At 45.3% G+C, this 243,793-nt stretch overlaps 2 protein-coding genes across 2 annotated transcripts; one reads left to right on the forward strand and one right to left on the reverse strand.

Moving 5' to 3' along the window:
* Window positions 1–7,556: 7,556 nt before the first annotated feature.
* On the reverse strand, window positions 7,557–17,824 carry LOC138637944 (110 kDa antigen-like). Its single transcript, XM_069726864.1, has 2 exons — window positions 17,752–17,824; window positions 7,557–8,695 (listed from the first exon to the last, which is right to left on the reverse strand). The coding sequence occupies exons 1-2, from the start codon at window positions 17,822–17,824 to the stop codon at window positions 7,557–7,559; spliced, it is 1,212 nt and encodes a 403-aa protein (XP_069582965.1).
* Window positions 17,825–64,607: 46,783 nt separating this feature from the next.
* On the forward strand, window positions 64,608–241,936 carry LOC138680985 (L-gulonolactone oxidase-like). Its single transcript, XM_069768171.1, has 12 exons — window positions 64,608–64,689; window positions 73,021–73,122; window positions 73,427–73,552; window positions 117,866–117,960; window positions 157,761–157,851; window positions 158,401–158,586; window positions 188,821–188,928; window positions 189,351–189,427; window positions 238,719–238,868; window positions 240,451–240,615; window positions 241,130–241,220; window positions 241,404–241,936. The coding sequence occupies exons 1-12, from the start codon at window positions 64,687–64,689 to the stop codon at window positions 241,530–241,532; spliced, it is 1,323 nt and encodes a 440-aa protein (XP_069624272.1). The 5' UTR covers window positions 64,608–64,686; the 3' UTR covers window positions 241,533–241,936.
* The last annotated feature ends 1,857 nt before the right edge of the window (window positions 241,937–243,793 follow it).

The raw sequence follows: 243,793 nt of genomic DNA on the forward strand, positions 1-243,793 counted from the left end.
CCAGACGCCCCTTCACAGCCCAAGAGCTAACCAGCCCTAAAGATAGAAAATAAAGCCCACCTTGCCTCAGAGAAATTCCCCAAAGGAAAAGGCAGCCCCCCACATATATTGACCGTGAGTTAAGATGAAAGTCACAAACACAGAGATGAAACAGGTTTCAGCAAAGGGAGGCCAGACTTACTAAACAGACTGAGGATAGGAAAGGTATCTTTGCGGTCAGCACAAAAAACTACAAAAGACCACGCAGAGTGTGCAAAAAGACCTCCGCACCGACTCACGGTACGGAGGTGCCACTCTGCATCCCAGAGCTTCCAGCTAGCAAGACAAAATCATGATAGCCAACTGGACAAGGAAACAATAAACAAATAATTTAGCTAGCAGGGACTTAGCTTCTGCTGGAGTAGACAGGTCACCAGAAAGATCCAAGAGTGAACTGAACCAGTACAAGAACATTGACAGCTGGCATGGAGTAACGATCTGAGTGGAGTTAAATAGAACAGCCAGCCAAAGAATAAACTACGTCACCTGTGGAAGGAACCTCAGAAGCAGCAGCTCCACTCACAGCCACCAGAGGGAGTCCATGGACAGAACTCGCCGAAGTACCATTCATGACCACAGGAGGGAGTTCGAAAAAAGAATTCACAACAGTGGTGTTACGTTTGGAGGCAAAGAAGGACAACTGCATCCAGGTATCACAAACATGCAACACATTTCACACTCCAGGCCACCAGGTGGAGCTCTTGCTCCTATTTATTAGGTCACTCCCCACATTGGTAAAATTGGTTGCCTGTACGGAAAGTTAGTCAATTGCTGGCTGAGCTCCGCTCAGTTAGTTGGTCCCTGGCAGGGCTGGGATCATGTCAGAGAGCAAAGGAGAAGGACACAAAGCTGTGCATGCCCTCAGAGCTGCAGCTCCTAGAAAGAGACATCGAAGGCAGAATTGTATTGCAGTGAGTGTGCAAAAGAAGTCGGAGTAAAGGAGTGGATATCAGAAGGGGACCAGCACTACACAGGCTGCCTCCTTCTGATGTGCAGAAGCCCGGTAGCCGGAACACCGAGGGAGTAATGATTTTTATGCCTTGCTCCAGAGACCGGCAGGACAGCTAATTTCAAGTTACCTGTCCGCCCTACACCCAGGAGGCACAGTGGCACCCCTTAGAGGCTGGGGCATGATAGAGTCCCTATAAACCGCCTCAAGCCACCAGTCATACGGGTTTGTCATATCCTATCCGGGGGACAGAGAGAGAGACATAACATCTACAACAGTTGTGAGGACCTTATGAGAAGCTTAGCAGTAAGGGACTACAACACCACGGCGCTAGAGGAAGGCTACTGATTTCCACCTGGACAAGGGGACTCTGAACTTGCCTCCAAACCGGCCGGACTCTGCCTGCCCTGTGGTCTGGTGCCCTGGACTGTCATAGTTACATAGTTACATAGTTATTAAGGTTGAAGGAAGACTATAAGTCCTGGTGGAGCAGGGGCCCCAGGCAGATGCTGACTAGTCTGCCAGCCCTGCATCTTATTCCCGTTCCCCTGCTCTCTCCAATGCACTGACTCTCAACAGTGCACAGCTGATCGGTGGAAGATAAAGCAGATGGCGCCGGCCTCTACCAATGCATTTACCGCTGTCTGCATCCCAAGTATGCGGATAGTGGTAACAGTGGGCGGCGGATGACAGGAGGTGGGTGGTGGCACAGCGCAGCCTGTGGGCCACTGGTTTAGCCCCTCGGCTGTCTCAGACTGCAGGTCGGACTGGAATAACCAGAGGGATGGATGTGGCCCGTGGGTCACAGTTCGCCCGGGTCTGGTCTAGCTGGAATACAGAGGAGTAGCACAGACAGGGTTGCCAACTTAACTTTTTATTTTTTTCTGTATAACTTATCGAAAAGTCCTGGAAAGACCATATTTATTACAGACACATTGGAAAACCATAATAAATCCTTATGATTCTAAGTGATCTGTGTCTACAGTCCACAATTCTGATGGGAGACATCAGTAAACTGTAAAATGATGATAATTAGACTCCTTAAATTATTGCCCCATTTTTACAAACTGTCCGGGAGTTTCTGGACGTTGGAAATCCTCCGTACAAGTATCGATTATTATTTCACATTTTGTACAAACCTTCTTAAAAAGAGCTGTCCATAGAGCTGACGGGTTGTTGGTAAATGGGTTACACATTAAACTCCCGGCCACAATGTAAAATCCTCAATGAACCTTCATCAAAGAGGAGCGCGGAGATGATTCCCCCCCGAGAAGCGCTGGTATTGATCCAATTAGCCGCATTCTTTGTTCTCATTTCTTTCCAAGGATTAACACAAAAATAAATTTCAATTATCAAAGAAGAAGAAAGTCAGAGAAGTGGAGCGATCGCTGGGAACATCAGTGCTCCACGGAGGGAAGGCGAAGCCGTGTAATCAGTGGAACCCCAATTACAAAGTGCCCATGAGGATCGCATGTTGCGGACCCCATATGTCCCAAATCGGAGGGTGAGGAATGGAGGTGAGCATATTCTCATACACACATATTTAGAGCCAATTGTAGGATCCAGTATCGCGCAGACACTATCTTGATAGGACATAAGATGCGCTCATACTACAAAACGGAGCCATAATAGGACTTCCATATTGTTTCTGTGACACCCCACACAGTGGCATTACTTTTCTCACGGGGAGAGTGATGTCACGCTTGGAAGCGATGAAGGAGTCTTCTTATCAGGTAATCACAAGCATGCAACATGTTCACACTCCAGGCCAGAAGTCGGAGCCATGACCCTGTTTGTGGGTGGCTTCCCCAGATATATATTCTGGCTTGGAGGGAAAGCAGTCAGTCTGAGGGAGGAGTGAGAGAGTGAGAGGAAGCCATAGAGGAGCTTGTCAAGGAGCTTCAGCTAGGTGGAGCTGGTACATTATGAGAATAGCTGAGCAGACGTGGGGGTGTGCAGCTCCTGGCAGAAAGACGAAAAAAGGCCAGAGAGGAACGAGTCACAGAACTTCAGCTGAGGCGGAGTTGGTACACAAGGAGTAGAGCTGAGCAGACGTGGGGGTCTGCAGCTCCTGGCAGTAGAGGAAGGAAAGAAGAGAGCAGTCTGAAGGACTGGTGGGGCCGTGCAGCCAAGAGGGTGCTGCAGCTCCTGGACACAGACACAAAAGGAAGAACAGCCTGTTGTGAGCGTGCAGGAGAGATAAGCACAGGCGAGTAACAACAGGGGAGGACAGCTGCAATTGGGTTATCTCCCTGCGAAGCGCAGACACTGGTAGCCGAAAGACTGAGGTTGTGAGGGGACTCCAAGACTTACAGCAGAAACCGGCAGGACAGCTGAACTACACGTAACCTGTCCACCCTAATACCCAGGAGGCACAGTGGCACATAGAGCACGGGTCGTGATATAGACCCTGTAAAAAGGCTCGAGTCGCCTGTCATACAGGTTTGCGTCCCACCTTTATGGAGGACAGAGAGAACTATGAGGACCTTGCCAGAAGCCATAGGCAGTAATGGATTACAACAAAGCGCTGGTAGGAAGGCTTCCATCTCCACCTGGTAAAGGGGACTCTGAACTTGCTTACAAGCCGGCCAGACCCTGCCTGTACCTGTGATCTGGTGCCCTGGACTATGGATACCTGAAGAATTCAGTAAACCAAGTAAAGACTGCAAATCTGTGTCCTCGTTCTTTACTGCACCACTCACCATCTTCCATCTACACACCTGGAGCTCTGGGGACATACTTCACCTGTGCAAAGTTATACCATCTAGCTGCCATAACATCACCCCAGAGGACCCCTTTAACACTAGGAGTACTGGACTCGTGAACCCTGACTAGAACTACTGCAAGTAAGTAGTCAAAATGACTATACCAGTAGTCCTAGTGTTAAGCAGCGTCGGTCCCCGCTGACCGAATACCACAGGTGGCATCACGAACAAACTTTATTCAAAACCCCTTTTAGGACATTCCCTTTAACATGGGCACCCAGGGCCATGGACTGGGTTGCCGCCGCCATGACATTCTCCTGTGAGTACCGGACCCGGTACCGAGTACCCCACGGCCCTGGTGGGCGTCCCAGTTCATGGTGCCTTTACTCTAGTTCTTTGATACAGAGGCAAATCCAGCCTACAGACAGTAGATAAATGGTGGCATGCTCCATTAGACCCCTAAAGATGAAAGAAGAATTGCTCAATACATATGGTGCCCCACAATGGCTGTATGTAGAATGGTGCATCGGGGACTTCAGCTACAGGTTTCCATGTAGGGCCGTACAGTCTCCGTGCACATGGCACAGCACTTTGTGTTCTGTAACCTTTCTTGGATCCAGCGCTGGCTGCTAAATCCTTCATCTGCTGATGAGCTATAAGGCAGCATGGTGGCTCAGTGGTTAGCACTGTTGTTTTGCAGCTCTGGGGTCCTGGGTTAAAATCCCACCAAGGACAACATCTGCAAAGAGTTTGTATGTTCTCCCCGTGTTTGCGGGGGTTTCCTCCGGGTTCTCCGGTTTCCTCCCCCATTCCAAAGACATACTGATAGGGAATTTAGATTGTGAGCCCCATTGGGGACAGTGACGATGATGTCTGTAAAGCGCTGAGGAATTAATATCGCTATATTAGCATAGTACAATAAAATAACTCAGCTGTTTTATATCTCTGGCACCACAGCATTACCATCTCATCTGTCCTGCCACACCAGTGCCCCCAGTCTGCATTTTACGACCTGCTCATCCAGACAAGTGGCTTTGTGAACCCCCCTTCTTCATAATAAATTAATTTTAACAATCAATTGATTTGACATGTTAGCTTATTAGACAACCATTAGTTGATCATCTAACGAGAATGGCGGGCTCCAAATTCTACCCCAACAGTGTCAAGCGAGAGAAGGATCCGGGGCATTGAATCACAATGTCCAATACTATTCTTTCCCGACCTAGTGCCAAAGGTGTCTGGGGTGACCATACTGTCCTCTCCCCATTGAAAACACTTGCAATCATGTGTATGGGTGACAGCTATCCAATGTATATAAGTAACTGTAATCTGTGACCATCCTACTCTTCCCGTCAGTAGACAAGTCACTGTCCGCTCACAAGAACAACGCACTCCTGTCCTGCTGCTGTCATTGTAACGGGGTCTACTGTGCTGTAGTACCTCTTTCAGCACCCCCCGTGTTTCAGGAGGTCCACTCTGCTTTTGCTAGATTCTGAATGAATGACGCTGGCAGGAATTTCTTGACTACATGAGAGCATATAAAAGCTGACTGCTTCTCCACGTATTTCCAATCTAAAGAACACCCTTTATTCACAGCACACAGAATATATAACACAGATACACAGGGCAGGCCAATAGGAAAACAGCAGGCCAGACATACATTACAATAGCCGCAGGGTGCCGGAGCCTGCCAATATTTACTGTGGGAATTACAAAGGTGGGGGAGGTCAGAAAGAGAATATCTTGTCCAGGGGCGCAGCCTGTGGACTGATGCATTTCACATGGAAACTATTATACATACATATACTGCATAACATATTCTTGGTGCTGGGGGGTTCTGTAACAGTCATCATTCCCAATATCTGATTGGTTGTAGCATTTATTATCCCCGTCCACTTCAAAGCAGCAGAAATGGAGACGATCAAAGAATCTCAGGACCAATTGTCCTTACGATGGATCATTATACTGCGGGCTGCAGTAGTTGCGGTATAAAATTCGCTCCTCCGCAGACTCTCAATTAAATTACCTCCTAATATTCCTTGGATTTGATTCATGCTTTATATTAGAGGATCTCATGTTTGCGCTGAGAGACGTCTCATGCTTTTACATCACGGTAAAGCGGTTTTGCGTGAGAGCCAAGTTCATTTTCCCTAGAGAGATCCATTATTTTTATTGGTGCGCACGATCGGCGGCGGTGTAATGCATCCGCAGGATTCTGTTTACAAGCAATCAGAAAGCTTTTACTGACATCCCGGAACGAGAGCCGCGTTCACAGAGAGACGCAGATTCTGCTGAAATCGGTCATCTGGGATATTTAGGCTCCGAGCTTTGCTGATTTCCGGAAATTAAACACAAGCGATATTTGATTAGCGCAAATTACAGAGAAGGAACCAATAATTACAGCTGATAAAATATCTATTATTTCATACATTATGGGACATATGCGGAGAACAAAAGGCGCATGAGAGACCCCCGAGGATATCACATCGCACGAGAATGAGTGATATATGATAATGTATTAGTTCTATATCCGCCATGACGTTTGATTGATTTCAAAGGTCTTGTTCACACAACATTTTTTTCAGGTAGGACTTGAACGCTCCGAAAACCATCAGAAAAAGCTTTTGTTCATTTGTCCACAAGCATGTAATCTGCATACGTCCTGCCACAGTCCAACTAGACTTGGCTAACTTTTTTCTATTCACTTATATTGAGCAAGGTCATGCACGTCTGGTTGGCATGTGACCACATGTATGCAAATCGCAGCGACTGACTGCAGACTTCGATACCAGGCCAAGACAACCCCTTTGAGGCTCAACTAGGGAGGTGGGTTCTAAAAGCCGTAGATCAGGGTGAGCACCAAGGACCAGAAGCATTCCTGCAATGCAGAAGACCTGAGCTGGAAATGCTCGATGGCATCTTGAGCCGCGTTACATAGGGAAGTGGGATAGGCAAGAAACAGCAGAGATGAGTGCATGGATAACATGGAACAGTAGAGATCCATAGATGGGACGGCTCCCGATGTGTGGAATGGCACAACTGAGTGAAAATGCAGAAATGCACCTTGGAACAGCGGTACAAGTTTGTAGACAGGCACTTTAGAACAGTAGAGTTATGAATGTTGACAGGCTTAGCTGAGTGGTGTAGCAGATCTGGGTGAGTCAGAAGGCACCCTGATGATGAAGAAGCAAAGTTCTGAAATGAGGTAGTGCTGAAGATGTCAAACTAGCTTATTGCAGAGCCTTTTATTGGAGTCAGGACAGATAGGCAGACTTACAGAACAGATAAAAGGTTATGGTGAGTAGTTGTAGTAAAGATAGCTTTCTACCTCCATATGTTCCCGGTGCTGAATTTTTAAGTCAATGTCTAAACCTTTAGCAAGGATGTCTTATAACATGATTAAATAATTAAGTTAAAGAATATTTTTATTTTACTAAATCTGTGTATAGGTGTATGTAATGTAATGTGAGTGCTGTAATATACTCACCTACCGCCGCCTCCTCCGGGGACCAGCATCGTTCTACTCCACTTCTCAGTGATGTCACCACTATACAAATTATCCACCTCACTCTATGCTCTATGTGTGAGCCAGAAGTCTCTTTTATGGAATCCATATACTGAAATAATACATGATTGCAATATAATAAAACATCTGTAAAAGTACCTACACCCTCTCAAAGAGACGCAGACACTGACAAACACGAGCAGCTCTCCCCTCCACCTTCCAATACTACCTGTCCCTGCTACTAAGGGAAATCAGAGAAATAACACAAGCAGGTTTAGAGAAGAAAGAGAAGATATAAGCTGAAGATATTTGGTCTGTTTGTGGTCCAGAAAGTGGTTCTGATGGATTCTCTGCTTTTTCAGTGTGCCTGTTCCTGAGCTCCTGCGATATCCTGAGCTTCCTCGGTGTCCAGAGCTCGTGAAATATCCTGAGCTTCTTCGGTATCCTGAGATCCTGCGATATCCTGAGCTTCTTTGGGGTCCTGAGTTCCTACGATATCCTGAGCTTCTTTGGTGTCCTCAGCTCCTGCAATATCTTGAGCTTCTTCAGTGTCCTGAGCTCCTGCGATATCCTGAGCTTCTTTGGTGTCCTGAGCTTCGGCGATATCCTGAGCTTCTTTGGTGTTCTCAGCTCCTGCGATATCTTGAGCTTCTCTGGTGTCCTCAGCTCCTGCGATATCTTGAGCTTCTCTGGTGTCCTGAGCTCTGGCGATATCCTGAGCTTCTTTGGTGTCCTCAGCTTCTGCGATATCCTGAGTTTCTTCGGTGTCCTGAGCTCCTGCGATATCCTGAGCTTCTTCTGTGTCCTGAGCTCCTGCAATATCCTGAGTTTCTTTGGTGTTCTGAGCTCCTACGATATCCTGAGCTTCTTTTGTGTCCTCAGCTCCTGCAATATCTTGAGCCTTTTCGGTGTCTTGAGCTCCTGCGATATCCTGAGCTTCTTTGGTGCCCTGAGCTTCGGCGATATCCTGAGCTTCTTTGGTGCTCTCAGCTCCTGCGATATCTTGAGCTTCTCTGGTGTCCTCAGCTCCTGCGATATCTTGAGCTTCTCTGGTGTCCTGAGTTCCGGCGATATCCTGAGCTTCGTTGATGTCCTCAGCTTCTGCGATATCCTGAGCTTCTTCGGTGTCCTCAGCTCCTGACATATCCTGAGCTTCTTCGATGTCCTGAGCTCCTGCGATATCCTGAGCTTCTTCGGTGTCCTGAGCTCCTGTGATATCCTGAGCTTCTTTGGTGTCCTCAGCTTCTGTATTATCCTGAGCTTCTTCGGTGTCCTGAGCTCCTCCGATATCCTGAGCTTCTTTGGTGTCTTGAGCTCCTGCGATATCCTGAGCTTCTTCGGTGTCCTGAGCTCCTGTGATATCCTGAGCTTCTTTGGTGTCCTGAGCTTCTGTATTATCCTGAGCTTCTTCGGTGTCCTGAGCTCCTCCGATATCCTGAGCTTCTTTGGTGTCCTGAGCTCTTGAGATATCTTGAGCTTCTTTGGTGTCCTGAGCTCCTGCGATATCCTGAGCTTCTTCGGTGTCCTAACTCCTGAGTTCCTGTCTGTTCCTAAGTTTTTACCAGACAAAGATGCAAATATATATATTTATAGGCACAAATATAAATATATAGAAATAAAAACTCCTCAACAGTGAAATTGCAACACAAAGAAGGAAAAGTTGTGGAGTTCTGGAAATCACAGGACAGAGACATCACATTACTGATCTGCAAATGATGAAAAACTGAAAACCAAATGTTCGAAATTTCTGGATTTCTTCAGTCTAGTATCATGTGGTTTTACATGTAATAATGATGTGTGTCTTAGGCTTCTTTCACACTTGCGTCGGTACGGGTCCGACGCTCGTTGTGAAAAGCTGGCACAACGTGTGCAGCGGATGCAGTTTTTCAAAGCATCCGCTGCCCATTGTAAAGTTCCGGGGAGGAGGGGGCGGAGTTCCTGCCGCGCATGCGCGGTAGGAAATGGCAGACCCGATGTACGAAAAAACGTTCCCTTGAATGTTTTTTCGTGTCGACTGTCCGCCAAGACACGACGCATCCAGTGCACGACGGACGCGACGTATGGCTGCTAGGGCAGCATGGGACAGTAGGAGGCCATACTGAGATTCACGATGGACCTTCTTGTAACGTCTGAAGTGTAGGTCTTGGGCTAGGTGACATGGAGTGGGCCTGGTCTTCTGACATCTCAAGGGCGGTGGACACAGAATTATGTGGGGGGCAGGTGGCTGGTCCCAGGTGCACTGTTGAAGTGGAAGGAGAATCACTGAGACTGATGGAGGCAACGGGCTTGGGGCTAGTTCATGACGAACAGGTGAAAGGGCTGAAGAAGGACTGTACCAAGGAAAGAAGAAACAGGAAATGCTGTGCCCTATCCGACTTGTCACCACCTGATGAACTTGAACTGACTAGTAAAGGTTTGCCTGTTGTAAAGAACTAGGTGTCCTCTGAATTGTGTGTGGTGGCTCCTGAGAACAGAGGCTTGGAGCCAGCGGAGGCCTTTGGCTTAAAAGTGACTGATCACCTCACACCTACAGCACACTGGGACTCGGACAGCATTTGTCTGTTAAGTGCCAGAGCATAACTAGACAGCAGCTCGGTCATGACTACTGCTCTGCAGCACTTTACATTCGGGTAGAAATCCCGGCACCTCCAGCCACGGCTGCTGTGACTGAGGTTATTAATGGTCGTCCGAGAAAGGTTCTGCAGCTGAGTGCACTTGGGCAATACATTAAGATTCTCTGCTGGCAGCTCTTGTGTAATCACCAACCAATGATGCCCCAGATTTGCTCGATGGAGACAAGTCTGGAGACGCTGCAGCCATTGGAGCACATTTAGGCCATGCGGGCGGCGTACAGAAGCACCAGTAACATGTGGCCTGGAGTTGTCATTGGGGCACTTTGGAGAGATGGCCTTACCTTTGGTTCCACGACCAGTCAATGTAATGCTGAAGCTGTTAGTGCACCTGGGATGAAGACTATGAGGGTCCAGCTAATGTACATTATACCCTCTCCACCCCATAATTATAGGAGTAGAACTGGGGTGAAGTTCCCTCATGAAGGCCTCATCATAGCATTGCCCACACGGCCTCGTCAGATTAGAAGAATGGTGGGTAGTGATCCCTTTTGTACTGCAAGTGAAATAAATGTTATATACCAAACCTACCGTAAGTAATCACACAGCTTCTACATCAAAAGATGACTGCAAAAAAAAGGTTACAAGCTGGACATCTGGCTACAGGTGTCCACTGACCTCACGCCACCGCTCTCAAAGGTTGTCATGGATCAAAGAACGACGGCAATGGAGACAGCAATGGAGCAATAGAGACTGGTCTGGAGGTCTATCCTCTTCAGCAATGAGTCTTGGATGCAATGATAGCTGAAGATTTGACTTGAGACAACACCATGAGGAGGCCTTCAAAATGGACCATAAAAGTGTTCCAGAAGCTGTTTTTTGACACAACATCTCCATGCTGCATGTTCCTCGTGATACTGTTAGCAGCCTTCCTGGCCTGAATGTGCAACTGAGGCTGCAGCATCTCCGGACTTGTCTCCCATCGATCATATCTTGGATGTCATTGGTTGGTGATGACACAGGAGCTGCCAACAGAGGAGCTTGATGATTTGCATTCAGCGACAGAACCTTCCTCAGACGACCATTAATATCCTCAGTGATGGCAGCCAAGGCTGGAAGTGCTGGGATTTCGGCACAAGCTCAGACTCCATACTGATGAAATCCAGATGTTTAGAACGTTTTATTTCCACCACTGTATACATATATACTGTACGTAGGTATAAATAAAGGGCAGATTGCTTCCATATCTTACACTCACCTAACCTGCAGATACTATCCCAGCACCTTATAATGGCGACATGCATGGTCAGCAGATTAGTAAGATACCACCCATCGTATGGAGATGACATCATTTATTATTTCGGTAAAAAGCCTTTAAATTATTCAAATATAATGTTTCCAAAAGCGCAGCGCAGAATTCAGTATTGTAGACATCGGAATTTGGAGGAACGCGGACTAGTATAAAACCGACCTCATCAATTACCTGCCATCTGAAGAGCCCATCGTTCAGCCACTGATGATAGCGGTAACTGCCGAGACCGTGAGCTGCAAATGCTGCAACTCCATATTTATGATGTCTCCCAGATAATAAAATGAGCAAGCGTAGTGTTTGCTCCAACTAAAAGCCGTGCTGTAAATATGCTCCATCCTGGCAGCTCGCAGATGGGACATGGCTGAGCGGAGCAGTAAAGAAGAAATGTCAGCAAAGCACGAGGCAAAGGCGGAAAGAGGATGAAATAATGTCCAACATCTCAGTCCAACATAACTGTACAGGACAGATCGCAGCACCCAGTATATAACACAAAACCAAGGCATGAAAATATTACACCTCCATAGGGGCAGTATTGTAGTAGTTATATTCTTGTACATAGGGGCAGTATTATAGTAGTTATATTCTTGTACATAGGGGCAGTATTATAGTAGTTATATTCTTGTACATAGGGGCAGTATTATAGTAGTTATATTCTTGTACATAGGGGCAGTATTATAGTAGTTATATTCTTGTACATAGGGGCAGTATTATAGTAGTTATATTCTTGTACATAGGGGCAGTATTATAGTAGTTATATTCTTGTACATAGGAGCAGTATTATAGTAGTTATATTCTTGTACATAGGGGCAGTATTATAGTAGTTATATTCTTGTACATAGGGGCAGTATTATAGTAGTTATATTCTTGTACATAGGAGCAGTATTATATTAGTTATATTCTTGTACATAGGGGCAGTATTATAGTAGTTATATTCTTGTACATAGGGGCAGTATTATAGTAGTTATATTCTTGTACATAGGGGCAGTATTATAGTAGTTATATTCTTGTACATAGGGGCAGTATTATAGTAGTTATATTCTTGTACATAGGGGCAGTATTATAGTAGTTATATTCTTGTACATAGGAGCAGTGTTATAGTAGTTATATTTTTATACATAGGGAGCAGTATTATAGTAGTTATATTCTTATACATAGGGAGCAGTATTATAGTAGTTATATTCTTGTACATAGGAGCAGTATTATAGTAGTTATATTCTTGTACATAGGAGCAGTATTATAGTAGTTATATTCTTGTATATAGGGGCAGAATTATAGTAGTTATATTTTTGTATATAGAGGCAGAATTATAGTAGTTATATTCTTGTACATAGGGGCAGTATTATAGTAGTTATATTCTTGTATATAGGAGCAGTATTATAGTAGTTATATTCTTGTACATAGGGGCAGTATTATAGTAGTTATATTCTTGTACATAGAGGCAGTATTATAGTAGTTATATTATTGTACATAGGAGCAGTATTATAGTAGTTATATTCTTGTACATAGGGAGCAGTATTATAGTAGTTATATTCTTGTACATAGGAGCAGTATTATAGTAGTTATATTCTTGTACATAGAGGCAGTATTATAGTAGTTATATTCTTGTATATAGAGGCAGTATTATAGTAGTTATGTTCTTGTACATAGGGGCAGTATTATAGTAGTTATATTCTTGTACATAGGGGGCAGTATTATAGTAGTTATATTATTGTACATAGGAGCAGTATTATAGTAGTTATATTCTTGTACATAGGAGCAGTATTATAGTAGTTATATTCTTGTACATAGAGGCAGTATTATAGTAGTTATATTCTTGTACATAGGGGGCAGTATTATAGTAGTTATATTATTGTACATAGCAGTAGTATTATAGTAGTTATATCTTTGTACATAGGGGCAGTATTATAGTAGTTATATTCTTGTACATAGGGGCAGTATTATAGTAGTTATATTCTTGTACATAGGGGCAGTATTATAGTAGTTATATTCTTGTACATATGGGCAGTATTATAGTAGTTATATTCTTGTACATAGGGGCAGTATTATAGTAGTTATATTCTTGTACATAGGGGCAGTATTATAGTAGTTATATTCTTGTACATAGGGGCAGTATTATAGTAGTTATATTCTTGTACATAGGAGCAGTGTTATAGTAGTTATATTTTTATACATAGGGAGCAGTATTATAGTAGTTATATTCTTATACATAGGGAGCAGTATTATAGTAGTTATATTCTTGTACATAGGAGCAGTATTATAGTAGTTATATTCTTGTACATAGGAGCAGTATTATAGTAGTTATATTCTTGTATATAGGGGCAGAATTATAGTAGTTATATTTTTGTATATAGAAGCAGAATTATAGTAGTTATATTCTTGTACATAGGGGCAGTATTATAGTAGTTATATTCTTGTATATAGGAGCAGTATTATAGTAGTTATATTCTTGTACATAGGGGCAGTATTATAGTAGTTATATTCTTGTACATAGAGGCAGTATTATAGTAGTTATATTATTGTACATAGGAGCAGTATTATAGTAGTTATATTTTTATACATAGGGAGCAGTATTATAGTAGTTATATTCTTATACATAGGGAGCAGTATTATAGTAGTTATATTCTTATACATAGGGAGCAGTATTATAGTAGTTATATTCTTGTACATAGGAGCAGTATTATAGTAGTTATATTCTTGTACATAGGAGCAGTATTATAGTAGTTATATTCTTGTATATAGGGGCAGAATTATAGTAGTTATATTTTTGTATATAGAAGCAGAATTATAGTAGTTATATTCTTGTACATAGGGGCAGTATTATAGTAGTTATATTCTTGTATATAGGAGCAGTATTATAGTAGTTATATTCTTGTACATAGGGGCAGTATTATAGTAGTTATATTCTTGTACATAGAGGCAGTATTATAGTAGTTATATTATTGTACATAGGAGCAGTATTATAGTAGTTATATTATTGTACATAGGAGCAGTATTATAGTAGTTATATTCTTGTATATAGGAGCAGTATTATAGTAGTTATATTCTTGTACATAGGGGCAGTATTATAGTAGTTATATTCTTGTACATAGAGGCAGTATTATAGTAGTTATATTATTGTACATAGGAGCAGTATTATAGCAGTTATATTCTTGTACGTAGGAGCAGTATTATAGTAGTTATATTCTTGTACATAGAGGCAGTATTATAGTAGTTATATTCTTGTATATAGAGGCAGTATTATAGTAGTTATGTTCTTGTACATAGGGGCAGTATTATAGTAGTTATATTCTTGTACATAGGAGCAGTATTATAGTAGTTATAATCTTGTACATAGGGACAGTATTATAGTAGTTCTATTCTTGTACATAGGAGCAGTATTATAGTAGTAATATTCTTGTACATAGGGACAGTATTATAGTAGTTATATTCTAGTGCATAGGGGCAATATTATAGTATTTATATTCTTGTACATAGGAGCAGTATTATAGTAGTTATATTATTGTACATAGGAGTAGTATTATAGTAGTTATATCTTTGTACATAGGGGCAGTATTATAGTAGTTATATTATTGTACATAGGAGTAGTATTATAGTAGTTATATCTTTGTACATAGGAGCAGTATTATAGTAGTTATATTCTTGTACATAGGAGCAGTATTATAGTAGTTATATTCTTGTACATAGGGGCAGTATTATAGTGGTTATATTCTTGTACATAGGAGCAGTATTATAGTAGTTATAATCTTGTACATAGGGACAGTATTATAGTAGTTATATTCTTGTACATAGGGGCAGTATTATAGTAGTTATATTCTTGTACATAGGAGCAGTATTATAGTAGTTATATTCTTGTACATAGGAGCAGTATTATAGTAGTTATATTCTTGTACATAGGGGGCAGTATTATAGTAGTTATATACAGGGTGGTCCAAAAGTAGGTAGACAGTATATGTAATAGGGTTATGAAGGGGTATTTCAAGTTTTGGTGTTTTTGGACCTTTTTTTATGGAACATTCACAGGAGATAAGTATCTCGAAATTCTAATGAATCTAGTTGTCCCCAGTTACAGCAACAGCCTAATTCAAATGACCTTTATTTCCAACAAGATGGGACCCCTCCACATTATTCAAGAGTAGTCCGCGAGGATCTTGATGAAACATTTCCTAATAAATGGATTGGCCGAAGAGGCCCACTTGATTGGCCGGCACGTTCACCAGACTTGACCCCAATGGATTTTTTTTCTTTTGGGGAGTGCTCAAGGACAAAGTTTATAGTCGAAAACCAAAAGGTGTCAGTGATTTGTAAAAATGACATAAGAGATGCATTTCTAGAAATTAATACCCAAAGAGACTTATGCAAAAATGTTTGTCGAAGTGTAAGAGGCAGCCTTCAAAGCTGCGCAAATTGTGATGGAAAACAGTTTGAGCCCCTGCGTTGATAAAATTTAAAGGCTTTTGTATTATTGTTCAGAATAAAATGTAATTGTCAATGTTATGATTGTGTTGGTAAATATAATTTTATATATAAATCAAAATAAATGTTATTATTTTCTGTCCAGCTACTTTTGGATCACCCTGTATATATTAGCTGTAGTAATACTTCGCTCCTGGCAGCTCCATAACAAACCGCTGAGATTTCCATTATTGGACTTTTTGTTATTATGATTGATTGTCCTCTCTACTGAGTTTTATACAATTAAATGTTTTTCTATAGAAGCTGAGTTTTGTCCCGGAGGAAACAATGGCCAGAGACGGACATCAGGGAAGGTTTTGGAGACTTGCCTGAAATGTTTTGTCACTTTATGGAGGCTGGCAGCCATGTTTTGTCTGCAGATATTGCTTATTCCAAGGAAGCCAGCAGTGGGATAGGCGGCCATGCAAAATGCAAAACCAGTGGGCAGAACGGGGCCCTAAACACACAACGCTATGGCTCTTTCCTCATGTGCAGGCATTGCAGGACCTCGGGTATCCATGGTTACGATCACTGATATAGTGAGTTAGATTGTTTGATAGTGGTCGTAACTGTGGATACCTGAGGTCCTGCAATGCCCTGCATGTGAGGAGAGAACAAAAGCCAATCAGAAAAACTATACCACATTTCTAATTGGAGGAATATTATTATTACTAGATGGTGGCCCGATTCTAACGCATCGGGTATTCTAGAATATGAATGTAGTTTATTTATGAAGTTTTCAGAATAATGCAATTTATACTCAGGATTCGGCTGGCCAGGCGCAACCAATTAGCAAAGCGTGGTTCAAATTCTGCACCAATTCGCGGCCGGACTGCGCCTGCCACTGATTGGTCATGCCTGGCTGCGAACAATCAGTGAAGCCAGGGCCTGCTTCAGGTTTTTGAGGGCCCCGGGTAAAAGAGTCTCAGTGGGCCCCACCTCTTTAACACATACCACGATTCATGATGCACATATACAGCAGAGAAATATAGCACAGCCAAGTAGCGTATAACACAGCCCACGTAGTATATAACACAGCCCACATAGTATATAACACAGCCCACTTAGTATATAACACAGCCCACTTAGTATATAACACAGCCCACTTAGTATATAGCACAGCCCACGTAGTATATAACACAGCCCACAAAGTATATAACACAGCCCACGTAGTATATAGCACAGCCCACGTAGTATATTGCCCAGCCACGTAGTATATAGCACAGCCCCCTGTAGTATATAGCACAGACACGTAGCATATTGCCCAGCCACGTAATATATTGCACAGCCACGTAATATATTGCACAGCCATGTAGTATATAGCACAGAGACATAGTATATAGATAAGAAGAACCCGGCACTCAACTTTGAATCAAACTTGTGATATTTATTTTGTAGTACGTAAAACGTTTCGGCCTGATCTGGCCTTCGTCAGTTACGTACTGAGAGGTGTCTGGATAAATGGAGTGCTTCAGAGAGCCAAATAAGCTCCAGGGAGAACCCTTGAACAGTGTGAATCCCTGGGCAGAGCCGCGACTGCAGACTGCTGCAGGCTGAATATGAGACGGGTCAGGACGCGGAGTCCACCGCTGTCGGAAGAGCATGCCCGAGTGTAGTATATAACACAGCCCATGCAGTATATAACACAGGCCATGTAATATAGAGCACAGCGATGTAGTATATTGCCCAGCCACGTAATATATACCACAGCCACGTAGTATATAGCACAGAGACATAGTGTATAACACAGCTCATGCAGTATATTACACAGCCCATGCAGTATAAAACACAGCCCACGTAGTATATTGCCCAGCCGCGTAATATATTGCACAGCCACATAATATATTGCACAGCCACGTAATATATTGCACAGCCACGTAATATATTGCACAGCCACGTAATATATTGCACAGCCACATAGTATATAGCACAGCCATGTAGTATATAACACATTCCATGCAGTATATAACACAGGCCACGTAGTATAGAGCACAGCGATGTAGTATTTTGCCCAGCCACGTAATATATACCACAGCCACGTAGTATATACTGTAGCTCAGATACATAGTATATAACACAGCCACGTAGTATATAGCACAGAGACGTAGTATATAACCAAGCCCATGCAGTATCTAACACAGCCCATGTAGTATAGAGCAATGTGGGCACCATATCCCTGTTAAAAAAAGAATTAAAATAAAAAATAGTTATATACTCACCTTCCATCGACCCCCGGATCCAGCCCAGGTGTTTACCAATGCTACTCGCGACGCTCCAGTCCCAAGAACGCATTGCGGTCTCGCGAAATGATGACGTAGCGGTGTTGCGAGACTGCTACGTCATCATCTCGCGAAACCGCAATGCATGGACCAGAGCGTTGCGAGGAGCAGCGGGAAAGGCGACGGAAGGTGAGTATATAATGATTTTGTATTTTGTTTATTATTTTTAACATTAGATCTTTTTACTATTGATGCTGCATAGGCAGCATCAATAGTAAAAAGTTGGTCACACAGGATTAATAGCAGCGTTAACGGAGTGCGTTACACCGCGGCATAACGCGGTGTAACGCAGCCATTACCCCTGTGTGAGCGCTGACTTGAGGGGGCACTGACGGAGAGTAGGAAGGGGCGAATTCATGGCCGGACTGTGCCCGTCACTGATTGACAGACAGACAGACGGAAATACCCCTTAGACGATTATATATATAGATTACTGCACCTACTACATAATGGGGTAGGATCTTGGAGATGGGAATACTCCTTTTAAGCTCCAAAGGTGCAACTCTTGGTGCACAGACTCAAGTAATGGAGCAGAGCTGGTGAGCATTGAGGATCGATCCGGTGGGATGAAGGTAAAAAATGATAATTTGTCCCAGTCACCGCTGCAACAGAGTCCATGGTTGGGCTGATGGAGAAGATGGACAACGTCTCCACGTTGCATTTGGTCATTCACTTTGGCCATTGAAGAAGTACGATTGTCTTTTCTCTCAGATCTCTGATTGACTCTGCTCATGTCTGTATCAATTACCACCAAATTAATGTAACCCCGAGCTGTTAGTGTACCCAGCTTAAAGACTAGAGGGGTCACTACATGTTAGGTGCCATGAAAACAAATGTAGGCCCATAGCTGCTGTAAGGGACGACACAGGCTAGCACTGGGATATGTGTCCACTTCAAAGATTTTCTATTGGGTTCAGGTCTGTAGACTGACTAGGCCACTGCAGGACCTTGAAATGCTTCTTAGAGAGCCACTCGTGAGTTGCCCTGGCTGTGAGTTTCAAGTCATTGTCATGCTGGAAGACCCAGCCATGACCCACCATCAATGCTCTTACTGAGGTAAGGAGGTTGTTGGTCACAATCTCACAAAACATGACCCCATCTATCCTCCCTTTATTACGGTGCAGTCGTCCTGTCCCCTTTGCAGAAAAGCACCCCCCCAAAGTATGATATTTCCCCCAACATGCTTCATGGTTGGGACGGTGTCCTTGGGGTTGTACTCATCCTTCTTCCTAGAAAAAAACAGTGAGTGCAGTTTATACCAAAAAGTTCTATTTTGGTCTCATCTGACCACATGACCTTCTCCCATGCAGTGGCGTAGGAAGGGGGGTGCGGGGGGGGCGGTCCGCCCCGGGCGGCACAATGCTGGGGGCGGCCGGCGCTGCAGGAGAAGAAGATAAAAAAAAAAAAGACGCCCCTTTAAATCTTCGGGCGGCGCCGTCCGCCGCCACGACCAGGGCCAGCTCCCCCCACCCCCGGGTCCCGCCCCCGCCCCCGCCCCCCGCTCTAATACTCACCTCTCCTGGTTCCTGCGGCTTCAGCGTCCTCTGACTCTGCGACGTCTCAGAGCAGAGGGCGCGATGACGTCACTACTGTGCGCGCCGCTCTGCCTCTCTGTCCTGAGCGTCGCAGAGCCGGAGAGACGCTGACTGCACCGGACCTGCGCTGGGAACGGGAGAGGTGAGGATTTTACTTTTTTTTTTTTTTTCTTTATGTCTGACTGTCTGGGGCTGGGGCAATACTGGAGACTATGGGGCAGATTGCTGGACACAGTGGGGCAGTACTGGAGACCATGGGACAGAATGCTGGACACACTGGGGCAATACAGGAGACCATGGGGCAGATTGCTGGACACACTGGGGCAATACAGGAGACTATGGGGCAGATTGCTGGACACACTGGGGCAATACAGGAGACCATGGGGCAGATTGCTGGACACACTGGGGCAATACAGGAGACCATGGGGCAGATTGCTGGACACACTGGGGCAATACAGGAGACTATGGGGCAGATTGCTGGACACACTGGGGCAATACTGGAGACCATGGGGCAGAATGCTGGACACACTGGGGCAATACTGGAGACCATGGGGCAGAATGCTGGACACACTGGGGCAATACTGGAGACCATGGGGCAGAATGCTGGACACACTGGGGCAGTACAGGAGACTATGGGGCAGAATGCTGGACACACTGAATACTGGAGACCATGGGGCAGATCTCAGGACACATTGAGGCAATGCTGGAGACCCTGGGGCAGACTTCTGGACATACTGGGGCAATACTGGAGACCATGGGGCAGATTGCTGGACACACCGGGGCAATACTGGAGACCATGGGGCAGAATGCTGGACACACTGGGGCAATACAGGAGACCATGGGGCAGATTGCTGGACACACTGGGGCAATACTGGAGACCCTGGGGCAGATTGCTGGACACACTGGGGCAATACTGGAGACCCTGGGGCAGATTTCTGGACACATTGTGGCAATGCTGGAGACCCTGGGGCAGACTTCTGGACACACTGGGGCAATGCTGGACACTGGGGCAGATTGCTGGACACACTGAGGGCAGATTGCTGGACACACTGGGGGTAATATGCTGGACATACTGGGGCAGATTGCTGGACACACTGGGGGTAATATGCTGGACACACTGGGGCAGATTGCTGGACAACATGGGGGTAATATGCTGGACACACTGGGGCAGATTGCTGGACAACATGGGGGTAATATGCTGGACACACTGGGGGCAGGACTTGAGGCATGGGCAGAATGTATATACGGGGCATGATTGGAGACACGGGGCAGGATTGGATCATGGGGTAGGACGGATACGATGGAGGCTGGTGGGGCAGGATGGGGAGATCATATGGGGTAGAATGGATACTCATGAGGGCAGGATGCGAGAACATATGGCTGGAGCCAGGAATGAGATAAACGGGGCCAGGGTGGGGAATATTATTACCATAGGGGATAATTAAGGGATATTGTTACTGCAGTGATGTATTTATTTTATTTTTTGAGTATACTGTTTTAAATGGGGGGGCGGTCCTGTTACTGTGCAGAGTGACACTATATCACCTTTTTTTCTTCATGTGGTGTAATGTAGAAGTTGTGAAAAATTAAGTAATGTGTTCTGCAAGCGGAGCTCAAGATAACTGTGTTATTTCCTGCAGAAACGAGTCCTGGCTGGAAGGAATGATGGCGGTCTGTGCTGGATAAAAGATGAAGGACTTCACCTAGAGACGTCACTGGTGAGTCAGTGTTACCTATACACTGACACTATACACTGTATACTATATAGAGGTCCTGTGTATAATGTCACCAGTGATCTCTGTATTACCTCTACACAGACACTGCATACTAAGTACAGATCTCCTGTGAATACTGGCACTTATGGTGATAGTATTGTGGTTTTTTTTTTTATTACTGATCAGTATTGTAGTATTCAGTCACTATGTGGTGGTAATATGTGGTCTGGAAATGGTGCGGTGGTATTTGTCCCTTGTATGTAGTATTATTCGGTCACTATGTGGCCTGGTCATGGTGTGGTGGTATTAAGTCACAGGTGTGGCATGTGGGGGTGACACCATTAGGCCCAGTTTAAGTTCTACAAAACAGGAAAACCATTTTTGGTAACCTTTGTGTATATTGAGCTGGGGGGGGGGGAGATGGGGGGGGGGGGGGGCGCCAAACTCGGGAACAGCCCCGGGCGGCAAAAGCTCTAGCTACGCCTCTGCTCCCATGCCTCCTCTGGATCATCCAGATGGCCATTGGTGAACTTTACATGGGCCTGGACATGTGCTGGTGTGAGCAGGGGAACCTTGCGTGCCCTGCAGGATTTTAGTCCATGATGGTGTAGTGTTAATAATGGTAATGTTTGAGACAGTGGTCCCAGCTCTCTTCAGGTCATTGATCAGGTCCTCCTGTGTAGTTCTGGGCTGATTCCTGACCTTTCTCAGAATCATCCTTACCCCACAAGATAAGATCTTGCATGGAGCCCCAGACCGAGGAAGATTTAGGGTATGTGCACACGTTGCGGATTTTGCTGCGGATTTTTCCGCAGCGGATTTGGAAAATCCGCAGTGCAAAACCACTGCGGTTTTCACTGCGGATTTTCACGCGGTTTCTTCTGCGGATTCCTCTGCGGGTTTTCAACTGCACTTTCCTATTGGTGCAGGTTGAAAACCGCTGCGGAATCCGCAGAAAGAAGTGACATGCTACTTCTTTTTTTCCGCAGCGTTTCCACGCGGAATTTTCCGCAGCATGTGCACTGCGGTTTTTGTTTTCCATAGGTTAACATTGTACTGTACACCGCATGGAAAACTGCTGCGGATCCGCAGCGTCAAATCCGCTGCGGATCCGCAGCAAAAACCGCATCGTGTGCACAAAGCCTGACAGTCATCTTATGTTTCTTCCATTTTCTAACAATTGTGCCAGTGTGGCGCCCCAGGGTCCTGGTCGTCACAGTGGCATTGCTTTCCTCTCGGGGAGAGTGATGCTACGTTTGGAGGCAAGGAAGGATAACTGCATCCAGGTACCACAAGCATGCAACATATTTACACTCCAGGCCACCAGGGGGAGCTTTTGATCCTATTTACTAGGTGACTCTCCATATATATATAACTGGTAGTCAGTAGGGAAAGTTAGTTAGTTCCAGACATCTGTCTGAGGAGGACAGAGGGTCCACGGAGTTGTGCATGCACTAAGAGCTGCAGCTCCCAGAAGGAGACATTTCAGAAAGCAGAATACATTGCAGTGAGCATGCAGGAAAGCAAAGTACAGGAGAGGATACGAGATGGGGACCAGCCCCGAGCAGGCTGCCTCCTTCTGAGGCGTAGATAACCGGTAGCCGGAACACCGAGGTAGTAAGGACCTCTACGCCTTACTTCAGAGACCGGCAGGACAGCTAATTGCACATTACTTGTCCGCACCTACACCCAAGAGGCACGGTGGCACCCCTCAGAGGCCGGGGCATGCTAGAGTCCCTATAAACAGCCTCAAGTCACCAGTCATACGGGTTTTGTCCTATCTGACTACGGGGGACAGAGAGAGAGAGATAGAACATCTGTGAGGACCTTATTTGAAGCTTATACAGTAAGGGACTACACCACAACAGCACAAGGGAAGGCTATTGATTTCCACCTGGACAAGGGGACTCTGGATTTGCCTCCAAACCGGCCGGACTCTACCTGCCCTGTGATCTGGTGCCCGGGACTGTGGCTGCTGAAACCAACAGTAAACAAGGTAAAGAGACTGCAATCCTGTGTCCTCGTTCTTCACTGCACCTCTCACCATTCTACCATCTACATACTGGGAAGCCCTGGAGATATACTTCACCTGTGGGAAGGTATACCATCTAGCTGCCATAACATCACCACAGCAGACCCCTTAAAGCAGCGTCGGTCACCCTGACCGAATACCACAGGTGGCGTCACAAACATAAACCTTATCCCTTTAACCCCTTCCCGACCTTTGACGCATACGCTGCGTCATGAAAGTCGGTGCCATTCCGACCCATGACGCAGCATATGCGTCATGGAAAGATCGCGTCCCTGCAGATCCGGTGAAAGGGTTAACTCCCATTTCACCCGGCCTGCAGGGACAGGGGGAGTGGTAGTTTAGCCCAGGGGGGGTGGCTTCACCCCCCCCCCCCCCGTGGCTACGATCGCTCTGATTGGCTGTTGAAAGTGAAACTGCCAATCAGAGCGATTTGTAATATTTCACCTAAAAAACTGGTGAAATATTACAATCCAGCCATGGCCGATGCTGCAATATCATCGGCCATGGCTGGAAACACTTATGTGCACCCACCCCACCCCACCAATCGCCCTCCCAGCCCCCCGATCTGTGGTCCGCTCCCCTCCGTCCTGTGCTCCGCTCCCCCATCCTCCTGTCCGCTCCCCCCGTGCTCCAATCCCACCCCCCGTGCTCCAATCCAACCCCCCCGCACAGCGATCCCCCCGTGCTCCGATCCCCCCCCCCCGCACAGCGATCCCCCACCCCGTGCTCCAATCCACCTCCCCGTGTTCCGATCCACTCCCCCATGCTCCTATCCACCCCCCCGTGCTCCGACGCCCCCCCCCCCCCGTGCCCTGATCTCCCCCCCCTTATACTTACCTAGCCTCCCGGGGTCCGTCCGTCTTCTTTCTTGGGCGCCGCCATCTTCCAAAATGGCGGGCGCATGTGTAGTGCGCCCGCTGAATCTGCCGGCTGGCAGATTCATTCCAGAGTGAGTTTTGATCACTGAGATATAACCTATCTCAGTGATCAAAATAAAAAAATAGTAAATGACCCCCCCCCTTTGTCACCCCCATAGGTAGGGACAATAAAAAAAAATAAAGATTTTTTTTTTCCACTAATGTTGGGGTAAGGACTAGGGTTAGGGGTAGGGTTAGGGTTAGGGGTAGGGTTAGGGGTAGGATTAGGGTTAGGGGTAGGGTTAGGGGTAGGGTTAGGGGTAGGGGTAGGGTTAGGTGTAGGGTTAGGGTTAGGGGTAGGGTTAGGGGTAGGGTTCGGGATGTGCACACGTATTCTGGTCCTCTGCGGATTTTTCCGCAGAGGATTTGATAAATCCGCAGTGCTAAACCGCTGTGGATTTACCGCAGTTTTTCTGCGCATTTCACTGCGATTTTACAACTGCGATTTTCTATTGGAGCAGTTGTAAAACCGCTGCGGAATCCGCAGAAAGAAGTGACATGCTGCGTAATGTAAACCGCTGCGTTTCCATGCAGTTTTTCTGCAGCATGTGTACAGCGATTTTTGTTTCCCATAGGTTTACATTGAACTGTAAACTCATGGGAAACTGCTGCGGATCCGCAGCGTTTTCCGCAGCGTGTGCACATACCTTTGGAATTAGGCTATGTGCACACGGTGCGGATTTGGCTGCGGATTCGCAGCAGTGTTCCATCAGGTTTACAGTACCATGTAAACATATGGAAAACCAAATCCGCTGTGCCCATGGTGCAGAAAATACCACGCGGAAACGCTGCGTTGTATTTTCCACAGCATGTCAATTCTTTGTGCGGATTCCGCAGCGTTTTACACCTGTTCCTCAATAGGAATCCGCAGGTGAAATCCGCACAAAAAACACTGGCAATCCGCGGTAAAACGCAGTGCCTTTTACCCGCGGATTTTTCAAAAATGATGCTGAAAAATCTCATACGAATCCGCAACGTTGGCACATAGCCTTAGGGTTAGGGTTGGGTTGGAATTAGGGTTGTGGTTAGGGGTGTGTTGGGGTTAGGGTTGTGATTAGGGTTACGGCTACAGTTGGGATAAGGGTTAGGGGTGTGTTGGAGTTAGAATTGAGGGGTTTCCACTGTTTAGGCACATCAGGGGGTCTCCAAACGCAACATGGCGCCACCATTGATTCCAGCCAATCTTGCATTCAAAAAGTCAAATGGTGCTCCCTCACTTCCGAGCCCTGACGTGTGCCCAAACAGTGGTTTACCCCCACATATGGGGTACCAGCGTACTCAGGACAAACTGCGCAACAATTAGTGGGGTCCAATTTCTCCTGTTACCCTTGAGAAAATAAAAAATTGCTTGCTAAAACATCATTTTTGAGGAAAGAAAAATGATTTTTTATTTTCACGGCTCTGCGTTGTAAACGTCTGTGAAGCACTTGGGGGTTCAAAGTGCTCACCACATATCTAGATAAGTTTCTTGGGGGGTCTAGTTTCCAAAATGGGGTCACTTGTGGGGGGTTTCTACTGTTTAAGCACACCAGGGGCTCTGCAAACGCAACGTGACGTCCGCAGACCAATCCATCAAAGTCTGCATTTCAAAAGTCACTACTTCCCTTCTGAGCCCTGACGTGTGCGCAAACAGTAGTTTACCCCCACACATGGGGTATCAGCGTACTCAGGAGAAACTGGACAACAACTTTTGGGGTCCAATTTCTCCTGTAACCTTTGGGAAAATAAAAAATTCTGGGCTAAAAAATTATTTTTGAGGAAAGAAAACGTATTTATTATTTTCACGGCTCTGCGTTATAAACTTCTGTAAAGCACTTGGGGGTTGAAAGTGCTCACCACATATCTAGATAAGTTCCTTTAGGGGTCTAGTTTCCAAAATGGGGTCACTTGTGGGGGGTTTCTACTGTTTAGGGACACCAGGGGCTCTGCAAACGCAACGTGACGCCCGCAGACCATTCCATCAAAGTCTGCATTTCAAAAGTCACTACTTCCCTTCTGAGCCCCGACATGTGCCCAAACAGTGGTTTACCCCCACACATGGGGTATCAGCGTACTCAGGAGAAACTGGACAACAACTTTTGGGGTCCAATATCTCCTGTAACCCTTGGGAAAATAAAAAATTCTGGGCTAAAAAATTATTTTTGAGGAAAGAAAACGTATTTATTATTTTCACGGCTCTGCGTTATAAACTTCTGTGAAGCACTTGGGGGTTCAAAGTGCTCACCTCACATCTAGATAAGTTCCTTTCGGGGTCTAGTTTCCAAAATGGGGTCACTTGTGGGGGTTTTCTACTGTTTAGCCACATCAGGGGCTCTGCAAACGCAACGTGACGCCCGCAGAGCATTCCATCAAAGTCTGCATTTCAAAACGACACTACTTCACTTCCGAGCCCCAGCATGTGCCTAAACAGTGGTTTACCCCCACATATGGGGTATCAGCGTACTCAGGAGAAACTGGCAACAACTTTTGGGGTCAAATTTCTCCTGTTACCCTTGGGAAAATAAAAAATATCATTTTTGAGAAAATAATTTTTTTTTTTTATTTTCATGGCTCTGCGTTATAAACTTCTGTGAAGCACTTGAGGGTTCAAAGTGCTCACCACACATCTAGATTAGTTCCTTTGGGGGTCTAGTTTCCAAAATGGGGTCATTTGTGGGGGATCTCCAATGTTTAGGCACACAGGGGCTCTCCAAACGCGACATGGTGTCCGCTAATGATTGGAGCTAATTTTCCATTTAAAAAGCCAAATGGCGTGCCTTCCCTTCTGAGCCCTGCCGTTCGCCCAAACAGTGGTTTACCCCCACATATGGGGTATCTGCGTACTCAGGACAAACTGGACAACAACATTTGTGGTCCAATTTCTCCTATTACCGTTGGCAAAATAGGAAATTCCAGGCTAAAAAATCATTTTTGAGAAAAGAAAAATTATTTTTTATTTTCATGGCTCTGCATTATAACTTCTGTGAAGCACCTGGGGGTTTAAAGTGCTCAGTATGCATCTAGATAAGTTCCTTGGGGGGTCTAGTTTCCAAAATGGGGTCACTTATGGGGGAGCTCCAATGCATAGGCACACAGGGGCTCTCCAAACGCGACATAGTGTCCGCTAACAATTGGAGCTAATTTTCCATTCAAAAAGTCAAAAGGCGCGCCTTCCCTTCCGAGCCCTGCCGTGTGCCCAAACAGTGGTTTACCCCCACATATGAGGTATCGGCGTACTCGAGAGAAATTGCTCAACAAATTTTAGGATCCATTTTATCCTATTGCCCATGTGAAAATGAAAAAATTGAGGCGAAAAGAAATTTTTTGTGAAAAAAAAGTACTTTTTCATTTTTACGGATCAATTTGTGAAGCACCTGAGGGTTTAAAGTGCTCACTAGGCATCTAGACAAGTTCCTTGGGGGGTCCAGTTTCCAAAATGGGGTCACTTGTGGGGGAGCTCCAATGTTTAGGCACACAGGTTCTCTCCAAACGCGACATGGTGTCCGCTAACGATGGAGATAATTTTCCATTCAAAAAGTCAAAAGGCGCGCCTTCCCTTCCGAGCCCTGCTGTGTGCCCAAACAGTGGTTTACCCCCACATGTGAGGTATTGGTGTACTCGGGAGAAATTGCCCAACAAATTTTAGGATCCATTTTATCCTATTGCCCATGTGAAAATGAAAAAATTGAGGCTAAAAGAATTTTTTTGTGAAAAAAAGTACTTTTTCCTTTTTTCGGATCAATTTGTGAAGCACCTGGGGGTTTAAAGGGCTCACTATGCATCTAGATAAGTTTCTTGGGGCGTCTAGTTTCCAAAATGGGGTCACTTGTGGGGGAGCTCCAATTTTTAGGCACACGGGGGTTCTCCAAACGTGACATGGTGTCCGCTAAAGAGTGCAGCCAATTTTTCATTCAAAAAGTCAAATGGCGCTCCTTCCATTCCAAGCCCTGCCATGCGCCCAAACAGTGGTTTACCCCCACATATGAGGTATCAGCGTACTCAGGACAAATTGGACAACAACTTTCGTTGTTCAGTTTCTCCTTTCACCATTGGGAAAATAAAAAAATTGTTGCTGAAAAATCATTTTTGTGACTAAAAAGTTAAATGTTCATTTTTTCCTTCCATGTTGCTTCTGCTGCTGTGAAGCACCTGAAGGGTTAATAAACTTCTTGAGTGTGGTTTTGTGCACCTTGAGGGGTGCAGTTTTTAGAATGGTGTCACTTTTGGGTATTTTCAGCCATATAGACCCCTCAAACTGACTTCAAATGTGAGGTGGTCCCTAAAAAAAATGGTTTTGTAAATTTCGTTGTAAAAATGAGAAATCGCTGGTCAAATTTTAACCCTTATAACTTCCTAGCAAAAAAAAATTTTGTTTTCTTAAATTGTGCTGATGTAAAGTAGACGTGTGGGAAATGTTATTTATTAACTATTTTGTGTCACATAACTCTCTGGTTTAACAGAATAAAAATTCAAAATGTGAAAATTGCGAAATTTTCAAAATTTTCGCCAAATTTCCGTTTTTATCAGAAATAAACACAGAATTTATTGACCTAAATTTACCACTAACATGAATCCCAATATGTCACGAAAAAACAATCTCAGAACCGCTAGGATCCATTGAAGCGTTCCTGAGTTATTACCTCATAAAGGGACACTGGTCAGAATTGCAAAAAACGGCAAGGTCTTTAAGGTCAAAATAGGCTGGGTCATGAAGGGGTTAAAGACCTTTCCCTTTTACACCGACGTCCCAGGACCACGGACCGGGTCATCCACTGTGACATCCCCCTGTGAACCGCAGGACCCGGTACCGAGTAACCCCTTTGCCCTGACGGGGCACTCCATCAACACTTGTTGCCTTCTCACCAAGCTGTTTACCTATTGTCCTGTAGCCCATCCCAGCCTTGTGCAGGTCTACAATTTTGTCCCTGTGTCCTTAGACAGCTCTCTGGTCTTGGCCATGGTGGAGAGGTTGGAGTGTGATTGAGTGTGTGGACAGGTGTCTTTTACAAACAGGTGCAATTAATACAGGTAATGAGTGTGGAGTAGGAGGCTTCTTACAGAAAAACTAACAGGTTTGTGAGAGCCGGAATTCTTGCTGGTTGGTTTGTGATCAAATACTTATTTCATACAATAAAATGCAAATTAATTATGTAAAAATAATACAATGAGATATTCTGGATTTTATTTTTAGATTCTGTCTCTCACAGGTGAAGTGTACCTACAATAAAAATTACAGACCTCTCCATTCTTTGTAGGTGGAAAAACTTGCAAAATCGGCAGAGTATCAAATATTAATTCTCCTCACTTCTCTGGGAGAAGAAAAGCAGTTGAGTCACTTGATCCAAAATACGTTCTCATCCCAGCGTCAATGAACGTGTGTAGTCAGGAGCAGTTGCCTGGAGGCTTAGTCTACAGAAACTGCCGAGACTGTGTTTAGTCCATCAGAGGAGACCAGGGAGTTTGTAACATGTACGCCCCTAGGTTCAGATAGGGGCGAAACAGGTCTCATGAATTCTTTGGAACTCTGGGGGAACCGTGACTCAGGGCGACCAGGTACTGCAGCTTCCTCAAGCACAAGACGGTTCTACTTGCTCAGACAGATACAATTAATTGAGTCCTCATGAACAGATGAACAGTGTAGTTTAACGTCACAGTACATTCAGTACAATTCAAGTCTCTTAACCCCTTTACCCCCAAGGGTGGTTTGCACGTTAATGACCGGGACAATTTTTACAATTCTGACCACTGTCCCTTTATGAGGTTATAACTCTGGAACGCTTCAACGGATCCCAGTGATTCTGACATTGTTTTCTCACGACACATTGTACTTCATGATAGTGGTAAAATTTCTTTGATATTACCTGCGTTTATTTGTGAAAAAAACGGAAATTTGGGGAAAATTTTGAAAATTTTGCAATTTTCCAACTTTGAATTTTTATGCAATTAAATCACAGAGATATGTCACACAAAATACTTAATAAGTAACATTTCCTACATGTCTACTTTACATCAGCACAATTTTGGAACCAACATTTTATTTTGTTAGGAAATTATAAGGGTTAAAAGTTGACCAGCAATTTCTCATTTTTACTACACCATTTGTTTTTTAATGACCACATCTCATTTGAAGTCATTTTGAGGGGTCTATATGATAGAAAATACCCAAGTGTGACACCATTCTAAAAACTGCACCCCTCAAGGTGCTCAAAACCACATTCAAGAAGTTTATTAACCCTTCTGGTGCTTCACAGGAATTTTTGGAATGTTTAAATAAAAATGAACATTTAACTTTTTTTCACAAAAATTTACTTCAGCTCCAATTTGTTTTATTTTACCAAGGGTAACAGGAGAAATTGGACCCAAAAAGTTGTTGTACAATTTGTTCTGAGTACACCGATACCCCATATGTGGGGGTAAACCACTGTTTGGGCGCATGACAGAGCTCGGAAGCGAAGGAGCGCCATTTGACTTTTCAATGCAAAATTGACTGGAATTGAGATGGGACACCATGTTGCATTTGGAGAACCCCTGATGTGCCTAAACATTGAAACCCCCCACAAGTGACACCATTTTGGAAAGTAGACCCCCTAAGGAACTTATCTAGAGGTGTGGTGAGCACTTTCATCCACCAAGTGCTTCACAGAAGTTTATAATGCAGAACCGTAAAAATAAAAAATCATATTTTTTCACAAAAATTATCTTTTCGCCCCCAATTTTTTAAATTTTCCAAGAGTAAGAGAAGAAATTGGACCCCAAAAGTTGTTGTACAATTTGTCCTGAGTACGCTGATACCCCATATGTGGGGGTAAACCACTGTTTGGGCGCATGGAAGAGCCCGGAAGGGAAGGAGCGCCGTTTGACTTTTCAATGCAAAATTGACAGTAATTGAGATGGGACGCCATGTTGCGTTTGGAGAGCCACTGATGTGCCTAAACATTGAAACCTCCCGCAAGTGACACCATTTTGGAAAGTAGAACCCCTAAGGAACTTATCTAGAGGTGTGGTGAGCGCTTTGATCCACCAAGTGCTTCACAGAAGTTTATAATGCAGAACCGTAAAAATAAAAAATCATATTTTTTCACAAAAATTATCTTTTCGCCCCCAATTTTTTATTTTCCCAAGAGTAAGAGAAGAAATTGGACCCCAAAAGTTGTTGTGCAATTTGTTCTGAGTACGCTGATACCCCATATGTGGGGGTAAACCACTGTTTGGGCGCAAGGGAGAGCTCGGAAGGGAAGGAGCGTCGTTTGACTTTTCAATGGAAAATTGACAGGAATTGAGATGGGACGCCATGTTGCGTTTGGAGAGCCACTGATGTGCCTAAACAGTAGAAACCCCCCACAAGTGACACAATTTTGGAAAGTAGACCCCCTAAGGAACTTATTTAGATGTGTGGTGAGCGCTTTGACCCACCAAGGGCTTCACAGAAGGTTATAATGCAGAGCCGTAAAAATAAAACAAAAATTTTTTCCCACAAAATATATTTTTTAGCCCCCAGTTTTGTATTTTCCCGAGGGTAACAGGAGAAATTGGACCTCAAAATTTGTTGTTCAATTTGTCCTGAGTGCGCTGATACCCCATATGTGGGGGGGAACCACTGTTTGGGCGCATGGAAGGGCTCGGAAGGGAAGGAGCGCCATTTGGAATGCAGACTTAGATGGATTGGTCTGCAGGCATCACATTACGTTTGCAGAGCCCCTAATGTACCTAAACAGTAGAAACCCCCCACAAGTGACCCCATATTTGAAACTAGACCCCCCAAGGAACTTATCTAGATGTGTTGTGAGAACTTTGAGCCCCCAAGTGTTTCACTACAGTTTATAACGCAGAGCCATGAAAATAAAAAATCCTTTCTTTTTCCCACAAAAATTATTTTTTAGCCCCCAGTTTTGTATTTTCCCAAGGGTAACAGGAGAAATTGGACCCCAAAAGTTGTTGTCCAATTTGTCCTGAGTACGCTGAAACCCCATATGTTGGGTGAAACCCCTGTTTGGGCACACGGGAGAGCTCGGAAGGGAAGGAGCACTGTTTTACTTTTTCAACGCAGAATTGGCTGGAATTGAGATCGGACGCCATGTCGCGTTTGGAGAACCCCAGATGTGCCTAAACAGTGGAAACCCCCCAATTATAACTGAAACCCTAATCCAAACACACCCCTAACCCTAATCCCAACAGTAACCCTAACCACACCTCTAACCCTGACACACCCCTAACCCTAATCCCAACCCTAATCCCAACCCTATTCCCAACCGTAAATGTAATCTAAACCCTAACCGTAACTTTAGCCCCAACCTTAATTGTAGCCTTAACCCTAGCCCCAACCCTAGTCCTAACCCTAGCCCTAACCCTAGCCCTAACTCTAGCCCTAACCCTAGCCCTAGCCCTAACCTTAGCCCTAGCCCTAACCCTAGCCCTAACCCTAGCCCTAGCCCTAACCCTAACCCTAGCCCTAACCCTAGCCCTAACCCTAGCCCTAGCCCTAACCCTAGCCCTAACCCTAACCCTAGCCCTAACCCTAACCCTAGCCCTAACCCTAGCCCTAACCCTAACCCTAATGGGAAAATGGAAATAAATACATTTTTAAACTAAGGGGGTGATGAAGGGGGGTTTGATTTACTTTTATAGTGGGTTTTTTAGCGGATTTTTATGATTGGCAGCCGTCACACACTGAAAGATGCTTTTTATTGCAAAAAATATTTTTTGCGTTACCATATTTTGAGAGCTATAATTTTTCCATATTTTGGTCCACAGAGTCATGTGAGGTCTTGTTTTTTGCGGGACGAGTTGACGTTTTTATTGGTAACATTTTTGGGCACGTGACATTTTTTGATCGCTTTTTATTCCGATTTTTGTGAGGCAGAATGACCAAAAACCAGCTATTCATGAATTTCTTTTGGGGGAGGCGTTTATACCGTTCCGCGTTTGGTAAAATTGATGAAACAGTTTTATTCTTCAGGTCAGTACGATTACAGCGATACCTCATTTATATTTTTTTTATGTTTTGGCGCTTTTATACGATAAAAACTATTTTATAGAAAAAATATTTTTTGCAACGCTTTATTCTCAGGACTATAACTTTTTTATTTTTTTGCTGATGATGCTTTATGGCGGCTCGTTTTTTGCGGGACAAGATGGCGCTTTCAGCGGTACCATAGTTATTTATATCCGTCTTTTTGATCGCGTGTTATTCCACTTTTTGTTCGGCGGTATGATAATAAAGCGTTGTTTTTTGCCTCGTCATTTTTTTTTTCTTACGTTGTTTACTGAAGGGGTTAACTAGTGGGACAGTTTTATAGGTCGGGCCGTTACGGACGCGGCGATACTAAATATGTGTACTTTTATTTTTTTTTTAATTTAGATAAAGAAATGAATTTATTTGAATAATTTTTTTTTTTTTTCATTATTTGGGAATATTTTTTTTTTATTTTTTTTTACACATGTGGAAATTTTTTTTTTAACTTTTTTACTTTGTCCCAGGGGGGGACATCACAGATCGATGATCTGACAGTTTGCACAGCACTCTGTCAGATCACCGATCTGAGAGCAGTGCAGGCTTCACAGTGTCGGCTCTGAGCAGGCTCTGTGAAGCCACCTCCCTCCCTGCAGGACCCGGATGCCGCGGCCATCTTGGATCCGGGCCTGCAGCAAAGAAGGAGAGGTATGGCTACGTTCACATTCACAACGCAAATAAAAACGCACCAAAACGCACGCAAAAACTCTGCGTTTTGCGACGCATGCGTCCTTTTTTGCCGAAATTTGGACACAAAAAAAATGCAACTTGTTGCGTTTTCTGCACCCAACGCTTGCGGCAAAAAAAACGCATGCGTCGCACAACGCAGCACAACGCATGTCCATGCGCCCCCCATGTTAAATATAGGGGTGCATGACGCATGTGAACGTAGCCTAAGAGACCCTCGCAGCAACGCGATCACATCGCGTTGCTGCGGGGGGCTCAGGGAAGCCCGCAGGGAGCCCCCTCCCTGCGGGAAGCTTCCCTATATCGCCGGCACATCGCGATCATGTTTGATCGCGGTGTGCCGGGGGTCAATGTGCCGGGAGCGGTCCGTGACCGCTCCTGGCACATAGTGCCGGATGTCAGCTGCGATAGGCAGCTGACACCCGGCCGCGATCAGCCGCGCTCCCCCCGTGAGCGTGGCCGATCGCGCTGGACGTACTATCCTGTCGGTGGTCATAGGGGCCCACCCCACCTCGACGGGATAGTACGTCCAATGTCAGAAAGGGGTTAAGCACAGGCTTCATATACAGGACAGCTGCTTCTTAGAGGCACATTGAATGTGCACAGCATTCCTTCTAGCACAGTGTAATGGAGGAGGGAGGTGGGTTTGCTGAGGGAGATGATCTCCATGACACAATTTCTTCCAATAACTATTTTCCTGCTCCTGATAGACTTTCCCCGTTAGCAGTGCAGGCGTTAGCCCAACTCCACTCTCTAATCCTGTACTATACTCCAGAGCTGCACTCACTATTCTGCTGGTGCAGTCACTGTGTACATACATTACATTACTGATCCTGAGTTACATCCTGTATTATACTCCAGAGCTGCACTCACTATTCTGCTGGTGCAGTCACTGTGTACATACATTACATTACTGATCCTGAGTTACCTCCTGTATTATACTCCAGAGCTGCACTCACTATTCTGCTGGTGCAGTCACTGTGTACATACATTACATTACTGATCCTGAGTTACATCCTGTATTATACTCCAGAGCTGCAATCACTATTCTGCTGGTGCAGTTGCTGTGTACATACACATGGTAATTTCCGGATTTTAATGAATGCATGATTCACTCCCCAGATTTGCTGTGCGGTGATGTGATCTATGGCCGGCAGTGTGACTGTTGGGTTCTGTATGAGGGCCTGGCTGGTCACTCTTTATCCGCTGTCAGTGATACGTCCGTTCTCTTGCCCCGGTTGTACCTGGGTCCCAGTGAATGCAGATACATGACACTTGCTGTTATAACATATTATTATTATTATATATTATTATAGCGCCATTTATTCCATGGCGCTTTACATGTGAGGAGGGGTATACATAATAAAAACAAGTAAAATAATCTTGAACAATACAAGTCTCAACTGGTATAGGAGGAATGAGGACCCTGCCCACGAGGGCTCACAATCTACAAGGGATGGGTGAGAATACAGTAGGTGAGGGTAGAGCTGGTCATGCAGCGGTTTGGTGGATCGGTGGTTACTGCAGGTTGTAGGCTTGTCGCAAGAGGTAGGTCTTCAGGTTCTTTTTGAAGGTTTCGATGGTAGACGAGAGTCTGATATGTTGTGGTAGAGAGTCCCAGAGTAGGGGTGATACGCGAGAGAAATCTTGTATGCGATTGTGGGAAGAGGAGATAAGAGGGGAGTAGAGTAGGAGATCTTGTGAGGATCGGAGGTTGCGTGCAGGAAAGTATCGGGAGACGAGGTCACAGATGTATGGAGGAGACAGGTTGTGGATGGCTTTGTATGTCATGGTTAGGGTTTTGAACTGGAGACTTTGTGTAATGGGGAGCCAGTGAAGAGATTGACAGAGGGGAGAGGCCGGGGAATAGCGGGTGGACAGGTGGATTAGTCGGGCAGTTGAGTTTAGAATAGATTGGAGGGGTGCGAGAGTGTTAGAGGGAAGGCCACAGAGAAGGAGGTTACAGTAGTCGAGGCGGGAGATGATGAGGGCATGGACTAGGGGTTTTGCAGATTCTTGGTTTAGGAATGTACAGATCCATGAAATATGTTTGAGTTGAAGGCGGCAGGAAGTGGAAAAGGCTTGGATATGCGGTTTGAAGGAGAGATCAGTGTCAAGGATTACCCCGAGGCAGTGAGCTTGTGGGACTGGGGAAAGTGGGCAGCCGTTTACTCTAATGGATAGGTTCGTTGCGGGGGTCGCATGAGATAGGGGAAAGATGATGAATTCTGTTTTGTCCATGGTAAGTTTCAGAAATCTAGTGGAGAAGAAGGATGAAATAGTGGACAGACATTGAGGGATTCTGGTTAGTAGGGTGGTGATATCTGGTCCAGAGATGTAGATCTGTGTGTCGTCAGCATAGAGATAATACTAAAAAACCGTGAGGTTCTATGAGCTGTCCCAGGCCAAAAGTGTAAATGGAGAAGAGCAGGGGCCCTAGGACAGAACCTTGCGGGACTCCGACAGATAGGGGGCGAGGTGAGGAGGTGGTGTGTGAGTGGGAGACGCTGAATGTTCGGTCAGTTAGGTATGATGAGATCCAGGATAGGGCCAAGTCTGTGATGTCAAGGGATGAGAGGGTTCGCAGCAACATGGAATGGTCCACTGTGTCAAAGGCAGAGGACAGGTCCAGGAGGAGGAGAATAGTGTCGCTTGCTCTTGGCGGTTAATAGGTCATTGGTGACCTTAGTTAGGGCAGTTTCAGTGGAGTGGTGTGACCGGAAGCCAGATTGTAAGCAGTCGAAGAGGGAGCAGGAAGATAGATGGGAGGACAGTTCAAGATGGATGTGTTGTTCCAGCAGTTTTGAGGCATGGGGAGAAGTGATATAGGGTGATAGCTAGATACAGAGGATGTGTCAAGAGAGGGCTTTTTGAGGATAGGTGTGATTAAGGCATATTTAAAGCTTGAGGGGAAAACACCAGTTGTTAGTGATAGGTTGAAGAGATGGGTTAGGGTTGGGATGAAGACTGTGGCGAGGTTTGGGATGAAGTGGGAAGGGATCGGGTCAACTGCACAGGTGATGAGATGCAATCTTGAGAGTAGAGTGGAGAGTCGATCTTCTGTAATGGTGGAGAAGTTGGTTTTGGAGGTGGAGGGCTGGGTAGTTGGGAGGAAGGGCTCTGGGGGTTGTCGACTAAAACTGTCTCTGATGTTCTCAATTTTCTGCTTGAAAAATGAGGCAAAGTCTTCAGCTGCGATGAGTGGGGAGGGAGGAGGTGCTGGGGGACGGAGGAGAGAATTGAAGGTGTTGAATAACTGTTTAGGGTTGTGAGACAGGGAGGATATGAGAGATGAGAAGTAGGTTTGTTTTGCTGTTGCGAGTGTGGTCTTGAAAGTAGTGAGGGACTGTTGAATGTGATGAAGTGCTCGTTGGAGTGGGATCTTTTCCATCTCCGCTCAGCAGCCCTGGAAGCTCGCCTCAGTTCTTTGGTCAGGCTGGTGTGCCAGGGCTGTCTGTTGATTTTGTGAGCATTGATATGTGTGAGAGGGGCAAGAGATTCCAAAGCTACAGCTATTGTGGTGTTATACAGAGTGGCAGTGTCATCCGCATTGTGTAGGGAACTTATGTCTATGAGAGGGAGGAGGGATTCAGAGAGTGAGTGTAGATCAAGGTGTTTAAGATTTCTGCGAGGGTGTGCAAGTTTATGGGGTGGGGATTGTAGACAAGGAGTGGAGAGGGAAGAGAATGTGAGTAGATTGTGGTCAGAAAGAGGAAGAGGTGAGTTAGAGAGGTTAGATAGGGATCAGAGGTGGGTGAAGATGAGGTCCAGTGTGTGACCATCTTTGTGGGTGGCTGCAGAAGACTATTGAGTGAGGCCAAAGGAGGAAGTGAGAGATAGAAGTTTAGTGGCAGCTGAGAGGGAAGTGTCAGTGGGGATGTTGAAGTCACCCATGATGATAGTGGGGATCTCCGCGGAAAGGAAATTAAGTAGCCACGTGGTGAAGTGGTCAAAGAAGGTGGTGGCTGGCCCTGGGGGGCGGTAAATGACAGCCAGTTGGAGGTTGGAGGGGGAGTAGATGCACACAGAGTGTACCTCAAAGGAAGGGAGGGTAACTGAAGGAGGCAGTGGGATTGGGGTGAAGGAGCAGTAAACTGACAGGAGAAAACCAACTCCTCCGCCATGCTTGCTGCTTGGGCAGGGTGTGTGAGAAAGGTGGAAGCCACCATACGAAAGTGCAGCAGGAGAGGCTGTGTCAGAAAGGGTGAGCCAGGTTTCGGTGATGGCGAGGAAGGAAAGTTTGTTAGTAATAAAAAGATCATAGATGTAGGAAAGCTTGTTGCAGACAGAGCAAGCGTTCCACAGAGCTCTTGTTAGTGGGACTGGGGAAGTGGGGGCTGGGCAAATGGGTATAAGGTTAGAGAGGTTACGGAAATTTGTGATGGAGCGTGGATGGGAGGTAGAACTGACTGTTGGGATGTGGTGAGGAGGACCAGGATTTGGAGAGATATCACCAGCAGTGAGAAGGAGCAGAGAAAGTGTTAGCAGGTGGGAGCAGGAGAGGGCATGAGGGGGCTGTCTGTGTTTGCAGACAGAGGATTGTATGTTGAGCAAAAGTTCTGAGGAGGAGGTGAGAAGGATGGGGGATTGATTGGGGGAGTTAGCAGAAAGTGAAGGATTATAGGGGTGAGAGTGAAAACAAATAGAAATATTGTTTACAGTTACTGTTTCCAGTTCCCTTCAGTTCCCTTCTGGTTTTAATTCTACAGTAATCTTCACACTTCTAGGACACACTTATAGGAATCACACTGCAGACTAAAGTCACTGCAGACTTGTGCTATGCAATATACGTACAACTAATTACATTCACATCTTGGTCAGAGAATTAAGAGTGGACCAGATGCATATAATCAAGCCTGAGTAAACAAGGTCAAAAATAACACGGGTGGGGAGTGGAAGCTAGGAGCAGAGGTAAGGCTATGTGCACATGTTGCAGATTTGCCTGCAGATTTTTCTGCACTAAATCCGCAGCTCTTGGCAGAAAATGCAGATGCGCTTTTGATGCATTTTTTGCGCAGTTTTGATGCATTTTTGCGTTTTTTTTATGCTTTTTATGCGTTTTTGTATGCGTTTTGAAAGCTAAATAAAGATGTATTATTGAACAAAAAAAAATTGGTGATGTCATGTCTTGTCCAACCTCCTCTTTTACATTTGTCCAACCCACACTCCATTACACACATAGACAGACAGATAGATAGACAGACAGATAGATAGACAGATAGATGGAATGAGATAGATAGATAGATAGATAGATAGATAGATAGATAGATAGATAGATAGATAGATAGATATATGTAGGTAGATATATGGATAGTTAGGCTACTTTCACACATCAGGTTTTTGCCGTCAGGCATAATCTGGCGAGTTTTGAAAAAAAAACGGATCCGTTTTTTTTTCGCCGGATCTGTTTTTTCTCTCATAGAGTTGTATTAGCGCCGGATTGCACCTGATGGCCACACATTTCATCCGTTTTTTGCCGGATCCGTCAAAAGAAACTGTTTCCAGTGGACAGAGAAAACGTACAGTGGAAAGTTTTTTCTGTCCGACAAAAAAAGTGCAGCGACGGATCTGGCGAAAAACATATGAAACTGAGATGTAAAATGATGAATCCGGCCTCCGAATCAGGTTTCTCATGCATTTTTTCCATTTAAATCATGCACATTTTCCATTCTCTCTCTCTAAAAAAACAAACAGATCAGTTGCATCAGTTTTTCATTATTTGCAATGGATCCGTTTTTTCAAAGAGTCACCCGATCCTGCCTGACAGAAGCAAACTGATGTGTGAAAGTAGCCTAACTATCCATATATCTAGCTACATCTATCCATCAGGCAGCATCCAGTGAATTTTTGAAAAACCGGATCCATTGCAAATATTGAAAAACTGATGCAACTGATCATTTTTTCAGAGAGAGAGAATGGGAAATATGCATAATTTCAATAGAAAAATGCATGAAAAATTGGATTCGGAGGCAGGATTCATCATTTCACATCTCAGTTTTTATACATTTTTCACCGGTTACGGCGATGGGCGTTTTTTCGCCAGACAGAAAAAAAATGTTTTTCTGTACGTTTTCTCTGTCCGCTGGAAACAGCTGTTCTGATGGATCTAGCAAAAAACGGATGAAACGTGTGGCCATCAGACGCAATCTGGTGCTAATACAACTCTATGAGAAAAAACGGATCCGGCAGAAAAAAAACCACGGATCCGTTTTTTCAAAACTCGCCGGATTGTGCCTGACGGCAAAAACCTGATGTGTGAAAGTAGCCAGATAGATATATCTACTGTATGAATAGATGTAAATAGATATATGGATAGATATATCTATGTATCTACAGATATATCTATCTATCTATAAATATATCTATAGATCGATATAGCCATAGTTATATCTATACATATATCCATAGTTATCCATGTATAGATATATAGATTTATCTATGGATATATCTATAGATATATCCATAGATATATAATAGCAATATAATAGCAAGACCTATGTTTCTTACTGAACGTTTAATTAAAAAAAAAATGATGTGGGCTCCCACGCAATTTTCTGCACCAGAGGGGGAAAGCCGACAGCCGGGGGCCAATATTTGTAGCCTGGGAAGGGGGTAATACCCATGGCCCCCTCCCAGGCTATGAATATCTGGCTATTAAAATAGGGGGACCCCCAAAAAAAATGACGTGGGGTCCCCCTATATTTTAGAGCCAGAAAGGCTACGCAGACAGCTGCGGGCTGATATTCATAGCCTAGAGAGGGGCCCCCCGGCTACAAATACCAGCCCCCAGCTGCCCCTGAAATGGCGCATCTGTAAGATGAGCCAATTCTGGCACTTAGCCCCTCTCTTCCCACTCCCGTGTAGCGGTGGGATATGGGGTAATAAGGGGTTAATGTCACCTTGCTATTGTAAGGTGACATTAAGCCGGGTTAATAATGGAGAGGCATCAATAAGACACCTATCCATTATTAATCCTAGAGCAGTGAAAGAGTTAAAAAAAATAAAGACACAGCCAGAAAAAAGTATTTTATTATTCTTAACTTAACCATACTTACCATACTCGATTGCCTGTAAAAAATTAAAAATAATAAACCGTATACTACCTGTCCACTGTAGTCCAATTAATAACGAGTGTCCCACGACGATCTCCCGTATAGAACAATGACCTTGGGTGATATCACCGCTCTATAGGACCTTCAGTGACATACTGACAGAAGACAATGGCTCCTGCAGTCTATCACTGAGGTTACCTGAGTTCAGGGTCTCACTTTATGGCATTGCTGTGTGGGAACTTTCTCACACAGCAGTGCCATAAGTGAGACTAGGGACTATTTCTCACAGGGGAGGAGGAATACAGTGCGGAAGGATACCTTCCATCATTGTATTCCTGGAGCCCCTGGAGAGCGGTCACATCAGCTGGTGTGACATCTCTCCACGGGAGATCGTCGTGGGACACTCATTTTAATTGGGTTCCTTGTGGATCAGGGAGTATAGTGTTTGTTTATTACTTTAATATTTCTTACAGGTGACACTGGCCTCAGGGATCAAAATGACAAGTGATGGTGAGTTTGTATTCTATGTTGTATGTACTGTATGTCTGTATGTTGTATGTAATATGTTGTATGTATGCAGTGTGTTGTATGTTTGTAGTATGTTGTATGTATGTAGTATGTTGTATGTAGTATGTTGTATGTAGTATGTTGTATGTAGTATGTTGCATGTAGTATGTTGCATGTATGTAGTATGTAGCATGTTGTATGTATGTAGTATGTTGCATGTATGTAGTGTGTTACATGTTGTATGTATGTTTCATGCATGTAGTATGTATGTTGCATGTATGTAGTATGTAGCATGTTGTATGTATGTAGTATGTTGTATGTATGTAGTATGTATGTTGTATGTATGTATGTTGTATGTAGCATGTTGTATGTATGTAGTATGTTGTATGTATGTAGTATGCATGTTGTATGTATGTATGTATGTTGTATGTAATATGTTGTATGTATGTCTAACCAGAAAAAATGGAGTTCACATCCAAAATGGTGAAAAAAGATAAATTTCAATTTATTACAAAAATGAATCAAACAATTAAATTACATAAATAGTACATCAAGGACACATATCATGCTCAGCGAGGAAAAGGACAAGGGAACACCATGAGGCATCTTAATTTGTGTACCATACATAAAAATCCATGAAACCGATCCCCTACATAAGTATTCCATCAATCAAAGTATAAGCTCAATCATAGATGTCCCTTACCCATATTGCAGTGACAGGAGAACCACGCGGTGCAGCCCCAACGCGCATTTCGCGTTTTCACCATTTTGGATGTGTACTCCATTTTTTCTGGTTAGACGTATTAATATGTGGAGTGTCCTATTTTAGTGATGTGGTCTCTCTATCTTGGGCTCTGACACGCCAGTTTGAGCATGATTAAGAGGGTTAATGTGTCCACAGTGGGATGTATTTATTATGTTGTATGTATGTTGTATGTTTGTGGGGGTTTTTTATACATTCAACACATTAGCCGGATGATGGGTCTACTACTGTCCCATCATTGGCTAATGTGTCAATCACTGTCACTGTAGCAGGCATAACCTGATGGGACTTGTAGTCCCATTGGACAATGCCTGCACACACACATGCTGCACAGTTTTGCTTGAGACCCAGCACAGGAAGCATTGGAAGATGATAGTTAGATCAAGGGGAAGGTACCAGCAATAATAATACCACTGAATATGAAAACTCTATATCTACAATATGTCCTTTCGCAGAGACAGACACTGGACAGACAGGCCCGGATGTACCTGTTGTCTCTGACAATAGGGCAAAGGAGGGGGATATGTAAGTAGGTTGCATCCTGCGGAAGTCAATGTCAGGCAGCTGCTGCCAAGGCAAATAAGATCAGAAGATGCTGTTAAAGAATATCTATACAAATCAATATTCAGACTGTAGTATGCTTATCAGCATTAGCACTGACATACGGCACAGTGGCAACGTCCGCTATGGAAAAAATGCATAATGGGCGGTATCCGTTTTTAGGCTTTTTTTTTCTTGCAAAGTCCCACTTCATAGTCAATGTTGTTTTTCTAGGCTATTAAAAAATGGAATTCTTGATTGCCATCCCAGGTTAATAGCTGCGGCCGGGCAGTAACAGCGCTGATCCGGAGTTTATATATCGTAAATGTACAATGTGGCGACGCGCTGTATCCTGCACGGAGCGTTAGATCATTCCCATCATATCTTCTCTGACTCATTACATCCCATTAAGGAATTATTTTATGTTTGCACACGACGATTGTGCGGCTCCATGAATATCAAGTCTGTAACTAAAAAACCCTTCTCCAAGCAGATCCCCGACGTCTCCGGAATATGCACGCGAATAATGAGTCCTGGACGCAGCTCGGAAAGAAGAATACGGCATTAGTGTAATAATGAATAGATGAGAGCGTAATAAAAGGTCAGACAGATTTAAAGGGGATCGTAATGTTACACTGATGACCCGGGCCGGCGCGGAAAGACTGGAAGACATGTCCAACTATAATGTAGTATTTTCAGTTTTCACTTTTTCATCATAGGGACGGTAGGAAGTTACTGTGCTGCAATAGTGAACACCAGGAGCACAGAGCTTCCGACCCAGGGAGGACACGACATAATAGGGAACTCCCTAAATAACTGCGTGAATGTTGCCTCAAAGAAGCCTTATTTGTGTGCGCTGACCTCATTCATGTTTGATAGATGTGATAGAATTGGATCCTCACCAGTATTCTGAACGGGTGCTACCTCTCTCTGTGTCCTACCGCTATATGATGCTAAACTAATACCAATAATGCTGGAATAATGGTACCATATAATGCACATATGATAGCATATAGTGCCCAAATAATATCACTAAGTAATGCATAAATAATACCACCATATAGTGCTCAAACACCACCACAATATAGTGTTCAAATAATACCACCATATAGTGCTCAAATAACACCACAATATAGTGTTCAAATAATACCACCATATAGTGCTCAAATAACACCACAATATAGTGTTCAAATAATACCACCATATAGTGCTCAAATAACACCACAATATAGTGTTCAAATAATACCACCATATAGTGCTCAAATAACACCACAATATAGTGTTCAAATAATACCACCATATAGTGCTCAAATAATACCATTATATAGTGCTTAAATAATACCACCATATAGTGCTCAAATACCACCACCATATAGTGTTCAAATAATACCACTATATAGTGCTCAAATTATACCACCACCATATAGTGTTCAAATAATACCACCATATAGTGCTCAAATTATACCACCACCATATAGTGTTCAAATAATATCACTAAGTAATGCATAAATAATACCACCTACAGATTTCATATAATAATATCACTAGTGCTGCCACAGAATGCACAAAGTACACAAATAATACCATCATGTAGGGTGTTGTGAATTCTGTTGTCAAGCTCCCTCCTGTGGTCATGAATGGTACTTCGGCTGGTTCTGTCCATGGGCTTCCTCTGGTGGTTGTGAGTGGAGCTGCGGCTTCTGAGTTTCCTTCCACAGGTGACGAGGTTAATTCGTTAGCTGGCTGCTCTATTTAACTCCACTTAGATCTTTGCTCCATGCCACCTGTCAATGTTCCAGTATTGGTCTAGTTCTCTCCTGGATCGTTCTTGTGACCTGTCTTCCCAGCAGAAGCTAAGTTCCTGCTTGTTTTTCTCTGGTTTGCTATTTTTCTGTCCAGCTTGCTATTTTGATTTTTGTCTTGCTTGCTGGAAGCTCTGGGACGCAGAGGGAGCGCCTCTGCACCGTGAGTCGGTGCGGAGGGTCTTTTTGCGCCCTCTGCGTGGTCTTTTTGTAGTTTTTTGTGCTGACCGCAAAGTTACCTTTCCTATCCTCTGTCTGTTCAGTAAGTCGGGCCTCACTTTGCTAAATCTATTTCATCTCTGTGTTTGTAATTTTCATCTTTACTCACAGTCATTATATGTGGGGGGCTGCCTTTTCCTTTGGGGAATTTCTCTGAGGCAAGGTAGGCTTTATTTTTCTATCTCTAGGGCTAGCTAGTTTCTTAGGCTGTGTCGAGTTGCATAGGGAGCGTTAGGAGCAATCCACGGCTATTTCTAGTGTGTGTGATAGGATTAGGGATTGCGGTCAGCAGAGTTCCCACGTCTCAGAGCTTGTCCTATATTATTAGTAACTATCAGGTCATTCCGTGTGCTCTTAACCACCAGGTCCATTATTGTCCTTACCACCAGGTCATAACAGTAGGGTTCATATGATACCACCATGCAGTGCTTGTATAATACCATCAGAGAGTTCTCAAAAATACCACCCTAAAATGTTCATGTAATATCCCCATGCTGGGTATACATGATACCTTCATCTAGTGCTCAAAAAATACCACAGCAATATTTTAATTATGTAATACCACCAAAGAGTTCTCAAATAATACCATGATATAGTGTTCAGACAATAAAACCATACTGTGCTCAAATAACACCACCATAAAGTGCTCAAATAATACCACTATATAGTGCTCAAATAATACCATTATACAGTGCTTAAATAATACCACTATATAGTGCTCAAATAACACCACTATATAGTGCTCAAATTACACCACTATATAGTGCTCAAATAACACCACTATATAGTGCTGAAATAATACCACTATATAGTGCTCAAATAACACCACTATATAGTGCTTAAATAATACCACCATATATTGCTCAGATACCACCATATAGTGCTCAAATACTACTATTATATAGTGCTCAAATAATACTATATAGTGCTCAAATAATACCACCATATAGTGCTCAAATAATACCACCATATAGTGCTCAAATAATACTACCATATAGTGCTGAAATAATACCACCATATAGTGCTCAAATAATATTACTATATAGTGCTTAAATAATACTATATAGTGCTCAGATACCACCATGTAATTCTCAAATAACACAACTATATAGTGCTCAAATAATACCACTATATAGTGCTCAAATAATACCACTATATAGTGCTCAAATACCACCATGTAGTGCTCAAATAATACCACTATATAGTGCTCAGATACAACAATGTAGTGCTCAGATATCACCATGTAGTGCTCAAATAATACCACTATATAGTGCTCAGATACCACCATGTAGTGCTGAAATAATACCACCATATAGTGCTCAAATAATACTATATAGTGCTCAGATACCACCATGTAATGCTCAAATAACACCACTATATAGTGCTCAGATACCACCATGTAGTGCTCAGATACCACCATGTAGTGCTCAGATACCACCATGTAGTGCTCAAATAATACCACCATAACGTGCTGAAATAATACCACCACACCTTGTTATTTTATAAGTCTGCCATACAATTATGAGGATGTTGTGGGTCCCCAGCCCCTGGTACCCGGCTGTCTGAGTCGCCACCTTTAGCTGATACTGCATTATATGGCCACACGCGCTGCTCGCTCCATGGCACATAAGCAATAACAAGGGTTAAACCTAAATAATTGATTAATATTCTTGACCCAGATAATCGGAGATGATATGCAGTCAGCACTGACGGCTCATCGATGCTGCAGAGGTCGCGCCATTGTTTCTGGGTGAGAACACTGTTATTTTATGTATCATTATAATAAAACAGATGAATAGGAATAATTAATCACCGGGACAAAAATAAAACCGCAGCCGGAGACCTTTCTCCGCTCATCATTCCTTCTGCTTCCCAGTGAATGTAGCGGAGTTCATAATGCAAGAAGGAATCTAATGAACCCTCCGCTAATTATGTGCACTCAGCGATGGGAGAATGTCCATGGCCGGATTCATCTAGAAGAAGAGACAATGGCCGGCTGTGCGGAATCTTACCGCACGTGATCCGTCCTCTCACTGTGACATGTAGTATTGTTATGGCCTATTTATACCATTCTGGGGCAAAATTAGGACCTTATGTCCCCGTCTCAGCCCAGATCTAACAGCAAGAAGAAACAAACTGGAACATCCACTTTTGGACAAAGCTTACTCGCCCCGACTCCATTTTACGGGATTGTTTTTGATAAATCAGAGCAGTCTCAGCAAATTAGGGACTGTTATCAATCATGCTAATTTGTGTGTATAGTGCCACCGTGCAGCCTTATTCCTGCCTCCAATCAGTAACTAAACTATCCTGAGATGACTCTGCTCATCTTGCCCCAGTCTAAATATTAAAGCTGACAAGTCAGCAGCAGAAAGCAGGAAGTGCCAACCTATTGTGCCCACTTTTGGGGCCAATGTGATACCTGCAATATTCATGATGTATCCTCTTTAAAGAGTACCTGTCATTTCTGGTGTCTTCAGAATAATTTGTCCTGTGTGTATGTGAGGAATAACACTACTTCTGGGCAATAAATTACTTTTTCACCAGCTTTACCCTCTGCATACTCTATGTCTGCTTTGCTGTGATCTCTGAGCTGGTTGTCATGAGGGTGTGACGTCCCCCTGGAAGATCTGGAGTTAGACTTTCACATCGGGTAATTAATCTTTAGAGATGGTGGGATTTGTGCCCCAAATTAAATGGATTTAGTGTCTTCTGGTGCTGAAGAGGTTAACAACCCATTGTATGCTGGTCAGGAACATGCAGCTCCATTTCAGCTGCTTCTGATCTGGTCATTTCCTCTTCCTATATTGACTGGTTAGACCTTCTTGTTCCTGCCTGTGAAAGATTTGTCTTCCTGTGCTGTGTGCTAAAGCTAAGTGGCTGGAGTAGAGTTGTTGTAGTAGTGATCTGGGATTTGCTGTAGTATGTGTGTGTTTATCTCCTGGACCCTGCTCCCATTTAGTTTATTCCTCCCTGTCCCTATCCTCCTCCCTATTGTTAGTTAGTGCTTTTGTATGATAGAGGTTTTCTGTTATCCTTGTTTTGTCTTTGTGTCTTGTTTACCTTACATTTCTGTCTCATGCTCACTGAGTGGGAAGGTGACAGATCAGGGTTTAACAAGAGCATAGTAAGATTGGAGACTCTGGCCTCTCTACCTTCAAGAGTACCCCCGGGACAGGGATAGTTAGGGTCCCAGTTCCAGGGACAGTTTGAGGCCCCCCTTCCTTACCGAAGATCGTCACAGCATGACACTAGTGGGTTGAGATTAGATTTTATGATGTCTACCGGAAAGATTTCAGCTCTTCTGTCTCTATGTAGCACATGTTCAGAAGAAGCAGTAACATTGCAGAGATTATATAGTAATGAGCAGTATAGCAGTGAATCAATATCTGGGGCTCAAATGAAACACTTGCTGGAAAGCAGTAGGGTGGATCGATGACATTATTTATTAGTACTAAGCAGTGTAGCTGTAAAATTAGATCTAGGATTATATAAACCACTAATTCAAAAGCAACATCAAGAACGATAATATTCACCATAACTCGGTGTTGCAACAATCATCTCTGAAATGATAATCACTTTGCTAGAAAGTAGCAACATGCAGAACATTACACAGTAATACTGAGCAGTGTAGCTGTGAATCTAGATCGGTAATTCGGTGAAACAGAAGAAAGCAGCAGCATGTAGGAAATTATTGAGCAGTATTGAGCAGTGTAAATGTGAATTCACCTGTGGGGTGATATAAACACTTGGTAAAAAAAAGCATTAGCATTTACATAGCATTACTAAGCAGTGTAGTTGTGAATCCAACTGAGAGATAAGAAAAACAAATGCTTGAAAGATGCAGCCTTGGCCTGTGATTCTCTCTGTCTCATTCTCAGGCAGTTGCAATCTGATCCCTTAGTAAACTATGTATCCATCCTGATCATATTTCTCCGAGCTTCGTGAGAGGCAGGGATAGAGGAGAAGTGTCTCAGAAGTGGAGAAACAAGTGTATTCCCTTAGCAAGATATATTATATAGCATTCATTTGTACTATTGCATTAGGCAGGTTTTGTTGACAGAGCAGTAAACGTTTGCTAAACTTCTGTAGTTACTGTTTGGTAATAAGGTCGTGAGGTTCTGGTTTGTGTCTTGAAGTTCCTTATTTAGTGGCCACATTACATGGGCTCAGGGTGGAACGATCCCTCAGGTCACTTGTAATTGCAGGGATAGGGTTAATAAAATACCAGAACATCCTTCTACGTTGACTAATAATTTGCAAAGCTAAATGCTCTTTGGAACCATCTTGTATCTCCAGATTCCCCAGGACTCAGCAAGCACAAAATTTCAGATCCGGTTATCTAATGTACAGAAGCAGATTTCTGAGAAGCATGGTCTTTACACAAAGACTAAATGTCCTCCGTATATGATCAGACTGTAAGTCTACAAACTATCACCAATAAAAACAGAATTGTCAATCTTCCTCGGTCTGGGGCTCCATGCAGGATCTCGCCTCATGGGGTAAGGATGATTCTGAGAACGGTCAGGAATCAGCCCAGAACTACACGGGAGGACCTGGTCAATGACCTGAAGAGAGCTGGGACCACAGTCTCAAACATTACCGTTAGTAACACACTACGCCATCATGGATTAAAGTCCTGCAGGACACGCAAGGTCCCCTGCTCACACCAGCACATGTCCAGGCCCCATTTGAAGTTCACCAATGACCATCTGGATGATCCAGAGGAGGCATGGGAGAAGGTCATGTGGTCAGATGAGACTAAAATAGAACTGTTTGGTATCAACTTCACTAGACATGTTTGGAGGAAGAAGAAGGATGAGTACAACCCCAAGAACACCATCACAACTGTTAAGCGTGATGGGGGAAACATCATACTTTGGGGGTGCTTTTCTATAAAGGGGGCAGGCCCATTGCACCGTATTAAAGGAGGGTGGATGGGGTCATGTACTGCGAGATTTTGGCCAACAACCTCCTTACCTCAGTAAGAGTATTGAAGATGAGTCGAAACACACAACCAGGGCAACAAAGGAGTGGCTCCACAAAAAGCATCTCAAGGTCCACTCCTGGAGTAGCCTAGCCAGTTTCCAGACCTGAACCCAATAGGAAATCTTTGGATGGCGCTAAAACTCAATGTTGCCCAGCAACAGCCCTGAAACCTGAACGATCTGTAGAAGATCTGTATGGAGGAGGGGGCCAAAATCTACTGGAGTGTGTGCAAACTTGGTCAAGAACTACGAGAAACGTCTGACCTCTGTAATACAAAGAAAGGTTTCTGTACCAAATATTAACTTATTTTTCTATTGTATCAGTTTTTTCATGCAATAAAATGCAAATTAATTATGTAAAAATCTTACAATGTGATGTTCTGGATATTATTTTTAGATTCTGTCTCTCACTAGTGAAGTGTTCCTCCGATAAAAATTACAGATCTCTCCATTCTTTGTATGTGGTAAAACTTGCAAAACCCGGCAGTGTATAAAATACTTGTTTTCCCTTCTGTATATAGTTGTACATGTCATGCTTCTGGATTCGAACCTTTGATTCTGTGGTCGGCGTCTCTTTCCGCTGAGCCACAGCTGATACACCTTTTATTTGGGTGTTTGGATTCTGTTATGCTTGTTTCTGTTGGTTTTGGGTGACAGGAGTTTTTCATGTACTCTGTCTGTCCTATCACCTTTCGAGTGCAGCTTCATCTTCTGGTGTTTCCTGCTGGTGATAGACTTTGTCAGATTCATTCACTGTGGTGTAGCTTGTGTTGGTTGCAGTTGTCTTGTGTATAATTCATTTTCTCCTTAGGGAACTGCTACTCTAGCAATCCTAGGAGTTGCTAAGGATGTGTTAGGTAAGCCCCTGTCGAAAGGGGGCACCATTGCGTTACCTTAGGTTCCAACCTTCGCAGTCAGGAAGGGACAGACAACCTGTCAGGTTCAGGTATTTGTCTTCGTGGCTTGTACAGTGCCCAGTGTGAATGTGCTTTGGCAGTCATAGCATAATCACTAGCCTACTCCTTTTGTTGTGTGCCAAGAAGTCATCATGGAAGCCCTGACCGCACAATTGCAGACTGTGTCTTTGGAAGTGGCAAACATCAAGCAGCAACAACAACGGCATTTTCCACCACTCGACTGGTTCTACTCCACTATAATCAGACATGTGAGCATCGGATAAAATTACCAAAGTAATGGAGATGGGCACCAAAGTAAGTTTTCCATCTTTTTTTACTTCAGGTAAATTGAATTTTCGTCTCTGTCCTACCTCATCCGGGGGAAGAGAGTCAATGCGTTGGGATTGTTTTGATGTTGCTTCATGGAGACCTTCAGGCTTGGGCATTTTCTCTGCCAGAGGATTGTCCAGTGTTTTCCTCTGATGGTTTGTTTCTCTGCTCTGGGGCAAATTTATGACAACACAGATAAAAAATTTTGTGACTTTTTTGCTCTTGTTAATGAAGTGCATGGCTCAGTGTTTGCTGGATATCTCAGTCTCTCTGCTATCTGGAGACATGTTTTCAGGTCCTTTCGGTGGCAGAGTGCTCAAAAAGATGTGGATGAATTAGTCCATAAGTGGGGGATTTGCGCTAGGTCTAAAGCCTCTCACCAGGTCCTGGAAGGGTTTATTTTGCCTAAGGTTGTCTCAACCTTGCACCCACTGTCTATGGATTTTATCACTAATTTGCCTAATCCTGTTTGTAATACTGTGGTGTGGGTGGTGGTTGACCGTTTTAGCAAGATGGTTCACTTTTAGTTCCTCTACCAAAATTGCCTACAGCTAAACGTTTAACTACTTTGTTTATCTCCCACGTCATTAAACTCTATGTTGTTACTAACAACATTATTTCTGATAGAGGGGTTCAGTGTGTACCAAACTTTCGGAATAGCTCTTACTCTAGATTGGGAATTAGGCCACCATTCTCCTCAGGTTATCATTCTGAAACTAATGTTTAGACCGAAAGAATGAACCAGGAATTGAAACAATATTTAAGACGTGTTGTCTTGTCTCATCTAATCAAGAGGATTTGGTGAATTTTCTTTCCCCGGCTTAGTTCGCGCTCAATAACCACACCTCTATTGCTACCGATACCTTCATTTTTGGTGTTGTTGTTGGAGTTTCCATCCGGTGTTCGGACATTTTTCTGGTTTGCAATCTGTGGTTCCTGAGGAAGAAAGTTATTCCTCTCATTTGGTTATGGTTTGGAAAGAGGGTAAAAGATGTCTTTTGAAAATTTGGAACAAGAGAACTGCTAACCGCAGATGTAGGAGGGATCCTGTCTTCAAGATGAGAGATTTTGTTTGGTTATCCTCTAAAAATCTCCATCTTAAAGTTCCATTCAGAAAATTTGCTAATAAATTTGTTGGACTTTATGAGATAATCAAGATCATCAACCCGGTGAGGTTAAGCTTAAACTTGCATGGAGGATTAATAATTCTTTCCATGTTTCATTTCTTAAAAAGTTTGATGGGACGCCGGTTCCTCAGAACAGTATTGAGGTAGACTTTGAAGAGGACAAGGATTATGAGGTGGCATGTGTCTTGAATTTTCGAAGTGTAAGATGGAGATTTCAGTTTCTTGATAAGTGGGTTTTGGTCCGGAGGAAAACTCCTGGGTTGATGCTAAAGACATACATGGCGATCGTCTAGTGAGCGAGTTCTATCTGCAGCTTCAGAAGTTGGGAATCTCAGTAGGTCCAGTGGTCCCTCCATGAAGCGAGGTTCTGTCATGCTTTTGGATTTGAACACTTGATTCTGTGTTTTCTATTTCTGGGAGCCACAACTGATGCACCTTTTCTCTGGTTATTTTAGCTCAGTTATCTTTGTTTCTGTCGGTTTTGGGTAACAGGTGTTTTTCATTTACTGTCTTTGTCTGTCCTATCAACTTTCGGGTGCTGCTTTAAATATTTTCTCCTGCTGGAGTTTCGTGCTGGTGATAAATGTTGTTGGATTCATTCACTGTGCTGTAGTTTCTGTTGATTGTAGTTATTTAGTGAGTGATTCCTTTTCTCCCTAAGGAACTGCTACTTTAGTTATCCTAGGAGCTGCTGGACACTCAGGGTGAGCAACCGTCAAGTGGGGGGTGCCATTGCATTACCTTAGGGTGCAAATTTCCACTGTCAGGCAGAGATAGACCATGGCCAGAGAATGGCTTTTCCTAATCTGGGATCTGTCAAGTTCAGGTTTGTTCATTACTAGTGTGAATGTGCTATGGCAGTCATAACTGTACATATGGGCAGTATTATAGTAGTTATATTCTTTTACATAGGAGCAGTATTATAGTAGTTATATTCTTGTACATAGGAGCAGTATTATAGTAGTTACATTCTTGTACATAGGGGCAGTATTATAGTAGTTATATTCTTGTACATAGGAGCAGTATTATAGTAGTTACATTCTTGCACATAGGAGCAGTATTATAGTAGTTATATTCTTGTACATAGGGGCAGTATTATAGTAGTTATATTCTTGTACATAGGGGCAGTATTATAGTAGTTATATTCTTGTACATAGGGGCAGTATTATAGTAGTTATATTCTTGTACATAGGGGCAGTATTATAGTAGTTATATTCTTGTACATAGGAGCAGTATTATAGTAGTTATATTCTTGCACATAGGAGCAGTATTATAGTAGTTATATTCTTTTACAAGGGGCAGTATTATAGTAGTTATATTCTTGTACATAGGGGCAGTATTATAGTAGTTATATTCTTGTACATAGGGGTAGTATTATAGTAGTTATATTCTTGTACTTAGGAGCACTATTATAGTAGTTATATTCTTGTACATAGGGGCAGTATTATAGTAGTTATATTCTTGTACATAGGAGCAGTATTATAATATTTATATTCTTGTACATACAGGCAGTATTATAGTACTTATATTCTTGTACATAGGGGCAGTATTATAGTAGATATATTCTTGTACATAGGGGCAGTATTATAGTAGTTATATTCTTGTACATAGGAGCAGTATTATAGTAGTTATATTCTTGTACATATGGGGCAGTATTATAGTAGTTATAGTCTTGTACATAGGGGGCAGTATTATAGTAGTTATATTCTTGTACATAGGGGCAGTATTATAGTAGTTATAATCTTGTACATAGGAGCAGTATTATAATAGTTATATTCTTGTACATAGAGGCAGTATTATAGTAGTTATATTCTTGTACATAGGAGCAGTATTATAGTAGTTATATTCTTGTACATAGGAGCAGTATTATAGTAGTTATATACATGTACATAGGGAGCACTATTATAGTAGTTATATTCTTGTTCATAGGAGCAGTATTATAGTAGTTATATTCTTGTACATAGGGGCAGTATTATAGTAGTTATATTCTTGTACATACGAGCAGTATTATAGTAGTTATATTCTTGTACATCGGAGCAGTATTATAGTAGTTATATTCTTGTACATACGAGCAGTATTATAGTAGTTATATTCTTGTACATCGGAGCAGTATTATAGTAGTTATATTCTTGTATATAGGGGCAGTATTATAGTAGTTATATTCTTGTACATAGGAGCAGTGTTATAGTAGTTATATTCTTGTACATACGAGCAGTATTATAGTAGTTATATTCTTGTACATCGGAGCAGTATTATAGTAGTTATATTCTTGTACATAGGGACAGTATTATCGTAGTTATATTCTTGTACATCGGAGCAGTATTATAGTAGTTATATTCTTGTACATAGGGACAGTATTATCGTAGTTATATACTTGTACATAGAGGCAATGTTATAGTAAGTATATACTTGTACTTAATTCAGCTGTATAGATTTTTTTCTGGTATGTGGATCGATCTATTGGTAAACAGATTTATTACATTTTTGCTCTTTTCATAAGGAAATAATATTTGAACGATTTTCTCTGCTATTTACATATGAACAATTTCTGCACCCTATCTATTATCATCTATTTATATATCTGTCACGACTCTGTTGTCGGGTCTCTTTGGTCCAGGGGCTCCTTCCCTGTCCCTAATGCTGGGGGCGCCCTAGCTCACCCTGTTCCCCGGATTACTTCTGATTGTGAAGATGCCGGGGCCACGTATCGTGCCTTAGCTCCTGAATCCGCCTTCAGTCTATATCCTTCCCCCAGAAGACGGGAGTAGTAGTGTACCGTAATACACCAACCAGACTAACAGGGTAATACTAACTGGGCTAATGAAAAATATCAAACATACAAATATATTCACATATAGGAATGCATCAGGAAGTGGAGGATGGGGGTTAACCCAAAATAGTAGAAGAAAGCGATTTATTACACACTCAAACCCTAGCAATAGTCACAAATAAATCCACCAAATGCATTCTCCAATAATAACCACCAACAACCTCCAGCCATGCAGCTAACTCTGACAATGAGTGCTAGCCAGGGCCCAGATTATATAGATGGGAGTGGCTAACAGTGAACGGCTGAGAGTCTTAATGCAGGAAAGCTTCCAGGAACTCTCAACTAAGCAGATTAACCCCTGCATTGACAAAATAATTTTACAGCTGTAGTGCAGCGGGGTTGGTGCAGTGCGACAGATAGGCAGGGGCCACAGGGAAGTTCAAAGCAAAGTGTCTTTAATGCCCAACGTAACTCACAAATGAAAAACAAATTATATCCTCCGGATCGCAGCCAGGCGTTTAGACAGTCCATATCCGAGACCGATTGCCATGGGCGACTGCACCACCGTGTCACACTGAGAGGTGCCAGGCATTTTGGCTTTGCTTGGCTCCATGTTACTTCACACAAGCTGGATGTTGCAGAGCCACCTGCTCTGAAATTTGCAAACCAAGACTGACACCCAAACCCTTGCTGCAGGGTTTTTAAATGGAATCTGTGTCCATGGGCATCTTGTAAGACCTGGCTGGAGAGAGCGAACCGCCCCACTACCATCCTGTAGTTTGCTCCAAAAATAAAAGCTCTTAACGGGTTTTCATGAATATTGTCCTGGCTAAATAACTTGACTAGGTCCACACTTACTTTTATTCTTCCTTGTGACTCACAGGCGTCCTGCTGTGGACACAAGGCACTCCACCGGGTTTAATAGGACTCCATCCGCATCCTGGGGGACACATAGCGACTAGTGATGAGCGAATATACTCGTTACTCGAGATTTCTCGAGCATGCTCAGGGGTCCTCTGAGTATTTCTTAGTGCTCAGAGATTTAGTGTTTATTGCCGCAACTGAATGATTTACATCTGTTAGCCAGCATAAGTACATGTGGGGGTTCCCTAGCAACCAGGCAACCCCCACATGTACTTATGCTGGCTAACAGATGTAAATCATTCAGCTACGGCAATAAACACTAAATCTCCGAGCACTAAAAAATACTCGGAGGACCCCCGAGCATGCTCGAGAAATCTCGAGTAACGAGTATATTCGCTCATCACTAATGGCGACCCTCGCATACGATCCCCTCACTGCCTCACACATCGTTTAATATGAAGGTGAAGTGAAGAGCTTCTAATCATTACGTAGGAGAAATCAGACGCTGCGTTCTTCTGGCTCCTATGTGTCGTGGTAAACTAGTGGCACTATCTATCTATTATCTATTTATTATTCATATTGTCATCTACCTATTATTTATCTATTGATTATCTATTATCTATCTATATTTTATCTATCTATAATCTATTATCTATGTATTATATCTATACAGTATATTATCTACCTATAATCTATTATCTATCTACTGTATCTATCATCTATCTATTATCTATCTATTATATATCTATTATATATACAGTACAGACCAAAAGTTTGGACACACCTCATTTAAAGATTTTTCTGCATTTTCATGACTATGAAAATTGTACATTCACACTGAAGGCATCAAAACTATGAATTAACACATGTGGAATTATATACTTAACAAAAAAGTGTGAAACACCTGAAAATATGTCTTATATTCTAGGTTCTTCAAAGTAGCCACCTTTTGCTTTGATGACTGCTTTGCACACTCTTGGCATTCTCTTGATGAGCTTCAAGAGGTAGTCACCGGGAATGGTCTTCCAACAATCTTGAAGGAGTTCCCAGAGATGCTTAGCACTTGTTGGCCCTTTTGCCTTCACTCTGCGGTCCAGCTCACCCCAAACCATCTCGATTGGGTTCAGGTCTGGTGACTGTGGAGGTCAGGTCATCTGGCGCAGCCCCCCATCACTCTCCTTCTTGGTCAAATAGCCCTTACACAGCCTGGAGGTGTGTTTGGGGTCATTGTCCTGTTGAAAAATAGATGATGGTCCAACTAAACGCAAACCGGATGGAATAGCATGCCGCTGCAAGATGCTGTGGTAGCCATGCTGGTTCAGTATGTCTTCAATATTGAATAAATCCCCAACAGTGTACCAGCAAAGCCCCCCCACACCATCACACCTCCTCCTCCATGCTTCACGGTGGGAACCAGGCATGTAGAGTCCATCCATTCACCTTTTCTGCGTCGCACAAAGACACGGTGGTTGGAACCAAAGATCTCAAATTTGGACTCATCAGACCAAAGCACAGATTTCCACTGGTGTAATGTCCATTCCTTGTGTTCTTTAGCCCAAACAAGTCTCTTCTGCTTGTTGCCTGTTCTTAGCAGTGGTTTCCTAGCAGCTGTTTTACCATGAAGGCCTGCTGCACAAAGTCTCCTCTTAACAGTTGTTGTAGAGATGTGTCTGCTGCTAGAACTCTGTGTGGCATTGACCTGGTCTCTAATCTGAGCTGCTGTTAACCTGCGATTTGTTTCTTTGTAGCGCTTGATGGTTTTTGCAACTGCACTTGGGGACACTTTCAAAGTTTTCCCAATTTTTCAAACTGACTGACCTTCATTTCTTAAAGTAATGATGGCCACTCGTTTTTCTTTACTTAGCTGCTTTTTTTCTTGCCATAATACAAATTCTAACAGTCTATTCAGTAGGACTATCAGCTGTGTATCCACCAGACTTCTGCACAACACAACTGATGGTCCCAACCCCATTTATAAGGCAAGAAATCCCACTTATTAAACCTGACAGGGTACACCTGTGAAGTGAAAACCATTCCCGGTGACTACCTCTTGAAGCTCATCAAGAGAATGCCAAGAGTGTGCAAAGCAGTCATCAAAGCAAAAGGTGGCTACTTTGAAGAACCTAGAATATAAGACATAATTTCAGTTGTTTCACACTTTTTTGTTAAGTATATAATTCCACATGTGTTAATTCATAGTTTTGATGCCTTCAGTGTGAATTTACAATTTTCATAGTCATCTTTAAATGAGGTGTCCAAACTTTTGGTCTGTACTGTATATATATATATATTTATTATCTATCTATGTATTATCTATCTATTATCTATCTATCTATCTATCTATCTATTTTCTATCTATGATCCATCTATTATCTATTATTTATTTATCTGTTGTCTATCTTTTATAGTGGTGTATGTTCTGCTGGATATGTGTGCAGTATTAGTTATGTCACATTGTGACTTTTCTGTTGCTTTTCTCCATTTTCTGCTCCCGTTTCTGGGTCTCTGTGATTCTCATTGTGTCGTACAATTCAATATAAGGGTCTTACGGGGGGGCTTTATGTTTCATGTGTGTAGATTGATTTTATATCATCCGTCTTGCTTTGCTCGGCTGCACAGTTCCAAGTAATTGATGTCACTAAGTTTGCAGGATTTCTAGATACCAATATAGAAGATGCTGAGTACGGAAAATCTTGGGCAGAAGTAATATCACCCGGAGAAAACATGGAGCTCGGCTTTATATTTTCAGAAATTGTCGTGTCCCTTCTTTCTCCAGTAAAGATCACTTTTGCCCGACCGAATCTGATGGCCGGAAGCCTCACTCTGTGGTCCGGGGCTGAATTGTGCCCGGCTCCTTCCACCACACGCAAAGGTCGTCTACATGACTGAGCATCGCTGCGAAACCTCTGTACCAGTGATGGCGGCACAATACACAGGTGGGAATGTGGGGCTTTGGCGCGTTCACGCCATCGGGCGTTGAGGGCTGGACCCTACAGTGCCACAAAACCAACATCCATGATGCCCTTTGATATTTTTGGAGAAAACGGATGGAGTAAAAGCGAGATGCCAAATAATCTCATTATCACATTATTATTTTTTATTTATTGATGTACCATCGGGAAATTCAGAAAGGGATCGTCGATAGTTCTTTCCATTTTCCAATTCATTTCATGGTGTCATTAAAAACTACAACTTGTCCCGTTAAAAATTGAGCCCCCCGCATACAGCTACGGGGGGCTAAAAAATGAAGTTATGGGCTCATAGGAACAAAGGGATAAAAAAAAAAAAGAAAAGCGAAAAAAATTCAAATTGGCCTTGGCGAGAAGAGGTTAAATCTCCACAGGTCATTTTGGTGTATTTCCAACTCCTTTGTTTTAGGGTATGTGCACACGTTCAGGTTTGTTTGCGTTTTTTTTTCGCGATAAAATCGTGATAAAAACGCATTACAAACTGCAGACATATGCATCCTATCATTTAGAATGCATTCTGCAATTTTTGTGCACATGATGCGGTTTTTTTTTCCGCGAAAAAAATGCATCGCGGTAAGGGTATGTGCACACGTTAAGGAATTTTTGCATTTTTTTGTGCGTTTTTTTTCGTGATAAATACGCTAAAAAAACCCACTTAAAAAACGCCCACATATGCATCCTATCATTTAGAATGCTTTCCGCATTCTTCGTGCACGTGATGCGTTTTTTTACCGCAAAAAAAAAAAACGCATTGCGGGAAAATAAGCATCATGTTCATTATTTTTGCGGATTTTATGCGGATTTTCCATTATATTATGGCATTTGGAGTGTCTGGGGAAAAAACGCAAAAAAAAAAACCACATAAAATCCACAAAAAAAAAAAACACGCAAAACCTCAGGTTTATCTCAGAAAAATTCTGCATGCATTCAGGACGTGTGCACATACCCCCCCAAAAAAAGCAGCACGTTCATTAATTTTGCGGATTTTTTGCATTTTTCCTGCTATTCTATGCATTGGGAAAAAATGCAAAAAAAGCATAAAAAACGCATTAAAAAACGCAATAAACGCATGCAGATTTCTGGCAGAAATGTCCGTTTTTTGTCAGGAAATTTCTGCAAGAAATCCTGACGTGTGCACATACCCTAAAAGCGTTTTCCTTCCCTTCACGGTCTACAGAACCGGATAACCTCTAAATGCCTGAGGGGGGATGCTAATAATTGGGAGCGAGGGACCTCCATGACCGATGTACGGCCTGTGGTCACATCCAGAGACCGAATGGAGAGGTGCGAACTACAGAAATGGCCAAACTGGGATCCCATCGACATGGCGTAAATGTCTAAGGGCGGAGATCTTTTATAACTTGGCTTTCTTGTTCTTCTTTTTGCTCCATTCTCCGTCATTACCTACATTCATCCTTCTGCTTCTTTCCTGTTAGCTCTCAGGATTTCGCTCCTCTCATCTCCGCATTGTAAGAGCCCAGGCGCACAGTCATAAAGGCCGACGGGCCGAGACCTTCACCTCCGGGTGGTGCTTGGCTTCCTGAGCACGGCCTGCCGTCTTCATTTATTTAGCAAATCTTTACAATTCTAAATTGAAAAGCTGATTGAAAAGACGCCGCCATCCCGTCCGCCGGCAGCTCCGGCTATTTTTCAATTTACAAATGGTATTATATCGGCTAATCCAGACGTAAGCTCCGAGCCTGTGTTCTCTTCCGTTGATTGTCGATCTGGAGATGATCGCGGTTTAGCTGTGTACGGAGACTTGTCAGGAATGATTCAGATTGGGGAGATTGCAGCAATGAAGTAAAGCATTCTGCTATGGACGGCTGTCAGGATTCTCGGCTACATGGTTTTTCTTTGTGGCACAAAAGTTACCATCTTTTATTAAATTAACCATTACGCGATCCTGTAGCATTGGTCAGTCTCACAGTATCACTGCCCTTACAGTAAAGAACCCTTCTCAAAGGTCTGAGCTCTTCCTTGAGCACTGCACCTGTCCCTCTTGACCCAACTCATAATCTTTGGCTTTCCAGCAGCTGCCTGGCACTGGCTCTACAGTTGAGTTTAGTTTGCTGCCCACTGATATCCTTGAGTTGTCTTCCACTTCCATTCTCTCCCTGTGATTTTCGATCTTATATGTAGCACTCCCGGTGTAACTAGACTGTTATGGTCGTCTCAGAGAAAACTTTGGTCCTATCTCGTGCTCGGATGGAAAGCCGCTAGGTAGTATATGCAATTTGGACAGTTTAGGACACTGGTTTACCAGAAAATGAGTACTGGGTAGTGACCCCATTATATCCACAGCTACAAATATCCTTGTGTCAGTGCTCTGTAAGAGTTGCAGCCACATTTGCACCCCCATTATAACCGCAGATGCCCCCACACTAGCCATTTACCATCCTATGAAGCACCAACTCCATGCCAACCACAACACTTCCCATGGATGCAATCCCAAGGCCACTCCCTGATCCTGGTTCTAGTACCGAGTGTTTTGTCCTCCTCCTTCTGCCACTCTGCCCATCTGATCCTCTGTGCCGTCACTCTCCGGGGCAATATAATCTGGCTCATGTGCTGGAACACCACCTGAGTATTCAGGTAGTTGTCATCCTTGTCGCTTCTGAGAACTTCTTCACAGCACTGTTCTGCACCTCTGCACTGGGTTAACTCTGCTGTATTGCTTCGCCAGTTCTGCCATTGAATTCTTCTTAAAATTCTGGTCTATTACTGACCCAGCGCTGACATTGAACTCAGTTGTCACTCAGTTCTGCTTCAACTTCGAGGTCACTGCTCCTTTTGCTGGGCCGCTGCTGCCTTGGATCTTGCTATGCAATTCAGCTCTGCTGCTCCTATTCCTCTTTGCTGAGCTATGGTAATTCTTGTCAGGAGGAATTCGGCTCTTTAAGCTCCTGTGCTGCTGCAGTTGCTCACTCCGCTTCTTTAAGTATTACAACTCTGCTACCATTGTTTCAACTGTTTCATTGTCTCCCATGGTTCTATTTCTGCTACTCTGGTTGCCGTCCTCTCTTATCAGCCTCCGTTAATCCAACTAGATCACCCTGCTGCATAAGGACTGATCATCCAGACCAGGTGCTTCCAAGATCCACCTCTCCAGGTGAGACATAATGGTCACGAATAGAGTTGAGCGAATATACTCGTTGCTCGGGTTTTCCCGAGCACTCTCGGCTGGTCTCGGAGATTTAGTTTTCCTTGCCCCAGCTGGATGATTTACAGCTACTAGCCAGCCTGAGTACATGTGGGGGTTGCATGGTTGCTAGGGAATCCCCACATGTAATAAAGCTGTCTAGTAGCCGCAAATAATCCAGCTGTGGCCATAAAAACTAAATCTCCGAGCAGAGACCACCCGAGCATGCTCTGGAAAACCCGAGCAGCGAGTATATTCGCTCATCACTAGTCACAAATTTTTTCATGAGGAAGCTGAAAGAGATTGTCCCTGTAGACTTCCCTTTTTACAATTCTATCAGGTACCAGGGATGTTGGCAGTGCTGACTATGTGGCACCCCAGGGTCCTGGTCGTCACAGTGGCATTGCTTTCCTCACGGGGAGAGTGATGTTACGTTTGGAAGCGATGAAGGATATCTTTTATCAGGTAATCACTAGTGATGAGCGAATATTCTCGTTACTCGAGATTTCCCGAGCACGCTCGGCGGTCCTCCGAGTATTTTTTTAGTGCTCGGAGATTTCATTTTTCTTGCCGCAGCTGAATGATTTACATCTGTTAGCCAGCATAAGTACGTGTGTTGCTTGTTTGCTAGGGAATATCCACATGTTCTTATGCTGGCTAACAGATGTAAATCATTCAGCTGTGGCAAAAAAACCTAAATCTCCGAGCACTAAAAAATACTCGGAGGACACCCGAGCATGCTCGAGAACTCTCGAGTAATGAGTATATTCGCGCATCACTAGTAATCACCATACACACAACATGTTCACACTCCAGGCCACAAGGGGGAGCTTTTGATCCTATTCCTAGGTGACTCCCCTATATATATTGTGGTTTGGAGGGAAAGTTAGTTTCAGTTTCAGTCATATAGTGCCAGGAAGCAGTCTGAGGCAGGAAGAATGTATGAGGAGCCGTGCAGCCACGAGAAAGTGCTGCAGCTACTGGATAGTGATACAGAAGGAAAGGACATCGTTCAGTGAGAGTGAAGGAGAGTGAAGCACAGGAGAGTGATATCAGGGGAGACCAGCTGCAAATGAACTATCTCCGTCTGAAGCGCAGATCACTGGTAGCCGGAACACCGAGGTTGTAAGGGACTCTAAGACTTACAGCAGAGACTGGCAAGACAGCTGAACTGCAAGTTACCTGTCCGCCACACACACCTGAAGACACAGTAACAAATAGAGCACGGGGCATGATAGAATCCCTGTAAAAAAAAGCTCGAGTTACCTGTCATACAGGTATTGTTCTATCCTATATGGGGGACAGAGAGAAGAACTGTGAGGACCTTATCTGAAGCCATAGGCAGTGAGAGTCAACAACACCACCGCGTTAGAGGAAGGCTTTTAACTCCACCTGGTCTGCTGAACTCTCTTATGTTCCTCATCAAGCGTTGCAAATCCTATGTGATCATCTGCCTGGGTATATAGAAGGCCTACCAAGATACACACCTATGTCTTGGCATCATGACTTACTAGTTGCTGTGAAGTTCTGTATGCTACCTGTTCTCAGTCTTCCACGACCTCTGCTACCTGTTCCCAGTCTTCCAGGACCTCTGCTACCTGTCTGCAGTCTCCAAGACCTCTGCTACCTGTTAATGCTCTTCCAGGACCTCTGCTATATGTCTTCCTGCAGCTTCCAGGATGCTGCCTGTTTGCCTGCGACTTCTAGGACCTTTACTACCTGTTTCGAGTCTTTCAGGACCTCTGCTACCTGTTTCCAGTCTTCCAGGACCTCTGCTTCCTGTCTGTGGTGTCCCAGGACCTCTGCTACCTGTCTGCAGTCTCTAGAACCTCTGCCACGTGAGTGCATTCTCCAGAACCTCTGCTACCTATTCCCAGTCTTCCAAGACCTCTGCTGCTTGTCTGCAGTTTCCAGGACCTCTGCTACTAGTTCCTGGTCTTCCAGGACCACTACCACCTGTCTGCAGTCTTCAGGACCTCTACTACCCGCTTCCGGTCTTCCAGGGCCTCTGCTACCTGTTCCCAGACTTCCAGGACCTCTACTACCTGTTCTCGGTCTTCCAGAACCTTTGCTGTACATTCGCCTGCGGTTTTAAGGACGTCTCCTGTTTTCATGTGGCTTCTAGGACCTCTGCTACCTGTTCCCAGTCTTCCAGGACCTCTGCTGCCTGTCTGCAGTCTCCCAAGACCTCTGCTACCTGTCTGTGGTCTCCCAGGATCTCTGCTACCTGTCTGCAGTCTCTCAGGATCTCTGCTACCTGTTCCCAGTCTTCCAGGACATCTGCTACCTGTACCCAGTCTTCCAGGACATCCGCTACCTGTTCCCAGTCTTCCAGAACCTCTGCTACCTGTCTGCAGCCTCCACGTCCTCTTCTACCTGTCTGAGGTCTCCACGACCTCTGCTATCTGTCTGTTTCCCTTGTGCCTCAACTGCCTGCTGTGTGAACGCCCATGGCATGTGCCCCCACCCGGACCTTGGACTTTGAGGATCCACCTCATCTAGTTAGCCTAACAGTGTGGATCCATAATTTGCCTTTCCTCTGACCAAACCTCCGACTTCTCTAAATCCCTCTATAGTGATGACTGTCAACGATACAATAAAACAAACATTATCTGCTGTACGGAACCAATATATACATCAGGAGGAATGGTCTTACTTTACATTTAATAAGGCAGAGCCCTGACATTACACAATATTTTACCCTCTCGAATCGAGAGTGAGGATATTTATCTTAGAAGCCGCTATCATTAAAAAGTCATTTTGGTGAAAGATTGAGCCAGTCCGGGGAATCCCTGCTGATATGGGCCAGTAGCTTCCAGACTGTTATACATTATCCCGCTCATCATACGCACCATGAATCTGTAACTCGGGCTCCTTGAAGTGTTACGAGACATCTGCTTAGTCAACAGCCTCATGCTACCTGATAAAATACCTGGAGAAGAAGGAATTGTTCTCTTACAATAACCAGACCATCCCCACACCAGAGTCAGGAGAACCAGATCTGATCATCAGAAGGACCTAAGGGCAAAAGATGGTAAGTGCAAACAGAAGCAAGTATAAAAGGGGCTTTTCCAGAAGAAGACTTCTATAAGGCTGACAGGTGGTTTTCCAACTGCAGGGACCTCTATGAATCCTGGGAAAAGGTGTCTCAATATGAACAGAGAAACCTCAAAGTTTCGGAAACCTCCAAATGCTCTTTCTTGGAGGTTGCTCGTACAGATATATCCTTCCATATCTTTCATCTTGGCTTGATATATCTCAAGATGACAATTGGGAGATGTTTATGCTGTAAGTGCCGATAGGTGACCACTCAGTGGTTGTGCTGTGGATTGCTGCCTGTTGAGGTTTTTGCTATCATGTAGTGACAAAGTTTTACATTTGTATTTTGGGGTCCCTGAAATTTGCTGAAAAGTAATTTTGGACAGAAATGTAGATCCGAATAACTTCAAGGCAGGGTTCTCCCTTACTACGTCAGTAACATAGTAACATAGTTAGCAAGGCCGAAAAAAGACATTTGTCCATCCAGTTCAGCCTATATTCCATCATAATAAATCCCCAGATCTACGTCCTTTCATCCTTTTGGCATCTATGTAGGAGCATTGGCAATTATGGCAAAGAATGTGTCTGACAACATTGTCGCTGTCACAGGTTCCTTCTCCGGTACCACACAACCAACAGAGCCAGCGAAGAGTGAACAATCCCAAGACCTTTATTTAGGCAAAAGTACAAAAGGTCCATATACAATCCACCACACAAAGGATAAGAGAGTCCAGAACACGAATGAAGTTCAGTAACAGAATAAAAGTCCAACAATCCAGCACAGAGGATAACAGTTCATATTCCCTTCTTTCTCTCTCTGATATGCTCTTCACATCATGGCTCCACACAGGATCTGATCTGAGTTTCCCCTCCTTGATATTTACAAGTCCCCCTCCTCATTCACAGGTTAGGGGGGAAGGTCTCAGGGGCTCATTGTTTCAACCAGCTAGGTCAACATGTCATTAGCATATTAGCAAACAACATTATTCACTGACCCTGTGGAGAGATAAAAATACAGAACTGTGGGGGGAATATCAGATGGCAAATAACAACTCATCCTACAAGAGAACACCATGAAAATTAGTAAACTATAAATATACACAAAAATAATACCCACGTAGCATATCACACCATCACAGTCACCTTCCTTTCTGACTACATTTCTGACTTGGAGCCATTCATTACACTGGTGACTTCCTATCAGACGGGATAGTCTTCAGGTCCCTCAAGGCCCAACTGTAAGGGTATGTGCACACGATGCAGATTTAGTGCAGAACTGCAGCAGATTTTTCTGCAGCAGAAACGCTGCAGAACTGCACTGTGATCACAGTACAATGTAAATCAATGTGAAAAAAAAAAAGCTGTGCACATGGTGCAGAAAAATCTGCGCAGAAACGCTGCAGTTTTCAAAGAAGTGCCTGTCACTTCTTTTGTGCAGTTCTGCAGCGTTTCTGCACCCCTCCATAATAGAAATCTGCAGGTGCGTTTTTGATGCGTTTTTTATGCGTTTTTCATGCGTTTTTTGTGCAGATTTGTGCTCAAAAAACGCATCAAAAACGCACCTGCAGTTTCTGCCAGGAGATGCAGATTTAGTGCAGAACTGCAGCAGATTTTTCTGCACTAAATCTGCATCGTGTGCACATACCCTAAAGGTACCTTCACACATAACGATATTGTTAACGATATCGTTGCTTTTTGTGACGTAGCAACGATATCGTTAATGAAATCGTTATGTGTGACAGCGACCAACGATCAGGCCCCTGCTGGGAGATCGTTGGTCGCTGAATAAAGTCCAGAACTTTATTTCGTCGCTGGACTCCTGCTGACATCGCTGGATCGGCGTGTGTGACACCGATCCAGCGATGTCTTCACTGGTAACCAGGGTAAAGATTGGGTAACTAAGCGCAGGGCCGCGCTTAGTAACCCGATGTTTACCCTGGTTACCATCCTAAAAGTAAAAAAAAACAAACGCTACATACTTACCTACAGCCGTCTGTCCTCCAGCGCTGTGCTCTGCACTCCTCCTGTACTGGCTGTGAGCCGGAAAGCAGAGCGGTGACGTCACCGCTCTGCTTTCCGGACGCTGTGCTCACACAGCCAGTACAGGAGGAGTGCAGAGCACAGCGCTGGAGGACAGACAGCGGTAGGTAAGTATGTACTGTTTTTTTTTTTTTTACTTTTAGGATGGTAACCAGGGTAAACATCGGGTTACTAAGCGCGGCCCTGCGCTTAGTTACCCAATGTTTACCCTGGTTACCGGCATCGTTGGTCGCTGGAGAGCGGTCTGTGTGACAGCTCTCCAGCGACCAAACAGCGACGCTGCAGCGATCCGGATCGTTGTCGGTATTGCTGCAGCGTCGCTTAGTGTGAAGGGGCCTTAACTATTTCTGCTACAGATGGATCTGGATAAGTTGGAAACTTGGGCTGAAAGGTGGCAGATGAGGTTTAACAATGATAAATGTAAGATTATACACATGGGAAGAAGGAATCAATGTCACCATTACACACTGAACGGGAAACCACTGGGTAAATATGACAGTGAGAAGGACTTGGGGATCCTAGTTAATGATAAACTTACCTGGAGCAGCCAGTGCCAGGCAGCAGCTGCCAAGGCAAACAGGATCATGGGGTGCATTAAAAGAGGTCTGGATACACATGATGAGAGCATTATACTGCCTCTGTACAAATCCCTAGTTAGACCGCACATGGAGTACTGTGTCCAATTTTGGGCACCGGTGCTCAGGAAGGATATAATGGAACTAGAGAGAGTACAAAGGAGGGCAACAACATTAATAAAGGGGATGGGAGAACTACAATACCTAGATAGATTAGCGAAATTAAGATTATTTAGTCTAGAAAAAAGACGACTGAGGGGCGATCTAATAACCATGTATAAGTATATAAGGGGACAATACAAATATCTCGCTGAGGATCTGTTTACACCAAGGAAGGTGACGGGCACAAGGGGGCATTCTTTGCGTCTGGAGGAGAGAAGGTTTTTCCACCAACATAGAAGAGGATTCTTTACTGTTAGGGCAGTGAGAATCTGGAATTTCTTGCCTGAGGAGGTGGTGATGGCGAAATCAGTCGAGGGGTTCAAGAGAGGCCTGGATGTCTTCCTGGAGCAGAACAATATTGTATCATACAATTATTAGGTTCTGTAGAAGGACGTAGATCTGGGGATTTATTATGATGGAATATAGGCTGAACTGGATGGACAAATGTCTTTTTTCGGCCTTACTATGTTACTATGCTACTGTTATAGCTTTAATATTGAGTAAGAGGTGGACATGATCTTTTAGATAACTAAAGCCGATCTCTGACTTTGGTTGTTTTGATACAGGAAAGAAATATATCTTGGTACCGTGTTAGCCAGTAGATAGAAAAATATTTAGAATTGAGAGTCCTCAGTGGTTGATACCTTTTAATGGCTAACTGAAAAGATGGTAACAAATTGCAAGCTTTTGAGACTACATACGTCTCTTCATCAGGCAAAGACTAAAACAAATTCTGAAGAATCACATATTTATGCACAACACAGCACAGAAAAAAAAAGGAATAAGACAGGTGACATGAAGCAGAATTACCATGAGTGATGAACAATTATGTCCATAAATATTGGGCCAATTCTTAGATAAGGATTGTTTTATTGTCCTCTGATTAGGGTCTTTGTTGTGATGACCCCTCATAGTCTGAGGGGCAAGTTCCTTAGTTGATGTAAAAAGACATAAATCCGTGCGACACATTCATTCCTGCAGTGTGAGTGTCAAAGGTCGTCATCAGTTTATATTCCCAGACTCTTCTGTCTCTCTGAGATTTGAAGTTACCTTTTAACACAAGTAATTTCATGTCCATAATATTATGATTTGGGAGTCAAAAATGTATTGCCACAGGTAGATCCATTCTTTTTTTCTCTTATTGTATGGCGGTGAGAATTCATTCTTGTTCTAAGCTTTTGCCCTGTCTCCCCCATATACAGACCCCCAGTTGGACATTTAGTACAAATAACTATATACACCACATTAGAAGTGACGCAGCTGAAAGTACCTGGTTTCTTGTAGTCCTGATGTGAATTGGGGATCTTTATCTTGTCCGTGGTCAGGTCACTTGACCCCTAATTTTCTCTATAAGTTTTAAAAACTTTTAGAAAAAGTTAAAAGTTTTTCCAGCATCTCCACGTGCATTGTACGGTGATAATGTGCAATGTAAAATGATTCCTTGCATTGTATACTGGTCTCAGAGATGTTCCTTGCATTGTATACTGGTCTCGGAGATGTTCCTTGCATTGTATACTGGTCTCGGAGATGTTCCTTGCATTGTATACTGGTCCCAGAGATGTTCCTTGCATAGTATACTGGTCTCGGAGATGTTCCTTGCATTGTATACTGGTCTCGGAGATGTTCCTTGCATTGTATACTGGTCTCGGAGATGTTCCTTGCATTGTATACTGGTCCCAGAGATGTTCCTCGTATTGTATACTGTTTGTACACATTTCTTGCATTGTGTACTGGTCTCAGAGATGTTTCTTGCATTGTATACTGGTCCCAGAGATTTTTCTTGCATTGTGTACTGGTCTCTGAGATGTTCCTTGTATTGTATACTGGTCCCAGAGATGTTCCTTCTGGATTGTATACTGATGACTGAGATGTTCCTTCCAATGTACGCTGGTCCCAGAGATGTTCATCGTATTGTATACTGGTGACTGAGATGTTCCTCGTATTGTATACTGGTGACTGAGATGTTCCTTGCACTATATACTGGTCCCAGAGATGTTCGTTTCATTGTATACTGGTCCCAGAGATGTTTCATGGTATACTGGTCCCAGAGATGTTCGTTTCATTGTATACTGGTCCCAGAGATGTTCGTTCCATTGTATACTGGTCCCAGAGATGTTCCTCGTATTGTATACTGGTGACTGAGATGTTCCTTGCACTGTATACTGGTCTCAGAGATGTTCCTTGTATTGTATACTGGTGACTGAGATATATACTGGTCACACAGATGTTTGTTCTGGGTTGTTTACTGGTCCTAGATTTGTTCCTTTCATTGTATACTGGTGATTGAGATGTTCCTTGTATTGTATACTGGTCCCAGTGATGCTCATTTCATTGTATACTGGTCCCAGAGATGTTCCTTGTATTGTATACTGGTGATTGAGATGTTCCTTCCAATGTATGCTGGTACCAGGGATGTTCCTTTCATTGTATACTGGTCCCAGGGATGTTCCTTTCATTGTATACTGGTCCCAGAGATGTTCCTTTCATTGTATACTGGTCCCAGAGATGTTCCTTGTATTGTATATTGGTCCCAGAGATGTTTATTGCATTGCACGTAGGTCCCAGTGATTCTCCTTTCATTGTATACTGGTGACTGAGATGTTCCTTGTATTGTATACTGGTCCCAGAGATGTTCCTTCTGGATTGTATACTGGTCCCAGTGATATTCCTTTCATTGTATACTGGTGACTGAGATGTTCCTTCCAATGTACGCTGGTCCCAGAGATGTTCGTTTCATTGTATACTGGTGACTGAGATGTTCCTTTCATTGTATACTGGTCCCAGAGATGTTCCTCGTATTCTATACTGGTGACTGAGATGTTCCTTCTGGATTGTAGACTGGTTTCAGAGATGTTCCTTGTATTGTATACTGATGACTGAGATGTTCCTTTCATTGTATACTGGTCCCAGAGATGTTCCTCGTATTGTATACTGGTGACTGAGATGTTCCTTTCATTGTATACTGGTCCCAGAGATGTTCCTCGTATTCTATACTGGTGACTGAGATGTTCCTTCTGGATTGTAGACTGGTTTCAGAGATGTTCCTTGTATTGTATACTGATGACTGAGATGTTCCTTTCATTGTATACTGGTCCCAGAGATGTTCCTCGTATTCTATACTGGTGACTGAGATGTTCCTTCTGGATTGTAGACTGGTTTCAGAGATGTTCCTTGTATTGTATACTGATGACTGAGATGTTCCTTTCATTGTATACTGGTCCCAGAGATGTTCCTCGTATTGTATACTGGTGACTGAGATGTTCCTTTCATTGTATACTGGTCCCAGAGATGTTCCTCGTATTCTATACTGGTGACAGAGATGTTGTTCGTATTGTATACTGGTGACAGATGTTCCTTCTGGATTTTATGCTGGTCCCAGAGATGTTCGTTTCATTGTATACTGGTTTCAGAGATGGTCCTTGTATTCTATACTGGTTTCAGAGATGGTCCTTGTATTCTATACTGGTGACTGAGATGTTCCTTGTATTCTATACTGGTCCCAGAGATGTTCCTTGTATTCTATACTGGTTTCAGAGATGTTCCTTGTATTGTATACTGATGATGACTGAGATGTTCCTTCTGGATTGTATACTGGTCCCAGAGATGTTCCTTTCATTGTATACTGGTCCCAGAGATGTTCCTCGTATTCTATACTGGTGACTGAGATGTTCCTTCTGGATTGTAGACTGGTTTCAGAGATGGTCCTTGTATTGTGTACTGGTGACTGAGATGTTCCTTCTGGATTGTATATTGAAGAGAATGAACATTTTTTTTAATTCTTTGTTTTATCGCTCTACTATATCAAAAAATGGAAAGTTGCCATGCAGTCCTAAGTTTAAAAAAAAGTACCGTTTTGTGTGTACAGCTCCTATGGAGATCTATGTGTTTCCTTGGTTACAGACTACAATCTATCTCTGTGTAGTCTCATCATCTATCCTGGAAAAGCGCTCCAGGAGGAGGAAGGTTGGCTGTCCAGTGCTGCCTGCTGCAGATGCCCTCTGTCACTCTTCCTAGCCAAGAACGAACCTCCATGGATTTCTAGACCGTTTACTGGGGGTGGGCTCCCCAGGATACAGCGAAACCTTCCACCAGGACTTGCGAGAGGGCCCTTCTGATACGTCACTAATACCGGGCTTTACACTCCAACCTTCTCCCTTGCCGAAGTAACTGAATCAGGACAGTGTCCTCTGTTACTGGAGTGGGTTCCGTCTCATCAGGTCACACGGCCGCCAAGAATGGCAATGGATGAAGATCCTCTCTCTAACAGCTCTCACTCTCCTCTCCCAAGATGGCCGCCCACCCACTTCCGGTCAGTCACTTCCTCCTTAGTGAGCCCCATCTTGTGCGGTCAAAATGCCACTGAAACCAGCAGAACAGCGTTCATTTGGCACAGTACCGCTCTCTGCCAGCAGGGGAGCTGTTTTTATGTCTCCTCACTGAACTGGGGTAAGGAACAAGAGTCATAGAGGAGTTATGGGGAAGCAGTGGCCTCTTGTGGCCGGTGGTTAGTATTGCAGGCAACAACGTTCTCAATGTAAACTAGAAAAATCTATTGACTTGAGGGGGTTGAATACTTTTGCACTGGAGTGTATTCATCGCCTCGGCTCCTCTCCGGGACGGACCCTGGTATAAGACCAGATTAATATACGAGCCCGGATGTGTTTGCCGTCATACTCCGGGTTTACGACTGGAATGAGCCAGTGAATTATTTCCCCTGTGTAGAGGCCGGACGTCGCCCCCATCACTTATCTCGAGCGGCAGATATTTATATATATCCTCAATCAGCCATTGATTTTACCATAGGCAGTGATTGGCAGAGTAATTCTGCATCGCTCGTTAATCTTCGCGCCCGTCACGGTAACATTGCGTCTGGAGCTTTAATACGACCGACCGCGGACTCTTAATGGAATTACAGCGTGGATCGGCTCTTAAAGGGGAAATCACCCCACAAACGTAAAGAATGCATTCGCGTGCCTCTGTACATTTTTTTTCCTTTTTTTATTCAGTGCATATGAAAAAAAAAAGTGACATCTTCAGCACATTTCTGTGTGTAGATCACAAGAAAACCTTCAGGAGTTTTTTTTGGGTGAGGATTTTGCACCAGAATAAATCCCCTATTGCTACATGAATTTTATAATTTAAAAAAATACAATCCCATAGAGCTGGATTTCCGGTGCTGCGCCGGCGAGGTTTTTGTTTTCTCTACAGGTCCGTGTCTTTTGTGCACAGGATAGTAAGAAAAAGCAGTGATATATTTTACCTGCAGTACCAGCCTTGACCACATGGTGTAGTATTGAGCAGAAACAACGTAGAGCAGAGTCACACTCTGCACGGTGCCACCTAGTGGTGGAAAGTTTCATTGCAATATTTTTTTTTTCTCTTCTGCAAAAATAAATTTCAGTGCTTTATTTAATTTTTTAAATTAAATTTAAATTAAATTTTTAAATTTCAGTGCTTTATTTATTGCACCTTTAAATGTCCCTTTCAGCTCTGCTACATGTGCAACATTTGATTTATTGGATTGTGATGATTCCTTCGTCTGATTCTAGGTTCTCGGACGGGGAGGATACAAGTTCCAAAACTGGGCTCAGACCTACGGGTCCACCCCCGAGCTGTACTTCCAGCCTAGCAGCGTGGAGGAGGTGAAGGAGGTGAGTGAGGGGCAATAGGGGTAACGGCCGCCTGTGATTTTATCCGGGGTTCTAGTAGGGTGACTACAACTCCCAGCATGCCGTGTCTGGTAAAGGTATAAAGGGTTCGGATCATTATTGCATTTACACATTTTTTTCTTTGTTTTTGGAGATTTTCACCTGTTTCTCATTGGCACCGTACTGTTCCACTAATCTGGGTTTCCTACAGACCTTTTTTTTTTTCTCGTTTTGTCCCTATGACAACACTTCTTGTTTCATGAAAGGAGAACTGAAGAATGAGTGATTTTCTTTCCTTTCTCCACAGATCCTGGACCTGGCGCGACAGAGGAGTAAGAGGGTGAAGGTGGTGGGCGGGGGGCACTCGCCCTCAGACATCGCCTGCACCGACGACTTCATGATCCGAATGGATAAAATGAACAAAGTATTAAAGGTATAAACCCCCCCCCCCGTGTGCGGAAACTCCCTGCATGAGCCGCGTAACAAAGTCAGCTCTGCTACATCTGTCACAGCCCGGGACCGACTGTGTGATGGCTGCCGGAGAGACGCCGTACACAGCACGCACGGCGTGTTCACTAATGGGGAGAGAGGAGAAAGCCAGAAACAGAAGGGGCAGATGGATCACCAGTCACACCAATACTGGGGGAGCAGTGTAACTGGTGGGGGGATCTGTGGATGACTCTCTGTTATGGGGGATCTGGGGATGACGCACTGTTATGGGGGATCTGTGGATGACGCACTGTTATGGGGGATCTGTGGAGGACGCTCTGTTATGGGGGATCTGTGAATGATGCACTGTTATGGGGGATGTGTGGATGACGCACAGTTATGGGGGATCTGTGGATGATGCACAGTTATGGGGGATCTGTGGATGACGCACTGTTATGGGGGATCTGTGGATGATGCACAGTTATGGGGGATCTGTGGATGACGCACTGTTATGGGGATCTGTGGATGACGCACTGTTATGGGGGATCTGTGGATGATGCACTGTTATGGGGGATGTGTGGGTGACGCACTGTTATGGGGGATCTGTGGAGGATGCACTGTTATGGGGATCTGTGGATGACGCACAGTTATGGGGGATCTGTGGATGACGCACAGTTATGGGGGATCTGTGGATGATGCACTGTTATGGGGGATGTGTGGGTGACGCACTGTTATGGGGGATCTGTGGAGGATGCACTGTTATGGGGATCTGTGGATGACGCACAGTTATGGGGGATCTGTGGATGACGCACTGTTATGGGGATCTGTGGATGACGCACAGTTATGGGGGATCTGTGGATGACGCACTGTTATGGGGGATCTGTGGATGATGCACTGTTATGGGGGATGTGTGGGTGATGCACTGTTATGGGGGATCTGTGGATGACGCACAGTTATGGGGGATCTGTGGATGATGCACTGTTATGGGGGATCTGTGGATGATGCACTGTTATGGGGGATGTGTGGGTGATGCACTGTTATGGGGGATCTGTGGAGGATGCACTGTTATGGGGATCTGTGGATGACGCACAGTTATGGGGGATCTGTGGATGACGCACTGTTATGGGGGATCTGTGGATGACACACTGTTATGGGGGATCTGTGGATGATACACTGTTATGGGGGATGTGTGGGTGATGCACTGTTATGGGGGATCTGTGGAGGATGCACTGTTATGGGGATCTGTGGATGACGCACTGTTATGGGGGATCTGTGGATGACGCACTGTTATGGGGGATCTGTGGATGACGCACTGTTATGGGGGATCTGTGGATGACACACTGTTATGGGGGATCTGTGGATGACGCACTGTTATGGGGGATGTGTGGGTGATGCACTCTTATGGGGGATCTGTGGAGGATGCACTGTTATGGGGATCTGTGGATGACGCACTGTTATGGGGGATCTGTGGATGACGCACTGTTATGGGGATCTGTGGATGACGCACAGTTATGGGGGATCTGTGGATGACGCACTGTTATGGGGGATCTGTGGATGACACACTGTTATGGGGGATCTGTGGATGATGCACTGTTATGGGGGATGTGTGGGTGATGCACTGTTATGGGGGATCTGTGGAGGATGCACTGTTATGGGGGATCTGTGGATGACGCACTGTTATGGGGGATCTGTGGATGACGCACTGTTATGGGGGATCTGTGGATGACACACTGTTATGGGGGATCTGTGGATGATGCACTGTTATGGGGGATCTGTGGATGATGCACTGTTATGGGGGATCTGTGGATGACGCACTGTTATGGGGGATCTGTGGATGACGCACTGTTATGGGGGATCTGGGGATGACGCGCTGTTATGGGGATCTGTGGATGACGCACTGTTATGGGGGATCTTTGCATGATGCACTGTTATGGGGATCTGTGGATGACGCACTGTTATGGGGGATCTGTGGATGACGCACTGTTATAGTGATCTGTGGATGCCGCACTGTTATGGGGATCTGGGGATGATGCACTGTTATGGGGGATCTGTGGATGACGCTCTGTTATGGGGATCTGTGGATGACGCACTGTTATGGGGATCTGTGGATGACGCACTGTTATGGGGAGATCTGTGGATGATGCACTGTTATGCGGGATCTGTGGATGACGCTCTGTTATGTGGGATCTGGGGATGACGCACTGTTATGGGGGATCTGTGGGTGACGCACTGTTATGGGGGATCTGTGGATGACGCGCTGTTATGGGGGATCTGTGGATGACGCACTGTTATGGGGGATCTGTGGATGACGCACTGTTATGGGGATCTGTGGATGACGCACTGTTATGGGGGATCTGTGGATGACGCACTGTTATGGGGATCTGTGGATGATGCACTGTTATGGGGGATCTGTGGATGATGCGCTGTTATGTGGGATCTGGGGATGACGCACTGTTATGGGGGATCTGTGGATGAAGCACTGTTATGGGGATCTGTGGATGACGCACTGTTATGGGGGATCTGTGGATGATACACTGTTATGGGGAGATCTGTGGATGACGCACTGTTATGGGGATCTGTGGATGACGCACTGTTATGGGGATCTGTGGATGACGCACTGTTATGGGGAGATCTGTGGATGATGCACTGTTATGGGGGATCTGTGGATGATGCGCTGTTATGTGGGATCTGGGGATGACGCACTGTTATGGGGATCTGTGGATGACGCACTGTTATAGGGGATCTGTGGATGACGCGCTGTTATGGGGGATCTGTGGATGACGCACTGTTATGGGGATCTGTGGATGACGCACTGTTATGGGGATCTGTGGATGACGCACTGTTATGGGGATCTGTGGATGACGCACTGTTATGGGGGATCTGTGGATGACGCACTGTTATGGGGGATCTGTGGGTGACGCACTGTTATGGGGATCTGTGGATGACGCACTGTTATAGTGATCTGTGGATGACGCACAGTTATGGGGGATCTGAGGATGATGCACTGTTATGGGGATCTGTGGATGACGCACTGTTATGGGGATCTGTGGGTGACGCACTGTTATGGGGATCTGTGGATGACGCACTGTTATGGGGGATCTGTGGATGATGCACTGTTATGGGGGATCTGTGGGTGAAGCACTATTATGGGGGATCTGTGGATGACGCGCTGTTATGGGGGATCTGTGGATGACGCACTGTTATGGGGGATCTGTGGATGACGCACTGTTATGGGGATCTGGGGATGACGCACTCTTATGGGGGATCTGTGGATGACGCACTGTTATGGAGATCTGTGGATGACGCACTTTTATGGGGGATCTGTGGATGACGCACTGTTATGGGGATCTGTGGATGACGCACTGTTATGGGGATCTGTGGATGACGCACTGTTATGGGGATCTGTGGATGACGCACTGTTATGGGGGATCTGTGGATGACGCACTGTTATGGGGGATCTGTGGATGATGCACTGTTATGGGGGATCTGTGGATGACGCACTGTTATGGGGATCTGTGGATGACGCACTGTTATGGGGATCTGTGGATGACGCACTGTTATGGGGATCTGTGGATGACGCACTGTTATGGGGATCTGTGGATGACGCACTGTTATGGGGATCTGTGGATGACGCACAGTTATGGGGGATCTGAGGATGATGCACTGTTATGGGGATCTGTGGATGACGCACTGTTATGGGGATCTGTGGATGACGCACTGTTATGGGGAGATCTGTGGATGATGCACTGTTATGCGGGATCTGTGGATGACGCTCTGTTATGTGGGATCTGGGGATGACGCACTGTTATGGGGGATCTGTGGGTGACGCACTGTTATGGGGGATCTGTGGATGACGCGCTGTTATGGGGGATCTGTGGATGACGCACTGTTATGGGGGATCTGTGGATGACGCACTGTTATGGGGGATCTGTGGATGATGCACTGTTATGGGGAGATCTGTGGATGACGCACTGTTATGGGGGATCTGTGGATGACGCACTGTTATGGGGATCTGTGGATGACGCACAGTTATAGGGATCTGTGGATGATGCACTGTTATGGGGGATCTGTGGATGATGCGCTGTTATGTGGGATCTGGGGATGACGCACTGTTATGGGGGATGTGTGGGTGATGCACTCTTATGGGGGATCTGTGGAGGATGCACTGTTATGGGGATCTGTGGATGACGCACTGTTATGGGGGATCTGTGGATGACGCACTGTTATGGGGATCTGTGGATGACGCACAGTTATGGGGGATCTGTGGATGACGCACTGTTATGGGGGATCTGTGGATGACACACTGTTATGGGGGATCTGTGGATGATGCACTGTTATGGGGGATGTGTGGGTGATGCACTGTTATGGGGGATCTGTGGAGGATGCACTGTTATGGGGGATCTGTGGATGACGCACTGTTATGGGGGATCTGTGGATGACGCACTGTTATGGGGGATCTGTGGATGACACACTGTTATGGGGGATCTGTGGATGATGCACTGTTATGGGGGATCTGTGGATGATGCACTGTTATGGGGGATCTGTGGATGACGCACTGTTATGGGGGATCTGTGGATGACGCACTGTTATGGGGGATCTGGGGATGACGCGCTGTTATGGGGATCTGTGGATGACGCACTGTTATGGGGGATCTTTGCATGATGCACTGTTATGGGGGATCTGTGGATGACGCACTGTTATGGGGATCTGTGGATGACGCACTGTTATGGGGGATCTGTGGATGATGCACTGTTATAGTGATCTGTGGATGCCGCACTGTTATGGGGATCTGGGGATGATGCACTGTTATGGGGGATCTGTGGATGACGCTCTGTTATGGGGATCTGTGGATGACGCACTGTTATGGGGATCTGTGGATGACGCACTGTTATGGGGAGATCTGTGGATGATGCACTGTTATGCGGGATCTGTGGATGACGCTCTGTTATGTGGGATCTGGGGATGACGCACTGTTATGGGGGATCTGTGGGTGACGCACTGTTATGGGGGATCTGTGGATGACGCGCTGTTATGGGGGATCTGTGGATGACGCACTGTTATGGGGGATCTGTGGATGACGCACTGTTATGGGGATCTGTGGATGACGCACAGTTATGGGGATCTGTGGATGATGCACTGTTATGGGGGATCTGTGGATGATGCGCTGTTATGTGGGATCTGGGGATGACGCACTGTTATGGGGGATCTGTGGATGAAGCACTGTTATGGGGATCTGTGGATGACGCACTGTTATGGGGGATCTGTGGATGATACACTGTTATGGGGAGATCTGTGGATGACGCACTGTTATGGGGGATCTGTGGATGACGCACTGTTATGGGGATCTGTGGATGACGCACTGTTATGGGGATCTGTGGATGACGCACAGTTATGGGGATCTGTGGATGATGCACTGTTATGGGGGATCTGTGGATGATGCGCTGTTATGTGGGATCTGGGGATGACGCACTGTTATGGGGATCTGTGGATGACGCACTGTTATAGGGGATCTGTGGATGATGCGCTGTTATGGGGGATCTGTGGATGACGCACTGTTATGGGGGATCTGTGGATGACGCACTGTTATGGGGATCTGTGGATGACGCACTGTTATGGGGATCTGTGGGTGACGCACTGTTATGGGGATCTGTGGATGATGCACTGTTATGGGGGATCTGTGGGTGATGCGCTGTTATGTGGGATCTGGGGATGACGCACTGTTATGGGGGATCTGTGGGTGATGCGCTGTTATGTGGGATCTGGGGATGACGCACTGTTATGGGGAATCTGTGGATGACGCACTGTTATGGAGGATCTGTGGATGACGCACTGTTATGGGGATCTGTGGGTGACGCACTGTTATGGGGATCTGTGGATGATGCACTGTTATGGGGGATCTGTGGATGATGCGCTGTTATGTGGGATCTGGGGATGACGCACTGTTATGGGGGATCTGTGGATGACGCACTGTTATGGGGATCTGTGGATGACGCACTGTTATGGGGGATCTGTGGATGACGCACTGTTATGGGGGATCTGTGGATGCCACACTGTTATGGGGGATCTGTGGAGGACGCACTTATGGGGGATCTGTGGATGACGCTCTGTTATGGGGGATCTGTGGATGACGTGCTGTTATGAGGGATCTGTGGAGGACGCACTTATGGGGGATCTGTGGATGACGCACTGTTATGGGGATCTGTGGATGACGCACTGTTATGGGGGATCTGTGGATGATGCACTGTTATGGGGGATCTGTGGGTGAAGCACTATTATGGGGGATCTGTGGATGACGCGCTGTTATGGGGGATCTGTGGATGACGCACTGTTATGGGGGATCTGTGGATGACGCACTGTTATGGGGATCTGGGGATGACGCACTCTTATGGGGGATCTGTGGATGACGCACTGTTATGGAGATCTGTGGATGACGCACTTTTATGGGGGATCTGTGGATGACGCACTGTTATGGGGATCTGTGGATGACGCACTGTTATGGGGGATCTGTGGATGACGCACTGTTATTGGGGATCTGTGGATGACGCACTGTAATGGGGATCTGTGGATGACGCACTGTTATGGGGATCTGTGGATGACGCACTGTTATGGGGATCTGTGGATGACGCACTGTTATTGGGGATCTGGGGATGACGCACTTTTATGGGGGATCTGTGGATGACGCACTGTTATGGGGATCTGTGGATGACGCACTGTTATGGGGATCTGTGGATGACGCACAGTTATGGGGGATCTGAGGATGATGCACTGTTATGGGGATCTGTGGATGACGCACTGTTATGGGGATCTGTGGATGACGCACTTTTATGGGGGATCTGAGGATGATGCACTGTTATGGGGATCTGTGGATGACGCACTGTTATGGGGATCTGTGGATGACGCACAGTTATGGGGGATCTGTGGGTGACGCACTGTTATGGGGATCTGTGGATGACGCACTGTTATGGGGGATCTGTGGGTGACGCGCTGTTATGGGGGATCTGTGGATGACGCGCTGTTATGGGGGATCTGTGGATGACGCACTGTTATGGGGGATCTGTGGATGATGCACTGTTATGGGGGATGTGTGGGTGATGCACTGTTATGGGGGATCTGTGGAGGATGCACTGTTATGGGGATCTGTGGATGACGCACAGTTATGGGGGATCTGTGGATGACGCACAGCTATGGGGGATCTGTGGATGACGCACTGTTATGGGGATCTGTGGATGACGCACAGTTATGGGGGATCTGTGGATGACGCATTGTTATGGGGGATCTGTGAATGATGCACTGTTATGGGGGATGTGTGGGTGATGCACTGTTATGGGGGATCTGTGGAGGATGCACTGTTATGGGGATCTGTGGATGACGCACAGTTATGGGGGATCTGTGGATGACGCACTGTTATGGGGATCTGTGGATGACGCACAGTTATGGGGGATCTGTGGATGACGCACTGTTATGGGGGATCTGTGGATGACACCCTGTTATGGGGGATCTGTGGATGATGCACTGTTATGGGGGATGTGTGGAGGATGCACTGTTATGGGGATCTGTGGATGACGCACAGTTATGGGGGATCTGTGGATGACGCACTGTTATGGGGGATCTGTGGATGACACACTGTTATGGGGGATCTGTTGAGGATGCACTGTTATGGGGGATCTGTGGATGATGCGCTGTTATGTGGGATCTGGGGATGACGCACTGTTATGGGGGATCCGTGGATGACGCACTGTTATGGGGATCTGTGGATGACGCACTGTTATGGGGGATCTGTGGATGATGCACTGTTATGGGGGATCTGTGGGTGAAGCACTGTTATGGGGGATCTGTGGATGACGCGCTGTTATGGGGGATCTGTGGATGACGCACTGTTATGGGGAATCTGTGGATGACGCACTGTTATGGGGATCTGGGGATGACGCACTCTTATGGGGGATCTGTGGATGACGCACTGTTATGGAGATCTGTGGATGACGCACTTTTATGGGGGATCTGTGGATGACGCACTGTTATGGGGATCTGTGGATGACGCACTGTTATTGGGGATCTGTGGATGACACACTGTTATGGGGGATCTGTGGATGATGCGCTGTTATGGGGGATCTGTGGATGACGCACTGTTATGGGGATCTGTGGATGACGCACAGTTATGGGGATCTGTGGATGACGCACTGTTATGGGGATCTGTGGATGACGCACTGTTATTGGGGATCTGGGGATGACGCACTTTTATGGGGGATCTGTGGATGACGCACTGTTATGGGGATCTGTGGATGACGCACTGTTATGGGGATCTGTGGATGACGCACAGTTATGGGGGATCTGAGGATGATGCACTGTAATGGGGATCTGTGGATGACGCACTGTTATGGGGATCTGTGGATGACGCACTTTTATGGGGGATCTGAGGATGATGCACTGTTATGGGGATCTGTGGATGACGCACTGTTATGGGGATCTGTGGATGACGCACAGTTATGGGGGATCTGTGGGTGACGCACTGTTATGGGGATCTGTGGATGACGCACTGTTATGGGGGATCTGTGGGTGACGCGCTGTTATGGGGGATCTGTGGATGACGCGCTGTTATGGGGGATCTGTGGATGACGCACTGTTATGGGGGATCTGTGGATGATGCACTGTTATGGGGGATGTGTGGGTGATGCACTGTTATGGGGGATCTGTGGAGGATGCACTGTTATGGGGATCTGTGGATGACGCACAGTTATGGGGGATCTGTGGATGACGCACAGTTATGGGGGATCTGTGGATGACGCACTGTTATGGGGATCTGTGGATGACGCACAGTTATGGGGGATCTGTGGATGACGCATTGTTATGGGGGATCTGTGGATGATGCACTGTTATGGGGGATGTGTGGGTGATGCACTGTTATGGGGGATCTGTGGAGGATGCACTGTTATGGGGATCTGTGGATGACGCACAGTTATGGGGGATCTGTGGATGACGCACTGTTATGGGGATCTGTGGATGACGCACAGTTATGGGGGATCTGTGGATGACGCACTGTTATGGGGGATCTGTGGATGACACCCTGTTATGGGGGATCTGTGGATGATGCACTGTTATGGGGGATGTGTGGAGGATGCACTGTTATGGGGATCTGTGGATGACGCACTGTTATGGGGGATCTGTGGATGACGCACTGTTATGGGGATCTGTGGATGACTTACAGTTATGGGGATCTGTGGATGACGCACTGTTATGGGGGATCTGTGGATGACACACTGTTATGGGGATCTGTTGAGGATGCACTGTTATGGGGGATCTGTGGATGATGCACTGTTATGGGGATCTGTGGATGACGCACTGTTATGGGGGATCTGTGGATGACGCACTGTTATGGGGATCTGTGGATGACGCACAGTTATGGGGGATCTGTGGATGACGCACTGTTATGGGGGATCTGTTGATGACACACTGTTATGGGGGATCTGTGGATGATGCACTGTTATGGGGGATGTGTGGGTGATGCACTGTTATGGGGGATCTGTGGAGGATGCACTGTTATGGGGGATCTGTGGATGATGCACTGTTATGGGGGATCTGGGGATGACGCACTGTTATGGGGATCTGTGGATGACGCACTGTTATGGGGGATCTGTGGATGACGCACTGTTATGGGGGATCTGTGGATGATGCACTGTTATGGGAGATCTGTGGATGATGCACTGTTATGGGGGATCTGTGGATGACGCACTGTTATGGGGGATCTGTGGATGACGCACTGTTATGGGGGATCTGGGGATGACGCGCTGTTATGGGGATCTGTGGATGACGCACTGTTATGGGGGATCTGTGGATGATGCACTGTTATGGGGGATCTGTGGATGACGCACTGTTATGGGGATCTGTGGATGACGCACTGTTATGGTGATCTGTGGATGCCGCACTGTTATGGGGGATCTGTGGATGCCGCACTGTTATGGGGGATCTTGGGAGGACGCACTGTTATGAGGGATCTGTGGAGGACGCACTGTTATGGGGGATCTGTGGATGACGCACTGTTATGAGGGATCTGTGGAGGTCGCACTGTTATGGGGATCTGTGGATGATGCACTGTTATGGGGATCTGTGGATGACGCACTGTTATGGGGGATCTGTGGATGACGCACTGTTATGGGAATCTGTGGATGATGCGCTGTTATGGGGATCTGGGGATGACGCACTGTTATGGGGGATCTGTGGATGACGCTCTGTTATGGGGATCTGTGGATGACGCACTGTTATGGGGATCTGTGGATGACGCACTGTTATGCGGGATCTGGGGATGACGCACTGTTATGGGGGATCTGTGGATGACGCACTGTTATGGGGGATCTGTGGATGACGCACTGTTATGTGGGATCTGGGGATGACGCACTGTTATGGGGGATCTGTGGATGACGCTCTGTTATGTGGGATCTGGGGATGACGCACTGTTATGGGGGATCTGTGGATGACGCACTGTTATGGGGATCTGTGGATGACGCACTGTTATGGGGATCTGTGGATGACGCACTGTTATGGGGATCTGTGGATGACGCACTGTTATGGGGATCTGTGGATGATGCACTGTTATGGGGGATCTGTGGATGATGCGCTGTTATGTGGGATCTGGGGATGACGCACTGTTATGGGGGATCTGTGGATGACGCACTGTTATGGGGATCTGTGGATGACGCACTGTTATGGGGGATCTGTGGATGATGCACTGTTATGGGGGATCTGTGGGTGAAGCACTGTTATGGGGGATCTGTGGATGACGCGCTGTTATGAGGGATCTGTGGATGACGCACTGTTATGGGGGATCTGTGGATGACGCACTGTTATGGTGATCTGGGGATGACGCACTCTTATGGGGGATCTGTGGATGACGCACTGTTATGGGGATCTGTGGATGACGCACTGTTATTGGGGATCTGGGGATGACGCACTGTTATGGGGGATCTGTGGATGACGCACTGTTATGGGGATCTGTGGATGACGCACTGTTATGGGGATCTGTGGATGACTCACTGTTATGGGGGATCTGTGGATGATGCGCTGTTATGTGGGATCTTGGGATGACGCACTGTTATGGGGGATCTGTGGATGACGCACTGTTATGGGGATCTGTGGATGATGCACTGTTATAGGGGATCTATGTGTGACGCACTGTTATGGGGATCTGTGGATGACGCACTGTTATGGGGGATCTGTGGATGACGCACTGTTATGGGGGATCTGTGGATGACGCACTGTTATGGGGATCTGTGGGTGACGCGCTGTTATGGGGGATCTGTGGATGACGCGCTGTTATGGGGGATCTGTGGATGACGTGCTGTTATGGGGGATCTGTGGATGACGCACTGTTATGGGGATCTGGGGATGACGCACTGTTATGGGGATCTGTGGATGACGCACTGTTATGGAGATCTGTGGATGACGCACAGTTATGGGGGATCTGTGGATGACGCACTGTTATGGGGGATCTGTGGATGACGCACTGTTATGGGGGATCTGTGGATGACACTGTGATGGGGGATCTGTGGATGATGCACTGTTATGGGGGATGTGTGGGTGATGCACTGTTATGGGGGATCTGTGGAGGATGCACTGTTATGGGGATCTGTGGATGATGCACAGTTATGGGGGATCTGTGGATGACGCACTGTTATGGGGATCTGTGGATGACGCACAGTTATGGGGGATCTGTGGATGACGCACTGTTATGGGGGATTTGTGGATGATGCACTGTTATGGGGGATGTGTGGGTGATGCACTGTTATGGGGGATCTGTGGAGGATGCACTGTTATGGGGATCTGTGGATGACGCACAGTTATGGGGGATCTGTGGATGATGCACTGTTATGGGGATCTGTGGATGACGCACAGTTATGGGGGATCTGTGGATGACGCACTGTTATGTGGGATCTGTGGATGACACACTGTTATGGGGGATCTGTGGATGATGCACTGTTATGGGGGATGTGTGGGTGATGCACTGTTATGGGGGATCTGTGGAGGATGCACTGTTATGAGGATCTGTGGATGACGCACTGTTATGGGGGATCTGTGGATGACGCACTGTTATGGGGATCTGTGGATGACGCACAGTTATGGGGGATCTGTGGATGACGCACTGTTATGGGGGATCTGTGGATGACACACTGTTATGGGGGATCTGTGGATGATGCACTGTTATGGGGATGTGTGGGTGATGCACTGTTATGGGGGATCTGTGGAGGATGCAATGTTATGGGGGATCTGTGGATGACGCACTGTTATGGGGGATCTGGGGATGACGCACTGTTATGGGGATCTGTGGATGACGCACTGTTATGGGGGATCTGTGGATGATGCACTGTTATGGTGATCTGTGGATGCCGCACTGTTATGGGGGATCTGTGGATGCCGCACTGTTATGGGGGATCTTGGGAGGACGCACTGTTATGAGGGATCTGTGGAGGACGCACTGTTATGGGACATCTGTGGATAACGCACTGTTATGAGGGATCTGTGGAGGTCGCACTGTTATGGGGGATCTGTGGATGACGCACTGTTATGGGGATCTGTGGATGATGCGCTGTTATGGGGATCTGGGGATGACGCACTGTTATGGGGGATCTGTGGATGACGCTCTGATATGGGGATCTGTGGATGACGCACTGTTATGGGGGATCTGTGGATGACGCTCTGTTATGTGGGATCTGGGGATGACGCACTGTTATGGGGGATCTGTAGATGACGCACTGTTATGGGGATCTGTGGATGACGCACTGTTATGGGGGATCTGTGGGTGACGCACTGTTATGGGGGATCTGTGGATGACGCGCTGTTATGGGGGATCTGTGGATGACGCACTGTTATGGGGGATCTGTGGATGACGCACTGTTATGGGGATCTGTGGATGACGCACTGTTATGGGGATCTGTGGATGACGCACTGTTATGTGGGATCTGGGGATGACGCACTGTTATGGGGGATCTGTGGATGACGCGCTGTTATGGGGGATCTGTGGATGACGCACTGTTATGGGGGATCTGTGGATGACGCACTGTTATGGGGATCTGGGGATGACGCACTCTTATGGGGGATCTGTGGATGACGCACTGTTATGGGGATCTGTGGATGACGCACTGTTATTGGGGATCTGGGGATGATGCACTGTTATGGGGGATCTGTGGATGACGCACTGTTATGGGGGATCTGTGGAGGATGCACTGTTATGGGTGATCTGTGGATGATGCACTGTTATGGGGATCTGTGGATGACGCACTGTTATGGGGATCTGTGGATGACGCACTGTTATGGGGGATCTGTGGGTGACGCACTGTTATGGGGGATCTGTGGGTGACGCACTGTTATGGGGGATCTGTGGATGACGCGCTGTTATGGGGGATCTGTGGATGACGCGCTGTTATGGGGGATCTGTGGATGACGCACTGTTATGGGGATCTGTGGATGACGCACTGTTATGGGGATCTGTGGATGACGCACTGTTATGGGGATCTGTGGATGACGCACTGTTATGGGGATCTGTGGATGACGCACTGTTATGGTGATCTGTGGATGCCGTACTGTTATGGGGGATCTGTGGATGCCGCACTGTTATGGGGGATCTTGGGAGGACGCACTGTTATGAGGGATCTGTGGAGGACGCACTGTTATGGGGGATCTGTGGATAACGCACTGTTATGAGGGATCTGTGGAGGTCGCACTGTTATGGGGGATCTGTGGATGACGCACTGTTATGGGGATCTGTGGATGATGCGCTGTTATGGGGATCTGGGGATGACGCACTGTTATGGGGGATCTGTGGATGACGCTCTGTTATGGGGATCTGTGGATGACGCACTGTTATGGGGATCTGTGGATGACGCACTGTTATGCGGGATCTGTGGATGACGCTCTGTTATGTGGGATCTGTGGATGATGCACTGTTATGGGGGATGTGTGGGTGATGCACTGTTATGGGGGATCTGTGGAGGATGCACTGTTATGGGGATCTGTGGATGACGCACAGTTATGGGGGATCTGTGGATGACGCACTGTTATGGGGATCTGTGGATGACGCACAGTTATGGGGGATCTGTGGATGACGCACTGTTATGGGGGATCTGTGGATGATGCACTGTTATGGGGGATGTGTGGGTGATGCACTGTTATGGGGGATCTGTGGAGGATGCACTGTTATGGGGATCTGTGGATGACGCACCGTTATGGGGGATCTGTGGATGACGCACTGTTATGGGGATCTGTGGATGACGCACAGTTATGGGGGATCTGTGGATGACGCACTGTTATGGGGGATCTGTGGATGACACACTATTATGGGGGATCTGTGGATGATGCACTGTTATGGGGGATGTGTGGGTGATGCACTGTTATGGGGGATCTGTGGAGGATGCACTGTTATGGGGATCTGTGGATGACGCACTGTTATGGGGGATCTGTGGATGACGCACTGTTATGGGGATCTGTGGATGACGCACAGTTATGGGGGATCTGTGGATGACGCACTGTTATGGGGGATCTGTGGATGACACACTGTTATGGGGGATCTGTGGATGATGCACTGTCATGGGGGATGTGTGGGTGATGCACTGTTATGGGGGATCTGTGGAGGATGCACTGTTATTGGGGATCTGTGGATGACGCACTGTTATGGGGGATCTGGGGATGACGCACTGTTATGGGGATCTGTGGATGACGCACTGTTATGGGGGATCTGTGGATGATGCACTGTTATGGGGGATCTGTGGATGATGCACTGTTATGGGGGATCTGTGGATGACGCACTGTTATGGGGGATCTGTGGATGACGCACTGTTATGGGGGATCTGGGGATGACGCGCTATTATGGGGATCTGTGGATGACACACTGTTATGGGGGATCTGTGGATGACGCACTGTTATGGGGGATCTGTGGATGACGCACTGTTATGGTGATCTGTGGATGCCGCACTGTTATGGGGGATCTGTGGATGCCGCACTGTTATGGGGGATCTTGGGAGGACTCACTGTTATGAGGGATCTGTGGAGGACGCACTGTTATGGGGGATCTGTGGATAACGCACTGTTATGAGGGATCTGTGGAGGTCGCACTGTTATGGGGGATCTGTGGATGACGCACTGTTATGGGGATCTGTGGATGAAGCGCTGTTATGGGGATCTGGGGATGACGCACTGTTATGGGGGATCTGTGGATGACGCTCTGTTATGGGGATCTGTGGATGACGCACTGTTATGGGGGATCTGTGGATGACGCTCTGTTATGTGGGATCTGGGGATGATGCACTATTATGGGGGATCTGTGGATGACGCACTGTTATGGGGATCTGTGGATGACGCACTGTTATGGGGGATCTGTGGGTGACGCACTGTTATGGGGGATCTGTGGATGACGCGCTGTTATGGGGATCTGTGGATGACGCACTGTTATGGGGGATCTGTGGATGACGCACTGTTATGGGGATCTGTGGATGACGCACTGTTATGGGGATCTGTGGATGACGCACTGTTATGGGGATCTGTGGATGACGCACTGTTATGGGGATCTGTGGATGATGCACTGTTATGGGGGATCTGTGGATGATGCGCTGTTATGTGGGATCTGTGGATGACGCGCTGTTATGGGGGATCTGTGGATGACGCACTGTTATGGGGATCTGTGGATGACGCACTGTTATGGGGATCTGTGGATGATGCACTGTTATGGGGATCTGTGGATGATGCGCTGTTATGTGGGATCTGGGGATGACGCACTGTTATGGGGGATCTGTGGATGACGCACTGTTATGGGGATCTGTGGATGATGCGCTGTTATGGGGATTTGGGGATGACGCACTGTTATGTGGGATCTGGGGATGACGCTCTGTTATGGGGGATCTGTGGATGATGCACTGTTATGGGGGATATGTGGATGACGCACTGTTATGGGGATCTGTGGGTGACGCACTGTTATGGGGTATCTGTGGATGACGCACTGTTATGGGGATTTGTGGATGACGCACTGTTATGGGGGATCTGTGGGTGACGCACTGTTATGGGGGATCTGTGGATGACGCGCTGTTATGGGGGATCTGTGGATGACGCACTGTTATGGGGGATCTGTGGATGACGCACTGTTATGGGGATCTGTGGATGACGCACTGTTATGGGGATCTGTGGATGACGCACTGTTATGGGGGATCTGTGGATGACGCACTGTTATGGGGATCTGTGGATGATGCACTGTTATGAGGGATCTGTGGATGACGCACTGTTATGGGGGAACTGTGGATGACGCACTGTTATGGGGATATGTGGATGACGCACTGTTATGGGGAGATCTGTGGATGACGCACAGTTATGGGGGATCTGGGGAGGACGCACTGTTATGAGGGATCTGTGGAGGACGCACTGTTATGGGGGATCTGTGGATGATGCACTGTTATGGGGATCTGTGGATGACGCACTGTTATGGGGGATCTGTGGATGACGCACTGTTATGGGGGATCTGTGGATGACGCACTGTTATCGGGGATCTGTGGATGACGCGCTGTTATGGGGGATCTGTGGATGATGCACTGTTATGGGGGATCTGTGGATGACGCACTGTTATGGGGATATGTGGATGATGCACTGTTATGGGGGATCTGTGGATGACGCACTGTTATCAGGGATCTGTGGATGACACACTGTTATGGGGATCTGTGGATGACGCACTGTTATGGGGATCTGTGGATGATGCACTGTTATGGGGGATGTGTGGATGACGCACTGTTATGGGGGATCTGTGGATGACGCACTGTTATGGGGATCTGTGGATGATGCGCTGTTATGGGGATCTGGGGATGACGCACTGTTATGTGGGATCTGGGGATGAAGCTCTGTTATGGGGGATCTGTGGATGATGCACTGTTATGGGGGATCTGTGGATGACGCACTGTTATGGGGATCTGTGGGTGACGCACTGTTATGGGGTATCTGTGGATGACGCACTGTTATGGGGATCTGTGGATGACGCACTGTTATGGGGGATCTGTGGGTGACGCACTGTTATGGGGGATCTGTGGATGACGCGCTGTTATGGGGGATCTGTGGATGACGCACTGTTATGGGGATCTGTGGATGACGCTCTGTTATGGGGGATCTGTGGATGACGCACTGTTATGGGGGATCTGTGGGTGACGCGCTGTTATGGGGGATCTGTGGATGACGCGCTGTTATGGGGGATCTGTGGATGACGCACTGTTATTGGGATCTGTGGATGATGCACTGTTATGGGGATCTGTGGATGACGCACTGTTATGGGGGATCTGTGGATGATGCACTGTTATGGGGATCTGTGGATGACGCACTGTTATTGGGATCTGGGCATGATGCACTCTTATGGGGGATCTGTGGATGACGCACTGTTATGGGGATCTGTGGATGACGCACTGTTATGGGGGATCTGTGGGTGACGCACTGTCATGGGGATCTGTGGATGACGCACTGTTATGGGGGATCTGTGGGTGACGCACTGTCATGGTGATCTGTGGATGATGCACTGTTATAGGGGATCTGTGGGTGACGCACTGTTAATGGGGATCTGTGGATGACGCGCTGTTATGGGGGATCTGTGGATGACGCACTGTTATGTGGGATCTGGGGATGACACGCTGTTATGGGGGATCTGTGGATGATGCACTGTTATGGGGGATCTGTGGATGATGAACTGTTATGGGGGATCTGTGGATGACGCACTGTTATGGGGATATGTGGATGATGCACTGTTATGGGGGATCTGTGGATGACGCACTGTTATCAGGGATCTGTGGATGATGCACTTATGGGGGATCTGTGGATGACGCACTGTTATGGGGGATCTGTGGATGACGCACAGTTATGGGGGATCTGTGGATGACGCACTGTTATGGGGGATCTGTGGATGACGCACTGTTATCGGGGATCTGTGGATGACGCGCTGTTATGGGGGATCTGTGGATGATGCACTGTTATGGGGGATCTGTGGATGACGCACTGTTATGGGGATATGTGGATGATGCACTGTTATGGGGGATCTGTGGATGACGCACTGTTATCAGGGATCTGTGGATGATGCGCTGTTATGGGGATTTGGGGATGACGCACTGTTATGTGGGATCTGGGGATGACGCTCTGTTATGGGGGATCTGTGGATGATGCACTGTTATGGGGGATATGTGGATGACGCACTGTTATGGGGATCTGTGGATGATGCGCTGTTATGGGGATCTGGGGATGACGCACTGTTATGTGGGATCTGGGGATGAAGCTCTGTTATGGGGGATCTGTGGATGATGCACTGTTATGGGGGATCTGTGGATGACGCACTGTTATGGGGATCTGTGGGTGACGCACTGTTATGGGGTATCTGTGGATGACGCACTGTTATGGGGATCTGTGGATGACGCACTGTTATGGGGGATCTGTGGGTGACGCACTGTTATGGGGGATCTGTGGATGACGCGCTGTTATGGGGGATCTGTGGATGACGCACTGTTATGGGGATCTGTGGATGACGCTCTGTTATGGGGGATCTGTGGATGACGCACTGTTATGGGGGATCTGTGGGTGACGCGCTGTTATGGGGGATCTGTGGATGACGCGCTGTTATGGGGGATCTGTGGATGACGCACTGTTATTGGGATCTGTGGATGATGCACTGTTATGGGGATCTGTGGATGACGCACTGTTATGGGGGATCTGTGGATGATGCACTGTTATGGGGATCTGTGGATGACGCACTGTTATTGGGATCTGGGCATGATGCACTCTTATGGGAGATCTGTGGATGACGCACTGTTATGGGGATCTGTGGATGACGCACTGTTATGGGGGATCTGTGGGTGACGCACTGTCATGGGGATCTGTGGATGACGCACTGTTATGGGGGATCTGTGGGTGACGCACTGTCATGGTGATCTGTGGATGATGCACTGTTATAGGGGATCTGTGGGTGACGCACTGTTAATGGGGATCTGTGGATGACGCGCTGTTATGGGGGATCTGTGGATGACGCACTGTTATGTGGGATCTGGGGATGACACGCTGTTATGGGGGATCTGTGGATGATGCACTGTTATGGGGGATCTGTGGATGATGAACTGTTATGGGGGATCTGTGGATGACGCACTGTTATGGGGATATGTGGATGATGCACTGTTATGGGGGATCTGTGGATGACGCACTGTTATCAGGGATCTGTGGATGATGCACTTATGGGGGATCTGTGGATGACGCACTGTTATGGGGGATCTGTGGATGACGCACAGTTATGGGGGATCTGTGGATGACGCACTGTTATGGGGGATCTGTGGATGACGCACTGTTATCGGGGATCTGTGGATGACGCGCTGTTATGGGGGATCTGTGGATGATGCACTGTTATGGGGGATCTGTGGATGACGCACTGTTATGGGGATATGTGGATGATGCACTGTTATGGGGGATCTGTGGATGACGCACTGTTATCAGGGATCTGTGGATGATGCGCTGTTATGGGGATTTGGGGATGACGCACTGTTATGTGGGATCTGGGGATGACGCTCTGTTATGGGGGATCTGTGGATGATGCACTGTTATGGGGGATATGTGGATGACGCACTGTTATGGGGATCTGTGGGTGACGCACTGTTATGGGGTATCTGTGGATGACGCACTGTTATGGGGATCTGTGGATGACGCACTGTTATGGGGGATCTGTGGGTGACGCACTGTTATGGGGGATCTGTGGATGACGCGCTGTTATGGGGGATCTGTGGATGACGCACTGTTATGGGGGATCTGTGGATGACGCACTGTTATGGGGATCTGTGGATGACGCACTGTTATGGGGATCTGTGGATGACGCACTGTTATGGGGGATCTGTGGATGACGCACTGTTATGGGGATCTGTGGATGATGCACTGTTATGAGGGATCTGTGGATGACGCACTGTTATGGGGGAACTGTGGATGACGCACTGTTATGGGGATATGTGGATGACGCACTGTTATGGGGAGATCTGTGGATGACGCACTGTTATGGGGGATCTGGGGAGGACGCACTGTTATGAGGGATCTGTGGAGGACGCACTGTTATGGGGGATCTGTGGATGATGCACTGTTATGGGGATCTGTGGATGACGCACTGTTATGGGGATATGTGGATGATGCACTGTTATGGGGGATCTGTGGATGACGCACTGTTATCAGGGATCTGTGGATGATGCACTTATGGGGGATCTGTGGATGACGCACTGTTATGGGGGATCTGTGGATGACGCACAGTTATGGGGGATCTGTGGATGACGCACTGTTATGGGGGATCTGTGGATGACGCACTGTTATCGGGGATCTGTGGATGACGCGCTGTTATGGGGGATCTGTGGATGATGCACTGTTATGGGGGATCTGTGGATGACGCACTGTTATGGGGATATGTGGATGATGCACTGTTATGGAGGATCTGTGGATGACGCACTGTTATCAGGGATCTGTGGATGACGCACTGTTATGGGGATCTGTGGATGATGCACTGTTATGGGGGATGTGTGGATGACGCACTGTTATGGGGGATCTGTGGATGACGCACTGTTATGGGGATCTGTGGATGATGCGCTGTTATGGGGATCTGGGGATGACGCACTGTTATGTGGGATCTGGGGATGAAGCTCTGTTATGGGGGATCTGTGGATGATGCACTGTTATGGGGGATCTGTGGATGACGCACTGTTATGGGGATCTGTGGGTGACGCACTGTTATGGGGTATCTGTGGATGACGCACTGTTATGGGGATCTGTGGATGACGCACTGTTATGGGGGATCTGTGGGTGACGCACTGTTATGGGGGATCTGTGGATGACGCGCTGTTATGGGGGATCTGTGGATGACGCACTGTTATGGGGGATCTGTGGATGACGCACTGTTATGGGGATCTGTGGATGACGCACTGTTATGGGGATCTGTGGATGACGCACTGTTATGGGGGATCTGTGGATGACGCACTGTTATGGGGATCTGTGGATGATGCACTGTTATGAGGGATCTGTGGATGACGCACTGTTATGGGGGAACTGTGGATGACGCACTGTTATGGGGATCTGTGGATGACGCACTGTTATGGGGAGATCTGTGGATGACGCACTGTTATGGGGGATCTGGGGAGGACGCACTGTTATGAGGGATCTGTGGAGGACGCACTGTTATGGGGGATCTGTGGATGACGCACTGTTATGGGGATCTGTGGATGACGCACTGTTATGGGGATCTGTGGATGACGCACTGTTATTGGGGATCTGTGGAGGACACACTGTTATGGGGGATCTGTCGATGCCGCACCGTTATGGGGATCTGTGGATGACGCACTGTTATGGGGATCTGTGGATGACGCACTGTTATGGGGGATCTGTGGATGATGCACTGTTATGGGGGATCTGTGGATGACGTACTGTTATGGGAGATCTGTGGATGACGCGATGTTATGGGGGATCTGTGGGTGATGCACTGTTATGGGGGATCTGTGGATGACGCACTGTTATGAAGGATCTGTGGATGATGTACTGTTATTGGGATCTGTGGATGACGCGCTGTTATGGGGGATCTGTGGGTGACGCACTGTTATGGGGGATCTGTGGATGACGCACTGTTATGAAGGATCTGTGGATGATGTACTGTTATTGGGATCTGTGGATGATGCACTGTTATGGGGGATCTGTGGATGACGCACTGTTATGAAGGATCTGTGGATGATGTACTGTTATTGGGATCTGTGGATGATGCACTGTTATGGGGGATCTGGGGATGATGCACTGTTATGAGGGATCTGTGGAGGACGCACTGTTATGGGGGATCTGTGGATGACGCACTGTTATGGGGGATCTGTGGATGACACACTGTTATGGGGATCTGTGGATGATGCATTGTTATGAGGGATCTGTGGATGACACACTGTTATGGGGGATCTGTGGATGACGCACTGTTATGGGGAGATCTGTGGATGACGCACTGTTATGGGGGATCTTTGGATGACGCACTGTTATGGGGATCTGTGGATGACGCACTGTTATGGGGATCTGTGGATGATGCACTGTTATGGGGGATCTGTGGATGACGCACTGTTATTGGGGATCTGTGGATGACGCACTGTTATGGGGGATCTGTGGATGATGCACTGTTATGGGGGATCTGTGGATGACGTACTGTTATGGGGATCTGTGGATGACGCACTGTTATGGGGATCTGTGGATGACGCACTGTTATGGGGGATCTGTCGATGACGCACTGTTATGGGGGATCTGTGGATGACACACTGTTATGGGGATCTGTGGATGATGCACTGTTATGAGGGATCTGTGGGTGACGCACTGTTATGGGGGATCTGTGGATGATGCACTGTTATGGGGATCTGTGGATGACACGCTGTTATGGGGGATCTGTGGATGACACACTGTTATGGGGGATCTGTGGAGGACGCACTGTTATGAGGGATCTGTGGATGACGCACTGTTATGGGGGATCTGTGGATGATGCACTGTTATGGAGGATCTGTGGGTGATGCACTGTTATGGGGGATCTGTGGATGATGCACTGTTATGGGGATCTGTGGGTGACGCACTGTTATGGGGGATCTGTGGATGACGCACTGTTATGGGGATCTGTGGATGACGCACTGTTATGGGGGATCTGTGGATGATGCACTGTTATGGGGGATCTGTGGATGACGCACTGTTATGGGAGATCTGTGGATGACGCGATGTTATGGGGGATCTGTGGGTGATGCACTGTTATGGGGGATCTGTGGATGACGCACTGTTATGAAGGATCTGTGGATGATGTACTGTTATTGGGATCTGTGGATGACGCACTGTTATGAGGGATCTGTGGAGGACGCACTGTTATGGGGGATCTGTGGATGACGCACTGTTATGGGGGATCTGTGGATGACGCACTGTTATGGGGGATCTGTGGATGACGCACTGTTATGAAGGATCTGTGGATGATGTACTGTTATTGGGATCTGTGGATGACGCACTGTTATGGGGGATCTGTGGATGACACACTGTTATGGAGATCTGTGGATGATGCATTGATATGAGGGATCTGTGGATGACACACTGTTATGGGGGATCTGTGGATGACACACTGTTATGGGGAGATCTGTGGATGACGCACTGTTATGGGGGATCTTTGGATGACGCACTGTTATGGGGATCTGGGGATGACGCACTGTTATGGGGATCTGTGGATGATGCACTGTTATGGGGGATCTGTGGATGACGCACTGTTATGGGGGATCTGTGGATGACGCACTGTTATGGGGGATCTGTGGATGATGCACTGTTATGGGGGATCTGTGGATGATGCACTGTTATGAGGTATCTGTGGATGACGCACTGTTATGGGGGATCTGTGGATGACGCACTGTTATGGGGAGATCTGTGGATGACGCACTGTTATGGGGGATCTGGGGAGGACGCACTGTTATGAGGGATCTGTGGAGGATGCACTGTTATGGGGGATCTGTGGATGATGCACTGTTATGGGGATCTGTGGATGACGCACTGTTATGGGGATCTGTGGATGACGCACTGTTATGGGGATCTGTGGATGATGCACTGTTATGGGGGATCTGTGAATGACGCACTGTTATGGAGGATCTGTGGATGATGTACTGTTATGGGGATCTGTGGATGACGTACTGTTATGGGGATCTGTGGATGATGCACTGTTATGGGGGATCTGTGGATGACGCACTGTTATGGGGGATCTGTGGATGATGCACTGTTATGGGGGATCTGTGAATGACGCACTGTTATGGAGGATCTGTGGATGATGTACTGTTATGGGGATCTGTGGATGACGTACTGTTATGGGGATCTGTGGATGACGCACTGTTATGGGGGATCTGTGGATGACGCACTGTTATGGGGGATCTGTGGATGATGCACTGTTATGGGGGATCTGTGAATGACGCACTGTTATGGAGGATCTGTGGATGATGTACTGTTATGGGGATCTGTGGATGACGTACTGTTATGGGAATCTGTGGATGACGCGCTGTTATGGGGATCTGTGGATGACGCACTGTTATGGTGATCTGTGGATGACGCACTGTTATGGGGGATCTGTTGATGATGCACTGTTATGGGGAGATCTGTGGATGACGCACTGTTATGGGGGATCTGTGGATGATGCACTGTTATGGGGATCTGTGGATGATGCACTGTTATGGGGATCTCTGGATGATGCACTGTTATGGGGGATCTGTGGATGACGCACTGTTATGGGGGATCTGTGGATGATGCACTGTTATGGGGGATCTGTGGATGACGCATTGTTATGGAGGATCTGTGGATGATGTACTGTTATGGGGATCTGTGGATGACTTACTGTTATGGGGATCTGTGGATGACGCACTGTTATGGGGATCTGGGGATGTCGCACTGTTATGGGGGATCTGCGAATGACGTGCTGGTATTTGGTGTCTATGCCAATGTTATGGGGATCTGTGGGTGACGCACTGTTATGGGGATCTGTGGATGACTTACTGTTATGGGGATCTGTGGATGACGCACTGTTATGGGGATCTGGGGATGACGCACTGTTATGGGGGATCTGTGGATGACGCACTGTTATGGGGATCTGTGGATGATGCGCTGTTATGGGGGATCTGTGGATGACGCGCTGTTATGGGGATCTGTGGATGACGCACTGTTATGGGGGATCTGTGGGTGACGCACTGTTATGGGGGATCTGTGGATGACGCGCTGTTATGGGGATCTGGGGATGACACACTGTTATGTGGGATCTGGGGATGACGCACTGTTATGGGGGATCTGTGGATGACGCACTGTTATGGAGATCTGTGGATGACGCACTGTTATGGGGTATCTGTGGGTGACGCACTGTTATGGGGGATCTGTGGATGACGCGCTGTTATGGGGGATCTGTGGATGACCCACTGTTATGGGGATCTGTGGATGATGCGCTGTTATGGGGATCTGTGGATGACGCACTGTTATGGGGGATCTGTGTATGACTCACTGTTATGGGGGATCTGTTGATGATGCACTGTTATGGTGATCTGTGGATGACGCACTGTTATGGGGGATCTGTGGATGACGCACTGTTATGGGGATCTGGGGATGACACACTGTTATGTGGGATCTGGGGATGACGCACTGGTATGGGGGATCTGTGGATGACGCACTGTTATGGAGATCTGTGGATGACGCACTGTTATGGGGGATCTGTGGGTGACGCACTGTTATGGGGGATCTGTGGATGACGCGCTGTTATGGGGGATCTGTGGATGATGCACTGTTATGAGGTATCTGTGGATGACGCACTGTTATGGGGGATCTGTGGATGACGCACTGTTATGGGGAGATCTGTGGATGACGCACTGTTATGGGGGATCTGGGGAGGACGCACTGTTATGAGGGATCTGTGGAGGACGCACTGTTATGGGGATCTGTGGAGGACGCACTGTTATGGGGATCTGTGGAGGACGCACTGTTATGGGGATTTGTGGCGGACGCACTGTTATGGGGATCTGTGGATGACGCACTGTTATGGGGATCTGTGGATGACGCACTGTTATGGGGATCTGTGGATGACGCGCTGTTATTGGGGATCTGTGGAGAACGCACTGTTATAGGGGATCTGTGGATGCCGCACCGTTATGGGGATCTGTAGATGACGCACTGTTATGGGGGATCTGTGGATGCCGCACTGTTATGGGGGATCTGTAGATGACGCACTGTTATGGGGGATCTGTGGATGACGCACTGTTATGAGGTATCTGTGGATGACGGACTGTTATGGGGATCTGTGGATGACGCACTGTTATGGGGAGATCTGTGGATGACGCACTGTTATGGGGATCTGTGGATGATGCACTGTTATGGGGGATCTGTGGATGACGCACTGTTATGGGGATCTGTGGATGACGCACTGTTATGGGGGGATCTGTGGATGACGCACAGTTATGGGGGATCTGTGGATGATGCACTGTTATGGGGAGATCTGTGGATGACGCACTGTTATGGGGGATCTGTGGATGACGCACAGTTATGGGGGATCTGTGGATGACGCACTGTTATGGGGAGATCTGTGGATGACGCACTGTTATGGGGGGATCTGTGGATGACGCACAGTTATGTGGGATCTGTGGATGATGCACTGTTATGGGGGATCTGTGGATGATGCACTCTTATGGGGGATCTGTGGATGATGCACTGTTATGGGGGATCTGTGAATGACGCACTGTTAGGGAGGATCTGTGGATGATGTACTGTTATGGGGATCTGTGGATGACGTACTGTTATGGGGATCTGTGGATGACGCACTGTTATGGGGGATCTGTGGATGACGCACTGTTATGGGGGATCTGTGGATGACGCACTGTTATGGGGGGGGCCAGCACGGTGGCGCAGTGGTTAGCACTGCAGCCTTGCAGCGCTGGGTTCCAGGGTTCTAATCCCACCCAGGACAACATCTGCAAAGAGTTTGTATGTTCTCTCCGTGTTTGCGTGGGTTTCCTCCGGGTACTCCGGTTTCCTCCCACATTCCAAAGACATACTGATAGGAATTCTAGATTGTGAGCCCAATCGGGGACAGTGATGATAATGTGTGCAAAACGGTAAAGCGCTGCGGAATATGTTAGCGCTATATAAAAATAAAGATTATTATAATAAAGATTATTTATCTGTGGATGACGCACTGTTATGGGGATCTGTGGATGACGCACTGTTATGGGGGATCTGTGTATGACTCACTGTTATGGGGGATCTGTTGATGATGCACTGTTATGGTGATCTGTGGATGATGCACTGTTATGGGGGATCTGTTGATGATGCACTGTTATGGGGAGATCTGTGGATGACGCACTGTTATGGGGGATCTGTGGATGACGCACTGTTATGGGGATCTGTGGATGACGCACTGTTATGGGGATCTGTGGATGATGCACTGTTATGGGGGATCTGTGGATGACGCACTGTTATGGGGGATCTGTGGATGATGCACTGTTATGGGGGATCTGTGGATGACGCACTGTTATGGAGGATCTGTGGAGGATGTACTGTTATGGGGATCTGTGGATGACTTACTGTTATGGGGATCTGTGGATGACGCACTGTTATGGGGATCTGGGGATGTCGCACTGTTATGGGGGATCTGCGAATGACGTGCTGGTATTTGGTGTCTATGCCAATGTTATGGGGATCTGTGGATCACGCACTGTTATGGGGATCTGTGGCTGACGCACAGTTATGGGGATCTGTGGATGACGCACTGTTATGGGGATCTGTGGCTGACTCTATTGATCAGTTTTCTGCAGCATTTTCTGCGCTCCACCACTTTTTCCCCATATTGGTAGATGAGATCTGTCACTTTCCTATAAATCCACGCACAGCCGAGCACTGGGTCACTTCTGCAGGGTGAGTGATGGCTGACGCTATAGTCTCTGCTGAACACCATCTGCTGATTATTCTCCATGTTTCAACCTTTATCTGCAAGTCTGAAAAATGCAGAATAAAAGAAACGTCCTCACGATCGATGGTGGACAGAGGAGTCAATATTTAATCCCGTTAACAAGCGGAGGCGTCAAGAAATGTCTCTTTAAATGCAAACTTATATTTGCATCCTGACAATAGTCCGGGCAAATATACAGACGGCACAATACTTTATTAACACAGCCATGTATCACACTTTCTGACAAGTTACAGATTGCAACATGTGTACAGGAATGGAACCAATAACAGCACATGTATACATCTCCAGAAACTTCAGTACAGGACACCAGAACCAGCATCAGTACCGGAATACATTACATAACCCTCATCAGTACATGAGTGTATAATCAAAACCAGCAGCAGGACAGGTATACATCACCAGAACCACCATCAATACATGAATACATCACTAAAATCATGATTATTACAAGAATACATCATCAGAACCACCAACAGTACAGAAATAGAGCACCAAAAAACAACAGTACAGAAATACAGAATCACAACCATCACCAGTGTATGAATACATTGTCAGAACACCCATCAGTACAAAAATACATTACCACAACCACCGTCAGTACAGGAATATATAATCAGAACTACCATCAATACAGTAATACATCACAAGAACCATCATCAGTACATGAATGCAACTTCACAACCATTATCAGTACATGAATAAATTACCAATACCACCATCAGTACATGAATACAGCACCAGAACCATTATCAGTACAGAAATACAGAATCAAGCTTAGTGCAGCAATCAAATGTAATGTCATGTCATTGTATTGTATGAACGTACAATTCCCAGTAGGTTTTAATAATGGTACGGAGATACTGGAAGTTGTTGTTAGCATAAATCATCAGACTGGGGACCATACAGGAACCAGAGCACTGATGAGATGAAATCATTATCACAAAATAATCATTTACATCCAGTACCTTATAGATAACATTTTCTGTGCTTGAAGTTGATCTCTCTTTTTATATATGAAAAAGTGTTGGGGCTCCAATCTGAAGGCTTTTCACCAGTGTGTAATGACCTTTATTGCAACTATGCAACCTCTTTAAAAGATTACTTTGCGGTGTTGCACGATCAAACACACATTGTAAATTTGCAAAGAAGTAGAAGAAAATCCGCACTTAGTGCTCAAATATTTCTCCCCCTGCCCATATGGTCTCCTCACACATTTCTACCTCTACTCATACTGTTTCCTCACACATTCTCCCCTCCTCATACTGTTTCCTCACACTTTCTCCCCTTCTCATATTGTCTCTTCACACATTTCCCTCATACTGTGTCCTCACAATTAGCTCCCTTTCCCATGCATTCTCCTCACATATTTCCCCTTCGTATACTTTATGCTCACACATTTTTCCTCTTTTTTTCTCCTCCCCATATTCTCTTCACACATTCCTTCCTCATACTGTTTTCTTATCCCCCTTCTCATACTGTACACTCACACATTTCCCTCCTCCCCACACTATCTCCTCACACATTCCATCCCCTGCCTAATCCATTTATTCACACCTTCCCTCTACCTATTTAGACTCCTCAAACATTCCCCCTCCTGTTGTGAATTCTGTGGCCAAGCTCCCTCCTGTGGTCGAGAGTGGTACTTCGGCTGGTTCTGTCTATGAGCTTCCTTTGGTGGATGAGAGTGGTACTGCGGCTTCTGAGTTTCCTTCCTCAGGTGATGAGGTTAAGTCGTTAGGTGCTGCTCTATTTAACTCCACCTGGTGCTTTGTTCCTGGCCTCCAGTCAATGTTCTAGTATTGGTCTTGCTTCCTCCTGGATCGTTCCTGTGGCCTGTTTATCCTGCATAAGCTAAGTTTTGCTTGTGTTATTTTTGTTTGCTATTTTTTCTGTCCAGCTTGCTATATTGGTTTTTCTTGCTTGCTGGAAGCTCTGAGACGCAGAGGGAGCACCTCCGTACCGTTAGTCGGTGCGGAGGGTCTTTTTGCCCCTCTGCGTGGTTGTTTGTAGGTTTTTGTGTTGACCGCAAAGCTATCTTTCCTATCCTCTGTCTATTCAGTAAGTCGGGCCTCACTTTGCTAAATCTATTTCATCTCTGTGTTTGTATTTTCATCTTACTCACAGTCATTATATGTGGGGGGCTGCCTTTTCCTTTGGGGAGTTCTCTGAGGCAAGGTAGGCTTATTTTTCTATCTTCAGGGCTAGTTAGTTTCTCAGGCTGTGCCGAGTTGCATAGGGAGCGTTAGGCGCAATCCACGGCTACCTCTAGTGTGGTGTGTTAGGATTAGGGATTGCGGTCAGCAGAGTTCCCACGTCTCAGAGCTCGTCCTTTGTTTTTGGTTATTGTCAGGTCACTTTGTGTGCTCTGAACTTCAATGTCCATTGTGGTTCTGAATTACCTGTTCATAACACCCTCCCCAAAATGTATCATTGCACACACTCCACTCCCCATACTGTATTCTCACACATTTCTCCTCTTCCCATATTGTCTCCCCATACATCCCATTCTTCTCCATACTGCCTCCTCACACATTCCACCCTGCCCAACTGTCTCCTCACACGTCCCCCTGCCCATACTGTCTCATCATACATTTCCCCTCTCTATACTGTCTTCTCACACATTCCCCCTTACCCATACTGACCCCTTCCTTTGTCAATACTGTCTCCTCACCCATTCCCTCCATACTGTCTCCCCACACATTCCCACCTTCCCATACTGTCTCCTCTCACATTCCTTCATTCTGTGCATATTGCCTCTTCACACAGTTCCCCATCCCCATACTGTATTATCACACATTTTCCCTATCCATTCTGTCTCCTCACACATTCCTTTCTCTCCATACTGTATCTTTGCACATGTAACATTCCCAGTACTGTCTTCTCACACATTCTACACATTTCCCTCCTGCCTATACTTAATCCTCACACATTCCCACTGTCACGAGATTGTATGAAATATAATAGGATTTTGGAGTTTGCCTGTCAGACCCATGCTGCGGGCTAAAAAGCCCTCCCTTCCCTCTGTGTTTCTGAATCTATGTGTAGAAGAGGGTTTTATTGCTCTGGCCATAAATTCCAAGCTTGGAGCAACTTACTCCCCCCCTCCCATCTGTCCAGCTATAACTGGTATAGCAGTTCTCCAAAATCCATGAGGGTCTTTGTTCTAATATGATAAGATATTGGGCCAACGACTTGGGCTAGGAGAATAATAAATACATATTTCTTACGTCCATCGGCGGATCGGTCCGCCACTGTAAGCAGGAGCGTCCAAGTCCAACAGGGACAGAGTACTGATTTCTCTGGAACTGAGTGTCCCTACTAGCTCGAATTTAGTATCTATAGAGAGCAAATCTTAACACAAGATGAATGCTGGGTGTGTTATGATTCTGACATGTTCTGTAGCGGAGATACAGGCATTAGACAAACTTCTGTGAAATTTACTAAGACTGAAGAGAGAGGAGGGTCTGGGTGAACCAGCCCTGTTGGTGATGTCACAGGCTGTGGTTTATAAGTTTTGCCAGACCCCCAGTGTTGAGTTTCACCTGAGGAGCCTGACTGCCAGTCCTGATGCACTTGGACAGATGGAAACTCCACCCACTAGCCTGGTTGCCTGCAATGCTCTGAACACATGTAAGTGTTGATTTCTCATGTAATCCCTGTTTTTTTATAATTACCTTGTACATATTTTCAATTGTCTCATATTGTAACATCTTTTTACAAACACTGCCTTAACGTTAATGGAGTAAAATATATAAATTACTAGTTTCATTCTTCCTGTTCTAAAACGTACCCTAAGTCTTCTGAAGGGAATTACGCTACTGTTTTGGGTTAGCTTCGGACCCGTTTAATCAGAGCTGGTGGCAGCATACCTTTGTACTGGGTAGTTGGGAGTCGTTGTAGCGACTGCGGCGCTGATAATTATTGTTCCTGCTTGCGCGGGAGTATTTATATCGCCTCATTGCAGCGTGCCCAATAGCCAGTACATAGCAGGCGACTAATTACCCTAAGTGCAGTACCTAATCTGACCTGAGAGTAAGGGGGCGCCAGAGAGCTGCAAGTTTTAAGAGGAACTGTAAGCGGGATATACATAAATCCCTGCAGTTCGTGGTATATTGAAGAGCAGTGGGATACCTAAAATAAGCCCCTGCTGTAATACAATAGGTCAATAGCCTTGTGTCACGATTCCCCTGACCGCTGTCACCAATTGGTCAGGATTCACACCGTGACCGTCACCCCTACGTCACGGATTGAGGTGACTTTAGGCCAACAGACGGCTATCACATGTGCAGGGGGGCTTATCTTAATTGTCCCTCCACTGCTAACACTGTGATGAGAAAACACACACAAGGCTATTGACCTCTTAGTTTACAGCAGGGGCTTATTCTAGGTATCCCACTGCTTTTCTATATACCACGAACTGCAGGGATTTATGTATATCCCACTTACAGTACCACTTAACACTTGCAGCTCTCTGGCGCCCCCCTTACTCTCAGGTCAGATTAGGTACTGCACCCTGGGTAATTAGTCGCCAGAAAGGCTGCCTGCTATGTACTGGCTATTGGGCACGCTGCAGCGACGCGATAACTACTCCCACTCAGGCAGGAACAATAATTATCAATGCCGCAGTCGCTTCAGCGTAACCCCAAACGTCAGCACACTCTCGCTGCCACCAGCTTCAATTAAACGGGTCCGAAGCTAACCCAACACAACAGTAACAGTAGCATATTTCTCTTCAGAAGACTTAGGGTACGGTTTAGAACAGGAGAATGAACTAACATATAATAGTATATCCCATTAAAAAATTAGGCAGTGCTTTATCAAAAATATTTTATAAAGATGTTACAAATGAGACAATTGCAAATATGTACAAGGGTAATTATGAAATAAACAGGGTTTAAATGAGAAAAGTAACACTCACATGTTCAACGCATTGCAGGCAACCAGGCTAGTGGAGTTTTTCCCATACGTCCCAGCTCATTTGGACCTGAGCAGGGCTCTTCCAGGAGAAGACAAGAAATCAAGCAGAAGGGCTGAGCTGGGGATGTGTGCAGACAGTTATAACTTCAAGGCTGTGACATCACAGAAAGGCTGGCTTATCCAGACCCTCTTCTCTCTACATTCTGCCTAAACTTCAAACTATTTTCTCTGATTTCTATAACTTCACTACAAAACATGTCAGAGTCCTAACATACTCCTCATTCCTCTCGGATTAACGTGAGCATTCTAATGAGATCAAATATGTCCTATCTGGGATACATATTTACAGAGAAAACCCTACTTCTTTACCAGATGGAGTTAGAAGCCCGAGTTTCAAGGGATGTGTAGATACACCGAGTGAGAATAAGAATATATATTTTCGTATTTCTAGCTTAAATCGTTTGCCTAATATCTAACAAAAACTAAACAAAGAATCTTTCATGAATTTTTGGAGCCACTTTTCCAGTTCTAACCAGTGCAGGTGGGAGGGGTGAGGGACTTTCGTCCGAGCCTGGAATTTACGACCCCATGGCAATAAAACCCCCTTCTAGCATACAGTCTGTAGCCCAGAGAGAAACAAGGAGAGTCAGCTAGGGAAGGGGGGGTTTAGCCCACCTCATGAGCTGAAGAGCAACTAAACTTATATGATATTTCATACCATATCGTGACACCTCCCCCTTTTGGTGTGCGCTAGGGAGGCAGTACCCCACGGTATGCCTTCATGGGCACCTCAGTAGGTTCACCCTGGCAGGAGAGTTCATCTGCATTCCCATGCTCTTTGCCCGTTTTGTGTTCAATGGTGAAGTCAAACTGCTGAAGGGCAAGGCTCCAGCGCAGCAACCTGCCGTTGGTTCCACACATGGCGTTTAGCCAGCGCAGAGGGTCGTGGTCGGTCACCACAGTGAAGGGGCGACCGTACAAGTAGTGCTGCAAGCGCTGCAGGGCCCAGACTATGGCCAGGCACTCCTTCTCGATTGTGGAGTAGGCCACTTCCCTCGGCAAAAGTTTCCGGCTCAGGTATAACACGGGGTGCTCTTGGTCCTCCGAGTCAACCTGGCTGAGCACAGCACCAAGGCCAAACTTGCTGGCGTCGGTCTGCACCAAGTACGGTCGACTGCTGTCGACTGCTTTCAACACAGGGGCGTTGCACAGTGCGGTTTTCAACGCCTGGAAGGCCCCCTCACAGCCATCTGTCCAGTTGGCGATGTGGGGTAGCTTCTTCCTGGTGAGGTCCGTCAAAGGTTTTGCCAGGCTACTATAGTGCTGTACGAAGCGCCTATAGTACCCTGCAGTGCCCAAGAAGGACATCACCTGTTTCTTGGTCACGGGAGTGGGCCAGTTCATGATCACTCCCACTTTGTCAGGCTCTGGCTTCAGGGTGTTCCCGCCTACCCGGTGCCCCAGGTAGTGAACCTCCCTCATGCCCATCTGACACTTTCCCGGCTTTATAGTCAGTCCTGCTTGGTGAATTCGCCTGAGCACCTCCCCGAGATGCGGCAGGTGTTCCTCCCAGGAGGAACTGAAGATGGCAATGTCATCCAAGTACGCCACGGCGTACTTCTCCAGTCCCTGAAGCAGGAGGTTGACCATCCGCTGGAAAGTGGCAGGGGCATTCTTCATGCCGAAGGGCATGACCGTGGACTCGTACAGTCCAAAGGGTGTGATAAAGGCGGACTTTTCCTGCGCCTCGGGGCTCAGGGGAATCTGCCAGTATCCTCGACTCAGATCCATGATTGTTAGGTAATCTGCGCCAGCTAACTTCTCAAGCAGCTCCTCGATGCGCGGCATTGGGTGCACATCCGAGGCTGTGATGGCGTTGAGCCCCCTGTAGTCCACGCAGAACCGGGTGGTCCGGTCCTTCTTTGGAACGAGAACTACAGGTGAGGCCCACGCACTCTTTGACCGTCGAATCACCCCCAGCTGTAACATCTCATCGATCTCTTTGTGCATAATCTGCTGCACCTGGTCAGAGATTCGATAGGGTGCTCGCCGTAGTGGGGCGTGATTCCCGGTGTCCACCTCGTGGACGGCTAACTCAGTCCTCCCAGGTCGGTTGGAGAACACGACCCGGAAGGGTTCCAGTGTGGTTTGCAACTGCAACCGCTGGGGTTCAGTTAACGAGGCGCTTACCTCCACGTCCTCGATGGACCCATTGGCCTTGGCTTGGGCCAGCATGTCCAGGAGGGTGTCTTTCTCACCGTCTTCGGGCAAGCTGCAGACCGGTAGGACGAAAGGTTCATGTTCGTGATGAACCTTCATCATGTTGACGTGAAAGGCCTTTCACCTACCCCGAGCGTGGTCAAGCGTGACCACGTACGTGACCGGGTTGAGCTGTTGGTGGACGACGTACGGGCCCTCCCAGGCTGCCTGAAGCTTATCCGTTGGTACGGGGACCAGCACCCACACCTTTTGACCCACGTGGTAGGTCCGCTCCCGGGCGTTCTGGTCGTACCAGTGCTTCTGATCAGCCTGAGCCTGCGTCATGTTGTCATGCACCAACTGCGTCAAGGTCTGCATCTTGTCACGGAAGCGCATGACATACTCCACTATGGACACTTCAGAAGGGTTCGGCTCCTCTTCCCAGGATTCTCTTACCAACCCAAGGGGTCCCCGGACTCGCCTGCCGTACAGGAGCTCGAAGGGGGAGAACCCCGTCGAGGCCTGCGGAACCTCTCGGTAAACGAACAGCAGGTGTGGGAGGTACCGCTCCCAGTCGCGCCCTTGAGTCTCAACCAGCATGCGTAGCATCTGTTTGAGGGTACCATTGAAGCGTTCACACAAGCCATTGGTCTGTGGGTGATACGCACTCGATACCAGGTGCTTCACCTGCATTCTCTTACAGAGAGCCTCCATTAGGCGAGACATAAATTGGGTCCCTTGATCAGTAAGCATTTCCCTGGGAAATCCTACACGTGAAAAGATGGCCAACAGGGCATCCGCCACCTTATCTGCCCTAGTTGACGACAGAGCTACTGCCTCTGGGTACCGGGTAGCGTAGTCTACCACAGTAAGGATGAATTGCTTTCCAGAGCTGCTGGGGACGGCCAGCGGGCCCACAATGTCCACCGCGATCCTCTGGAAAGGCTCCTCTATCACTGGCAAAGGGATCAGGGGAGCCTTAAGAGCAGGCCCCGCCTTCCCCACTCTTTGACAAGTGATACAGGAGCGGCAGTAGTTTGACACATCTGTCCCCATCTTAGGCCAATAGAAGTGTTGAGACAGCCGGGCCTTAGTTTTGCTGATCCCCAAGTGTCCACCTAGCGGGATCTCATGGGCAATCCGCAACAACTCACCCCGGAATTGCTGCGGGACGACCAGCTGTCTTTCCCTCAACCACTCCTTTTGTGATTCTCCGGGTACCGTCTCCCGGTATAACCTTCCTCGTTCCCAGAACACCTTCTCCTTATCAGCCTCGGAGAAGTGCGTCCCGGCAAGTTGTCTCAAACTCTCTAGGCTCGCATCTGTGTGCAGAGCGGCCTGAAACTCCTGGCTAGGGGAAGCCAGAAGCGATGTCAGGGTCCCTTCCCCACGGGAACCCTCTTGGACCTGCTCTGGGTCCACCTCTGGTTCAGTCACAGTGATGACTGAGGAGGGTCCGGAAGGCTGACAGTTATCTGCGTTCCGGGCACTCTGACTGCGGGTGACAGCAGCTACGTAGGCTGTCTCGCCGGGGATTTCTAAAGACCCATCAGCCGGCGCTGCTATGGGCTCTACCTCCCCATCCACCCCCAACACTCCAGGGGCAGGGCTACTTATGGGCCAGTTACCTTCCTCGGTGGCACTGGTCACTTTCATGGCATCACCTTCCTCACGGTTCCCATGCATCTCCCCATTTCCTGTAGCACCGACACTTGCCCCTGTTAGGGGTTCCTCAGCCGTCTCACTCCGCAGAGCGACGTGGCTGGGCACGCCTGTACCTATGGACACATTAACCTTCACAGAAAAATCATTATCAGGTTCAGCTGGCACAGGTACAACATTTTCACCATCAATCCTAGGGAAAAAATGGTTATTAGATGCATCATTACAAGATAAAGCATGGTCAGGTAACACATGCAATTTCCCATCATCATCATCATCCTCAGGGTTAACTTTACCCGCATTAGTAGATTGGGGAGGGGTGTCAGGGACGTAGTATGCAACCATCCTCCCCAAATCAGTCCCCAACAAAACATCAGTGGGCAAATTATCAGACAGCCCCACTTCCTTCACCCCGCTCCCGGCACCCCAATCAATAAAAACCCGGGCCATCGGTAAGGGACAGCTGATGCCCCCAATCCCAGTGACAGTTAGGGTTTTCCCCGGAATGATTTCTTCAGGGGCCGCCAGTTCGGGTCGGATGAGGGTTCGTTCAGCCCCGGTGTCCTTGAGGCCTGTAGCAACATGGCCTCCCACAGTGACGTGCTGTACGTTGTCACACACCCTCCCAACCACACCACCCACCAAAAGAACTGCTGCATTAGGCCCTGGGGCCTTGGCTGGGGTGTTGTTCTGCTTGGTTGGGCAGGAGAGACTGATATGACCAGTCTGATGGCAGGTGAAACACTTGCGAGGTTCGGTGGTAGGTCTGGTGCTGTTGGCCACGGGGCCAGGACCTCTGGTGTGTTGGCTGGCAGGGGTACTGGCGTTGGTTGCAGGCTTACCCCCTCTCCAGCTGGTGGTGACTGGCTTCCGCACTTCCGATCTACGGTTAGCCTCATAGGCATCGGCAATCTGCGCTGCTTTCGTCACGTCTTTGGGTTCTCTGTCCATCACGAACTGTCGCACCTCAGCTGGGCAAAGATGAAAGAACTGGTCTTTGATCATCAGGTCTCGCAGCTGTGCAAAGGTGTTCACTGACAGCCCTTGGGTCCACTGGTCAAAGTGGGTCCCCAGTCCATGCACCACATCACTGTAACTGTCGTGTGGGCCACGTTGGAGGGTCCGGAACTTTCTACGGTACACCTCGGGTGTAAGCTGGTACTTGGCTATCAGGGCCTGCTTGATGGCCTCATAGTCACCATCTTGTTCTTGAGGGAGGGCAGCAAACGCCTCCAGAGCTTTACCTCTCAGCCCTGGTGTCAGGTATCGTGCCCATTCATCTGTAGGCAGCCGGTACTGTCTGCAGGCTTTCTCAAAGGCCCGCAGAAATGTGTCCAAGTCCCCATCCTTCTCCATAACAGGGAAGTGATCGGGCCGGGGCTTAGGTATCTGAGCGCTGCTGGGCTCACGTCTCTGGGCGGTGGAGGGCATCCCCCCCTGCCGGAGCATCTCCAGTTCATGTGCTCGCTGGGCTTGGCGCTCGGCTCTCTCAGCCTCCCGCTCGGCTCGGGCCTCTCTCTCGGCTCGCTCCTGGTATTGCTGGATCAGCTGCAGACGTCTCTCTAGGTCATCTGCGGAGCATTGTTGCAGAGCCAGCTGCAGGAGGAGGTCTGCACCCCCCTGGTTGCCAGTAGGGCCCGTATTCAGTGGTTGGACCTCTGCTGCAGCACCATGTTCGCTTGTGCTGGCTTCTGCGGCCTCTGGGCTCTGTGGCCTGGCTTGGTCTGCTTCAAATTGCACCAGTTCAGCGACCATTTGAGTCTTGGTCTTGCCCTGGGGGTTCAGGCCATGGCACGTGCATATTCCAGCAAGAAAGTCCTTCTTCTGCTGGTTGTACCAGGCTTCCCCTTTCGCAGCCATGGTTGCCAAATAAAAGATAGGATAGAAAAACGAAGAGAAAGGGAAGGGATAATTACCAGTACGCAATTGCCTCACAACTAAAAAGCACTGAGTTCGTTCTCCAAACTTATTTGCGCAGAGTCCTCGCAAGAACTTTCTGCAAGTTTTTAGTGAGAGGAATGATTACTCAATCCAAATCACTAATGCTCTAAGATATCCCACCGCCTTGCCACCAATTGTCACGATTCCCCTGACCGCTGTCACCAATGGGTCAGGATTCACACCGTGTCCGTCACTCCTACGTCACGGATTGAGGTGACTTTAGGCCAACAGACGGCTATCACATGTGCAGGGGGGCTTATCTTAGTTGTCCCTCCACTGCTAACACTGTGATGAGAAAACACACACAAGGCTATTGACCTCTTAGTTTACAGCAGGGGCTTATTCTAGGTATACCACTGCTTTTCTATAAACCACGAACTGCAGGGATTTATGTATATCCCACTTACAGTACCACTTAACACTTGCAGCTCTCTGGCTCCCCCCTTACTCTCAGGTCAGATTAGGTACTGCACCCTCGGTAATTAGTCGCCAGAAAGGCTGCCTGCTATGTACTGGCTATTGGGCACGCTGCAGCGACGCGATAACTACTCCCACTCAGGCAGGAACAATAATTATCAATGCCGCAGTCACTTCAGCGTAACCCCAAAAGTCAGCACACTCTCGCTGCCACCAGCTTCGATTAAACGGGTCCGAAGCTAACCCAACACAACAGTAACAGTAGCGTATTTCTCTTCAGAAGACTTAGGGTACGGTTTAGAACAGGAGAATGAACTAACATATAATAGTATATCCCATTAAAAAATTAGGCAGTGCTTTATCAAAAATATTTTATAAAGATGTTACAAATGAGACAATTGCAAATATGTACAAGGGTAATTATGAAATAAACAGGGTTTAAATGAGAAAAGTAACACTCACATGTTCAACGCATTGCAGGCAACCAGGCTAGTGGAGTTTTTCCCATACGTCCCAGCTCATTTGGACGTGAGCAGGGCTCTTCCAGGAGAAGACAAGAAATCAAGCAGAAGGGCTGAGCTGGGGATGTGTGCAGACAGTTATAACTTCAAGGCTGTGACATCACAGAAAGGCTGGCTTATCCAGACCCTCCTCTCTCTACATTCTGCCTAAACTTCAAACTATTTTCTCTGATTTCTATAACTTCACTACAAAACATGTCAGAGTCCTAACATACTCCTCATTCCTCTCGGATTAACGTGAGCATTCTAATGAGATCAAATATGTCCTATCTGGGATACATATTTACAGAGAAAACCCTACTTCTTTACCAGATGGAGTTAGAAGCCCGAGTTTCAAGGGATGGGTACATACACCGAGTGAGAATAAGAATATATATTTTCGTATTTCTAGCTTAAATCGTTTGCCTAATATCTAACAAAAACTAAACAAAGAATCTTTCATGAATTTTTGGAGCCACTTTTCCAGTTCTAACCAGTGCAGGTGGGAGGGGTGAGGGACTTTCGTCCGAGCCTGGAATTTATGACCCCAGGGCAATAAAACCCCCTTCTAGCATACAGTCTGTAGCCCAGAGAGAAACAAGGAGAGTCAGCTAGGGAAGGGGGGGTTTAGCCCACCTCATGAGCTGAAGAGCAACTAAACTTATATGATATTTCATACCATATCGTGACACCTTGTGTGTGTTTTTTCATCACATTGTAGCAGTGGAGGGATAACTAACATAAGCCCCCTGCCCATGTGATAGCCGTTTGTTGGATTAAAGTCACTCCGATCCGTGACGTAGGGGTGACGGTCACGGTGTGAATCGTGACACCCACCACTCCCCATAATGTATCCTCACACTTTTCCCCCTTTTTCTCATATTGTTTTCACACACATTTATTTCCCCATTTTGTCTCCCCACATATTTCCTGTCACCATGCTGTCTCCTCACACTTTCCCTTTTCCCATACTGTCCCGTCACACTTTTCCTCTGCCCATTCTGTCTACTCACGCATTCCTCTCACACTGTATTTTCACACATTCCCTCATCTCTGTACTGTTTCCTTGCACATCCCCTCCCCATATTGTCTCCTCACACATTCCCTCTCACGGTACTGTCCCTTCACACCTTCCGCCCACCCATACGGTTTCCTCACACTTTCCCCCTCATCGCAGTCTCCTCACACGTCCCCTGCCCATACTGTTTCCACACACATCCCCCTCTCCATTGTGTCTTCTCACACATTCCCCCACCCAAGGTTTCTCCTCGTACATTCCTTATCACCATACTGTCTCTTCACAAATTCTCCTCACCATACTTTGTCCTCACACACCCCACTCCCAATTCTGTATCCTCAACACTCGCCCTCACTATACTGTCTCTTCACACATTCCCCCTTCCCATATGGTCTCATCACACATTCCCCCTTCTCATACTGTCCGACCACTCATATCCCAAATACTGTGTTTTCACAAATTCTCCCATCCCTGTACTGTCTTCCTGCATATTCCTTCACTTCCCATACTGCCTCCTAAAACATTCCCACCTTTCCTATTCTGTCGCCTCACACATTCTCCCCCTCCCCATGTTGTCTCCTCATACATTTCTCTCTGCTCATACTGTCTCCTCACACATTCCCACGCTCCCTATACTGTCTTCTATTTTCAACTCTCCCGCCCATACTATATCTTGCTCTGACCCAGATTTGCCAGGCTGATGATCTGCCTGCGCCCCCTAACTATGCCACTGAGGGGGTGTGCATGGAAAGACTAAATGTAAAGCAATAGGGATATATACTATACATAGTAAGCTCAGCACACAGAATGGAAAAAGATGCCATATCACTGATGACCACAGTTGGAAACACAAATACATCCCTATATAATTTGTAGCCTGCAGTGGGCAGGATACTATATACCTGAGGAGTTCAATTTAAAGACCACTATCTATAAAATTCAGAGGTCCCCATACCATATGTGCACTATCTGGTAGGTAACGGGGCCACTGTCATGGTAATAGAAGCTGCCTAGAGTCCATTTACATAAGTATCTCACTCTTACTGGTGCACTAAGCAAAAGGTCCTTGTACAACTTCTTCGGGGGCCGTCTTCAGTCCACGTCTCCCCCAGGATGTTGTGTATCTCAATTAGGACCCTCATTTATCAGCCACAGTTATAAGAATGTTCTCTCTGGAGGACCCGGTATGTCCATATATTACACAGCCGGTACACTGATTTAATTTAGAACAGTGTAATACTACTTGTCTCCTCTGGGAGCGCTGTAGGATAACAGAACACTCGTTGATGGACTTTTTCACAGGTTACAGCTGATCGCTGGGGATCCCAGCGGTGGGAATCTCGTAGATGGCGATTTTCATCAGTCAACCATTTGAACAAAAAGCGATTTACTAAGCGGGGAACCCCTTTATTTCAGCCTTTCTGCTGTATATCAGTTTAAACAGCTGGCTACACCTGTTTGAATAAAAGCACCACTGACCCTGGCCACATAAGAAGGTAGCGGATGCAATATTTATATGGCGGGGGGGTTATGCCATACATATGATGAGAACACCCCTTTAAGAGCATAAAAGAGATGCTGATGTTACAGCGCCACCTAATGGCAGAAGTGGTGAAGTGCAGGCCCCATCTGCTCATTAGTACACACCGTGTGGCGGCTGCGCTGCTCCTGTTCTTCGCAGCGACCGTCTGCAGTAATAAATTGTACGCAGCGACCGTGAAGCGCGGTTGTCAGTGACGGTGTCATTCCGTGTCTATCTGCTGATTATGTCCCGGGCGAGGAGGCGCCGCTGGTCCTAACTACCTCCACTGGTTATAAGATACTCGCCGCTCCGATCCACCGCGCCGGGATTAATAAATCTGGCGGCTCGTCCTCCTGAGATGATTCACGAACGGAATTTCATTTTCACTTTTTCTTCTATTATTTTTTTCTTCTGTTTGAATAAATCATTTCTGGGGATAAGTCCAGCTTAGGAGATAAAGCCGCGCCGACACAAAGGGTCTCAATGGCTTCATAGAAAATTCATTTCTGGCGGTCACAGCCCTAATTCCCTGTGATAGGGACACTTACAGCGCTGCTCCGCTACATGTATACACAATATATACATGGCCGAGAGAGAGAGAATAAGCCACGGAAACTTATCTGTGCTGCTACTTTCTACTACGTTTTATTTCACCTCGTAGCTGGAGTCACAGCCACATTGCATAGTACTGCTGTATAATGTCGTCTATGGTAATGCTTTCTAGTCACTGTCCCCAGTGTTAGATTCACAGCCGCATTGCTCAGTACTGCTGTATAATATCCTCACTGCTTATGCTTTCTAGTCGCTACCTCCATTGTTACATTCACAGCTACATTGCTCAGTGCTGCTGTATAATATCCCCCTTGCTTATTCTTTCTAGTCAATGTCGCAAGTGTTAGATTCACAGCTACGCTGCATAGTACTGCTGTATTCTATCCTCTTCGCTAATGCTTTCAAGTTACCATTCCTAGTGATAGATTCACATCTGCACTGCTCAGTACTGCTGCATAATGTCCTCCATGCTGATGCTAACTAATAAGTGTTATATATCATCCCCAGTACAATTCACAGCTACACTGCTCTGTACTGTTATATGATGTCCTCCATGCTGATGCTTTCTAATTAGTGTTTTATTTAATGCCAGTACTGGATTCACAGCTACACTGCTCAGAACTGCTGTGTAACGTCCTTTATATGGATACTTTCTAGAAAGTGGTTTTTCCTGCTCCAGTACTTGATTTAAACCTACACTGCTCAATACTGCTATATAATGATCTCCATGCTGAAGCTTACTAGAAAGTTTTTTCTTATATCACTCCGAGTACTGCATTCACAATTACTCTGCTTAGTATTGCAATATAATGTTCTCCATTCTGATGCTTTCTAGTAAGTGTTATATATATCACCCCAAGTACTTAATTCACAGCTACACTGCTCAGTACTGCTGTATGATGTCCTAAATGCTGATGCTTTCTAGTAAGTGTTTTATATCACCCTAGTACTTAATTCACAGCTACACTGCTCAGTACTGCTGTATGATGTCCTAAATTCTGATGCTTTCTAGTAAGTGTTTTATATCACCCTAGTACCTAATTCACAGCTGCACTGCTCCGTAATCTTGTGTAATTTCCTTAATGTTTTATATCACCCAATTGTTGAACTTACATCTACGCTGCTCAATATTGCTGTGCTTTGTTACACATGCTGCTGTTTTCTATTATGTGTTGTATCTCACCCTAGAGCTAGATTCACAGCTACATCTCTCAGTACTGTGGTATAATGTCCTCCATGCTGCTGTTTTCTAGAAAATTCATTCCAGAGCTGGATTCAAAGCTTCACTGCTCAGTACTGCCATATAATAATGATATTGGCAACTGGGGCACAGCCAAATCTGGGGTCCATATATAATTTCAGCCTGATGCTGCTACTCAGAAACCTGTGGAAATCCATATACGGGGAGCTCCCTCTAGTGGTCGCTGCAAGTATAAACAATATCATCAATAACAACAATAAGTAAAACTAAGCGGGAGCAGATCTCCAGCCCTGCAGGCCACATGCTGGCACACAGATTGCCTCCTGCTTCAGTGACACCGCTGGCTCCAGTGAATGGATGGACTGAGGCTGAATTCTCAAAAATATCCAAACCTTAAAGGGCCGGCGACATCTTAATGCTATAAACACATGTGCCTCTATTAAAGGGGAAGCACCATAGGAATTAAACAATAGTCCTATTAGATTCCATAAAGAATACCTTTTAGCTAAAGGTGGCGACTGTAGGAAGTTTGGCCGCTGAGAGTCGATGGTGCAGCCAGATGGAGGACGGATAGTGAAAAGTGTCAAAAGTGTAAAGGTGGCCATGAGTGTTGGACGTGACAGATTGGGGAAGGTGTGTGATTGACGCTGTCCCCCTGAGTTTGCACTTTTTGGGTAACTTTTGCATAACACTAAGAACTTTCTACATTGTTTGTAACTGGAGGCACTTAGGACCCAGAAAGCTGCCAGCGGAACATCGGGGGCTCTTAATTGGGCAGATGTCGCACTTGGCGGGAATAAGCTTCAGACGCGGGGACGAGGGGCCATCAAATCTCAAATTAAGATGTCATTCGTCCCCCCCGTTCTCACCGTCCCCTCTTCTTATTTCTCTACTCTGTCTCTTCCTCCAGATTGACAAGGATAAGAAGCAAGTGACAGTGGAGGCTGGGATCCTCCTGAGCCAGGTGAATGAGGTGCTGAACAGGAGCGGGATGGCCTTGTCTAAGTAAGTGCAGCAGGGGGCGCTGTGGCTCCTACACTGGACATTGGGGATATTGTGCTTGGAGTCCTCATGGTCCTAGAGATACAGGCTGCAGAAGTCCAGCCTAGGACCCCCATAGTGTCCCCACCACCTGCTACAAAACCTAAACCTGCCCCTGTGTATAATTCTGGGGGACAGAACCCTGATTATACCGGGGTGCAGGTGGTAGAGATTAGAAGCTAAACCTGTGTAAAATCAGAGAAACATCCAGAAAGGGCCCCAAAACGCCCAGAACATCCGAAACTCATAGAAATCCTGCCTGCAAGTGGAAGAGTCCTGGGGTTTGGGGTACAAACTAGACCCTATAATGAATCGAGACCCCAGACCAAATGCTAAATAAGTCAAAAACCCCAAAGTATACCCTAAAATAAATCGAGACCCCAGACCACATCCCAAACTAAATCGAGACCCCAGACCAGACCCTAAAATAAGTCAAGACTCCAGAACAGACCCTAAAATAAATCAAGACGCCAGACCAGACCCTAAAATAAATCCAGACCCCAGACCGGACCCTAAAATAAATCCAGACCCCAGATAGGACCCTAAATAAGTCAAGACCCCAGACTGGACCCTAAAATAAATCCAGACCCCAGACTGGATTTTAAAATAAATCCAGACCCCAGACCAGACCCTAAAATAAATCCAGACCCCAGATCGGACCCTAAATAACTCAAGACCCCAGACTGGACCCTAAAATAAATCGAGACATCAGATTGGACCCTAAATAAGTCAGGACCCAGACGAGACCGTAAAAAAAATCCAGACCCTAAAAAAATCCAGACCCCAGACCACACCCTAAAATAAATCCAGACCCAAGACCGGACCCTAAAATAAATTGAGACCCCAGATTTGACCCTAAATAAGTCCGGACCCTAGATTGGACCCTGAATAAGTCCGGACCCCAGACAAGATCTTAAAATAAATCCAGACCCCAGACCAGACCCTAAAATAAATCCAGACCCCAGGCCAGACCCTAAAATAAATCCAGTCCCCAGACTGGACCTTAAAATAAATCCAGACCCCAGACCATACCCTAAAATAAATCCCGACCCCAGACTGGACCCTAAAATAAATCCAGACCCCAGACTGGACCCTAAAATAAATCCAGACCTCAGACTGGACCTTAAAATAAATCCCGACCTCAGACCAGACCCTAAAATAAATCCTGACCCCAGACCAGACCCTAAAATAAATTCCGACCCCAGACTGGACCCTAAAATAAATCCAGACCCCAGACTGGACCCTAAAATAAATCCAGACCTCAGACTGGACCTTAAAATAAATCCCGACCCCAGACCAGACCCTAAAATAAATCCTGACCCCAGACCAGACCCTAAAATAAATCCAGTCTCCTAGCTTACACTTCCTGGGGGAACTTTCTTCACACCCCGTACTGACACACGCAGTGAAGAGGGTCAGTACCGGGCGGAGGTCCTGCACGTGTAATTTACCCTAATGAGGGGTCCACATGCCCAAGATACTGCACTAATCCGCTGCCTGTGACCACCGTGCCCCTGCTTTACACTGCAGCTCTGCTTCTTCCACACAGGACAGAATAAGGTACAAGTGATGAAGAGGCGCCCAGAGGGGAGAGGGTTAGTAAGGGGCTGGAGGGGGTATTGGGGTACCGTGATGATGAATGCGCATGGAGGGTACCGCACATGGAGTGAGACGTGCTGTGCTGCCCACCAGCCACGAGATAAATCCCTGCAGCCATTGATTAAGTATTGATCGTGTGCAGCGCATCCCCCCTCCCCCACCAGGTGTAAGGCCAAAGTCAGGAGCGGACTCAAACTAAGGGCAAAGAGAAGAGTAGGAACATAAATCATCCAGCAGCTACAGAAACATGTGGGGGACGGGAGCACCCCGAATATTACTGCGGGGGAGGAGAAGCTCACTGCCACAGGGGCCGACATAGAAATCATGGAGCCCCATACCAAAAGTCCTAATTGGGCCCCAAAGGTCGTTATTGGGCCCCCCCCCAAAAGGAAATATATGGCTGGGGCACAGAAGAGCATGTACTATAATTGCAGCCCTTACAAAGTAGGTTTGCCCCTATTTAAGTCCTTTAGTGTTCCCACACTATAGTGGGCCCCCAATAGCAATCTAAAACAGTATGACGGAACCAACATAATGCTCCAGACAGTGTACTGTCCCCCACACAACCCCCCACTCAGTATAATGGCCTCTGCACAACACTCCACACTATATAATGGCCCCCATAACACTATAAATAGTATGATTGCCCCCATACATAGCCCTCCATGAAGTATGATGGATCCCACACATAGCTCTCCATATAATGTGATGGCCCCACAAATAGTCCTCCACATAGTATGATGGCCCCACAAATAGCCCTCCATATAGTATGATTTTCCCACAAATAGTCCTCCATATAGTATAATGGCTCAACAAGAACCCCTCCATATAGTCTGATGGTCCCACAAATAGCCCTCCATATAATATGATGGCCCCACAATAGCCTTCCACATAGTATGATGGCCCCACAAATAGCCCTCCATATAGTATAATGGCTCAACAAGAACCCCTCCATATAGTCTGATGGTCCCACAAATAGTCCTCCATATAGTATAATGGCTCAACAAGAACCCCTCCATATAGTCTGATGGTCCCACAAATAGTCCTCCATATAGTATAATGGCTCAACAAGAACCCCTCCATATAGTCTGATGGTCCCACAAATAGCCCTCCATATAATATGATGGCCTCACAATAGCCTTCCACATAGTATGATGGCCCCACAAATAGCCCTCCATATAGTATAATGGCTCAACAAGAACCCCTCCATATAGTCTGATGGTCCCACAAATAGTCCTCCATATAGTATAATGGCTCAACAAGAACCCCTCCATATAGTCTGATGGTCCCACAAATAGCCCTCCATATAATATGATGGCCTCACAATAGCCTTCCACATAGTATGATGGCCCCACAAATAGCCTTCCACATAGTATGATGGCCCCACAAATAGCCCTCCATATAGTATGATGGCCCCACAAATAGTCCTCCATATAGTATAATGGCTCAACAAGAACCCCTCCATATAGTCTGATGGTCCCACAAATAGCCCTCCATATAGTATAATGGCTCAACAAGAACCCCTCCATATAGTCTGATGGCCCCACAAATAGCCTTCCACATAGTATGATGGCCCCACAAATAGCCCTCCATATAGTATGATTTTCCCACAAATAGCCCTCCACATAGTATGATGGCCGCGCATGTAGTCCGCTGTGTTATCTGTGGTGTTACGTAGGACTGCTAATGACATCCAGTACATTATCTGTACCCATAGTGTTACCATTGTGGTGTTACATAGGACTGCCGGTGTAATCCAGTTCATTACTGTACCCATAGTGTTACCATTTTGGTGTTACATAGGACTGCCAGTGTCATCCAGTTCATTACTGTAACCATAGTGTTACCATTGTGGTGTTACATAGGACTGCCAGTGTCATCCAGTTCATTACTGTACCCATAGTGTTACCATTGTGGTGTTACATAGGACTGCCAGTGTCATCCAGTTCATTACTGTACCCATAGTGTTACCATTTTGGTGTTACATAGGACTGCCAGTGTCATCCAGTTCATTACTGTAACCATAGTGCTACCATTGTGGTGTTACATAGGACTGCCGGTGTCATCCAGTTCATTATCTGTACCCATAGTGTTACCATTGTGGTGTTACATAGGACTGCCGGTGTCATCCAGTTCATTACTGCACCCATAGTATTACCATTGTGGTGTTACATAGGACTGCCAGCGTCATCCAGTTTATTATCTGTACACAGAGTGTTATCACTGTGGTGTTACATAGGACTGACGGTGACATTCAGTACACTACTGCACTCAGAGTATTATCACTGTGGTGTTACATAGGACTGCCAGTGTCATCCAGTTTATTATCTGTACACAGAGTGTTACACTGTGGTGTTACATAGGACTGCCAGTGTAATCCAGTTCATTACTGTACCCATAGTGTTACCATTTTGGTGTTACATAGGACTGCCAGTGTCATCCAGTTCATTACTGTAACCAATGTGTTACCATTGTGGTGTTACATAGGACTGCCAGTGTCATCCAGTTCATTACTGTACCCATAGTGTTACCATTGTGGTGTTACATAGGACTGCCGGTGTCATCCAGTTCATTATCTGTACCCATAGTGTTACCATTGTGGTGTTACATAGGACTGCCGGTGTCATCCAGTTCATTATCTGTACCCATAGTGTTACCATTGTGGTGTTACATAGGACTGCCAGCGTCATCCAGTTTATTATCTGTACACAGAGTGTTATCACTGTGGTGTTACATAGGACTGACGGTGACATTCAGTACACTACTGCACTCAGAGTATTATCACTGTGGTGTTACATAGGACTGCCAGTGTCATCCAGTTTATTATCTGTACACAGAGTGTTACACTGTGGTGTTACATAGGACTGCCAGTGTAATCCAGTTCATTACTGTACCCATAGTGTTACCATTTTGGTGTTACATAGGACTGCCAGTGTCATCCAGTTCATTACTGTACCCATAGTGTTACCATTGTGGTGTTACATAGGACTGCCGGTGTCATCCAGTTCATTATCTGTACCCATAGTGTTACCATTGTGGTGTTACATAGGACTGCCGGTGTCATCCCGGTTCATTATCTGTACCCATAGTGTTACCATTGTGGTGTTACATAGGACTGCCAGCGTCATCCAGTTTATTATCTGTACACAGAGTGTTATCACTGTGGTGTTACATAGGACTGACGGTGACATTCAGTACACTACTGCACTCAGAGTATTATCACTGTGGTGTTACATAGGACTGCCAGTGTCATCCAGTTTATTATCTGTACACAGAGTGTTACACTGTGGTGTTACATAGGACTGCCAGTGTCATCCAGTTTATTATCTGTACACAGAGTGTTATCACTGTGGTGTTACATAGGACTGACGGTGACATTCAGTACACTACTGCACTCAGAGTATTATCACTGTGGTGTTACATAGGACTGCCAGTGTCATCCAGTTTATTATCTGTACACAGAGTGTTACACTGTGGTGTTACATAGGACTGCCAGTGTCATCCAGTTCATTACTGTACCCATAGTGTTACCATTTTGGTGTTACATAGGACTGCCGGTGTCATCCAGTTCATTATCTGTACCCATAGTGTTACCATTGTGGTGTTACATAGGACTGCCGGTGTCATCCAGTTCATTACTGCACCCATAGTGTTACCATTGTGGTGTTACATAGGACTGCCAGCGTCATCCAGTTTATTATCTGTACACAGAGTGTTATCACTGTGGTGTTACATAGGACTGACGGTGACATTCAGTTTATTATCTGTACACAGAGTGTTACACTGTGGTGTTACATAGGACTGCCAGTGTCATCCAGTTTATTATCTGTACACAGAGTGTTACACTGTGGTGTTACATAGGACTGCTGTTGACATTCAGTACATTACTGTACTCAGAGTGTTATCACTGTGGTGTTACATAGGACTGCCAGTGTCATCCAGTTTATTATCTGTACACAGAGTGTTATCACTGTGGTGTTACATAGGACTGCCGGTGACATCCGCTTATTACGTGTGTACGTACACCGGTGGTGGCTGCTGGAGATGTCGGTATCTCGCTGTTTGCCGCTTTCTCAGGGATCTCTAGAACATGTCACTGTCTCGTCGGCAGCTGTCACTTTCCCCGCGGCTTCGGCTCGGCTGTGATTGTCTTGTCTTCGCCTTCTTCCCATTTCTCGGCTGTCACTTCTCAGGAGCCGTTATTATGAGATCCGTGTCACCGCTCGCCTCTCCGCAGTGGCGACATAATAGGGAAAAGATCAAAGTAAATGATTAGCGGGAAACGGACGGCGGCGTGATTACACCGGAGCCCGGGCCGCTGTACTGCTAACACACCACTAGGAGGACACGGAGGATAATAATGTCTGCACAGTGTGAACAGGGTCATACAACCCTCAATAGTGACAGCAGAGTACAGGCCGTACCGTCCTGTACAGAACATGAGCCATACAGTGGACTGTCTCTCCACACTGCACAGACCGCACAGGAATAATAATGCAGGAGAAAATGTGTGTACAAATGACAAACAGAGCAGGATAACGAGTGAAATGGACCACCAGAGATAGTAGATGGTGACTTCTCATCCACACTGGACCACCAGGTATTGTAGATGCTAACTTCCCATCCCATCCTGGACCACCAGGTATTGTAGATGCTAACTTCCCATCCACCCTGGACCACCAGGTATTGTAGATGCTAATTTTCCATCCCACCCTGGACCACCAGGTATTGTAGATGCTAATTTCCCACCCACCCTGGACCACCAGGTATTGTAGATGCTAACTTCCCATCCACCCTGGACCACCAGGTATTGTAGATGCTAATTTCCCATCCCACCCTGGACCACCAGGTATTGTAGATGCTAATTTCCCACCCACCCTGGACCACCAGGTATTGTAGATGCTAATTTTCCCGAACTTGGTATATCGGAGGAAGACTTGGGGGGACTTAATGCCTTGACGGATCTCCTAGAGGAAAATGAAAGGGGGAGAGGTTCAGGTCCACAGACTGACCTGAAATTAAAAAGTAACAGAATGCCCCCTCCGGGAGATTACACGAATATCGACGTCTTTCTACAGGTGGTGGAGGATGACCTCAAAAGAATTGGTCGGAGAAATAGTAATGCACCACCCAACTTAAGCGATGAGGAATGGGAGGCATTGGAGAGTTTGGAGAGAAATGACCAAATTATCATCAAACCATCCGATAAAGGAGGCAATTTGGTCATCCTCGACCACCAGAGATATGTCGGTATGTGTAAATTGATTCTTAATGACAGAGAGACCTATGGCATACTTGAGAATGACCCGACTGAGAGGTTTACTGGATTGTTGAAAACAATTTTGGATACCAGTTTAGATGAAAGGTTGATTTCCTTTAATGAATACAGGTTCCTGACCCCGCGTACTCCGATGATCCCGACCTTCTATGCCCTCCCCAAAGTCCATAAGGGTTTTTCCCCTCTTAAAGGGCGCCCCATAGTCTCGGGTGTTGGCTCACTAAGTCAGAATGTTGGTATCTATGTAGACAACATTTTATGTCCGTTTGTGATATCATTACCCTCATATGTGCGAGACACGTCGGACCTACTCCAGAAGATTGATGGGATTGTGGTGGAACAGGGAACGATTCTAGGCTCAATAGACGTGGAAGCGTTATATAGTAGCATTCCCCATGTCATGGGTCTGAGGGCGCTAGATTACTACTTGAGGACTAGGGCTACTTTCTTTGAGAAACATAACAACTTTGTGGTAAAGTTGATGGAGTTTGTGTTAACCCACAACTACTTCCTGTTTGACGGTAAGTACTTCCACCAGCTCAGGGGGACCGCGATGGGTTGCTCTTGTGCGCCCTCGTATGCAAATCTCCTCCTGGGCTGGTGGGAGGAAACCGTGGTGTTTTCTGGAGTAGAGGAGTGGTGGACCAACAAGATATCAGCTTGGTATCGTTATATAGACGACGTGTTCGTCATATGGAGAGGTACGGAAACGGAATTCAGCAGTTTTGTACAAGGGCTTAACAATAACGGATTTGGTCTCAGATTCACGTCAGAAAGTAATAGATGTGAACTAGCTTTTTTGGACGTGAAGATCACTGTTAATACCAATGGGATGCTAGATACGAGTCTATTTCGAAAGCCAACAGCCACGAATGCACTCCTTAGGTGGGAGAGTCATCATCCGGCTCCCCTCAAGAGGGGCATTCCTCGTGGCCAATACCTGAGAACAAGGAGGAATTGCTCCAACCCTGCTACCTTCAGGGCACAAGCGTATGATCTGAGGGAAAGGTTCCGGGATCGGGGCTATCCGGACGAGGTGTTGGATCCTGCTTTTAGAAATGCTCTGGGTAGGGAGAGAGGAGCTCTCCTACAGACCAATAAGAAACCAGAGGTCGATAACATCACGAGGATCATTGGAACCTATGATAATCAGTCCGACCGGGTTTTTAACATCCTTAAAAAACATTGGAGCATTCTACAGCTGGATGAAACTCTGGCAGGTTTCATTCCGGATAGACCCCAGATCACCTTTCGTAGGGGAAGATCCCTAAAAGATCGACTCGTACACAGTCACTATAAAAGACCTAAACGTGAAGGTACATGGTTGGATAGGCGTATCAATGGTACGTTTAGATGCGGCAATTGTTCCTTTTGTGATTTCGTAGCACCAGGTAAAAGTTTTACCAGCGCATCGAGTGGAAGACTTTTCTTCTGCAGGGACTTTGCCAACTGTAAGACCATTGGTGTGGTCTATATGGCTACATGTACATGCCCTAAAAACTATATTGGAAAGACGAAAAGAGAACTAAGAAGGAGAATTGGGGAACACTTAGGTGACATAAAGAATGCTAGAGATACCCCGATAGCACGACATGTATGGGAGACACATCAGGGTGACAGTAGGGTTCTCTCGTTCTGTGTCCTAGAGGTGGTAAAACAAAATGGAAGGAGAGGCGATTGGGATAGGGTTATTCTCCAAAAAGAGACCCAGTGGATCTTTAGGATGGGGTCAGTGGTCCCTGGAGGACTGAATGAGCGGTTAACCTATGGTTGCTTTGTGTGAATTGTTTACGCCAGTTCTGTTTTTTGCTCCCGTTTCTTCCCTGATGTCAACTGTGTATGACTGCAGGCCTATTAGATGGCGTGCAGCAAAATTATTTAAATATTGGGGGGTATTTTGTTTATCCGTCATTCATGGGCACCCCAATTTATCGATATATCAGTGAAATTGGATTAGTAGGTTGTGGATGTAATGTACGCTTTTTAGGTCACGTACCATCATGTACCCTCATCTGCCTTTGGAGATTAAATTCTGCAATAATAAATCTGTGTAGAATTATATCTATTCTTTATTATGTTTGCCCAACTTTAATGCCTCTTGGTATTAGTTTTATGTAGGAGCCCATATATAGTTTATTATAGAATACCACGATTTGGAGAGATCAATGGGGCATATGGTTAATGTCAGTGGCGCAGGAGCAATGTAGGGACCCTTGCGCGTTCTAGCGTTGTAAGTATGACGCCTGACTTATGTCAGGGTCCTAGTCCTTTTGCTCCTGCGCAGTCTTTCCTTTGATTTGAGGTGGTACACAGGAAAATGGCGGCCGGATTCCTGCGCAGTCCCTCCCTTGTGTGAAGTGACACATGGGAGAATGGGGGCCGTACGCATGCGCAGTCACGTCCTGGGCGCTTCTACTTTTAGCGCCTGGACATGGTATATGGGCTGCTGGTTAATCAAGGGGCCGTAAAGTAATGGCGCTAAGAGTTAAAATATCTTATGTGGTGCTCCAATTTGGAGATGGTACACAGGAAAATGGCGGCCGTGTGTTTGTGTGGTCTCTCTTCAGTGGGAGACGATACACAGGAAAATGGCGGCCATGCGCATGCGCAGTCGCGTTCCGGGCACTTTTACCTCTAGCGCCTGTGAGCGGCGCACGCGCTGTGATACAACGCTGAGGGGCCACGCAGCAATGGCGGTGGTGAGTGTATACCGCTACCATGGGGCTGCTCACGCTTGTGTAGTGACGGGACGGTATAAACAGCGGTATGTATGGATGATTTACAGCCCCTATATTTTTTCATCTTAAAGGCAGGGACTATTTAAGGGGGGTATTTTTGGCCAGTGTACTCCCTGCATCCACAACTGGGCACAGCATTCATCTCTGATGTGACTTGAACACACGGAAGTCTATCTTTTTCCCATATGCCTCCTGAGGAACCACATCATGGGGAGGAAACGCGTAGAGGCGAAACCTGACCGCAGATAAGTGGATCAGGTTTTCTATTTCTAATTTTATTTATGTATATTTCACCAATCTTGGATACCTTTTTGACATGTATTTAACATGAGTGTATTTTTTTTTTTTTTTTTTTTTTTTTTGGGATACTAGGTTTTGGCTTCAATACTGAGGATAGTGCATCTTGGTCTATCTATATGTGTGCATCTCCTCAGATGGTGGGTGGATCACGTTTATCAGTCACCCCGCTTTAAGCACCTTAGAAGTACACTGTGGTTATGTGAATATATTATTCTTTGCAATACCATTAGAATAAAGTTATCTCTACTCATGTATATATTGTCTTTTGCAACAAAATACTCAATATAGTGTTGCTTATATCAGCTTGTGTGTGATGTTGTATGTATTTTGTATGGTCTGTCCGAAGCTAGAAGGGTTCAGAGTCACGGGTCACCGTTTTAGTCCCTCAGGCACCCCTCGTGTGTAGTATTCACCTACGTTTGTAGGGACACAGTGAGGGTCAGTAGGGTCAGCCGCCGTGGAGCGGGGGCGCCATTTGCGTTCAAGAGGGTGCCAACCTCCGCTGACAGGCAGGGTTTCCTGATTAGGGATTCCCTAGGGCATATTAGCCATAGCTATCAGCGGAGTATTATAGAGTGTAGGGCCCTGTACGGTCAGACCAGCCCGGCTGGGCTTTTATGTTGGTGATTTATTACCTGGTATTTGGTGTGTGTGGGTTGTCGGTTTACCCTATTGAACATCATCATATTGAGGGACCTATAGGGTATTGAGGGCCAGCCGACGAGGAGCGGGGGCGCCATATTGCGTCCAAGAGGGTGCCAACCTCCGCAGATAGGCAGGGAGCAGATATTAGGGATATTTAGGATCTTTTTTCCAATTTTTTGCTCCATGTACTTTTGCCCTTTTCCCACCAGGACCGGGTTTTTTTAAACCCACTCCTACTATAAGGAGTTGGGATGTCGTGCTTGTTTTAATCTAATGGTTTTGAAATAAAGATTATTGTTTAGGTTAGTTGTTTTTGTTTTTTTCTATTTGAGACTAATTCTGGTTTATCAGAAATTGTATTTTTTTCTAATTTCCCATCCCACCCTGGACCACCAGGTATTGTAGATGCTAACTTCCTACCCACCCTGGACCACCAGGTATTGTAGATGCTAACTTCCCATCCACCCTGGACCACCAGGTACTGTAGATGCTAACTTCCCATCCACCCTGGACCACCAGGTATTGTAGATGCTAATTTCCCATCCACCCTGGACCACCAGGTATTGTAGATGCTAACTTCCCATCCATCCTGGACCACCAGGTATTGTAGATGCTAACTTCCCATCCACCCTGGACCACCAGGTATTGTAGATGCTATCTTCCCATCCCACCCTGGACCACCAGGTATTGTAGATGCTATCTTCCCATCCCACCCTGGACCACCAGGTATTGTAGATGTTAACTTCCCATCCACCCTGGACCACCAGGTATTGTAGATGCTAACTTCCCATCCACCCTGGACCACCAGGTACTGTAGATGCTAACTTCCCATCCACCCTGGACCACCAGGTATTGTAGATGCTAACTTCCCATCCCACCCTGGACCACCAGGTATTGTAGATGCTAACTTCCCATCCACCCTGGACCACCAGGTATTGTAGATGCTAACTTCCCATCCACCCTGGACCACCAGGTATTGTAGATGCTAAATTCCTACCCACCCTGGACCACCAGGTATTGTAGATGCTAACTTCCCATCCATCCTGGACCACCAGGTATTGTAGATGCTAACTTCCCATCCACCCTGGACCACCAGGTATTGTAGATGCTAACTTCCCATCCATCCTGGACCACCAGGTATTGTAGATGCTAACTTCCCATCCATCCTGGACCACCAGGTATTGTAGATGCTAACTTCCCATCCACACTGGACCACCAGGTATTGTAGATGCTAACTTCCCATCCCACCCTGGACCACCAGGTAATGTAGATGCTAACTTCACATCCCACCCTGGACCACCAGGTACTGTAGATGCTAACTTCCCATCCCACCCTGGACCACCAGGTATTGTAGATGCTAACTTCCCATCCCACCCTGGACCACCAGGTATTGTAGATGCTAACTTCCCATCCCACCCTGGACCACCAGGTATTGTAGATGCTAACTTCCCATCCACCCTGGACCACCAGGTATTGTAGATGCTATCTTCACATCCCACCCTGGACCACCAGGTATTGTAGATGCTAACTTCCCATCCCATCCTGTACCACCAGGTATTGTAGATGCTAACTTCCCATCCCACCCTTGACCATCAGGTATTGTAGATGTTAACTTCCCATCCACACTGGACCATCAGAGAAAGTGTATGCTAACTTCCCATCCCACCCTGTACCACCAGGTATTGTAGATGCTAATTTCCCATCCCACCCTGTATCACCAGGTATTGTAGATGCTAATTTCCCATCCCACCCTGTACCACCAGGTATTGTAGATGCTAACTTCCCATCCCACCCTGTACCACCAGGTATTGTAGATGCTAATGTGACGCCCAGGAGACCGGGGTACCCAGCACCGGACCAATGGGGTCTGTCTCTTGAGGGAGATGTCACGGGTGGCTTGACCCGGTGCTGTGGCCTCAGGCAATGCACAGTGTAAGGGATATCATGAGGGAACAGGCACTTACTTGATCAGCAGCAGGTTCTCCCAGCGGTGATGATCCTGATCCTGGATAGATAGCTATTGTCCAAATGAAAGTCTGAGGCACTGAAACGTTTAACCAGTTTACTTCAACATAAAGGGATTTACAACCAGTCCTGTCACCGGAGTCTGTATGGGAACTCTGAGTTACTTTGACTCTGCCGGGGTCTTCGCCTGTTATTGTACGCAGTTTCTGTGTGGCCCTGCTGCTGTATGTGAACTGGCTGCCGGCCTAATCTGTCCCCTCCGGGTCCTGGTTCGACGGGCAACCCGAGTCCTTTTATCGGCTTACCCCCTCCTGGAGTACCACTGAACTCTGTATCTGTTGCTGCGTCCGGCCCTAGTGAAGCTGATATCACCTCACGTTTTCCGGTTGCTGTATTATATATAATGAATACAGCCACGGATCCGGTATCCGTCTTTGCGCCTGTTCTGGGTAGTGGTTAATGCTACCCGGTTCTCACAATTTCCTTTTTCTCTGTCCCTCTTCTCCTCAGGCCGGTGATTTGGGCCTGGAAACCGTCATAGGGCTGTTAGAAATTCAGCTGTATGACCTCTCACTTTCAGCTCCTTAGCCCAACTGCCATTTCTTCTCTCAGACCAGAATGGATCAAGGGGAGTCTCTGGAGCTCCCCCTTCTGGCCGGGGGTGGTAGTGCAGTCTTGCTATTTTAGTATTTGTATTTACTGTCAGTAACTATTTTTGTGGCAAATACCCCTAGGGGTGCCACATTCCCCCTTAGTTAAGAACAGTACTCCGGGACTGTGGGATGATAACATTTTGAAATAACAATTAATATGTACAGAGTCTTAAAAATGAAAAGTTACAAAAACAACTCAAGGAAACAAAAATAGAGTTCTGTAAAAAGTCACTTCAAATAGCGTCCATTAATACAGTCCTATCCTTGAAGGTACTAGGAAAGGCACTGCACTTTGTGTCCAGGAATTTAGTTCCATTTTTCCAACGACGTTGTCAATATAAAGTCTAAAGAAAGTTCAAAAAGAGCAAAAAGCAAAGTTCAAAAAGCAGTCTTTCCGGAGCTTTGATTTAGTGCCTCCGGGCTGATAACAAGTTCAAGAATATGCAAGAAGTTCATACAGACAAGTCTCTGTAGGTACTGGGCTTAAACGTTGCAGAATGACAACAATGACTATAGTTTTATAATTGGTAATCTGCATACCTGGCCGGTAATTGACCCTGGGTACTACGCTGTGATCTACGTAATAGCGGTGTCTCTTCATGTGGTGTACTACTGTCTACTGCGGATGTAGTATCTGCCCGCTCTGCTAAAGATAATTCCACGACTATGGAGTTGGCAAGTCCACCGTGAATGGGATTACTCTGATCAGGAATCTGTTCTTCCTGGCCTGGAACCTCCTGTAGTACGGGGTCAGCCTCTTCCTGTCTTGGGACTTCTGGTATTGGGTTCGGTGTTGGGTAAAAGGCCACCATGGGAACCACTACTGCACCATGGTATGTTAGTAGGGTTTTGGGAAAGTCTCCTATACAGGTGTGATACATTTCCTCTTCTTTTTCCTTTACTGGTTGAACCTGTATGGGTTGAATAACTTCTGATTCTGGCTGGACAACTTCTGGCTCTTTCAGTGCTTCCGGACATAATTTAAGATTGTCTCTTGACACTAGTACAGATGTTAAGCCTCCGTTTTTGCTAATGAGACACATTTTAGGATTATCCATTCTTGTTGGTAAAACTGTGTAGGGTACGGCTTCCCACTGATTGTCTAGTTTATTGGTTCGACGATTTCGCTTGAGCACTTGGTCACCCGGTCTTAATGGGGTCGCTAGAGCATTCTGGTTGAAAGTTCGCTCTTGTCTTTCTCTAGTTTGCTGAAGGCTTTTTTCCACACTCTCTTGCACTTGGCGATACTGCTTTTGCCGTATGATATCCCAATTGGAGTCTTGAACTTCTGCATCTGGTTTCAGAATTCCCATTTCTAGGTCGATTGGTAATTGGCCGGGTCTTGCACGCATAAGGTAAGCTGGGGTGCAGTTGGTGGAGCTCACCGGGACATGATTATACAGATCCACCAAGTCAGGCAATTTCTCTGGCCATTGATTCCTTTCTGTCTCAGGTAAAGTCTTTAGTAGGTCTATTACAATATGGTTCATCTTCTCGCATAAGCCGTTTGTTTGTGGATGATAGGCCGTCGTCCGGATCTTTTTGCAACCATACATATTACAGAATTCTCTGAAGATCTCTGATTCAAAGGCTGTACCTTGGTCGGTGAGAACCTGTTCCGGATATCCATGGGGTCTACAAAAGTACGTTTGGAACGCTTTGGCCGCTGTTTTTGCTGTCAGATCTTTTACGGGTACTACTACCAAGAAGCGTGAATAATGGTCCACGATGGTCAAGGCATAGACATAGCCGGACCGGCTTGGTGTCAACTTCATGTGGTCTATGGCTACAAGTTCAAGTGGTTGTTTGGTGATTATGGGCTGCAGTGGTGCTCTTTGGTTCTTTTGATCGTTTCTTCTGAGGTTGCACGGGCCACAGTTTCTGCACCACTGTTCGATTGATTTTCTCATCCCGACCCAATAAAATCTTTCTCTTAGAAGTACTTCTAACTTTTTCCAACCGAAGTGACCAGCACCATTATGGTAAGCTTCGAGGACCATCTTCACATCTTGTTTAGGCACAATAATCTGCCAAACCAATTCATGTGTTTTCGGATTGGTGTATCTTCTACAGAGCTTCCCTTGATACAGGAACATTTTGCCTCTCTCTTTCCAGAGTTGATGCGTCTCTTCTGGGGCATCCTCATCGGGATATGCACTTTGCTCAGTCAACAGTTCCTTCACCAACTTCACAGCCGGATTGCTGTCTTGGGTGTCAGCCCATCTATGGTGTGCTAACGGATTAAAATTCACCTCTTGTTGTTTCTGATAGGTACTTGACTGATGATGTTTTGCCTTGGGACGATGGAAGGCTGGTAGTTCAATTTCTTCAAGCTCCCCCGTTTCCTCTTCTACATCTCTCAAGTGTGGCATCCGGGATAGGGCATCGGCATTTCCATTCTTGCGACCTGCTCGATACTTGATTATGAAGTTGTAATTAGATAACCGGGCTATCCATCGCTGTTCTAACGCACCTAATTTGGCTGTGTCCAGGTGGGTCAACGGATTGTTGTCAGTATAGACAATAAATTCTGCAGCGGCCAGATAGTGTTTGAAACGTTCAGTCACAGCCCAAACTACTGCCAGTAGTTCCAATTTGAAGGAGCTGTAATTTTCTGAATTTCTTTCAGTAGGCCGGAGCTTTCTACTTGCAAAGGCGATGACTTTCTCCCGACCTTCTTGCTTTTGGGACAGCACCGCTCCTAGTCCCACATTACTGGCATCGGTGTAGAGGATGAAAGGTTGATGGTAATCTGGGTATGCCAGAACCTCTTCTCCGGTTAGTGCCTTCTTTAGTTGTTCAAAGGAGTTTTCCCTTTCGTCGTTCCACTGAAAAGGAGGGTTTCGGTTTGAAGGTTTCTTCGTCTGCCCTACCAAGGTGTCTTGCAAGGGTGCTGCCAACTTGGTAAATCCTTTTATAAATCTGCGATAGTAACCCACCAATCCCAGGAATTGTCTCACTTCTTTTGCGCTGGTAGGTCTTGGCCAATCCCTTATGGCGCTTATTTTCTCGGGATCTGGTGCTACTCCCTCCGAACTCACGATGTGTCCCAGGTACTGTACCTTTGGCTTGAGAAGGTGACATTTGGATGGCTTGACTTTCATGCCATACCTGGATAAGGCTTCGAACTCTTCTGCCAGGTCTATTAAGTGTTGTTCGTAAGTCTTTGAGTAGACGATCACATCATCTAGGTACAGGAGGACGGTCTCGAAGTTCTTGTGTCCGAGGCAGCATTCCATCAGCCGCTGGAAGGTACCGGATGCGTTGCAGAGTCCGAACGGCATGCGATTAAATTCACATAGACCCATTGGTGTGGTGAATGCCGTCTTTTCCTTATCTCTCTCAGCCACAGGGACTTGCCAATACCCGCTTGTTAAGTCTAAGGTGGAAAAATAATTAGCAGATTTCAAAGCAGTTAAGGACTCTTCTATCCTAGGCAAGGGGTAGGCGTCTTTATGGGTGATGTTATTTATCTTCCGGTAGTCTACGCACATTCTCATGGTTCCGTCCTTTTTTTTGACAATCACTAGAGGGGCCGCCCAGGGGCTACAGCTGTCTCTTATTACCCCGGCCTGTTTCATCTCCCTCAGCATATCTTTTGCACACTGATAGTGAGCGGGCGGTATGGGTCTATATCTTTCTTTTATTGGGGGATGGTCACCGGTGGGGATTGTGTGTTCTACCCCTTCTATCCGTCCGAAGTCCAATGGGTGTTTACTGAAGACTTGTTCATATTCCGTCACTAGCCTATACACCCCTTGTTTTTGATGGGTAGGTGTTGAATTTATGCCCACGTGTAGCTGTTGGCACCAATCCTCCAATTCTCCGTCTGAGCCGTTGCCTTCCACCTGACAGGTTGGTTCTAAGGGCTCAATGGTTGTGATGGCATTGTTGTCAACAGTATATAGCTTTGCCATTGTAGCATACCTTGGCAAAGTGACCTCTTCCTCTCCACAGTTCAAAAGTCGTACCGGCACTCGTCCCCGGTGTACCTCGACTATCCCTCGTGCTGTGAGTATAGTGGGCCTGCTGTCGGTGTACACTGGTTCTATTAAGGCTTGATAATCTCGTCCCTTAGTACCAATGGCTGCTCTACACCATACCAGCATTTCTGTTTTTGGTGGGATTACAATAGACGTTGGATCACTTACCCTCACACTGCCGATTTCTCCACCTGCAACTTCTACCTGTTGCCTTAACATCAATACTTTTATTTCCCTCCGGAGAACTCTCTGCTGGCAGGATTGGGCAGTTTCAGCAATTTGCTGTAAGACAGAAATGACTTCGGAAAAGCAGTTCTCTAACACATTCATTCCTATTAATACAGTGGGTTCACAGTTCCGCCGGTCAACATCAACAACAATTATACCCTGTTTCTTCAATTCTACTTTACCAATCTTTATGGTCATCTCCCTGAATCCTAGTTTCGGTACCAACTTACTATTACTGGCCCATATATCTAGTTCAACATCAGAGGGCCCTTTATCAATATCTGCATCAGCCCAGTACCTCTTATAAAGGATATACGGTATAGATGAAATCTGGGAACCTGTGTCCAGCAAAGCGTTGAGGGGAATTCCGTCCAGCACGATAGGGATAATGGGTCGTCCTCCGATGTACCTGTCGTGCCAGGGTGTTGGGCCTTGAAAGTTCATTCCTGCGAAGCGGCCCGCATTCCCAGGGGATTCACGTTTAAATCACAATCTCGTGCAAAGTGGCCTGGCTGCTGGCAACGGCGGCAAATGGGCTGTCCATCCGGTTGGTAGCGGTCGCGGGGTCGTCCTCTCCATGTCGGGTATCTCCGGGGTCTCATCCATGGAACATCCTCTCTACAGTTTGCCAACTCCATCTTGTGTCCTCTCATCTCCTGCATGGTTTTAGCCATTGAAGCAACAACTTCAGCTAAAGAGTCAAGCTTTTGTTGAAGAGCCTCATTAGTACTGGGCCCCAGGGGCTTAGCAATGGCCCCAGACATAGCTGATGTCACTGGCACTCCCTGTTGTTGAGGAGCCTCTGCCATGAGTTGCGCAGGCTCCTGATCCCGAGGTGCCTCTGCCAGCTGGAGACGTATAACGCTCTCCTTTAATTGGGCAAATGTCAATTCAGGGTTCTTAAAAACAAGCATGCTCACATGCCCCCGGTGAGAAGGGGTGTAGAGTCCCTCAATAAATTGATCTCTTAGCAGTTTATCCGCTCCGGTGTTAAAAATGGGTTCAGCCAGTGTAAGTGATTTAAGGGCTTCCTGCAGGTTTAAGGCAAAGTCTCTCACGCCCTCATTAACTTTTTGTTTGCAATTAAAGAATCGTATTTTAGCTTTGCTGCTGGCCGTGGTTTCAAATGTAGCTTTTAATCCAGCAAATATGCGTTCAACAGTGCCTTTTAGATCAGCTGCCCATGCTGTGACTTCTCGCTTAGCATGGCCACTTAACTGCATCATCAGGAGACTAACACGATGAACTTCACCCACAGGGAACATGTCAAAATGGGCCAGCATCTTTTCTCTGAAATCGTCAAGGGTATTAGGCTCACCTTCATACATTGGAAGCCATGGGCCACCCGGGGTATATGGCATCAGCACTGGCATGATGGGCGCCACTCCTTGCACCGCTGCGCTGCTGGACTCTCTATCGACACTCTGTCTTTCAGCTGCATTAGTGTCGCCGGGTGCTGCGACGTCTCCGTGCTGCGACATACTGTGCCCCCTTAGTTAATCCGGACCCTTCCGGTCCTCCGCTTCCATCGGGATAGTGTAGATTCGTTCCGCTGTGCAGCAGGATTGGTTTTCCCCTTGCTCTGACGTCAGAGCGCTCAGCTTGGTGCCGCCCACAATGACACGCCCCCTGCTGCTCCCGCCCGCTGCGCGCTCTGTAATGGCGGATTCTGAAGTTTTTCAGTCAGACTGGGGCTCAGGTGATGGCGTAGCTCAATTAACAGTCTCGTGCCTAACGGTTATGAGGGGATGGCGGCCATCTTTACTCCATTATAACCAATGGGGAAAAGTCACTTTCAATAGTTTTTAATGGGAAATGGAATTTTCTTTAATAAAGTCAATTTTCAAGATTTTTCATCCAAGTTTTCACAGTTTTGGGCTCCAATCACGGCACACAATACCCGGTATACGGGCTGGCTAGATCCTGTTCGTGACGCCAATTGTGACGCCCAGGAGACCGGGATACCCAGCACCGGACCAATGGGGTCTGTCTCTTGAGGGAGATGTCACGGGTGGCTTGACCCGGTGCTGTGGCCTCAGGCAATGCACAGTGTAAGGGGTATCATGAGGGAACAGGCACTTACTTGATCAGCAGCAGGTTCTCCCAGCGGTGATGATCCTGATCCTGGATAGATAGCTATTGTCCAAATGAAAGTCTGAGGCACTGAAACGTTTAACCAGTTTACTTTAACAAAAAAGGATTTACAACCAGTCCTGTCACCGGAGTCTGTATGGGAACTCTGAGTTACTTTGACCCTGCCGGGGTCTTCGCCTCTTATTGTACGCAGTTTCTGTGTGGCCCTGCTGCTGTATGTGAACTGGCTGCCGGCCTAATCTGTCCCCTCCGGGTCCTGGTTCGACGGGCAACCCGAGTCCTTTTATCGGCTTACCCCCTCCTGGAGTACCACTGAACTCTGTATCTGTTGCTGCGTCCGGCCCTAGTGAAGCTGATATCACCTCACGTTTTCCGGTTGCTGTATTATATATAATGAATACAGCCACGGATCCGGTATCCGTCTTTGCGCCTGTTCTGGGTAGTGGTTAATGCTACCCGGTTCTCACAATTTCCTTTTTCTCTGTCCCTCTTCTCCTCAGGCCGGTGATTTGGGCCTGGAAACCGTCATAGGGCTGTTAGAAATTCAGCTGTATGACCTCTCACTTTCAGCTCCTTAGCCCAACTGCCATTTCTTCTCTCAGACCAGAATGGATCAAGGGGAGTCTCTGGAGCTCCCCCTTCTGGCCGGGGGTGGTAGTGCAGTCTTGCTATTTTAGTATTTGTATTTACTGTCAGTAACTATTTTTGTGGCAAATACCCCTAGGGGTGCCACACTAACTTCCCATCCCACCCTGGACCACCAGGTATTGTAGATGCTAACTTCCCATCCCACCCTGGACCACCAGGTATTGTAGATGCTAACTTCCCATCCCATCCTGTACCACGAGGTATTGTAGATGTTAACTTCCCATCCACCCTGGACCACCAGGTATTGTAGATGTTAACTTCCCATCCACCCTGGACCACCAGGTATTGTAGATGCTAACTTCCCATCCCATCCTGTACCACCAGGTATTGTAGATGTTAACTTCCCATCCACCCTGGACCACCAGGTATTGTAGATGTTAACTTCCCATCCACCCTGGACCACCAGGTATTGTAGATGTTAACTTCCCATCCATCCTGGACCACCAGGTATTGTAGATGCTAACTTCCCATCCACCCTGGACCACCAGGTATTGTAGATGCTAACTTCCCATCCACCCTGGACCACCAGGTATTGTAGATGCTAACTTCCCATCCCATCCTTTACCACCAGGTATTGTAGATGCTAACTTCCCATCCCACCCTGGACCACCAGGTATTGTAGATGCTAACTTCCCATCCACCCTGGACCACCAGGTATTGTAGATGCTAACTTCCCATCCACCCTGGACCACCAGGTATTGTAGATGCTAACTTCCCATCCCATCCTGTACCACCAGGTATTGTAGATGTTAACTTCCCATCCCATCCTGTACCACCAGGTATTGTAGATGTTAACTTCCCATCCACCCTGGACCACCAGGTATTGTAGATGTTAACTTCCCATCCACCCTGGACCACCAGGTATTGTAGATGCTAACTTCCCATCCCATCCTGTACCACCAGGTATTGTAGATGTTAACTTCCCATCCCATCCTGTACCACCAGGTATTGTAGATGCTAACTTCCCATCCACCCTGGACCACCAGGTATTGTAGATGCTAACTTCCCATCCACCCTGGACCACCAGGTATTGTAGATGCTAACTTCCCATCCACCCTGGACCACCAGGTATTGTAGATGCTAACTTCCCATCCCACCCTGGACCACCAGGTATTGTAGATGCTAACTTCCCATCCACCCTGGACCACCAGGTATTGTAGATGCTAACTTCCCATCCACCCTGGACCACCAAGTATTGTAGATGCTAACTTCCCATCCACCCTGGACCACCAGGTATTGTAGATGTTAACTTCCCATCCACCCTGGACCACCAGGTATTGTAGATGCTAACTTCCCATCCCATCCTGTACCACCAGGTATTGTAGATGCTAACTTCCCATCCACCCCGGACCACCAGGTATTGTAGATGCTAAATTCCCATCCACCCTGGACCATCAGAGATTGTGGATGTTAGGCTTTAACCACTATGATTTGCTTGAACGTAAAGATTTATTAAACCCTTCATCACAATGATCCGCCATACATATTATATATATATTCTCCGTCTCACATCCTCATTAGTAGGAATTTTATCATTAACTCTTTAACCACCAGAAATAACATTTATTAACTGTATGCTCCTAGACTGCTGATAATGGGATTTGTATCCATGAACCCTCAGGCATAATGTGCAGTTTGTGACATTACTTCCCATATGCGTTAGATGTATGTGACCGAGCTGACCGTCCTGGTATAGATTTAAAGGGCCAGCGCTTAACGTAAAGGCCAGACAATATATTTGTGACAATTTTCGGAGCGCCGCTCAATGTTATTTAGTTTTGTCTCCTTTCACTTTCTCATCTCATGTATTCATCTATTTCCATGTTCCGCTGATTGTTTTCTCTGTTCTTCTTTTTTTTTTCTTGTTTTTTTTTGTTTGTTTTTTTGCTTTATTACATTTTCTCTTTATTTTTTGAAACATGAAAAGTTTCTGAAAGTTTCCGGCTGATAATGTCAATTCTTATGGAATAACAGAACTTTTCTGCTTTCTCTCTTGTTACGGGAGATGAAAAGCTGGTGATGGCTGCCAAAAATATTTCCCCGAGGCTGCGAGGGCCGGGAGCCAGGGCCGACCCGTCACCAAATCTATTGTGCTCCATACTGATGTCAGATGTGATAGTGCAGGACACCAGAGACGGGGAAGGACAGGGGCTCCAGGTTCAGCAAAACATGACGAGTCTCTGCCGGAAACAGCGCCACACCTGTCCTCAGGACGGACATGGGATTGCAGCTCAGCTCCATTGAGGTAAATGAAGCTGACCTGTAATACCACATACAACCTGTGCATAGGTGTGGCGCTGTTTCTGGAGGAAAGCAGACAGTTTTTCTGATGCTGGACATCCCCTCGAATTTTCATTTCTGCCATTTCTTTGAAATGGACAAAAGCAGAACAGCTAAAGTGAAGTCAGATCTCAGGGGGGGAATCACGGCAGCAGGGGAGGAGTGCGCTGATTTTGTTGAGGAAAGTGAAAAGAACAGCAAGAGACCTGAAGGAAATGGGGGCAAACTACAGATGCACAATTGCATGATGAAAGGAGCAGGATCCGCCAGCAGCACAGAGGATTTCAGATCTTGTAGGAAGAGCAGTGACTAGTAATACATAAGTGAAAAGAGCAATTTCCTACAGCAGCACAGAGTATTTAAGGAAATGTGTGGATCCAGTGGAAGGTTTCTTCCTTAGAGTTACATAGTGCAAGAAGCAGGGATCCCAGCAGCACAGAGTATTTCAGGCGAGGAGTGTGCTGGTCTTGTGTGGGGTCACAGACTAGTTACATACAGAAGCAGCGTCCCCAGCAGCACAGAGTATTTCAGGAGAGGAATGTGCTGATCATGTGGGGGTCACAGACTAGTTACATACAGAAGCAGCGTCCTCAGCAGCACAGAGTATTTCAGGAGAGGAGTGCGCTGATCATGTGGGAGGTCACAGACTAGTTACATACAGAAGCAGTGTCCCCAGCAGCACAGAGTATTTCAGGAGAGGAGTGTGCTGATCATGTGGGGGGTCACAGACTAGTTACATACAGAAGCAGTGTCCCCAGCAGCACAGAGTATTTCAGGAGAGGAGTGTGCTGATCATGTGGAGGGTCACAGACTAGTTACATACAGAAGCAGCGTCCCCAGCAGCACAGAGTATTTCAGGAGAGGAGTGTGCTGATCATGTGGCAGGTCACAGACTAGTTACATACAGAAGCAGAGTCCCCAGCAGCACAGAGTATTTCAGGAGAGGAGTGTGCTGATCATGTGGGGGGTCACAGACTAGTTACATACAGAAGCAGCGTCCCCAGCAGCACAGAGTATTTCAGGAGAGGAGTGCGCTGATCATGTGGGAGGTCACAGACTAGTTACATACAGAAGCAGAGTCCCCAGCAGCACAGAGTATTTCAGGAGAGGAGTGCGCTGCTCATGTGGGGGGTCACAGACTAGTTACATACAGAAGCAGAGTCCCCAGCAGCACAGAGTATTTCAGGAGAGGAGTGTGCTGATCATGTAGGAGGTCACAGACTAGTTACATACAGAAGCAGCGTCCCCAGCAGCACAGAGTATTTCAGGAGAGGAGTGCGCTGCTCATGTGGGGGGTCACAGACTAGTTACATACAGAAGCAGAGTCCCCAGCAGCACAGAGTATTTCAGGAGAGGAGTGCGCTGATCATGTGGGGGGTTACAGACTAGTTACATACAGAAGCAGCGTCCCCAGCAGCACAGAGTATTTCAGGAGAGGAGTGTGCTGATCATGTGGGGAGTCACAGACTAGTTACATACAGAAGCAGCGTCCCCAGCAGCACAGAGTATTTCAGGAGAGGAGTGTGCTGATCATGTGGGGAGTCACAGACTAGTTACATACAGAAGCAGCGTCCCCAGCAGCACAGAGTATTTCAGGAGAGGAGTGTGCTGATCATGTGGGGGAGTCACAGACTAGTTACATACAGAAGCAGTGTCCCCAGCAGCACAGAGTATTTCAGGAGAGGAGTGTGCTGATCATGTGGGGGGTCACAGACTAGTTACATACAGAAGCAGCGTCCCCAGCAGCACAGAGTATTTCAGGAGAGGAGTGCGCTGATCATGTGGGAGGTCACAGACTAGTTACATACAGAAGCAGTGTCCTCAGCAGCACAGAGTATTTCAGGAGAGGAGTGTGCTGATCATGTGGGGGAGTCACAGACTAGTTACATACAGAAGCAGCGTCCCCAGCAGCACAGAGTATTTCAGGAGAGGAGTGTGCTGATCATGTGGGAGGTCACAGACTAGTTACATACAGAAGCAGTGTCCTCAGCAGCACAGAGTATTTCAGGAGAGGAGTGCGCTGATCATGTGGGAGGTCACAGACTAGTTACATACAGAAGCAGTGTCCTCAGCAGCACAGAGTATTTCAGGAGAGGAGTGTGCTGATCATGTGGGGGAGTCACAGACTAGTTACATACAGAAGCAGCGTCCCCAGCAGCACAGAGTATTTCAGGAGAGGAGTGTGCTGATCATGTGGGAGGTCACAGACTAGTTACATACAGAAGCAGTGTCCTCAGCAGCACAGAGTATTTCAGGAGAGGAGTGCGCTGATCATGTGGGAGGTCACAGACTAGTTACATACAGAAGCAGTGTCCTCAGCAGCACAGAGTATTTCAGGAGAGGAGTGTGCTGATCATGTGGGGGGTCACAGACTAGTTACATACAGAAGCAGCGTCCCCAGCAGCACAGAGTATTTCAGGAGAGGAGTGTGCTGATCATGTGGGGGAGTCACAGACTAGTTACATACAGAAGCAGAGTCCCCAGCAGCACAGAGTATTTCAGGAGAGGAGTGCGCTGATCATGTGGGAGGTCACAGACTAGTTACATACAGAAGCAGTGTCCCCAGCAGCACAGAGTATTTCAGGAGAGGAGTGTGCTGATCATGTGGGGGAGTCACAGACTAGTTACATACAGAAGCAGAGTCCCCAGCAGTACAGAGTATTTCAGGAGAGGAGTGTGCTGATCATGTGGGTGGTCACAGACTAGTTACATACATAAGCAGAGTCCCCAGCAGCACAGAGTATTTCAGGAGAGGAGTGTGCTGATCATGTGGGGGGTCACAGACTAGTTACATACAGAAGCAGTGTCCTCAGCAGCACAGAGTATTTCAGGAGAGGAGTGTGCTGATCATGTGGGGGGTCACAGACTAGTTACATACAGAAGCAGAGTCCCCAGCAGCACAGAGTATTTCAGGAGAGGAGTGTGCTGATCATGTGGGTGGTCACAGACTAGTTACATACAGAAGCAGAGTCCCCAGCAGCACAGAGTATTTCAGGAGAGGAGTGTGCTGATCATGTGGGGGGTCACAGACTAGTTACATACAGAAGCAGCGTCCCCAGCAGCACAGAGTATTTCAGGAGAGGAGTGCGCTGATCATGTGGGGGGTCACAGACTAGTTACATACAGAAGCAGCGTCTCCAGCAGCACAGAGTATTTCAGGAGAGGAGTGCGCTGATCATGTGGGGGGTCACAGACTAGTTACATACAGAAGCAGCGTCCCCAGCAGCACAGAGTATTTCAGGAGAGGAGTGCGCTGATCATGTGGGAGGTCACAGACTAGTTACATACAGAAGCAGTGTCCTCAGCAGCACAGAGTATTTCAGGAGAGGAGTGTGCTGATCATGTGGGGGGGTCACAGACTAGTTACATACAGAAGCAGTGTCCTCAGCAGCACAGAGTATTTCAGGAGAGGAGTGTGCTGATCATGTGGGGGGTCACAGACTAGTTACATACAGAAGCAGAGTCCCCAGCAGCACAGAGTATTTCAGGAGAGGAGTGTGCTGATCATGTGGGTGGTCACAGACTAGTTACATACAGAAGCAGAGTCCCCAGCAGCACAGAGTATTTCAGGAGAGGAGTGTGCTGATCATGTGGGGGGTCACAGACTAGTTACATACAGAAGCAGCGTCCCCAGCAGCACAGAGTATTTCAGGAGAGGAGTGCGCTGATCATGTGGGGGGTCACAGACTAGTTACATACAGAAGCAGCGTCCCCAGCAGCACAGAGTATTTCAGGAGAGGAGTGCGCTGATCATGTGGGAGGTCACAGACTAGTTACATACAGAAGCAGAGTCCCCAGCAGCACAGAGTATTTCAGGAGAGGAGTGCGCTGATCATGTGGGGTGTCACAGACTAGTTACATACAGAAGCAGCGTCCCCAGCAGCACAGAGTATTTCAGGAGAGGAGTGCGCTGATCATGTGGGGGGTCACAGACTAGTTACATACAGAAGCAGCGTCCCCAGCAGCACAGAGTATTTCAGGAGAGGAGTGCGCTGATCATGTGGGGTGTCACAGACTAGTTACATACAGAAGCAGAGTCCCCAGCAGCACAGAGTATTTCAGGAGAGGAGTGCGCTGATCATGTGGGGAGGTCACAGACTAGTTACATACAGAAGCAGAGTCCCCAGCAGCACAGAGTATTTCAGGAGAGGAGTGTGCTGATCATGTGGGGGTCACAGACTAGTTACATACAGAAGCAGCGTCCCCAGCAGCACAGAGTATTTCAGGAGAGGAGTGTGCTGATCATGTGGGGGGTTACAGACTAGTTACATACAGAAGCAGCGTCCCCAGCAGCACAGAGTATTTCAGGAGAGGAGTGCGCTGATCATGTGGGGTGTCACAGACTAGTTACATACAGAAGCAGCGTCCCCAGCAGCACAGAGTATTTCAGGAGAGGAGTGTGCTGATCATGTGGGGAGTCACAGACTAGTCACATACAGAAGCAGAGTCTCCAGCAGCACAGAGTATTTCAGGAGAGGAGTGCGCTGATCATGTGGGGTGTCACAGACTAGTTACATACAGAAGCAGCGTCCCCAGCAGCACAGAGTATTTCAGGAGAGGAGTGCGCTGATCATGTGGGGGGTCACAGACTAGTTACATACAGAAGCAGCGTCCCCAGCAGCACAGAGTATTTCAGGAGAGGAGTGCGCTGATCATGTGGGGGTCACAGACTAGTTACATACAGAAGCAGAGTCCCCAGCAGCACAGAGTATTTCAGGAGAGGAGTGTGCTGATCATGTGGGGGAGTCACAGACTAGTTACATACAGAAGCAGAGTCCCCAGCAGCACAGAGTATTTCAGGAGAGGAGTGCGCTGATCATGTGGGGGGTCACAGACTAGTTACATACAGAAGCAGCGTCCCCAGCAGCACAGAGTATTTCAGGAGAGGAGTGTGCTGATCATGTGGGGGAGTCACAGACTAGTTACATACAGAAGCAGAGTCCCCAGCAGCACAGAGTATTTCAGGAGAGGAGTGTGCTGATCATGTGGGGGGTCACAGACTAGTTACATACAGAAGCAGAGTCCCCAGCAGCACAGAGTATTTCAGGAGAGGAGTGTGCTGATCATGTGGGGGAGTCACAGACTAGTTACATACAGAAGCAGAGTCCCCAGCAGCACAGAGTATTTCAGGAGAGGAGTGCGCTGATCATGTGGGGGGTCACAGACTAGTTACATACAGAAGCAGCGTCCCCAGCAGCACAGAGTATTTCAGGAGAGGAGTGTGCTGATCATGTGGGGGGTCACAGACTAGTCACATACAGAAGCAGTGTCCCCAGCAGCACAGAGTATTTCAGGAGAGGAGTGTGCTGATCATGTGGGGGAGTCACAGACTAGTTACATACAGAAGCAGAGTCCCCAGCAGCACAGAGTATTTCAGGAGAGGAGTGCGCTGATCATGTGGGGGGTCACAGACTAGTTACATACAGAAGCAGCGTCCCCAGCAGCACAGAGTATTTCAGGAGAGGAGTGTGCTGATCATGTGGGGGGTCACAGACTAGTCACATACAGAAGCAGTGTCCCCAGCAGCACAGAGTATTTCAGGAGAGGAGTGTGCTGATCATGTGGGGGGTCACAGACTAGTTACATACAGAAGCAGAGTCCCCAGCAGCACAGAGTATTTCAGGAGAGGAGTGCGCTGATCATGTGGGGGGTCACAGACTAGTTACATACAGAAGCAGCGTCCCCAGCAGCACAGAGTATTTCAGGAGAGGAGTGTGCTGATCATGTGGGGGGTCACAGACTAGTCACATACAGAAGCAGTGTCCCCAGCAGCACAGAGTATTTCAGGAGAGGAGTGTGCTGATCATGTGGGGGAGTCACAGACTAGTTACATACAGAAGCAGAGTCCCCAGCAGCACAGAGTATTTCAGGAGAGGAGTGCGCTGATCATGTGGGGGGTCACAGACTAGTTACATACAGAAGCAGCGTCCCCAGCAGCACAGAGTATTTCAGGAGAGGAGTGTGCTGATCATGTGGGGGGTCACAGACTAGTCACATACAGAAGCAGTGTCCCCAGCAGCACAGAGTATTTCAGGAGAGGAGTGTGCTGATCATGTGGGGGGTCACAGACTAGTTACATACAGAAGCAGTGTCCCCAGCAGCACAGAGTATTTCAGGAGAGGAGTGTGCTGATCATGTGGGGGGTCACAGACTAGTTACATACAGAAGCAGCGTCCCCAGCAGCACAGAGTATTTCAGGAGAGGAGTGCGCTGATCATGTGGGGGGTCACAGACTAGTTACATACAGAAGCAGCGTCCCCAGCAGCACAGAGTATTTCAGGAGATGAGTGTGCTGATCATGTGGGGGGTTACAGACTAGTTACATACAGAAGCAGAGTCCCCAGCAGCACAGAGTATTTCAGGAGAGGAGTGTGCTGATCATGTGGGGGGTCACAGACTAGTTACATACAGAAGCAGCGTCCCCAGCAGCACAGAGTATTTCAGGAGAGGAGTGCGCTGATCATGTAGGGTGTCACAGACTAGTTACATACAGAAGCAGAGTCCCCAGCAGCACAGAGTATTTCAGGAGAGGAGTGCGCTGATCATGTGGGGAGGTCACAGACTAGTTACATACAGAAGCAGAGTCCCCAGCAGCACAGAGTATTTCAGGAGAGGAGTGTGCTGATCATGTGGGGGTCACAGACTAGTTACATACAGAAGCAGCGTCCCCAGCAGCACAGAGTATTTCAGGAGAGGAGTGTGCTGATCATGTGGGGGTCACAGACTAGTTACATACAGAAGCAGAGTCCCCAGCAGCACAGAGTATTTCAGGAGAGGAGTGTGCTGATCATGTGGGGGTCACAGACTAGTTACATACAGAAGCAGCGTCCCCAGCAGCACAGAGTATTTCAGGAGAGGAGTGTGCTGATCATGTGGGGGTCACAGACTAGTTACATACAGAAGCAGAGTCCCCAGCAGCACAGAGTATTTCAGGAGAGGAGTGTGCTGATCATGTGGGGGTCACAGACTAGTTACATACAGAAGCAGAGTCCCCAGCAGCACAGAGTATTTCAGGAGAGGAGTGTGCTGATCATGTGGGGGTCACAGACTAGTTACATACAGAAGCAGAGTCCCCAGCAGCACAGAGTATTTCAGGAAAGGAGTGTGCTGATCATGTGGGAGGTCACAGACTAGTTACATACAGAAGCAGAGTCCCCAGCAGCACAGAGTATTTCAGGAGAGGAGTGTGCTGATCATGTGGGGGTCACAGACTAGTTACATACAGAAGCAGAGTCCCCAGCAGCACAGAGTATTTCAGGAGAGGAGTGTGCTGATCATGTGGGGGGTTACAGACTAGTTACATACAGAAGCAGTGTCCCCAGCAGCACAGAGTATTTCAGGAGAGGAGTGTGCTGATCATGTGGGGGGTCACAGAGTAGTTACATACAGAAGCAGAGTCCCCAGCAGCACAGAGTATTTCAGGAGAGGAGTGCGCTGATCATGTGGGGAATATTTCGTTTTCTCCCCGGCTTCGTCCTTAGCGGTGGAGGATGTCTCCATAGCTCGGGTCATTAGATGAGGACGTGATGTGCGGAGATGGCACTGTGCGCTAATTACTGTCCGGTCCCAGGAGACGCGGCGCAGCTGCTTATACTCACGGGACATGAATTGCTGCTGACGTTTGACGACTCCACGCGGCGCCGTGAAGGTCACTTCCAGCACCTGAGGATGAGATGTGGCTTCTCGTGGGAGTGGAGGTGACGCGGCGTGGCCGGCTGCAGATGGATGAATATGGATGCGCTTTGTGGTCCTCCGAGCCGCGGCTTTGCCATATGTCACTATTTGCATATCACTGATACGTTTGGGCCGAGCAGCCGGAGCTCAGGAAACCACTTTGTAAGAATGTTATAAACTTTAGCTTCATCTTTGAATATCATTTATAAGTCCAGATCACTCATCTGATGATTTAGCTGTTGGAAGACTACAAGCCCCAGCATGCCCAAACCGAATGATGGGATTTGTTGTCTGCCAAAAAGTATAGGGCCAATGGTTACAGACCCCTTATGTAATGATCAACCCGTCTTCTACTCCAATCACATCCAAAGCTGCAGTAAATGTCAGCAGGTGGCTACTTGTAAGGCCGGTTTCACACGTCAGTGGCTCCGATACGTGAGGTGACAATTTCCTCACGTACCGGAGACAATGACTCACGTAGACACATTGAAAGCAATGCATCTGTGCAGATGTCATTGATTTTTTGCGGACCGTGTGTCCATGTGCCAAACACAGAGACATGTCAGTGTTCGTGGGAGCGCACGGATTACACGGACCCGTTAAAGTCAATGGGTCCGTGTAAAACACGTACCGCACACGGACATATTTTCTGGCATCAGGGAAATTAGCACCAATTTGTAACTTCTAATAATGCTGCACATAATTATCATATATCAATATTTCCTATACAATGGGACCTCTAGATTGGTGACCTTCAGTATATAGAACGGGTTATATCAGGTATACAGTAGTGGGTGTTCACATAGGCCAACAGACTTTGATAAGACAAATACACAGATGGTAATACTTGTGGCTATATCTGGAGTAAGATCTCCAAAGATGTTCATATTAACACCAGCAACATTATGAGTCAATCATACCCATATGAAGTGCAGGGTTAGTCAGCCCAAAGAAACTAGTAGGAGAGAGCTGTATACTTATCCCCAACCAGTCCTCTACAGTCACTCTGCGGACGCCCCCTGGTCCCTTAAAGCAGCGGTGCAGCCAGTGTATGATGGAGTGTGGAAGCCCACGCGTTCCGACACACAAAGGTGTCTTTCTCAAGGTGAGTATGTCCCTTGTGTGGAATCAAAGCTATTTAAGCAGTGTCAATTTTGTTTACCTTGATCTCAGGTGTGAGAAGCAGGAAGCATCTGCGGCTTCGGCGTGTGTTTTCCTAACCCGGAAGTGTAAGTCCGGGGTTAGCTCTTCATTATGCGCTTGCGCGGTACCTTATTGCGCTTTGTCCCTACGTATGCGCAGGCGCGATTGGGTCCGGCGGAAAGCTTGCATCCTTCCCCATACTGACGCATAGTAGGCTTGCGCCTGCGCACTGGATACTCTGGTTATAGACCCTGTGCGCTTGCGCAGAGGTCTGAGGAGATGATGTTAAGATCCAGACTTTTGTACATACACATGTTTGGTTCGTAGCATTAAAGGGCATAGTATCTTAGCGCTATCATCTTTTTTGTGATTACTGTGATCAGAGACTTCAATTCTCCTGATCTGCAAGTCTGCCATTGTATTGGCCCCCTTCTATTAGACCCATAGAGGTAAGGCACACATTTGTGCTTCAGGAATCCAAAAAAGCAACAAATACTGCCTTTCTGCACTCCCAGCTGTTCATATGTGTTATCCAAAGACCAAATAGTCATAGACCAAGTGGTGACACATCATAAGGGACAAATAGTCATAGACCAAGTGGTGACACATCATAAGGGACAAATAGTCATAGACCAAGTGGTGACACATCATAAGGGACAAATAGTCATAGACCAAGTGGTGACACATCATAAGGGACAAATAGTCATAGACCAAGTGGTGACACATCATAAGGGACAAATAGTCATAGACCAAGTGGTGACACATCATGAGGGACAAATAGTCATAGACCAAGTGGTGACACATCATAAGGGACAAATAGTCATAGACCAAGTGGTGACACATCATCAGGGACAAATAGTCATAGACCAAGTGGTGACACATCATGAGGGACAAATAGTCATAGACCAAGTGGTGACACATCATAAGGGACAAATAGTCATAGACCAAGTGGTGACACATCATAAGGGACAAATAGTCATAGACCAAGTGGTGACACATCATGAGGGACAAATAGTCATAGACCAAGTGGTGACACATCATAAGGGACAAATAGTCATAGACCAAGTGGTGACACATCATGAGGGACAAATAGTCATAGACCAAGTGGTGACACATCATAAGGGACAAATAGTCATAGACCAAGTGGTGACACATCATCAGGGACAAATAGTCATAGACCAAGTGGTGACACATCATGAGGGACAAATAGTCATAGACCAAGTGGTGACACATCATAAGGGACAAATAGTCATAGACCAAGTGGTGACACATCATAAGGGACAAATAGTCATAGACCAAGTGGTGACACATCATAAGGGACAAATAGTCATAGACCAAGTGGTGACACATCATGAGGGACAAATAGTCATAGACCAAGTGGTGACACATCATGAGGGACAAATAGTCATAGACCAAGTGGTGACACATCATGAGGGACAAATAGTCATAGATCAAGTGGTGACACATCATAAGGGACAAATAGTCATAGATCAAGTGGTGACACATCATGAGGGACAAATAGTCATAGACCAAGTGGTGACACATCATAAGGGACAAATAGTCATAGACCAAGTGGTGACACATCATGAGGGACAAATAGTCATAGACCAAGTGGTGACACATCATGAGGGACAAATAGTCATAGACCAAGTGGTGACACATCATAAGGGACAAATAGTCATAGACCAAGTGGTGACACATCATGAGGGACAAATAGTCATAGACCAAGTGGTGACACATCATAAGGGACAAATAGTCATAGACCAAGTGGTGACACATCATAAGGGACAAATAGTCATAGACCAAGTGGTGACACATCATGAGGGACAAATAGTCATAGACCAAGTGGTGACACATCATAAGGGACAAATAGTCATAGACCAAGTGGTGACACATCATGAGGGACAAATAGTCATAGACCAAGTGGTGACACATCATAAGGGACAAATAGTCATAGACCAAGTGGTGACACATCATAAGGGACAAATAGTCATAGACCAAGTGGTGACACATCATGAGGGACAAATAGTCATAGACCAAGTGGTGACACATCATAAGGGACAAATAGTCATAGACCAAGTGGTGACACATCATAAGGGACAAATAGTCATAGATCAAGTGGTGACACATCATGAGGGACAAATAGTCATAGACCAAGTGGTGACACATCATAAGGGACAAATAGTCATAGACCAAGTGGTGACACATCATGAGGGACAAATAGTCATAGACCAAGTGGTGACACATCATAAGGGACAAATAGTCATAGACCAAGTGGTGACACATCATAAGGGACAAATAGTCATAGACCAAGTGGTGACACATCATGAGGGACAAATAGTCATAGACCAAGTGGTGACACATCATAAGGGACAAATAGTCATAGACCAAGTGGTGACACATCATGAGGGACAAATAGTCATAGACCAAGTGGTGACACATCATAAGGGACAAATAGTCATAGACCAAGTGGTGACACATCATAAGGGACAAATAGTCATAGACCAAGTGGTGACACATCATGAGGGACAAATAGTCATAGATCAAGTGGTGACACATCATGAGGGACAAATAGTCATAGACCAAGTGGTGACACATCATGAGGGACAAATAGTCATAGATCAAGTGGTGACACATCATAAGGGACAAATAGTCATAGATCAAGTGGTGACACATCATAAGGGACAAATAGTCATAGATCAAGTGGTGACACATCATAAGGGACAAATAGTCATAGACCAAGTGGTGACACATCATAAGGGACAAATAGTCATAGACCAAGTGGTGACACATCATGAGGGACAAATAGTCATAGACCAAGTGGTGACACATCATAAGGGACAAATAGTCATAGACCAAGTGGTGACACATCATAAGGGACAAATAGTCATAGATCAAGTGGTGACACATCATGAGGGACAAATAGTCATAGACCAAGTGGTGACACATCATAAGGGACAAATAGTCATAGACCAAGTGGTGACACATCATGAGGGACAAATAGTCATAGACCAAGTGGTGACACATCATGAGGGACAAATAGTCATAGACCAAGTGGTGACACATCATAAGGGACAAATAGTCATAGACCAAGTGGTGACACATCATAAGGGACAAATAGTCATAGACCAAGTGGTGACACATCATGAGGGACAAATAGTCATAGATCAAGTGGTGACACATCATGAGGGACAAATAGTCATAGACCAAGTGGTGACACATCATGAGGGACAAATAGTCATAGATCAAGTGGTGACACATCATAAGGGACAAATAGTCATAGATCAAGTGGTGACACATCATAAGGGACAAATAGTCATAGACCAAGTGGTGACACATCATAAGGGACAAATAGTCATAGACCAAGTGGTGACACATCATGAGGGACAAATAGTCATAGACCAAGTGGTGACACATCATAAGGGACAAATAGTCATAGATCAAGTGGTGACACATCATAAGGGACAAATAGTCATAGATCAAGTGGTGACACATCATGAGGGACAAATAGTCATAGACCAAGTGGTGACACATCATGAGGGACAAATAGTCATAGACCAAGTGGTGACACATCATAAGGGACAAATAGTCATAGATCAAGTGGTGACACATCATGAGGGACAAATAGTCATAGACCAAGTGGTGACACATCATGAGGGACAAATAGTCATAGATCAAGTGGTGACACATCATAAGGGACAAATAGTCATAGATCAAGTGGTGACACATCATAAGGGACAAATAGTCATAGACCAAGTGGTGACACATCATAAGGGACAAATAGTCATAGACCAAGTGGTGACACATCATGAGGGACAAATAGTCATAGACCAAGTGGTGACACATCATAAGGGACAAATAGTCATAGATCAAGTGGTGACACATCATAAGGGACAAATAGTCATAGATCAAGTGGTGACACATCATGAGGGACAAATAGTCATAGACCAAGTGGTGACACATCATGAGGGACAAATAGTCATAGACCAAGTGGTGACACATCATAAGGGACAAATAGTCATAGACCAAGTGGTGACACATCATGAGGGACAAAAAAGTATATTAGCCCCTGCCCCATATGGATCCAAAGTTCTCCATAACCTGGGTCACCTGTTATATTGGCCCAGAAAATAACAATAGAATAAGATATCAAGAAGGAGAAACATATATTTATACATGTGCCACTTAGAGACCTTTGAACCTCCATAGACTTGGGCACAAGTAGGTCTATCAGCAGGTAGAGTGGCAGCGGAAGTCTTACCCCTCCTTTCTTCATCCGTTTCTTTCCTTTTTTTTTCCCCAGTGGCCTACTCACCCAATAGGCTTGATGGAATATGAGAAGTAAATCTGGAAATTTAGCCATCTATAATGAAGACGAGAAGAAGGGAGGACTTTTTTCTTCCGCTGCCACTCTACCTGCTGATAGACCTACTTGTGCCCAAGTCTATGGAGGTTCAAAGGTCTCTAAGTGGCACATGTATAAATATATGTTTCTCCTTCTTGATATGTTATTCTATTGTTATTTTCTGGGCCAGTATAACAGGTGACCCAGGTTATGGAGAACTTTGGATCCATATGGGGCAGGGGCTAATATACTTTTTTGTCCCTTATGATGTGTCACCACTTGGTCTATGACTATTTGTCCCTCATGATGTGTCACCACTTGGTCTATGACTATTTGTCCCTCATGATGTGTCACCACTTGGTCTATGACTATTTGTCCCTTATGATGTGTCACCACTTGGTCTATGACTATTTGTCCCTTATGATGTGTCACCACTTGGTCTATGACTATTTGTCCCTTATGATGTGTCACCACTTGGTCTATGACTATTTGTCCCTTATGATGTGTCACCACTTGGTCTATGACTATTTGTCCCTTATGATGTGTCACCACTTGATCTATGACTATTTGTCCCTTATGATGTGTCACCACTTGGTCTATGACTATTTGTCCCTCATGATGTGTCACCACTTGGTCTATGACTATTTGTCCCTCATGATGTGTCACCACTTAGTCTATGACTATTTGTCCCTCATGATGTGTCACCACTTGGTCTATGACTATTTGTCCCTCATGATGTGTCACCACTTGGTCTATGACTATTTGTCCCTTATGATGTGTCACCACTTGGTCTATGACTATTTGTCCCTTATGATGTGTCACCACTTGGTCTATGACTATTTGTCCCTTATGATGTGTCACCACTTGGTCTATGACTATTTGTCCCTTATGATGTGTCACCACTTGGTCTATGACTATTTGTCCCTTATGATGTGTCACCACTTGATCTATGACTATTTGTCCCTTATGATGTGTCACCACTTGGTCTATGACTATTTGTCCCTCATGATGTGTCACCACTTGGTCTATGACTATTTGTCCCTCATGATGTGTCACCACTTGGTCTATGACTATTTGTCCCTCATGATGTGTCACCACTTGGTCTATGACTATTTGTCCCTCATGATGTGTCACCACTTAGTCTATGACTATTTGTCCCTCATGATGTGTCACCACTTGGTCTATGACTATTTGTCCCTCATGATGTGTCACCACTTGATCTATGACTATTTGTCCCTTATGATGTGTCACCACTTGGTCTATGACTATTTGTCCCTCATGATGTGTCACCACTTGGTCTATGACTATTTGTCCCTTATGATGTGTCACCACTTGATCTATGACTATTTGTCCCTTATGATGTGTCACCACTTGGTCTATGACTATTTGTCCCTTATGATGTGTCACCACTTGATCTATGACTATTTGTCCCTTATGATGTGTCACCACTTGGTCTATGACTATTTGTCCCTTATGATGTGTCACCACTTGGTCTATGACTATTTGTCCCTTATGATGTGTCACCACTTGGTCTATGACTATTTGTCCCTCATGATGTGTCACCACTTGGTCTATGACTATTTGTCCCTCATGATGTGTCACCACTTGGTCTATGACTATTTGTCCCTTATGATGTGTCACCACTTGGTCTATGACTATTTGTCCCTTATGATGTGTCACCACTTGGTCTATGACTATTTGTCCCTCATGATGTGTCACCACTTGGTCTATGACTATTTGTCCCTTATGATGTGTCACCACTTGGTCTATGACTATTTGTCCCTCATGATGTGTCACCACTTGGTCTATGACTATTTGTCCCTTATGATGTGTCACCACTTGGTCTATGACTATTTGTCCCTCATGATGTGTCACCACTTGGTCTATGACTATTTGTCCCTCATGATGTGTCACCACTTGGTCTATGACTATTTGTCCCTCATGATGTGTCACCACTTGGTCTATGACTATTTGTCCCTCATGATGTGTCACCACTTGGTCTATGACTATTTGTCCCTTATGATTTGTCACCACTTGGTCTATGACTATTTGTCTCTTATGATGTGTCACCACTTGGTCTATGACTATTTGTCCCTTATGATGTGTCACCACTTGGTCTATGACTATTTGTCCCTCATGATGTGTAACCACTTGGTCTATGACTATTTGTCCCTCATGATGTGTCACCACTTGGTCTATGACTATTTGGTCTTTGGATAACACATATGAACAGCTGGGAGTGCAGAAAGGCAGTATTTGTTGCTTTTTTGGATTCCTGAAGCACAAATGTGTGCCTTACCTCTATGGGTCTAATAGAAGGGGGCCAATACAATGGCAGACTTGCAGATCAGCAGAATTGAAGTCTCTGATCACAGTAATCACAAAAAAGATGATAGCGCTAAGATACTATACCCTTTAATGCTACGAACCAAACATGTGTATGTACAAAAGTCTGGATCTTAACATCATCTCCTCAGACCTCTGCGCAAGCGCACAGGGTCTATAACCAGAGTACCCAGTGCGCAGGCGCAAGCCTACTATGCGTCAGTATGGGGAAGGATGCAAGCTTTCCGCCGGACCCAATCGCGCCTGCGCATACGTAGGGACAAAGCGCAATAAGCTACCGCGCAAGCGCATAATGAAGAGCTAACCCCGGACTTACACTTCCGGGTTAGGAAAACACACGCCGAAGCCGCAGACGCTTCCTGCTTCTCACACCTGAGATCAAGGTAAACAAAATTGACACTGCTTAAATAGCTTTGATTCCACACAAGGGACATACTCACCTTGAGAAAGACACCTTTGTGTGTCGGAACGCGTGGGCTTCCACACTCCATCATACACTGGCTGCACCGCTGCTTTAAGGGACCAGGGGGCGTCCGCAGAGTGACTGTAGAGGACTGGTTGGGGATAAGTATACAGCTCTCTCCTACTAGTTTCTTTGGGCTGACTAACCCTGCACTTCATATGGGTATGATTGACTCATAATGTTGCTGGTGTTAATATGAACATCTTTGGAGATCTTACTCCAGATATAGCCACAAGTATTACCATCTGTGTATTTGTCTTATCAAAGTCTGTTGGCCTATGTGAACACCCACTACTGTATACCTGATATAACCCGTTCTATATACTGAAGGTCACCAATCTAGAGGTCCCATTGTATAGGAAATATTGATATATGATAATTATGTGCAGCATTATTAGAAGTTACAAATTGGTGCTAATTTCCCTGATGCCAGAAAATATGTTTGTATAAATCAGATGTATTTCACATGTAATGATGGACTTTGTATCAATGGAGCTATTTACTCGTTGGAGTAATTTTAATTGTTTTTAATTGTGCGTAGTATTACTTTGTGGAAATAAACTTTGATATTTTTTTGCAACAATTTCTACTTGTGGAGTTCCAACCTTTTGTAGGCATGTGCTTTTCTCTTGAAATTTTGATATTTATAATACATGCTTGGTAGTGAACCCAGTTGTCTTACATGTTATAGTATTACATGGTGCCCACTGAGCTAGTTGTGTTCTTTCTAGTACATCTTTATTTCAACCCAGGGATGGATTCACCGTTACAGCGATCAGTACTTCTGTATAATGTCCTCGATGCTGCTACTTTTTAGTTAATGTCGTCGAGGTGGATTCACCACTCTATACTGTTTTCACCATGCTGTATTTTCTCATTCCAGAGCTGGATTCACAGCTACACTGTCCAATACTGATAAATAATGTTATCCATGAAGATAATGCTTTTTAGTAAGCCTCTTATATCACACCAGAGCTGGATTCATGGCAACAATGCTCAGAACTGCTGTAAAATGTCCTACATGCTTTAGCGTTCTAGTAAATCTTTATTTCAGACCAGGGCTGGATTCACAGCTACTGTATGCAATACTTCTGTACAATGTCCTCCTTTCTGCTGCATTTTAGTAAGTGCTGTCTCTCACCCAGAGTGGGATTAACCACTCTATACTGTCATAGAATATGCACCATTCTTAATTTTTTCACCCCAGAGCTGGATTCACAGCTACATTTTTCAGCGCTGATGTATGATGTCCCCCCATGTTGCTGCTTCTGAACATGTATTACATTGAGACCAGAGAGCAGAAATCCCCTATGTCTGTGTATGCTGTGTATGGGAGACATCCTAACATCTCCACCCTCATTTATCCTCACTTTATTCCACAGCATCGGGGCTGTGTCTGAAGTTGCAGCAGGTGGAGTAATTGGAACGGGGACCCACAATACCGGCATCACTCACGGCATCCTGGCTACACAGGTAGGAGACTGACTACGGACACGAGACTGCATTAGTGGATTTTGTGGTTGATTGCACTGTCGATTCACCGTGGATTTCACCAAAAATCTCCACCAAATCTGCCACTTCTTAACATTGGCCAAGGGGTTGTCAGAAGAAATAAAGTATCCTGCTGCAGTCACTAGTGATAGAACCCGACAGCATGTGTTTAATTTCCCTGCAGTGCCCCCACAGGAAAAATGAAGTATTACACTTTTGTCATTGAAATCAATGGACGATCCATGTAATGCATGGATGTGTCAGGTCCTCCTGAACTCTAGGATTGCTCTGTAGCTACTTTTCACTCCAGATAAACGATGATAGCTCATTTTAAGATCTCCGCTTGCTGTCAGTTCTTTACACAGTAGTGGTGTAGGTGTGGAGACGAGTCATCCAGGGCAACGGACAATAATAATTCAGGATTCTGAATGGGGGTCTCTAATAACTTAGAAGACCTAGGAATGGGTTTTGCATGCTGGATTCTGCACCATGCCCACAGTCGGGCGTTTCATGACCCTTCATTATACGCAGGTTGTGGCGCTGACCTTGATGACGTCTTCGGGCGAGATCTTCGAATGCTCAGACTCGGTGAATGACGAACTTTTCCAAGCAGCCAGACTTCACCTGGGGTCTCTGGGGGTCCTTCTCACCCTCACTCTGCAATGCAAGGCTGCCTTCCACCTGCAGGAGATCCAGCAACCATCCACCCTGCAAGAGGTAACTATGATATCATCCTGAAAGCAGGAACCCGGGGGACAGTGAGCTCGGAATTCAGTGTCTGAGGGGTCCCAGGGGTCCCACATCACTGGCAGAATGCAAATATGGCCATTGTATCTAATCCTGTGATATGATCCAGGCTGCTGAGCTGTGTATCTAATCTTATCATGTGTGATACAGTTTTCTGAATGTACAGGTGCTTTTCACAAAATTAGAATATCATCAAAAAGTGAATTTATTTCAGTTCTTCAATAGAAAAAGGGAAACTCCTTGTGATGGTGTGATATGCTATGTGGGTATCATTTTAGTGTATATTTCTATTTTACTTATTTTCATGGTGTTCTCTTGTAGAAGGAGTTATTTGATAATTGATGAATGGCTGTTGCTGCCATCTGATATCAGCCCCTACAGTCCTGTATTGTTTGCTAATAGGCTAATGACATGTTGACCTAGCTTGTTGAAACAATGAGCCCCTGAGACCTTCCCCCTCCTGACCTGTGAATGAGGAGGGAGACTTAAAATATCAGGGAGGCGAGACACAGATCAGTCCTGTGTGGAATGATGATGTGTTCACAGCATCTCAGAGAGAAAGAAGAGTATATGGACTATGCTATCCTCTGTCTGCTGGATTGTTGGACTTTTATCCTGTTACTGAACTGCATTCATGTTCTAGACTATTTTATCCTCTGTGTGGTGGATTAGATGGACCTTTCATATTTTTTGCTTAAAATAAAGGCCTTGGGATTGTTCACTCTTCGCTGGCTCTGTTGATTGTGTGATACCGGAGAAGGACCCCGTGACAACTGGTGGCACCGGTGGGATCAACAGAGCGTAATCTAATGGAGAACCACCCACAGAGTGAGTACAGAAATTGGACTGTACCCAGTTTACAGGAGCGAGCCAGAGACCTGGACCTAAACTACCAGGGACTGACTAAAGAGGCCTTAATTGATCTACTGGTGGGTAGCCAGACCACCTACTCCCATATGTCTGAAGGACGAGCACTGGAGAAGAGGACCCCCACACCAAAAAGTCAGTGGGTGGTGTGGTACGAAGAAGAGATGGCGGTTCTGGGCCCAGGCGTCTCTCAGGAGTACAAGGAGGAGGCTGCCCACCGGGCACAGCGGAGACAAGAAGCAATGGAGCTTGAAAGAGGGAGTAACGCAATGTGGAATGCAAACCCCACAATCCGGGAGCCTGTACGGATCACACGGACAGAGTTTTAGCCATTTGATGAGGCTTCCGGAGATGTAGAGGGGTTCTTCAAGGACTTTGAGCAGCAGCGTGCTGTGATGGAGGTGCCCCACTCTGGCTGGATGCGTTTGTTAGTGGGACTCCTGAACGGTAGCCTGGCGGAGGCTTACCGAACCATTGACTCACAGCGGAATCGGGATTATAACATTGTAAAGCGGACTATCCTGGATTACCATGTTATCACCCCAGACTCATATAGGGCCAAGTTCCGAGACCTCCCATGCACCACAGGGGGATCGTTTAGGATGTATGCACATAAGATGTCCCAGGCATGTCGGAGATGGCTGGAAACAGAAAACACCCCTACCGTGGAAGATGTTATTCAGGCGTTCCTTATAGAACAATTTCTTGCCAAGTGCTCGCAGAGGTACGGGAATGGGTCTGGGAGTGCACGCCGTGCACCGTGGATAGAGCTGCAGCCCTGGCCGATGAAGCCCTTACTATCCGACCGCAATGGAGGAGGCTTCTGGACAATGAACCACGGCCTTCTCCTGCGCCCCGTCCCCCTCCGACTATATCTGCCCTTCCACCAAGTCGCAAGCCGATGACAATCACAGCTCACAATCCTGGGCCCCATCAGTTCCGACCACAACGTGGGGGTATCACAGAGAGGAGATGTTATGGGTGTGGGACATTTGCAGTCTGGCTGTCCCTCAAGGCTTCGGAGGGAGCCCCACGCAGCCCCACCTCGTCCAGTACATCTTGTGCACTCCATCCCACCTGAGGAAGAGCTACCACCACCCCCACCAGAGTGGACCACCGACCACGGCACCATAGATACCCCTCCTTGAGTGTACGGACTCCGGCCTTTGTCCATCAGAAATACAGAGCAATAGCATTGCCACCTGCAGGACATCTTATTTGATGGATACAAAGTGTCGGAATTTAGAGACACGGGGGCATTTCTGAATATCGCTGACCCCCGTGTGGTTCAACCTGAGGCAATTCACCAGGGTCCGGGAATTTCCATTGTCCTGGCAGGGTGTTATGTTTGCTAATGACTGGTGTTATGAAGGCAATCCAGAAACACAGTGTGCTTAGCGATCAGAGCGCACACAGTGATCTGACAAATACCCAAAAATACAAGAACGAGCTCTGAGACGTGGAAACTCTGTAGACTGCACACCTGATCCTATCTTAAACACAACTAAAAGCGGCTGTGGATTGCGCCTAACAACTACCTAGGCAACTCGGCACAGCCTAAGAAACTAGCTAGCCTGAAGATAGAAAAATAGGCCTGACTTGCCCCAGAGAAATTCCCCAAAGGAAAAGGCAGCCCCCCACATATAATGACTGTGAGTAAGATGAAAAGACAAAACGTAGGGATGAAATAGATTCAGCAAAGTGGGGCCCGATATTCTAGGACAGAGCGAGGACAGTAAAGCGAACTTTGCAGTCTACAAAAAAACCCTAAAGCAAAACCACGCAAAGGGGGCAAAAAAAAACCCACCGTGCCGAACTAACGGCACGGCGGTACACCCTTTGCGTCTCAGAGCTTCCAGCAAAACAAAAGACAAGCTGGACAGAAAAAAAGCAACAAAAAAGCAAAAAGCACTTAGCTATACAGAGCAGCAGGTCACAGGAACAATCAGGAGAAGCTCAGATCCAACACTGAAACATTGACAAGGAGCAAGGATAGCAGCATCAGGCGGAGTTAAGTAATGAAGCAGTTAACGAGCTCACCAGAACACCTGAGGGAGGAAGCTCAGAAGCTGCAGTACCACTTGTGACCACAGGAGTGAATTCAGCCACAGAATTCACAACAGTACCCCCCCCTTGAGGAGGGGTCACCGAACCCTCACCAGAGCCCCCAGGCCGACCAGGATGAGCCGCATGAAAGGCACGAACAAGATCGGAAGCATGAACATCAGAGGCAAAAACCCAGGAATTATCTTCCTGAGCATAACCCTTCCATTTAACCAGATACTGGAGTTTCCGTCTAGAAACACGAGAATCCAAAATCTTCTCCACAATATACTCCAATTCCCCCTCCACCAAAACCGGGGCAGGAGGCTCAACAGATGGAACCATAGGTGCCACGTATCTCCGCAACAACGACCTATGGAATACATTATGTATGGAAAAGGAGTCTGGGAGGGTCAAACGAAAAGACACAGGATTGAGAACCTCAGAAATCCTATACGGACCAATAAAACGAGGTTTAAATTTAGGAGAGGAAACCTTCATAGGAATATGACGAGAAGATAACCAAACCAGATCCCCAACACGAAGTCGGGGACCCACACGGCGTCTGCGATTAGCGAAAAGTTGAGCTTTCTCCTGGGACAAGGTCAAATTGTCCACTACCTGTGTCCAGATCTGCTGCAACCTGTCCACCACAGAATCCACACCAGGACAGTCCGAAGACTCAACCTGTCCTGAAGAGAAATGAGGATGGAACCCAGAATTGCAAAAAAATGGAGAAACCAAGGTAGCCGAGCTGGCCCGATTATTAAGGGCGAACTCAGCCAACGGCAAAAAGGACACCCAATCATCCTGGTCTGCAGAAACAAAACATCTCAGATATGTTTCCAAGGTCTGATTGGTTCGTTCGGTCTGGCCATTAGTCTGAGGATGGAAAGCCGAGGAAAAGGATAGGTCAATGCCCATCCTACCACAAAAGGCTCGCCAAAACCTTGAAACAAACTGGGAACCTCTGTCAGAAACAATATTCTCAGGAATGCCATGCAACCGAACCACATGCTGAAAGAACAAAGGTACCAAATCAGAGGAGGAAGGCAATTTAGCCAAGGGCACCAGATGGACCATTTTAGAAAAGCGATCACAGACCACCCAAATGACTGTCATCTTTTGAGAAACGGGAAGGTCAGAAATGAAATCCATCGAAATATGTGTCCAAGGCCTCTTTGGGACCGGCAAGGGCAAAAGCAACCCACTGGCACGAGAACAGCAGGGCTTAGCCCTAGCACAAATCCCACAGGACTGCACAAAAGTACGTACATCCCGTGACAGAGATGGCCACCAGAAGGATCTAGCCACTAACTCTCTGGTACCAAAGATTCCAGGATGACCAGCCAACACCGAACAATGAAGTTCAGAGATAAGTTTATTAGTCCACCTATCAGGGACGAACAGTTTCTCTGCTGGACAACGATCAGGTTTATTCGCCTGAAATTTTTGCAGCACCCGCCGCAAATCAGGGGAGATGGCAGACACAATGACTCCTTCCTTGAGGATACCCGCTGGCTCAGATAAACCCGGAGAGTCGGGCACAAAACTCCTAGACAGAGCATCCGCCTTCACATTTTTAGAGCCCGGAAGGTACGAAATCACAAAGTCGAAGCGGGCAAAAAATAACGACCAACGGGCCTGTCTAGGATTCAAGCGCTTGGCAGACTCGAGATAAGTCAAGTTCTTATGATCAGTCAATACCACCACGCGATGCTTAGCTCCTTCAAGCCAATGACGCCACTCCTCGAATGCCCACTTCATGGCCAGCAACTCTCGATTGCCCACATCATAATTACGCTCAGCGGGCGAAAACTTCCTGGAAAAGAAAGCACATGGTTTCATCACTGAGCAATCAGAACCTCTCTGTGACAAAACCGCCCCTGCTCCAATCTCAGAAGCATCAACCTCGACCTGGAACGGAAGAGAAACATCTGGCTGACACAACACAGGGGCAGAACAAAAACGACGCTTCAACTCCTGAAAAGCTTCCACAGCAGCAGAAGACCAATTAACCAAATCAGCACCCTTCTTGGTCAAATCGGTCAATGGTTTGGCAATGCTAGAAAAATTACAGATGAAGCGACGATAAAAATTAGCAAAGCCCAGGAACTTTTGCAGACTTTTCAGAGATGTCGGCTGAATCCAATCCTGGATGGCTTGGACCTTAACTGGATCCATCTCGATAGTAGAAGGGGTAAAGATGAACCCCAAAAATGAAACTTTCTGCACACCGAAGAGACACTTTGATCCCTTCACAAACAAAGAGTTAGCACGCAGGACCTGAAAAACCATTCTGACCTGCTTCACATGAGACTCCCAATCATCTGAGAAGATCAAAATGTCATCCAAGTAAACAATCAGGAATTTATCCAGATACTCACGGAAGATGTCATGCATAAAAGACTGAAACACAGATGGAGCATTGGCAAGTCCGAACGGCATCACTAGATACTCAAAATGACCCTCGGGCATATTGAATGCAGTTTTCCATTCATCTCCTTGCCTGATTCTCACCAGATTATACGCACCACGAAGATCTATCTTAGTGAACCAACTAGCCCCCTTAATCCGAGCAAACAAGTCAGATAACAATGGCAAGGGATACTGAAATTTAACAGTGATCTTATTAAGAAGGCGGTAATCAATACACGGTCTCAGCGAACCATCCTTCTTGGCTACAAAGAAGAACCCTGCTCCCAGTGGTGATGACGAAGGGCGAATATGTCCCTTCTCCAGGGATTCCTTCACATAACTGCGCATAGCGGCGTGTTCGGGCACGGATAAATTAAATAATCGACCTTTAGGGAATTTACTACCAGGAATCAAATTGATAGCACAATCACAATCCCTATGCGGAGGTAGAGCATCGGACTTGGGCTCTTCAAATACATCCTGATAATCAGACAAGAACTCTGGGACCTCAGAAGGGGTGGATGACGAAATCGACAAAAATGGAACATCACCATGTACCCCCTGACAACCCCAGCTGGATACCGACATGGAATTCCAATCCAATACTGGATTATGGGTTTGTAGCCATGGCAACCCCAACACGACCACATCATGCAGATTATGCAACACCAGAAAGCGAATAACTTCCTGATGTGCAGGAGCCATGCACATGGTCAGCTGGGTCCAGTACTGAGGTTTATTCTTGGCCAAAGGTGTAGCATCAATTCCTCTCAATGGAATAGGACACCGCAAAGGCTCCAAGAAAAACCCACAACGTTTAGCATAATCCAAATCCATCAGATTCAGGGCAGCGCCCGAATCCACAAACGCCATGACAGAAAACGACGACAAAGAGCATATCAAGGTAATGGACAGAAGGAATTTGGACTGTACAGTACCAATGACGGCAGACCTAGCGGACCGCTTAGTGCGCTTAGGACAATCAGAAATAGCATGAGTGGAATCACCACAGTAGAAACACAGACCATTCAGACGTCTGTATTCCTGCCGTTCAACTCTAGTCATAGTCCTATCGCACTGCATAGGCTCAGGTTTAACCTCAGGCAGTACCGCCAAATGGTGCACAGATTTACGCTCGCGCAAGCGTCGACCGATCTGAATGGCCAAAGACAAAGACTCATTCAAACCAGCAGGCATAGGAAATCCCACCATGACATCCTTAAGAGCCTCAGAGACCCTTTCTGAACAAAGCTGCCAGCGCAGATTCATTCCACTGAGTGAGTACTGACCATTTCCTAAATTTCTGACAATATACTTCTATATCATCCTGACCCTGGCACAAAGCCAGCAAATTTTTCTCAGCCTGATCCACTGAATTAGGCTCATCGTACAGCAATCCGAGCGCCAGGAAAAACGCATCGACACTACTCAATGCAGGGTCTCCTGGCGCAAGAGAAAATGCCCAGTCTTGAGGGTCGCCGCGCAAAAAAGAAATAATAATCAAAACCTGTTGAATAGGATTACCAGAAGAATGAGGTTTCAAGGCCAGAAATAGCTTACAATTATTTTTGAAACTTAGAAACTTAGTTCTATCTCCAAAAAACAAATCAGGAATAGGAATTCTTGGTTCTAACATAGATTTCTGATCAATAGTATCTTGAATTTTTTGTACATTTATAACGAGATTATCCATTGAAGAGCACAGACCCTGAATATCCATGTCCACACCTGTGTCCAGAATCACCCAAATGTCTAGGGGAAAAAAAAAAAAGTGAACACAGAGCAGAAAAAAAAAAAAAAAATGATGTCAGAACTTTTTCTTTCCCTCTATTGAGAATCATTAGTTTTGGCTCCTTGTAATGTTATGTTTGCTAATGACTGGTGTTATGAAGGCAATCCAGAAACACAGTGTGCTTAGCGATCAGAGCGCACACAGTGATCTGACAAATACCCAAAAATACAAGAACGAGCTCTGAGACGTGGAAACTCTGTAGACTGCACACCTGATCCTATCCTAAACACAACTAAAAGCGGCTGTGGATTGCGCCTAACAACTACCTAGGCAACTCGGCACAGCCTAAGAAACTAGCTAGCCTGAAGATAGAAAAATAGGCCTGACTTGCCCCAGAGAAATTCCCCAAAGGAAAAGGCAGCCCCCCACATATAATGACTGTGAGTAAGATGAAAAGACAAAACGTAGGGATGAAATAGATTCAGCAAAGTGGGGCCCGATATTCTAGGACAGAGCGAGGACAGTAAAGCGAACTTTGCAGTCTACAAAAAACCCTAAAGCAAAACCACGCAAAGGGGGCAAAAAAAAAACCACCGTGCCGAACTAACGGCACGGCGGTACACCCTTTGCGTCTCAGAGCTTCCAGCAAAACAAAAGACAAGCTGGACAGAAAAAAAGCAACAAAAAAGCAAAAAGCACTTAGCTATACAGAGCAGCAGGTCACAGGAACAATCAGGAGAAGCTCAGATCCAACACTGAAACATTGACAAGGAGCAAGGATAGCAGCATCAGGCGGAGTTAAATAATGAAGCAGTTAACGAGCTCACCAGAACACCTGAGGGAGGAAGCTCAGAAGCTGCAGTACCACTTGTGACCCCAGGAGTGAATTCAGCCACAGAATTCACAACAGCAGGGGGTGTCTGCAAATATATACAGCGAGCTTTGGTGAATTTCAATTATGGTTTTGGAGAAAAACTGTGTTGGATTGGAGCTATGGGAGGACTTCCTGCAGATATCCTCCTTGGAAATGACATTGGGGAGTTGCAGTGTCATTTTGTGGGAGCAGAAGGTCAGTGGGCCTCTCACTCTTCTGAAAGAACAATTGGAGGGAGATATCGCAGATACCGGAATGCCCATCATTCCCTACGTTCTAGAGTTCAGAGACTGTCTCGCCCAGCTAGCTACCTTGGCTAATGAACATCTGCGAATGGCCCAGTCCAGTCAAAAAGCCTGGTATGACCATAAAGTCAGGACCCGGGAGTTTATGGACAACAAGTGCTCATGATTATTGCAACCCCTGCCACTGTACAAGGAACTATAAACTATTGAGCAATGTGGACTAAAGTGAGCAGGTCAGAGGTCTGTGTAGACCTCATAGCGTGCTCACTTACCATGAGGGGGGAGAGTTTGTAATGGTGGGATATGCTATGTGGGTATCATTTTTGTGTATATTTCTATTTTACGTATTTTCATGGTGTTCTCTTGTAGAAGGAGTTATTTGCTATTTGAATGGCTGTTGCTGCCATCTGATATCAGCCCCCTCAGTACTGTATTGTTTGCTAATGACATGTTGACCTAGCCTGTTGAAACAATGAGCCCCTGAGACCTTCCCCCTCCTGACCTGTGAATGAGGAGAGGGACTTGTAAATATCAGGGAGGTGAGACACAGATCAGTCCTGTGTGGAATGATGATGTGTTCACAGCACATCAGAGAGAAAGAAAAATATATGGACTATGCTATCCTCTGTCTGCTGGATTGTTGGCCTTTTTTTCTGTTACTGAACTGTATTCGTGTTCTGGACTAATTTATCCTTTGTGTGGTGGATCGTATATGGACCTTTCGTATTTTTTGCTTAAAATAAAGGTCTTGGGATTGCTCACTCTACGTTGGCTCTGTTGATTGTGAGATACCAGAGAAGGACCCTGTGACATTCCTATATTCTATAGAGTCATTACACGCAGAGAAAACCCAAAAGTCATTATCTCAGGATATTAGAATAATTAACAAAAGTCACCTGCAAAGGCTCCTAAGGCGGCTACGATTGTAGTGAGAAATTGGATTGCATTCGGCAATTGAAGTCAATGGGTGCAAGAAAAAAGTCACACCATGCGAGTGCTGTCCGATGTTTATGCCCCGGTGTCCTTTGAAAAGCCGGCAATTCATGTGCCGTGTACAGTAAAATCACACTGACAGGTTAGAATAGAATAGATATATACACATAGAATCCAAAGATATATAGATGTCAGTGACAAACACATACAGTATATTGTATATGTTTATTTGTATTACATAGACAGATAGAAGAAAAGCCAGCAATTCCTATGCAGCGTATTGTAAAATCACTGCAGGAGCCGACAGGATAGAATAGATAGATATAGATAGATGCCAGTGACAAATATAATTAGTACAGTGTGTGCAGCTTACTGTACATGTATTTTATTACTAAACTAGCTGAAGAGCCCGGCGTTGCCTGGGCATAGTAAATATCTGTGGCTAGTTATAGCACCTCACTTCTCTTATTTTCCCATCACATCTCTCATTTTCTCCCTCACGTCTCTCATTTTCCCCCTCACATCTCTCATTTTCTCCCTCACGCCTCTCATTTTCCCCCTCACATCTCTCATTTTCTCCCTCACGCCTCTCATTTTCCCAATCACATCTTTCATTTTTCCCCTCACATCTCTCATTTTCTCCCTCACACCTCTCATTTTCTCCCTCACTCCTCTAATTCCCCCCTAACACTTGTCATTTCGACCTCACATCTGTCATTTTCCGATCACTCCAATATTTTCCCTCACTCCTCTCATTTTGCACTCACACCTTTTCATTTTCACCTCACACCTCTCATTTTCACCTCAGTATATACATGTTTGTCATGTCCTTTATATATAGTATACACCTGTATGTCATCTCCTGTATATAGTATATACCTGTATGTCATCTCCCCTGTATATAGTATATACCTGCTGTGTGTCATCTCCCCTGTATATACCTGAATGTCATCTCCTCCTATATATATAGTATATACCTGTATGTCATCTCCTTCTATATATAGTATATACCTGTATGTCATCTCCTCCTGTACAAAGTATATACCTGTGTGTCATCTCCCCTGTATATAGTATATATCCGTGTGTAATCTCCTTCTGTATATAGTATATACCTGTATGTCATCTTCTATATATAGCATATACCTGTATGTCATCTCCTCCTGTATATAGTATATACCTGTAGGTCATCTGCTCCTGTACATAGTATATACCTATGTGTCATCTCCTCCTGTATGTATTATATACCTGTATGTCATCTCCTCCTGTATATAGTATGTACCTGTATGTAATCTCCTCCTCTATATATATATACCTGTGTGTCATCTCCCCTGTATATAGTATATACCTGTGTGTCATCTCCTGTATTAGACCTCGTTCACACGTTATTTGCTCAGTATTTTTACCTCAGTATTTGTAAGCTAAATTGGCAGCCTGATAAATCCCCAGCCAACAGGAAGCCCTCCCCCTGGCAGTATATATTAGCTCACACATACACATAATAGGCAGGTCATGTGACTGACAGCTGCCATATTTCCTATATGGTACATTTGTTGCTCTTGTAGTTTGTCTGCGTATTAATCAGATTTTTATTTTTGAAGGATAATACCAGACTTGTGTGTGTTTTAGGGCGAGTTTCGTTTGTCAAGTTGTGTGTGTTGAGTTGCGTATGGCGACATGCATGTATCGATTTTTGTGAGATGAGTTTTGTGTGGCAACATGCGTGTAGCAACTTTTTGTGTGTCGAGTTGCATGTGACAGGTTAGTGTAGCAAGTTGTGTGCAGCAAGTTTTGCGCATGGCGAGTTTTGCGCGTGGCGAGTTTTATGTGTGGTGCCTTTTGAGTATGTGCAAGTTTTGTGTGAGGCAACTTTTGCATGTGTGCAACTTTTGTGCATGTGGCAATTTTTGCGTGTGTGCAAGTTTTGCGTGTGGCGAGTTTTCCATGAGGTGAGTTTTGCACTTGTGGCGACTTGCGTGAGCCTAGTTTTTGTATGTGGCGAGTTTTGCGCGTGGTGAGTTTTATGTGTGGTGCCTTTTGAGTATGTGCAAGTTTTGTGTGAGGCAACTTTTGCATGTGTGCAACTTTTGTGCATGTGGCAATTTTTGCGTGTGTGCAAGTTTTGCGTGTGGCGAGTTTTCCATGAGGTGAGTTTTGCACTTGTGGCGACTTGCGTGAGCCTAGTTTTTGTATGTGGCGAGTTTTGCGCGTGGCGAGTTTTGAGCGGCGTCTTTTGTGTTTCGACTTTTATGTGGAGAGGTTGGTGTATGTGTGGTGAAATGTGTGCTGAGGGTAATATGTGTTCAAGCATGTGGTAGTGTGTGGCGCATTTTATGTGTGTGTTCATATCCCCGTGTGTGGTGAGTATCCCATGTCGGGGCCCCGCCTTAGCAACTGTACGGTATATACTCTTTGGCGCCATCGCTTTCACTCTTTAAGTCCCCCTTGTTCACATCTGGCAGCTGTCAATTTGCCTCCAACACTTTTCCTTTCACTTTTCACTTTTCCCCATTATGTAGATAGGGGCAAAATTGTTTGGTGAATTGGAAAGCGCGGGGTTAAAATGTCACCTCACAACATAGCTTATGACGCTCTCGGGGTCCAGACGTGTGACTGTGCAAAATTTTGTGGCTGTGGCTGTGGCTGCGACGCCTCCAACACTTTTCCTTTCACTTTTCCCCATTATGTAGATAGGGGCAAAATTGTTTGGTGAATTGGAACGTGCGGGGTTAAAATTTCACCTCACAACATAGCATATGACGCTCTCGGGGTCCCGACATGTGACTGTGCAATATTTTGTGGCTGTAGCTGCGACGTCTCCAACACTTTTCCTTTCACTTTTTTCCCCATTATGTAGATAGGGGCAAAATTGTTTGGTGAATTGGAAAGCGCGGGGTTAAAATTTCACCTCACAACATAGCCTATGACGCTCTCGGGGTCCAGACGTGTGACTGTGCACAATTTTGTGGCTGTAGCTGCGACGCCTCTAACACTTTTCCTTTCACTTTTCCCCATTATGTAGATAGGGGCAAAATTGTTTGGTGAATTGGAACGCGCGGGGTTAAAATTTTGCCTCACAACATAGCCTATGACGCTCTCGGGGTCCAGACGTGTGACTGTGCAAAATTTTGTGGCTGTAGCTGCGACGGTGCAGATGCCAATCCCGGACATACATACACACACACACACACACACACATTCAGCTTTATATATTAGATAAATTAGTTTTTGTACAAAATGGTGTGGGGTCCCGCGTAATTTTCCATACCAGCAGAGGGGAAGCCGACAGCTGGGGGCTGATGTTTATGACAGAAGGGGGTAATACCTGTAGAGCTTCCCAGGCTATTTATATCAGCTCACAGCTGTATACTAAGCCTTTACTGGTTATTAAAATTGGGACCTCCCCCCCCAAAAAAAATGATGTAGTCTCCCTTTATCTATATATATAATTGTCTAAGGGTCTGTTTGTCTGTAACTGAAATCCTGCATCGCTGATTGGTCGCGGCCGGCCGGCCTCGACCAATCAGCATTCATAAATAAACTACATACATATACGAGAACGAGAATAACATGAAGGACAGTCTGTGAGGGTGAGAATAACATGGAGGACAGTGTGTGAGGGAGAGAATAACATGGAGGACAGTGTGTGAGGGTGAGAATATACATGAAGGACAGTGTGGGAGAGAATAACATGAAGGACAGTCTGTGAGGGTGAAAATAACATGGAGGACAGTGTGTGAGGGCGAGAATAACATGGAGAACAGTCTGTGAGGTAGAGAATAACATGGCGGTCAGTCTGTGAGGGCGAGAATAACATGGAGGACAGTCTGTGAGGGAGAGAATAATATGGAGGACAGTGTGAGGGAGAGAATAACATGGAGGACAGTCTGTGAGGGTGAGAATAACATGGAGGACAGTGTGTGAGGGTGAGAATAACATGGAGGCCAGTCTGTGAGGGAGAGAATAACATGGAGGACAGTGTGTGAGGGTGAGAATAACATGGAGGACAGTCTGTGAGGGAGAGAATAACATGGAGGACAGTGTGTGAGGGTGAGAATAACATGGAGGACAGTCTGTGAGGGAGAGAATAACATGGAGGACAGTCTGTGAGGGAGAGAATAAAATGGAGGACAGTGTGTGAGGGAGAGAATAACATGGAGGACAGTGTGTGAGGGAAAGAACAACATGGAGGACAGTGTGTGAGGGAGAGAACAACATGGAGGACAGTGTGTAAGGGAGAGAATAAAAAATTTCCCCGTTTTTAAGTTTGTCATATGGTAAAATAAAAGGTGTCTTTGAAAACTATAAGTCATCCTGTAGAAAACAAGTTGTCATACAGCGATAGATGACTAATAAAGTTTTGACTCTTAAAATAAAGACAGGAGAAAAACAATGGTAGTGTGTCCAATGGGTTAAAACATAAATGTAAGCACCAATGTTTATATAAATACTAGATGGTGGCCCAATTCTAATGCATGGAGTATCTACTATATAATCATCTAATTCTGTCTCTTTGTCTGTAACCGAAATCCCGCGTCGCTGATTGGTCTCACCAGCTGCCTGCGACCAATCAGCGACAGACGCAGTCCAGTCGTGAATTGGCACGGGATTTGAACCACGCTTTGCTGATTGGTCGCGCCCGGCCGGCCCCAACCAATCAGCGATATTGGCTCGAGATTTAAACCCCGCAGCGCTGGTTGGTCGCGCCCGGTCTGCCGCGAACAATCAGTGATATTGGCGCGGGATTTAAACATCGCTTCACTGATAATGTATATATTTTATCTGGAAAATCCTGTGTATTCATTGCATTATTCTTAAATCTTCATAAATAACATACAGACATATTCTAGAATACCAGATGCGTTAGAATCGGGCCACCATCTAGTATTTAATAACCAGCAAAGGTTAGGCATACAAGAATATAACTACTATAATACTGCCCCCTATATACTAGAATATAACTACTATAATACTGCCCCCTATATACAAGAATATAACTACTATAATACTGCTCCTATGTACAAGAATATAACTATTATAATACTGCCCCTATATACTAGAATATAACTACAATAATACTGCCCCCTATATACAAGAATATAACTACTATAATACTGCCCCTATGTACAAGAATATAACTACTATAATACTGCTCCTATGTACAAGAATATAACTATTATAATACTGCCCCTATATACTAGAATATAACTACAATAATACTGCCTCCTATATACAAGAATATAACTACTATAATACTGCCCCTATGTACAAGAATATAACTACTATAATACTGCCCCTATGTACAAGAATATAACTACTATAATACTGCTCCTATGTACAAGAATATAACTACTATAATACTGCTCCTATGTACAAGAATAGAACTACTATAATACTGCCCCTATGTACAAGAATAGAACTACTATAATACTGCCCCTATGTACAAGAATATAACTACTATAATACTGCTCCTATGTACAGGAATATAACTACTATAATACTGCTCCTATATACAAGAATAGAACTACTATAATACTGCTCCTATGTACAAGAATATAACTACTATAATACTGCTCCTATGTACAAGAATATAACTACTATAATACTGCCCCCTATGTACAAGAATATAACTACTATAATACTGCCCCTATGTACAAGAATATAACTACTATAATACTGCTCCTATGTACAAGAATATAACTATTATAATACTGCCCCTATATACTAGAATATAACTACAATAATACTGCCTCCTATATACAAGAATATAACTACTATAATACTGCCCCTATGTACAAGAATATAACTACTATAATACTGCCCCTATGTACAAGAATATAACTACTATAATACTGCTCCTATGTACAAGAATATAACTACTATAATACTGCTCCTATGTACAAGAATATAACTACTATAATACTGCTCCTATGTACAAGAATAGAACTACTATAATACTGCCCCTATGTACAAGAATAGAACTACTATAATACTGCCCCTATGTACAAGAATATAACTACTATAATACTGCTCCTATGTACAGGAATATAACTACTATAATACTGCTCCTATATACAAGAATAGAACTACTATAATACTGCTCCTATGTACAAGAATATAACTACTATAATACTGCTCCTATGTACAAGAATATAACTACTATAATAATTATGTATGTTATTATATAGTTGATTTAGCTGATTAGGAGATGTCTGGAGTCATTTGTGTCTCACACATCACTGGAGGAAAAAATGAAAACAATGATTGTTATATTGTGGAGTCCTCCCAGGCCATCAAGTTTATTTGCTCTCAGATCTAGTGCACTGTGGCTATAGTTGCACTGTTTTGGGGGCTGGGACTGTAGCGACACTTATCTCGCACTGTGGCTGTAGCGGCACTGTTATGTGGCACTGTGGCTTTGGCGGCACTGTTATGGGGCACTGTGACTGTTGCAGCACTGTTATGGGGCACTGTGGCTGTAGCGGCCCTGTTATAGGGCACTGTGGCTGTAGCTGCACTGTTATGGGGCACTGTGGCTGTAGCTGCACTGTTATGGGGCACTGTGGCTGTAGCGGCCCTGTTATAGGGCACTGTGGCTGTAGCTGCACTGTTATTGGGCACTGTGGCTGTAGCGGCCCTGTTATGGGGCACTGTGGCTGTAGCGGCCCTGTTATAGGGCACTGTGGCTGTAGCTGCACTGTTATTGGGCACTGTAGCTGTAGCGGCCCTGTTATGGGGCAATGTGGCTGTAGCGGCCCTGTTATGGGGCACTGTGGCTGTAGCGGCACTGTTATTGGGCACTGTGGCTGTAGCGGCCCTGTTATGGGGCACTGTGACTGTAGCAGCACTGTTATGGGGCACTGTGGATGTAGCGGCCCTGTTATGGGGCACTGTGGATGTATCGGCACTGTTATTGGGCACTGTGGCTGTAGTGGCCCTGTTATGGGGCACTGTGGATGTATTGGCACTATTATGGGGCACTGTGGCTGTAGCGGCCCTGTTATGGGGCACTGTGGCTGTAATGGCCCTGTTATGGGGCACTGTGGCTGTAGCGGCCCTGTTATGGGGCACTGTGGCTGTAGCGGCCCTGATATGGGGCACTGTGTATGTATCGGCACTATTATGGGGCACTGTGGCTGTAGCGGCCTTGTTGTGAGGCACTGTGGCTGTAGCGGTCTTGTTATGTGGCACTGGCTGTAGCGGCAGTGTTGTGGGGCACTGTGGCTGTAGCGGCCCTGTTATGGGGCACTGTGGCTGTATCGGCACTCTTATGGGGCACTGTGGCTGTAGCGGCCCTGTTGTGAGGCACTGTGGCTGTAGCGGCCCTGTTGTGAGGCACTGTGGCTGTAGCGGTCCTGTTATGTGGCACTGTGTATGTATCGGCACTCTTATGTGGCACTGTGGCTGTAGCGGCCCTGTTGTGAGGCACTGTGGCTGTAGCGGCCCTGTTGTGAGGCACTGTGGCTGTAGCGGTCCTGTTGTGAGGCACTGTGGCTGTAGCGGTCCTGTTATGTGGCACTGGCTGTAGCGGCAGTGTTGTGGGGCACTGTGGCTGTAGCGGCACTGTTGTGGGACAATGTAACTGCAGTGGCACTCTTATGTGGCACTGTGGATGTATCGGCACTATTATGGGGCACTATGATTCTTTCGCCACTTTTATAGAACATTGTGGCTGTAGCTGCACTTTTGTGGTGCAATGTAGTTGTAGCAGCTTTTAAAAGGCATTGTGACTGTAGGAGTCCGGATATGGGGCACTGTGGCTGTAGCGTCTGTTTCGGGGTGCTGTGACTGTAGCGGCACTGTTATTAAGCACTGTGGCTGTAGCGGTACTGTTATGGGGCACTGTGGCTGTAGCGGCTTTTAAAGTCATTGTGAAAAGTTGTAAAATTTGTGCACAATGAAAAGTTGTGCAATCGTTTTATGACTTAGCATTTTCCCACTGCGCTTCTGTATGCCCCTGTGCCGCCCCTTCACTGCCCCTGTGCCGCCCCTGTGCTGCCCTGTACTGCCCCTGTGCTGCCCCTGTACTGCCCCTGTACTGCCTCTGTACCACCCCTGTGCGGCCCCTGTGCCGCCCTGTACCACCCCTGTGCCACCCTGTGCCGTCCCTGTTTTGCCCTTGTGCCGCCCTGTACTGATCCTGTACTACCACTGTACCTCCCCTGTACCACCCCTGTATCAACCCTGTACCGCCCCTGTACCGCCTCTGTATCGCCCCTGTACCACCCCTGTACCGCCCCTGTACCGCCCCTGTACCACCCCTGTACCGCTCCTGTACCGCCCCTGTACCAACTCTGTACTGCCCCTGTACCGCCCCTGTACCAATTCTGTACCGCCCCTGTACCGTCCCTGTACCAACTCTGTACCACCCCTGTACCGCCCCTGTACCACCCCTGTACCGCTCCTGTACCGCCCCTGTACCAACTCTGTACTGCCCCTGTACCGCCCCTGTACCAACTCTGTACCACCCCTGTACTGCCCCTGTACCACCCCTGTACCGCTCCTGTACCGCCCCTGTACCAACTCTGTACCGCCCCTGTACTGCCCCAGTACAGTCCCTGTACTGCACCTATACCAACCCTGTACCACCTCTGTACCGCCCCTGTACCGCCCCTGTACCGCCCCTGTACCGCCCCTGTACCGCTCCTGTACCGCCCCTGTACCGCCCCTGTACCGCTCCTGTACCGCCCCTGTACCGCCCCTGTACCACCCCTGTACCGCCCCTGTACCGCTCCTGTACCGCCCCTGTATCGCCCCTGTACCACCCCTGTACCGCTCCTGTACCGCCCCTGTACCGCTCCTGTACCGCCCCTGTACCGCCCCTGTACCGCTCCTGTACCGCCCCTGTACCGCCCCTGTACCGCTCCTGTACCGCCCCTGTACCACCCCTGTACCGCTCCTGTACCGCCCTTGTACCGCCCCTGTACCGTCCCTGTTCTGCACCTATACCAACCCTATGCCGCCCCTGTAACTTCCTAGCTCTGCCCGTTTTGGCAGGATTAGGAGCCGTAAAATGCCAAAAGTTGCTAAACTTTATCCTAGCCTCATGTTACGCCAAATGTTTGAGAATTTTCAAGCTTCTTACTCCAGAATTCTGGCATGAAGACTTTGATAAATCGCGGACAATGTGATAATTTTGCTTCCTGACATTTAATTATTTATCACCATGAAACGTGTTTATACAATTAGAAGATTCCATACTTCGATTAAAGGGGAAGCGCGCGCTCGTGGTACGCTAGATAAAGCAATTTCAGGACGATTATGTCAAGAGAGATCTGTGTAACAAAAAAAATCTCCGAGCCGTTCTCAAGGTCAGACGCCGCGCATCCCTAATTAATCCCGGTAGGACGACGAACCTGCTCTCTGCATTAATACAGCTGACTCTTCCCACTAGTCTCCTCACTGCTCCCTTCTTCTCAATTTTAGGACAGTGAGGTGTCCTACATCCCAATTAAGTCTAAAACGCTCCATTAATAATCCAGTCTGCCGTGGGTGATTTAAAGGGGATTTATCATTTTTAATGAAAATTGCTGGAGAAAGTGATGGAAACTTCCAGATTTCAGATTGGGGATTAAAATTGCAATCTGATATTGCCAAGATTGTCAGCCCTTCCTTTAATTTACAGAATTTGTAACTTGCAGTACCACTTTTCACCACCGGTGGCAGCAAATAACTTGATAATAATTAAAGCAACAGAGCCCACTAGATTTTACCATTCAAATTTAACAATCGAAAGAGCATATCTCAAAAAATAGAACCACCTAGGCTGTCTATGCATTTCATGGATGGTCTTTCTTTTTATCACCTGATATAATACTCCATTTACTCTTCGCTTAGAACATAGAATTTGGAATGCAGCTTTGGATGTGACTGGAGCGAAAGAAGTAAAACTCAATGTATGTAAAGCAAATATCTGAACTAAGTCAAAACTTTGATGAAAAGAGAAAAACAAAAATCTCCTGTTTTTGGATCAATGTTGGCTGTGAGTGCACCTCTGTGATTGGCAGGACCATATACCGCAGGGGCGCCCAGCCTGCCATGATGATAAAAGGCTTCCATGCATCTAGATAATTCCGGGCATCTGAAGCCGAGCGCAGGTTAATCCCGACTCTTCTCTTCTCTCCGGATTTCCTTGCACATTATCTCTCACCGTGTTTGTACTACTTTAAGTTTCAGAAGTTCCATCTCCAGGGAAAATTACAGTCTGAGATTAAAAATATATCCAGAGAGATGAACTCTGGGATCAAGGAGAATTCAGGTCTCACAGGGTTAAAAAAAAGTGTTCTTAAGGTGTCAAGATTACATCACAGCCTTAAAGGGATGTTGGCACCGTAGGGCTTGGTGATGCATCAATAGGATTCATCATGACCTCTGACCCAGAGAGGGTAGATGTCAGCCGCTACCGGAGAGGGGCCACATATTGCCCATCAGTGGCCAAGAGCCCTCCGAGATTATGGACAGTCCCATATGGCAATTTTTCCTACTATTGCTTTGGACCAAAGACATTTTAATTTCCAATAATTGTTATTTGATACGTTCTTACACAGATACATATGGCATAAAGGACACCCCCGGCCGAGTAACTGGAGGTGTTTCTTTTTACAAGCTGGTCATCTTGAGAAAATGTCGAGTCAAGAGGAAAATTAAGGAAGAACATGTTTGTAATATTTCATTATTGGGTACAGGAAGTACTTGGTGGGCTTCAACAATGAATTCTCTCATCTTGAGAAGAGTATGGAGACCATGGGGCAAGTAGAGTCAATGTACCAAGTACAAAAAGTCCACAAAGAATGGTCAATGCATCAAGAACAAAAAGTCCACAAAGTATGTTCAAAGTACCAAGAATAAAAAGTCCACAAAGTATGGTCATTGCACCAAGCACAAAAAGTCCACAGAGTATGGTCAATGCACCAAGAACAAAAAGTCCACAAAGTATGGTCAATGTACCAAACACGAAAAGTCCACAAAGTATGGTCAATGCATCAAGAGCAAAAAGTCCACAAAGTATGGTCAATGCACCAACCACAAAAAGTCCACAAAGTATGGTCAATGCACCAACCACAAAAAGTCCACAAAGTATGGTCAATGTACCAAACATAAAAAGTCCACAAAGTATGGTCAATGTGCCAAGAACAAAAAGTCCACAAATTATGGTCAATGTACCAAACACGAAAAGTCCACAAAGTATGGTCAATGTGCCAAGAACAAAAAGTCCGCAAAGTAGGACAATGTACTAAGCATAAGAAGTCCACAAAGTAAGGTCAATGTACCAAACACGAAAAGTCCACAAAGTATGGTCAATGCACCAAGAAGAAAAAGTCCACAAAGTATGGTCAATGTACCAAGCACAAAAAGTCCAAAAAGTATGGTCAATGCACCAAGAACAAAAAGTCCACAAAGTATGGTCAATGTACCAAGAACAAAAAGTCCGCAAAGTATCGGTGTGTATCGTGTTATCATACTGTTACAGGGCTGTCATTCACTTACCCAAGCTGTAATGATCATGAGATGGCTCCGCTTATCACGTTCCTTTCTATACAGCAAAGCTGACTAGTGACAGTAAACAAGTGTCACCCTATTGCTTGTGCCCTTGTGGCCAGTGTGAGAAGTGCATTTTTTCGAAGATTGGACAACTACAAAAAAACATCCAAAATGTTCCGTTCCGCTACCTCTGCTTCCGTCAGCTCTGAGCCTCCATTCCCATGATTGATGACCTTGTGTTGTGCTACAAGGACACTAAACTTCCTGTCTCTGAATGAGCAGTGGCTTTGCCGTGCAGATGCCGTCCTCCCGAGCCGCTCTTCATTTCCTCCGCACAGCATATCTCTCACTCCGCTCCTTCTTCTTCTTTTTTCTCTCTGACATCCATCTGTCTGGAAAAAGCAGATTTGTAGGTTTTTGGACCAGAGTTCCAGAGCGTTGGTGTGGTTGTGCACTGATGTTGGGTTTCCAAGTAATCGGAAAAGTTTGGGGTTGGAGTTCTGAGCACAAACCCATCATCATTTGTCCCCAAACGTCATGATATCGACCATTACTCTGCTCCTCCAGACTCTTCTGTTGACTCTATGGCAGGAACCCTTGCCACCAGACATGACAGCTTTTCATTCCTCTAGCAGTCGCCTGGCATTGTGCATAGTGCTCTCTTATGTGCAGCTCCTGCGCCTGCACTGGGGCTCATGGAGAAGAATTAGACTCATAGTCGGTGTACATCTGTACAGCGCACCCTCTTAAGTCATACCTGTCTCAGATGGGGGAAATCGGCTTGATGGTTGCACCTACTTTTTCTTCCATACGGAGAAAAGCAAAAGGAGAGACAAGAACAATTGATATGGGGGTATAACTTTAATTTAGCTTCCTCTGCCCTATGTGCACCCCTGTAATGCAGAACTTTCACATTTTTCATATATGGACGGGTTATTTGTGCAATGTATGGCGGTATTATATCAGTGCTACATAGTGTACTATCACACTTTATCACTGTTTTTTAAAGTGTAGTGATTATACATCCAGCTTGTTCTGTATGTGGCCCTGTATGCACCATACATCATTTTTGGTTGGTTACCTATAGATCTGTCTTCTTGCTATTGTAAAATCCACACCTCCTAAATAGCTAAAATCCGAATCTGCAGAAGGAATTTAAGTAAGATTCAGATCTGCCCGATAGGCCGCGTCCAAGGTTATTTCTGCTGTGATGATCTCCAGATGTCATGACATGCTCTAGTTAATGAAAATCTTTTCAGGAAAGTGCAAAATACCAAAACTATAAGGACTCATACTCCTTGTGCGCCCCAGTGTGAAAACTATCACCTTTTTTGCGGCTTTATATACTTTCCCCTGTTGGTATTTCCTGCCGGTGATAGTCTCATTTGGATGTCCAGCCATACAGCTGTAGATTAAGGCTATGTTCACACCTTGCGGCGTCCCTCTGCGGGTTTTCCCGCAGCGGATTTGATAAATCTGCAGGGCAAAACAACTGCGGTTCTCCCTGCAGATTTATCGCGGTTTGTTCCGCGTTTTCCGCTGCGGGTTTCCGCCTATACTATTGATGCTGCATATGCAGCAATATGCAGCATCAATAGTAATGTTAAAAATAATAAAAATTGGTTATACTCACCCTCTGACGTCCCGATCCCTCGGCGCTGCACCCGGCGGTCCGGTTCCAGAGATGCTGTGCGAGAAGGACCCTTCGTGACGTCACGGTCATGTGACCGCGACGTCACCGCAGGTCCTGGTCGCACAGCAACTCTGACCGGACAGCCGCGTGCAGCGCCCAGGAGCTCCGGACATCAGAGGGTGAGTATAACCAGATTTTTTATTTTTTAACCCCAAATATGGTTCCCAGGGCCTGGAGGAGAGTCTCCTCTCCTCCACCCCGGGTACCACCCACACATTATCCGCTTACTTCCCGCAACGTGGGCACAGCCCCATGCGGGAAGTAAGCGGTTCAATGTATTCCTATGGGTGCAGAATCGCAGCGATTCTGCACAAAGAAGTGACATGCTGCGGGTTGTAAACCGCTGCGTTCCCGTGCGGTTTTTCCCGCAGCATGTGCACAGCGGTTTGCGGTTTCCATAGGGTTTACATGTTACTGTAAACGCTATGGAAACTGCTGCGGACCCGCAGCATCAAAATCGCGGCGGTTCTGCGGTAAAAACCGCTAAGTGTGAATATAGCCTAAGCCAGTCAGTGAAAGACCAGCTAGGGTTTATCTCACTGCTCTTCATGTGCTTTGCCTTGCACTGATCTTCGGTTTCATTTTGGACGTAGGCCGCTTATTCTCTAACAGTACTTTACTTAATATCTCTTTCTTTTTCAGCACACTTTCCCTTCTGTAGGTAATTTTCACTCTGCTCTGTCCTCCGCTCTTTGTGAAGCGCTCTATGGCCTTTCAGGCAGCATAGGTCTTAGCTGCCACCCCTTAGTCTGTGGTTAGCACTATCTCATCTCACGCAGGAACTACTAGGGACTGCAGGGTCAGGATCCCTAGTCTGTACAGGAACCAGAAGGGACTCTCACAGTTTTTAGCATGTTACTGTCACGGATGTGTCAAATGCTGCAGACCGTTGCACTGCATCTAACTGCAGAAGGCCTCAGCAGTTTGCTTTGCAGACTTCTGCTTGGTCCTGACGCTAGGACCCAGTGGCCTCCTCCCCCGGCTCTAATGGTCACACCTGGATCTCGGTGTTTATAACTCCCAACTTTCTGCTGGGAGGTGCAGGTGATATTTTCTATTTGAACTTCCCTGTTGAGGCTTGGAGCTGCAGAAGTCAGCTAGCATCCTCTTTGGAGTTTGAAGGACGACGGTGTTTCTCTTTGAGTCTACTCAAGCTAATTGTTTCTTGTTTTGTTTCTCCTATCTGTCTTTAGCGGTAGAGAGGATTGACTAGCACTCATCCTGTCCTTCCCGAAGTAGGGCTTATCGCCAGGGTCAGACAGGGATTAGATATTCTGCTCGGCGATAGGTGCAAAACCTATATAGGGATGATAGGGCAGACAGGGTGACGTTAGATCTGTCTAGAGGTCTCCACTCCCCCCTTCCTTAGTGTTTAGTTCCCTTTCCCTTATCCCTTCTTGCTGCACTTAGTCTCCCTTCACTGTGTGTGACAGTTACCTATTTCCCCGTGTGAATAGCAGTCTTCCAGGTAAGCTCAAAGGGATATTAGTAGCCTTTTATAGCAGTGGGAATGCCATCTAGACACTTGATTCACCTTTTGTTTTTTCTGCCACAACTCCTGTATTTCAAGCGACACAGCTAGGTCCAAAAAAATTTGGACAATGACACAAGTTTTGGCATTTTAATTGTTTACCAAACATATTCCAGATCCAGTTCTGTAATCATTCTGGGCTTAAAATGCAGACTCTCAAATTTAATCTGAGGGTATTCACATCCTGATTGGAGTAAGGTTTAAGGAATCACAGCTGTTTAATATGGAGCTGCCTCTTTTAAAGGAATCAAAACTAAATGGACATTCATCCCAAATGCTTATTAATGTGCTGCATGAGCTTTACCCTCTTTAATCCATCATCAATTAAGCAGGTAAAAGGTCTGGAGCTGATTTCAGGTGTGGCATTTGCATTTGAAAACTGTTGCTGTGAACCCAGAACATGCGGTAAAAGAAGCTATCAATGAAAGAGAAACAGACCATTAGGCTGAAAGAGAAACAGACCATTAGGCTGAAAAAAAAAAAAAAGAAATCCATCAGAAACGTTAGGAGCGGCCAAATCAACAGTTTGGTACATTCTGCGAAAAAAGAAGATATTGGTGAGCTTGGGAAATCAAAAAGGCCTGTGCATCCATAGAAGGAAACAATGGTGGATGATTGCAGAATCATTTCCATGGTGAAGAAAAACCCCTCCACAACATCCACCAAAGTAAAGAACACTCCCCAGGAAGTCAATATCTCAGTATGTAAGTCTAACACAAAGAGAAGACTTAATGAGCGCAAATACAGAGGGTTCACCACAAGGTGCAAACCATTAATCAGTCTTAACCCTGCTGTTGTCTTCGGTCTGGGGAGACCGATTTTGAACTTAGGTATTTTTTGGGGTGTTCTAGATGCGGTTCTGAAACTTGTGGTTGATTGACTTAAATGAGGATGGGTCGTTCAGCCACGGGTTTCAGAGCCACATCTTGAATATTTTAAAGAATATTGAAGTTCAAGGTCGGTCGTTTTTGACCGAAGACAACAGCAGGGTTAAAAATAGAAAGACCAGATTAGACTTTGCCAAAAAAAAAAAAAATCCAAAGAAGCCGCCTAGTTCTGGAAAACCAAAGCTAATATCAACCGATACCAGAATGATGGGAAGAAGAAAGTACAGAATTATTGAGCCCATTAGGTGAGTATCATAAGGAAGAAAAAACTGCTGCCCCTCTGCCAAAAAATGCAATAAAAAGCAATCACAATGTCTTTTTTTCCCCGCAAGATAATACCATTAAAAACGTCAGCTTACCATAAAAAGAAAAAAACATCCTTTATTGATGGAAAAATAAAGAAGTTGCAGGTTGCAGTAAATGCTGAGACAAGGCAAATTTTATTTTCCAATTATTTTAAGTCACAAAACAAATATTACAAAAAAAAATCAGACTGATCAGCAGAATCGTGACATCAGGTCAGTGTTACAGCAAAATAAACGCTGTAAAAAGAACCTTAAAATCAATGGCGGAATTACATTTTTTTCAACGTTATCTATTTTTTTCCCGTTTTTCTGTACATCATACGACATGTATCTTATTCAAAACCTAAAATCGTTCCATAAAAAAACTAAAAGGGCTATGGTTCTTCAAAGAGGGGGAAAAAAGTACAAAAATGAAATTGGCAGCAAAAGAAAATAGTTAAGAAAAAAATGAAAAACAAATATTGTGATGCAAAAACTCCGGAATGTTTGTTTTCTTTTTTTATTTCTTTTCCACTCGACAGTTTAAACAAACAAATGGATCAATACAATTCCCTTTCTGTGCTCGACAATCATAGAAGTGGTCACAAATCTGCTTCTTCTGCATCTAAACCAACAAGTCAACAAGGAGGCAATATATAAAATGGCCGAGACATTTGTCAGAATCCTCGTAAATCATCCGGACATTATAAATCTCCATGCATTACATCCTCAGTCTCCATAGTGATGTGCTGCCCGCTGGGAACACAGATGTCAAGCAAATGTATAGTAACCTAAAGAAGACACGTACAGATGCTCTTTTCCTTCAAGGAGATGTATCAGTATGGCTGAACATATAGGAAGCATTTAACGGCCGCCTGCAGCGTCTCCATACATTACCCATCCCCCATTACTGACATCCTGCATTATCAGAATTCATGCTGATGGATACTAAATTATTAGCATAGATGTATTTATCCACATTATATATTGTACATGACAGTATGCGGTATTAAGATTTCTAATGAAAGAGCTTCAGTTACATAACCGGAGCCGGCATGTAACTCAAGTCTATCTTATTATTCCACTATTACAATATTCCATATTTCCTATGTATTTTATGTCAAGAATATAACTACTATAATACTGTCCCTATGTACAAGAATATAACTACTATAATACTGCCCCTATGTACAAGAATATAACTGCTATAATACTGCCCCTATATACAAGAATATAACTACTATAATACTGTCCCTATGTACAAGAATATAACTACTATAATACTGTCCCTATGTACAAGAATGTAACTACTATAATACTGTCCCTATGTACAAGAATATAACTACTATAATACTGCCCCTATATACAAGAATATAACTACTATAATACAGCTCCTATGTACAAGAATATAACTACTATAATACTGCCCCTATGTACAAGAATATAACTACTTTAACACTGCTCCTATGTACAAGAATATAACTACTATAATACTGCCCCTATGTACAAGAATATAACTACTATAATACTGCCCCTATGTACAAGAATATAACTGCTATAATACTGCCCCTATATACAAGAATATAACTACTATAATACTGCCCCTATGTACAAGAATATAACTGCTATAATACTGCTCCTATGTACAAGAATATAACTACTATAATACTGCCCCTATGTACAAGAATATAACTACTTTAACACTGCTCCTATGTACAAGAATATAACTACTATAATACTGCCCCTATGTACAAGAATATAACTACTATAATACTGCCCCTATGTACAAGAATATAACTACTATAATACTGCTCCTATGTATAAGAATATAACTACTATAATACTGCCCCCTATGTACAAGAATATAACTACTATAATACTGCCCCTATGTACAAGAATATAACTGCTATAATACTGCCCCTATATACAAGAATATAACTACTATAATACTGCCCCTATGTACAAGAATATAACTGCTATAATACTGCCCCTATATACAAGAATATAACTGCTATAATACTGCCCCTATATACAAGAATATAACTACTATAATACTGCCCCCTATGTACAAGAATATAACGACTATAATACTGCCCCCTATGTACAAGAATATAACTACTATAATACTGCCTCCTATGTACAAGAATATAACGACTATAATATTGCCCCCTATGTACAAGAATATAACTACTATAATACTGCCCCTATGTACAAGAATATAACTACTATAATACTGCCCCTATGTATAAGAATATAACTACTATAATACTGCCCCCTATGTACAAGAATATAACTACTATAATACTGCCCCTATGTACAAGAATATAACTGCTATAATACTGCCCCTATATACAAGAATATAACTACTATAATACTGCTCCTATGTACAAGAATATAACTACTATAATACTGCCCCCTATGTACAAGAATATAACGACTATAATACTGCCCCCTATGTACAAGAATATAACTACTATAATACTGCCCCCTATGTACAAGAATATAACGACTATAATACTGCCCCCTATGTACAAGAATATAACTACTATAATACTGCCCCTATATACAAGAATATAACTACTATAATACTGCCCCCTATGTACAAGAATATAACGACTATAATACTGCCCCCTATGTACAAGAATATAACTACTATAATACTGCTCCTATGTACAAGAATATAACTGCTATAATACTGCCCCTATATACAAGAATATAACTACTATAATACTGCCCCTATGTACAAGACTATAACTACTATAATACTGCCCCTATGTATAAGAATATAACTACTATAATACTGCCCCTATGTACAAAAATATAACTACTATAATACTGCCCCTATGTATAAGAATATAACTACTATAATACTGCCCCCCATGTACAAGAATATAACTACTATAATACTGCCCCTATGTACAAGAATATAACTGCTATAATACTGCCCCTATATACAAGAATATAACTACTATAATACTGCTCCTATGTACAAGAATATAACTACTATAATACTGCCCCCTATGTACAAGAATATAACGACTATAATACTGCCCCCTATGTACAAGAATATAACTACTATAATACTGCCCCCTATGTACAAGAATATAACGACTATAATACTGCCCCCTATGTACAAGAATATAACTACTATAATACTGCCCCTATATACAAGAATATAACTACTATAATACTGCCCCCTATGTACAAGAATATAACGACTATAATACTGCCCCCTATGTACAAGAATATAACTACTATAATACTGCTCCTATGTACAAGAATATAACTGCTATAATACTGCCCCTATGTACAAGAATATAACTACTATAATACTGCCCCTATGTACAAGACTATAACTACTATAATACTGCCCCTATGTATAAGAATATAACTACTATAATACTGCCCCTATGTACAAGAATATAACTACTATAATACTGCCCCTATGTATAAGAATATAACTACTATAATACTGCCCCCTATGTACAAGAATATAACTGCTATAATACTGCCCCTATGTACAAGAATATAACTGCTATAATACTGCCCCTATATACAAGAATATAACTACTATAATACTGCTCCTATGTACAAGAATATAACTACTATAATACTGCCCCTATGTATAAGAATATAACTACTATAATACTGCCCCCTATGTACAAGAATATAACTGCTATAATACTGCCCCTATGTACAAGAATATAACTGCTATAATACTGCTCCTATGTACAAGAATATAACTACTATAATACTGCCCCTATGTATAAGAATATAACTACTATAATACTGCCCTTATGTACAAGAATATAACTACTATAATACTGCCCTTATGTACAAGAATATAACTACTATAATACTGCTCCTATGTACAAGTATATAACTACTATAATACTGCCCCCTATGTACAAGTATATAACTACTATAATACTGCCCTTATGTAAAAGAATATAACTACTATAATACTGCCCTTATGTACAAGAATATTACTACTATAATACTGCTCCTATGTACAAGTATATAACTACTATAATACTGCCCATATGTACAAGAATATAACTACTATAATACTGCTCCTATGTACAAGAATATAACTACTATAATACTGCTCCCTATGTACAAGAATATAACTACTATAATACTGCCCCTATGTACAAGAATATAACTACTATAATACTGCCCCTATGTACAAGAATATAACTACTATAATACTGCTCCCTATGTACAAGAATATAACTACTATAATACTGCCCCCTATGTACAAGTATATAACTACTATAATACTGCTCCTATGTACAAGAATATAACTACTATAATACTGCCCTTATGTACAAGAATATAACTACTATAATACTGCCCCTATGTACAAGAATATAACTGCTATAATACTGCCCCTATATACAAGAATATAACTACTATAATACTGCTCCTATGTACAAGAATATAACTACTATAATACTGCCCTTATGTACAAGAATATAACTACTATAATACTGCCCTTATGTACAAGAATATAACTACTATAATACTGCTCCTATGTACAAGTATATAACTACTATAATACTGCCCCCTATGTACAAGTATATAACTACTATAATACTGCCCTTATGTAAAAGAATATAACTACTATAATACTGCCCTTATGTACAAGAATATTACTACTATAATACTGCTCCTATGTACAAGTATATAACTACTATAATACTGCCCATATGTACAAGAATATAACTACTATAATACTGCTCCTATGTACAAGAATATAACTACTATAATACTGCTCCCTATGTACAAGAATATAACTACTATAATACTGCTCCCTATGTACAAGAATATAACTACTATAATACTGCTCCTATGTACAAGAATATAACTACTATAATACTGCCCCTATGTACAAGAATATAACTACTATAATACTGCCCCTATGTACAAGAATATAACTACTATAATACTGCCCCCTATGTACAAGAATATAACTACTATAATACTGCCCCTATGTACAAGAATATAACTACTATAATACTGCCCCTATGTACAAGAATATAACTACTATAATACTGCCCCTATGTACAAGAATATAACTACTATAATACTGCCCCTATGTACAAGAATATAACTACTATAATACTGCCCCTATGTACAAGAATATAACTACTATAATACCGCTCCTATATTTAAGAGTATACCCTTGTGTAACATTTTATATCTTCTGGTTTCAGACTTTGGACAATCTTGACAAACACTTAAACTCTTCGGAATATTTCCGCTTCTTCTGGTTTCCACACTCGGAGAGCGTCAGCCTCTTTTATCAGGACCCTATAGACAAGGTATCAGTGTTGGCATTGTGTTTCCGCGCTGCTCTCTGATAGTTTCCCTGTCCTCCTCCTCCTCCGTCGTCCCTGTCCTCCTCTATCTGTGGACGTCTCGCAGTGATCACCATCTTCCGGCAGAGCCAGGGTTATATTGCTCTGCGCTTTCTATTCTGTTCCATTCTTCACTCGTTCTCTCCCGATTCTCACTATTTATTCAGTGTCTAACATTCTGCATTTCCTGCCGTGTTGCATTTTGCGCTGTGTAATGCTTCTACCTGAGTGCAGCTTTGGCTGTAACTAGAGTATAAGTTATATACAAAAACTGAACATCATTAAAAGGAAAGAAAAAGTATATAGAAGAGATTTTTAATCATCCTGTATGGAGATATAATGTATTGTTGCCCAGTCTTATAATTTGTGATGTCGCTTATCTGCAGCCTCCGTCCTCCAAGGCCAGCTGGTTTTGGGATTGTTTTCTGGGATATTACATGTTGGAGTTCCTGCTCTGGATGAGGTAGGGCACAGGATGCGCTCGTGTGGCTATAGGGTGCTGTTCCATTATCATTATTTTATGCACACTGGCTGTCATCTTTATGTGCTGCAGATTATCGATATGTATATATACACTCCTCCTTATCATAGAGAAAAGTTAAAATCCAAAATATATCTCTGGACAGGGGACATATCACACTCACATTGGACATATGGAATTAATTGTGGCTGGGGAAAGATAAATTAATTAAAACAGGGGAAGCAGAGAGAGAGCTAACGCGTCAACCTCCATTGAAGTAGGGACAACCTGCATTGACCAGGTGATTACAACACAGAAATGCTGTGAGAAGAAGATTCCAAGTCTAAGATTTGTTTAATCAGAGGCTGGGAAACACACGTACAGTCATGGCCAAAAGTATTGACACCCCTGCAATTCTGTCACATAATACTAATTTTCTTCCTGAAAATGATTGCAAACACTAATTATTTGGTATTATTCTCTTCATTTAATTTGTCTTAAATGAAAAAACACAAAAGAGAATGAAGCAAAAAGCAAAACATTGATCATTTCACACAAAACTCCAGAAATGGGCTGGACAAAAGTATTGGCACCCTCAGCCTAATACTTGGTTGCACAACCTTTAGCCAAAATAACTGCGACCAACCGCTTCCGGTAACCATCAATGAGTTTCTTCCAATGCTCTGCTGGAATTTTAGACCATTCTTCTTTGGCAAACTGCTCCAGGTCCCTGATATTTGAAGGCTGCCTTCTCCAAACTGCCATTGTTAGATCTCTCCACAGGTGTTCTATGGGATTCAGGTCTGGACTCATTGCTGGCCACCTTAGAAGTCTCCAGTGCTTTCTCTCAAACCATTTTCTAGTGCTTTTTGAAGTGTGTTTTGGGTCATTATGCTGCTGGAAGACCCATGACCTCTGAGGGAGACCCAGCTTTCTCACACTGGGCCCTACATTATGCTGCAAAATTTGTTGGTAGTCTTCAGACTTCATAATGCCATGCACACGGTCAAGCAGTCCAGTGCCAGAGGCAGCAAAGCAACCCCAAAACATCTGGGAACCTCCAGTATGTTTGACTGTAGGGACCGTGTTCTTTTCTTTGAATGCCTCTTTTTTTTCTCCTGTAAACTCTATGGTGATGCCTTTGCCCAAAAAGCTCTACTTTTGTCTCATCTGACCAGAGAACATTCTTCCAAAACGTTTTAGGCTTTTTTAGGTAAGTTTTGGCAAACTCCAGCCTGGCTTTTTTATGTCTCGGGGTAAGAAGTGGGGTCTTCCTGGGTCTCCTACCATACAGTCCCTTTTCATTCAGACGCCGACGGATAGTACGGGTTGACACTGTTGTACCCTAGGACTGCAGGGCAGCTTGAACTTGTTTGTATATTAGTCGAGGTTCTTTATCCAACATCCGCACAATCTTGCGTTGAAATCTCTTGTCAATTTTTCTTTTCCGTCCACATCTGGGGAGGTTAGCCACAGTGCCATGGGCTTTACACTTCTTGATGACACTGCGCACGGTAGACACAGGAACATTCAGGTCTTTGGAGATGGACTTGTAGCCTTGAGATTGCTCATGGTTCCTCACAATTTGGTTTCTCAAGTCCTCAGACAGTTCTTTGGTCTTCTTTCTTTTCTCCATGCTCAATGTGGTACACACAAGGACACAGGACAGAGGTTGAGTCAACTTTAATCCATGTCAACTGGCTGCAAGTGTGATTTAGTTATTGCCAACACCTGTTAGGTGCCACAGGTAAGTTACAGGTGCTGTTAATTACACTAATTACAGAAGCATCACATGATTTTTCGAACGGTGCCAATACTTTTGTCCACCCCCTTTTTATGTTTGGTGTGGAATTATATCCAATTTGGCTTTAGGACAATTCTTTTTGTGTTTTTTTCATTTAAGACAAATTAAATGAAGATAATAATAACAAAGAATTTGTGTTTGCAATCATTTTCAGGAAGAAACTGAGTATTATCTGACAGAATTGCCGGGGTGTGAATACTTTTGGCCATGACTGTATTATACATAAGCTTCCTCTGACCAAAGAATATTTCTGAGATGTTTTGGAGCCAGTAGTGATGAATATTGGGGTTTTGCTTCAATCTGATTTTTATGGGAGACATATTTTAAGCGTCATTTGGGAGGGACAAAAATAATGCATTCATTCACATCACCATAAGGCACGCTGAACCCCTCCAACTTAATAACGGTGTGATTGATGGTGCTATCCAGGTCATATTTCATCTCTATGTAAAGATAATATCGTGATGAGAAATATGATGACTATACCGCCTGGAACCTCCAGGGGCAAAGATATCCTGTAATTTGGGGATCTTATGGAATTCCGGACGAAGTAGCACATTCTACAATCAGCCCCCACATGGGCTCATGAAGGGGAGGTATGTGGGTGTATCATTGAGCTAATAAAATTGAAAGTTTGGGTTTCTGTCATTTCTCATTGTGGAAGACATAGTTCGCTATTAGAGTGTTCCATTTTCCCAGTCGGAGTGCCTCCTTCTGCTGAGCTTTCAGCCATTTCCGTCACCAGGTTTAGCGCTCTTTCTTTCATTATTCCTTTTTATTTTATGTAATTGTATATATCGTATTGTTTAATTCTCATTTTGTATCATCTTTGTATATTTTGTATAAACACTGCCTATCTTTCTGGAATCAATATATAAGATGTAATAACTCTTCCTCTTGTTCTGTAAACCGCACCCTAAAAGCCATGCTCTACCTGTAACGGGTGTCCAATCGGCCTGTATAAATGATTGGTGGTGGCAGCTAATATGTGGTTCCTTTTTTTGGTGTAATTGTATATATCGTATTGTTTTATTCCCATTTTGTATCACCTTTGTATATTTTGTAAAAACACTGCCTATCTTTCTGTAATCAATATATAAGATGTAATAACACTTCCTCTTGTTCTGTAAACCGCACCCTAGAAGCCATGCTCTATCTGTAACGGGTATCCAATCAGCCCGTATAATCGATTGGTGGTGGCAGCCAATATGTGGTTCCTTTCCTACGCTGTGTGAGCATATGGGAGTATATATATATATATATATATATATACAGTGGGGCAAAAAAGTATTTAGTCAGTCAGCAATAGTGCAAGTTCCACCACTTAAAAAGATGAGAGGCGTCTGTAATTTACATCATAGGTAGACCTCAACTATGGGAGACAAACTGAGAAAAAAAAATCCAGAAAATCACATTGTCTGTTTTTTTAACATTTTATTTGCATATTATGGTGGAAAATAAGTATTTGGTCAGAAACAAACAATCAAGATTTCTGGCTCTCACAGACCTGTAACTTCTTCTTTAAGAGTCTCCTCTTTCCTCCACTCATTACCTGTAGTAATGGCACCTGTTTAAACTTGTTATCAGTATAAAAAGACACCTGGGCACACCCTCAAACAGTCTGACTCCAAACTCCACTATGGTGAAGACCAAAGAACTGTCAAAGGACACCAGAAACAAAATTGCAGCCCTGCACCAGGCTTGGAAGACTGAATCTGCAATAGCCAACCAGCTTGGAGTGAAGAAATCAACAGTGGGAGCAATAATTAGAAAATGGAAGACATACAAGACCACTGATAATCTCCCTCGATCTGGGGCTCCACTCAAAATCCCACCCCGTGGGGTCAGAATGATCACAAGAACGGTGAGCAAAAATCCCAGAACCACGCGGGGGGACCTAGTGAATGAACTGCAGAGAGCAGGGACCAATGTAACAAGGCCTACCATAAGTAACACACTACGCCACCATGGACTCAGATCCTGCAGTGCCAGACGTGTCACACTGCTTAAGCCAGTACATGTCCGGGCCCGTCTGAAGTTTGCTAGAGAGCATTTGGATGATCCAGAGGAGTTTTGGGAGAATGTCCTATGGTCTGATGAAACCAAACTGGAACTGTTTGGTAGAAACACAACTTGTCGTGTTTGGAGGAAAAAGAATACTGAGTTGCATCCATCAAACACCATACCTACTGTAAAGCATGGTGGTGGAAACATCATGCTTTGGGGCTGTTTCTCTGCAAAGGGGCCAGGACGACTGATCCGGGTACATGAAAGAATGAATGGGGCCATGTATCGTGAGATTTTGAGTGCAAACCTCCTTCCATCAGCAAGGGCATTGAAGATGAAACGTGGCTGGGTCTTTCAAGATGACAATGATCCAAAGCACACCGCCAGGGCAACGAAGGAGTGGCTTCGTAAGAAGCATTTCAAGGTCCTGGAGTGGCCTAGCCAGTCTCCAGATCTCAATCCTATAGAAAACCTTTGGAGGGAGTTGAAAGTCCGTGTTGCCAAGCGAAAAGCCAAAAACATCACTGCTCTAGAGGAGATCTGCATGGAGGAATGGGCCAACATACCAACAACAGTGTGTGGCAACCTTGTGAAGACTTACAGAAAACGTTTGACCTCTGTCATTGCCAACAAAGGATATATTACAAAGTATTGAGATGAAATTTTGTTTCTGACCAAATACTTATTTTCCACCATAATATGCAAATAAAATGTTAAAAAAACAGACAATGTGATTTTCTGGATTTTTTTTTCTCAGTTTGTCTCTCATAGTTGAGGTCTACCTATGATGTAAATTACAGACGCCTCTCATCTTTTTAAGTGGTGGAACTTGCACTATTGCTGACTGACTAAATACTTTTTTGCCCCACTGTATATATATATACACACACAATACAGACCAAAAGTTTGGACACACCTTCTCATTTAAAGATTTTTCTGTATTTTCATGACTATGAAAATTGTACATTCAAACTGAAGGCATCAAAACTATGAATTAACACATGTGGAATTAGATACTTAACAAAAAAGTGTGAAACAACTGAAATTATGTCTTATATTCTACGTTCTTCAAAGTAGCCACCTTTTGCTTTGATGACTGCTTTGCACACTCTTGGCATTCTCTTGATGAGGTTCAAGAGGTAGTCACTGGGAATGTTTTTCACTTCACAGGTGTGCCCTGTCAGGTTTAATAAGTGGGATTTCTTGCCTTATAAATGGGGTTGGGACCATCAGTTGTGTTATGCAGAAGTCTGGTGGATACACAGCTGATAGTCCTACTGAATAGACTGTTAGAATTTGTATTTTGGCAAGAAAAAAGCAGCTAAGTAAAGAAAAATGAGTGGCCATCATTACTTTAAGAAATGAAGGTCAGTCAGTCTAAAAAATTGGGAAAACTTTGAAAGTGTCCCCAAGTGCAGTGGCAAAAACTGTCAAGTGCTACAAAGAAACTGGCACACATGATGACCGTCCCAGGAAAGGAAGACCAAGAGTCACCTCTGCTTCTGAGGATAAGTTTATCCCAGTCACCAGCCTCAGAAATCACAGGTTAACAGCAGCTCAGATTAGAGACCAGGTCAATGCCACACAGAGCTACAACAACTGTTAAGAGAAGACTTTGTGCCGCAGGCCTTCATGGTAAAACAGCTGCTAGGAAACCACTGCTAAGGACAGGCAACAAGCAGAAGAGACTTGTTTGGGCTAAAGAACACAAGGAATGGACATTAGACCAGTGGAAATCTGTGCTTTGGTCTGATGAGTCTAAATTTGAGATCTTTGGTTCCAACCACCGAGTCTTTGTGCGACGCAGAAAAGGTGAACGGATGGACTCTACATGCCTGGTTCCCACCGTGAAGCATGGAGGAGGAGGTGTGATGGTGTGGGGGGCTTTGCTGTGACACTGTTGGGGATTTATTCAAAATTGAAGGCATACTAAACCAGCATGGCTACCACAGCATCTTGCAGCGGCATGCTATTCCATCCGGTTTGCGTTTAGTTGGACCATCATTTATTTTTCAACAGGACAATGACCGCAAACACCTCCAGGCTGTGTAAGGGCTATTTGACCAAGAAGGAGAGTGATGGGGTGCTACGCCAGATGACCTGGCCTCCACAGTCACCAGACCTGAACCCAATCGAGATGGTTTGGGGTGAGCTGGACCGCAGAGTGAAGGCAAAAGGGCCAACAAGTGCTAAGCATCTCTGGGAACTCCTTCAAGATTGTTGGAAGACCATTCCCGGTGACTACCTCTAGAAGCTCATCAAGAGAATGCCAAGAGTGTGCAAAGCAGTCATCAAAGCAAAAGGTGGCTACTTTGAAGAGCCTAGAATATAAGACATAATTTCATTTGTTTCACACTTTTTTGTTAAGTATATAATTCCACATGTGTTAATTCATAGTTTTGATGCCTTCAGTGTGAATTTACAATTTTCATAGTCATGAAAATACAGAAAAATCTTTAAATGAGAAGGTGTGTGTAAACTTTTGGTCTGTGCTGTATATATATTCCATGCGTTGGAATCGGAGGTGTACTGTATATACCATATACTCCCTGTAAGTTCCCTAATAACTGGCCTAGTAGTGGAAACAGCCGCGGCCTCATACATCACATGTTAGTCAATTGCCCTGATGATTGGAGGCAGAATAGTTGCGTCCCCTGACAAACTGATGGCAGCGGTGGGATCTGTGCGATCCCTCTGGTATCATCCTTGAAAACTGGTGGCAGCGGTTAGATCTGTGCGACCCTTCTGGAGTCACTCTGCACCACTGGTGGCAGCGGTGGGATCTGAGCGATCTCCCCAGTGTTATCCTTAACTCTCCTCAACAGTGAAATTGTAACACCAAGAAGAAAGAGTCGTGATAATCACAGGATGGACGTTACCGATCTTCATATACAAATAACTTCTACAAAATCTGAGTGTATTCATTCTGGAGTTAGAGCCATGTGTAAAAATCCTGGCAATTTCAGTCTCGGCTGTTATCCATGACATCCCCAGTGTCCCCACCCATACATAGTGCCTCATTAACATGACATCCAGTGCCCCCCACCACAAATACCAACCACAGTACCCCCATAAAATGACATCCACAGTGCCCCTCTAAATATACTGGCCCACTGCTTCAATAACTATGACATCCACAGTGCCCCCCACCACAAATACCAACCACAATACCCCAATAACTGACATCCAAAGTGCCCCCTACATATACCTGCCACAGTGCCCCAATATCACTGACATTCCCAGTACCGGGATAAGTCGCCCATAACACTTCCATCCTCGGTGCCGGTAGATCTGTACTGCAGATTATTCCGCCCCATACAGTAAGTGCCCCCCGTGTTGACGAGCTAGTTGCAATTAACCTCTTCCTGGCTGCAGAGCCTATCCGTTTTAACCCACGCTCCTGAGGTGTAATGGAAGCGCAGGGAACTAGCACCGAATATACCGCACCTTACCAGAAAGTATCATGGTCGCGCATTGTGCGACCATAGAGGGGCATTCAGTGGCCGGTATATATCCTTGAGGGACATTAACCCCTTACACAAAGCTTGCAGTGTCCTGACCGTATTTCAGCCCCTATATGCAGACCACCCCTCCCCCACATGAGTCCTCTAATGACATGTCTGCAGGATCTCTGCGGTTATTACAGAATGTAACGATCCCGCTGAATATTCAGATTTCGCCTTTTGATGATTTTTTGAGCAGGGACATGAAATAACTTTCACCTTTTATCTCATCTTTGAACATAACGTTTCCCCAGTGATCAGCCGATAATGGAGTCACCGTTATATGCCGTCTGTAGAGACATGACTATCCACCAAACCCCCCCGAGACCCTCCTCCGGATTACTGCGTTCACGTGGTTCAGCCAAACAGGAGCAAACAATCCCGCACACAGCCGTGCGAGCGCCGTAGTAGACGGATAAATAAGTCCAACGTAGGATTGAAAGCCAGATGTGGGTTACATTACAGATGTGAGATGGAGGATGGGTATAACAGAGAGGGTCGGAATAGGTACAAGTTAGATGCAAGGTATTAGATACAGGTAGAGATATTAGATAGAAGATTCCGTAACAAGGTGACACATGGAGATATGAGTTGGCAGGAATGGATGGATGAGGCCGGTGGAGCCGGGCGGCAGAAAAATCTGAGTGGATGGCAGATCAATCAAGACTGACTCCACGGCTCCGGGACACATTGTTCTATAGTGACGAGAGTTCTGTAGATTGACGCTGGACACGTGGCCTTTTAGAATCATAGAATGTTAGATTCTATGAGACCACGTGTCCAGCATGAATCCACAGACCTCTCGTCACCATAGAAAAATATGTCCCAGAGCCGTGGAGCCAGTCTTGATTGATCCGCACAGATGAAGCGCTCAGATTTTTCTGCCGCCCGGCTCCACCGTGGTTTCAGGAGATGATGGATTCACTACAGAATATTCCACATGACTCATCATCACCGGGAAGCTAGAAGACACAAGAACCTGCCACAAAGTGACTTAGAGAAGGACGCCATCATCAGAAGGACGTTAAAGGAACGTTCCATCTGGTCACATGTACGGATGATCCGTCAGATAAAACATAAATATTCCTTACGGTGGAGGTCCAACCTGATGGGTAAATGGACCTGACCAAGTGAGAATGCTCTACTGCACTCCATCTCAGGGATCCGATACTGGTCATACTTGTTTAATGACACCGGGCGCAGGATAAATGGTTCTAGAATGTTCTTTTAGGAAAAAATGATGATATTACCGAGTATTTCCTGGATGTGGCTAAAAGGATTGTAGCTTAATTTCATGACAAAGAGAAAGAGAGAAAGACAAAAGGAGAGGAAAAAGAGAGACAAAAGAGAGAAAGTAAAAGGAGTGAAGGAGAGATAAGGAGAATGAAGGAAAGAAGGAGAGAAAAAGAATGAAGGAAAGAAGGAAAAAAGAAAAATAAAGGAGAATGAAGGAGAGAAGAAGAATGAAGACGTGGGAAGAATGAAGGAAAGGAGAGAAGAATGAAGGAGAGAAGGATAATAAAGGAAAGAAGGAGAGAAGAATGAATGAGAGAGAATAAGAATGGAGAGAGAAAGAGAATGAAGGAGAGCGAGAATGAAGTTGAGAGAAGGGGAGAGGAGAGAGGAGGAAAATGAAGGAGAAAAGAGAGAGAATGAAGGAAAGCAGGAAAATAAAGACAGAAGGAGAAAAGAAGAATAAAGGTTAATGAAGGAGAGAGAAGAAGAATGAAGGATACAGAAGGAAAAGGAAGGAGAGATGAAGAATGAATGTAAGAAGGAGAGAAGAAAGAAAGAAAGAGAACGAGAAAAGGAGAATGAAGGAGAGAAAAAGAATAGAGGAGTATGAAGGAAAGAGATGAAGAGTGAAGAAGAGAGAACAGGAGAATGTAATAAAGACCGAGAGATGGAGAATGAAGGAAAGAAAGAGAGAGAAGTTGAGAGAAGGGGAGAGGAGAGAGGAGGATAATGAAGGAAAAAAGAGAGAGAATGAAGGAGAGCAGGAAAATGAAGACAGAAGGATAAAAGAAGAATAAAGGATAATGAAGGAGAGAGAAAAAGAATGAAGGAGACAGAAGGAAAAGGAAGGAGAGATGAAGAATGAATGTAAGAAGGAGAGAAGAAAGAAAGAAAGAAAGAAAGAAAGAAAAAAAAGAGAAAGAAAGAAAGGAAGAAAGAGAACAAGAAAAGGAGAATGAAAGAGAGAAAAAGAATAGAGGAGTATGAAGGAGAGAGATGAAGAGTGAAGAAGAGAGAAGAGGAGAATGAAGGAGAGAAGGAGAATGAAATAAAGACCGAGAGATGGAGAATGAAGGAAAGAAGGAGAATGAAAGAAGAGAAGATAGAAGGAAGAGAGAGTAAGGGAAATAAGGAGGGCAACAGGGAAGTGAAAGAAGTAGAAGAAGGAGAGAAAAAACAAAGATGGGAAGGAAAGATCTGATATAAATTAGACAGCAGATAGATGTTGGATACATTGTTGCGTTTGTTTTATGTAATTTTCATACAGAACATTCTCTAATCGATTCTCGCTGCTGAATTTCATCCACAATTTTACGCCCTTTCCTATAAATCCTCTGTGTTGGGACCATATTTCTTTCTGGAAGGTCTGCGCCATGTGTTGGTTATTATTCAGCCTCTCCAGTCATCCACCTCGTATTGTACGGTAAATGATGGCTCCATCCATAACCCCGGATCATTAATGTCACTCCTGCTCCCAGCGATGATGTAGGATACGGAGGAGCCCGTCGCATCTTCTACCTATAATGTCACCGTGATTCAGGGGCAGCGTTTCCTATTGTGCTGGATTAGGATCTGCTCCGACAGCCGCAGTCATCACCAGAAGAATTATATCCGCCGAGATTGATGGCGACATAAAGTGCCGTGTCTGTGTGTAATGTGCTGAAATTCATATTATTCTGACTCCTCAAGTGATATTATAGGAGCCTGACGGTAATGTGTATTTATTCTGCCACCTGATTGTTTAGAAATTCAAGATTCCAGACTGAAACTTATCTATCTATCTATCTATCTATCTATCATCTATCCATCTATCTATCTATCTCTCTATCTATCTATCTATCTATCTATCTATCTATCTATCTATCTATCTATCATCTATCCATCTATCTATCTATCTATTATCTATCTATCTATCATCCATCCATCTATCATCTATCCATCTATCTATCTATCTATCTGTTATCTATCTATCTATCATCCATCCATCTATCATCTATCCATCTATCTATCTATCTATCTATCTATCTATCTATCATCTATCCATCTATCTATCTATCTATCTATCTATCTATCTATCTATTATCTATCTATCTATCATCTATCTATCTATCTATCTATCTATTATCTATCTATCTATCTATCTATCTATCTATCTATCTATCTATCTATCTATCTATCTATCTATTATCTATCTATCTATCATCCATCCATCTATCATCTATCCATCTATCTATCTATTTATCTATCTATCATCTATCCATCTATCTATCTATTATCTATCTATCTATCTATCTATCTATCTATCTATCTATCTATCTATTATCTATCTATCTATCTATCTATCTATCTATCTATCTATCTATTATCTATCTATCTATCATCCATCCATCTATCTATCTATCGAGCCAGGCAAACTGAATACCATAATTTGAGTATTGTGTCAGGAGATGTCATGACCCAAGATGGACCCTTCCGCGATAGGAACACACATACCGTAACTGGCAAAGAGGTTCCTGAAGAACACCTCCAAGTAGAGCATTTTGAATTTCACTGACTGGATGGATGATGGAAGACGGGTCTGGATCCAGGACAGGTAAATTGACAATATAACTGAAGCAGCCTTGTTAAAGCAACCGGACCAAAGATGGAAAGTTGACCAAGCAACTGGACCAAACTGTGACTTAGCTTTGATGGACCAAACAGAGACCATTGTGATGGGGCCTTGAGGAAGTTTCGAGACCAGAGATGGGAAATTTCTCAAATATGGAAAGTTAATCAAGCAACCAAAGAAAAGAGAGAACCATGCTTAAGTTCTGATGGGGCAAACAGATCTGATACCTGACAAGACATATGATGGAACTTTGAAGAACGATTTCTGGACTAAAACGTAATGTTAATGATGCAACCTGATGTGTGATTGGACTTTGAGAAAATTTTGCAACCAACAGGTGATGGGGAATAAGCCTTGATTGAGTAAAATTAACCAGCAAAAAAGCCTTTTAGAAGTTTTCAAACTAAAAATAGAGAGATGACCAACCTAAATCGTTCCATAATGTGCCCGTATACGAGACAGCTGTCAGCCAAAAGAGCATGCAGCCGAGAGCTATGTCCACCGATTCCCCGATAAAAGTGAAGACTCACTTGGCGAACACTCACATTTTGTAAGTGGGGAGTGGAGGGAGACTTCTGTCAGACACCTGTGATGGCAACTCATCTCCCAGGACCCAGGAGAATAAAAGGATTGGTCTAACCAAAATGTGTTTGGGTGGCTTAAGCTTTGGTATGACCCCCAAACGAGCCTGTGATGAAGCTTTGACTTTCGAGAGGAAAAATATAAATGTGATGATGCAGCGTGACCCATTATTGATCCTGGAGACAATTTTTGGATGAAAATTAGAAAGTTGATTAAGCAACCAGACATAACCTTGCCTGGTCCTCGATAAAACAAAGAGACCTGTCGTGAAGCCCCAAGAAAGCTTTTCAGAACAAATATTCAAAGTTGTTTAAAGTTGTAAAATTGATAGGGTAGAAGCCTTCATAATACAAACAATCGGTGGGATGAAGCCTTTAGGAAGTGCTCAGATCAAACATGGAAAGTTCATGATGAAACATGATCCACTCCTAAACCTTTAATGGGGAAAACTGACCTATGATGGAGCTTCAAGGAACTTTCTGGTTATAAAGTAGTACCAACGATGAAGCCTAGCCTGTTATTGAACCTCCGGGACATTTCCAGCCCAAAAAAGGAAACGTTTATTAAATATGAAAAATGTATTGAACAACCAGATTAAACCGTACCTAAACCTTGATGGGACAAACAGACCTACAAATTAATTTGTGATGTAGCATCAAGGACGTTTCAGACAAAATGGACATTTTTTTTTAAAGATATAAGTTATTGGGGCAAGAAAACTAGTGATAAAACTATTAGAAAGTTCTGAGACCAAAAATGGAAACTTTACTTTGCCTAAGCCTTGATGGAGAAAATTGACCTGCTTCCAGTCGAAAAACAAAAAGTTGATAAGGCGTATAGATGGGACGTTTATAGAGCGGCTAGATGGAAAGTTGATGGAGCCTTAATGTTGAAAAATGGAATGTGCCATACCTCTATGGAGACATCTGACCTATGATGGAACCTCAAGGAACGTTTTGGACAAAATTGTCTAAAATTGACAATGTAGCCTGACTTGTGAGAGAGCATCAAGGAAGTTTCAGACCAAATGGACATTTTTTTTTAAAGATATAAAGTTATTGGGGCAAGAAAACTAATGATAGAACTATTAGAAAGCTCTGAGACCAAAAATGGAAACTTTACCTTGCCTAAGCCTTGATGGAGAAAATCAACCTGCTTCCAGACGAAAAATAAAAAGTTGATGAGGCATATAGATGGGAGCGGCTAGATGGAAAGTTGATGGAGCCTTAATGTTGAAAAATGGAAAGATGAGAATATAAAAATGCAACCTGATCTGTGCCATACCTCGATGGAGACATCTGACCTATGATGGAACCTCAAGGAACGTTTTGGACAAAATTGTCTAAAATTGACAATGTAGCCTGACCTGTGAGGGAGCTTAGATAGAAAGAAAGTTAATAGGCCATGCACATTCATGATGAAACTTTTAGGAAGTTCTGAAACCAAAAATGGAATGTTGAGGAGGTTGGCAGAAGCTTGCCTAAGTCTTGATGGGACAAACTAATCGATATACTGCATCTCTGATGGAGCCTTCAGGAAGTCTCCAGACCAAAACTTAAAAAATAAGACCACAGAGGGAAAGTTGATGAAGCTACGTGACCTGTCATGGATCCCTGATGCTTCACTTGATAGAAGACTTACATATGAACACCTAATTCCTTCAATTTGTATTATTGTAACTTCCTGTGGAAAAAAATTACTCTGGAGACATATTGGGTCAGAATGGTCTTCATTTCCTCACTTACATGTATCCTGTGTGGGAAGACTTGGCTGTGTATCTGAAATATCTGGGTTATTCATCTATCCTGGCTCCAGCTCTGGTCCGTGTGTTTTTTTCTCTCCGCTGGCCGGCTCTTGGGTTTCATACATTTTGGGGTACCATGGTAATTCAAAGCGCACCTCTGAGATCATATCTCTGTAGGGGATGTAACATTTACTTAATGTGTCTTGCCAAATGTCCTTTATTTATGCAATGTGATACTGCTACACTCACTGGTGTATTATCACTTTTGTAATATTGGTACTTCTTCATTCCATATGTATTACCATTTACATGTTTTGCACCGTTATTGTTGATAAGGAAAGTGAGTTCCCCAGGCCGTTCATTACAAATAGTGCTAGAGGGAAGTAGTACCCCAAGTTGGCCGCTAGATGGCGGCATTATTAGTGGGATAGCAAATAGTTAACTGTAGGAGGGGCACGGTGGGATAAGTAAGTAAGGTGTTCCTGGTCAGTTGAGTTGCGACCCGGGGCGCCGTGTGGCACCACCATGCCCCGCAACGTTCGTCAGAAGAGTGGGCCCAGCAGTCAGTTTCCAGGGGGCCAGAGGACAGTACGAAGCACAGCGACACCAGAGATAGCGGTTCAGTATAATCGGGACTGCAGTTCTACGGGAAGAAGGCTAAGCAGAATGGGAGCAAGGTATCCAAGATGTGGCAGATTTTTGCGTGGGCCGATATTCTAAGGACCGGGGCGAAACGGCGTAGAATACCCCCACGAGAAGCAGGAAGGACACTGAGGGGCCGGAGGAAACGCACCATCCCGGGACAGGCTTAGCGGCAGAGAGGAGAGGCAAGGGAAAGCGTTGCCAATTGTTATTGACTGTGCCCTGGATAATGCTGTGTTAAGTTAAGATGTTGAAGTTTAAGTGAAGCCGGACTGTGACTCTTTAACTGTGGAACCGTCTGTAGAGAATACACTGTCGTACCAGGAGATCCCAGATGACGCAGAGAAGCAGCACCGAGGTACTCAGAGAGGAAAACACGTTTGTGTACTGGGAGAGGGCCAGGGAGCGACACAGCTACCCCCTATTTCTTCACTCTCCTGCGCTTTTCTTCCCCTCAACGCTCTCTGCAGCTTGTCCAGCTTTCTGTTATATCTCTTTCCTTTCAGGAGCTGCAGCACCCTCATGGCTGCACGGCCCCTCTATTTCTCTCTCCTCTGTCCCTCTGACAGACTGTCATCAGTTCCTGTCTCTGTTTCCCTCCAGACCAGAATATATATAGAGGAGCCACCCATAAACTGGATCAGAGCTCCCCCTTCTGGCCTGGAGTGTGAACATGTTGCATGCTTGTGATGCCTAATGAAAGAGATCCTTCCTCTCTTCCAAGCGTGACATCACTCTCCCCGTGAGGAAAGCAATGCCACTGTAAAACAACCAGGAACCTGGGGTGTCACATTACCTCTGGGCTCTGATGCATTTATTACAAAGGTGGCTTCTGACATTCCAAGGTGCTGCTCACACACTCAGGTCTGCTACATCAAGGTGCCTATCAACTCCGCAGTTCAAGTGCCTGTCTGCCATGGCAGCTCTACTGCTTCTAGGTGCTGTCTACATGCTCTGCTCTGCTATATCAAGATGCCTGTCTTCTGACTCAGCTCTGTTATTCCGCACACTCAGTTCTACTACTGTAAGGTAACTGTCACCTTATATGACTCTCTCGAATTCCAAGGTGCTGACTATACATTTGACTCTGTTGCATCATAGACCAGTTCACATGGCTATGCTGCTGCTGGACTCTGTCTTCACAGCTCTGCTATTCCAAGGTCCTGTCTACACATTCATCTCTGCTATACCAAGGTAAATGCCAACATACATTGCATTTCTCTGCGGCTGCAAGTTGCAGTCTGCTATTTCCAGCTCAGCTGATCCTCATGGCCTCCAGAATATCCAGATCTACTGATCCTCACTAGGGTTGAGCGAAACGGATCGGTCAAATTCAAAAGTCGCCGACTTTTGGCAAAGTCGGGTTTCATGAAACCCGACCCGATCCTAGTGTGGGATCGGCCATGCGGTCGGCGATCTTCGCGCCAAAGTCGCGTTTCGTATGACGCGTTTGGCGCCATTTTTTCAGCCAATGAAGGAGCGTGGGCAGAGTGATGACATAGGTCTTAGGGGCGTGGACGCCTATCACCATCTTGTCGCTTGTGCGCTGTAGCGATTTGTAGAGAGAGAGAGAAAGAGAGAGGGAGAGGGGGAGGGAGAGAGAGAGAGAGAGAGCGAGAAAAAAGATTTCCCATTGACTTGCATTGGGTTTCGTGTTTCGGTCGATCCCCGACTTTTCGCCATAATCGGCCGATTTCACTCGACTCGACTTTTGGGATAGTCAAGTTTTGCGAAACCCGACTCGACCCTAAAAAAGTAAAAGTCGCTCAACTCTAATCCTCACTGCTTCCCGTGCTCGGTAACTCGGCATCTTTAACAACTCTTCCCCTGGCAGGGATCTCCGTGCAATCTCCCGCAGGTCACATCATCATTATTAATATCCCATTTATATGAAATCCCTTTAAGGTTTCCGCTTTAGTTCTTGTCATGATAAATTTCGCTACTAAATCATTATTCGCCTTATTTCGTGGAACGCGTTTCGGTCCTCGGCTACATTTTGTTACGAGTGAAGGTGGATTCGGTGATCCTGGTCGTCCTGAGTGACCATGGACTGTTCGGACCACCTGAGGACTGTAGTCGTTAGTCCCGTGCCCCGGTGGCGCTGACGCGTTTTGCCCCCCGCGTCCAGTGTCTTTATTGGGATAAGAATTTTGCTTTCAAAGATGCCGAGAAGAAATAGGAGAAAGGAGGACGGAGCCGAAACCTCTGCAGACAGCGGAGCTCCACGGGCGCCGGGACATGAAAGGACCGCGCTGCCTTTAATCCACGGACTGAAGCCTTAATGACTTTTCAAAGGGACTTTGTGAGATCCGTATTAATCATAACGCGCAGCGAGTGCGGCGGCCGCAGCGGCGGAGTGAGGACTCGGGACCTCGTGTGGCAGCTGTCAGCCCCTCTCGTCTCCCTCAGAAAACGCCATTATGTTACCTGCATATATATTAGCACCGACGGGAACATTCCTGCATATAATCGGCTTCTAAAGGGCTCAATAGTGACGGCTAGGAAGATCTCTCTTCCATAAAGAGGTTCTTCAGCAGCTTAGTACAGAAAAGGTGGAAAAAGAGCAATTGTCATGTTAGTTTGAAAAGATCCTCTCCTGTGTGATACTGACTGCTGAGCCGTGTATCTAATCCTATCCTGTGTGATACTGACTGCTGAGCCGTGTATCTAATCCTCTCCTGTGTGATACTGTCTCCTGAGCCGTGTATCTAATCCTCTCCTGTGTGATACTGACTGCTGAGCCGTGTATCTAATCCTATCCTGTGTGATACTGACTGCTGAGCCGTGTATCTAATCCTCTCCTGTGTGATACTGACTGCTGAGCCGTGTATCTAATCCTATCCTGTGTGATACTGACTGCTGAGCCGTGTATCTAATCCTCTCCTGTGTGATACTGACTGCTGAGCCGTGTATCTAATCCTATCCTGTGTGATGCTGATTGCTGAGCCGTGTATCTAATCCTCTCCTGTGTGATACTGTCTCCTGAGCCGTGTATCTAATCCTCTCCTGTGTGATACTGTCTCCTGAGCCGTGTATCTAATCCTATCCTGTGTGATACTGTCTGCTGAGCCGTGTATCTAATCCTATCCTGTGTGATACTGACTGCTGAGCCGTGTATCTAATCCTCTCCTGTGTGATACTGGCTGCTGAGCCATGTATCTAATCCTATCCTGTGTGATACTGTCTGCTGAGCTGTGTATCTAATCCTATCCTGTGTGATACTGACTGCTGAGCCGTGTATCTAATCCTCTCCTGTGTGATGCTGTCTGCTGAGCCGTGTATCTAATCCTATCCTGTGTGATACTGACTGCTGAGCCATGTATCTAATCCTATCCTGTGTGATGCTGTCTGCTGAGCCGTGTATCTAATCCTCTCCTGTGTGATACTGACTGCTGAGCCGTGTATCTAATCCTCTCCTGTGTGATGCTGTCTGCTGAGCCGTGTATCTAATCCTCTCCTGTGTGATGCTGTCTACTGAGCCGTGTATCTAAACCTCTCCTGTATGATACTGACTGCTGAGCTGTGTATCTAATCCTCTCCTGTGTGATACTGACTGCTGAGCCGTGTATCTAATCCTCTCCTGTGTGATACTGTCTACTGGGCCGTGTATCTAATCCTCTCCTGTGTGATACTGTCTACTGAGCCGTGTATCTAATCCTACCCTGTGTGATACTGTCTGCTGAGCCGTGTATCTAATCCTCTCCTGTGTGATACTGACTGCTGAGCTGTGTATCTAATCCTCTCCTGTGTGATACTGACTGCTGAGCCGTGTATCTAATCCTCTCCTGTGTGATACTGACTGCTGAGCCGTGTATCTAATCCTCTCCTGTGTGATACTGACTGCTGAGCCATGTATCTAATCCTACCCTGTGTGATACTGACTGCTGAGCTGTGTATCTAATCCTCTCCTGTGTGATACTGACTGCTGAGCCGTGTATCTAATCCTACCCTGTGTGATACTGACTGCTGAGCTGTGTATCTAATCCTCTCCTGTGTGATACTGTCTGCTGAGCCGTGTATCTAATCCTCTCCTGTGTGATACTGACTGCTGAGCCGTGTATCTAATCCTCTCCTGTGTGATACTGACTGCTGAGCCATGTATCTAATCCTACCCTGTGTGATACTGACTGCTGAGCTGTGTATCTAATCCTCTCCTGTGTGATACTGACTGCTGAGCCGTGTATCTAATCCTACCCTGTGTGATACTGACTGCTGAGCTGTGTATCTAATCCTCTCCTGTGTGATACTGACTGCTGAGCCGTGTATCTAATCCTACCCTGTGTGATACTGTCTGCTGAGCTGTGTATCTAATCCTCTCCTGTGTGATACTGACTGCTGAGCCGTGTATCTAATCCTCTCCTGTGTGATACTGTCTCCTGAGCCGTGTATCTAATCCTCTCCTGTGTGATACTGTCTCCTGAGCCGTGTATCTAATCCTATCCTGTGTGATACTGTCTGCTGAGCCGTGTATCTAATCCTATCCTGTGTGATACTGACTGCTGAGCCGTGTATCTAATCCTCTCCTGTGTGATACTGGCTGCTGAGCCATGTATCTAATCCTATCCTGTGTGATACTGTCTGCTGAGCTGTGTATCTAATCCTATCCTGTGTGATACTGAGTGCTGAGCCGTGTATCTAATCCTCTCCTGTGTGATACTGACTGCTGAGCCGTGTATCTAATCCTATCCTGTGTGATGCTGATTGCTGAGCCGTGTATCTAATCCTCTCCTGTGTGATACTGACTGCTGAACCGTGTATCTAATCCTATCCTGTGTGATACTGATTGCTGAGCCGTGTATCTAATCCTCTCCTGTGTGATACTGACTGCTGAGCCGTGTATCTAATCCTATCCTGTGTGATACTGACTGCTGAGCCGTGTATCTAATCCTCTCCTGTGTGATACTGACTGCTGATCCGTGTATCTAATCCTCTCCTGTGTGATACTGTCTGCTGAGCCGTGTATCTAATCCTATCCTGTGTGATACTGTCTGCTGAGCTGTGTATCTAATCCTATCCTGTGTGATACTGACTGCTGAGCCGTGTATCCAATCCTATCCTGTGTGATACTGTCTGCTGAGCTGTGTATCTAATCCTCTCCTGTGTGATACTGACTGCTGAGTCATGTATCTAATCCTCTCTTGTGTGATACTAACTGCTGATCCGTGTATCTAATCCTCTGCTGTGTGATACTGACTGCTGATCCGTGTATCTAATCCTCTCCTGTGTGATACTGTCTGCTGAGCCGTGTATCTAATCCTCTCCTGTGTGATCCTGACTGCTGAGCCGTGTATCTAATCCTATCCTGTGTGATACTGACTGCTGAGCCATGTATCTAATCCTCTCCTGTGTGATACTGATTGCTGAGCCGTGTATCTAATCCTCTCCTGTGTGATACTGACTGCTGAGCCGTGTATCTAATCCTATCCTGTGTGATACTGACTGCTGAGCCATGTATCTAATCCTCTCCTGTGTGATACTGATTGCTGAGCCGTGTATCTAATCCTCTCCTGTGTGATACTGTCTGCTGAGCCGTGTATCTAATCCTCTCCTGTGTGATCCTGACTGCTGAGCCGTGTATCTAATCCTATCCTGTGTGATACTGACTGCTGAGCCATGTATCTAATCCTCTCCTGTGTGATACTGATTGCTGAGCCATGTATCTAATCCTCTCCTGTGTGATACTGATTGCTGAGCCGTGTATCTAATCCTCTCCTGTGTGATACTGACTGCTGAACCGTGTATCTAATCCTATCCTGTGTGATACTGATTGCTGAGCCGTGTATCTAATCCTATCCTGTGTGATACTGACTGCTGAGCCGTGTATCTAATCCTCTCCTGTGTGATACTGATTGCTGATCCGTGTATCTAATCCTATCCTGTGTGATACTGATTGCTGAGCCGTGTATCTAATCCTCTCCTGTGTGATACTGACTGCTGAGCCGTGTATCTAATCCTATCCTGTGTGATACTGACTGCTGAGCCGTGTATCTAATCCTCTCCTGTGTGATACTGACTGCTGAGCCGTGTATCTAATCCTCTCCTGTGTGATGCTGTCTGCTGAGCCGTGTATCTAATCCTATCCTGTGTGATACTGACTGCTGAGCCATGTATCTAATCCTATCCTGTGTGATGCTGTCTGCTGAGCCGTGTATCTAATCCTCTCCTGTGTGATACTGACTGCTGAGCCGTGTATCTAATCCTCTCCTGTGTGATGCTGTCTACTGAGCCGTGTATCTAAACCTCTCCTGTGTGATACTGACTGCTGAGCTGTGTATCTAATCCTCTCCTGTGTGATACTGACTGCTGAGCCGTGTATCTAATCCTCTCCTGTGTGATACTGTCTACTGGGCCGTGTATCTAATCCTCTCCTGTGTGATACTGTCTACTGAGCCGTGTATCTAATCCTACCCTGTGTGATACTGTCTGCTGAGCCGTGTATCTAATCCTCTCCTGTGTGATACTGACTGCTGAGCTGTGTATCTAATCCTCTCCTGTGTGATACTGACTGCTGAGCCGTGTATCTAATCCTCTCCTGTGTGATACTGACTGCTGAGCCGTGTATCTAATCCTCTCCTGTGTGATACTGACTGCTGAGCCGTGTATCTAATCCTACCCTGTGTGATACTGTCTGCTGAGCCGTGTATCTAATCCTCTCCTGTGTGATACTGACTGCTGAGCTGTGTATCTAATCCTCTCCTGTGTGATACTGACTGCTGAGCCGTGTATCTAATCCTCTCCTGTGTGATACTGACTGCTGAGCCGTGTATCTAATCCTCTCCTGTGTGATACTGACTGCTGAGCCATGTATCTAATCCTACCCTGTGTGATACTGACTGCTGAGCTGTGTATCTAATCCTCTCCTGTGTGATACTGACTGCTGAGCCGTGTATCTAATCCTACCCTGTGTGATACTGACTGCTGAGCTGTGTATCTAATCCTCTCCTGTGTGATACTGTCTGCTGAGCCGTGTATCTAATCCTCTCCTGTGTGATACTGACTGCTGAGCCGTGTATCTAATCCTCTCCTGTGTGATACTGACTGCTGAGCCATGTATCTAATCCTACCCTGTGTGATACTGACTGCTGAGCTGTGTATCTAATCCTCTCCTGTGTGATACTGACTGCTGAGCCGTGTATCTAATCCTACCCTGTGTGATACTGACTGCTGAGCTGTGTATCTAATCCTCTCCTGTGTGATACTGACTGCTGAGCCGTGTATCTAATCCTACCCTGTGTGATACTGTCTGCTGAGCTGTGTATCTAATCCTCTCCTGTGTGATACTGACTGCTGAGCCGTGTATCTAATCCTCTCCTGTGTGATACTGACTGCTGAGCCATGTATCTAATCCTACCCTGTGTGATACTGACTGCTGAGCTGTGTATCTAATCCTCTCCTGTGTGATACTGACTGCTGAGCTGTGTATCTAATCCTCTCCTGTGTGATACTGACTGCTGAGCCGTGTATCTAATCCTCTCCTGTGTGATACTGACTGCTGAGCCGTGTATCTAATCCTCTCCTGTGTGATACTGTCTGCTGAGCCGTGTATCTAATCCTCTCCTGTGTGATACTGTCTGCTGAGCCGTGCATCTAATCCTCTCCTGTGTGATACTGACTGCTGAGCCGTGTATCTAATCCTCTCCTGTGTGATACTGACTGCTGAGCCGTGTATCTAATCCTCTCCTGTGTGATACTGACTGCTGAGCCGTGTATCTAATCCTCTCCTGTGTGATACTGTCTGCTGAGCCGTGTATCTAATCCTCTCCTGTGTGATACTGACTGCTGAGCCGTGTATCTAATCCTCTCCTGTGTGATACTGTCTACTGAGCCGTGTATCTAATCCACTCCTGTGTGATACTGACTGCTGAGCCGTGTATCTAATCCTCTCCTGTGTGATACTGACTGCTGAGCTGTGTATCTAATCCTCTCCTGTGTGATACTGTCTGCTGAGCCGTGTATCTAATCCTCTCCTGTGTGATACTGACTGCTGAGCCATGTATCTAATCCTACCCTGTGTGATACTGACTGCTGAGCTGTGTATCTAATCCTCTCCTGTGTGATACTGACTGCTGAGCTGTGTATCTAATCCTCTCCTGTGTGATACTGACTGCTGAGCCGTGTATCTAATCCTCTCCTGTGTGATACTGACTGCTGAGCCGTGTATCTAATCCTCTCCTGTGTGATACTGTCTGCTGAGCCGTGTATCTAATCCTCTCCTGTGTGATACTGTCTGCTGAGCCGTGTATCTAATCCTCTCCTGTGTGATACTGACTGCTGAGCCGTGTATCTAATCCTCTCCTGTGTGATACTGACTGCTGAGCCGTGTATCTAATCCTCTCCTGTGTGATACTGACTGCTGAGCCGTGTATCTAATCCTCTCCTGTGTGATACTGACTGCTGAGCCGTGTATCTAATCCTCTCCTGTGTGATACTGTCTGCTGAGCTGTGTATCTAATCCACTCCTGTGTGATACTGACTGCTGAGCCGTGTATCTAATCCTCTCCTGTGTGATACTGACTGCTGAGCTGTGTATCTAATCCTCTCCTGTGTGATACTGACTGCTGAGCCGTGTATCTAATCCTCTCCTGTGTGATACTGTCTGCTGAGCCGTGTATCTAATCCTCTCCTGTGTGATACTGTCTGCTGAGCTGTGTATCTAATCCACTCCTGTGTGATACTGACTGCTGAGCCGTGTATCTAATCCTCTCCTGTGTGATACTGACTGCTGAGCTGTGTATCTAATCCTCTCCTGTGTGATACTGACTGCTGAGCTGTGTATCTAATCCTCTCCTGTGTGATACTGACTGCTGAGCTGTGTATCTAATCCTCTCCTGTGTGATTTGGTTTGGAGTTTTTCAGTAAATAGTGTAATTCTCCACAAAAGTCAGTTACATTTATCTATATAATTTCACTTGGGGATGCGAGCAGTGATTGCCCCCTAGTGGTGAACAGTGAAAACTGCACCACAGGTTTTATTTGGAACTGCAGCAATCAGCTATTATTTCTTTAGTTTCAAGATTTACAGTGAGAGCAGAGGATGAGACCTGCAGAAGTATCACATGGGGAACTTACGATTGCTCCATGATAGAGAGGCCTAAAATACAGACAGAGGAAGATTCCTAAAAGAGGGTTCCCAATGGGTTATATCCACAGTGACTGCACCAGCAGAATAGTGAGTGCAGCTCTGCAGTATAATACAGGATGTAACTCCGGATCAGTAATGTAATGTATGTACACAGTGACTACACCAGCAGAATAGTGAGTGCAGCTCTGCAGTATAATACAGGAGGTAACTCAGGATCAGTAATGTAATGTATGTACACAGTGACTGCACCAGCAGAATAGTGAGTGCTGCTCTGGGGTATAATACAGGATGTAACTCAGGATCAGTAATGTAATGTATGTACACAGTGACTGCACCAGCAGAATAGTGAGTGCAGCTCTGGAGTATAATACAGGAGGTAACTCAGGATCAGTAATGTAATGTATGTACACAGTGACTGCACCAGCAGAATAGTGAGTGCAACTCTGCAGTATAATACAGGATGTGGCTCAGCATCAGTAATGTAATGTATGTACACAGTGACTGCACCAGCAGAATAGTGAGTGCAGCTCTGGGGTATAATACAGGATGTAACTCAGGATCAGTAATGTAATGTATGTACACAGTGACTGCACCAGCAGAATAGTGAGTGCAGCTCTGGAGTATAATACAGGATGTAACTCAGGATCAGTAATGTAATGTATGTACACAGTGACTGCACCAGCAGAATAGTGAGTGCAGCTCTGGAGTATAATACAGGATGTAACTCAGGATCAGTAATGTAATGTATGTACACAGTGACTGCACCAGCAGAATAGTGAGTGCAGCTCTGGAGTATAATACAGGATGTAACTCAGGATCAGTAATGTAATGTATGTACACAGTGACTGCACCAGCAGAATAGTGAGTGCAGCTCTGGAGTATAATACAGGAGGTAACTCAGGATCAGTAATGTAATGTATGTACACAGCGACTGCACCAGCAGAATAGTGAGTGCAGCTCTGGAGTATAATACAGGATGTAACTCAGGATCAGTAATGTAATGTATGTACACAGTGACTGCACCAGCAGAATAGTGAGTGCAGCTCTGGAGTATAATACAGGATGTAACTCAGGATCAGTAATGTAATGTATGTACACAGTGACTGCACCAGCAGAATAGTGAGTGCAGCTCTGGGATATAATACAGTATATAGCTCAGGATTAGCTTCCTGGGGAGTGTAATTCACTTGGGTGGATGATGTGTTTTTCTTCACTATGGGAAGAATTCTGCCATCCTCCAGCACACTGGTCTTCTTGGGATATCCAGGTATTTTTCAGTTCCTAAGCTCACCAGTGTGCTCTAATTTTGTAGAATTTAACAAACTTAATTTGGCCACTCCTAACAGTTCTGCTGTCTGTTATGGATTTTTTTTTATTTTTCAGCCTAATTATATTTGGTTTCTCTCCCAATGAGAGATCCTTTTTGTGCATGTTGTGGGTTCACAGCAGCAGCTTCCGAATGCAAATGCCACACCTGATTTAGCTCCAGACTTTTTACCTGTTTAATTGATGATGGATTAATTAAGATTTTGAGAAAATTATCTGATTCATTTTGATTCCATTAAAAGAGGTGGCTACATGGCTGTGATTTCTAAACCCTTCCTCCAATCAGATTGTGACTAGCCTCCGATTATAGCTGACAGTCGGCACTTTATGCCCAGATTGATTATGGAACCGGATCTGAAATATGTTTTGGTAAACAGCTAAAATGCCAAAACTTGTGTCACTGTCCAAACATTTCTGGAACTGTCTGCATGTACCAGCAGAATAGTGAGGGCAGCTCTGCAGTACTATGCAGTATGTATTGCCTGTAGATTATATCTGTGTAAAAATTGTAAATCGGACATACTCAGAAAATTACATGGCTGCAAGGAAATTTAAAGGAAAAAAAAATCTTTTGTTCTAATTTCTTTAAGTTACAAAAGAGAAGAAAATATCATCTGCAAACACTAACTGCCTCTATGCTGTATTGTACGGAACTGGGCACAGCTGCCGCTAATGCAGAGGTACCAGCCATTTTTCAGGGGCCCTTAGGCCCCCCCCTGTATATGGACTTGGGGGGGAGAGGGAACTTTGCCCTATTTTTACATACTGTCCTGGAATTCTTGGACTTCGGGAACTTTGGTATGTGCTACTGTAGTAGATCTGGTTGTTTTTTACTTGTCACACACATATTTATTATTAGTTTAATGCTGACATCTAGTGTTCAGTCACTGCAATATCACTGAAGTCATCAGGAATTACTGTACTGTAGTTGCTGATTAAGAGGAACGGCTGTCTTCAGCTATAAAGAGGAGCATCTGTCATATTAACCCTCCTTTTTATCGAGGAAAGCGGCTGTCATATTAGAGCCACTGCCCTCCTGGTTATCGAGGAGAACGACTGTTATATTAGAGCCACTGCCCTCCTGGTTATCGAGGAGAACGACTGTCATATTAGAGCCACTGCCCTCCTGGTTATCGAGGAGAACGACTGTCATATTAGAGCCTCTGCCCTCCTGGTTATCGAGGAGAACGACTGTCATATTAGAGCCTCTGCCCTCCTGGTTATCGAGGAAAGCGGCTGTCATATTAGAGCCACTGCCCTCCTGGTTATCGAGGAGAACGACTGTCATATTGGAGCCACTGCCCTCCTGGTTATCGAGGAGAACGACTGTTATATTAGAGCCACTGTCCTCCTGGTTATCGAGGAGAACGACTGTTATATTAGAGCCACTGCCCTCCTGGTTATCGAGGAGAACGACTGTTATATTAGAGCCACTGCCCTCCTGGTTATCGAGGAGAACGACTGTTATATTAGAGCCACTGTCCTCCTGGTTATCGAGGAGAACGACTGTTATATTAGAGCCACTGCCCTCCTGGTTATCGAGGAGAACGACTGTTATATTAGAGCCACTGCCCTCCTGGTTATCGAGGAGAATGACTGTTATATTAGAGCCACTGTCCTCCTGGTTATCGAGGAAAGCGGCTGTCATATTAGAGTCACTGCCCTCCTGGTTATCGAGGAGAATGACTGTTATATTAGAGCCACTGTCCTCCTGGTTACCAACGAGAACGACTGTTATATTAGAGCCACTGCCCTCCTGGTTATCGAGGAGAACGACTGTCATATTAGAGCCACTGCCCTCCTGGTTATCGAGGAGAATGACTGTTATATTAGAGCCACTGTCCTCCTGGTTATCGAGGAAAGCGGCTGTCATATTAGAGTCACTGCCCTCCTGGTTATCGAGGAGAATGACTGTTATATTAGAGCCACTGTCCTCCTGGTTACCAACGAGAACGACTGTTATATTAGAGCCACTGCCCTCCTGGGTATCAAGGAGAACGACTGTCATATTGGAGCCACTGTCCTCCTGGTTATGAAGGAGAACAACTGTCATATTGGAGCCACTGTCCTCCTGGTTACCAACGAGAACGACTGTTATATTAGAGCCACTGCCCTCCTGGGTATCAAGGAGAACGACTGTCATATTGGAGCCACTGTCCTCCTGGTTATGAAGGAGAACAACTGTCATATTGGAGCCACTGTCCTCCTGGTTACCAACGAGAACGACTGTCATATTGGAGCCACTGCCCTCCTGGTTACCAAGGAGAACGACTGTCATATTAGAGCCACTGCCCTCCTGGTTATCGAGGAGAACGACTGTTATATTAGAGCCACTGTCCTCCTGGTTACCAACGAGAACGACTGTCATATTAGAGCCACTGCCCTCCTGGTTATCAAGGAGAACGACTGTCATATTGGAGCCACTGCCCTCCTGGTTATCAAGGAGAACGACTGTCATATTGGAGCCACTGTCCTCCTGGTTACCAACGAGAACGACTGTCATATTGGAGCCACTGAACTCCTGGTTATCATGGAGAATGACTGTCATATTAGAGCCAGTGCCCTCCTGGTTATCAAGAGTAACAACTGTCATATTAGAACCACTGTCCTCCTTGTTACCAACGAGAACGACTGTCATATTGGAGCCACTGAACTCCTGGTTATCATGGAGAACAACTGTCATATTAGAGCCACTGTCCTCCTGGTTATCAAGGAGAACGACTGTCATATTGGAGCCAGTGCCCTCCTGGTTATCAAGAGTAACAACTGTCATATTAGAACCACTGTCCTCCTTGTTATCAAGGAGAGCGACTGTTATATTAGAGCCACTGCCCTCCTGGTTATCAAGGAGAAAGACTGTCATATTAGAGCCACTGCCCTACTAGTTATAAAGGAGAACGACTGTCATATTAGAGCCACTGTCCTCCTGGTTATCAAGGAGAACGACTGTCATATTGGAGCCAGTGCCCTCCTGGTTATCAAGAGTAACAACTGTCATATTAGAGCCACTGCCCTACTAGTTATAAAGGAGAACGACTGTCATATTAGAGCCACTGCCCTCCTGGTTATTGAGGAGAATGACTGTTGTATTAGAGCCACAGCCCTCCTGGTTATCAAGGAGAACGACTGTCATATTAGAGCCTCTGCCCTCCTGGTTATCGAGGAGAACGACTGTCATATTAGAGCCACTGTCCTCCTGGTTATCAAGGAGAACGACTGTCATGTTAGAGCCACTGCCCTCCTGGTTGTAAAGGAGAAAGACTGTCATATTGGAGCCACTGTCCTCCTGGTTACCAACGAGAACGACTGTCATATTGGAGCCACTGAACTCCTGGTTATCAAGGAGAACGACTGTCATATTGGAGCCAGTGCCCTCCTGGTTATCAAGAGTAACAACTGTCATATTAGAACCACTGTCCTCCTTGTTACCAACGAGAACGACTGTCATATTGGAGCCACTGAACTCCTGGTTATCATGGAGAACAACTGTCATATTAGAGCCACTGTCCTCCTGGTTATCAAGGAGAACGACTGTCATATTGGAGCCAGTGCCCTCCTGGTTATCAAGAGTAACAACTGTCATATTAGAACCACTGTCCTCCTTGTTATCAAGGAGAAAGACTGTCATATTAGAGCCACTGCCCTACTAGTTATAAAGGAGAACGACTGTCATATTAGAGCCACTGTCCTCCTGGTTATCAAGGAGAACGACTGTCATATTGGAGCCAGTGCCCTCCTGGTTATCAAGAGTAACAACTGTCATATTAGAACCACTGTCCTCCTTGTTATCAAGGAGAGCGACTGTCATATTAGAGCCACTGCCCTCCTGGTTATCAAGGAGAACGACTGTCATATTAGAACCACTGCCCTACTAGTTATAAAGGAGAACGACTGTCATATTAGAGCCACTGCCCTCCTGGTTATTGAGGAGAATGACTGTTGTATTAGAGCCACAGCCCTCCTGGTTATCAAGGAGAACGACTGTCATATTAGAGCCTCTGCCCTCCTGGTTATCGAGGAGAACGACTGTCATATTAGAGCCACTGTCCTCCTGGTTATCAAGGAGAACGACTGTCATGTTAGAGCCACTGCCATCCTGGTTGTAAAGGATAAAGACTGTCATGTTAGAGCCACTGCCCTCCTGGTTGTAAAGGAGAAAGACTGTCATATTAGAGCCACTGCCCTCCTGGTTATCAAGGAGAACAACTGTCATGTTAGAGCCACTGCCCTCCTGGTTGTAAAGGAGAAAAACTGTCATATTAGAGCCACTGCCCTCCTGGTTATCAAGGAGAACGACTGTTATATCAGAGCCACTGCCCTCCTGGTTATCAAGGAGAACGACTGTCATGTTAGAGCCACTGCCCTCCTGGTTGTAAAGGAGAACGACTGTCATATTAGAGCCACTGCCCTCCTGGTTATCAAGGAGAACAACTGTCATATTAGAGCCACTGCCCTCCTGGTTATCAAGGAGAACGGCTGTCATATCAGAGCCACTGCTCTCCTGGTTGTAAAAGAGAAAGACTGTCATATTAGAGCCACTGTCCTCCTGGTTATCAAGGAGAATGACTTTCATATTAGAGCCACTGCCCTCCTGGTTATCAAGGAGAACAACTGTCATATTAGAGCCTCTGCCCTCCTGGTTATCAAGGAGAACGACTGTCATATTAGAGCCACAGCCCTCCTGGTTGTCAAGGAGAGCGACTGTCATATTAGAGCCACTGCCCTCCTGGTTGTCAAGGAGAGCGACTGTCATATTAGAGCCACTGCCCTCCTGGTTATCAAGGAGAACGACTGTCATATTAGAGCCACAGCCCTCCTGGTTGTCAAGGAGAGCGACTGTCATATTAGAGCCACTGCCCTCCTGGTTATCAAGGAGAACGACTGTCATATTAGAGCCTCTGCCCTCCTGGTTATCAAGGAGAACGACTGTCATATTGGAGCCACTGCCCTCCTGGTTGTCAAGGAGAGCGACTGTCATATTAGAGCCTCTGCCCTCCTGGTTATCAAGGAGAACGACTGTCATATTGGAGCCACTGTCCTCCTAGTTGTCAAGGAGAGCGACTGTCATATTGGAGCCACTGCCCTCCTGGTTGTAAAGGAGAACGACTGTCATATTGGAGCCAGTGCCCTCCTGGTTATCAAGAGTAACAACTGTCATATTAGAACCACTGTCCTCCTTGTTATCAAGGAGAGCGACTGTCATATTAGAGCCACTGCCCTCCTGGTTATCAAGGAGAACGACTGTCATATTAGAACCACTGCCCTACTAGTTATAAAGGAGAACGACTGTCATATTAGAGCCACTGCCCTCCTGGTTATTGAGGAGAATGACTGTTGTATTAGAGCCACAGCCCTCCTGGTTATCAAGGAGAACGACTGTCATATTAGAGCCTCTGCCCTCCTGGTTATCGAGGAGAACGACTGTCATATTAGAGCCACTGTCCTCCTGGTTATCAAGGAGAATGACTGTCATGTTACAGCCACTGTCATCCTGGTTGTAAAGGATAAAGACTGTCATGTTAGAGCCACTGCCCTCCTGGTTGTAAAGGAGAAAGACTGTCATATTAGAGCCACTGCCCTCCTGGTTATCAAGGAGAACAACTGTCATGTTAGAGCCACTGCCCTCCTGGTTGTAAAGGAGAAAAACTGTCATATTAGAGCCACTGCCCTCCTGGTTATCAAGGAGAACGACTGTTATATCAGAGCCACTGCCCTCCTGGTTATCAAGGAGAACGACTGTCATGTTAGAGCCTCTGCCCTCCTGGTTATCAAGGAGAACGACTGTCATATTGGAGCCACTGTCCTCCTAGTTGTCAAGGAGAGCGACTGTCATATTGGAGCCACTGCCCTCCTGGTTGTAAAGGAGAACGACTGTCATATTAGAAGCACTGTCCTCCTTGTTATCAAGGAGAACGACTGTCATATTGGAGCCACTGTCCTCCTGGTTATCAAGGGGAACGACTGTTATATTAGAGCCACTGCCCTCCTGGTTATCAAGGAGAACGACTGTCATATTGGAGCCACTGTCCTCCTGGTTATCAAGGAGAACGACTGTCATATTAGAGCCACTGCCCTCCTGGTTATCAAGGAGAACGACTGTCATATTGGAGCCACTGTCCTCCTGGTTACCAAGGAGAACAACTGTCATATTAGAGCCACTGCCCTTCTGGTTATCAAGGAGAACAACTGTCATATTGGAGCCACTGTCCTCCTGGTTGTCATGGAGAAGGACTGTCATATTGGAGCCACTGCCCTTCTGGTTGTCAAGGAGAACAACTGTCATATTGGAGCCACTGTCCTCCTGGTTATCATGGAGAACGACTGTCATATTAGAGCCACTGCCCTTCTGGTTATCAAGGAGAACAACTGTCATATTGGAGCCACTGTCCTCCTGGTTATCATGGAGAACGACTGTCATATTGGAGCCAGTGCCCTCCTGGTTATCAAGAGTAACGACTGTCATATTAGAACCACTGTCCTCCTTGTTATCAAGGAGAAAGACTGTCATATTAGAGCCACTGCCCTACTAGTTATAAAGGAGAACGACTGTCATATTAGAGCCACTGTCCTCCTGGTTATTGAGGAGAATGACTGTCGTATTAGAGCCATTGCCCTCCTTGTTATCAAGGAGAACGACTGTCATATTAGAGCCTCTGCCCTCCTGGTTATTAAGGAAAGCGGTTGTCATATTAGAGCCACTGCCCTCCTGGTTATCAAGGAGAACGACTGTCATATTGGAGCCACTGTCCTCCTAGTTGTCAAGGAGAGCGACTGTCATATTGGAGCCACTGCCCTCCTGGTTGTAAAGGAGAACGACTGTCATATTAGAGCCAGTGCCCTCCTGGTTATCAAGAGTAACGACTGTCATATTAGAACCACTGTCCTCCTTGTTATCAAGGAGAACGACTGTCATATTGGAGCCACTGTCCTCCTGGTTATCAAGGAGAACGACTGTCATATTGGAGCCACTGTCCTCCTGGTTATCAAGGAGAACGACTGTTATATTAGAGCCACTGCCCTCCTGGTTATCAAGGAGAACGACTGTCATATTGGAGCCACTGTCCTCCTGGTTATCAAGGAGAACGACTGTTATATTAGAGCCACTGCCCTCCTGGTTATCAAGGAGAACGACTGTCATATTAGAGCCACTGTCCTCCTGGTTATCAAGGAGAACGACTGTCATATTAGAGCCACTGTCCTCCTGGTTATCAAGGAGAACGACTGTCATATTGGAGCCACTGTCCTCCTGGTTATCAAGGAGAACGACTGTCATATTGGAGCCACTGTCCTCCTGGTTACCAAGGAGAACAACTGTCATATTAGAGCCACTGCCCTTCTGGTTATCAAGGAGAACAACTGTCATATTGGAGCCACTGTCCTCCTGGTTATCAAGGAGAGCGACTGTCATATTGGAGCCACTGTCCTCCTGGTTATCAAGGAGAACGACTGTTATATTAGAGCCACTGCCCTCCTGGTTGTCATGGAGAACGACTGTCATATTAGAGCCACTGCCCTTCTGGTTGTCAAGGAGAACAACTGTCATATTGGAGCCACTGTCCTCCTGGTTATCATGGAGAACGACTGTCATATTAGAGCCACTGCCCTTCTGGTTATCATGGAGAACGACTGTCATATTGGAGCCACTGTCCTCCTGGTTATCATGGAGAACGACTGTCATATTAGAGCCACTGCCCTTCTGGTTATCATGGAGAACGACTGTCATATTGGAGCCACTGTCCTCCTTGTTATCAAGGAGAAAGACTGTCATATTGGAGCCACTGTCCTCCTGGTTATCAAGGAGAACGGCTGTCATACATATTAGAGCCACTGCCCTCATGGTTATCAAGAAGAACGACTGTCATTGGAGCTACTGTCCTCCTGGTTATCAAGGAGAACCACTGTCACAGTATATTAGAGCCACTGCCCTCCTGGTAATTGAGGAAAACGACTGTCACATTATAATAATAATAATAATAATTTTGGAACTTTCATAGGAGGTAATGGAGAGAACTGTACAGGCGCAGAAACCTCTCCGTTCCTCCTGTAGTTGCACGAGATTAGTGCAGGTCCTGAGGTGACACATTTTGGAACTCCTGTGGAAGTGAATAGCGAGAGTCACACAGGCACAGCCTCCTCTTTAGTGCAAAACGGGGCCCTTTATCCAATAGGTGGGATAAATGGAATAAATATCCATATATGGAAATACCCCTCTGAGATGCATATTCGATGTTCTCATTGGGTTTAATTTAATGAAGGTCAATTGAATGGTCATGATGATGGCCGTAGTGCTGGAGGAAAACCAGTTAGGGAGCGTTTATCTGAGCTGGAGTTGCCTTTTAAATCATGATTAATGCCAGTCAGTAACACGCGAGCAGACAAGCGGACCTGTTACTTCACTGATAGATCTGTGCCTCTGGTGAGAACCATGACATGTCCAGTCCCCAGGACACGTGTCGCTGTAATCAGCAAGGGGTCTTGGAATCTCTCAGACATTTACATGTTTTATTGGCCTGGAGACAGTAACATCTGATTCACCAGATGACCGCTAAATCTGACGGTCGCCCCGTGGGGAAAGATTAGTTCAAATGTCATGTTCCATTTCATAATACTTCAACTGTTCACATGAGAAGATATGAAAAGAGTGGAACAGTCTGGATCCCGACGATCACAATGGGAGATCTGAGGCAACGTATCCGCACCATTGTGAGATACAGGATGAAGGTCGTCGGTAAAGGAGAGCGCGCTCAGAATCTCTGGTGAGGTATCGTACATGCCACAACAGACACAACACACACTCAGCCCAGCTACAACAGGCACAACACAAACAGCCCAGCTACAACAGACACAACACATACTCAGCCCAGCTACAACAGACACAACACACACAGTCCAGCTACAATAGACACAACACACACTCAGCCCAGCTACAATAAACACAACACAAGCTCAGCCCACCTACAATAGACACAACACACACAGCCCAGAAACAACAGATACAACACACACAGCCCAGCAACAAAAGACACAACACATACAGTCTAGCAACAGACACAACACACACAGCCTAGCTACAGCAGACACAATATAGACACAGCCCAGCTACAATAAACACAACAAATACAGTCCAGTAACAACAGACACAACACACACACAGCCCAGCTACAACAGACAACATACACTCAGCCCAGCTGCAACAGACACAACACACACAACTCGGCTACAACAGACACAACACACACTTAGCCCAGCTACAACAGACACAACACATATTCAGCCCAGCTACAACAGACACAACACATATTCAGCCCAGCTACAACAGACACAACACATATTCAGCTCAGCTACAACAGACACAAAACACAGCCCAGCTACAACAGACATAACGCACACTCAGCCCAGCTACAAATCACACTCAGCCAAGCTACAACACACACTCAGCCCAGCTACAACAGACTGAACACACACATACCCCAGCTATAACAGAACACACACAGTCCAGCTACCACATATACAACACACACAGTACAGCTACAAAAGACACAAAACACAGCCCAGCTACAACAGACATAATGCACACTCAGCCCAGCTACAACACACTCAGCCCAGCTAGAACACACACTCAGCCCAGCTACAACAGACTCAACACACCCCCACACCCCCAGCTATAACACAACACACACAGTCCAGCTACAAGAGACACAACACACAATCGCTCCAGCTACAACTGACAAAAAACACACAGCCCAGCAACAACAGACTCGACACACACACACCCCAGCTATAACACAACAGACACAGTCCAGCAACAACAGACTCACACACAGCCAGCAACAGACACAATACACACAGCCTAGCTACAACAGACACAACACACACTCAGCCCAGCTACAACAGACACAACACATATTCGGCCCAGCTACAGCAGACACAAGACACACAGCCCAGCAACAACAGACACAACACACGCATACCCCAGCTACAATAGACAACACAAACTCAGCCCAGCTACATCAGACACAACATACACACAGTACAGCTACAACAGACACAAAACACAGCCCAGCTACAACAGATATAACGCACACTCAGCCCAGCTACAACACACACTCAGCCCAGCTACAACACACACTCAGCCCAGCTACAACAGACTCAACACACACCCACACATCCCAGCTATAACACAACACAGAGTCCAGCTACAACATACACAGCACACACTCAGCCCAGCTACATCAGACACAACACCCACAGCACCGCTACAACAGACACAAAATACAGCCCAGCTACAACAGACATAACGCACACTCAGCCCAGCTACAAAACACAGCTCAGCTACAACACTCTCAGCCCAGCTACAACAGACTCAACACACACACACACACACACACAAACCCCAGCTATAACACAACACACAGTCCAGCTAAAACATGCACAACACATACTCAGCCCAGCTACATCAGGCACAACACACACAGCACAGCTACAACACACTCAACACACACATACCCCAGCTATAACAGAACACACACAGTCCAGCTACCACATATACAACACACACAGCACAGCTACAACAGACACAAAACACAGCCCAGCTACAGCAGACATAATGCACACTCAGCCCAGCTACAACACACTCAGCCCAGCTACAACAGACTCAACACACACCCACACCCCCCAGCTATAACACAACACACACAGTCCAGCTACATGAGACACAACACACAATCAACCCAGCTACAACTGACACAACACACACAGTCCAGCAACAACAGACTCGACACACACACACCCCAGCTATAACACAACAGACACAGTCCAGCAACAACAGACTCACACACAGCCCAGCAACAGATGCAATACACACAGCCTAGCTACAACAAACACAACACACACTCAGCCCAGCTACAACAGACACAACACATATTCAGCCCAGCTACAGCAGACACAAGACACACAGCCCAGCAACAACAGACACAACACACGCATACCCCAGCTACAACAGACAACACAAACTCAGCCCAGCTACATCAGACACACATACACACAGCACAGCTACAACAGACACAAAACACAGCCCAGCTACAACAGATATAACGCACACTCAGCCCAGCTACAACACACACTCAGCCCAGCTACAACACACACTCAGCCCAGCTACAACAGACTCAACACACACCCACACACCCCAGCTATAACACAACAGAGTCCAGCTACAACATACACAGCACACACTCAGCCCAGCTACATCAGACACAACACCCACAGCACAGCTACAACAGACACAAAATACAGCCCAGCTACAACAGACATAATGCACACTCAGCGCAGCTACAAAACACACTCAGCTCAGCTACAACACTCTCAGCCCAGCTACAACAGACTCAACACGCACACACACACACCCCAGCTATAACACAACACACACAGTCCAGCTAAAACATGCACAACACACACACAGCCCAGCTACATCAGACACAACACACACAGCACAGCTACAACAGACACAAAACACAGCCCAGCTACAACAGACATAACGCACACTCAGCCCAGCTACAACACACACTCAGACCAGCTACAACAGACTCAACACACACACACCCCAGCTATAACACAACACACACAGTCCAGCTACAACATGCACAACACAGACTCAGCCCAGCTACATCAGACACAACACACACAGCACAGCTACAACAGACACAAAACACAGCCCAGCTACAACAGACATAAAGCACACTCAGCCCAGCTACAAAACACACTCAGCCAAGCTACAACACACACTCAGCCCAGCTACAACAGACTCAACACACACATACCCCAGCTATAACAGAACACACACAGTCCAGCTACCACATATACAACACACACAGCACAGCTACAACAGACACAAAACACAGCCCAGCTACAACAGACATAATGCACACTCAGCCCAGCTACAGCACACTCAGCCCAGCTACAACAGACTCAACACACACCCAAACCCCCCAGCTATAACACAACACACACAGTCCAGCTACAAGAGACACAACACACAATCAGCCCAGCTACAACTGACACAACACACACAGCCCAGCAACAACAGACTCGACACACACACACACACACACCAGCTATAACACAACAGACAGTCCAGCAACAACAGACTCACACACAGCCCAGCAACAGACACAATACACACAGCCTAGCTACAACAGACACAACACACACACACACCAGCTATAACACAACACACACAGTCCAGCTACATCAGACACAACACACACAGCTCAGCTACAACAGACACAAAACACAGCCTAGCTACAACAGACATAACGCACACTCAGCCCAGCTACAACAGACTCAACACACATACACCCCTGCTATAACACAACACACACAGTCCAGCTACAACATGCACAACACACACTCAGTCCAGCTACAACAGAGACAACACATACTTAGCCCAGCTACAACAGATACAACACACACAGCCCAGCCACAACAGACTCATCACACACAGCCCAGCAACAGACACAACATACCTCATCCACAAGAGACAACACATACTGAGCCCAGCTACAATAGACACAACACACACACAGCCCAGCTACAACAGACACAACACACACAGCCCAGCTACAACAGACACAACACACAATCAGCCCAGCTATAACAGACACAACACACACTCAGCCCAGCTACAACAGACACAGCACATACAGTCTAGCAACAACAGACTCCACACACTTAGCCACAAAAGACAACACACACTCAGCCTATTTACAACAGACAAAACACCCACCTCATCCACAAGAGACAACACACACATCCCAGCTACAATATACACAAAACATACAGCCCAGCAACAACAGACACAACACAGACGGTCCAGCAACAACAGGCACAGGACACACTCATCCCAGCTACAACAGACACAACACACACAGCTCAGCCACAACAGACTCATCACACACAACCCAGAAACAACAGACACAACACATGCAGCTCAGCTAAAACAGACACAACACACACTCAGCCCAGCTATAATAGACACAACACACACAGCCCAGCAACAACAGACACAACACACACAGCCCAGCAGCAACAGACACAACACACACAGCCCAGCTACAACAGACACAACACACACGCAGCCTAGCTATAATAGACACAACACACACACAGCTATAATAAACACAACACACACTCAGCCCAGCTATAGTAGACACAACACACACACAGCTATAATAAACACAATACACACTCAGCCCAGCTATAGTAGACACAACACACCCAGCCCAGTCACAACAGACACAACACACACACACACACACACACACTCACAGCTATAATAAACACAACACACACTCAGCCCAGCTACAAAAGACTCAACACACACCCACACACCCCAGCTATAACACAACACACACAGTCCAGCTACAACATACACAACACACACTCAGCCCAGCTACATCAGACACAACACACAGCCTGGCCACAACAAACACAACACACTCAGCTTGGCCACAACAGACACAACCCACAGCTATAATAGATACAACACACACACAGTCCAGCTACAAAACACAACACACACAGCCCAGCTACAATAGATACAACACACACTCAGCCCAGCTACAACACACAGCCCAGCCACAATGGACACTACACACTCAGCTCAGCTACAACACACAACACACAGCCCAGCCACAACAGACACAACACACACTCAGACCACTACAACAGACATAGAAGCTACAACTGCATGCATAGAAGGAGCATCTCCTGCTTGACCTGTATATGTGATGTACAGGTCCTTCTCAAAAAATTAGCATATAGTGTTAAATTTCATTATTTACCATAATGTAATGATTACAATTAAACTTTCATATATTATAGATTCATTATCCACCAACTGAAATTTGTCAGGTCTTTTATTGTTTTAATACTGATGATTTTGGCATACAACTCCTGATAACCCAAAAAACCTGTCTCAATAAATTAGCATATTTCACCCATCCAATCAAATAAAAGTGTTTTTTAATAAACAAAAAAACCAACAAATAATAATGTTCAGTTATGCACTCAATACTTGGTCGGGAATCCTTTGGCAGAAATGACTGCTTCAATGCGGCGTGGCATGGAGGCAATCAGCCTGTGACACTGCTGAGATGTTATGGAGGCCCAGGATGCTTCAATAGCGGCCTTAAGCTCATCCAGAGTGTTGGGTCTTGCGTCTCTCAACTTTCTCTTCACAATATCCCACAGATTCTCTATGGGGTTCAGGTCAGGAGAGTTGGCAGGCCAATTGAGCACAGTAATACCATGGTCAGTAAACCATTTACCAGTGGTTTTGGCACTGTGAGCAGGTGCCAGGTCGTGCTGAAAAATGAAATCTTCATCTCCATAAAGCATTTCAGCCGATGGAAGCATGAAGTGCTCCAAAATCTCCTGATAGCTAGCTGCATTGACCCTGCCCTTGATGAAACACAGTGGACCAACACCAGCAGCTGACATGGCACCCCACACCATCACTGACTGTGGGTACTTGACACTGGACTTCAGGCATTTTGGCATTTCCTTCTCCCCAGTCTTCCTCCAGACTCTGGCACCTTGATTTCCGAATGACATGCAAAATTTGCTTTCATCAGAAAAAAGTACTTGGGACCACTTAGCAACAGTCCAGTGCTGCTTCTCTGTAGCCCAGGTCAGGCGCCTCTGCCGCTGTTTATGGTTCAAAAGTGGCTTTACCTGGGGAATGCGGCACCTGTAGCCCATTTCCTGCACACGCCTGTGCACGGTGGCTCTGGATGTTTCCACACCAGACTCAGTCCACTGCTTCCTCAGGTTCCCCAAGGTCTGGAATCGGTCCTTCTCCACAATCTTCCTCAGGGTCCGGTCTCCTCTTCTCGTTGTACAGCGTTTTCTGCCACATTGTTTCCTTCCAACAGACTGACCATTGAGGTGCCTTGATACAGCACTCTGGGAACAGCCTATTTGTTGAGAAATTTCTTTCTGGGTCTTACCCTCTTGCTTGAGGGTGTCAATGATCCCTAGTTAGACCGCACATGGAGTACTGTGTCCAGTTTTGGGCACCGGTGCTCAGGAAGGATATAATGGAACTAGAGAGAGTACAAAGGAGGGCAACAAAATTAATAAAGGGGATGGGAGAACTACAATACCCAGATAGATTAGCGAAATTAGGATTATTTAGTCTAGAAAAAAGACGACTGAGGGGCGATCTAATAACCATGTATAAGTATATAAGGGGACAATACAAATATCTCGCTGAGGATCTGTTTATACCAAGGAAGGTGACGGGCACAAGGGGGCATTCTTTGCGTCTGGAGGAGAGAAGGTTTTTCCACCAACATAGAAGAGGATTCTTTACTGTTAGGGCAGTGAGAATCTGGAATTGCTTGCCTGAGGAGGTGGTGATGGCGAACTCAGTCGAGGGGTTCAAGAGAGGCCTGGATGTCTTCCTGGAGCAGAACAATATTGTATCATACAATTATTAGGTTCTGTAGAAGGACGTAGATCTGGGTATTTATTATAATGGAATATAGGCTGAACTGGATGGACAAATGTCTTTTTTCGGCCTTACTAACTATGTTACTATGTTACTATGTTACTATGTAATGATGGCCTTCTTGACATCTGTCAGGTCGCTAGTCTTACCCATGATGGGGGTTTTGAGTAATGAACCAGGCAGGGAGTTTATAAAAGCCTCAGGTATCTTTTGCATGTGTTTAGAGTTAATTAGTTGATTCAGAAGATTAGGGTAATAGGTCGTTTAGAGAACCTATTCTTGATATGCTAATTTATTGAGACAGGTTTTTTGGGTTATCAGGAGTTGTATGCCAAAATCATCAGTATTAAAACAATAAAAGACCTGACAAATTTCAGTTGGTGGATAATGAATCTATAATATATGAAAGTTTAATTGTAATCATTACATTATGGTAAATAATGAAATTTAACACTATATGCTAATTTTTTGAGAAGGACCTGTAGATATAGGGCTGTATACGCGCCCTGAAGCTGTTGATGTCCTGTCAATGGGGCAGTAAACTGGGGAAGTCAGAGACTAAAGGCCCCTTCACATTAAGCGACGCTGCAGCGATACCGACAACGATCCGGATCGCTGCAGCGTCGCTGTTTGGTCGCTGGAGAGCTGTCACACAGACCGCTCTCCAGCGACCAACGATGCCGGTAACCAGGGTAAACATCGGGTAACTAAGCGCAGGGCCGCGCTTAGTAACCCGATGTTTACCCTGGTTACCATCCTAAAAGTAAAAACAAACAAACACTACATACTTACCTTCCGCTGTCTGTCCTCCAGCGCTGTGCTCTGCACTCCTCCTGTACTGTCTGTGAGCCGGAAAGCACAGTGGTGACGTCACCGCTCTGCTTTCCGGCTCACAGCCAGTACAGGAGGAGTGCAGAGCACAGCGCTGGAGGACAGACGGCTGTAGGTAAGTATGTAGTGTTTGTTTGTTTTTTACTTTTAGCATGGTAACCAGGGTAAACATCGGGTTACTAAGTGCGGCCCTGCGCTTAGTTACCCGATGTTTACCCTGGTTACCAGTGAAGACATCGCTGGATCGGTGTCACACACGCCGATCCAGCGATGTCAGCAGGAGATCCAGCGACGAAATAAAGTTCTGGACTTTATTCAGCGACCAACGATCTCCCAGCAGGGGCCTGATCGTTGGTCGCTGTCACACATAACGATTTCATTAACGATATCGTTGCTACGTCACAAATAGCAACGATATCGTTAACAATATCGTTATGTGTGAAGGTACCTTATGGTTGATGTGGTGTAATCACACCCAAATTACAACAATGACATTCAGGTGACATGACAGCACTCCAGAAAGCAGAACAGGAGACACTAAGGCTATGTGCACACGTTGCGGATTAGCCTCTGGAATTTTTTGTGTGGATTCTGCATCTCTTGGCAGAAAACGCAGATGCACATTTGATGCGTTTTTTATGTGGATTTTGTGCGGATTTACTGCGGATTTTGTGTGGATTTCTTGCGTTTTTACCCCTGCGGATTTCTATAATGGAATGGGTACGAAACAAAAACTCTGCAGATCCGCACAAAAGAAGTGACATGCTACTTCTTTTGATCCGTGGAATTTTCCGCACCATTCGCACAGCGTTTTTGTTTTTTTCTCATTGATTTACATTGTACTGTAAATCACTTGTGGATCTGCAGCATTTCTGCACGGTAAAAAAACGCTGCGGATCTGCAGGAAATCGGCAACGTGTGCACATACCCTAACACAAATGTAAGGGTATTACAAAGATGAAGAGGTGGATGGAGGAAAAATTATAGAGCAAAGTATTAAAACAGAGAAGCTCTATGAGTTGTGCGCCAGTTACTGACTGTAACCAAAATCAAAGGAATTGTATCTCATTGGGCTGTACGGTGGCTCAGTGGTTAGCACTACACAGTGGATCAGTAATTAGTACTGTATGGTGGCTCAGTGGTTAGCACTCTATGGTGGCTCAGTAATTAGCACTGTATGGTGGCTCAGTGGTTAGCACTGTATGGTGGCTCAGTGGTTAGCACTACACAGTGGATCAGTAATTAGCACTGTATGGTGGCTCAGTAATTAGCACTACACAGTGGATCAGTAATTAGCACTGTATGGTGGCTCAGTAATTAGCACTGTATGGTGGCTCAGTAATTAGTACTGTATGGTGGCTCAGTAATTAGTACTGTATGGTGGCTCAGTAATTAGCACTGTATGGTGGCTCAGTAATTAGCACTGTACGGTGGCTCAGTGGTTAGCACTACACAGTGGATCAGTAATTAGCACTGTATGGTGGCTCAGTAATTAGCACTACACAGTGGATCAGTAATTAGCACTGTATGGTGGCTCAGTAATTAGCACTGTATGGTGGCTCAGTAATTAGTACTGTATGGTGGCTCAGTAATTAGTACTGTATGGTGGCTCAGTAATTAGCACTGTATGGTGGCTCAGTAATTAGTACTGTATGGTGGCTCAGTAATTAGCACTGTATGGTGGCTCAGTAATTAGTACTGTATGGTGGCTCAGTAATTAGTACTGTATGGTGGCTCAGTAATTAGCACTACACAGTGGATCAGTAATTAGCACTGTATGGTGGCTCAGTAATTAGCACTGTATGGTGGATCAGTAATTAGTACTGTATGGTGGCTCAGTAATTAGTACTGTATGGTGGCTCAGTAATTAGTACTGTATGGTGGCTCAGTAATTAGTACTGTATGGTGGCTCAGTAATTAGCACTACACAGTGGATCAGTAATTAGCACTGTATGGTGGCTCAGTAATTAGCACTGTATGGTGGCTCAGTAATTAGTACTGTATGGTGGCTCAGTAATTAGTACTGTATGGTGGCTCAGTAATTAGCACTGTATGGTGGCTCAGTAATTAGTACCGTATGGTGGCTCAGTAATTAGCACTGTATGGTGGCTCAGTAATTAGTACTGTATGGTGGCTCAGTAATTAGCACTGTATGGTGGATCAGTAATTAGTACTGTATGGTGGCTCAGTAATTAGTACTGTATGGTGGCTCAGTAATTAGTACTGTATGGTGGCTCAGTAATTAGCACTGTATGGTGGCTCAGTAATTAGTACTGTATGGTGGCTCAGTAATTAGCACTGTATGGTGGCTCAGTAATTAGTACTGTATGGTGGCTCAGTAATTAGTACTGTATGGTGGCTCAGTAATTAGCACTGTATGGTGGCTCAGTAATTAGTACTGTATGGTGGCTCAGTAATTAGCACTGTATGGTGGCTCAGTAATTAGTACTGTATGGTGGCTCAGTAATTAGTACTGTATGGTGGCTCAGTAATTAGCACTGTATGGTGGCTCAGTAATTAGTACTGTATGGTGGCTCAGTAATTAGCACTGTATGGTGGCTCAGTAATTAGCACTGTATGGTGGCTCAGTAATTAGCACTGTATGGTGGCTCAGTAATTAGTACTGTATGGTGGCTCAGTAATTAGCACTGTATGGTGGCTCAGTAATTAGCACTCTATGGTGGCTCAGTAATTAGCACTGTATGGTGGCTCAGTAATTAGTACTGTATGGTGGCTCAGTAATTAGCACTGTATGGTGGCTCAGTAATTAGCACTGTATGGTGGCTCAGTTGTTAGCACTCTATGGTGGCTCAGTAATTAGCACTGTATGGTGGCTCAGTAATTAGTACTGTACGGAGGCTCAGTGGTTAGCACTGCAGGGTGGTTCAGTGGTTGGCAATGCACTGACAGTCATCCGCACGAACCTTTAATGTACAAATCTCATTCACAAGGGCTCAGGTGCAACTGCTCAGTGATTAGCTCTGTACTTTGCAGCGCTGAGGTCCTAGGTTCAAATCCCACCAAGGACAACATCTGCAAGGAGTTTGCATGCTTTCCCCGTGTTTGCGTGGGTTTTTTCCCCCGTTCTTCATTTTCCTCCCACACTCCAAAGGCATAATGATAGAATTAATTATAGTTATATTTGATAGTATTACATGAGTGAGTAAAATAAATAAATTATGAGAAAGCAGCAACATTTTTCATTTCTGATAAAGCATCTCATAGCAGGGCAAATGTCGCTACAACGTGGTACAAGTGCAAATTAACGACCTTTTCGGATGTATCTTGAAAATTCCTCTGATTCACAAGGAAACACAGGAATATAACTGCTATAATACTGCCCCTATGTACAAGAATATAACTACTATAATACTGCTCCTATGTACAAGAATATAACTACTATAATACTGCTCCTATGTACAAGAATATAACTACTATAATACTGCTCCTATGTACAGGAATATAACTACTATAATACTGCTCCTATGTACAAGAATATAACTACTATAATACTGCTCCTATGTGCAAGAATATAACTACTATAATACTGCCCCTATGTACAAGAATATAACTACTATAATACTGCCCCTATGTACAAGAATATAACTACTATAATACTGCTCGTATGTACAAGAATATAACTACTATAATACTGCTCCTATGTACAAGAATATAACTACTATAATACTGCCCCTATGTACAAGAATATAACTACTATAATACTGCTCCTATGTACAGGAATATAACTACTATAATACTGCTCGTATGTACAAGAATATAACTACTATAATACTGCTCCTATGTACAAGAATATAACTACTATAATACTGCTCCTATGTACAGGAATATAACTACTATAATACTGCTCCTATGTACAAGAATATAACTACTATAATAATGCCCCTATGTACAAGAATATAACTACTATAATAATGCCCCTATGTACAAGAATATAACTGCTATAATACTGCCCCTATGTACAAGAATATAACTACTATAATAATGCCCCTATGTACAAGAATATAACTACTATAATAATGCCCCTATGTACAAGAATATAACTACTATAATACTGCTCTTATGTACAAGAATATAACTACTATAATACTGCCCCTATGTACAAGAATATAACTACTATAATACTGCCCCTATGTACAAGAATATAACTACTATAATAATGCCCCTATGTACAAGAATATAACTACTATAATAATGCCCCTATGTACAAGAATATAACTGCTATAATACTGCCTCTATGTACAAGAATATAACTACTATAATAATGCCCCTATGTACAAGAATATAACTACTATAATACTGCTCCTATGTACAAGAATATAACTACTATAATACTGCTCCTATGTACAAGAATATAACTACTATAATACTGCTCATATGTACAAGAATATAACTACTATAATACTGCTCCTGTACCCAAGAATATAACTACTATAATACTGCCCCTATGTACAAGAATATAACTACTATAATACCGCTCCTATATACAAGAATATAACTACTACTAGATTGTGGCCCGATTCTAACGCATCGGGTATTCTAGAATATGCATGTCCCCGTAGTATATGGACAATGATGATTCCAGAATTCGCGGCAGACTGTGCCCGTCGCTGATTGGTCGAGGCAACCTTTATGACATCATCGTCGCCATGGCAACCATTATGACATCATCGTCGCTGTGCCCGTTGCTGATTGGTCGAGACCTGGCGGCCTCGACCAATCAGACGCAGGATGTCTACGTCCTTTATGACATCATCGTCGCTGTGCCCGTTGCTGATTGGTCGAGGCCTGGTGGCCTCGACCAATCAGAGAGCCGGGATTTCCCAGACAGACAGACAGACAGACGGAAAAACCCTTAGACAATTATATATATAGATAATACTGCTACTATGTACAAGAATATAACTACTATAATACTGCTCCTATATACAAGAATATAACTACTATAATACTGCTCCTATGTACAAGAATATAACTACTATAATACTGCTCCTATGTACAAGAATATAACTACTATAATACTGCTCCTATGTACAAGATTATAACTACTATAATACTGCCCCTATGTACAAGAATATAACTACTATAATACTGCTCCTATGTACAAGAATATAACTACTATAATACTGCCCCTATGTACAAGACTATAACTACTATAATACTGCTCCTATATACAAGAATATAACTACTATAATACTGCTCCTATGTACAAGAATATAACTACTATAATACTGCTACTATGTACAAGAATATAACTACTATAATACTGCTCCTATGTACAAGATTATAACTACTATAATACTGCCCCTATGTACAAGAATATAACTACTATAATACTGCTCCTATGTACAAGAATATAACTACTATAATACTGCCCCTATGTACAAGAATATAACTACTATAATACTGCTCCTATGTACAAGAATATAACTACTGTAATACTGCCCCCTATGTACAAGAATATAACTACTATAATACTGCCCCCTATGTACAAGAATATAACTACTATAATACTGCCCCTATGTACAAGAATATAACTACTATAATACTGCTCCTATGTACAAGAATATATCCACTATAATACTGCTCCTATGTACAAGAATATAACTACTATAATACTGCCTGTATGTACAAGAATATATCCACTATAATACTGCTCCTATGTACAAGAATATATCCACTATAATACTGCTCCTATGTACAAGAATATAACTACTATAATACTGCTCCTATGTACAAGAATATAACTACTATAATACTGCCCCCTATGTACAAGAATATACTATAATACTGACCCTATGTACAAGAATATAACTACTATAATACTGCTCCTATGTACAAGAATATAACTACTATAATACTGCCCCTATGTACAAGAATATAACTACTATAATACTGCTCCTATGTGCAAGAATATAGCTACTATAATACTGCTCCTAAATACAAGAATATAACTACTATAATTCTGCCCCTATGTACAAGAATATAACTACTATAATACTGCTCCAATGTACAAGAATATAACTACTATAATACTGCTCCTATGTACAAGAATATAACTACTATAATACTGCCCCTATGTGCAAGAATATAACTACTATAATACTGCCTCCTATGTACAAGAATATAACTACTATAATACTGCCCCTATGTACAAGAATATAACTACTATAATACTGCTCCAATGTACAAGAATATAACTACTATAATACTGCTCCTATGTACAAGAATATACTATAATACTGCCCCTATGTACAAGAATATAACTACTATAATACTGCTCCTATGTACAAGAATATAACTACTATAATACTGCCCCTATGTACAAGAATATAACTACTATAATACTGCTCCTAAATACAAGAATATAACTACTATAATACTGCCCCCTATGTACAAGAATATAACTACTATAATACTGCTCCTATGTACAAGAATATAACTACTATAATACTGCTCCTATGTACAAGAATATAACTACTGTAATACTGCCCCCTATGTACAAGAATATAACTACTATAATACTGCCCCCTATGTACAAGAATATAACTACTATAATACTGCCCCTATGTACAAGAATATAACTACTATAATACTGCTCCTATGTACAAGAATATATCCACTATAATACTGCTCCTATGTACAAGAATATAACTACTATAATACTGTCTGTATGTACAAGAATATATCCACTATAATACTGCTCCTATGTACAAGAATATATCCACTATAATACTGCTCCTATGTACAAGAATATAACTACTATAATACTGCTCCTATGTACAAAAATATAACTACTATAATACTGCCCCTATGTACAAGAATATACTATAATACTAACCCTATGTACAAGAATATAACTACTATAATACTGCTCCTATGTACAAGAATATAACTACTATAATACTGCCCCTATGTACAAGAATATAACTACTATAATACTGCTCCTATGTGCATGAATATAGCTACTATAATACTGCTCCTAAATACAAGAATATAACTACTATAATTCTGCCCCTATGTACAAGAATATAACTACTATAATACTGCTCCAATGTACAAGAATATAACTACTATAATACTGCTCCTATGTACAAGAATATAACTACTATAATACTGCCCCTATGTGCAAGAATATAACTACTATAATACTGCCTCCTATGTACAAGAATATAACTACTATAATACTGCCCCTATGTACAAGAATATAACTACTATAATACTGCTCCAATGTACAAGAATATAACTACTATAATACTGCTCCTATGTACAAGAATATACTATAATACTGCCCCTATGTACAAGAATATAACTATTATAATACTGCTCCTAAATACAAGAATATAACTACTATAATACTGCTCCAATGTACAAGAATATAACTACTATAATACTGCTCCTATGTACAAGAATATAACTACTATAATACTGCCCCTATGTGCAAGAATATAACTACTATAATACTGCCTCCTATGTACAAGAATATAACTACTATAATACTGCCCCTATGTGCAAGAATATAACTACTATAATACTGCCCCTATATACAAGAATATAACTACTATAATACTGCCCCTATGTGCAAGAATATAACTACTATAATACTGCCTCCTATGTACAAGAATATAACTACTATAATACTGCCCCTATGTGCAAGAATATAACTACTATAATACTGCCCCTATATACAAGAATATAACTACTATAATACTGCTCCTATGTACAAGAATATAACTACTATAATACTGCCCCTATGTACAAGAATATAACTACTATAATACTGCCCCTATGTGCAAGAATATAACTACTATAATACTGCCCCTATGTACAAGAATATAACTACTATAATACTGCTCCTATGTACAAGAATATAACTACTATAATACTGCTCCCTATGTACAAGAATATAACTACTATAATACTGCCCCTATGTACAAGAATATAACTACTATAATACTGCCCCTATGTACAAGAATATAACTACTATAATACTGCCCCTATGTACAAGAATATAACTACTATAATACTGCCCCTATGTGCAAGAATATAACTACTATAATACTGCCTCCTATGTACAAGAATATAACTACTATAATACTGCTCCTATGTACAAGAATATAACTACTATAATACTGCCCCTATGTACAAGAATATAACTACTATAATACTGCTCCTATGTACAAGAATATAACTACTATAATACTGCTCCTATGTACAAGAATATAACTACTATAATACTGCCCCCTATGTACAAGAATATAACTACTATAATACTGCCCATACTATACTATATGTGGCGTCTCTTCTCCTTCTGTTGCTTTCTGATCTTTTGTCCGCTGTGAGTTGCTTCTTTTGTTATCTCCTGCTTGATCATTTTTCTCTATTGTTCTCTGTTTTCAGCACTTTCATTCCCCGGCTGCTCCCTGGGATAAATCGATTTTTCTTCTGGCTGCTGTTTGCGGGTCGGAGCGATCGTGTGGACATCAGCTACAAAGTCTTCAACTTTGACTGTCTGTTTAAGCAGCACGTGCAGGACTGGGCCATTCCCATGTGAGTATTGGGCGCAGGAGATTTTCCCTGTTAATAACATTATATAAACTACTTTCTCTGCTATTTCAATAAATTGTCGTTTTAATAATTTTTAAAAATAATTTTTATAGTCATCCTGCTTGTAAGTTTCGGTGTTTTTGTGCGTCTTGGCGCTTTCTTAGATCCGCCCTGGGTCTTACATAGGCCATCGCTGCCCTGAGTTAATCACTTTCCAAACAGTCATGAATTGGACCATGGAGGTACTCAGGGCATTCTAAGAAAAAAAGAAAATCTGTAAGCAGGAATTTACTATATAATCTGATAGCACCATGAAGTAGGGACAGAGACCCTGATTCCAGTGATATATCAGTTTACTGGGTGCAGCAGTTGTGATACAATCACAGTTTTCTGAGCTGTGTATAACCCCGCCCACACCGCTAATTGCTTAGTAGCTTTCTTTGTATAATCCCATTGACACCTCTGATTGGCTTTCTGTGTATAACTCCACCCACATGTCTGATTGGCTGCTTTTTCTATACACTGTATCAGGGCTGGGGGTGTGGTTGGACCCTAAGCCACCAGACATCCTGGAGTGATAATCTACTGCTGATAAAACACTGATTGTATTGAAACAGCAAAACACAGCCCAGTTAGTGATGCATCACTGCAATCAGGGTCTCAGCCCCTACATGATGCTGCTCTCAGATTACACAACAAATCCTAATGACAGATATCCTCTACTATATTAACTGGTGAGAAAGAAGCTTTATACTACTATGTGTGACTATGGGCCATGCATTATACTACTATGTGTGACTATGGGCTGTGGATTATACTACTATTGATGACTTTGGGCTGTGCATTATACTACTATGTATGACTACGGGCCCTGCATTATACTACTATGTGTGACTATGGGCCGTGCATTATACTACTATGTATGACTACGGGCCCTGCATTATACTACTATGTGTGACTATGGACCATGCATTATACTACTATGTGTGACTATGGGCTGTGGATTATACTACTATTGATGACTTTGGGCTGTGCATTATACTACTATGTATGACTACGGGCCCTGCATTATACTACTATGTGTGACTATGGGCTGTGCATTATACTACTATGGATGACTATGAGCTGTCATTTAACCTCTTCACCTCTTCAATTTCAGTAGTAGGTGGTAGTTCTCACAATTCTCACAAAGTGCCGTACTATTATGCCACAGTGATGGTGCGGGCTCAGGAGCTGGGTTTGTGCCGTCACTTGCGGTTGTTTCGTATGTAATACAGCAATCGCTCTGCTCCAACAACCAAGATCACGCATAATGCTGATCCAAGCCATTCACCCCCTTAGATGCTATGGACAAAACTTTTGGCATCTAAGGTGTTTATCATAGGCCCCATCACCCCATTGGCTCTCCACACTGCAGATGCAGGGAGTCCTAACAAAGGCCCCGGGATCTGTTATTTGCATGCACAACTCACTGACAATCAGAAATGCAGATATGTGTTCAGATCAGTTGTCGCCTCCCCACCCCCACTACATTGGAGCACGATGTTTTATGTTACTTCCTTCAGCAATAAGATTTTTTTTTTAGAGAAAAGACTAAAGAAGCCTTACTGCAGCTGAAATCCTGGCTGGAGAGGAATCCGCAGGTGGTGGCGCATTTCCCGGTGGAGGTTCGATTTGCCAAGGGAGATGACATTCTGCTGAGTCCATGCTACCAGCGAGACAGCTGCTACATGAACATCATTATGTACAGGTGAGACAGGTGTGTGCACGACATATGGAGCACATTACATATAGGGCGCCATTTTGGGCGGCATTTTGTTATGGCCTCTCCCTCCAATGGACAAAACATTGAGCTCGCAATCTTGGGTATCCAATTTTTGGCACATGCCTTGGCAAGCGATTGAGTTAGAATCTTCTCTGGGTCTGGGGGCTTCTCCAGTTACTAAATGGAAACTTCTCATAAATTGCCCAAAAGGTATATAAGAGACTTGGATCTCAAGTGCCAAAAGCTGTCATTAAACTAATCAAACTCAATTAGAATTTCCCAAAATTCATAGATTCATAGATTTTGAGAGAATCACTTTGTGCCAATCTGGCAAAGTGGATGAATTCTGAAGAGCAGGAAAAAGAGGAATAAAAAAGGATAAATAAAAAAAAAATGGTCACCTAGCCCCAGCCCTGAGTTCTCCAGCCGTAGAGTCTCGATCTACTTTGTTCTGGTCTTTAGGCTTCATCTACTGTCTGCTAATAATTCTTCCCCTTAGGCCGTACGGGAAAGACGTTCCACATCAGGATTACTGGTCAGAATATGAGAAGATTATGAAGCGTGTTGGAGGGCGACCTCACTGGGCTAAGGTATGGCCGGTAGATATGAAGCAGATGCTCCCGAGCCATCCGAATGTTCTGAAAATCCATCATAATGTTTTTGGATTCTCATTTCTGACCAATTTTTGTTCTCTCCATGTTTAAATTCAGTAGACCTTGTAAGATTCCCATGTCTCTAGTATGATGACCCGCACCATTTTCATCTATTCCCAGGCCCATACTTGCACTCGTAAGGATTTTGAGAAGATGTATCCAGCGTTCAACAAATTTAAAAACATCAGAGAGAAGCTGGACCCAACAGGGATGTTCCTCAATTCCTATCTTGAGAAAGTCTTCTACTGAGGAGGACACAGTGGTCATAAAAAAAAAATTTAAAGTAAATTTCTTTCCACCCACAGAAAGTTTTGCAAAATTTTCATTTTACTCAGAAATTTATGGACTTGGTGGAAAGTTCCTCCCAGCTGTGCTCAATGAGGTCCACTTGAGCACCACATTGCTCCACTTCTGGACTCGCCTTACATTATATTCACCTGGTGCCCTTCCGTCATGGTGAAAAAAGAAGCCCAGAGGGACTGAGCCATCTGTGACTGTCCAATCATCCAATGCACTTTGATTTTTCCCTTAAACTCTGTTAATTCGTAAATGGTTGACCGGTTCAATTTTTCTCTTATGCCGATAAATATTTTTGGGTTCCTTCATCCTTTCAAGAAGAATGATCCAATTTAACATTAAAAACTGTCACAAAAGATCCAAAAATAGTCTGTGTCTGTTTTATTGGCTAAGTAGTTCTGACCGTTGGCCACTGCTCCGGATGGACCCGGACTTGGCAGCTTAACTGGACCCTGTGTATTTTAACTGTGGACTGCATGTTCAGAATCTGTGATCAAGGGGCCTACTCTTCCTTCACGTAACTGAAATTGTAGACAACCCAGTTTAGTTCTCGCCATAATCAGCCACTGACTCCCCTGCCTTGACATATTTTTTCCAACCCTCTCCTGTGGAAACACAGTACCATTTTTGTGAAGCGCAATGATGTCATAGTGATGTCACACCGTCAGGTGGGACGAAGACCATCCTGGAAAAGACCAGAGAGCAGACAATTCTGGTTGTGTGCTGGATTTAGTAATATCCCACCTACATTTCTTTTCATTCTACTGGTGGGAGACGTTTAAGGAGCTTCTTCATGGCCAGTACCACTAACTATTCACCAAGCCGATTGCTCTGTTCTCTCTCTCTCTTAGTTAGGACTCAGCACCATTTTGCTCTTGGGATACAGTATGTCCAGTCTTGCTATAAGGACTTGATGGTGGCCCTGTGATATCCGAAAGAATCATTACATAGTAGGGTGAGGAATAGGAAATGGTTAATTGGTCTCACAGTCCATGGCAAAAATTAATGATGCCACCACAACACGATGACAAGACTCGAGGTCAGGAAGTGTGAGATATAATATGACTCTCGGGAAGCCACAGGTGAGATCTACCTCTAAAACCAAAAACTGGACCCAGTTGGGGAGACAAGAATAGAAACAGTCATAAGGGAAGATCAGTCCCTAATATCTCCAGTAAAATGGCTCCATTTCACAGATGTGGAAGTTCTCTGGGAACCAGCTTTATGTCACCACTTATTATTACACTACACTACTTTGTTTAGAAAGGTTGCAGTTTTCCTACCGACTTCTGGGGAATTTTTTAGACACTTGCCAGGACGTGCTCTTCTACACAGTCTTTTGTATGATTAATGGACAGGCATTAGAGGAGTGACTAGGCACCTGCCCAGAGCTCACTAGCCAGAGAGGGGTGCCCTCCTGTGAGCTTGGCTGGCAGGGGCATAACTATTGCGGTCATAGAGGTCATGAATGAGGCCGGGCCCACGCAGGTGAAGTATTGTTGTTGTTAATCACATGATGAAGACTGATCTTACAATACAATGTGACTGGTAATGGACAGCAGTCATTACATCTGTGTCACGATTCACACCATGACCGTCACCTCTACGTCACGGATCGGGGTGACTTTAGGCCAACAGACGGCTATCACCTGTGCAGGGGGGCTTATCTTAGTTATCCCTCCACTGCTAAAATGCTACAATGTGAGGAAAACACACACAAGGCTATTGACCTCTTAGTTTACAGCAGGGGCTAATTTTAGTTATCCCACTGCTCTTCAATATACCACGAACTGCAGAGACAAAAATATCTACCCTAAGCCAGTAAGGCAACAGGATCCCAAAATAACAGCTTATCTCAGCTAGCTCCGGCTGCATTTTGGCTGGCCCTTTCATTTCAGGACTTTCTGCACATTTGCGGCTTCTTTGCTCAGTCACAGGTGGGCTGTTTGTTCTAATTTATTGGGATGGTATTTATACAGGGTTTGGGACACGTGTTGGTACTTCCCCTGACGAAGCCCTCTCTTGAAGGGCGATACACGTGGGGCTGCACTGGTCCCTGTCCTGCTTGCTTGCCTGGTTGCCCACGGACTCTGTTCTGGTCACCACTTGGGTAACCCCTTCTTCTAGTGCTTTGAGTTTTTTTCCTGGTTCCAGGGCTTTTTTTTTTTTTTCCCACTGTTATTTTGGGATCCTGTTGCCTTACTGGCTTAGGG

Source organism: Ranitomeya imitator, chromosome 5, assembly GCF_032444005.1.
Source record: "Ranitomeya imitator isolate aRanImi1 chromosome 5, aRanImi1.pri, whole genome shotgun sequence".
NCBI lineage: Eukaryota > Metazoa > Chordata > Amphibia > Anura > Dendrobatidae > Ranitomeya > Ranitomeya imitator.

Coding starts and splice junctions, on each gene's coding strand:
- LOC138637944 (XM_069726864.1), bottom strand. CDS start 17,824: ATGCGTTCTTGGGACTGGAGCGTCGCGAGTAGCATTGGTAAACACCTG. Junction 8,696..17,751: donor GATCCGGGGGTCGATGGAAG/GTGAGTATATAA, acceptor AGGATATCGCAG/GAGCTCAGGACACCAAAGAA.
- LOC138680985 (XM_069768171.1), top strand. Junction 73,553..117,865: donor AAATGAACAAAGTATTAAAG/GTATAAACCCCC, acceptor CTCTTCCTCCAG/ATTGACAAGGATAAGAAGCA. Junction 189,428..238,718: donor GAGTTCCTGCTCTGGATGAG/GTAGGGCACAGG, acceptor CTCTGTTTTCAG/CACTTTCATTCCCCGGCTGC.